The sequence below is a fragment of the Neolamprologus brichardi genome, chromosome 16 (genome assembly GCF_056152115.1).
Source record: "Neolamprologus brichardi isolate AB-2024 chromosome 16, ASM5615211v1, whole genome shotgun sequence".
Taxonomy (NCBI): Eukaryota; Metazoa; Chordata; class Actinopteri; order Cichliformes; family Cichlidae; genus Neolamprologus; species Neolamprologus brichardi.
In genome coordinates this window covers 34,340,152-34,628,509 of record NC_142119.1, presented here as the reverse complement: position 1 = coordinate 34,628,509, position 288,358 = coordinate 34,340,152, and the positions used below count along the sequence as shown (strand labels likewise).

General features: G+C 40.9%; 13 protein-coding genes, 1 long non-coding RNA gene and 3 pseudogenes across 29 annotated transcripts; 9 read left to right on the top strand and 8 right to left on the bottom strand.

The window, feature by feature from the left end:
• Positions 1-30,059: 30,059 nt before the first annotated feature.
• On the bottom strand, positions 30,060-48,732 carry insig2 (insulin induced gene 2). Its single transcript, XM_006806442.3, has 7 exons — positions 48,586-48,732; positions 45,581-45,789; positions 45,019-45,191; positions 40,591-40,715; positions 40,191-40,357; positions 36,628-36,727; positions 30,060-31,992 (listed from the first exon to the last, which is right to left on the bottom strand). The coding sequence occupies exons 2-7, from the start codon at positions 45,697-45,699 to the stop codon at positions 31,951-31,953; spliced, it is 726 nt and encodes a 241-aa protein (XP_006806505.1). The 5' UTR covers positions 45,700-45,789; positions 48,586-48,732; the 3' UTR covers positions 30,060-31,950.
• An 8,250-nt stretch (positions 48,733-56,982) lies between these two features.
• On the bottom strand, positions 56,983-60,428 carry si:dkey-251i10.3 (U3 small nucleolar RNA-associated protein 14 homolog A). The gene has a single exon (XM_006806443.3). The coding sequence runs from the start codon at positions 60,373-60,375 to the stop codon at positions 58,114-58,116; it is 2,262 nt and encodes a 753-aa protein (XP_006806506.1). The 5' UTR covers positions 60,376-60,428; the 3' UTR covers positions 56,983-58,113.
• Positions 60,429-62,202: 1,774 nt separating this feature from the next.
• ccdc93 (CCC complex scaffolding subunit CCDC93) lies at positions 62,203-88,152 on the top strand. Of its 2 annotated transcripts, XM_087829729.1 has the most exons (24): positions 62,203-62,318; positions 62,746-62,859; positions 65,538-65,632; positions 65,888-65,999; positions 67,543-67,641; positions 68,489-68,545; positions 68,658-68,758; positions 70,024-70,053; positions 70,413-70,449; positions 70,579-70,677; positions 72,182-72,232; positions 72,435-72,521; positions 72,804-72,917; positions 73,000-73,062; positions 73,875-73,948; positions 77,191-77,272; positions 77,361-77,435; positions 77,558-77,629; positions 82,196-82,304; positions 82,408-82,490; positions 82,653-82,690; positions 82,815-82,899; positions 83,156-83,269; positions 87,586-88,152. In XM_087829729.1, exons 1-24 carry the CDS (start codon positions 62,232-62,234, stop codon positions 87,640-87,642), a joined length of 1,935 nt encoding a protein of 644 aa, XP_087685855.1. In that variant the 5' UTR covers positions 62,203-62,231; the 3' UTR covers positions 87,643-88,152. The 2 variants fall into 2 exon arrangements, with proteins under 2 accessions (XP_087685855.1, XP_087685856.1); XM_087829730.1 differs by lacking the exon at positions 70,024-70,053.
• Positions 88,153-104,305: 16,153 nt separating this feature from the next.
• pde9aa (phosphodiesterase 9aa) lies at positions 104,306-128,453 on the top strand. Of its 3 annotated transcripts, none has more exons than XM_087829659.1 (16): positions 104,306-104,403; positions 104,700-104,766; positions 107,105-107,175; positions 114,965-115,049; positions 115,577-115,631; positions 116,025-116,099; positions 116,977-117,063; positions 117,213-117,317; positions 119,388-119,470; positions 119,963-120,119; positions 121,063-121,176; positions 121,527-121,631; positions 121,885-122,013; positions 127,746-127,841; positions 127,945-127,981; positions 128,090-128,453. In XM_087829659.1, exons 3-16 carry the CDS (start codon positions 107,154-107,156, stop codon positions 128,239-128,241), a joined length of 1,302 nt encoding a protein of 433 aa, XP_087685785.1. In that variant the 5' UTR covers positions 104,306-104,403; positions 104,700-104,766; positions 107,105-107,153; the 3' UTR covers positions 128,242-128,453. The 3 variants fall into 3 exon arrangements, with proteins under 3 accessions (XP_087685785.1, XP_087685784.1, XP_087685783.1); XM_087829658.1 differs by having other exon boundaries at positions 127,945-128,006; positions 128,090-128,249; XM_087829657.1 differs by lacking the exon at positions 104,306-104,403 and having other exon boundaries at positions 104,681-104,754; positions 127,945-128,006; positions 128,090-128,249.
• Positions 128,454-131,102: 2,649 nt separating this feature from the next.
• Positions 131,103-146,780, bottom strand: wdr4 (WD repeat domain 4). The gene is made up of 11 exons (XM_087853042.1): positions 146,650-146,780; positions 143,908-143,976; positions 143,593-143,739; positions 143,353-143,509; positions 142,962-143,074; positions 142,800-142,860; positions 140,409-140,513; positions 137,056-137,120; positions 133,932-134,118; positions 133,436-133,505; positions 131,103-132,227 (listed from the first exon to the last, which is right to left on the bottom strand). The coding sequence occupies exons 1-11, from the start codon at positions 146,730-146,732 to the stop codon at positions 132,040-132,042; spliced, it is 1,245 nt and encodes a 414-aa protein (XP_087709168.1). The 5' UTR covers positions 146,733-146,780; the 3' UTR covers positions 131,103-132,039.
• Positions 146,781-150,649: 3,869 nt separating this feature from the next.
• On the top strand, positions 150,650-165,117 carry ndufv3 (NADH:ubiquinone oxidoreductase subunit V3). Of its 2 annotated transcripts, XM_087829718.1 has the most exons (4): positions 150,653-150,897; positions 155,055-155,160; positions 158,377-159,300; positions 164,829-165,117. In XM_087829718.1, exons 1-4 carry the CDS (start codon positions 150,853-150,855, stop codon positions 164,993-164,995), a joined length of 1,242 nt encoding a protein of 413 aa, XP_087685844.1. In that variant the 5' UTR covers positions 150,653-150,852; the 3' UTR covers positions 164,996-165,117. The 2 variants fall into 2 exon arrangements, with proteins under 2 accessions (XP_087685843.1, XP_087685844.1); XM_087829717.1 differs by lacking the exon at positions 164,829-165,117 and having other exon boundaries at positions 150,650-150,897; positions 158,377-164,810.
• LOC148098344 (uncharacterized) lies at positions 151,987-153,335 on the bottom strand (annotated as a pseudogene).
• Positions 165,118-165,569: 452 nt separating the features above from the next.
• pknox1.1 (pbx/knotted 1 homeobox 1.1) lies at positions 165,570-186,481 on the top strand. Of its 4 annotated transcripts, none has more exons than XM_087853034.1 (11): positions 165,585-165,646; positions 166,997-167,109; positions 175,906-176,036; positions 177,510-177,681; positions 178,338-178,538; positions 178,731-178,881; positions 178,991-179,088; positions 179,489-179,617; positions 179,706-179,782; positions 180,303-180,454; positions 184,690-186,481. In XM_087853034.1, the coding sequence occupies exons 2-11, from the start codon at positions 167,059-167,061 to the stop codon at positions 184,869-184,871; spliced, it is 1,344 nt and encodes a 447-aa protein (XP_087709160.1). In that variant the 5' UTR covers positions 165,585-165,646; positions 166,997-167,058; the 3' UTR covers positions 184,872-186,481. The 4 variants fall into 4 exon arrangements, with proteins under 4 accessions (XP_087709162.1, XP_087709160.1, XP_087709161.1 ...); XM_087853035.1 differs by lacking the exon at positions 165,585-165,646 and adding an exon at positions 165,928-166,661; XM_087853037.1 differs by lacking the exon at positions 165,585-165,646 and adding an exon at positions 165,929-166,661 and having other exon boundaries at positions 178,731-178,848.
• A 1,178-nt stretch (positions 186,482-187,659) lies between these two features.
• LOC102791195 (uncharacterized) lies at positions 187,660-198,293 on the top strand (annotated as a pseudogene). Its single transcript, XR_015720776.1, has 12 exons — positions 187,660-187,937; positions 192,387-192,452; positions 192,585-192,798; positions 192,913-192,988; positions 193,130-193,397; positions 195,298-195,482; positions 195,562-195,897; positions 196,196-196,221; positions 196,594-196,697; positions 196,790-196,934; positions 197,384-197,507; positions 197,905-198,293. The product of XR_015720776.1 is annotated as an uncharacterized LOC102791195 (transcript).
• Positions 193,632-195,112, top strand: LOC148098343 (uncharacterized). The gene is made up of 3 exons (XR_015720780.1): positions 193,632-193,669; positions 194,556-194,629; positions 194,983-195,112. It is a non-coding gene; the product is annotated as an uncharacterized LOC148098343 (long non-coding RNA).
• Positions 198,294-198,442: 149 nt separating the features above from the next.
• On the bottom strand, positions 198,443-200,055 carry LOC148098342 (uncharacterized). The gene is made up of 6 exons (XM_087852939.1): positions 200,010-200,055; positions 199,696-199,787; positions 199,400-199,510; positions 199,028-199,292; positions 198,728-198,923; positions 198,443-198,450 (listed from the first exon to the last, which is right to left on the bottom strand). The coding sequence occupies exons 2-6, from the start codon at positions 199,782-199,784 to the stop codon at positions 198,443-198,445; spliced, it is 669 nt and encodes a 222-aa protein (XP_087709065.1). The 5' UTR covers positions 199,785-199,787; positions 200,010-200,055.
• Positions 200,056-201,027: 972 nt separating this feature from the next.
• On the bottom strand, positions 201,028-238,446 carry tmprss3a (transmembrane serine protease 3a). The gene is made up of 15 exons (XM_087852938.1): positions 238,324-238,446; positions 237,968-238,076; positions 229,761-229,801; positions 225,205-225,433; positions 223,446-223,562; positions 222,854-222,970; positions 222,216-222,339; positions 221,070-221,189; positions 220,298-220,344; positions 214,724-214,889; positions 207,189-207,358; positions 206,418-206,513; positions 206,162-206,304; positions 204,455-204,607; positions 201,028-201,368 (listed from the first exon to the last, which is right to left on the bottom strand). Exons 1-15 carry the CDS (start codon positions 238,444-238,446, stop codon positions 201,321-201,323), a joined length of 1,803 nt encoding a protein of 600 aa, XP_087709064.1. The 3' UTR covers positions 201,028-201,320.
• On the bottom strand, positions 230,037-235,054 carry LOC148098341 (uncharacterized; annotated as a pseudogene).
• Positions 238,355-246,028, top strand: nmi (N-myc (and STAT) interactor). 2 transcript variants are annotated; one of them, XM_087853039.1, is made up of 9 exons: positions 238,355-238,556; positions 238,673-238,735; positions 239,872-240,030; positions 240,128-240,244; positions 240,838-241,009; positions 241,820-241,926; positions 242,983-243,169; positions 243,305-243,408; positions 244,729-246,028. In XM_087853039.1, exons 1-9 carry the CDS (start codon positions 238,518-238,520, stop codon positions 244,936-244,938), a joined length of 1,158 nt encoding a protein of 385 aa, XP_087709165.1. In that variant the 5' UTR covers positions 238,355-238,517; the 3' UTR covers positions 244,939-246,028. The 2 variants fall into 2 exon arrangements, with proteins under 2 accessions (XP_087709165.1, XP_087709164.1); XM_087853038.1 differs by having other exon boundaries at positions 238,670-238,735.
• A 1,185-nt stretch (positions 246,029-247,213) lies between these two features.
• On the top strand, positions 247,214-254,878 carry mmadhcb (metabolism of cobalamin associated Db). 2 transcript variants are annotated; one of them, XM_087853041.1, is made up of 8 exons: positions 247,214-247,372; positions 249,399-249,448; positions 250,946-251,090; positions 251,374-251,591; positions 252,307-252,415; positions 252,520-252,650; positions 253,093-253,179; positions 253,982-254,878. In XM_087853041.1, the coding sequence occupies exons 2-8, from the start codon at positions 249,440-249,442 to the stop codon at positions 254,174-254,176; spliced, it is 894 nt and encodes a 297-aa protein (XP_087709167.1). In that variant the 5' UTR covers positions 247,214-247,372; positions 249,399-249,439; the 3' UTR covers positions 254,177-254,878. The 2 variants fall into 2 exon arrangements, with proteins under 2 accessions (XP_087709167.1, XP_087709166.1); XM_087853040.1 differs by lacking the exon at positions 247,214-247,372 and having other exon boundaries at positions 249,374-249,448.
• Positions 254,879-257,442: 2,564 nt separating this feature from the next.
• slc37a1 (solute carrier family 37 member 1) lies at positions 257,443-287,916 on the top strand. 6 transcript variants are annotated; one of them, XM_087853168.1, is made up of 25 exons: positions 257,443-257,787; positions 258,005-258,061; positions 258,311-258,424; positions 258,661-258,910; positions 264,333-264,582; positions 268,326-268,472; positions 268,773-268,854; positions 269,901-270,021; positions 270,231-270,309; positions 270,826-270,961; positions 271,565-271,641; positions 272,287-272,453; positions 272,696-272,748; positions 272,952-273,026; positions 273,459-273,497; positions 274,372-274,494; positions 274,873-274,963; positions 276,219-276,281; positions 281,717-281,802; positions 282,622-282,670; positions 283,461-283,534; positions 283,663-283,741; positions 284,134-284,231; positions 284,571-284,635; positions 286,189-287,916. In XM_087853168.1, exons 5-25 carry the CDS (start codon positions 264,527-264,529, stop codon positions 286,202-286,204), a joined length of 1,776 nt encoding a protein of 591 aa, XP_087709294.1. In that variant the 5' UTR covers positions 257,443-257,787; positions 258,005-258,061; positions 258,311-258,424; positions 258,661-258,910; positions 264,333-264,526; the 3' UTR covers positions 286,205-287,916. The 6 variants fall into 6 exon arrangements, with proteins under 6 accessions (XP_087709294.1, XP_087709293.1, XP_087709292.1 ...); XM_087853167.1 differs by having other exon boundaries at positions 257,443-258,061; XM_087853166.1 differs by lacking the exons at positions 257,443-257,787; positions 258,005-258,061; positions 258,311-258,424; positions 258,661-258,910 and adding an exon at positions 261,563-261,729.
• LOC148098340 (uncharacterized) lies at positions 277,544-280,077 on the bottom strand. Its single transcript, XM_087829807.1, has 3 exons — positions 279,941-280,077; positions 278,363-278,438; positions 277,544-278,192 (listed from the first exon to the last, which is right to left on the bottom strand). Exons 1-3 carry the CDS (start codon positions 280,065-280,067, stop codon positions 277,997-277,999), a joined length of 399 nt encoding a protein of 132 aa, XP_087685933.1. The 5' UTR covers positions 280,068-280,077; the 3' UTR covers positions 277,544-277,996.
• Positions 287,917-288,358: the final 442 nt, after the last annotated feature.

Sequence of the window (288,358 nt, the reverse complement as noted above, 5' to 3'; positions counted from 1 at the left end):
TTCCCAACACTGACAACCATTGAATAATTTGTGATGTCAGTGTCTTGTTTTTTGTTGAGTTTCTTTTGTAAATAACCAGCATGGTTATCTTATAAACATCTATTTTAGTACATTTCACACATCTTATGTTGCTAAAATCATTCCCACCTGGGTCAAATGCATTACTAGCACATAAATAACACTAGCCGTACTACTGATGCTTTCTTTTGTAAGACTACTCTTGGTCTGCACGTAGATAAAGATCACCTGATTGACTAAAGAAATGGATTTGTTTTCTAAGTGCAATTCACTTAACTTAATATGCATACATTATACACATATATATGTATGAGTGTGTGTGTGTGTGTGTATATATATATATATATATATATATATATATATATATATATAAAATATATTAGTCCCCAGAAGAGTGCAGTCCTGGGAACAGCTAAGATACTGCGCAGGACCCTCAAGCTCCCAGGCCTCTGGTAGAGGACCCGAGCTTGAAGGATAAACCGCCCGCAGGGGCGTGCTGGGTGTTTTTTATATATATATATATATATATATATATATATACACTTCATATGTATGTGTGTGTATAGGTTTACATCTAGTTAACAAATTAAACTGGTCCCTGAATAACAGACGAACTATACAAAAAGGGGCAGAGTCGTCTCTTTGTTAAGGAAACTGAGCTCTCCTGACACCTACAGTAAATTTCTGCAATGTTCAGTCAGTCTTTGGTGGCAAGTGTGCTATTGTAGTCTGCTGGGGAGGCAGCATCAGAAAAAAGGATGTGAGGAGACTGGAGACTGTAATTGGAGCCAGACTGGGCACACTGGGGGATGTGGTGATTGAAAGATGCACACTAAAGAAATTAGAAGTCGTCCTGAATAACTCATGATCGCCAACTTTACAACATTTATGGAACAAAAAAACCTATTTATGGTTCTTTTGTAAAACGGAGAGAAACAAAAACTCACTCACAGCCATCAGGCTTTTAAATTATCATGCATCAAGCATGTGAGAAATCTCCTGTTTACAAGTCAGGAGCTCATTAGTGTAACAATTAGAATCCGAGCTTCTTTTCTACTTTCCTTCCACTTGTTCATCCTGTAGCTTACAGGTGTGGTAGGATACAAACATTATGGTTCCCTCCGTGGTACTGTTTTTGCTTTTTTATAGATGGCCTCGGAAATGAAGCAGCACAAGCTGTCAGCCTGTACACCTTGTTCCTTCTCAGGTACTCATGTAAACAACCTCTGCTGCAGGCTTTGTAACAAGAGAGCTCACTTTCCACCTCACAGCACCACACGTTGCTCCTGTTAGAGATGCAGTCTCACCACACAGGTTTCCCTTCTAATCAGGGGTGTCAAATACAAAAGTGGGAGAGAGACAGATGGAGACAGCATGAGCATTTCACCAGAAATGCCTGCATTCATGGCTCTAAATTCTACATATGAGCAGCGGTGTGTCGCAGAGACAAGCTAACTGTCAATCAAGAGGCAGCCGTCTGTGCAGGGCTCACATGGTAGGCTGACACAGGAAAAAACAATGTGCTCCCAGATCGTTTACACACCCGAATAGGGAGAGTCGTACGTCTGCAACTGGAACAGATTGTTATACATATCTTGAAGGGTGGGAAATATCCGCTATACTTGTACGTACCCTTTATGTAATGCTGTGCTGCAACAACTCTAAAGAAACAAAATTAGAAGCCATGAAATCACTGAATTTTTCTAGGCCATAACACACACCAAGGCTTCTGCTGGGAGGGCTGGATACTGTGTTTGTGCTGGGATGGTAGTGACCTTTTAAATCCCAGCAATCCCAGCTGTAAAAGTACAATGCACAAAGTGGATGAAATAAGGATAAAGTGTCAGGATTCCCGAGTCGTTGATCCAGTGTTTTCAGTTTATTCTTTGTCACTGTTTAATTTCCACGTGTTTCCTGTTTTATTGTTTTGGCTTTTTGTATGCAGAGATGGGCAGTATCCGATTACTTTTTTCAAGTAACGAGTAAAGTAAGGGATTACTATTGCAAAAACGGTAATTAGATTACCATTACTTTCCCGTAGGAACGCTGCGTTACTGCGTTACTAAAACTGTGATTTTTTGCAGAATGTCTCATGACAGTGACGTAAGCGAGTGCGACGTTCATGACAACAGCTGTGTGCAGATCAACAATGGATCATATATCGAGTGCAGAGAGAGTATGAGCGTGCAGCGTTTAAAGCGTGGAAGTACTGACCTTACTTTGAGTTTGATTCCATAAAAAGTGACAAAAACATTAGTGTCCGTTGTGCGTGGGAAGAAAACTTCTTTTTACAGCGAAAAAACCCCTAAACTTCCGAGCAAGCACCGAGTAGCTACGACGTAATGGGAAACTCACAGAGAAACTCGCGGATTCTTCCACTGACCGCTGCGCACCTGCACCAGGGTAACCCTCCGCCTACCCCACTCCTGCTTTACAGGTGAAAATAGAGCAACAGGACCGCTAGTCTTTGACTTTATTTATTTTCTGCTGTGTTTTACTTGCATCTATTTGAAAGACTGAGTGTAAACACACAAAATATTTTATTTTATGTGCTGGAATGTGCAGAAAATAGGTTTAAATATTAAATTTCTTCCAGTCAGAGAATGTTGCAGATAATTAAATTTTTTCTTGATGCATAAAGTTAAAAGATTAAAACGAATAAAACAAGTTTTAAAAAGAGACTTTTCCATTTGATTACATTTTGTATGATGATTATGTAGAAAAAGTAGAATTGGGCTGAAAGATCTATCACTTTATCACCTATTCAGGTTGTAAATCGTGTTTTTAAAAAGTAACTAAGTAATTAATTATGTAATCAGTAAAGTAACTGGATTACTTTTTTGGGGAAGTAATCAGTAATTAGTTACTGATTACTTTTTTCAAGTAACTTGACCAACGCTGTTTGTATGTGTGCATTATTCAGTTCGAATTCCCATGTCTCATTAGTTAGATTTAGTTCAGCTGTGTTCTGACCTGTTTCTAATCATTATCCAGTGTATTTAAGCCAGAGTTTCCCTCCCTGTTCCTTGTCTTGTCGTCATCAATCCCACGTGTGTGTTTTCAGTTCAGTCGTCTCATGTTCTGTTCATCCTGTAATCACAATAAACACCGTCCAAATCCTCAATCAGCCAGCGAGTCCTGTGTTTGGGTCTCTCTACTCCACATCCACACACCCATCGTGATTCAACAGCTAGATGATTGAAACAGACACAGTTTCAACAATTTGCTGTTGAAAGTTGAAAATGTATTGACTCTGCTTACAAGTTTATTTTCAATTTAAATGAACCCTACCAATTCATTCTTATAACTTTCACTAGTTGGTTAAATGCACATTTTGTCTGTTGGTGTAAAAAAACACAGAACCCATATTTATCCTCCACGTTTGCTGGTCTGCAGGTGTGGTGAGGTCTTCTTGAGTGCTAAAAATACTGAACTTCAAACGTCTTCTGATACATCTATTACTGTGGGAGCCCTGTTACCATAGGTACCAGCCTATTTGGATATCTATTTGATTTCAATATTTAATAATGATTTGTAACAAAAGACTTAGACAATCAAGTGTGTTTGCTCTTGCTCAGAGCAAGTCAGCCTTAAAAAGAAAACAATTACATTCTCCTTTTTGTAAATTTGACTTATGTCGATATGAAATCTGTTCAGAGTAAAGTCAACATCAAAATTGCATTTATTCACAACTGAGACCTGTAGTTACCATGTGCATGAAAATTTGCTACACCTTAGCATTTAACAGTGTGTTTATTTTTAAAAGGATGCTGGGGTGATCATGAACATCAAGCTCATGTGCATTTCTTAATCATATTTGCAAAATCTCTGTGACATTAAGATTTCGTCACCATGTCCAGAGAGCAACGCTGGTGTCTATATGTATTCATGCTCTCCTAGATCTGCTCCAGGGCTCCATATCTCTGTTAGATGATTGACAAGTTATAGTTTATTTCCCCAGAGACAACCGTCTAAAAACCTCATTGGATGCTCTCCCTTCCTGCTCTAATTACACCTCTTATCTCTGTGCCCTGCTCATAAGATTTATCCTTTTAATTATGTCACAGCTAACTGACTGAAGAGGCTCCATAAGTGTCTGTCAGTTATCAGGGTCTCCTGTGCTGCAGACCTCTCTGCTGTTGGTCACACACAGCGGTGTACACAGCACTGTAGGGCTCATCAGCAGTTATCACAATCACTTGGTTGAAGTTGTTGCTGCTAAGTGTGGTCCAACCAGTTCTTAGGTTTAGGGGACAATCATTGTTTCACTCAGAGCTGTGTGGGTTGGAGTTAATGAACAAATACCTTCATTTAGAAACTGCATTTTGTGTTTACTTTTTTAATCTTTGTGTAACATTTAAATTTGTTTGATTATCTGAAACATGCAAAAGAATCAGAAATCACAAACAGGAAAAAGACTTTTTCACACTAGTGTATACTCTTCCTGTTCCACATGCATGGGCCGAAATGTCTCTGTTTCCCCACATGCTCGTCTTCTTGGTCTATTGACAGGAAATACACATTCATGGACAAGCTTTATTATACATGCTGTTTTTCTTCCTCTGTCTCTTTCTTTCTTAGCCGATCCCTGCCTTCCTCGCCTTCTTCCCCTTCTGGTTATCCTAATTGTTCTCCCTCTTGGTTTCATTTCCTGGACTAGATGAATTTTCAAAGAGGTTGGAAGTTGACAATTCATGGTAAACAGGCTGTCATTAGACACTTCAGCCAGTGTAGGGGTACTTCCCTTATTCACTAAAGATCTGTGTTCGGCTTGAGCAGGGTTTAGAGGTCTGACTCAGATACAACTTAAAACCCAAAAGCTCCATTCACTTTCACCTAACATTAGGGATGGGTACTGGTTCTGACATAAACGGTAGTAACCAGACCGAAAAGCAGCGCACATTTCGGTGCTTTTTTTCCTGAGCTGTGATACACTTTAGATTCTAGCCAATCATTTTACGTTTCCGAGGATAGTAGGCGGGTCCAGGTACGTACGTTCTTTTAGAGCAGAGCTACAGATTAAAAACCCGAAGAGGAGAGTCCTGGCCCCTAGCCCTGCCAGTGTAGCAGAAATGATGAGGATGATGATGCAGCAGCAGCTTCTCTGCGTGAGTAGCTTAATGTTGTTCGTGTGTAATTTACGTTGAGTAGGCTAACCACGTTATTACATTAATGCATGTAAGGTGAACTAGCAAACACCATCATAGCTACATGCGGCTGTCTTCTTGTTTGATGGCAGATACTCCCTTCACCCTGGCCAAAAAGGCTAAAATGACCAAAGAAAAAGTGGAAAACAGTTAAACATGAGAGGTTTTTGGACAAAGTTTGTGTTTTTTCCATTGTTTAAGCTGCTTCCAGCCAAGAGTGATACCATATATGCCCCATAGCTGCAGAAAAGGCTAACATTGTTATCCTTTTACAAAAAAACAGCTGAACATGAGAGGTTTTTGGACCAATTTTGTGTTCTCCATTCTTTAAGCACCGGCACCATTTCAAAAGTACCGGTTTGGCACCGGTATCAGATAAAACCTAAACGATACCCATCCCTACCTAACATGCAGTTGGACAAAGACATTGTTGGACACAGTAAGCAGATGCCTATTTTGACCATAATGTACTCCAGTAACTGTTCTATGATTTGTGGGAGCTGAAGCAAGTTTATTACTAAAGTCAATTGGAGCTTGGGGGGGGGGCGGCCAGGGTCAGGTGCCACAGCAGCAGGGGAACATTTATACCCGTCACCCCTCTTTGGCCTGGTCTGCTGGATCTGTGTTGGCCCACAGGCCCTCCCAGGGTTTCAGCATCCAGACTGTGAGCACACAGCAACAGCGGGGCCTCGAATAATAATAATCATTGTCTAATAGCATAACATTGCTAAGTATGAGATCAGAGGTGAAGGAAGTTGCACCGCTTGTGCAAAAGTGAATTAAAAAGGAACGCGAGCAACTTGTGGTAGGTAGAGATGTAGACTGATAGTGGAAGTTTTGTATGTGATTTCAACTTTATTTCATTTTTTTACATACTATAAAATTCCAGGTCATTCAGTGTGTCAATCCGTGTCTTTTCCTTCCCTGAAAAGTGTTGTTTATGTATGTGAATGAACAGCAGCAGCAAACAGTAGGGCTACTCTGACGGAGCCAATCACACTTTATTTTTAAATATTCCTCTGGCCTTGTCATCCAGCCATGTTGACAATGAAGTGTAAAGCCTGTTTGGCACGATATCAGAGGTTAGTGTGGAGAAGGAAGGGGAATGGAGAGGGGAAAATAATTGATTTGACGTTGGAGGCAGCAAATCCCTGTGTGATTTGAGGGCAAATGGAGGAGGAGCAGCCACAAAGTGTGTAATCACTGGGTATCCATGACACCACAGACAATAAGCCCTCTTAATAAGCCTAATCCCCATCATTTAACTAAGAGCCAAGAAGGCAGAGGGAAAGGAAAAGGCCGCCCTTTTATTGCAGCTAAATTGTTTTTTCTTTTGCCTTGTAGCAAGGATTAAGCACAGCCTTAAACCCTTTAAGTGGGCTCTTAACACCTTGATTTTAAAGATACATTTTTGTTACATAAATCAATAGAAAAATAAGATATTGCACTCATAAATATACATGTGCAATTATGTCTTCCAACAAATAGATTTATTCCCATAACATATAATGAATCTATTAAAGAGACAGATCAGCAGGTCTCAGGTTGTGGTCACCGTCATGTTAACCCACCATATTCCAGTACAGTGGCCGGGTTGGGACATGTTTCTTCCAGCTAATCCCATTGCCGTGTCTAGAGACTGACCACTTACTTAGTAGGATGATCTGATATTGTCGTGTTGGTGTTGTTCCCAGATCATCATGAAAATGTTCCAGGTTCAACATTGCAAGTGACCAATCACATTATTGTGACGTTATTCTTTTGCGCACCAACCCATTCGTGCATTTATGAAATTCCAATGTTGCAAGGACAATATCAATTCTGCTTAGCATTTATTAAAGGGTTAGGGTCCGTTGATCGGCGGACAAAGGCGGTTTCTCGCAGCTTAAGTACAGTTTTTTGTTTTACGCCGGTTTTTCCCGAAGTCGCAAAAGTATGACATCACAACATTCTGATTGGTCACATGCAATGTTGATCCTGGAACAACCTTTAGTATGATGATCTGGGAACAACACCAACACGAGGATATCAGATCGTGCTACTTAGTAGGCCAAGGATGGAAGAGAAGTCAAGTCGTATTTGTCGAAGGACTTTTATATTAATTTCTACAGCTTCAGACACAAGATATGAAGGCTCGTAGTATATTTTATCGTTGTAGAAGCGATCCCTTTCACCAAGGATGCAAAAAAGCAAATGAAAGCGACACCAGCAACTTAAATGCACTACTCAAGTCACATGCTCTAACACGCGAAATAGTGGATAAACATGCTTAGAAACTTGCTTTATGTTAACTGGTTATATTTGTTTACGTATTCCACTCTTAAACTTTCAGATGTTGGCTCCACAGATTCGTCCGTTTCTGCGAGTATGTCATACGATTCGGCTCGATTAAAAACCCCGATGGAAAAACAAGGTCACTATCTTGGGTTCATTCAAATGTATATTTGCATAGGAGTCAATACTGTCTTCAGATAAACATGCAAATTAATTATGCTGATTAAAATATTTTAATAAAGTCCAAATACCTTGAACTTTATTCACATTATTATACACATTTATTCCCTCTGCCTAGTGGGATCAATCTTTTATTTCTAATTTGCTAAAACTTCAAAACTTTCAGACTTTTATTCTCTAAATGAAAATGCCAGTGCCTTGAACTTGATATTTTGTAATTTATAAAATAATGCCAATGTTTGTTTCCCCGTAACACCTGGGATAAGTTATTTAAAAGGATGATCATCTATATTAGACTATCAACGGTTAACATCATGGATGTGTGTTTGAGGCTTACGTCCACATACAGATACAGGTACTGTCCCAGTAGGTGGGTTTCATTTAATCTATTCATTATTGATCCAAATATTACATTTTGTAACGTTGGTGATGTTTTTTCTCTCTCTGAGAAGCTCAAAGTGCTCTTAACCTCCAGCATATATTTCATGCTGAAATAAACAGCGCTTATTTACAAATGAGCCGCTGCTCAGTGCTCCTCACTTCTCTTAAATCACATCTATTAATTTTGAGTCGTATGAGTCACTTTGAAGTTTGATTTAGACTTCTGGGGGAAATTTATGTCCCAACTTACGGCAGAAATTCCTTTTATTCCCTCAGCCGGTCTTCTACATCATTCAAGTGGTTGTGATATGCATCGACCCTCCATGTACTGTAGTTACATTTCTCAGGAGGTGTTATATAGAAAGTTACCACATAAGGTTAAAATGAGTTCCCAGTTACAGGGTAAGTTATGATGTAGATGTGCTGCAGAAGAATAATTCACGCACGAGGTTAAGTACAAGCATCCAGCAGTCCTAATCAAAGATGTGTCATGCTCGCTTGTTTTGTACAAAATAATGCGACAAAGCTCCTGGGGTCCTTCATGTGTGACTCACCAGGTGTCAGGTGAGCACCAGATTGTCAGCACCTGGGGTACCAGATGCTCAAAACAAGAGTCAGTGGCAGAATAAGCTGTTTTTTGGTTCAACCCACTCACTCAACTCTTCTTATCAACCCACAAATGCATTTTCCTTACAAATGGGGCGCAATTTAATGAGAAATAAACAGGCTTCAATATTATAAGATTTACCTCCAAGAAACATTGTTTCAACAAACACAGTTTCCTGCAGCCGTCCAATCAGCTGCTGTTACAATTTTCTGTGCTATTTTAGACCACACACATACACCACCATTACCTCTTTTTTGCTGTCTGAATGTCTGTCTCCCTCTCTTTCTCTCTCACACACACACAGACACACACACACACACACACACACACACAGACACACACACACACACACACACACAGAGCTAAGTGGATTACACAGAGATGATTTGTGTTTGACCAAAAGCATTTAGTCACAGAGCACATAGCAATTCAAACCAAGGATTATGACCCTAGCATGTCATCAGTTTGGTCAGCAAGCATGTCTAATGTTATTGATGATTCAGCATGTAATAAAAGTCTGTCAGCATACAAGCTAACAGTACGAGACTGTTTGGCAGGAGGCCACTGGGTAAACAGCAGCGACTGCTTAAAGAAAATCGAGTTCCTCCTGCAGGTCATACACACAGCTGGTGGAGAGACATAATCAGAACCTGAGCACACACATAATTCACTACTGAAGTAATGGCAATTCATCATCGCACCATATGCTTTTCTGTGGAAAAATAAATAAGTAAACAAATAAAATTTTCTGTACAGGTGGGATGGTTTTAGGGGTCCTCCACACTAATTTTTCAAATATGGGTTTGTTCCAAATGGAAAACATAAAATATAACATAGCGATCTTACAGCCAAGGCTTTGAAAAATGCTTAGTAGTTCTCTCACAGAAATGTTCATATCGCCGCCTTTTCCCAGCAGATGTTCCTATAATGTTCTTACAATTCTACTTTGGACGGTTTTAATTGTACAGATTCTTGTACCTAAAACTTCTTATGTCAGATAAACCAAACCTCACTGTTTGTAAGGGCCATCGTGATTCATAGTTGAACAAAAACTTCACAAAGCTCTCAAACAGTGACAAATATCATTTGATTTCAAATTTAGCTTCCAGGCAGTGCTGGGTGCACAAATCAAAATCACAGAGGGGACCGTGACAGAGCCTTTGAGTCTTCAGACCCTCACTGAGAAAATTCAGTTTGACCTCCATGACTGAATGGCTGTGGAGTCTGTGTCAAGGCAGGAAATCACTGTATGATGACAGTGCCATATGTGATTAGATACAAACTGAGTTTCTGTGTGAGAAGCACAGTCAGCCTTTGTGTTCATGTGGCCAGTATCCAGTAGGGTTTTCTTGACAGCAGTGGCGAGTGTCGTGGCAGACCTTCACTGCTCCCCTCAGACATTTAGAAAGATTTAAATCAGTCTTTCCATCTATCCAGCTGGCAGGGGACGTTCTTGGCATTTCTAGAACGAATACATATAATGCAGTTTTTCTACATCAAAAACGTACCTATTTTCACCCTGCAGTTTATACCAAACATAGGGATGGAAATAGGGAACTGGCTCTTGTGGAGAACCAGTTTACAGTAGCTCATTTCCTTGGATTTCAAGCTGGAGAAGGAAATTAGTGGCACAGTTTGCATTTTATTTTTATTGCACAAAAGGATGAGATCGTTATGGTAAAGTGCAATCTGCATCCAGGTCAGAAACAACTGCTTTATGCTGCTAACACACGTTGGCTCTTTGCAAGAATTTGCTCATCCCGCATGCTAAAAGTAAGGAAAACAAAAATTCAGAATGGTTTCAAAGCTGAGTGTTTGCTGATCCCAGCAGCCAGATCCTGAAGGAATCAAACTGGTGATATCAATAATAGAATTAGAATTGTTAGATTCCGACTTCTACAGCTTTCTAGGAGTTATTTCCCAGCTCGATGATATTGGTCTTGCCCTGTCTTTGCAGCGCGCCTCAGTCTGCTGGATTCCCACTAGCCAGTGGGAATCCAGCAGACTGCTTTGGAGATTCACCAACTTGAACGTCTGCCACAAAACACAGTCCTTCATGTGTGACCACACCATTGTTCCCCCTTACACAACATCCTCCCTTTGATGTGTTTGACTCTACTGTCTGTCTATATGGATGTGTTAACCCTCAAATGCTGATGTGCATTTTTAACAGCACCATATACCATTAGCTTTAATGTTAACCTAATATAAAACGTGTCTAAATAAACACACACACACCACTGAAGTAGTATAAATGACACAGTACCTTTGCACCATCAGTAAGGGGCTATTAATTCCAAGTAGTTGGAAGGGACCCTTTCGGGGGCCCTAGTTATATTTGGGTAACCATGTGTGTAGGCCGGGGCCTCTCTCTAGCAACATTACATTTAAGGCTCACAGGTTTCCATAGGAACATTATGGCGCAGGCAGGCAGTCCTCTCGTTTGACATACGTGGCCCAAGCAGTCAGCTGAAGACAACAAAATAATACACAGCGTCTATAACTGAAGCTACGGACACACTGAGGAGAAGTGGAAGTGGACAAGAGATGATGAGAACACAGAGTTCTTCAGAACAACTATCAGCTCGTTAGAAGAAGCAACTAGAGATTGATGAGGTACAACAAAAATGCTACAGCAAGGGGGAGCTAGTACATCAGGTGAGGGGGAGATATTATCATTTCCACCATTCAGAATTGGGTATCAGGCCCCAACAACAACTGGTGTGTTGAACACATTGAGTGCAAGAGCAGCTGACCTGAAAGAGAGGATCATGACTGAGGTGACCAACTACCTGGTGAAGTACCCCCTGAAGATCTACTAGAAGATGTGAATGCAGCATTACTTATTATCACCGAAACCAACCAGCTGATCTACACCATCGCAGCAGTGATCGCTGAGATGCTTGGCTACAAGATGAATAGCCAAAGGAGCAGTATGCTCCCAGAGAAGGACATTACACACCAAGATCAAGGCAGCACAGAGGAAAGTTAGCCAGCTGTTGGAGATGCAGAAAGATGTGATGAAGAAAGGGATGCCTAAGAAGTACAGGAAGCTGCTGATGCTTGAGGCCTTAGAAACTGCCGAGCAAAGACTTACAGCCATGGCTAACTGCTCGAAGAGGTACACCAGAGGGAGAAAAGCCAGGAGAATAAATCAGCTCCACTGAACCATCTAAGGTGTACTCTCAGTGGAAAGGGAGCAATATGAGAACAGCCCCTCCAAGGAATAGGAGAATGATGGAACACGTAACAACAGACCATAGCAGCTCCAGTAACCATCACAGTGGTAGGCATCCAAGAAAGGACCACAAACACGAAGAGTTGGAGAGCACCAGGGCCTCACATGATTCATACCTACAGACTAAATAAACTGCACTTCATGAGCATGTGGCAGCAGAAAGGTTAATGGATGAGACACAACCAGTATGACTAACGAAGGCTGGGCAGTCGTGATCCTGTATGTATCCCAAGAAGGGACCGGCCCCACCCAACTACCGGCCAACAACCCGCCTCAGTACCACAAGGAAGCTACTGTTCACTGATCCAGACCACAAGGATCTACACAAAATTCACGGTTCGGTTCGGTTTGATACTTTGGTGTCACGGTTCGATATTTTTTTCGATACAAAAAAATGTTCATGCTTTTTTAATTTGTCATTTATTAAAATTATAAATATATATTTTAACTCAAAAGTACAGTTTTTAAATTTAATGTTGCTGAAACAACAAAGTAATAAAATAATAAATCTATCTGATCGAGAAATCACTCATCTTTGGAAAAGAGAGTTTATTACAGAGAAATGTCTCTTTCCAAAATAAAAGCTATACTATACGCTTCTTCTGGGCTATATTCTCAGCAGCATGTTAAACATATCAGGTCCCCATAAGGAGAATCATGTGCTAACGGCTGTCTAAATGACTCGGGTAAAGTTTGTAGCATGCGTGTTTTTTTTTGTTTTTTTTTCTGCTTCCACTTGTCTTTGCACGAGGATGATGTCGGAGTAAATGTGCAGTCATATTCGTTGTGTTCCCACTAGTGCTGTCAGCGTTAATCTGAAATGACGTTAACGCCACAACACGGCAAATCTCCGTTAACAAGCTACCGCGGTTAACGTGTTGGCTGGACGGCCAACACGTTAACGAGCTAACTGCGCTAACGCACTAGTTCCCAACAATGTAATTGAGCATTGCGTGGCACATCCAACATACTGTTTTACTTTGGTCCATGACACGCTTACCTTCAGGGTCATACGTCACATGAAGACCAAAATAGTTCCAAACGCCAGATCTGAATGAGGGTGGGGGAGGTTCAATTTGCCATGTTGCAACGAGCTTAGCTTCTGTCTTGCTAGCTTGCCCTGCGCTCAGTGAATCTGTGTTCGACTACTCCGCCTAGGCTGCACTGTCGAGCGCAGATCCACTGAGCGCTCAACACAGACAGCATCGTCAGAAGAAAAGTTGATAAAATAAATTAAAAATTATAGTATAGTAAAATTAGAGTATTGCTGCACCCCTAATATATATATATATATATAAGGTATAATAGATATCTCTATTAGGGATATATATATATATATATATATATATATATATATATATATATATATATATATATATATATATATATATATATATATTAGTCCTGGGAACAGCAAAGATACTGCGCAGGACCCTCAAGCTCCCAGGCCTCTGGTAGAGGACCCGAGCTTGAAGGATAAACCGCCCGCGGGGGCGAGCTGGGTGTTTTACTTTTTATATATAACAGGCTGATTCATATCCTGATATTATGCTGCAATCATAGTTGACTGGGAAATTAAAGCTATAAGTTGCATTACTCTCACAGTGGTGCATCCAATCTATCCAATATTGAAAAGTCAGTGATTTACAGTTTACCAGGATATGATATTTAAAGATGATTTTGAAATAAGCTTCCTTAAAGAAAAGAATTACCAGTGTATTAAAATGAGTGGTAGCCTTAGCTATTGCCACATATGCTCTACATGCTAATTGTTCTGGGTATGTAGATTAGTCGATATAAGTCTGTGTACAGGTTACCGATATAATAATTTTAGCAGCACATGTAGTCATGATCTTTGTCCATATTTCAGTAAAAAGACTGACTGACATATTGCAATAATTTTCCCAAAATGTCAAACTACTCAGTTAGGCTGCAGTAAACACAAAGAGAGTGCCATTAAGTGCTGTAAAGTTTATGCAATCATTACCAAAAGACTTCAGTTTTGTTCCTTTTGGGGAGCAATTTATGCACAATATGCAGCAAAGGTGACTCTGGTGTTTTGAGCACATAAATATATTAAAAAGCGATCCACCTATGGATCATATGTTTTCCTTGGATCATATGTTTTCCTGTTTGTGTCAAATATGTGGGTGTTTGGAACAACTCGAAAAGTAGTGATAGACTGAATTACTGGTGATCAGTGATGATGCTTGGTTGAGTGTTCCCAGTTACATCAAATTTATGTACGCTGGAAATGACTAGAAATTAACACACTGGTTTTGTAAAAACTACACAAAAATCTCACTTTGTATAGTCTCTCAGAATGACTGCAAACACATGCTATATTATCTATCTTTGCAGTCTTAGGCCTGGGGCGATCGTCGCTCAAGAGTTGGCAGTTCGTCTTGTAATCGGAAGGTTGCCGGTTCGAGCCCCGGCTCGGACAGTCTCGGTTGTTGTGTCCTTGGGCAAGACTCTTCACCTGCCGCCTACTGGTGATGGTCAGAGGGGCCGATGGTGCGATATGGCAGCCTCGCCTCTGTCAGTCTTCCCCAGGGCAGCTGGGGCTACAACTGTAGCTGTCTCGAAAAGCGCTATATAAATGCAATCCATTATTATTATTATTATTATTATTATTATTAAAGATACAGTCAGGTGTTTTCTGAGTTTACTCAACCACAAAAAATACAAAATAATATCGTACTCATTGATTAGTGTGTTATTATGTCTTCCATAAAACTCGTGCATTCATCTGAGCTTAGAATTACTCCATTACAAATACTTAGGAGTAGCTGCTGGTTTGTGGAAGTCACCATGTTGCCCTACTATGTTGAATTTAGTGGCCAAGATGGAAATCGCTGTTCAGCCTAATTGCTAGAGACTGGCCACATGACTAAACCCTTTTTTTGTCAGTGTACATATACAATTTCCAAATGTGACTTTGAGCAGGTTGCATATCAGTGTACAATAGAAGATCCCAAAAGTAACATTAATCTACAGGTTAAAGTTCTTTAGGGGAAAAAATGTTAAATCTCAAGTGATTTTCATCTGTCTGTCCCATCGTCCCAGTTTCTCATGTGCAGCCTTTAGAAAATTATTTGCCCACCCTGTCTCCTGTGTGTGTGTGTGTGTGTGTGTGTGTGTGTGTGTGTGTGTGTGTGTGTGTGTGTGTGTGTGTGTGTGTGTGTGTGTGTGTTAGACACAGACCTGTCACGTCCTTTGGATACTTCAACTGTAGAAATTCCCCAATAACTAAAAAATAAAAGGTGTTGTGCTCTGTTATCATTAGAATCACTCATCCGCCTCAGGAAGCTTGTTGTTGGTGTGTTCGGCGGGTTGATTCCAGAAAAGTGTAGTATTGTTCCCCCTGCTGGTTATCTATGGTCATTATTTCTGCATATGGATCCATATGAACTGAACTGCTCTATGCATTCATGCATCCATGTCCGACTGCACGGAGCAGTTCACTTTAAACCAGAATATGTTAATATTTTCATGTATATCTCTAGTTTGCTGTGGTTTCAAAAACACTGTTAGCATAAACTGTATACCAGAAAGTCTTAAATGACTCCGACATTTATTTTTAACACCCCAAGTGCTCAGTAGAAAAAAAGTACTTTTTAAAATGGTCTCCATTTAATGTGCTTGTTTTTTAAGTGCATAACTATATCACCAATCTACACTACCAGTCATCTTCTCATTTAATGTTTTTTTACTACTACAAACTGAAGACATCAAATATATGAAGCAAGATACATGATTCAGGTTCATTTGTGCTGCCAGACGCTCGTAGAGTACAGTCAGCTCCTTAAACCAGGAGTCGTGAATCATGTCAGGACCTGGTGCTCTCCAACTCTTCATGCTTGTGATCCTCTCTGGATGTCTAACACTGTATTGGTAACTGGATCCTGTTCGTGGAGGTTGCTTGGATCTACTGATCATTGTTGTCATGTCTTGCATCCTTCTCCTGTATGCTCTTCCTCATATTGTTCCCAGTGTTCTCCTGATTTCTGTCTCTTCTCTACCTTTTTAAGCAACTGGCCAAAGACGTGAGTGTTTCTAAGGCCTCCGGTATGGACAGCTTGCTTTCCTTATCACATCTTTCTGCATCTCTGTAGTTAGTTAGCTACATGCTACCTTGATCTTGGCCTCAAGTCTCCTTGTGGCTGTTCATCTTGCAACCAAGCATCTCTGTCACATCTTCTGCCGTGGTGTAGATCAACCGGTTGAGTTTGGTGATGGTCGTAGTCAGTGTTGGTCAAGTTACTTGAAAAAAGTAATCAGTAACGAATTACTGATTACTTCCCCCAAAAAGTAATCCCGTTACTTTACCGATTACTTATTTTCAAAAGTAATTAATTACTTAGTTACTTAGTTACTTTTTAAAAACACGATCTACAACCTGAATAGGTGATAAAGTGATAGATCTTTCAGCCCAATTCTACTTTTTCTACATAATCATCATACAAAATGTAATCAAATGGAAAAGTCTCTTTTTAAAACTTGTTTTATTAGTTTTAATCTTTTAACTTTATGCATCAAGCAAACATTTAATTATCTGCAACATTCTCTGACTGGAAGAAATTTGTTTAATATTTAAACCTATTTTCTGCACATTCCAGCACATAAAATAAAATATTTTGTGTGTTTACACTCAGTCTTTCAAATAGATGCAAGTAAAACACAGCAGAAAATAAATAAAGTCAAAGACTAGCGGTCCTGTTGCTCTATTTTCACCTGTAAAGCAGGAGTGGGGTAGGCGGAGGGTTACCCTGGTGCAGGTGTGCAGCGGTCAGTGGAAGAATCCGCGAGTTTCTCTGTGAGTTTCCCATTACGTCGTAGCTACTCGGAGCTTGCTCGGAAGTTTAGGGTTTTTTCGCTGTAAAAAGAAGTTTTCTTCCCACGCACAACGGACGCTAATGTTTTTGTCACTTTTTATGGAATCAAACTCAAAGTAAGGTCAGTACTTCCACGCTTTAAACGCTGCACGCTCATACTCTCTCTGCACTCGATATATGATCCATTGTTGATCTGCACACAGCTGTTGTCACCAACGTCGCACTCGCTTACGTCACTGTCATTCTCGCAAAAAAATCACGGTTTTAGTAACGCAGTAACGCAGCGTTCCTACGGGAAAGTAACGGTAATCTAATTACCGTTTTTGCAATAGTAATCCCTTACTTTACTCGTTACTTGAAAAAAGTAATCGGATTACAGTAACGCGTTACTGCCCATCTCTGGTCGTAGTACAGATTGTCCGTAATGCTACAATCGCATCTTCTGGTAGACCTACAGAGGGTACTTCTGGGTAACCAGCTACGGACCTCCAGGTTTCCAGCTTTGCCCTGATCCTAACGCACCTTCTGTCATAGTAGGGGCTCGGTACCCAGCCTCGGGTGGGGGTGATGATATGTCCCCTTGTATACTACAACTAATGTGTGTGTGTGTGTGAAGGAGCAGCACAAGTGGAGGGAGTACAGTATAAAAACCAGCACACTCATCCCACCTGAGACTGTCTTCAAATCAGTTCTTAGTGACTCCTCATTGCCTTTTGTGGTCTCTTGTTAAAGACGTGCTGACACAGCAGAGTATCTATTGCTTTGGCTGGAAATATGACTGTGGGATGTGCTGCTGCTGCTGCTGCTGCTGCTGCTGCTGCTGCTGCTGCTGCTGTTATACCACAAAACCCCATTATTACTTCTATTCCAGCTCCATCTCACATAGCCAAGTAGAACAGAGACACTGGTGGAATAGTAGCCTGATTGTGATTGATGGCTTCCCATTAGCAAGTCTGTTATCGCTCCGGCTGGGGGGAACAACTACTGAGTTGTAACACAACACATTACCCGAGTCTCTCTCCCTAGCCTCAGTAGAGAGCCACTTAAATAAAATATAGACCCTCTCTTCAAGATCCTCATTCTGTGTTCAAGGCACTCTGACTGTTATCCTGTCAGCTGTGATTTGCTGAGCATTCCCACTCCATAAACACATCATTAGTATTCATATTAACTGGAGCCGGTAGAAGAGATATGTGCGCTTTTCTGTGCGTCTCACTTTGCTTCCATTACGGTTACATGCACTGCAGCCTTTAGCAGGTCCGATCTTTTTTCATTCTCCATCTTTGATATGCTTTTTTTTCTTTGGTGCTCCTATCCTGTCAAAATGATTGAGTGGGACCAGAACACAGAGTCTCCTGCATTACCCCAACAAATGATCTGCCCTTTGCTGGCAGACCTTGGCCAGAAAGAAATCAATATTTCACCATTAAAATCTATCAGAGGAGAGTTAGGGCAGTGACTGTCACAGGCGACACTATCAAATCACTGCAACATTAAACCTGACACCTGCAGTACATGAGTAATCAATATCCAGTGGTTCTCAGATAATTTGTGGTCACCTTTAAAGCAGTGATGGATGTCTCCTGGGGTAGTGATTACTGTTGTGACACCGTTTAAGAGGGTTTAGACCTCAGAGATGTGCTGGAAATATAACACCATGGTTCTCCACTAAGGACTATTTCATTGAATTTAGTCTGTCGTGTACATGGGGTGTCAGAAAGGTGGGTTTTAGTGGGTTGACATGCGCCTATAGTTAGGTCCATAATTTGATTGACAAAGATGCAATTTTAAATCAGTCAACAGGTAATTGAAGTGCAGATTTTCAGCTTTATTTCAAGTGGGTTTACAAAATATTTGTGTTTATTGTTTAGGACATTTCCACCTTAATAAATCCTCCTCCATTTTCACAGTTTACTATTTACTGACAAACAGTTGCATGGGCATGTGAGGCTCATTTGTGAGTGAATTAGAAACAATATCTGAAGCTGTTTCAAAATGTTGAATTTTTGTTGCAATTTTAAACATCAGTCCCAAAGACATGTCAGTGAGACAGGCCATCGTCACACTGCAAACCCAAAATACACCTACTAACTAACTAAAGGACTACATCTACTCTATTCAGTTGTATAAATTGACAGAGTAAACCTCGGACCACCAGGAGCCCGGATCAGCCGATCACAATCTGCACATTAAGAAAATCGACAACTCACAATAGAAATGATTGTAAGTTGTGATTCACTTCCCCATGCTGAGCCACTACAACTGATTTTCAGGTTCCCCCACCTGCAGAATCACACCTTATATTTGTTCTGTTTTTTGTGTTTGCCAGTGTAGCAGTCGGGATTGTTGTGTGAAGGACAAACAAAATGCCCAACATTTATTTTCCCAAGTGGACCATGGCAGCTGTTGCTATACTCGTCCGCTTAATGCTCACATTTTGTTACATTTTTGATTCTGAGTTATTACAATCAGAATGGAAGAGACCGAAGGATGGAAAAGAAAGAGAAGATGGGTTAAAAGTTAACAAATGGAGAGGAAGAGAAAAATGGAGAAAATGATAAAGATTTAGATTTTTTTAAAAAACCTTTTCATTTAAACAAATAAAACATTTCTACAAGACAACAAAGACAAAAACACACTTTCCCTTCATCTAAGAAGATGATCTGGAAAGTTCTCCTTCTTTAACAGGACACAAGATATTATCGTAACTTCCCCAGATCATCCATGATACAATAATATCGCTAATCTATGCCAGGATTAGAGATGAAAGGATGAAAGTCTGCTGAGAAAACACCTCCTTAAATAAAAGGAGCAGCATCTGTAGAAACTCAGACAGACTGCAAGCTGCCACCGTCCAGGAAACAGTGAAGCACAGTTTCTGTCTGAGCACAGACGGGTCTCATCAACATTCAGGTTTAATAATAACCTACATATAATAATACAGCACACGTGACCCTGTCATCCAACCACAAACCAAGAAACTGAAATTTACTTTCACTTTCTAACTCTCAAGCTTGACTTCCTCACTAACTCTTTTCCTTGTAAAAACACTGTCTTGGTCTTATGAACTGAAATTTAAAACCCCACCTATAAGAAGAGGAGACTGAGGGTGGAGCTGGTTTAAATGCAGAGGCCAATAAAATGAACCATCTGTTGTGACCACACTGGAGGGAGATTGGTTTATTCTTGTCTGTGGTTTCCACCTGTGAAGTATACAGTGGTTTATTCACCTACTATATAACAGGAGCTGTGTCTTGTTTGGCAGGTCAGTTATGATGTTTTGTTAAGTTGACCACTTAAAAATAATTTGTTTCTGTCATTTTGAATTTTTGTAATAATTTTGGCTTTTCTGGGGTATAATAAAACACCTGTGCCTAGGGATGGGTATTGATAAGATTTTCACGATTCCGATTCCATTTTCGATTCTCTTATCGATTCTTTTTGAAAAAGGAGAACATTAAGGTCAATTAGCTTAGATCTTTGTTTTATATCTTCTCTTTGAACAAAATAGAAATTTAGGAGTAACATGGCCTTACAAACCCAACAGTGAGATCTTAAGAGATCTGCAGCCTACGGCTCTTCAATGGGGTGTCACAGGGTCCCCAGGAAAAACATTGTAAATGTAAAATAATAAAATAAATATTCTTCTGTAGCAATTACACAAGAATATCCAGTAATGTCCCTGCCTACAATTAAACACATTCACTTACTGAAAATCATCTGCTGTGGCAAATGAGTTCAAGCCTTTTACCTCAAACTGAGTCACTGCTCGGTGACATTCGTCTATCCTGGCCTGAAAGGAGACGCTACGGTAGACTGCAGCGAGAACTGCCAGCATCTGAGCCAGACTGTCTGTCTCTCTCATCATGGTCACCTAAATGCACAGTAATGGCAGGTTTTGTAATAAGGCAGATCGCGCTAACATAATATGCACTGTTAGTTGATTATTTACCTGCCGCATTAACGGGAGAGGACGTGCAAACGTTACCGCTGCTGCTGGGTTGAGATTCACGAGTCCGGAGCGGAATTAAAAACACGACATTCATTTAAGGTCATCGTGTGTTTGTGAGCAAATGCTTTTGCATATTCGTAGTGTTTCCTCCCTTAAATGAAATATCTACTTTGCAAGTATTGCAAGTTGTCCTGTTGTCATCCGTTCTCATAAAGTGTAACCAAACTTTTTAGCGTTTGAGCCGCCGTGTTTCCTGTCAGGTAAATGACGCTCCGCAACGTGGTGACGTCATTTGGGGCGACTTGAATCGATAAGGGAATCGTTTGCAAAAATGGCAAACGATTCCAAGGAATTGAAACAGTGGGAACCGGTTCTCAACAAGAACCGGTTTTCGATACCCATCCCTACCTGTGCCTGTATGATCTTGGCTGCTTGGTCCCTGATATTTGCTGTCAGAAGTGGGATACATCCAGTTAAAAATACGCAGGGTTTTTTGGGGTCATTTTTTCCTCACTCCTTAACAAACCATGCAGAGGAGCAAGGACTGTGAAAGTAGTCCGAGGAGATGTACAAAGCCAGCAGATGGGCTCAGAAGGACAAGCTGATGGGGAACGAGGAGAATGGCGCTTCTGGAGGGGTAGATGGCATTGAGGGCCAAGGTAAGGAGCCAACAATATCAGACCTGATTTCTCTTCTTCGTTCACATATGGGCCAGCAGGAGGTCAGAGAGGCTAAACGGGAGGATGCAAGGCAGGAGCAACATTTTAAAGTATTTCAACACCAGTTCCAGCTGTTACAGGTAGAAACACAAGTCCGCACTTCTCCAGTGTCTGAATGTCCGGCAGCTGAACCACCTGATCCAGAGTCTAGATCAGCGGCCCCCAACCCCCGGGCCTCGGACTGGTACCGGTCCGTGAGTCGTTTGGTACCGGGCTGCGAGAGTTGAGGCTCAGGTGTGAAATGTATAGTTTTCAGGGTTTTTATCGGTTTTCAGCGTTATTTTGTTATCGTTTTTATCGTTTACTTGGTTTTCCTGGGTCTTTTCACGTGTGTTATGAATAAATCTTCTTTTTTTTCGGTACAGGTACTAGTTTTATTTTGTTGTATTTATCCGCGACACCTTAAAGGCCGGTCCATGAAAATATTGTCGAGCATAAACCGGTCCGTGGCGCAAAAAAGGTTGGAGACCGCTGGTCTAGATGATGACACTCCTCAAGCTGGTCCCAGTATGTCCGTTACTGGCTCATCAGGTCAGTCCCATTTCCTGGAGCCTAAATTACAAAAACTGACAGATGAGGATGATATTAAACATTTCTTAATTACCTTTGAGCGTATCACATTTACCTGTCGATGGCAGAAGCATGATTGGGTTTTTCACCGTTTTCATCGTTGCTTACGATGGATGTTGATGATTCTTTGGATTATGACAAGGTTAAGGCAGCGATTCTTTATAAATATGTTATCAATCCTCAGACATATAGGCAGTGATTTCGATCTTGTGATGTAAACCCTGCTGAAAGCCCTAAAGAGTTGTACGCACGGCTGAAGGAGCTTTATGTAACATGGGTCCACCCAAAGATAGAACAGTTCAGGAAACTAGGACAATGATAATTCTTGGGAAATATTTACCAGTGCTGTCCTGAGTTGCAGGTGTGGATCAAAGAGATTAATCCAACTTCTGTTGCAGAGGCTGCAAACCTGCCTGATGTGTTTGTGGTGGCGCAGAAAAAGGGGATAGGCTTGGAGCTTCATGACTCGGAAAACAAAGGACAGCCGGAAATCAGTTCCGCAAAGACCAGCTGCTAGTGTGAGTAGGGCTTCGTATGGCCACCCATCCCAGCCAAAACCTTAATATGACCTTCCCTTCCACAAAGATAACATACCAAGCCCACGTGTCCTGAAAACTCAGCAAAGTTAACCCAGATGTGTTTTGTGCTTCGAAACTGTGGTAACTCTGAGGTCAAATTGGACAGAGGATTAAAAATGATGTCAGCTGAGATTAATGGTAATACATTAAGGGCACTGATTGATTCAGATTCTTGTACACAGACAGTTCGCTCCCTTAAACAATATTAACATGAGTGAGACGATCCCTGTTTGCTGTGTTCATGGAGATGAGGAGCCTTATCCAACAGCAGACCTATACACCAAGGTGCAAGGACGGGTTCATCCCCTGAATATTGGGGTCGCTGATAATGGTAAATGGCAAATGGCCTGTATTTGTATAGCGCTTTTCTAGTCCCTAAGGACCCCAAAGCGCTTTACACAACCAGTCATCCACCCATTCACACACTGGTGATGGCAGCTACATTGTAGCCACAGCCACCCTGGGGCGCACTGACAGAGGCGAGGCTGCCGGACACTGGCGCCACCGGGCCCTCTGACCACCACCAGTAGGCAATGGGTGAAGTGTCTTGCCCAAGGACACAACGACCGAGACTGTCGGAGCCGGGGCTTGAACCGGCAACCTTCCAATTACAAGGTGAACGCCCAACTCTTGAGCCACGATCGCGCCACGAATGATAATCTGCCGTTTCCTGTTATACTGAGATCTACCTGTGCTATTTGATCTTTTGGACTGCAGGCACACAGTCCAAGTAACTAGGGCTCAAGCTATGAAGCCAGCAGATCCCCCTCAGACCCTTACCTCTCTGCCTTTTACGAGGCAGAATTAGAGATAGCACCCGGGAAGTTGCGCAATTCCCACGTCCAGGAAAGGTGAGAGAAATTTCATTTTCATTCAAACTACCCCCCATCTTTGAGCCTGAAATGCATTTGGACTTTAAAATCCCAGGTAATATCACTGACCTGCAACGTGATGATCTAGTATTGAGACCTCTTTTACACAAACCCAAAACGCAGGAGCAAGAAATTGAACTAGATATTAAGACCAGGGATCACATGTACAGCTGATGGTTCCTAGCAGAGTCAGGGATGTGGTACTGAACGGGGCACTCTGTGCCGTAGGCAGGACATTTGGGGAAGCATAAAAACCATGGCTCGCATTAGGAAGCATTTCCACTGGACAGGCCTGCGTGCTGATGTGGCCCAGTTTTGGAAAAGCTTCCCTCAGTGCCAAAAGACTTCCATCAAACTCCAGAGCTCCACCGTTTAAACCGTTGAGAATGGACACTGTCAGACCTGTTGAGGAAAGCAGAGCAGGTAACAACAGATTATATCACAAAGTCTATAAAAACCAAATCTGTTGCTTTTTGTCTGGTCAGTTTTTCCTCAAGCGTGGAACTAATTTTATGCCAACTTTATTAAAGTCAAGTCTCCATACCATCCTCAAACAGGCCTGACTGGGCGCTTCAATCAGACCCTGAAGCAGATGTTGCACAAATTTGTGAATGGTACCAGTACAGACTGGGATCAGTGGCTGCCTTACCTCCTTTTTGCATATAGAGAAGCATCCCGAGCTTCTACTGGCTTCTCACCTTTTAACTGTATTATGGTCATGAAGTAAGAGGCTCTATCTCTTTGCTAAAAGAGATGTGGGAGGGTGACCAGAGAGGGGCAGGGGCTACTAATGTCGTCTTTTATGTTATGCAGATGAGAGAGAGACTAGAGAAGATGACTGAGCTAGCCCAAAGTACTTGTTATCCTTCCAAGTAATGATAGTAAGCTGCTAGCTAAATGTCAAGGACTTTTTCAGATTCAGCAGAAACTTGGAGCTTGGAACTCCAGGTCACTCCCCCTCCAGTAGAGTTTGACATGTAAATTTCCTGAAGGAGTGGGTGGAGAAGTCCAAGAGGGCAGAAGTTCTTTTGATAAGAGAGATTCAAGAGGAGGTAGAGGAGCGGTAGCTACCTTCAGCTGTGCTTCATTAAGTCTAAGGCAGAAATGAATTTGTAATCAGCTGATGATGCTTAGATTAATTCACTGAACTCCAGCTGTATACTGTCAAGTGTAAAGACAGTATAAACTGTATAGTGTCAGTGAAGGGGATGAATCTGCTGACATATTGTTGAATTCAGTTGTTTACAGAAACAAAGAGCAGCAGGTCAGTTGACTGACGGTGCGCAAGTGTGGAGGCAAAGTCACCCTCTATGATGTAGCCAACAGAAAATAGTATAGTAATTGTTTTAATTCTCTTTTACTGCAGGTGTCCTACATACAGTGTTGGGAAGGTTACTTTTAAAATGTATTCCATTACAGATTACAGATTACATGTCTCAAAATGTATTCTGTAACGTATTCCGTTACGTTACTCAATGAGAGTAACGTATTCTGAATACTTTGGATTACTTAATATATTATCATGCTGTTTACAACTACATGAATGTACTATTGCTGTGATTTATTACTGTTACTGAAGGTCCGCGGCTCCGAACCGTAGTAAAGGGACCTCTGGCTAATACGGTGGGTTCTGTGTCGGCTCGTAGCTGAAAACTAGCTTTACTTTGTTGTCTGGGTCAAGTTTGCTAGCAGAGACAGAGAGAGGCGTTGAAAGGCTGCTCCAACAGAACTTATTGTTTCGGAGGAAAACACGAACACGGTGTACAGTCGAGTCTTAATAGCTTACTTACAACTGGGCTCGTCAGGCTCTCTTCTTGGCTGCAGTGGTTATTATTATATTTACATGCTTCCAGCTCCCGTTTTTGCTCGATGACAGCTCGTACTTTTCCTTTTTCTCCCTCCCTCGCTCACAGACACATAACGGGTATGGCAGTCCATTCTCCCTGCAGCACGGACTACACTGCCCATGATGCTACATTCTTTAGAGCTATACCTGTAGCATTCTGCCTGTTAGCTTAGCACAACAACAACAAAAAGGGCGCTCTCTCACCCAGGAAACACGCAGAGAGAGAGCATCACCCTGTAACCATGGCAACCGTAACGCTGCCGCCTGGAACAACAGAACGTAGCTGTCAAACAAAACCCAAACAGTCCTGACCTACCACAATATGAAACAGGGAAGTACCGCCGTGTAATCCATTTATTTCAACAAAGTAACTGTATTCTAAATACCACCTTTTTAAACGGTAACTGTAACGGAATACAGTTACTCATATTTTGTATTTTAAATACGTAACGGCGGTACATGTATTCCGTTACTCCCCAACACTGCCTACATAATAATAAAATATAAAGCAAAACGTTCAGTTACCTTTGTACAAAAATGGTTAGTAGAATTGTCCTTCAAGCAGCTACGTTTTACTTTCTTACTTTGAGTACATTTTAGAATAGAACAAAAAGTCTTTATTGTCATTGTCACAGGTACAACAAAAGTGAAAGTGGTCTCCAATCGGTGCATCATTCATAAAATATAAAATTCAAATAATAATAAGAATAATCCAACAGTGTGAACAAACACTCACATGCATTCACACACACATACCTCAGTCAGTGCGTAGATCATTTCAAGAGCAGCGTAATGACTGTTATTTGTAGCAGCATTAAGACATGTTATTGCAATTTGGTAACTCAAGTAAAAAAGTTGCATCACTACTTTACTGAAGTACTTTTTTAACCTTCTACTTCAGTAAAGAAAGTCTGTAGTTTTGCCACCTCTGCTGCTAACAGCACTTTTTTCCAGAAACGGCACAGACATGGCCAAACTAGCCAAGAAACCAAAGTGATGATAAATCTGAATGATGCACGACTGCAGCAGCCTGATCATCAGCAGCTAACCAAAGCAGCTGTCAGGACCGTAGCCTCCATCATGATGTTAGAATCACTCAGAATCTCTCTGGCCTGGTTTTCACCTTTGCTGTGTTTTTCACATGCATGTCCTCATTAGCGCAGGGATTTGTGTTGGTGTGTTGGACTGTAGCCTATTGATCCAGACTGTTAACTGGTAATTGTGTAACAATGCATTTCAGTTTAATGAATTTCCCCAGCGAGTAATTAAGTATCATACTGCATTACTTTACAAGTATGTGAAATGCATTACTGTTCTTGAGTAATGACCCCAACAGCTAATGATGGGGTTTATATGCAGTGTGAAAAGAGGCTTATTAAAGTCTTGCTCTGGACAACAAAATAAAAGAAACACCAGGTGTGTGAGCACAGCCGCTGCTGGCTCCTGTTTAATGTTTCCTTCATAAATATATGAGCACTCTCAAACTTGCCTCCTGACCCTCATTCTGTGAGAAGAGATAATTGCTTGTCAGGGATAAATATAGAGATTAATGAATTCATTAGTGGTGGGGAGTTTAGCTCTTCAGAGCAGCAGTTACTGCTATGACACATCACGCATATTGTTTTACTAGCTAGTTAGCCTTAAACAATAACATTCACACAGCAAATTGCTTCATACGCTCATGAAAATCAAAGAGAAGCAGTGTCCTTATCCTGAAATGTAGCAATAATGCAAACAAAGGCTCTCGAAAACCTGATGATTCATCTTAATTACTTTTGTCTATGGAAGCTGGAATAAGACAGGACACATTAATCCACATTAGTATCAAACACTTTAGCAATTTATATTAGCAATTTTGGCACTACAGTTTGTATGCAGCTTTTGTGCCAGATATGCAGTATCTACACTTAATGAGCTGCAGAGCTGTGAATAAGTTTTCAGATTCAAACCTGTGAGCTCATCTTATTAAATATTCCAAACAGTGGGACAATTAAGTTTGGTTGTGATACTAAAATACAGTCAAACCACTGAAAATCTTCTTTCATTTACAGTGAGTTGGACTGAAACTTATAATTAATTCACTCGTAAAAAGTTGCCTTTTAAAGTCGATAAGAAGTGTTCAAATAGTTACAATATAAACAAATCAACATATTTTCTCAAGTTAGTCAGATTTGTTGCATATACAGTGTGACAAGGGTTTACAACAGAGAGGTTTTCTTACCGTCCTTAATTTTTTTTTTTAAGTGAAAAGAAATGATACTCAAGTGTAACATGAGCTTTATATGATATGAACATTAGAGGTGCAACGATACTCTATCGATATTGAACCGTTCGATACAGTGCTTTCGGTTCGGTACGCATATGTATCTAACAATACAAAATTTTTGATTTATTTTATCAACTTTTCTTCTGACGATGCTGTCTGTGTTGAGAGCTCAGTGGATCTGCGTTCGACTACTCCGCCTAGGCTGCACTGTCGAGCGCAGATCCACTGAGCGCAGCGCAAGCTAGCGAGACAGAAGCTAAGCTCGTTGCAACATGGCAAATTGAACCTCACCCACCCTCATTCAGATCTGGCGTTTGGAACTATTTTGGTCTTCATCTGACGTATGACCCTGAAAATAAGCGCGTCATGGACTAAAGTAAAACAGCATGTTGGATGTGCCACGCAATGCTCAATTGGTGGGAACTAGTGCGTTAGCGCAGTTAGCTTGTTGACGCCGTCCAGCCCCACATACGGGGCGATCCGCGGTAACTCGTTGATGGAGATTTGCCGCGTTATGGCGTTAATGTAATTTTAACGAGATTTACGCTGACAGCACTAGTGGGAACGCAACGAATATGACTGCACATTTACTCCGACATCATCCTAGTGCAAAGACAAGTGGAAGCAGACAAAAACAACAAGCACGCATGCTACAAACTTTACCCGAGTCATTTAGACAGCCGTTAGCACATGATTCTCCTTATGGGGACCTGATATGTTTAATATGCTGCTGAGAATATAGCCCAGAAGAAGCGTATAGTAGAGCTTTTATTTTGGAAAGAGACATTTCTCTGTAATAAACTCTCTTTTCCAAAGATGAGTGATTTCTCGATCATAGATTTTTTTTATTACTTTGTTGTTTCAGCAACATTAAATTTAAAAACTGTACTTTTGAGTTAAAATATATATTTATAATTTTAATAAATGACAAATTAAAAAGGCATGAACATTTTTTTGGATCGGAAAAAATATCAAACCGTGACACCAAAGTATCGAACGGAACCGTGAATTTTGTGTATCGTTGCACCCCTAATGAACATGTTTGGAGTTTTTACAAGACACAGAATAAGCCTGTTTGCACAGTTCTGAAAAGAACAGGTCAAAGTTTGCATATTTTACCTTGCAAAGGTCACGGTTTATACTGCATACAACACAGTCCAGTGCGCCTTTGCAACAAGCACAGAAGGAAGTACAAATGTTATTTCACAATAAAAACAATTAAAGTGCTGTTGGCCTTCTTAACTTGTTTTGAGTCACTTTTTTCAAACATGACAAAACTATACATGGGGATCTCTGTAATATCTCAGTCCATTTGTTTGATTTCTATTTACTTATAGTCTAATAGTAGAGTACAGTAAAAATTAATTTCTATCCCTACAGATACGCTCTAAACAAATGGACTCGTTTGGGCTAATATCTGGAGTTTGAGGTGATTATGTCTACAGTTTTGTGTTCCCAAACAGTAAAAGGTTTATTTATATTTCTTCCAGATTTTAAGGTGCAATATCAACAGTCTACATTTCTCAATCAGCTCATCTGCAGTTACTACTTAAGGTGGAGATCCGTCTTTGGTCTCTGCTGGATTGTGGAAGTCACCACAGTAAACAAGACTGGTTGGGGTGTTTGCGCAGGTTGTCCTTTTTGGGGGAGGGAGGGTTTCACCAGTAGTTTGGTCTTCTGTTTCCCTGTCTTCTTTCTAGCACACATTTCCTATTATCCCCTGTGTCAGGTATTAATGTTTACTCCGTCTTGTACTTGATTAGTTTCTCCTGTTATTTTGCCTCAGCTGTGGTGTTTCCCCATCTGAAGCCTTAGTTTGTGTGTACGTTATGTTGTATTGTTTGCTGTTTCTCACATTTCTGTTTGGATTTTCAGACATCGTCTTCTGCCTTTTGCTATATGGACCATGTCATTTACTTTGTCACTTGTGGACACTTTTTTTCTCCCTTCACCTTAATTTCCACTCTGACTGTAATAAAATTGTGCTAAATTTCAGCCCTTTTCATGTACATGTTAGACTATTTTTTAGGGATGCACCGATACCGATACTGGTATCGGGTATCGGGGCCGATACTGTAAAATGTGTGTGTACTCATACTCGTAAAAGTTAACCGATACCATGAACCGATACCAACTTATTTCATTAATCAGAGGGTGGCTTGTCATTTCTGTTGTAGTTTTTTTAGATTGGCCACTAGGGGGACATCCCGCGCTAAACAGGCACAGGGTTAGGCGAGTGAGACTGGCAGCTCCAGATAAAAAAGAGAAACTGGAGGCTGCTGTAGCTAGGCTAAACAAAATGTCAGCAGTGTGGAACAGCCAACTTTAACTCAGGTTTTGGAAAAGCGATGAAAAATGTCAAGAGAAACTCCACGGGCAGTGTGTGTGTGTGTGTGTGTGTGTGTGTGTGTGTGATAGAAGTATCGGTTTTTGTACTCAGTATCGGCAAGTACTCAGATCCAAGTATCGGTTTGAAAAAATTGGTATCGTTGCATCCCTACTATTTTTATTGCTTGTGATTGCATTCACCAATATTACTTGCTATATCAGTATAAAAGGAAGTTTCATAGGGTTTAGAAAATTTACTTTATTTTTCACGTGGAAACTCCCCGTGACCATTAATTATCACCATTTTTGAATATTAGACTGATGGAAAGACTGAACAAGGAAAAACAGAAAAACAATGCCTCATAAATACTTCTTGAACTATGCAAGTATAATATACAATGTATATTTTACATGGAGCCAAAAAGCAGTCAGATGGGCCAAAACCAACTTCAAATGTTCGGTTTTTCCTTCACTTATGACTTTGAATCCAGTTAAACTCCCTGGGAATTCAAAGTACTCAAATGTTTGTAAATACAAGATGTCATTAAACATCAACAACCAAACAAATACATTGATCTTAGAAAACACTGGATACATTTGGCCTTATTACACTCAAAAGCATTTATCACTGTCAGGAAACTTCCTCAAATGATACACAGGCTGTTATCCTGCACGTGTCAGTTGTTTGGAGGCTTCTCTGTATGTCCGCTGAACAAACACAGCCAAGACTTTTAAAACTAAACACCTGGTTTTCACTGTGGGTCAGTAAACCACAACATACATAACAAATCATCATCAGCCTTAAGACTCAACCATACACAGTGTCGACGAGCATGAACAGAATTTCACAGACGGATTTTGATGAGTTGATTAATAAGAAATAAGAGAAGGGACTTTAATTACTAATAACCAGTTTATATTGTAGTAAACATGTAAAAACACATTAAAGTGGAAATGAAACACTAAAGGCTAATTTACACTGTGGAGCCGAGCTCCCAAAAACTGTCAGATTTAACGATGTGTGAAGCTGGATTTAAGAAATCAGTGCGATTTTTGTTGCATGCCAACCAAACTGGAACCAGTTTGTATGTGTGGTGACCTAAACAGGTTCTGTTCATTTCGTCCTTTAATGAAATGATGAGTTGCACAAACAGGTTTGTAGCTGCTCATTTTACAAAAGTCACTCTTCACAATGAAAACAACAAAACAAAAAATCAGATTTTGGTAGAAGCAGAAAATCTCCTCACAGCAAACCCAGTTTGACCAGAGAGAATTTATTTGATTCAGTGTGACGTTCCATCACCGTTACTCCATATCTGCTGTCATGCATTAGGTGGACAACACCATTCAAAGTGAGCTGGGAACTAAAAGGCAGCAGGAAGACTTTTGGCCAAGTCTTCCTCCCTGAAATAAAAACAGTAACTAGTTTTAAACTAATTAACACCATAATCTTCATTTATAGATGGGATTTCTATTTCTAATGTGTTGTTCACTTTAACCCTAAACCCAAAGACATCAGTGTTTTTTGACCTGATGATACTGTACATATTAATGCACATATTAATGGGCTCTTACATGTACCCACTACAGGGGAACACTGGACATCCTGTTTCCTTAGCACCAGCACCTGTCAACTCTTCATGAAGAACATCTAAAAGTAGATTATGGGTAATTACATAAAAAAGAAGTCCAGTACATAGATGCATCCTGGATATGTTCACTAGGCTGTGTGTTCCCCACCGATATACGACAGATGAGGAAGAATCATGAGACGAGGGCAGATAAATAAACAGATCCCACAGATTCTGTTTGGCACAATCGAGCCAAGGGAGCAAACATCTAAGCTGATCTGAGGAATGTTGGCTGCTTATCTGCTAATCCATGTCTATTACAGATAAACCGCAGTAAAGGAAAGAGAAACTCCACTCTCATTATTCACGTCATTCATGGATATAATGTGGTAGCAGAAGGCCTGACGGAGCCAGTCAAAAATGCAGCGCAGCAGCCGATCGAGATTTCGAGGATCGATTTAAACGGCCCGACTGGCTCATCAGCCAGCTGATAACCTGCACCTGGCTTCAGGTTGGTGCAAAGACAGTCACTGTGAGCAGAGGTCTGATGCAGCAGAGACATCCCTCAGTCCTGATGGCTCTTGTCCTGAATGAATTTGTATTCATACTGGAAACAAGGGGAGAAGGAGAGCTGTCAGACACAAAACACCACTTAAACATCTACTTTAATATACCAATATGGACATGAGTATCATTGTAACTCAGCTGGGTGACTTCTTTAATCAGTGCTGTGAAAAAGCATTTGCAACCTTTTATTTTTTTAGTACATTTAGTACTTTATCGTGTTTCATCAAACAAATTTAGTAAATACAACGTGCACTTTATAATTTTGAGGAATGAAGCTATTCTTGACCTATGTGAAAAGAAAACTGAAGAGCCTGAGAACTCATCCTGCAGGCCTCAGTTAAGTTCAGTGTTCATGATTCAACACTAAGAAAGAGACGAGACAAAAACAGCATCTGTGATTTCCAACATGAAGAGCACTGCTGACCAAAGAGGCCTGTGGTCATGGTCACATCAACCTGTGGTCAAGAAAGCGATCACAACACTTAAACTGGATGAACTTGGATGAGTGAGCGAACAACATCATGTAAATCAGATGTTTTTGGTCTGTCCATCCACAGCCACTGTCTTTTTTTGATGTTTGAATACCTCAAAAACTATTACAGATAAAACCTTGCCATCAAAATGAATCAGGATCTATAACTTGGGACACATTAATGTAATTAAGTGTCTGAGTACTGAGTCGTCAAAATATGAACAGAAAGGTGACGCACTTCTTCATATTCTCTTGAGCTGAACTCAAACATCTGAAACATACACAAAAGACCCATGACTCTCAAATATTGTTCTTATATCTTTATAAATCTGTGTTAGTGAGCACTTTTCCTTTACCAAGATAATCCACTCACAGGTGCGGCATATCACGGGGCTGATTTGACAGCATTAATAATGTACAGGTGTGCCTTAGACTGCCCACCATAAAAGGCCTCTCTGAAATATGCAGTTTGATCAAACAGCACAAAGCTACAGGTGTCGCAACTTTTGAGGGAGCGTGCAATGGGCATGCTGACTGCAGGAATACCAGAGCTGTTGCCCATGAAATGAATGTTCATTTGCCATAAGCCGTCTCCAAAAGCGTTTCAGAGAATTTGGCCGTACATCCAACCGGCCTCACAACCGCAGACCACGTGTAACCACACCAGCCCAGGACCTCCACATCCAGCATGTTCACCTCCAGGATCGCCTGAGACCAGCTGCAGCAACGATCGGTTTCCATAACCGAAGAATTTCTGCACAAACTGTCAGAAACCACTTCAGGGAAGCTCATCTGCGTGCTCGTCGTCCTCATCGTGGTCTGGACCTGACTGCAGTTCATCGGCGTAACCGACTTGAGTGGGCAAACACTCACATTCGATGGAGTTTGGCACATTGGAGAGGTGTTCTGTTCACAGATGAGTCCCGGTTTTCACTGTTTAGGGCAGATGGCAGACAGCGTGTGTGGCATCGTGTGGGGGAGCGGTTTGCTGATGTCAACGTTGTGGATCGAGTGGACCGTGGTGGCGGTGGGGTTCTGGTATGGGCAGGTGTATGTTATGGACAACGAACACAGGTGCATTTTATTGATGGCATTTTGAGGTACCGTGACGAGATCCTGAGGCCCATTGTTGTGCCATTCGTCCACGACCATCGCCTCATGTTGCAGCATGATGATGCACGGCCCCATATCGCAAGGATCTGGAAGCTGAAAACATCCCAGTTCTTGCATGGCCAGCATACTCACGGACACATTTCAGAGTGGCATCTTATTGTGGGCAGTCTAAGGCTACGTTCACACTGCAAGCGAAAGCACATCAAATCAGATTTTTTGACCCTATGCGACCCATATCCGATCATGGTGTGACAGTGTGAACGGCACAAATCCGATATTTTCAAATCCGATCTGGGTCACTTTCGTATGTGGTACTGAATCCGATACATATCCGATGTTTTAGAAAGCTGCTGTTCGAACGGTCAAGTCGCATTAAATCTTTTACATCACTGACACAAGACAGACGCCAACTATCAGCGCCGGAGAAGACATCGCGAACGCTTCCTGACCATCCTGTGAAACTGTTGGGACGACAACGTTGGAGAAACGTGAACATTTTATTCGTACTGTATAATCGAAACAAATCTTTATATTTAGGTCATCAGTCAAACAATACTGTTTGCTCTGGGTCTAAACAGAGCGCGTTGTGTGTGACGTCTTCTTTTGCGCCGCTTTGAGCGTTCACACTAGAGCGCGTTTGCTGTCACATTTTATTTGTAGTGTGAACAAGCAGACAAATAAATTGGAATTGAGCATTGAGACCTGCAGTGTGAATGTAGTCTAAGGCACACCTGTACATTATTCATGCTGTCTAATCAGCACCTTGATATGCCACACCTGTGAGGTGGGATGGATTATCTTGGTAAAGGAAAAGTGCTCACTAACAGATTTATAAAGATTTGAGAACAATATTTGAGAGTCGTGGGTCTTTTGTGTATGTTTCAGATGTTTGAGTTCAGCTCATGAAAAATGGGAGCAAAAACAAAAATGTTGTGTTTATATTTTTGTTCAGTGTAATAAAAACTATACTAGAACTTTCAACCTTTTTAAATGCATCTTGAAACATTTTATATATATAAAGTTTATGACAGTATTCATTATGGACTCTTAAACGTCTTGTTTTAATGGTTAAACAGATAATAGTTAATAGAAAATATTCTAAAAATGTGCACTGAGATGGACCGAGGTGTTTCCAGTATTACAAAATTCGGCTTGTTACCGTAGGGGACTTTTTTCATACTTGAACTGCTACTTAGACACTTTTTCATGCATCTCTCCAAGATTCAGATTTTTGTTTTTTTAAGTTAAGAAAGACCTGTTAAAATTTCAGGCTTTTATTTTTAGCTTTTGAGAGAGCCTGGCTCAAGCATTGGCTCAGATTTCAAAGTGCAAAGAAAAGCCTGAAAGTGGACAAACCAGTGCTTTTAAATGTTAAACCTATATTTAAAAAAATGTCAGTTTTATTTAAAATAAATAAATAAATAATTATGAAGCTTGGTTCATGTTTGTATGTACACTACCAGTCAAAAGTTTGGACACACCTCATTTAATTGTTGTTTTTTTTATCATTTTCACAACTATTTACACTGGATGTCTTCAGTGAGAATCTACAAACTATGAATGAACACATATGTTGTAAACAAAAAGTGAGAAATAACATGATTCATACTTTAGATTCTTCCTAACAGCCGCCCTTTGCTTTGATTCCTGCTTGGCGTTCTCTCCATGAGCTTCATGAGCTCGTCTCCTGAAATGGTTTCCAACAGTCTTGAAGGAGTTCAGAGATGCTGAGCACTTGTTGGTCCTTTGCCTTCACTCTGCGCTCCATCTCATCCCAAACCATCTCCACTGGGTGTAGGTCAAGTGACTGTGCAGGACTCCATCACTCTCCTTCTTGGTCAAATAGCTCTCACACAGCCTGGAGGTGTGTTTGGGGTCATTGTGCTGAACCAAAGATCTCAAATTTGGACTCATCAGACCAAAGCACAGATGTCCACTGGTCTAATGTCCATTCGTTGTGTTTCTTGGCCCAAACAAATCTCTTCTGCTTGTTGCTTTTCCTTAGTCGTGGTTTCTTAGCAGCTATTCGAACATGAAGGCCTGATGTGACTCTTGGTCTTCCTTTCCTGGGGCGTCCTCATGTGAGATAGCTTCATTGTAGCACTTGATGGTTTTTACGACTGCACTTCAAAGTTTTAGCAGTTTTCCGACTGACTGACCTTCAGTTCTTAAAGTAATGATGGGCTGTTGTTTCTCTTTACTTAGCTGATTGGTTCTCGCCATAATATGAATTCTAACAGTTGTCAAACAGGCCTGTCAGCTGTGCACCAACCTGACTGCTGCACAACACAACTGATGGTCCCAACGTCACTAAGAAGGCAACAAACCCCACCAATGAACCCTGACAGGCTCACCTGTGAGGTGAAACCAGTTCACCGCTGTCAACAAAGCAAACGGTGGCTAATCTCAGCAATCAAATATATATAACATTTTTCCTTTCCAGTCACCTTTCTCACTCACTATGTGTTAACAGAAATCTCTGCACCAAATCATACTTGTTATTAATCTCTGTCTCTCTTCCACAGCATGTCTTTATCCTGTCTTCCTTCTCTCACCCCAACCAATCACAGCAGATGGCCCCGCCCCTCCCTGAGCCTGGTTCTGTTGGAGGTTTCTTCCTGTTAAAAGGGAGTTTTTCCTTCCCACTGTCGCCAAAGTGCTGCTCATAGGGGGTCATATGATTGTTGGGTTTTTCTCTGTAGCTATTATTATAGGCTATACTGTACAATATAAAGCGCCTTGAGGCGACTGTCTTTGTGATTTGGCGCTATATAAATAAAATTGAATTGAAAATTGAATTTAGAGTTATTTATCATTGTTTCCTTTGCTACATAATTCTATATATTTTGCTTCATATATTTGGTGTCTTCAGTTTATATCTTCAATGTACAAAGTAGTAAAAATAAAGAAAAACCATTAAACGACAAGGCGTGTCCAAACATTTGACTGGTACTGTAGATTCAAATTTGGACCATAAATTCTTTTTGCAAATCAGAGCAGAAAATGTTCTAAAAATTTTGATGAATTGAGAAGCAGTGACTGCTTAGCCTTAATGTAACTGATGTAAATGTAAACTGATTTGTTTCTTACCAAAGCTAGTTGCCGTCCAATGTTTCCCATAGTTATTACTCCTGCAAAGAAGATGCAGGGTAACCACGAGCGAATGTAAAGGAAATCAGGCGACGTGTACCTGGGCAGAGAAAAGGCAAACATCAGAAACTCACTTTAAACTATACACAGCAGAATTAACTGACTGTTTGAATTAACCAAGGTTGCTTTGTCATCATCATCATCATCATCGTTAATAATGTCCAGTCTCTGGACAAGATCTCTAGTCATTTAGAAAGTGTTATACACTACTGTGCAATACTCTTGAGCCACCTGTCATTTCTTTATATGTTGACAGGAAAATTGGAGATAGGTACAGTGATCTCTGCAGAAACTCTTCTTCAGATGGTGGCTGCCTTTAATTCTGTTCTCTGCTGAGATTAAAACTGGTTCTCAATTCACATCTATAAAGTGCAAACTGTGCCCAGGTCAGAAACAACTTATGCTGCTAACACAACTTTGGCTCTTTGCAAATATCTGCACAAAGAGCATGCTAACGCTAAGCTAGCCAAGAACCAGTGAGACCAGAGCCAGTCAGGCTGCGGCCTCCATTTCTACCTGTTTAAGTAGAACCAATCGTTATTAAGTTTTCTGAGCTTGTTTTCATCTTTGCTTCATGCTGTTGGCTTTGTGTTCATACCTAAATGCTAAGAGAAAGATCGTGTGTGTCCTCAATATGATAGGGATTTGTGTTGGTGTGTGGGACTGCGATCTGTGGGTTTATAATATTAAATGATATCTATGAGACAATACGTTTCAGGTCATTTTACAGAGAAACGTAATGTGTACAAGTAGTAACAAATTACTTTCTCCTGGGAGTAAGTAGGGCACTGCATTAAATTTAGGAAAAGTGTTCTGTGTAATGTGTGTAATACATTATTACTTTAAGCAATGACGCCAACAATGACCACAACAAAGAGTGGAAGTACCTCTAACATGCACAAATATTTAACCACACAATATGCAATTAAATTTGGAATTAATAGCAGAGCCAATGAGAACTGATATGGAATGGAATCAATAGGCGATATCTATCAAGGAATCTGAATCGCTACATTTGTATCGATTCCTATCCCTCGTCAAGATGATCCATTCAATCCCTCGACAACATTTAGGCTCGGGCTCATTACTGATGAAGTTCCCGTGAACTGAACTTAGTGTGTTTAACATCGTTGGCGTGTTGACAAACTAAGCTGCTGTCAATCAGAAGTATTTCAGATTGTATTGCATGATGGATAACAATCCGATGGTACTTTTCTGTGTTCATACTAGGGCTGGGCCATATCATACCCTTCACGGTAATACCGGTATAACTTTGGGCAACGATAGAAAAATGAAATATTGCGATAGAATGTGAGTAAAACGCGCATGCGCAGTGCCTTTGTTTTCATACGCACACGTCGGAAAAAGCATGGCGGCGAAAGCAAATCGTTGAATGAAACGGATGAACCAGAACTGGTTTGTAAAAATGCTGCAGCTTCAGTGTGGAACTGGTTTAGCTTTCGTCCGTCAGATACACAACAAAGCACTATTTTTGGTAGCGCATGCTAGCGGGCCGTCGTTATTACCGTGTTGTTTGGAAAATACGGCGCACTTAAAATCAATCCTTTGATTTTTCTGAAAATCGACAGTGACCTTTATAATCCCGTGTGCCTTATGTATGAACTCTGGTTGTGTTTACTGACCTCGAAACGATTTTATGTACACGGCGCTCGAAAATCTGTCAAATGTTTCAGTACGACTTTGCTAAGCTACCAACCCGCACCGCTTGATGGATTGTCGGAGCATTACGGCATCGTAGGCAGGAGTACGGCGGAGTGATACGTACTGTGCTTCAACATAATATCACCGTATTGTGTGTCTATAACCTCTTTTTAAGTTTTGTGGATATTATACATGGTTATGCTGAGGATATGTCGGCCAGTTTCCACTGGAAATGCCTTTTGGTTAAACTGTCAGCAAGAAATTTGCATTTGCACTGTTACATTTTTATATAACTTTAATGCACATAAAAAACAGCTGCTTGTTTAAGTGAAAATACATTGATGGGGGTTTTTTTTTGCACTAATAAAGTTGTGGAGTTGTAAAGTATTTTGTCTAGTGGCAATTATATCGTCAGTTATATCGCTATCACAAATTTTCAAATGTATATCGTGATAAATATTTTTGGTCATATCGCCCTGCTCTAGTTCATACTTCCATTAATTTTGGAAAGACCTTTAACATCACAGAGTGAAATGCTGTCTGAACCACGTCAGAGCCTCCAGTGTGATTTCGAGGTGCCTGTAGACAACGGTGTACCTCTCTCCTGATTTCCTCAACACACACTGACGTCAATGTGAATAAAAATGTCAGAATTTGAATTCATCACTCCATAAAAGCAGTTGACCCTGATATTCAGTCCACTTCTAATTTAATGTGCAATTTTATTTACCTCAGCCTTTCCCTTCCTTAAGAATCAACTACTGACGGCCACTCATCCAGTAGAACAAAGAGTAGATGGACAAATTGAAGGGCGAGACACATTTCCTCACAATCTGTGTCAAGTCGTTGCTAGATTTTTTTCATATTTCTTAATGATATAACTTTCAGTACCGTTCACCTGCTGTAGATAGTTTTTAGGCATGACATTTCTTTGGTTCTCCACTTTCCTCAAATTGGTTTTCATGTACACACTGCACACTATGCCAAGACATGTCAAGTTTTCATGTTTTTGATGCCTGTCGTCCTGCGTTATCTTTGCATTTTTAGTAGATTTAACTAAAGAAACAGGGACAACCCGTGTGTTGTAACAAAGTGACTAAATATAAGATTGTAAATGGGTTCTGTGCTAAGTTGTCTGTTACACGTCAACACCACACTGGTACGATCTCTAGGTGCCTTTTTACACTTGAATGACTTAAAGGTCAGTGTTATGGATTAACAACAAAACAAGAAATCTTTCTCAGATGGTCAGGTTCATGGACCGGCCTGAAAACACCTCTGAAACATATTCAGAACGCTTGAGAAATCTCGCTCAAGACCACTTTAAAAGTTACAAGAAAGTCTGTCTCCTTATGGCATATAAAGTGCTAACGGGTGGCTCAAGAATTTTGCACAGTAATACTAGCATTCTGCACATACTCTAACATTAGTCATTGTGCTGTAAAGGCAGCGTGGCGCTGCTAATATTGTGCCTCATATTAAGTGCGTCAGTTTTCTTTTGCTGGAAGAGATCACGGTGGACCAGTCAATATTCAACTGTTGGAGCTAGAGGAGGGTAACTTACTACATGGTGATATAACTTCTTATTATCAAATACTAAATTATAAACAGGGATTACAGCGTGCTACATTATTCAATAAGCACAATACAGAAGCCCACCAGACAGAGTTCGCCATAAGTCTGTGCTGCCACACCAGTGCAACTACTTACTGCATTCAGCAGTTTATTTAATGGTAAAGTCTGAGTTACCAAATTCGTTTGTCGTTGTAATGATTTTCTCTCAAATCAGCCTCCACCCTGCACATTGTCTTAATATGCAAACGAGTGTTTGAGTAACTTACTGGAAAACTCCGTTGTAAACCAGGAGCTGGGTGGCCAGCGTACCCAAAAAGGCAATGCAGATTCCCAGACCGAAGCCGCTGCGGGAGCGATCGAATGTCCACCACAGGCCAATGGAAAGAGCTGCCAGAGTCAGAGACAGCTGAACATTGTTGGCAAAATCCACTTTCTGATGCAGGCAGAGGTCAAGGACCAGGCTGAATGCTCTACGATGCACTTACACAAAGTACAGCTCCATCATCTACCCAGTAAGTCATTAAACACAAACTTCCTTGAATTAAAAGTGAAACTCTGTGCTTTACTTACATCTTGAATGCTTGATTTAAAGCCCACTCTGGTGGTGTACAGAGGGAAATTATTAAAAAGAGAGAAAATTAAAAAATACCAACGTTCTAAGGATACAGCACTGGCGTGGTTGATACCCACAAACACAGCCACGCAGCGCATCACGCTAGACCATTCCCGCTTGAACTTGTGTGGTTCACCCAGACGGCTGTCGATGCAGGGGTACAACAGCCCGATCATTGCTGCGAGGGGGGAAAAAAAAGGAAAAAGAATACTGTGAGGAAAGATAAGGGAAATTAGGCATTTGTATAGCACCAATTCAAAACAACAGTAGCCTCGGGGTGATTTAATATTATTGTAAGACCCTATAATAATTGAGAAAATCCCAACAATCAGATGACCCACTATGGGCACGCTCTTGGCAACAGTAGGAAGGAAAACGTCCCTTTCAACAGGAAGAAACTTGTAGCAAAACGAGGTTCAGCGAGCGGCCTGAAAACAACGTAACAATAATAAACAATAAAGAGCCAAAACAACCAAAACCAGAGACTCATGGAGATGAATTTGCTTTAAAAGTGTTGCAAATGACAACAATATGATCCACAAGCATAAACTGTGCAGTGATTTGTGTGCAACTTTCGAGGTCACACAAATGCGTGCTCCCATCTACACAACTGCAAAGCAATATGACCACTCTGTATATTTAGAATATAGATGTAATTCAGGTAGTGTGATAACACTGACAGTAATAGCAGTCTAACACTGATGTTAGCTTAGTGACTAATCCTGAACATTTCAGCATGTAGGCAGCGTTTTATGGCTAATGTGTGATGGTTTTAATCTATTTATTTAGAAGAAACGTCCAGTTTATTAAAAACAAACACCAACGACGCCCAGATGTCCCAGTTTTACACCGGGATTTGAACACAGCTTACATTTGTGGATAGAAGACTTTTTGAAATGGAAAATGAATCTGATTTGTGAAGCTAAACTTTGTCCTTAAATACCATTTATTCAGCTTTGGATGTGTGCGTTTCTACAATAGTTTTTGTGTGGTCACAGTGGTTCGTGTTTGTATGTACACTACCAGTCAAAAGTCTGGACACACCTTCTCAGTTAATGATTTTTCTTTATTTTCATGACTATTTACATGTTGGGGGATTGAATAAATCCCCACCAGTGTCACCAGAAAAGCCCCCAACCATCATGCCTCCTCCTCTATGCTTCATGGTGGGAACCATACATGTAGTCGTGGTTTCTTAGCAGCTATTTGACCAAAAGAGCCTGATCCACACAGTCTTCTCTGAACATGTAGAGATGTGTCTGGAGCTCTGTGTGGCATCTATCTGTGCTCTAATCTGAGCTGCTGTTAACTGGAGATTTCTGAGGCTGGTGACTGGGATGCATTTATCCTCAGCAGCAGAGGTGACTCTTGGTCTTCCTTTCATGGGGCAACAACAACAAAACCCAGTTTGTTCCCATTTCTGTCATTTAATCTGGTAAAAATGCCAACGATAATGGTTCGATAAGCACAACAGCATGCAAAAATAAGTTCATTTCTGAGCGAGCGAGGAAACTCAACTTAGAATTTTTAAAAACAAAACAAAAAGATCATTTTCATTGCAGCACGCATCTACGAAAGCTCTAACCTAGCTACTACAGCAGCGAAACCATTTCTGCACTTTCAACAGGATGCAGAAGCCGTCCCCTGGGATACAAAGTACTGTGTATTTCAACAACAGGTGGAAATGACAGGCTCCTGTGGGCGACGCTGTGTGTCTGGGGATTAAGACAGCCTTGGGCTGTTGTGCTCTGTGCTGAGCCACTCGGGAGCAGCAGGCATTGCGCTACATTTCCATCGGCAGCATCACACCCAGAAGACAGCATTTCAATAAACCAAAAGCCTGGCAGCTATGTTGTAACCTTCAATGTAATGATGTGTGTGCGTGCACAGTTATAGTCATGTTAAAAGTGCCCCGAGGCAACCGTTGTTGTGATTTGTTTCTGTATAAATAAAACTCAAAAATGCCACGTAGCACTATCAAGTATGCTTTTATATAAATGGTAAATGGACTGATTCTTATACAGAGCTACAGTCACACACATTCACACTCCGATGGATGCATCACAGAGCAACTCGGGGTTATTATCTTGCAGCCACCCCTATAAAAATCACAAATTTATTGTGAAAATGATTATTTGTTTGACTCAGCAGTGCTGTTGAAGCAGGAGCATTACTGTCCTCTTGAAATGTTTCCCAAACTGCTGTTCAGTCATGAACACAGACACATGTTAGTGTGAGCAGCTGTCTGTCTGCAGGGTGACGTCAGCTACAGGAAGCCAGTTTGTATCAATACGGGTGCAAATTAAGATCAATATACATTTTTAGTATTGATTAATATCTGAATATGGATTTGCATTTATTTTTTGACAACCCCAATTCAAAGTCAAGTACGCTGCATTTCATCATACTAACAGTTAGCGCATGTGTCTGGAAGGTTTTTTGATTGGCCAGAACCAGTGACTCAGGGACCTTCTGTCTTTAGATCAATAAATACATTTCGATGTCATATTAGTTTGATAACCTTCACTATCAAAGAGACACTTTAAAATCTCTGTGCAGATGCAAAACATTAGGGCCCTATAACAAAAGTGACACAGCATCAGGTAGGCTGTCAACATTACTAGCAGGTGTAAATATCTAACATTTTACCACCTGTGAGTATTAATCAGCATGCATCTCTGAAACAGAATGGCTACAAAGCTTGGCATGCAACTCTGAGTCCTATTTGTGTTTGTACAAATCAATGAAATAATAAAAAAAATACATAAACTTAATTAGAAATAGTAAAATATACCTAGTATTCGCACATATGTATAGATTTGAGACTCTCAGACCTTCATGAGTTCACATATTTTCAGTTTTTGCTGAATTCTACCTTTAAATTTATGTGGAACACCGTTTTAACATTCAGAAAATGCATAAACTGTGTGTCTTAATTGTATAATAAACTGAATACCATCATGCACCTGCTGAGTGCTCACAAAATATTCTGCTTATTACTGTGTAACTTGCTCATTTTAAGTAGGACTGGGAAAGATCGATGCTTGACACAGATGGACAGCGTCCAATGAGCTTCAGACGGGTTCAAAGGTGAAGGCTGACACTGTTGCACCCAGAGGTTAGTACCTTTTCTGCATGCTCAGTAATTTGTTTGTAGCTGTGGAGGATTTAAAATTCATTTCACTGGAGGCATAAAGGAGACTGGAGCGATATTCTTTCCAGTACCCTTCACTCAGTGAGTAATCTAACCTGAAAAGCAGTTTAATACTTATTGCTATGCAGAGAGTTCGCTTTTAGTGTGCTGCTTGGTGTCGTTTTCAGCTATCAACATGGAGATTTTAGCTCAGTACCATCGCAGAACCGTCTAGACGGCAGCTCTTGCTAGCATTGTAGAAGATGAGCAAGCATAAACAGAGCATAGACAAGTGCCATTTTGGACCACAGTGTGTCTGTGAGCTGTACAGAGTGTGTATTTCCCAAGGAGAAAAAAAGTGTATGATAAGTGCACTCTGACATGCAGAAAGATGCAAGAAAGAGCGGTAAGGCCTGCTCAGTGGTGTCTGATAAACTGGAAATCATGGTAGATGCAGTGCAGGCTAAACAGGTTACCTTAAAGTATTGTTGTGAAATGTACAGGGATGCACTATGTTGGACTGTTGCAGGAACGGGCAATGTTAGGCTATATCAAGGACAGCAGACATCAATTTAAATTTAAGGCCAGGACTGGTACTCGTGCCTAAGCTGATCTGTCTGCTTAGATCTTCTACAATTCAGTTAAATCTGCAACAACAACAAAAGGTAACTCTCAGAGCAGCAGCAGTGCCTCTTTCCCTCTTGATTACCATAAAAACATTAAGGATGTTCTTTGTTTCTTACTCTGCATTTTAGCTTAAATGTTGTTAAATAAATAATGACACAATGTAATAAGTCATTTGTTGTTGTTTATCTGAGCTTAGATTTGCCTTCTCTTTGTTTTCCTCGAGCGTTATGGAAGTAAACAAAAGGACCCAAGGCAAAGTGGTGTCCACAAGACCACACATCACTACAGAGTTCAAACTGGTTGATGAACACAGCTCCTGAAGTGTTTCCCAGTCATAATGAAAAACTGATAGCACTGTGCACAAAAACAGAAGTTTATTGCTAAGGACTCGAAGCTTTCGTCGAAGCGGCTATCCTAGAGCGCAAGCTAGCCTAGGTATATACCACTTCAGTTGCAAGTATCACTTCTAGCTACACCCTACATCACAGAGTTGGAGAACATCGAGAATTACTTACAGCAATGATAAACAAAGACGTTAAAATCATTTTCAACTCCAGAGGGAGCCACTGGAGATGGGCAACGAGACACAGGCAGCACCAGGGCAGAAGGTTCACAACCTCTTGTCTGTTTCCATCTGAACTTTTTCTTTCCCTTTTTATCTCGCCTGCCACTTAAAATACATTTTTTGAACCTCATTTTAAAAGGGAAACGTTTCACACACCTGCAGCTGTCCCACAGCAGAGCGGCACCCACCAGGCCGAAGAGAAGATACTGGTTATGACATCAGGGGGAAACAGGGTGATGTTCCTCTGTACCTGAAGTAAGTTAAGCACCAGAGCCAGGAAGACGCCCACAGAGAACAACATGGCCCCTCGGATCAACAGGTTGGTCGTCCTGCAGAGCAAAATAAAAGGCGTCAGGATGCTGGTCTGGATTGGTATTTAGGTGCTATTGTGTTTTCTAGTCTTCTTGACCACTCAAAGATCTTTTTTCTCTCTTGGACCAGAATTGTACCAGTGGCGAATTGGGCTTCACCTTGCTCACGAATACTTTTAAAAGTATACAACTTGGCTACCTTGTTACCCAGGTCACCTGCATACACTGTTGAGTTTTAGCAGGACAACTTAGCCTCAGATTACAGTTTCTGTGCTACAATGTTCAATGAATAAAAGACTAATGAAAGATTTACCTTACTATGTAACATACAGCAAAGACAGTAAAAATAGCACTATGGGAGTTTGTTGTTCTTCTTATGGTGACCTTCTGTAGCACACAGAGCTAACCTGTTGGTGATAGCTGAGATGTATGGTCCACGAGAATGCTGCATCTCTCCAGACCTCGACCACTGCTGCTGGTCGCCGGTCACTGTTCTTCCGCTCATCGTCGTCAAGGTTAGAGACATTCGTAAGACTAATTCAGGAAGTTATAGATGGTGTCTGACATCTTTAAACATTAGTGTGGTCAATGTCCTCCACTGACATCCCAAACCACGCTGAAAAACAAGAACAGGCAAAAAAAAAAAAGAATAATTAGGCTGAACATCATAAAAAAGGTAGGTTAGCTGGGTGCTACATGCAATGGGTGACCTAATGGTTTTACATAGTAAGTTTTAGAACATTTTTTTTAACCTAAAGGATTTATGGTGTAAGATATTATATACACGGCTTCTAACGTTAAAACTTTCTGTATCTTTTAGAAATAAAAGTCAGTGTGTATGTTCAGAAAAGTCTACATACTCCATGTTTGTTTGTAATTACAACACAAACCACCCAACTATACTCCATGATCAGCAATTCCTGTAATCTGTGCTCATTCATGTAGCCTTGTACCATCAGTAACCATGCATAGAGGTGACTGTAAAACCATGACCTGTATATAGATAGAATGAGTGGTTGACTGCATGTATACAACCTGTGCAACTTGAATTCATGTATCTAAAACTAATACACTATTATGTAACCACCATCCATGTATGCATGTGGATATTTGGTTACTGGCTGTTAAACCGTGTCGAGCATGTTCATTTCTCCTCTGAGGCAAAGAGCCGAGGTGATTATTAGAACAGTGATGACTTTAGGTCTTTGCTTCAGTATCAGCAGGAACAGGAAGATGTTACTGGTGGATTTTACTGGTGGAGAGCTGGTGACCACAGAAAAGGGATCATATTACATTTGAATACAATTCAGGAACAGTTTTAAAAAAAAAAAGGAGGGGGGGGGGGGGGGGGGCTTCCAAAGGACGCACTCTCTGAGAGCAACTCCCGCACAGGAATCCAAAACACTATTTGTGAAACCCTCTGACGAGGGAAATGACTCCACAAACACCAAAACCACGTTCCCCAAGTCTGGTACAAAGCCACAGACCGAACAGCAGCTATACCATTGCCATGATTTCCTCCATTGTTGTGTCGCATTTGTTTCTCAGATAGAAATGATGCCACGGGACTTTAAGCCGCGTTGCTATAACGACTTCACGCACATTTAGTTGGCACTCCGTTGTAATGGAAAATGACTGAAACCGAGCAGAGTCGAGTCATGCCGAGTGGGTACCAGTGGAAAAGAGACAAATGAGTCTGCATCCACCTAAAGCATCAAAATCAAGTCTCACATAGGGAGACTGACAGATGCAGCACCTGCAAACATAGATACTTAACTTAACTTCCTTCATGGCTTTCAAGCTGTCCTGAAAGGCTAGGTCAATTTTACTAGCATTACCATTCAAGCACTTTGTTATGGTTGCTAATACTAGCACGGCACAAAATGCAAGCACAAAGGAGTGCCAGTACACTTGTGAGGAAAAGTAACTGATTTAATTAATTGAACTGAATTAAAGATTAATTCTTGCTCGTGCTTTTTTAAATGCTCCAAAGTAGCAGCTGCTGTCATATTCAACTACAGATAGGTTGTTGTGGGTTGGCTATATAATAGCCTGTATGTAGAACTACAATCAGAATCCATTATTATATAGACCTATAGTACTAATGTCATCAAATAAACAGTCTATGCCCTAATGCTGTGCACTGTCTTGCTTGTATTTAACATAACTTTGTTAAGTGGTTAATATACAGTGGTGTGAAAAAGTGTTTGCCCCCTTCCTGATTTGTGATGGGCTATGAAGTTAAACTTCTGTCGAGTCAGTCCACAGAGTATTTTCCCCAAAGTCTTGGGGATCGTCACGATGTTTTCTGGCAAAACTGAGATGAGCCTGTTCTTGTGCTCAGCAAGGATTTTCATCTTGGAACTGCCATGCAGGCCATTTTTCCAGGTCTCTTTATGGTCCTGAACACTGACCTTAAGTGAGGCAAGTGAAGCCGGCAGTTCTTTGGATCTTGTTCTGGGGTCTTTTACCACTCTGGGGGTAACTTTAGTGAAATGGACACTCCTGAGAAGGTTCACAACCGTGTTTTCACCATGTGTGGATAATGGCTCTCACTGTGGTTCATGGAAGTCCCACAGCTTTATGACTGTCTTTGTAATATTTTGGCCGAGGGCTCTCAATCACTTTTACCAATTTTCCAAAGAGGTGATCCACCACAGCTAATTTACATTATAACGGGGAGGAGGCAATAACTTTTTCACACAGGGCCATTTAGGTTTGGCCTTTTTTCCCCTAAATAATAAACACATTCACTTAGAAACTGCTTTTTGTCTTTACTTGTTATCTTTGTCTAATATTTAAATTTGTTTGATTACCTGAAATATTTAAGTGTGACAAACATACAAAAACTAAACAAACACAGGAAATCAGGAAGAGGACAAATACTTTTACATACCACTGTAGCAGATGTATCAGCAGCTATATTAACCAATGCTGAATATAATGCTGTGATGCTGCGACATTTTTCTATCTACAGACAGTTTGAGCAGATGAATGGTGAGCTTGCGCTGGATAATTAACTCTACTGGTTTGACTACTGAAACTTTTAGCGTCTTTTATGCAAGGCTGAATCGGGGGATCAAGTGTGCCTCTCATTCACCCATACCACGTATCTGTATCTTTAAAGCTTTATTTTTAGCAGGCGTCAGGGCTGCCGCAGCATTTTGCCCTCGTTAGACCGATTAACACAGCCCCCATTTACCGGTCCTTTACTACCTGGTGGCGACCAAAACATGTCAAAGAAACAACTAAACACCCCAATTAAATAGTCACAGTAGAAAACACGCAGCTGTCGGGGTAACGTAGGTTAGCTTAACGTAAAGTTCGTTGTGTGTACGTAAGCACTGAATAGTTAGCTAAAACGAACGTGTCGTGTACGTGATAGCACACTGGCTAAGGTCCAAGCTCTTACCTTATGCCGACAAACACCTTCTTCTTACACATTTATTCATTTCAATGGCTTTTGCTCGTCGTGTAACACTAAACTGAAACAGACGAAAAGCTAGAGTTTTCTCTCCCTATTGTGACTACTTCCGGCTGAACGGCTAGCCGTTCGCGTTTAAAGGCATGACGTAACCACGTCACAAAAAATGACGCGTCATGTGATTGGATGTGTGCGGAACGTTAACCCAATCGCTCTGGACTATAAAAGAATGTGCAGAAGCAGAGACAGATGAGAGACAGGATCTATTGGATAATTCTTCTGTAGAAATAGTTTCAACTGTTGATTGTTTTTATATATAGTTTTTAATTAAAAATCGCTTTATGCGAAATGTTTATGCATCAATAACTAGGAAAGGGACAATGGCTATGTTTAATTTAGTGAGCAATTAAATTTATCTTTTGTAGCTTAATAAAACAGCCCCAATACCCAGCTCAGCGTTGTACTCTAGTTTTTATCCACTCAAAAGAATCCTCACATATACACTTAATTTTGTAAATATTTATTTTATTGATTTGTTTTGTGGTGTGATTGGCTTACAGTAATGAAAAAGTGAGAAAGTCACCGTGCGCTGTGGATTACTCTTAATCCTCATTTATGCTATTTTGTAATCAGCATACTGAGACTTGCAACTCATGATGGTGTTTTGGGGATTATACCTAAGTACACAATGGTTTTAACAGAAAGAGGCTTGCCTTGCTCTCTTGTCAACTATAGCACTTAACTTTATCTGTTAACTGGAGTTTACATGCTATGGATCTTAAAAAATACCTGTAGAAAGCTTAACACTGAAAAATGTTGAACTGAGGGAAATTGTTTGTTAATATATTTACTAAAATCCTGGAATAAACTCAAATTAGAATTAAACACGAGTCCTATATGATAAACTGGACTGTACTACATAAGCAGTAATTGTTAGTGCTCACGTGGTTGAAAAGAGTGCTGCACCTTCACTGAGTCCAGCAAAGTTGTGTCCTCTATGATTTCTAGATATTTCGGGAGGTTTGATTGACGTGAAGTTCAGTTCAATTTATTTATACAGCACCAATTCACAGTTGCTTCTAGGTGCTTTAACAGTTAGAGTTAACAGTTTGAAACAATTTCTTTCCATCTGAGGGTCACTTTGGATCTCCTTCCAGCCCCAGCAAAGTGGTGACACATACAGAAAACCTGTACTTAAATACAATTGCTTGAACTGATCTTATCCTGTTTAGAAATGGCTACAAGAGTCATTGCCAAGTGGTATAAATTTAATCATCCTTCTTGGGTCTTCACTGAGCTCCTTGGAGTTTCAGAGTCCAGCATGTGCTATTTAACAAATCCTTTTAATGTTCTGTAACTATGTGTGTAATGTTATTAATAAACTTTATTTATTTGCACATTTGTTTTTATGTGGAAACAGTTCGCAGAATATTCAAAGGATGGTTTAAATGAAAACCAGACATTTAACACAACATGCACACTAATGATTTTTAAAACTCAGCTAATTGCCTCAAAGACAGACAATTGTCTGAGACAGAATGTCTTGGAGGGAGGTTCAGAGGGTGAGAGGGGTGTACAACGTCTTCAGACCCATAATGCATCTAACCAGCCCCTGGAAGACAAGTGCACCATGAGAAAAACACAATCTGAACCAAATGTGCTTCAATCCATTTGCAGTCCTTTTATAGAAAAAATGTCTCACCATGCTTAAGCACTTTTCTCCATTGCCACAGGCGCTATGAGCATAAAAGACCTGCTCCAGTCACATGCAATATGGCCCAGAGTCTCAGCCTCTTATGTGGCATTAATCCAGTTTCTGCCCCTCATTTGCCTTGAAGTTCCACATTGGTGTATCCTCAAGCTCAGGATCGACACCTATCCCCCCTCCTCCACATGTCCTCCATCTCAACGAGCATTTCAAGAGCCCACAGCTGATTTGCCACCTGACCAAGTGCCACTAATGTCTTCTCCTGTGTTTTCACATGAATTACACCACACCATGATCTCATCATGTGCAATTAACCTCCATTAATCACTACTGAGAGCTCAGCCTTTTCTTACAAGAAACAAAGAGCATTATGTAGGATGAAGGATAGTTAAAAAGTTGAAAAAAAGTATTAATTTCTTTAAGTATACTGCAAAAAAATGAATCTGCGAAAATCTGACTGTAACAAAATCAAATCAGTATTAGCAACAAAAATCTAAATGTGTCTTTACACGAATATATTAAGCACGGATTTAATATTTGTTCTAAACACACGTAAGCCTGGCTAATCTTCTTAGATTCATTCACACATTAAACTGATCGAACTGAAAAATCCCACCGAAACAGGCACAACATCGCAGGAATTTACTGGAAAACACAAAACAAGCATGGCCGCCTCGGCTGGTAAGAATCACGAGTGATGCTTGCTGCTTTACACTTAAAAAATGTGACGAGTTGCTGCTTGCCCGGCAGTTTTATGGAAGACCAAACGAAATAGAAATGATCCTCTTCAACTTCCACCAACTATGTTATTGAATATTAAAAGGTAAACAGTCGCACTACTATGTTTACTGCTGCCTTAAGTTGTGAAATAACCAGATGTGATGGTTTATTACAGTAGTATGTAACTGTGAAATATACATTTTACAAATATAAAATATAAATAGCTGGTTTCATTTGAAGATACATTTGTAACTGATAAATGAAACTGATCTCACACTCCGGTGAACAAAAAATATAAATATATTATTATTGTGTATAAAAGCAGCCGTGACTCCTAAACATTAATGCTGTACTACTGAAAGTCTCATTATTATACTTAAATACACGCAAAGACATAACTGTGAGATACAGCTAATATTTCTCTGTTATTTCTTTAAAACATTCCTAAAGATCAAAAGCAGCAATTTCTTAGTCGAGCCCTGAATACGTTCTCAGTTTGCTGAAGCAACAGTACAGCTCTAAAAAGTCTCAGATAATAATAATAATAATAATAATAATAATAATTATTATTATTATTATTATTATTATTATTATTATCATTATTATCATTATTATTATTATTATTATTATTATTATTATTATTATTATTATTATTATTTAGACCATTTTATGTAAATTTAAAACAATGCTTTTTCAAAACAGGACAACACATCTTTATTTATTTACTTCATATTTTGTACAATAATGAGTGAAACTGAGTTAAATACTTACATTGTGTGTGCTTACCATCGGGTCATGACACATATGAGGTTTGCAGTCACCATTAGAAGTACTAGAATCCATTCATTGCTTATCTTTTGATAATATTATATTGCATTATTATTCACAATGATACAAATACAATTAGAATCGACTTCTGTCTGATATCTTCAGGCCTACAGAGTGTGCTCCTCACATGGCTGCACTGTTCTTTAGCCCATGCTGCTACACTGATCTTTATGTGTGTTTTTTATCCACTAAGATGACTCAGCAGGTTCTGTGCTGGACTATCGGAGAGTCCTAAGGGACACTCACTTAACTCTAATAATTAGATTGATAAAGGGAAGTAAGAGGAGGATATAGGGAGCTTTAAATTAGCTGTCAAGAGCTACTTGGAGGCCCCGTTACACAGCCGAACAGGCAGGATACAATTCATCATCCTGCCTGTGCCGAGCGCTGAGGACCTTTTCATGATTAGTCCTCTGTCGGCTCATTCACTTTAAATGTGAGTGATCGTGTGTGTGGTGTTGATTGTGGATGGTGATGGAGAGGTGGGGCTGGGCCTTGATCATAACAGTCATCCCCATTGGAGCATTGCAAGTCCCATCTCAAAAATAATAGGCCTTGTGACCTCTCTGTTGTCTCGAATTAACCTCTAACCCCCTCCCTGTCTGTGCCATCTGCCAATCCCAGGACAGCCGTCATGGAAAGGGAGAGGCTGTTTGGCGAGCGTGTTCGCCAACTGCACGTGTGAAGGATTCAAATGGGAAACAAGAAAATGGCCTCTGCTCTAGTTTTCATAGTATATGCGTCACAAGTTTGGGGACACAATAAAGAATGAACAACAAAAATTCTTGTGTGTTCAGTGTGAGTTTATTTAGTCTGAGAGAGATTAAACATGTACAAAACTGTGACTTTTTTTTTAACATCAGGGAAAATATTTAAAAATTTAAAAAACAAAAAGAGTTATGGCTAGACAATACATATACAATGTGCATGCTGTTCAGAGTTTGGTTTCTGTGCTGAATGTGCATTACCTTAGCTCTGTATGGTGGAGAAATGCTCAGCTCTGGGAAGAAGAAATCACTGCTACCTCCCGATTCACGTAGTCTGACATCTACCAACAATGAAACATCTAATGAGCAAACAACTGTAAAAAATCCAAAATCACAAAGTTAAATGATCCCTAATGGATGGAGCTGACACCTGTACATGATGACATTTATATGGCTGAGAATCACATCAGGAGCAAATGAGACACGGAACAAGGAGCTTTTCTGTTCCTGCAGCAGCAGGCAGAAAAATCTTTAATGTCCATCCAATGGAACCAGAGCCCTGATTTGTGGTGCATCATTGTCTGTGCACATTCTTGGAACTATGAGGAGGAAATGCTAATGTCCATGAAAGCAATGCCAGCATGTGTGTGGCATACTGAATGATAATGACAAAGTGTACCATATCCCCCGTGAGCAAGCCTGCAGAACAATGATTACAGATTGGCCAGTGTGTCCTTAGGATCACAAGGGAGCCTGGTTCTAATGCTAATCAGTGCTGCTGCCCGCTGAAACATATCTGTACTTGCAGGACATGAGGAAATAAGCTGGAATATCCAGCTTAGACTGTAATTTTACGATGGCGCTGTTTATTTTTTATATTTTAACCCGCAGGAATTTACAAAGGCAGGTTTAACCTATTGCACCACCTGCTGGTCTCAAGTTGGTAAATAGTGATGCAAGACTATTTTTGTTCTTCAAGCAATTATCCACCACGTTGCGTTAAACATTGATGTATGAGCTTTGCTGCATTCTTCATTATTCAATTTATTTCACAGGGGCTGTTAAAAACACCTCATCTCCTTCTTGTTAGGGGGGAACAAGCTAATCCAGCCTAAGGAGGGATTCACCTGCTGGTTCGGGTTTTACCAGTCTCCCTATGCCATCCACCTCCATCAGCTAACCTGCAACCCCTCCACGCCACCACCACAACCAGCGGCCCTCTTGGAATATACTCTATTTTCATTCCAGGGAGCGAAACAAGAAGGAGAGCTGAGGCACAGCAATGCTCAGCTGCACACTCAATGTAGCTTAATGGAAGGGAGGAGAGTCTGAGTTGAGGCTGCCTCTGATTGGCTGGCCCCGAGATGTGCAGCTTCTCCGCAGCACAACCTGTCACAGTTAATCAGGACCCATCTCTTAACAGCCAGCCGGGGCTATTGAAGAGGTGAGCCTATTTCTATTCAGGACGAAACAGATGATAAATCATTTGTACATAATTAGTGCTCAGCAAGGTTATAACTGACACGTATTTTCATCTTAATTAGGAGGGAAATTTGTTCCATTAATTTAATTTGGTGCGCATGAGTGCCTCTGCACCTAACTAAGTTAATCTTACACCTGTCAGGGTGGGAATGGAGTTGGGCTTTAGATTACAGGGGAAATGGGAAAGAGTGCTCTATCAGATTGTTTCATGCTGCTGCATCATGAGGTAAACTCGAACTGCAGCTGCACATCTGCTAAAAGCAGGACAAAGCCACACGCAGTCTGAGGCACTCAGCAGTAATTAGTCTTATCTAAGAAATCCCTTTTTTTCTGTAACATTTCACAGCCATCCCACCACCCTGCAAAAGACAATAAGCTGGCATTGCATCCTCGGTGCTCAGTCTGATAGGCACACACTTCTTCGTCCCTGAACAAATATTTAAGCAAATTGGTGCTATGGAGAAAATCACATTCCATCATGGGACCCGTTTCCATTCAAAAGCCCACATCTCTGATTTACAGCCACAGGAGCTTTCATTGGTTCGAGCGAGAAAAACTGTCTGATCCTGTTGAGGTTCAATAGGCAGGAGTAAGTCCAAGGCCTGGGTCTCTTTTCATTGCTGGAAGCTGTATGAAGCTGTAGTAATTGCCCCAAAGAAGTGGCTCAATAAAGAGTGAGCTGGAGAATGACTGATTTAGTAACTATAAGGTTTCTAATCGAGTTCTTCATCGCCTCGCCGACACACAAGCTGACAACATTACCTGAACTGATGCACAGTCCATTACAGAGTGCTCCGCTTTAATCGAATGTCTATCATAAAAATACAGAGATGTCGGGTGCCAGCGCATGCACTCTCACCCATGTGTGAAGGTGTAACCAAACTGTAATGGCTTTTCTTTTAGATATACCACTGCATGGCCTTACAAATGAATATTAGCAGGGAAAGAGAGAAGAAATGAGCTGCTAACTTGTAAAAATGCTGCTATTGGACGCTCTTCTTTCAGACAGGAGAAATAAGCAAACAGGCTACGGCAGTCAGATGCCTGTGGAGGTAAATCATTCAGATGGTTGCAGTACAAATCCATCATACGATAGGATGCTACAGCTAAGCTTCTGGTGTTTGTTGAGATTATCCTTAAAATTACAGGCACAGAGGTCGACATCATTTTGTGTGATTGCAAAACCGCTGATTTAAAATTAACCAGGTTAAAATTTGGACTTTAAATTTCTTCAGTTGTTGAGGCAGTGAAGAAACTCCAAACCTGTAACTGAGACCAAACTGTGTGATTCACACTGACTTAAGTTGTCTTGTATTTTAATTTTATGCTGCACGCGGCTTCATTATTTGTAGTCCACGCCTTTACTTATTCTTACATTTCATGAAGAACATGACAGTCCATCCATCCTTTTCAGGGTCGCAGGGGGGGGCTATCCCAGCTGTGTTAGGGCGAGAGGCGAGCTACACCCTGGAGAGGTCGCAGGGCTGTTTAAGAATTAATATACTTATTTTAAAAAAAACAGGACAGCTGAAAGAACCAGTTGGTCAGGGATGAGCTGATTTGATGTCCCCATCAGTCAAAATTGAGGACATATCTGAGAGTCTGCATGATTATATTATCTAAGTATAATAAATTTAAAGTGTGAAACTGTCGGTCTTCGGCATGTTTGTGGTTTAGTTTTCCTCTCAGTGGGCTCAACATTTAACCCAAAGAATTATTTACAAGTGAAGAAAACTTCATTTACATCAGGTCACTTATAAATTCAGTTGATTTTTATTGTTGTGACCGTTTACTATAATTATAATAAAAAATATGAAATATCCTGAGTGTGTGAAGTTTTGACTGGGACTGAAAGAGTGTGTGTGAAAACTTTGTGTTACATTAACAAACATGAGATGAAGACAGCAGCTCAAAGACACTCCCTCCTTTGTTGATGATGACCTAACGTCCTGCTGTTAAACTCGGGTGAAACATTACGATAAAGCACACAATGTGTGATTACAAACATTTTGTAGGAACAGTGAACCCTTGTGTACAATAGATGGCAGCATTCCCACACAGCGCAGCCTGATCTCCTACTGCAGGGCTCAGGATCAACTCTTTTAATTCGTCTCCCATTTGTACCTGTCGTATGAAAGCACCTGTGGGCTGTGTGCACTCTGCTTTAACAACACTTGAATTTCCCAAAGAAATAAAAGCTACATTACATTTAGACTGAATACTGTAACCATACGAGACGTCAGGATAATATTCTGTTAGTAAATACTTTAAAGAAGCGCCATAACTAGAATTTCAACATTTCTAATACTTTTGTCGTATGCTACCTTCTTCCACTGACTACATTTAAGAGGAAAAATGGATCTTTGAACTACAAACGACTCTGTAAACTCATAAGGTTTTATATAAAAGTCCAGCAGCTACATGGATTACACATTGTTGCCTCAATACTAGTAATCTAACGATGTGTATCACAAACCCCTTAACTATGTTTACCTGCTAATACTTACTATTTAAGTAGGATTTACTATGCAGCTCTTTCACTTGAGTATTTTTACAGTTGTTTGATACTTTTTTTTTCATTTGTAATGTAGTTTGTAATTTTCTGTTTAAAATAACAGATTAAGCGCACATCTTCTTTCACTTCAACACACCTGCAGCAATTTTAATCAGAAGTTAAGTTCATCGATCTTCCAGATCTGTGCACTGCTTTTAATACATCTGTAGAAATTGTAGGATTAGAGGCATAAACAACCAGCAGATTGGACATTGGCTAATTTGCAGCTGCAGAGATGTGCATGTGAATATGGCTTTAATTTATGCATAACATTATAATGCACACTTAATATTTTTGCATTTTCAGTAGTTTGCGATGTAAAAAATATTTATGAAAATATTCAGATCATAAAAGGACAGACTCACCACTGATTTTGATACTTTTACTTGAATATTTGCTGTGTTTCAATGCACAAAGCTGCAACACTCCCATGTATGTTTAAATTAATTCTTAATGTATGAACGTCTTTTGTATGTTACTGCTCCAGATGTTTAAGACTGAGCTTATCTTAGTAGCTTAAACAGCAATGCGATGTGCTCATGATGTTTATAGTGAGATAACACATTAAATCTTAATGTAATGTACAGACTTATTTTCTAATTATCCTAAAAATCAACAAATCGAACAACTTTTCATGGGACTTAATATAATCAGAACAAAAGCTAAAGTTCTCACACAAACGTAGTGGAGTCAATACAAACCATCCGCTTCGAGTGAAGTCAGTGGAAATATAAAGTAACATAAACTGTAAATGTTTCAGTATTTATTTATTTACATTTTTCTTGAGTACTAATTATATTAATTTCCCTTTGGCATCAATGAAGTCATACTTGCTGTATACAGTTACATTAACTGGTGAGTATAACACAATAACCTGGGAATATGCTGCAATATACAAAGATTTGTCTCCATTAGAGAAAAATCACAAACCACATTTCAACACATTGGAGATGTTTCACAGCCTCGTGTAAGAGAAACAGGAAACACATGTTGGCAGCAACAATGTGCACAAACACTTCATCTCATGTGAAAAGCCTTCTTTAGAGCCCAGCCACAGGTTTCTCCTTTTCCAGTAAAGATTAGACATTATAGCACACATGACATAGTGGTGATAAAAGACTGATTCAATACAAACTGGCAGGAAAAATAACTAAAAACACCAACAGTCAGTATAAGAGTGTAATTAAAAAGCAAGAAGTTACAAAGCAGACATCTCGACATTCTGAGATATTTGTTTTCTACAGTGCGTCTCACAGTTTAGGCTCCAACTACAGGGTGAAACAGCACGAGTTCAACTCCACCAGTAAGAATTATTTCAGAGATTCTCAAATAACAAATATAACATTTAAAAGATCTCATCACCATTTGATCAGATCAGCCCCTGAAACATAAAACAAAATTAATGACATTTAGTCACTTCAAATATTCAGATTACAGATCAGTTCCACTGCAGCAGGGAAAGAAACGTTGTGAAGCGATGTTTTAATAATGTCCACAAAACAGCTGCTTTTAAGCTCTTAAGGTTTTCTTTTCACACTGCTGCTGCTTCCTGCAGACGCTCCGTTCCTGTCCTTCACTAGCTCCTCCCGAGTCATGGGCTCGATGATGGCGCCCAGCTTGGTGACGACCTTGGGCTTGGTGACCTTTTTGACAGTGCGCTCTGTGTTCCAGGTGCGGCCGAGCGCAGAGCGGATGGTGTTCTCAAAGACCGAGGGGCTCTCAAAGGGAAAGGGCAGCGCGTTGACCTGGTGCAGCCTGATGGAGCTGCTCCTCTTCTCAGAGATCACAACACCTGGTAGATGCTGGTCTTTCCTGGGTGTGGGTGGGGCCATCTTTCTCCTGAACTTCCTGCGTTTTCTGCATGATGGCTGCAGTCCTCCCCCTCCCCACTCGCCCCACCCAGGTAGTGTCAGGTCTACCGCCTTAGGCTTCCCTGCATCCTCTTGCTTCCTCTTTTCCTTCAGAAAGTCAGAGATGATGTCATCTCCAGCGAAGGCCTCTTTAATGAGCCCCCTCTGGTCCAGCGTTTCCTCCGAGTCCTCTGCATCCTCGATGGTGGGAGCAAAGGGAACCTGGAGGAGCTGTGCGCCCTTGGTGAGAACTTGCTTCAGCTCGATCCCTTTCCTCCTCTTCCTGCTTTTGCCCGTCTTGTGTGTGTTTTCTGTGGCTGGAGGATGCTGCGGAACAACAGGTCCTTCATCTGTGGCTTCCTCCTCCTCCTCTGCCTCCTTGTCCTGTGTGAGAAGCTCTTCATCGTCTTGACACCTGAGTTTGAGCTCCTTTTCCAGCTCAGCTGCTGTGTCAGCCTCTCCACAGCCCTCTGCTATTCCTTTGAAAAGGCTTGTGAACTCTGAAAGCTCTTCTTCCTCTTTGTCAGAAGCATCTTTGTTTTCCTCCTCCTCCTCCTCTTCCTCCTCCATAAGCATTACAGCTGCGTCAGCTTCCTGAGCTTGACGCCGTTTCCTCCTGCTATCAAATTCTCTGAGCAGCACCTCTTCTTCTGTCTCCTCCACCTCCTCTTCCTCAGCTACATCTTCCTCAGCTCTAATAGTCACAGCATTACTTGTCTCCTTCTCCACGCAGTCTTGAGAGAGCTTTCCAGTCATCCAAGGATTTGAAAAATCCAGTCCTTGCTCTGCATCATTCACAAAGTCAGGCACCACGTCTGCGTTACCTTCCTCCTCCATCGTCTCCTCCTCTTCCTTGTTCAGTGAGGTCACCAACTTCTGGGTCAGGTCTTTGTTCACTTCCAGCTGCTGCTGAATAGCTTTGCGGGCACCTTCATCATATTTTGCCATGATGGCCTTGGACCTGGCCCACTTACTGCTGTTCTGGTGCTTCAGCGACATCCTCTCCTGCATCCTCGCCGTCTCCATCTTATTCAGCTCCTCCAGCGCAGCCGCCGGGTCTCTCTTCACCATCTCATCAAACTGCTTATGGAAATCCTTGGATTTGGCCTTGTTCAGCACTTTGTGGTATTTCTTGCTCTTGATCTTCTTTTGCCTCCTCGCCTTGGCCTCGTAGTAGGACTGAAGAGCCCGGGCCTTCTGCAGCTCTGCACGCCGTACCTTAGCTTCCTCCAGGCTCATCGCTTTCATGGAGGCCTCCTCAGTGGGAGTAAGAATGGGGTCGTTGATAGGCTGCTTGTTGGCAGACAGGAGAGTGAAGACTTCTTGCTCAAGCGGAGTCTGAGCCTTCCAGTCCATCACCACCCTCTCAATGGGCTTGGGGCCTGAATGCTCCTGGTTGAGAGGGAAGACCAGCTGCTCAGCCCTCTCATTCTGTCTGATGACGCTCTTCCAGTGGCTCACCTCTTTGGAAACCTTCTGAAAAGCCAGATCTCTCCTTATCCTCTCGCTCTCCTGCTTGCTTAGCGGGCACTCTATGGTCTTTCTGCTTTGCTCCAAATTCTTCAGCCGCTTCTTGCTCTTGCCCGAGAGTCCAGGAGTCGTCTTCATGGACCCTATCAAGTCCGACAAATCGACTTTGTCGCCCTCGCCCTCTGCGTTGACGGTAAATTCGGACATATGCACGGCCGCCTCGGACCTCTCCCCCAGAGTTTTCTTCCTCTTACCACTGAGAGTGCCGATAGCCTCCAGCAGCTTTTGGCGTTTTCGTTCATCGTACCCGTCTTCGTCCTCAACAGTAACATCTTCATCAGTCGCATCCTCCTCCTTCTCATCGTCGTACATCACGTCTGGATGCCGCTCGTTGCTCTGCTCCGCACCTCCGGAGCGTGTTTTCTTTTTACTCGCTTTCTTTTTCGAAACTTTAGCCATGCTGAAGCAACAACCGCCGGAGCTCAATGCACTAAACTGGGACGACTGCGTGCCCCACGTGTGCCGTAAAACAACCCGTTGTCGCGAAGCTTGCGACGGTGTTGTTCACTGTCGCAAAATATGCTGGGGTTTGTTTGGGTTTTGTTTTTGGGAGGTTCCCGCTTCACACTGTACATTATCATTTTATCAATAATATCATCTTAAATAAAGAGATGAAAATGTTCTTGTTCCTGTTTAAGAATTCATAATTATTCTATGAACGTTACATAATAAACACTAACCAGCTTCAGAGTGTATACTAAATGTTTGACCCACATTTGATAATACTCTTGTGTTTTTATTCTTTTATTAGCCATGGCTCCTTCTTGGTCGAAAGAATCTTCTAATACAATTATAATTTCTCTTTGTACCCAGTGTTGCCAACTTAGCGACTTTGTCGCTATATTTAGCGAGTTTTCAGACCCCCTAAGCGACAAATCTGGCGACTTCTTCTGGTGTTATTGGAGCCTTATTTATGACTTTTTGACGTGAAAACGCGTATCGCTCTTACTCTGAACAAGCAGCGGTGCTGCCATGGGCACCTCGCCCGTGCCAAAGCGCTCACAGGCGGAGGATAGTCCTCCCCCAGCTGCTATCAGGGCAGGAGACGTTCAAACCTAAGTGTTTTGTTTTTTGTTTTGTTTTTTGTTTTTTTTTTAAATTTAAACTTTATTTATCACATTTTAGACATACAGTCGAGTAAAACAGGGATCACATAACAGATGACATTGTGGTAGTACAATGAGGAACAGAGAGAGTGACAAGGACAGTGAGACAAAAGTAAGTACAAAAAATAAAATAAAATAAATTAAGGGGAACATAAATAAACAAAAGTTTGCAAGAGCCAAAATCAAGTTAGCAGTTTTAATCGGTTATAGATGTTAACAGTCTTGAGAGCCTTAGTGTTTTTTGATGAGGAGATAGTCCTTATATATTGTGCAAGTTCCATTTTTAATACAAGAAGTTCAGGCTTTCTGCCGAGGACTTTGCTTTTGTGTATATGAAATTTTGCCAAAAATAAAACCAAATTTATAAAGAAGAAAGCATCATTGTCCTTGTCTTTAAAATTATAATAGCCAAAGATAACATCCTTATAGTAGTTCAAACCTAAGTGTCCAAACTGCAAATGAATCACGCATGAGCGAAGCCGCTGCTCCCGCACTGACTGTAACGCAGTCAGTTCTTTTACTGTTATGTTGTTTTGTGGATCACAAGGTTTTAAAATACTTATAAACACACACACACAAAGTAACTCCGCCAGAGTGCCAATTTCGGGTCACTTTTGCCGGTCCAAGCCCGGATAAAGGAGCAGGGTTTAAAAAAAACAATAATTGCTAAAAGATATAAATTATAAATGGATTTAAGACGTTTTTTACTGACTTTATCTCTCTTCCACGATGCTATTTCTCTCTCCAACAGCGTAGGTTACAATTACATTAGCATGACCAATTATGTAAATTAGGCGATGACGTCATTTAGCGACTTCTAGCGACTTTTAGGACAACCAATAGCGATTTTCCTTACTGTGGAGTTGGCAACTCTGTTTGTACCTTGTGGTTGTGAAAATATAATAGTTTGGACATACGGTCACATTATCAAACAATAAGCTCCTGAAGAAGCTGGTTATCTGTTCATCCAGAGGCACCTTTATGTCCGTTTGCTGTTTCAGGTCAGCTGTGTCCCCATCTGCTGCTCATACTCAGAACCACTCGGTCGTTATTAACACACATTCCGTCGGACACACTTGGAAACGCTGCGTTCATTATTTCCTGTCATATGCTACGGTCACGTGACTGTCATCAACAGTGCAGTTAAACATGGCGGTGGCTACGTCTGTTTTCCACAGAGTAAGAACCGGGTCGAAAATAGGCGCTCAGTATGACCAAGACGGCAACCTCATCCAGGTACAAAGTAGCTGGATCAGATTTCAACACTGCTGTGATGATGGGTTTGAACTGTCGCACTGCGGACGCATATCGATACAAGCTAACGCTGAAGCTAACGGTGAAGCTAGTTTGTTAATGTTGAATTAATAACGTTTTGATGCATGCTAAATCCTCCACGCAAGTAAATCCCCAAAAAGTTTTTTTCTGTCGATTAATGAGCAAGAAACTGACCTCACAGCTGTTCCTTCAGTGGGCTGGTTTCAGTCACTGTGCGAAAGTACTGTTTATAAGACTGAGGAAGTCACCTGGATGACGAAACGTTTGTCCCAGTGAAAACGCTGCGTCCAGATGAACAGAGTCAACCTTCTGGGGTTGAGTTAATAACGTTAGTAGTAGTTTTAGTAACAAAAAACGGAAGAGTAAATGAAGTGTTTCTGGCCTGCAGGTGGAAACCCGGGAGGATGAAGAGCAGAGCGTGAAGCTGACAGAGATCCTGGAGCTCCTGCTGGCAGCTGGATACTTCCGAGCCCGGATTAAAGGATTGTCACCTTTTGATAAGGTATACGCTGGACTTCTGATTGCTCTTTTCTTCCTCTCTGCTCGTCTTCCATCCCAGCTGGTTTTAGCAGATTAATACAACTTGTTCCTGCTGAAGGTGGAAACAAAAAATGTTTCACTAATTGAGCTAAACACACATCCGAGTACAAGCTGACTATACAGGCAGTGAGGAGGTGATGTGTGACCAAAAAGTAAACAAACTTCTCCACCAAGCACTTGCTGGCTACACGGACTGGTACTGATGTAGCATCATTCTACTCAGCTGAGCATTCAAAGTGCCTCCTGACAGCTCTCATTCACCCAGTCGGCTTTTATCTGAGCACTCTCTGACATTGACACACACACTCTCTCTCTCCCCCCCTCCCCCATGGATGCATCACGAGCAACCCAGGGTTCAGTATCTTGGTTAAAGACACTTTAGCATGTGGGCTGCAGGCTTGATCAGCTCTACCACCACAGCTGGCTCCATGTGATATATGAAAGGAAGAGTAATCTGTGGGTAATAATCACTGGTGCATTGACCTGGTGGTAAAGAATGACTTTAAGCAGCCTGTTGAAAACCTTGACTCAAGTGGGGCGATCGTGGCTCAAGAGTTCGCCTTGTAACCGGAAGGTTGCCGGTTTGAGCCCCGGCTTGGACAGTCTCGTTCGTTGTGTCCTTGGGCGAGACACTTCACCCGTTGCCTACTGGTGGTGGTCAGAGAGCCCGGTGGCGCCAGTGTCCGGGGGCCTCGCCTCTGTCAGTGCGCCCCAGGGTGGCTGTGGCTACAATGTAGCTGCCATCACCAGTGTGTGAATGTGTGGATGACTGGTTTTGTAAAGCGCTTTGGGGTCCTTAGGGACTAGTAAAGCGCTATATAAATACAGGCCATTTACCATACAACATCCTATGTAGAAAATATTTTTGTAAAATGTATTAAATTAATTTTCACCTCAGAATTCTACACGCCATATCCCATAATGACAAAGTAAATAAAGTTTTCTTGAAATTCTTGCAAATATATTAAAGATAAATGAATAAATAACATGTAGATTATTAGATAATTTAGATGATAGTCCATGATTTGGAAATTCACACACCTGTCTATATAAGGTCCCATAGTTGACTGTAGATGTCAGAGCACAAACCATTTGAGCAGCATTCCACCTGTAGAGTGGCCACGACAGCCAAACACACCTCGCAGACCATGAGAAACAAAATGATCTGGTCTGATGAATCAAAGATTGAACTCTTTGGCCTGAATGCCGATCGTCATGACAGATGGAAACCAGGCACTGCTTATCACCTGGCCTGTACAGTCACAGGTCACCCACAAATCCGAAGGTTGGTAGTTCGATCCCTGCTCCAGTCTGCATGCCAAATATCTTTAGGCAATAAACTAACCTCAAATTGCTCCGTGATGTCAGAGTATGAATGTGTGTGAATGTTAGTTAGAAGCACGTATGTAGGAGAAGCAAAGAAAAAAGTTCTGCTGTGAGTGAAGTTACATAAAGCACTTGGAGTGCTCAGAGTAGAAAAGTGCTGTAGAACAGCGGTCTCCAACCCCCGGGCCTCGGACCGGTACCGGTCCGTGAGTCGTTTGGTACCGGGCTGCGAGAGTTGAGGCTCAGGTGTGAAATGTATGGTTTTCAGGGTTTTTATCGGTTTTCAGTGTTATTTTGTTATCGTTTTTATTGTTAACTCGGTTTTCCTGGGTCTTTTCACGTGTGTTATGAATAAATCTTCTTTTTTTCGGTACCGGTACTAGTTTTATTTTGTTGTATTTATCCGCGACACCTTAAAGGCCGGTCCGTGAAAATATTGTCGGGCTTAAACCGGTCCGTGGCGCAAAAAAGATTGGGGACCGCTGCTGTAGAAGAAGCCGATGTGTGATGGCAGCATCACGCTGTGGGGAAGTAGGAGACTAGTTATCTTTCTAAGGGTATCTCCCTCAGAGCTACGGTGAGGAGAGGGGCTCATAGTTGAGCTGCTATGCTGCCCCTCCACACTGAGAGGAGCCAGTTGAGGTGGTTCGCGTATCTGACAAAGATGCCTCCTGGGTGAGATGTTCTGGGCTTGTCCTATCAGCAGCAGGCCTCGGTGTGGGAGGTCTGGGGTTGTCTGCTTAGGCTACTGCCCCTGCAACCTGGCAACTGATGATTGGCACTTATATGAACACAGAAACATCAAGTCAGCAGAGATATGAATCATTCCCTTATGTCAGAACTTTTGGAGTAAAATCTGATTAAAAACGTTCTCCAGATATTTGAAAACTGCATTTAGCATTGATCCCATGCTGTACTTGTTCAGATATTTGCTTAACAAGTTTAAGCCTGGTTGATTTCTGAGAGGAGAAACAAATCCCTTTGGGTTCGCAGCAAGGGCATCTGCTGAGCGACCTACTGTGGTGACGCCTTGTGAATGAAGGTCTCAGTAAAGCCAACATGGCAGCGGGAAAGCCACTTCTATTTATGTTCTGCATTTAGGTGTAGGTAGGCACTGCAGTATTCTACCACCACATCAGCACTGATACAGGAAGAGGAGTCGAGTTGGAAGCAGAGAAACTGCAGGTTTCTTTGGTTTGTTTTAGGGTTTTTCTCTCTGTTTGATTAGCTAGACCACCACTACCATGAACTGAAGTATTTATTGTTATTGTGCATTTAACTGAGAAAACCTCAGCTCACAGTTCTCCTCTGCAGGTGGTTGGGGGTATGACCTGGTGCATCACCACCTGTAATTTTGACATAGACGTGGATCTTCTTTTCCAAGAAAACTCAACTATTGGGCAAAAAATGTGAGTGTTGGCTGATTTCTTTCCGAGTTTCTCTAGACTGGTCCAGATAAATCAATTTAAAGTGACACATCACACGAGCCACATTTGAATCCAGTTAAAAATGAATAATTTTGCTAACTTAGGAGCAGCTCAGATGGATAATGTCATCAGATATTTGGTTATATTTTTCCATCCTTTTAAGTGTTTTTCTTTGTCTGGGTTTTGCGGTTTCACACTGGTTTCTTTCTAACAGTGGCAAGGGCTGTTTCGTTGCAGATCCTTGACAGAGAAAATTGTTTCTGTTTTACCAAAGATGAAGTGTCCTCATCGCCTGGAACCCCATCAGATCCAAGGGTTGGATTTTATCCACATTTTCCCGGTCATACAGGTACACGGAGAATTCAGCCAAGCTAATCATTAATGTGCTTAATGCATCTGAGGAAAGTGCTAATGAAAAGGTTAAGTGGTCTACTTAAAGTGTGCAGTGTTTCCCCTCGGCCAGGGGTCTGCAACCTGCAGCTCTTTAGTCCTTATACTGCGGCTCCGCGTGGTTTGGGAAAATAAATTAGAAATATTTAGCTGAAGTGTATTTTATTTGTGTTTAGTTCTTTTTTTTTTTTTAACTTGTAGTTCTAAATTGGAAGATTATTGTGATTTTGAAATATAAAAATAAAAATATATCTTATTATTTTTTCATTGCTCAAAATAAGAGTCACACTCGCGGAAGCCGGTGTACCCGCCGAAACGCTGTGCATTTATCGAGACTTTCAACCCCAGGTAGGCCAGTTATGGATCTTTGGATCCACATTATGTCAGCAACTGTTCTCCACCGTGAACTATGTTAAAAACAAACACAGCTCACGCCTCACAGCTTACAGTCCTGCGTAAAGATGAAAGCCCCGATTTGCAGACGCTGTGCGCAGAGGTTCAGGAGCAGAAGTCTTATTGTAAACATATCACGGCAGACCCGACGCTGTTTGCATGAACACGCTTTTCAGCATCTCTTTACTGACCACTTTTCACACACGGTTGCTGTACGCATACAGCCGGCTGTAGCTTTTCACCTCACAGCCCGACAACACAACAGCATAGACGGCACAGACTTTAAGGCGGCGAGGCTGATTGCGGGTGCCGCTCAGGTGCGTCTGCCTCCCCTGCAGCGGCGCTGCAGACCACGCCCCGCCACACACATTAACCAGGTAAAATACATATTTAGGCAGAATTTTGCAAATATCTATTTGTTTTTTTAGCAGCATAGTGCTTTTTTCCAATTACTTTTTAAAAGTCAGGTCAAGGCTCCAAAAGCCCAAAGGCGACATAAGGGTGGAGGCTCACAGTGTTTTTGTTTTTGTTTGCTGGATCATTTTAGTTCAGCTTTCCTTTTGTTATATTTCTTTAAGAGTTCAAAATGTGTTAATTACATAAATAAAATGTAATTTTCTCTGTAGCACTTCATGGATTTCATAAGCAACACACCTTAGTTGTTCACACAAAGCATAAAAGTAAAAAACAATATAAACAGTGTTATCTTCATTTTAGATGTCAAAAAGTATTTGCGGCTCCCAGTGTTTTCTTTTGCGTGGAAACCGAGTCCAAATAGCTCTTTGGGTGTAAAAGGTTGCTGACCCCTGCCCTAGACGGCCCCTCACATACCCACATGCAGTGCTGACGTTTTCCTGTCATCACAGTTTCAGGGTTTCTTACTTTACAGAATTCAAAACGCTGATATGATGTTTGTGATTTGTCTTTAAAGAACGTATTCATAGCCGTCTGGAAGCGTGTGAGGAACATTAGTATTAGCTAATGAGCTTTGACTGCTGCTGGCATCAGATCCAGTACAGCCAGCAGGTCCAGCTGGAGCATGGACGTGGTCAGTCTGTATCTGCTGCTTCATCCTTGTGTTTGATGAGCTGTGTGTTGTTTCGTGCCAGTGGCTGGTGAAGCGAGCCATAGAGACGCGGGAAGAGATGGGAGATTATGTGAGAGCCTACTCCATTTCTCAGTTCCAGAAGTCCCACAGCCTTCCAGAGGTAACAGACACTCAGCATGAAGCTTTACTCCACACATCTTTGCATACAAAGGTCATAAAATCACTTAAACAAAGAATTTAGTTGTTAATGACCTCTGCTCAGTGCCATTATCTCCAACCGTCTCGTCAACCGTGCCATTGGCTCTTGCCGCTATCCTTCTCGCTCTCTTCTCCACCCTGCTTGCAGTTTCTTCGTCTCTCCTGTGCAGCTTCCATTTCTTTGGGTGGTCAAGTCCAGGTTTTTAACTCTAATGAGTATTTAGACATCTGTCTCCTTCTCCTTCACACACATATCCTCTCTTGTTTCTGCTCTCCAAAGCAAACCTCCGCCTTTCTACTCTTTCTCTCACCTGCTTCCTCTTTCTTGGGCTTATTCTCGTATTCAACAAACAAAAATAATAAATGGTAGGTAGGCGTAACACTACAGAAGATTTTCCAGAGAAGCCCACCTGGAGTTCCTCTGGTTAATTACATCTTGACCTACGTTCAAGTGTGATTGTTTTAACTGGACTGAGTTTATGAAAACAGAAAGTAGTCATGATATATATGAAATACAAAGTCGGACAGAAAAATAAGGCAATAAAATATTGAGTAGTCAAGATAAGAAGGAAGATCTATGGGCTTTTAGTGATGATTGTACACACTCTAGTTGAAAGTAATGAGACACAAAGGCATTAATATGGTAAACATCAGAAGAAGGGTTCAGTGTCAGAAGTCTAACACGGTATTCAAGTTTTAATGGCCGCTGTATCACAACCCTCACAGTCATAGAAACGTGTTTAGTCTAAGTGTTGGTCGGCCACATGTCATTAAACGTCCTGTGTGTGCTGTTCACTGTGCTGTGGCAGGATCAAGAGTTCGTCCAGAGGAAAGACAAAGCAGTGAGGGCGGTGCTGGACGTGTTGGTGAGTGACTGCACTGATACAAACGATACACTAAAAGGAAATGAAGTCAAATCGTAGGTCTGTTGTTTAGATAACCGTCAGGCTTTTTTGAATGAGCCTCGTTCTTTTCTAGGAAGTGTACAAACCACAGAGGAAGTACAGGAGGCACAGGAATGCAGAGGAGCTGCTGGATGAGGAGTCCAGGGTCCACTCCACTCTGCTGGAATACGGAAGGTGAGCTTTCACATCCGGGATGTGCATCACTTTCCCTGTTAATCCATCTTTTGCCAAAGTGGCTGTAAGACGTCTGTCTCATTTATTTGTATTTCTGTGTGAATAGAAAGCACTGAGCCATTTGTAGATCAACTTTTATTCTTATAAGGCTGTTGGTGCCCTCGTTTTGTTGTTGTTGCTTTTCTCTCCGCTGGGCTTTGTTCATATTTTCTGATGTTTATAGACCAAGCAGGATAGTAATAATAGGGCTAAGGCTGCTCGCTTTATTGGACATATCTGTTAAACTGTTCTTTTTAAGAAAACACCACAATTACAAATTTAATGCATTTAAAACTGACCCAATCTCAGCAAAGGGATTTTGCATCTTTCCTTCTGTTTATCTAAGAGCAGCGAATTGAGGCTGTTTTCAGGAAGAGCTCATCAAACTTGAAAATGGAAGAAAAAAGATCGCCAGACATCCGACTTTTGTTTCACTGATCTGTTGTATATCTGTCGCTGATTCAGTGTGGATTAGCACATGTAGGCGCATCATCACACAGCGTTGCTTTTGCATTGTATTGGCAGAACACTGTCAGTGTTGGTTCATCTGTGGGAAGCCAAGCTGGTGATTAAGAATAAAATGAGCTTCATTGTGCAGCTCTGGCTGCTTCCTTTTTACCCTTCAGCTGTAAACGCTGACGGGCTGTTGTCGTCACCCCAGTGTGAACACCCAACTTTGAGAACAAGGAGATTAAAACTGATGGTGCATCTCCTACGAGGCTGAGGGGCAGGACTGGCAGCCACCAATGTTTTTACATTTCATATATAACATAGTGAAAGTTTCAGATGAGCTCAGCCATCTACCTGCTTAAATGTTGTGTTAGAAAGCAGCAGAAGAAAGGGAAGAGAACTACAACGTCTTATTTTAGAAGGATTGATTGTGACGAGGTTAAAAGTCACAAATCTGCAGAAGTTACATAATGTAAACATTCTTACACCGTTCAGTCTGTACCACGTAGATTTCAGGTAGCGCTCCACCAAGGTGTACCTAATAAGGTGGTCAGTAAATGCGTAGGAATGCAGAGGTTTTGTGTGCTGGATCAGTCGTTGGGCTGTTCCTTCTCAAAATTGACCTTCTGTGTCTAATTCCTCTCAGTGTGTCAGCGTAGCTCTTAGTTTATAGGAAACGAGTCACGAATTAAAAACCTGAGATTTAAACTTAGACAATGTTCAGTGTCTCGTCTGATATATTGTTTTGTTTTTTCATTCATCCATCCCTGTACTAGCCTCTGTACTAGAATGTCAGAGCTCTTGCTGTAAGTACTGTATAACTGTGTGAAGCTGGGGGGGGGGCAGCATCTGCTTACAGCACCCTGTGTTGTGGTTCAACATGTTTGTCAGAGAATGCAAACAGCGCACACTTATTTTGGCATGATGGACTGTGGTGCTGCTTCACTGCACTCCTGCATTTTAGTTTGTTTTTTAGTTCAACAGACGCTGCAGATCGGGGAACCATGTCGTTTGTCCACCTGATGGATTCATGCGCTTTCTTGTGCTGATACTTTTTTATCGCATGGTGTAAATGAATTTTGGGGGTTTGGGGTAAAAAGAAGAGTATGCTTTATTCCAATCTGAAGTCATATCTCATACTTGTTGTTTGTTTGGTTTTTTCCAGGCGATATGGATTCAGCAAGCAGAGCAAACAAGACAAGGTAGGCGCCTGAAGGCCTCGACTGTAGCTGCGTCCACTGTGGGTAGAGCTGCAGGGAGGTTTGGCTGCTCTCTGGTCAGCGAGGATTTTGCTCCGTTCTGCATCTTCTCTTCTTTTTGTCCCTTTTCAGGTCGATGAGGGGAAGGCTTCACTGGCCGGTGGCTCTCAGGCAGCGTCTCATGGGGTGGTTGACGTGTCAGAGGAAGAGGACCTGCAGGCAGTAGAGGAAGTGAGAACTTTATTTACTGAGCATTTTATACAGAAAGACAAATTAGGCGCACGTGTACAGTAGAGGGCAAAAAATGATCCGCTAAGCCTTTCAGTTTAAACATTTAATTCACTTCAGTTTTATTTATGTGGCACAAAATCACAACAGTAAGTCACCTGAAGGCGCTTTATACTAGAGATGCAACGATACCAATTTTTTCAAACCGATACGATACCGATACTTGGATCTGAGTACTTGCCGATACAGAGTACAAAAAACGATACTTCTACCACACACACACACACACACACACACACACACAAATACAATGAATTGGAAGACAGGTTTTATTATATTCCCTGCCGATAAAAAATAAAATCTTAATAAAAATGACCACAAAAAAATTTCAATTGAAAAATAAGCACTTTTGTTAAATTATTGCAGAGTCTCCACATTGTAATTTAACAAAATATCACTGAACTATTGGCACTGTCTCGAGCTTTCAGAATAATAAATAAACACTTCTGTTTGGAATAAAATAAATACAAATTAGGTTTGAGAATAAAATAAACTTTTAAATTATTGCAGAGTGTCCATATTGTAAACAAACAAACAAAATAACGAAAGTATTTGGCATTGACGAACTCCTCATCTGCCCGTGGATCATCAGTCCACTGTGCCGTTAAACTGAGGACTGACATCGCACACACTGCTCGTCTTTACCTCTTCAGAAAGTTTTGGCACCATTATCTCCCTGATTTTCCACGACCAGCATTGGCTGGTCATCCAGAGCGATAAAATGAGTCAGAGCCTCTGTTATTTTAACTGCCCGTGGATTGAAACTGTGCCTGTTTAGCGCGGGATGTCCCCCTAGTGGCCAATCTAAAAAACTACAACAGAAATGACAAGCCACCCTCTGATTAATGAAATAAGTTAGTATCGGTTCATAGTATCGGTTAACTTTTACGAGTACGAGTATGAGTACACACACATTTTACAGTATCGGCCCCGATACCTGATACCAGTATCGGTGCATCCCTACTTTATACTGTAAGAAAAAGACCCAAGGAAGTACTAGGCAACAGTGCCACAACTCAGAGTATTTTAGTCATTTTGTTAGTAGAAACAAATACAGACTTAAAGTTCAGCTGTACACATTTGAACCACAATCAGCTCCCACAGAAACTCACAGAGATTCACAGTGAATCATAACTTTTGTGTACTGTCAGGTTAGTTTTAGCTGAAAGCAGCTTGATAAGACAGTAACTGAGCTCGTCTGCTCTTGTTCTTGATTTTCCTGTTGTTCCTGGGCCTTAAAATCATGCTGTTTGGTGTGGGCGTTGCCATTTTAGAAGTACAACAAAAATCTATAGCTCACTAATGAAAAGGAAAAACTGAGTCAAAGCCAGCGTGTGGATGCTCTCAGCTTGTTGTGATCTGTGTCATCGGTCTGTTAAAAAGCCTGGAATAATAAAATAAGACCATATTGTGTTCAACAAATAAATCACATTTATTTTTTTCCTAGATGCGAATTAAAACGTTGATGACCAACATGGCTGCCATGGCAACAGAGGAGGTATGTAAATAAAACACACGGCACAGAGAAGCAGAACATTTCTGCATCCGGACCACCCAAACATATAAATATATGTAAAGGATATTCAGCTGTGACTGAATCCTCTTGTTGATTGCATGTTAGTCAAAGTTGGGTGTTTCTTTGACTCCTGTTGCCTTTCCTCACCGCTGCACTATGGTAGTGACTGAGCCTGTGTTTTCAGGGGAAGCTGACAGCGAGTGCAGTGGGTCAGCTCGTCGGGCTGCAGTCTGAAGAGATCAAACAGTTTGCTTCTGAGTACGCTGAGAAGGTAAGCAGCTCTACACTGTCTGGTCCAAGTTTAGGCTGCAGTTGCTGTGTTAGTCAAAGAGAGGGTGATCTTCTAGTGCAGTTCTGTCCTAAACACCAGCTAAGATGCTGCTGTGTGTTGGCAGCTTTTTAAAGTGTTCATTCAGACTTTCTTCTTAATCAAACACAGTGAAAAAATCACCAGTTAGCATGAATCCAAACCAGAATGTCACCTAATGGTAGACATCTTCATCTTTCAGAGCATTGCTTTGCTGACTGTTGTGTCCTGCTTGTGTCCCTGCAGCAGTTAGAGCTGTCCTCAGAGGAGCATGAGCATTATGGCCCACTGCAGCAGCACCACAGGGTGGTCGCCTCACTCAACAAACAGATCCAGCAGAAGACTAAAGAGCTGGGGGAGGTGTGTAGGTCACTGTGGTTTAATGAATGTGCCGTCCTCAACTGTGTCAGAGCTTTGACTGTATCTGTTTTTGTGGCCACAGCTGCAAGCCAAGCATGCAGAGGTGAAGATGGGCTGTGATGAGGACAAGAGGAAACTAACGGAGGTGAGCTCAGGTCAAGGCTTACTTCACTGCCCAGTATGGATCTGATCCACTGGTTTACATCCAACCATGGTACAAATGAAAGTACAGCCTCTTAATGAGAGACAAACACCCGGTCCTTACCGGATTGTAAACTGATTTAAATACATCTTCAAATGAACAACAACACCTGATATATTACACTGTGATTGTTTAACACACACACACACAAAATCACCTTTGGATTTAAGAAGTGACCTATTTTGTTGTCACCACAGGAAGTCAGAAATGTCAGAGGTCAAGTTTTGAAAATCTTGCAAATGCACAAGGCGACTTAGGATACCACTGGTGTATGGGTGTACTGGTACCAGCTGCTGCCAGTATTTAAGGAGTTTGTCTGAGCTGGGTCCACTTCTGGGAAGATTTTATTTTATTTTTTTTAATAATAACGCCATAACACTTTCCACTGAGGGGCAGCATTTTTGCTTTTTTAAGACCGTTGGTCTACATTCGATTAACAGCACCTGGATATTGGTACCAATACCTGGGCCCCACGTTTGCCTGACCTCTTTGGTCCATCTGAAGCTCTGGTCCAGATCTGGGAGGAGACTCCCTAGGACGCCATCCATCATCTCATCATCTCATCCTCTCATCATCAGGATGCGCCTTCTTTTCCACATGCATGTACATGTAGAGTTGTTCACATTGAAATAGAAATAGTCAAAGCTGTTTGGCAAAGAACTAAAACGTTCAGTGAAATGTCCAGTGTAATATGTTTTACATTTCAGGGAGCTATCAGCCATTCAGATGCTTTGATCAGTCGCTTTAATTTGCAGGCTACAAAGGTGTCAGAGACTTTGGGGAAAGAGTTGGTGTGTTTGGAAGAAGTGGAGGAGCAGGCTGACAGGAGGTGAGTCAACAAAAACGGTCCTTCTGTTATCTGCTAACGTTTTATTCTCAAGAACTGCGAACTTAAAATATTCACACACACGTGCATTGAAATGTTTTCTAATCTAAATCTTGAATATACACTTTTTATACACTTTTTTTAACAATACATCAACCAGTTCTCCATCTAGTATATATTCTTGTTGGAGTAAAATTGAATGTACTGGTAGTTACGCAGCACCTTTGTAATGTGGACGCTGTCTGCTGTCAAAAATAGATGAGCACCTACTGATGGGCTTGTTGCCATATTATACCATTTCATGTTGTAACTTTACTGCACTCTGTGTGGTTTGATGACAGCATTTTGTGGGTTATTTTGTAAGAGATTTATTGCCAGCAACAGATTATCTGAGAGCTGCTAATTATGGATTTAATTTTCTGCCCAGAAAGAGCGTTCAATACATATTATCTTTAGAAGACTGCATTTCCCAGAATCCCTTTCAGTGGAGATGGGAGGTACTCCTGTTTGGCTAGGGAAAGAAAAGTTCTGCAGGAAGCCAGCATATATGTTGCTCTGATGTTGGTCAGTTTTTGTTGTACGGCCCTTTTTTGAAGGCGATCGTTTCTGTAACTGATGTTGATCCATCTTCTTGGCTAAGTGGATTTGCCACATTTTGTATTGACAAACATAGTGTGTGATTGCTGTACTAACATGGGCTTGACCCTTTATCTGCAGAGTTGGTTTGAGCAGCTTCTTGTAGATCTCTACAGTCTACTTCCTGTGGTTTGGGGGGGTGTTTCGGCCCGCTCGTCTTTGAATTGTTGTAATTCAGCCACATGCGAGGGTTTTGGAGCATGAACTGAAAGTGCAGCACCTGATTGAATCCGGACGATGAATAAATAAACACTTTAATAAAACTATTTGTAAAAAAAAAAAAAATATTGTGTAGATGGCTTAGCAGCAGTTTTACTAATAATGCATGGATTGCACCGTTTTAAAATGCAGTAAATTGCCTGCTGTGAACCTCCTGCATTTTCTTTTTTGGACTCTCCTTTCACGCTCTGCACTCTGATAAATCACTGCAGTTATTTTAAGGCCAAACCAACTTTTACAGACAGGTAAGAAAGAGCAGATGGTCGCTGGCTTCACAGAGAATTCATTAGTCACACGTCAGGTGATCGTTCAAACCCCCCACAGAAGGTGAACGACTTCCAAACTCCGCCCAAATATCCTCTCTGTGCCGGCTGTGAGTTTAACATATGTAAATGCTATTCCAGGAAAAACTGACAGAAAGTATTTACTGAAAAATAATATAAAAAAATAATCATTTACTTTACATTTTCCCAAACATTAAGTTCAAATTAGGATTTTTGCTATTCTGTTTTTATTGCCACACTTCATTTGCAATGAAACTATCATCAAAGTCAACTAACGATCGAAGAACCTTCAACGAACACGCCGTCAGCTCAGCCCAATGTCGTTTGTTTGGTTTTTTTTTTTATTTATTTAGAACAAACAAGTAAAGGATGAATCACCTCTATGAAAAAATGATGTTTAATGTCATTATAGCAGCACATGCTATGATATATGAAGACGTCTCCTCAGTGTTGAAAGTCCGATGTAAACAACAGCAGTCACATCTTGTGGTGAAGAAGTCAAATGACTGGCTGCCTGTTCAGCTGCAGCAGCAAATGTAACCTGTGATTCTGGGACCAGACACTGGACTTTGCCCTCTGTGCATCTATGAAGCAGCTGTGAGTAATAATAGGTTTATTTCCTGTTAATAGACCTGCTCATTTGTGTCGAGGGGAGCTCTTGTGGCAGCTAATTGTACTTTTGCAGTCCATGTGGTGGGAAGCGTCCGTGTGCTGCTCAGTAAGCAGTCTCATGGTTGTTCTTGTGTTGCCTGATGAGTCTGTTTGAATGTTATTAACTGGTTTACATTTACCAGTTCCTACCATGTTATTGTTTAGTAATGATTAACTAAGTAAGTTTTCTGGGAAGCTCGATGGTGCTCGACTAACAGTGTTGGGGAGTAACTGAATACATGTACCGCCGTTACGTATTTAAAATACAAAATATGAGTAACTGTATTCCGTTACAGTTACCGTTTAAAAAGGTGGTATTTAGAATACAGTTACTTTGTTGAAATAAATGGATTACACGGCGGTACTTCCCTGTTTCATATTGTCGCGGGTCAGGACTGTTTGGGTTTTGTTTGACAGCTACGTTCTGTTGTTCCAGGCGGCAGCGTTACGGTTGCCATGGTTACAGGGTGACGCTCTCTCTCTGCGTGTTTCCTGGGTGAGAGAGCGCCTGTTGTTGTTGTTGTGCTAAGCTAACAGGCAGAATGCTACAGGTATAGCTCTAAAGAATGTAGCATCATGGGCAGTGTAGTCCGTGCTGCAGGGAGAATGGACTGCCATACCCGTTATGTGTCTGTGAGCGAGGGAGGGAGAAAAAGGAAAAGTACGAGCTGTCATCGAGCAGAAACGGGAGCTGGAAGCATGTAAATATAATAATAACCACTGCAGCCAAGAAGAGAGCCTGACGAGCCCAGCTGTAAGTAAGCTATTAAGACTCGACTGTGCGCTTTGTTCGTGTTTTCCTCCAAAAACAATAAGTTCTGTTGGAGCAGCCTTTCAACGCCTCTCTCTGTCTCTGCTAGCAAAGTTGACCCAGACAACAAAGTAAAGCTAGTTTTCAGCTACGAGCCGACACAGAACCCACCGTATTAGCCAGAGGTCCCTTTACTACGGTTCGGAGCCGCGGACCTTCAGTAACAGTAATAAATCACAGCAATAGTACATTCATGTAGTTGTAAACAGCATGATAATATATTAAGTAATCCAAAGTATTCAGAATACGTTACTCTCATTGAGTAAAGTAACGGAATACGTTACAGAATACATTTTGGGGCATGTAATCTGTAATCTGTAATGGAATACATTTTAAAAGTAACCTTCCCAACACTGTCGACTAACACATGCTGCTGTCTTCTCTGTTAGCACATCACAAACACAGATGTACTCCCTGCTGCTCCATTTGTATGAAGAATAAACTTTTCCTTCTCCAGACTCTGATCAGAATTAAGTCCATATTGTTTCTGCCTCAACCAGCTTTTATTTAATGCCAGAGTTTGAATCGACTGTGGAAGTTTTAGTGACAATTGTACTAAAACACATGAGGTTACTGGCAGTGACAAAATGTGTCTCCTTTCATGAGTCGGTGACTTTCTGATCAAATGTTTCTTTGTTGAACAGGCTGCTCGATAAGCTGAGGGCTCTGGTGACGATGAATGAGAACCTGAAGCAGCAGGAGCAGGAGTTCCGCACACACTGCAGAGTGAGCATCAATGCAATCACTGTCACTGTGTCCTGCTGATGCTCACTAGCAGCATTTCTTCCTCTTAATGCCTGAGCTCTGTGTGCAGGAAGAGATGACTCGTCTGCAGAGGAACATTCAGGAGCTCAAGTCTGCATCAGGACAGGATACAGAGGAAGAGAAGGTACATATGGCGGTCGTCTCTTACAGTATAAAGTCATTGTTGCCGTTCCTAGATTGTGAGCAGGTGAAAGTTAAGCTTTCCACTCAGATCATCTTGATTTACAGCACTTTCTCTTTCCTTAGGAGAGGGACCAGCTGATAGACAAACAGTACAACACAGGGAGAGAGAAACTACAGAAGATCCGCCTGCTCATGGTAACTACTTCTTAAACCACAGTAACGACTGCAAGTCGAACAGGCGGTCGGGTCTCTCGTGCCCCAGTCCTGGGTTTCAGCACCGCCGTAAACGATGCGCGACAGACCCGACCATGTGTTTGCAATTTTTAGTTCACTTCTTTATTGCGGCTGTCGACTAACACACACAGCTGTAGCGGTGCGCATATTATCATCCTGCATGCCGCGAATTTCTTTGTTCCCCCGTAAAAGTGATTCCGATGTTAAACATTAGTTCCACATGACTTTTCTGCCAGGTAACCTGCGCCCCACCTGTCAGAACTCTGCGCCCCCACACTTTGAGAACCAGTGATCTAAACTAACACAAACCTGGTAAAGAGTAAATCAGTTTGCTAACCAGTTATTAAACCATGGACTTCACTTGGTACACTTCTATATTGTTCTTTCTTTGTGAGTTATGTTTGCTGATTTTTGGTTTGTGTTTTGTTGGTTTGGGAGAAGACTCAGTTTTTGGGTTTTGAGGGGATAACGGGGCAGAAAAGCTGATTAAAATCTCTCACAGTACAAAACTCACTATTGCTCTCGCTTAGGGATGCACCGATACCGATACTGGTATCGGGTATCGGGGCCGATACTGTAAAATGTGTGTGTACTCATACTCGTAAAAGTTAACCGATACCATGAACTGATACTAACTTATTTCAGTAATCAGAGGGTGGCTGGTCATTTTTGTTGTAGTTTTTTAGATTGGCCACTAGGGGGACATCCCGCACTAAACAGGCACAGGGTTAGGCGAGTGAGACTGGCAGCTCCAGATCAAAAAGAGAAACTGGAGGCTGCTGTAGCTAGGCTAAACAAAATGTCAGCAGTGTGGAACAGCCAACTTTAACTCAGGTTTTGGAAAAGCGATGAAAAATGTCAAGAGAAAATCCACGGGCAGTTAAAATAACAGAGGCTCTGACTCATTTTATCGCTCTGGATGACCAGCCAATGCCGGTCGTGGAAAACATAGGATTGCACCGTCTTCTCAGCATACTCGAGCTGTGATATGAAATATAATAAATAAACAGAAGTGTTTATTTATTATTCTGAAAGCTCGAGACAGTGCCAATAGTTCAGTGATATTTTGTTAAATTACAATGTGGAGACTCTGCAATAATTTAACAGAAGTGCTTATTTTTCACTTAAAAATTTTTTGTGGTCATTTTTATTAAGATTTTATTTTTTTCAGCAGAGAATAAAATAAAACCTGTCTTCCAATTCATTGTATTTGTGTGTGTGTGTGTGTGTGTGTGTGTGGTAGAAGTATCGGTTTTTGTACTCTGTATCAGCAAGTACTCAGATCCAAGTATCGGTATCGTATCGTTGCATCCCTACTCTCGCTCTCTTTCACCGCTGTCACTCCCAAAACTTTCTCCTCTTCTTAAGCAGCCAAATTCCATGTGTTGCCATATCATATTTTGATTGGTTGAAAGTGGTGCATTTTTCTACCAGTAGGAAAGGGGGTGTTGTCCCCCATGTCTGTGACACTATATATTGTAACCCTACAATAATAATGAGTATATCCCTATAATCAAATGACCCCCTTGAGCAAGCACTTGGGTACCTATACAAGTCCCTGCAGTTGAGTAAAAAATATGTTTTTTATGATGAAAAGTAAATTGGCCCCAGGACTGAGACGGGGAACTCCGAGAAGCTGTTTCTTTATCTCCTGTACCTCCACCAAGGACGTCATGTTTTTGGTAGTGTCTGCATGCGTCTGTGTAATCAGTCTGATTGTAAACACGCTAGCTCAAAAAGGTTTGAATGAATTCTGATAAAACTTGGTAAGGCTTTCTAAGTAGCTGCTATTTTGCCCCTCTGGTGTTTCTGGGCCCCACTTATCTATTGCCCATTCATCTTAGCCGCTACAACACCTGACAGGAGCTTCCATGTTGTGCTGAAACCAGTCCTTTCTGGGGGGATCCTTGATCAGGACTGTCCTGCCTTCAGTTAGCCATTCTCGGTGTGTCTCATCTACTAGAAGCTTTGTTGGGGCTGTTCCTTGAGAATACACCTTGGATGGTTCACTGGAGAACATCTGGTTTATCTCCCTGGCTTCTATCTCTGTGGTCTCTTTGACGGCAAGCCACGGCTGTGAGTCTTTGCTTGGCTGTTTCCAAGGCCTCGGTTATGGACAGCTTGCTGTACTTGTTTTCACACCTTTGTGCAGCTCCAATAGTTGACTGATTTCCATCTGTGCTGCCTTGATCTTGGCCTCTAATCTCTTTCTCCGTGGAGGGTACTGCTCCTTGTGGCTGTTCATCTTAGAGCCAATCGCCTCAGTTATCACTGCTGCCATGGTGTCTGGTTTGTTTCAGTGATCGTCACATCAAGGATTGTCCATAATCCTTCATTCACATCTTCTGGTAGACCTCCAGAGTGTATGTCCCGTGGTCTTGGTATTTGGCTATGGATGGTCCAGGTTTCCAGCTTAGTTATGATCCTCTTTTTTTTTTTAGGTCTGCTTCTCTTGCACTCAATGTCTTCAATGCACTAGTTGTTCTTAGTGCTTGGTACCTGATCTCAGTGGGTGGGGATGATGATATCTTCCCCCCACCTGATGTACTGGCTCCTACGTGCAGCAAGAATTGTGTTGGACCTCATCTCTAGTTGTGATTGCAGTTGCTTATTCCAGATGTTGGAACCCGGACCTACAGGCAAAAACATGGCTGTGCCATGGGCTCCCCGGTGTCACCTATTGTAGCCAACCTTTCCATGGAGGAAGTAGAGAGAAAGGCTCTTGGCTCTTTTAAAGGGAGAGTACCCAGCCACTGGTACAGATATGTAGACGACATCTGGGTCAAAATCAAAACCCACAAAGTAGAATCCCTCACTGCTCACATCAATGCTGGGGATAAAAACACCAAGTTCAGGAGAGTTTTCTCCATCCCGGTATACTTCAGACCCAGCAACACACTCAGACACAAACTGGTTCACCCGAAAGACAAAACTCCACAACACAAACTTAACAATGTGGTGTATGCTGTACAGCAGCGAGGAATTCCCAGACCTCTACATTGGAGAGACTAAACAGCCACTTCACAAGCGCATGGCACAACATAGAAGAGCCACCTCCACAGGACAAGACTCAGCAGTCCATTTGCATCTAAAGGTCAAAGGTCACTCTTTCGATGATGCCAGTGTTCACATTTTGGACAGAGAGGACAGATGCTTCTTTCACTCCTCTTTCAAACCATCTATGTCCACTGTGAGCGACCATCTTTGAACAGAGGGTTGGGTTTACGACACCAACTCTCTGCCATCTATAATCCAGTTTTGAGATCCCTTCACAGACGCCTTAGCGCCCACTCACACCCTGGGCCATCTGACCTCAGGAAATCACATGAATCACATGATAAGGCGGGGCTAGGTTTCCCAATGAGCTCACCTGAAACCCTGGCTGATTGTGACCCACACCCGCTTTCACACCTTGGTTCATGTGATTAGGTAGAGGATCATTAGGAGGTCATTTTGTCCCTCTCGGGGGGGGGACACTTCCACAGAGCTTAAATCTGGGACTCTCCACCATTTGACCTCAGAACAGAAGAATCTTCTCGGATGAGAGGTGAAACGCCTTCAAGCAACTTAAAGAAGTCCAGACGCTTTTCGTTCCAAGCTCCTTAGAACCCTGACCTAGTAGTTGTTTACTTTTAGTCTAGATTTTGGGTGTCAGAAAATCCATAGGTGCTACATGCTCTTCATGTAACCCCTTCCACAAGAATTACTTGCATATTAATATACCAACAGCTCCCTATTCTCATCCCTTGTGCCTTCTTGCTCCATTAGCTCACTTCTCAATACTGGTTCCTCAATAACGGACACATACCTTGTTAATCCGGGCCACAGCTGAGTCTGTAAGGCTTCACTCATATATTTTTCGCGCAAGCTTGAAGGTAGGCTGGGATGGCATGTGGGGCATTCTCCCAAACTTTTCCCACAAAGTTAGGAGAATGAAATTATCCAAAAAGTCTCCTTTCACTGGAGCTAAGGGTATGTGCTCAACTCCTGAAAAATAACCCCACGTCATAATCCTCATAAAACTTTACACTTGGCAACCCCCAAACCTGGACAAGAGCTTCATGGAATGGGTTTCCATGACCAAGCAGCTGCATCCGAGGCTTTGTATTGCACTTGATGTAAGGCTTGGATGCAGCTGCTCGACTATGGAAACCCATTCCGCGAAGCTCTTGACTTTTACATGGCCTACCACTTCCTGGCTGCGTTGCTGTCCTTCCCAGTGGCTTCCTATTTGTTATAAACCAACAATAGTTGACCGTGGAATATTTAGTAGTAAGGAAACATCACGACTGGACTTGTTGCACAGGTGGCATCCTATCATAGTACTACGCTGGAATTCACATGTGTTTTTAGAAGCAGGGGAGACTTCAAGTTACAGATGGACCAACTGGCGATCACTAATCAACCGCATTTAGTGATGGACAAAAAGTCTTGTTTAGTGATAGATGTAGGTAGAAGATAGATGATAACTACATCAGGAACGTATTCACTCATTCATATATGTATATATCGCTTCACTCTTCACAGGCTCGAAGGAACCGAGAGATTGCCATCATGCAGAGGAAGATTGATGAGGTGCCGAGCCGAGCTGAGCTGACACAGTATCAGAAGAGATTCATTGAACTCTACAGTCAAGGTAATTTCCTCCTGTTCATCTGCTTTGACCAGTGTTGTTGCTGTGTGCAGGTCACAAATGAATCCCATAAAAACCAGGAGCTTGTTCTTTTTGTGCCTTTCAGTTTCTGCTACTCACAAAGAGACTAAGCAGTTCTTCACTCTGTATAATACATTGGATGATAAGAAAGTCTATCTTGAGAAGGAGGTAAGTAACCACAGCAGACCCCTGTCAGCAGGGCGCGAAATGATTGCCAGTAAAATTTCTGATAGCGTTTGGCTTTTGTTTCACTTGAGATATGTGACTGATTAAGTGTCACAAATAGACTCGTACTTAATGCTATTCATAACAAAATTTTAATTTCTGCAGGTGAACCTCTTGAATTCTATTCATGACAACTTCCAACAGTGAGTATAATTCTGCTCATTTGTCACGTCTAACACTGATGTTGTTCCAGTGATTAGTTTTCTATCAGCACGTTTCTTAGCTCATTGCAGTGAAATGGTGCTAACGTCCTCTACTCTTGTTCAGAGCCATGTCGTCCTCAGCTGCCAAAGAGCAGTTCCTCAAACAGATGGAGCAGATAGTCGAGGGAATCAAACAGAATCGCATCAAGGTACAAGTCTTTCTGTAAAAGGGGAATTCTGCTGCTCTTCTCTTTAGAAACGTGCGTTATAGGGATGGAACCAAATGACAGATTTCGTGGTCAGTGTCAGTAAATAAATGACAGCCTGTTTTTGATAATGCTGACTACAGATAAGATAACGAGCTCAGGGTATATGGACCCGCATGTCACAGCCTAATGATGCAAAGTTTGTCCTGTTTCGAGACAGACTCCTGCAGTACTGGCATGTGTTTCTCTGCTTTTTCAGATGGAGAAAAAGAAGCAGGAGAACAAGATGAGGCGAGATCAGCTGAATGATGAGTACCTGGAGCTCCTTGACAAGCAGAGGCTGTATTTCAAAACTGTCAAGGACTTTAAAGAGGTAAGAAAAGCATGTGCTTAAGTGCTGCTGGCTGTTTCTGAGAGGGCATTTACAGTTAGAGCATACCATTATAATGAATGATGAATGCTATTCAGTAAGCTATAGTGAGCTATTATTCTTAGGGATAAAGATGGGTTTCACAAAACATTATAACACCTGATCGTGTTGGAAGATACGAGCTGTAGCCTTCAGAATGGTTGTGAAGCAAAAAAATCAAAAGTATCACAACCAACGACTGCTGTGTTAGACAGCGTTAGTAATAAATGGATGTGCCTACAAAAGTGAACAGTTAGTGTTTGTTGACAAATGTTTCATAGTTTGGTGTTTTATTGAAAAATGACCTCAGAATGATGTGAGGTCATTCGCAGTCATGCCACAGAACTTATGCCTGAGTTTCTCCCAATCTCAGTTTGGAAAGCTACATTCAACAGAAAGTTATTCACTCAGTCATCTTCTCTCAAATTAACCCACTCATTATTTTAATCGATTGTCCTGATTTAAGACATAAAAGCATTTAAATCCCTGAACATCCTCTCTCCCCTGACCACCTCTAGATCTTTAAGCTTACAGGGTTGAAATACAAAACACCAGGAAAACTTCTTAGCAGATTTCTATCTGAATGTACTGTAACCAGTGTTGGTCAAGTTACTTGAAAAAAGTAATCAGTAACTAATTACTGATTACTTCCCCCCAAAAGTAATCACGTTACTTTACTGATTACTTATTTTCAAAAGTAATTAATTACTTAGTTACTTAGTTACTTTTTAAAAACACGATTTACAACCTGAATAGGTGATAAAGTGATAGATCTTTCAGCCCAATTCTACTTTTTCTACATAATCATCATACAAAATGTAATCAAATGGAAAAGTCTCTTTTTAAAACTTGTTTTATTAGTTTTAATCTTTTAACTTTATGCATCAAGCAAAAATTTAATTATCTGCAACATTCTCTGACTGGAAGAAATTAGTTTAACATTTAAACCTATTTTCTGCACATTCCAGCACATAAAATAAAATATTTTTTGTGTGTGTTTACACTCAGTCTTTCAAATAGATGCAAGTAAAACACAGCAGAAAATAAATAAAGTCAAAGACTAGCGGTCCTGTTGCTCTATTTTCACCTGTAAAGCAGGAGTAGGGTAGGCGGAGGGTTACCCTGGTGCAGGTGTGCAGCGGTCAGTGGAAGAATCCGCGAGTTTCTCTGTGAGTTTCCCATTACGTCGTAGCTACTCGGAGCTTGTTTGGAAGTTTAGGGGTTTTTTTCGCTGTAAAAAGAAGTTTTCTTCCCACGCACAACGGACACTAATGTTTTTGTCACTTTTTATGGAATCAAACTCAAAGTAAGGTCAGTACTTCCACGCTTTAAACGCTGCACGCTCATACTCTCTCTGCACTCGATATATGATCCATTGTTGATCTGCACACAGCTGTTGTCACGAACGTCGCACTCGCTTACGTCACTGTCATGAGACATTCTCGCAAAAAAAATCACGGTTTTAGTAACGCAGTAACGCAGCGTTCCTACGGGAAAGTAACGGTAATCTAATTACCGTTTTTGCAATAGTAATCCCTTACTTTACTCGTTACTAGAAAAAAGTAATCGGATTACAGTAACACGTTACAAGTAACGCGTTACTGCCCATCTCTGACTGTAACTATACAACATTTAAATATAAGAAAGAAATTAGAATTACTATCATTTTCTTCAATGCCATGTGCTAACACAATGCAGAGAAGCTACCGAAACTTTACTATAAAACAGGTCAATAATAATAATATTGTCACATCTGAACAAGTCGCCTCAAAGCGCTTTATATTGTAAGGTAAAGACAACATTACTGTTACTAATTGAAGAAAACAGGTTTAGAGTTATAGCTCTAAGTGCTAATGACTTTGTGCATTTCCATTCATCCATCCCGGACCTCCCTCTCCTCAGCCTCCTCCTCCAGCTCGGCCAGCCGAGAGAGATAATCTCTCCAACGTCTAAAATCCTTACCCTGTCTCTAAGGGAGAGGCCAGCCAACTTTCAGAGAAAGCTCATTTACACCACTTCATCCATGATCTTGTTCTTTCAGGGTGAGGGTGGGGACGTAGATTGACCGGTAAATCGAGAGTTTGGCTTTTTCGCTCAGTTTTCTCTTCACCGTGACTGACAGGTTACCACTTATTGGCTGCACTGACCTGTCTGTTGATCTCCCCCCTCCCCTCACTTGTGAACAAGACCCTTAGATACTTCCCATTCCCGTCCCTGACCCAGAATGGGCACTCCACCCTTTTCAGAGTGAGGACCTGAGGTCCATCTTGTTCTTTCCATTCAGCTGAGTCCTCTGGACTTGCTTTACTGTGTGCAGGTATTTGGTGGTTGGAGCCTCTTTGTGGTTCCCATTTGCCCGTGGGATTACCAAGTACTTGTAGCTGACCTCAGTGTCTGCAATCCCCTCAGTTCTGACTACTAAGTAGTAGTTACCATCCAACTACACTTCTCCAGCCCGAAAGACATTCCAGTGCCGTTGGTGTAGATCAGTAAATCGATGTCTTGTTCACTCCTGGCATACAGCTTGATGTCATCCATGTAGAGGAGGTGGTTGGCATTGGTCCATTCCAGTCCAGGGGTTCAGGCCTATGCAGAACAGCAGTGGGAACAGAGCATTTCCTTGGTAAATCCTGCTCTTGATAGTGACTCATCCTATTGGCTTGAAGCTGGCCTGTAGTGATGTTCGCCACATCCCCATGGAGTTCCTAACGGAGCCTCTTAGGGTCCTGTTGATCTTTTGTAGTTCTAGGCATTCATGGATCCATGTGTGCGGCACTGAGTCACAGGCTTAGCCCACAGGTAGATCTGGTCTTGCACTGTTGAGTGACTGTTCTGTCCACCAGTTGTTGGTGTTTCCCCCCTCTGGTGGTGCTCCTGCTAATTCCTTTCTGTGGCTCCACTCATGTATCGAGCCATAAGCCTGTTCACCTTAGCCACTATGATGCCTGACGGGAGCCTCAATGTGGTAGTGAGAAAACATATTTGGTAGTTGGATGGGACCAGTCTCCTCTGGGGATCCATGGGACTTCAGTTAGCTGTTCTTTGTGTGTCTCATCCATTAGCAGCTGGTTCATTTGTGGTGCGAGACAGTAGGCATGAATCATGACAGGGTAGCTGGTTTATTTTCCTGCCTTCTGTCTCTCTGGTAACAAGCTATACCTCTTCAACTCAGGCTGTGAGTCTGTGCTTGGCAGTCCTGCCACGGAGTGGATCAGCTGATTAGTCAGCTGTTTGGTGGGCTCCTGCACTTAAACCAGCGCCATCCTCAGCCCTCTCTTTAGTTTAAACCAGGAAAGAATAAAAAAAGCAGTCGGATAATTCAAGAAAACAGAAAAAATATTCACTGCAAATCAATCACAAGACAATGTGAAACAAATGTGCACACCACCATTTAGAAAACAGTGTGTCATAATATATTAAAACAAATTAACCAAATAAATTACATGAAATGTGTGCTGTATAGTTTGCAGTCAATAAAGCAACACAGTTAAACAGTTAAATATAAAAAAAAAGTGGGAGTGTAAATCTTACCTATGTTCAAAATAAAATTCCATCTATTCAAACATGCAAATATAACTGAAATAACAAGAAAAAAGAAGGAAAAAAATCAAGTTTTCATGTATCTCTATAGCTACACAATGTGCATGCTGAAAAAGGAGTAGAATTAAGTTTTAATATGAATGTTAAATATAGATAATGTCACCAGATTACTTGTTTATGCCTCCCAGTGTTTGACTTGGGTGTCTGCGGTTGTAGCTTTCCAAACACAGAGTTGAAGAGTGCCATCTAGTGGACAAACTGTGCAGTGCCATCAAATAACATTGTTAAAAGGCGTTTCTCCCAGGTCTCGTTTTTGTGTGTGTTGTTGTTGGTGGTGGTTTTTTTATGTGTATATATCTTTGTTTTTTCCTGTGTATTTCCCATAATAACTGTCGATACCTATAGATCATAGCTAACATTTAATCAAAAAGATTTGCAGATTTGATTTGAGCTGTCTTTTTGATTACCATAAAGAGTCGCCTCAGAATTAAAAATGCTTTGCAGTAAGTCACAGGTCACGATTGAGTGGATTGAAATTAGGCTTTATACTGAAAAACGATCATTGCATCCTAGTTTCTACTATAGGTCTGCCTTAAATAAAGACTTGTTACTTTCTGCTGTTGAGGTCTATAAAGGCCATAATCTGTATTTCAGGAAATGTGCTATAATCATTTTCAACAATGACCCTCTGAGTGTAATGATCATGTAACAATAACTTTTTTCCTTTTTTTTCCCACTAGGAGTGTCGGAAGAATGAGATGCTACTGTCTAAACTGAGAGCTAAAGGAGCCTCTTAGCTCCGACCATACTGTTGGTGTGTTTCATTCCAAGTAATAAATATGATGCAAACCAGTTACTAATCTTTCATATAAAATCCTGGACATGAACTGTGTTCTTCACATGTGCCAGATGCAGCAGACTGGACGACATAAATGCAAATCATTGTTTTAATCACACCTTCTGTAACATCATAGTGTCACTAATTAAGACCACGATCAGCCAGTTCTACCTAATGTTTTACATTTCGTGGTGAACATAACAATAAAAAACTTAACCAGAGCTCCACAACAGTCTTGCAAATCATGACATTGTGTTTAATAATACTGGGCAACTTTTACTAACTCCCCGCACTGCACTGACTGTGAAGTATACGTACGTCTTTATGTTGATCATGGGCTGCAACAGTGAAGAGAACTTGTAATAATGATGGTTTTGTGTTGCCTCTGAAGATTGTCTTCCATGTACCATCCAATCGCCATGGATGCAGTATTTAATGAATAAAGAATTGCTTATACAAACAGCAGAAATGACCGTGGTCTGTCTCATCTCAGATAGGATCTAACTAGTGCTGGGTATCGTTACTGATTTCTATAACTGATTCAATTCCAATTCACAAGGTCCTGATTCAATTCAATTCGATTCAGTTTCGCCTCAAACAGTCAGAAATGTAATTCTGATCATTTATCAGTACTGACACTTGTGAGACTTCATTAGAGGTGTAAGCATCGCAGGCTTTGTGTCAAAGTAGCTGATGATAAAACAGAAAAACATGAAGGAGATTTTCCTGGTCTGGCTTTTTATAGCAGATAACCTTAATCTCCTGAGACCCGAACTCTTCCACGGCATGCATTTTTAATTTCTCTTTGATATCTGGGCTGATTGGGACCTGATGAATGTACCTATTTTTTGTTTCTAAGAAAAATGAGAGTCACATATGAGGATATTCGTTTAAAATTTCATTAGAACAGTAGCAGTATAATGTCTTCGTAAGTGGATATCAGGCACTTGTAGAGCAAAATTGAGTATTTTGGTCTAAATAACCCAAAATGTGATGTCCACATATGTGGACGCCAGGTCCTAGGAGGTTAAAAATATTCTGCAGTAGAACAAAAACTGAAGAAAACCATGAATCAACATCTGAACATTACCTGATGCTGCTGAAGCAGAGCAAAGTTACAGAGGTTTTTACGTAAGCTGGAGAGGAAATGGCGTGTCACAAATTTAGAAAATCGACATTTAGCCTGGAGAAATAGTTTGCTGCTTTATAAGAAAGCCCGCAGCGAAGCCAGAACATCTTACTACTCATCACTGATTGAAGAAAATAAGAACAACCCCAGGTTTCTCTTCAGCACTGTAGCCAGGCTGACAAAAAGTCAGAGCTCTTTTGAGCCAAACGTCCCTTTAACGTTAACTAGTAATGACCCGGCCTTCGCGGTCTACGTGGGCCGGGTCCTCAGGAGGTCGGGTAGGCCGGAAGTAAACGGCTATGGAATTGGACGGTCTAGCCTTCTCGATCTACTCCCGCCCTTAATTCAGAGTATTTCCGGTTGTCAGCGCCACGGCACGAAAATCGAAAATGGACCCGAAATCTTTCTCCGTTTTTTGTGTTCATTTTTAATTATCAACGAGCTAACCCACATTCTCGCCTGAAAATATGTTTAAAGTTTATTTTGTGGCCCAGAAAGATTAATAAGAGTAATTTTAAAACTTAGTAGTGGCCGCCATTGCCGGAAACTGGAGCTTGGCTGGGCCGCGCTGTGAATTCTGGGATATGGTGGGCCACGAAGGACACACCCGACCCATCCTTCAAATTCGGGGAAAAGGAGGACGCATTTGTCGGCTGCATTCGGAGGAGTCTACGAATTTGGACAGCCTTCGGCGCGTCGCTGTGACGTAATCGGTCTACAAATGCGGCCTCAGGAGGATGCAGCCCATGAATTTGGACACGACCATTGAGTGTCGCAATGTTGGCAAAGAGAGGAAGTGACATAAGATTTGCGCATCGGGTTTCCGGTACGGATCGGGTAGTGACAACCATTGTGCAAAAATGAAGCCAAAATACAAACACCATATTTCTGTCATTTTTTTAAGGATGTGGAAATGTACATTCAATCAATATCAGACTCCACCAATAAAAAGGCTCTCAAAACAATATATGTATGTGAATTTTTGCGTGTATTCTTATAATTGTTACCTTTTTCTTTTACCCCTGGCTTTTTGTGTTCATGTTCTGTTGTTTTGTATACTTCATCTGTTCGTATGTTGTATACTCATTGTTTGTTAAATAAAGTAAAAAAAAAAAAAAAAGCCAAAATACCCCGCTTGTGGAGGCTGCCATCTTGCAAATTTGGAGCCAGAGTCTGCGCAGTAGTGACTTGAGGTGGAGCGACTGTGTAACGCTCCCGCCCACACACCCGCTGGACGTGACCGCAAACACGCCCCCCTACACTTTTTACGTAGCCCGGCTGCTCGAGTTTTTTTGCTGGTTTACCGCGACTGACGACTCGTTTAATTAAGGCAGACGTTCCCAAAGTGTGGGGCCCGCCCCCTAGGGGGGGCGCAGAGCCAATGCAGGGGGGGCGCGGCATGAAAAGGGAAAAAAAAAAAAAACCAACGCTTGGACACTGCTAGCACGGGCGCCCACACAAAGGCAAAGCAGGAGATGAAGCATAGCTGAATATGTTTCCAAACCAACTTCATTCTAAGCCAAAGACTAGAAAATATGGTGAAGCATATCTTCCCTTTGGTTTCACCTGCACAAATGCTGAGGTAGGTCTCCTTGCAGGATTGGTTTTCCCTTCGTTGGGAGCAGCGCTGGGCTGTTTAAATCACGGACAAACAGTATCCCACATTCTTGATTTGTAGTTCACAAACACTTGTTGTAATGACTAACTACTCCTGACATTTTGGAGATGTTAGCTCTTTATACAGTAAAGTTACAGTGGGATACAAATAACATCAGGCTGATCCTGCCACAATTTGTTCCCCGGTTCAAATCACGGACAAACAGCGTCCAACAGTTGTTTATGTTTTTGAACCCATTTTGCAGACGGATTTTTTGAAAAATGTATTGATAGCAATGTTGAATATTATTACACAGAAAAAAACAACTACATGTAAAATAATTACACCGTGACGCCTCTGCCTTTGTAAATGGAGGGACAGTAACTGCATGTATATGTAAGCGTGTAAAACCTGCAGATAGTCAGATTAACAGTATTTCGTCTCTATCTGCCATTCTGCAATTCATCTCATGTAAACAATAACGTGCACACAGCGTGACGTGAAAAAAGGCACATACCTTTGACATTGCATGATGAACTCTGTATTCCTCATCCAGTAAACGCAAAAAAGGAGTTTTAAAAAATCTCCATTCTCGGTGATTCGAAACGCCGTTTACGTGTGGACGAAACAGCTGCGTTTTCAAAAATACCCGTGTAGGTGTGGACATAGCGTAAAAGAGTTAGTAGTTTATTTTCTTACTACCTGTAATTTATTGCAGATTACTTGTAATTATTTGCTTAATTGTTTACTAAATGTTTGAGGTGTGAAATAAACCGCAATGGAGCAAAATATGGGTGTGTGTGGTTGGAGGATGTGTTCGTGCGTGCGTGCGCGTGCGTGCGCGCGCGTGAGGGGGGGCGCGAACATTTTTCTTGTAAAACAAGGGGGGCCCAGCAAAAAAAGTTTGGGAACCACTGAATTAAGGTAAATACAACCATGTCACTGTTATAAAAAAGACACACAGCTCATCATCTTATAGTTCTAAAATCACTCTGTTGTTAATTCGTTCGTAACTCTTGAAGTTCATAAAAAGGTGAAATACCTCGGTCACTTTATTACTGAGCAAATGAATGATGATGATGACATGTACAGACAACGATGCAAGCTCTATGTGCAGGCAAATACGATTGCACGCAAATTCAGCTTTTGTTCACTTCCGGTTAAAGTGGCTTTGTTTAAAGCGTATTGCACACCGCTATATACTGCCCCCTTGTGGTCATCCTACAAACAATGTAGCATGCTGAAGCTGCATGTTGCATATAATGATGCGATGAGAATCCTTTGCAGGATACCTAGAAGTGGTAGTGCCAGCCAGATGTTTGTAGCTGTGGGTGTTTGGACTTTTAAAGCACTTTTAAGAAAGTTAATGTTCAATTTTAGAGAACGACTGGATGGTTCGAGTAACAGTATAATTTTAGCACTTACAGATCCGACAGTGAGTGGTTCCCGTTACTCATCCAGTCTGAGAAAGCACTGGTTAAAGTGTTTGTGTATTTATGGATTTATTTTAAGTAATTGTGTTTTATGTATATTATGGTTTTATATTTTTACAAATGCTTTATATACTTATTTATATACATATATATATTTAATGGTTTTTACCTTGTGTTGGGGGGGGGGGTTTGTGTGTGTGTTTCTGTCTTGTTTTTATGGACATGAAGTCTGCCAGTAAAGATTGAATTGAAAATTGAATTGAATTGAAATAAACACTGTAAGATTCAAGTTTTTTGTATATATACGTACATGTATATCCCCCCCCAGCCCCTTTGAATGTCGCCCTAATTCTGAGGTCTCAAGGTTGGCAAGTAGGTGCTAGGCTTGGTCCCAGCCCCCTATCTGATAGAGGGCAGTAGTGTCTAAAATGTTGCATGATGTTGCTGAGAGATCTTTTACTTTGTGGTAATCTTAGATGAGTAGTTTTATGGACAAAACCCACCAGATCATTCAGTGTTCCCTTAGTGCTAATGTTTTAGAGATGTTGGTGTACTATAACTGAAGTAATGTTGTTAAGTCCTTAAAGTCATATTCTTTTATTGTCATGACTGTATTTGAAGCTATTTTTACTTTTGTATGATACCTGATTTATATGGAATATGGCTGAAGTAAACTAAAGCCTGAAATACTTAGCCAGTCATTTGTTTAATAGTAATTTAACATTATGTAATTCACATATAAAACTATGAATTGTAATTTTAAATGGTTTAAAAGCATGTATAATAGCATATGTAGGCAAGTATATTTCTCCTTTTTTTTATCACGAAGCAAAAACAAAAAGGAAAAAATAAGAAACGGGGCAGGGGTCGATGGCTGAATCATCCGTCCCCACCAATGCCACAACCAAATCTACACCCTTGCTTTCAACAGAAAATCTTATTTGCAGCAGTAAGTGACTTCATTCAGTGTTACAAGATGTGGAGAACAAACCTGATAACTCCCAGAAAACTTAAAAATCAACCAAACACTTCCGGTCTTTGAGGGCTGTGAGCAAAAACGAGGCCGGCCGAGGCCCTAAACAGCTGGAAGCCTGTGTGGTTATTACAGTAACCCCAGCAGTCTACTCTCTGTATGATTTAATTTAAACACTGAGTTACTGTGAGCAACGCAAATGTTAACAGAGGGAGAATTTTGTTGAAGCGCAGTTTATTACGATCATAACCTGCTGTCTTTAACAGTCTCAGTATTGCTCTTTCTTTGTTTGTGTGGGAGTTTCTCCAAAACATGTACTCATTGCCATTATTGACAGTCTGGTATTATAAGTAGTTCTGCTTGGAATTGTGCAGGGCTTGTCTGCGTCAGTGTTTCACAGAACAGCATTATCAATATGTGGCGTTAATCAAATTGGCCAGCAGATGTCACTGTGGACATGTGGTTTTCCATTATTTTGAAGCCTTGACCGACTCTAATGCTTCGAACGTTTTGTTTTTGTTTTTTGTTTATTTGTTTTTAGGAACTTTATTGAACAAACAATGAGTATACAATATGTCTATCTTATCTATCTTATCTATCTATTAGGGGTGCAACGATACTCGTATCAATATTGAACCGTTCGATACAGTGCTTTCGGTTCGGTACGCATATGTATGAACAATACAACATTTTTAATTTATTTTATCAACTTTCCTTCTGACGATGCTGTTTGTGTTGAGCGCTCAGTGGATCTGCGCTCGACAGTGCAGCCTAGGCGGAGTAGTCGTACACAGATTCACTGAGCGCAGGGCAAGCTAGCGAGACAGAAGTTAAGCTCGTTGCAACATGGCAAATTGAACCTCCCCCACCCTCATTCAGATCTGGCGTTTGGAACTATTTTGGTCTTCATGTGACGTATGACCCTGAAGGTAAGCGCGTCATGGACTAAAGTAAAACAGTATGTTGGATGTGCCACGCAATGCTCAATTACATGGGTGGGAACTAGTGTGTTAGCGCAGTTAGCTCGTTAACGTGTTGGCCGTCCAGCCCCACGCACGGGGCCCGAAAGTCTTTTTCAAGTTCTCTCTGAACTCTTCCCACACTTGGGTTTTTGCTGTAGCCACTGCCTGAGCTGCGTTCCACTTGGCCTGTCAGTACCTATTGGCTGCCTCCAAAGTCACACAGGCTAACTAAGCCTGATAGGACTCCTCCTTCAGCCTGATGGCTTCTTTTATCTCTGGCGTCCACCATTTCATTCGGGTTTACCACCATAACAGACACCAACCACCTTGTGGCCGCAGTTCAGAGAAGCTTCTTGAGCAGCAGAGATGCTGAACATGGTCCCTTTGGACTCAGTGTCCCCAGTCTCCCTCAGAATGCTATCGAACCTCTGACAGAGGAGGACCGCGGACCGGGGCCTCTGCCAGGTGTCCCCAGGGCACCCTAACTATACATTTAGGTGCGCCAGGTCTGTGTCAACCATCCTCTCCTGCCACCTGATACAACTCACCACCAGAGCACCCCGCTCAGGGACTCCAAGAAGGCCAGTACTCGAACGCAAATAAGCTCAGATGACAGTCAGGACCTGTTCCCTGATCTGAAGCCACAGGGAACAAACCCTCTCATCCACAAGTAGCCGCGTTAACAGGGTTGGGCCCTGATAACCCTACCCCGATCAGCCTGAACTGTTCAGTTGATCGTCTTCTCGTAGGGTTTTTTGAATCAGTCTTTGTCTGATCCCTCACCCAGGACCATGTGCCATGGGAGACCCTCCTAGGGGGCAAAAGCCCCCAGACAACATAGCCCCTTGGATCCCTGGGACATACAAACACCTCCACCATTATAAGGTAGCGATTCACGCAGGGGGTATGACCAGCATTTGTTAAGTGAACCAGTTGGCTGATTGAAAGGCACATTCCCTAACTGACTATATTTCTCAGTCTGTCTCCTGCTCCTTCCTCTGACTACAAATCACCATAAAATGCCATCAGCAGGTTTAGTAGCTGTGTTTATCAAGAGCGTTTTAATGAACATTTTCAGTTAATAATTTTAAGTAATTAAAATATTCAATTCACTGGATTTTTATTTATACAGCACTGAATCGTGGGTCACTTTTGCAGGAAAATTATGTAAAACACTTTATCCTACAACCACGTTATAGAGGTCCATCTCTTTCACTAGCTTTCCAGTAGTGAAAGTCTAGTCAGTTTCTTCATCACTCATGCAAATGATTTACTAGGAAGTGGACAATCACAAGCTTCATCATAAAAGCGCTCATGAAACGTCTCTTTGCGGTGTTCTAATAAAGCAAAGGAGAGCACCAATGATGGGTATGTGCATCCACACACTCTGATTTCAGTTGTGACTTGTTACCAAAGTAATCACTTATATTATGGTGGCAAATTCATACATTAGTCAGTTATAACCACAGGATCGAAGATTAGACTGCATGAGTAGTTCACCAAGTATACTGTACCTTCAGCTTCATGTTAAAATGACTGGAGACTTTTAGGTTGGAATATTTTCTAATTTCTTAATCAGTGCGTTAGTTTGTAATGGTTCACTTAGCAAATCTTAAATATAACATGACAGCTTTTTCTTTTCAGTTTGTTTTTAACTAGGTGTCTTGCATGTTATGCTCTAAAGATGAGTGGAGTATCTAAAGCAGAAAGTAATGAAATCACTAGATTATGCAAACTGAAAATATTGTAACTCTTCATTCGGAGGAGAAAATTGTTCTTTCTGGCATTTTATTATCTGGTTAAGAAACTCTTAAACTTCTTGGAAGTTCACTTCCTCAGTCTAAACACTTTTTGACCTTAGCTGAGATGCTTTGAATAACTTCTACCCCAGGATTTATTGCTAAAGCTTGAGGGGAAATTGTTTTTCTTATTCTAAGAATTTTGTAGTAGATTTCCATCACTAAGCGCAGTTCTTCATACTAGGAAACTGGGTGATTACAGCCCTTGCTTGTGGAATTCACAGAGGTGATTCCTGGTAATGTGTTCATTTCTCATTTCTTTTTATTGTGATGACATTTTATGCATGATATTATTAACAATTCTAGGTGTCACCTGTGTCAGATGCTGCCGATAGCCCTGTCAAAAACAAAATGGGGTAGAAAAACCTTCACCTTTGTTCCGCTGCATTTTTAATATGATATACATATTATATAAATCCTTGTCTGGCACAGCTTTTTATAGTCAAACTACTGATTCACCTGCAAAGGTAATTTACTCCCATACTGTAAGATTGCTTGGACTGCACTCTGAGACCTAAATAAGATTAATTTTATTCCTGCTTTAATTAAATAAAAATGTACTTTATATAATTATATTCTGTTATAACAGTAGAAAATGTCATGCATAATGTATAATTAGAAAGCTGACACAAGAGCAGTTTGCTTTAATTATCTAAACACCTTATTTCTGTAAACAAAGGGCTCAGTTCAAGAAATAGAACTGAATTGAAATTGGAGTACAGAAACAGAAATCTATCACCAAATAACATGACATGAAGTGAATTGTCACTTCAAAGAAATGAAGAAATTCAATTTCTGAGAAAATCATACATCTCAAAGCAAGACATGTTAACACACATCAGGCTGGAAACGATTACAGAAGCAAAACATTTGGATCCAACCAGTTCACAGTCAGAGGTTGAATAAACAAATGCAATTCAAGACCATTGTTACACTCGAAAGAAGAGGTAGACTAAACAAAATCGCTCCAAGAAAGAAGACATGATCGTCTTGGAGGTTGCAAAGGACGCTGTATAACTTTTAAGAAGCTAAAAGCATTTGTCACATACTTTAAAAATCGCTAAACTTCAAGGGTCCATCATAATGAGAACAGGGAACAACCGTCCTGTGCAAACTTGACCAGATGACACCTAAACTAGAACTGTCTGATTTGAGAAGCAAAAACCCTAACCCATGAATGGCCTCAGTGCCATAGATTTGATGTTTATCTTTCTAAGACTGCTCGCTATCACGGATGGAAATTGGTTCAGTAAGACAGCAATGCTCAGCATACAAGATATTCCATCAGGAATCCAAGAGGAATAAAGTCAGTGTTTTAGAACAGCCAAGTGCTGACCTCAATCCAAGAGAAATGTAGAAAAATGAAGCGAGCAGGTCATTTGAGGAGACCCTCCTCAATCCCAGAGTAAAAGCTTTTAAATTCCTCCAAGCCCAGGTTTACTATGAATGCTAGTTTCAGTTGTGCCTGCACCAGGATGTCTCACCAGATGCTAAAAGCAAATGTTCACATACCTTTGGCCCTCAGTGATATGGATAATTTTGATATGGTGATGTGGAAATGTCAGACAATTTTCGGCAATGAATAAAAACCACGTCTAAAATGTAAGGTGGCGGTGATGCTTTGAATCACAATTTTGCAGAAATATTTGAGAAATGTAAAGAAACTTTAAACTTTTTAACAGTATATGTTAGAACAGAAGAGAGCAGGGAATACTATGGAAGATAACCTGAAAATTGTAAAGTCACCAGAGTGCACTTGACCTTTTTACTTAAGTGAGGAAATAAAATATTCACAGTTTGCTTTGCTTAATTGATGATGGGATTCCCTAAAACTTAAATGCTTATTAGATATGTACTCCTGGCTACATTATATCTTTCTGCCATTTTCTTAACTCCTAAGAAAAACTAAAAGTCCACTTCCTCACGCCTACCAGTTTTTAACCTTTCAGAGCTCTATTACAGACTGAGATTATCACTTTTAAGCTTACCAGGTTTTACTGCTAAATTTAGAAGGAAAATGATTCTAATTCTAGGAATTTTCTTAGAATTCCATCACTGGGAGCAGTTCTTAGTACTACCTTACAGCCCTGGCTCATGGAATTTGCAACTATAGTTTCTCACAAGACAGTTCCTGGTAATGAGCTAATTTCCAATTTCCTTGTAGTGCGGTAACATTTTATGGAGGAAGTAAGCAAAGTTTATTTAATTACCACTTTTTGTAGACAGCCAGTCATAAAGCGCTGTACACGAAGGTTAAAATAAACAGAATGTTAAGTAACAAAATAGACAAGATAAACAATACAAAAGGTTAAATGTGAATAAAAATTCAATGATTTTTAAAAAAGTATATTTAGCCATTCTCAGTGATGGCAGCAAGATCGAGAAGAAAATCCCAAACTTTTATTCTTCTGCATGTTTCACATACACACAATATAAATTCTGGTCTGGTGCAGCTTGTCACAGTTAAACTACTTATTCCCCCTCAGAGCTGCAAAGATTCCTGTGTACTGTAGTTTGTACTGTAATCTACTTGCATTTATTTAGTGTTTTTCTAGTCTTACTGACCATTGCTATAGTCTGCAAATCACATTTTAATCAGCACATTTTTTATTTTAATGGTTTTACTTAATTCTACACACTTTAAGCATGTGACATCACATTTATAGCCAATTTAGAAAGACAAATCTACATATTGTGCATATTTTTGGACTGTGGATGGAAGAAAGCCACATAGTCACAGGCAGAACATGTAAACTCCACACAGACAGGCCCCAGTCAGGCTTTAGGACTCTTCCTGCAGTGGGGCACTCCACCAATAATGGAGAAAATATGATGGGGTTTAGCAAATACATGTACAACCAGTATGATAGGTGCCAAGACAGGAATGATGGTACTGCATAAGTCAGGAGTGGCAGAGAAATATGTGAGGGTGGTGCAGCACATGTATGAGGACAGCGAGACAATGTGAGGGTGTGGTAGGAATGACAGGTGGGTTAAAGGTGGGGTTGGAATTATATCAGGAATCTCCTCTGAGTCACTTCTCAGGAAGGCTGGCTCTGTGGTCGGCATGAAGCTGGACACTCTGTCGACAGTGGCAGAGAAGAGGACACCAAAGAAACTGATGGAAATTATGGGCAATGAAATCCTTTGTCCCACACGCCATCAAACTGTTTACCTCCTCACTGGAGGGGAGGGGGGCAGGAGGACAAAGGAGGACGGGGACAACTAAGCTGTAGAGTTTGCACAACCAAACACTAAATAAGAACTAATCACTGTGCAGTGGACTGAAAAACTGTGCAGAAAATCTGAAAAAATACAAAATCAACACTTTAAGTCAACTTTGAATATTATGCCTGAGTCATTTTTATGAATGTGTTTCAGCATTGCATTTCAGCCGGTGTTGTTGGGGATCTTCTCAAAGTTGTATGAATTATGAGTGCAGAAGAGTGAAGTCAGATTTTGATCCATCATGCATTACCGCCTGGTAAACATTGTTTTTCCAACTGCTCTTTTGTCAGCATGACAGTGATCCCAAACACACCACAAATACAGAGAAAGCATAACTGAACAGAAACATGCACGATGGAGCTCTGCTAGTCACAAGCGATCTCCCCAAAGACCGACCTCGACCCCATCGAACCAGTGTGGAATCATTTTGACAAAGAACAGAACAAAACGACGTCATGTGTCAAAGAAGAGCTTTGAATGTTTCTCAGGAAGCCTGGAGAACGATTTCTGAAGACTACTTGCATAAATTACAGTAAATTACACAAAGCTTGGTTGAGGTAGTTCAAGCTATGTTGAAGAATAAAGTCGGTCGTACTAAACGTTGACTTTTAAACTTTGTTGCCACAAACTCTGTTTTTGTATTTTATACAATATATCCCTGAATATTTGTCCATCCATCCATCTTCTTCTGCTTATCTGGGGCCAGGTCATGGGGGCAGCAGCCCACGCATAGAAGCACAGACCTCCCTCCTCCAGCTTGTCCAGGGGAACACCAAGGACTTCCCAGGCCAGCCAAGAGATATAATATATGTCCATATATGTATATGTACATGTTTCAATAAGTTGCTGAAAGTATTTCCCATTTTCCTGGCTAAATATAAAGACTTGAGACTTTTGCACAATGTCATAGATCAGTGATCAGTGATCAACAAACAAAAACAAATTGCACTGGAAATGGTCAGGTACAAGGACGGTCAGGTACTGGACTGAAAATAAGTGAAAAAGCAATATCGTTGTTTTTTCACTTATTGAAAAAAAAGTTGACTTTTACTCTAAAAGCTACAAGAAGGTCTGGTTGCTTGGAAACAAAAACTAAACAGAAAAGAGCAGTTTCAGAATTTTCCACAGGACTGTACACGCATAAATATCCGTCACACAGCGATGCCGACCGGTTTCTCTCCTAGCTGTTCCATACTTACCTATTAATTTCTTAATAATAAGAAGGTAAAAATGCACTCTTTGGAATTTCAATGTAGTGGTAATATCATAATAATGATCATTGTATTTACTGTGTTCATGGAAAAACAAGTGAAAAATCACCTTGACTGATGAACTAATGCCATCCACTCTATAACTGATCTTCATCACCATTGTTGAGCTCAGAAAGTTCTTCCAATCCGATACCTTAGACCGGGGCTGGCCCACCGAAGCATCCAAACTGGTCCACTGGATATCTTTGGAAAAACTGGGAATTTCAGAAAAGAAGGGCATAAATATTAGACCTGTAAGTCTTCTTTCGGACAGAGTAAGTAACAGACAGATAATTCATTGATTTCATCCAGTCATCCAATCTCCAGGACGACTGCTGTGGTACCGGCCTGCTTCAAATCCACCTCCATCGTCCTGATACCCAGAAACTCCAACCCATCAAGCCTCAATGACTACCACCCAGTAGCCCTCACCCCCATCATCACAAAGTGCTGAGAGCAGCTGGTCAACAACACCTACGCCAGAATGCTGTTTATAGACTTCAGCTCAGCGTTCAGTACAATCCTCCCCTCACAACTCATCAGGAAACTGACAGACCTGGGCATCAGTTCCCTCATGTGCAAATGGTTACTGGACTTCCTGACCAACCGGCCCCAACATGTCCGGCTGGATAACCGCTGCTCATCTACAATCACAATGAACCACAAGGCTGTGTGATGAGCCCTTTCCTCTACTCCCTCTTCACCCACGACTGCAGACCTGCCGATGGTTCTAACACCATCATTAAGTTTGCAGATGACACCACGGTGATTGGCCTCATCAATGACAACGATGAGGCCGCCTACAGAGAGGAGGTGGATCGTCTGGCTGAGTGGTGCGACACAAACAACCTGCTGCTCAACGCCGAGAAGACCAAGGAGCTCATCGTGGACTACAGGAGGAATGCTGACCCACATCCACCCATCTACACTAAGGGGACGGCTGTGGAGCGTGTGAGCAGCTTCAAGTTCCTGGGAGTCCACATCATATTTCTGTATAGTTTTCATATTTATATCCTTTTCATAGTCTGTACATAGCTTCTACACCACTACAGCCTGTACATACTTACAGTTATAGCATATTCATAACATACCTTCCTACTGTGTACACTATTACATACCATAATAGACCAATTTCTGTAATGTATTTATATATCTATACTAGGGATGCACCGATACCGATACTGGTATCGGGTATCGGGGCCGATACTGTAAAATGTGTGTGTACTCATACTCGTAAAAGTTAACCGATACCATGAACCGATACTAACTTATTTCATTAGTCAGAGGGTGGCTTGTCATTTCTGTTGTAGTTTTTTAGATTGGCCACTAGGGGGCCAATTATTTTATTTATTATTTATTTTATAATTTTTTTTATTTTATTATTTATATAATAATAATTATTTTGTTCGTTTACAATATGGACTCTGCAATAATTTAAAAGTTTATTTTATTCGCAAACCTAATTTGTATTTATTTTATTCCAAACAGAAGTGTTTATTTATTATTCTGAAAGCTCGAGACAGTGCCAATAGTTCAGTGATATTTTGTTAAATTACAATGTGGAGACTCTGCAATAATTTAACAGAAGTGCTTATTTTTCACTTGAAATTTTTTTGTGGTCATTTATATTAAGATTTTATTTTTTATCGGCAGAGAATATAATAAAACCTGTCTTCCAATTCATTGTGTGTGTGTGTGGTAGAAGTATCGTTTTTTTGTACTCTGTATCGGCAAGTACTCAGATCCAAGTATCGGTATCGTATCGGTTTGAAAAAATTGGTATCGTTGCATCCCTAATCTATACTATTGCTAATATATATTTGTAATATATCTATATCATGGCTAATGCACTTCTGGATAGATGCAAACTGCATTTCTTTGCCTTGTACTTGTGACATGTGCAATGACAATAAAGTTGAATTCTATTGTATTCTAATTCAAAAGCATCATAAAATTCCTCTCACACCACAATTTTGCTTTAGCAACTGATACCTAAGAGGTATCCAGTACAAATACGTCCAGTTTCCTGTGCACATCAAAGTGATGTGTAACTTTCTAATAAAAACACTTAAAACTAAGGTTTCACTGCTAAAAAGCAGCTTCAACTCAAAGTGTGCAACATGCTGTTGAAACTTGTGTATTCTGCCTGCAGATTAGATTTTTTTTAAAAGCTGCTTTCAGCTGTTTGTTGTGGTTTGGCAGAGTTTTATATGAGACGCCCTTCCTACCACAACACCTGGGGCTGGAATCAAACCACCGACTCTTTGCCTGTTAGGCAAATGTGCAAACCACTACAATATGGAGTCACACGTGTGTTACTCCTGTGTTAATAACTAACCACTTTAGTAGCACTTAAAAAAAAAATAATAGGCCACTAAGTCACATTTCTGCTGCTGTAGCTGACGAGTGTTTCGTGCTGTGGAGAGGTTGAGTCCCACAGCAGGCGAGTGAAAAAAGTGTCAGTTTTGCTTTTCTTGTGCGACTTGAGCCCACGTGTGAAACTGTTGGAATAAACTACTGTTGTGCTCACACATGTGAGCTCATGAGATGTTGATGAAACGTTACAGAAGATCTTTTCATTTAACATCTTTTGTCACCCATAGCCGGCGCGAGCTGTGACTGTCTCCACACGATGATGAAGCAGTGTGTTTGAATTTTCGCTCACACACCAGGGCTCGCAAAATCGCTAGCCCGACGTCCCGGGGCTAGCAATTTTTCCAGTCGGGCTACCAAAATCTAACTCAGCCCTGCCCGTTGGGCTATCATAGGAAGGAAAATATATGTCTATGCTTTTGCATTCTTTCGCCAATGTAGCTGAGTAATTATGTCATTGGCATCGATGAGCCACTTTCAATATGTGACATATTGAAATCGCGTTTGAATTTGCGCTTGCTTTTTGCTTTCACTTTCATTTCGCGATCGCGCGAACGGTGTGTAGGGAGCAGCAGTACTGATTGGTGACGATTAATTGCGCACCAATTCCTCTGACATCGTCTTATCACTCATTAGCTTACTATTCAAATGCTACAAGTGAAATCTCTCCCAGCTTAAACATGTGAGAGGTTGAGTGCGCAAAGAATCGCTGAGCGTTATGTAAGTACGTGTGTAAAAGCAGCAGGATATATATTTTAGTTCTGCTGAGCCAAATAAGACAGGTCAGGGTGAAGAAGTGACAGCCAAAGAAAAGCTTACCACAAAACGGAAAAGTTATGACAAATCAGACTATGAGGCAAAAAGAAAGCGCAGCTTTTTTGGTTTCATGGACAAAAGAATTTCTGTGGCTGCAATATGACGAGCTAAATAACATGATGTTCTGCCAGGTGTGTTGTGAGTTTCATTTGATTTCTGAGTCGACAAGCGCCTTTGTTACTGGGACCAGTCATTTTAAGAAAGACCCCATCAGAACCCATGAGAAATGCAAGAAATGCATTATTGCCCAGTCTGCAGTATCTTTCCCAGAACAAACAGCAATTGCAAAAAAACATACTAAAAATAAACCAAGCACAACAAGAACTCCTGAAAAATCTGTTTAGAACAGCGTGCTATGTTGCAAAGAGTGAACTACCACTGGCAAAATTTAGCAGTCTTTGCAAACTTCAAAAAGCAAATGGCCTAGATCTTGGTTCCACTTGCCTCTTACCCGTGACTTCAGTTGAAATTTCAGATTCAGGATCTGACACAGACTGATTCATGTTCTACACAGTTCTTACAAGTTCATAGAAATTTCTGTTCAATTTGAACCAAGTATTTGAGTTGATGATTGTTGTTGTGATTTGCATTTTAACAATTTTTTTGATTAATTTTTGTTTCCGTTACAATATTATACTTTAATGAATAATATTGTAAAGGAAACAAAACATTAAAAAAATTGCTCTCTTTTTTATTCGGGCTACTTAAATTTATTTTGGGCTACCAAAAACTGAAGAATGCCTGCCTGAAGGGCTACCAGAGATTTTGAAATTTTGCGAGCCTTGCACACACTAAACACTGGTTTGGGTTCATCTAGACATGCACGCTCCACCATGTTTCAGCTGAGGTGTCTTTCCAATCACTTCAGCTGAAACAGTTTAACTAAGCACACAGAGCAATGCTGTTAACAAGTCTCCTGTCTGCACTGACCTGAGTGGATTTTTTTACAATTTCTTGTAGCGCTTAGTTTATTGGCCTGTGGCTTTGAACTTTGCCCACAATGCTGGAGCTTTAAGGCTTTAACAGGACTCTGTTTGTACATCCTGTTCGTTCCCACTGTGCGGTAAGAGGAATCAGAAGTGGCCTGTTAACACATTAAGCTGTCAGGAAGTCTCTGTTGTCTTCAGACACTATGTTAGTCACCAACAGCTAAGCCAAAGGTAAAAGGACACACTTTATTTATCTGTTCTGCCTCTGCCTTTTGTTGCTTGGCCTCTGTGACTGGTTTACACAATCTCTGTGTGTTCGTGCCTGTATGACGCAAAGAGAGAGTGTGTATTTATCCTAAATATTCATGCACAGCTCTTCTCGCTGCATTTTGTATTCACAATGAAATATTCTCCCTGAGTGGACTGAAGTTGTTTACACTAAACCCTCAGTGTGTGTGTGTGTGTGGGGAGGGCTGGGGTGGGAGGGGGTAGTACGTAACACCGCTCCATGCCTACTCTCTCTTCAGATAAAGAGGAACTCTTTCAGAATGTACTGACGCGAGCAGCAGAGCAGTTTTCAAAGTAAGCAGATAGGTAAGTGCGTATGTTTCAGTCTAAAGTTACTGTAAATGGTTTCTTTACACTCTGTTCTAACACCGTCTCTTATAGCTCTTGTTTCAATTAGCTTGGCTTGGGGGTTTTGTAGAGCATTGTCCAGAAAACAGAAAACCTTGTATCTCCAAAACCTGAAACAGAATGATGAAAATGTTGGTTTTATGACTGCTGTGGCTTTTCTTTAATGTTCTTTACTTTGTATTAATTCAACGAGGCTATAACCCCACCTCGAGTTAACAGCAGCTGCAACTTATTAATGGTACTGCTAGTTATCTGTTGTTGTCGTCGTATCTCTTCATCCGTATCTGCATCTTTGAACTTTCACAGATGATTTTACTGCTTTTGCTCTCATGTCATTTTCACGCCAATGAAACATTTACGCAGTGTTGTTAGTGCTGTAATCCTGCAGTAGAGCAGAGCTTTGGTGGTTTGTCAGTCTGAAGCTGAAATAAAGGATCTTCATGTCTGAAAATGAAATTTGCTGTGAGCAGTGAATTTGCACCTGCTGTGTTTTAAGACTAGCAGAAGAATATTTAACATTATTTGACTTACTGTCACATTTTGATACAATAACATGTTTATGTATCTATGTAGCATTCTGCATGTGCTTCCTTATGACAGATGAGGTATGAAGACGGGCACCTGAAAGAGTTAAAATACAGCGACAGGCCAAAAATGAATAAACAACGGATATGGATTACTGTGAACACGTTCACAAGAATATAAATACTCTTGCTCTTACTAAGACAAAAACTATGTGTAAACATAACTGTTCATTGATCATTAAGCTTCTCCATGAGCTCCCTCGCTCCTTTATGAACTGTCAAACTATGTGGCTTGGAGCAGTCATGCCAAATCTTGAAGCACCTTAATCTTTGAAGATATACTTACTGTAGACATTAGAAGTAAATATATGGAGTAGAGCAGTGCAGGAATGTGCAGTTAGGTATCAGTATTTGGACCATGACACCACAGTGGATTTTATATCTATGACTAAATCAGTAATTTCAGGTTGAAAGGAAGACTTTGTCTCAGTCAGGAGACTGTGTGGAGTGGAGAATAGGGGACACAAAAGCAAACAATACAAAGCATGGAAATAAGCTTAATATTAACCCTTTAAGACCTACCATAGAACCAAGTCCGCCAGAGCTTATATTATATGTTTACATGCTGTGGAGCCATTTCTGGGAGCATTTCAAGTTGATATACATCAATACAACCATTATAGCCCAAATTTTAATAATATGTATGCATTAAGTGCATAGTAATTACATAAATTGCAAAAAAGTTGCACAAAATAGTTTCCCACCACAGGAAATTTATTTTAAGTGTCTTCATAGTTTTATTTTTGAAATACACCAATTTTTATATACTGCAGGAAAAACGAAAATAAATATTATATTGCAAATTTGCAAAAAAGCAGCATATGCATCAAAATAAACTATTTCCAGCAGTGCAATATGAGTCCTAAGCATCCCAGAAACGACACAGAAAGTCATAAAGTCAAAGATAACTTTTAAAAACACCAGTATAGGCTCATGAGGCCCTGATGATAAAAAACTACATTTCTGCAAAAATGACGTCACTTCCGGTTTCGGGCAGGTCATGGCGAACATGCGATAGTTCACGCTGATGGACATAGGAAGTGTTATGAACAGCTGATCGGATTGGCAAAGCCTGTTTCTGGAATATTATGTTTTTGTTGCTGCAAGTGCTTTTTATGCAATATTTGCAAAGCTATATGTGGAAGGAAACTGTGACCGAGGACAAGCTGATGGCATAAGATGTAAGTACAACTCCAGGCTACAGGCTGGTTTTAACTGTACAAAACAAGAGCCAAAAGCAAAACTAAACACTACATTAAACTGGGTGAACTAAGGATAAACATAAAACCCTGAAAGTGAATATGAAAACATGAACCGTGAAGACTTGGCATAAGTACATGGAAATCCTGGAAAACATGGCATGAGCATAGCAGGATAGCAGACAATCAGTCAAGGAATAAATGCAGACTCAAAGACACACAGGATGTGATCAGGGCAAACACATGTGGAAGCAGCTGGGTGGAATGAACATAACGATGCCACAGGGGAAGTAGAACTAAACACAATGAACATGGGACACCAGACCTCTTCAAAATAAAAGAGGAAAGATGAACACATGACAGACTTTCACCTTTAATTAGTGACTTTTTTAGAAGCTGTTAATTGTTGATTTGATTTTGATTGTTTGGTTTAGAGTCCCAGATGCTGGTCTTTCCATTTTCATTAACAACTTCTCTATTTCCTCTTTCCCACCTACTTCCATGTGTCTGCAGGGCATTCAAAATCAACAAGCTGAAGACTGAGGTCAGAAACCGTCTCACAATGTTGGAAAAGAGAGTAGAGCGTAAGTTTGTTCCCACCACTCTACAGTCACATTTACTGTCTTCCGTCATCAGCTGTTAATCTTGGATATAAAAGACACATTTGAAAAAGGAATACAGTGTTTGATTAGTCATCACTATCCTCATGACTTATAGCCAACTTACCGAAAAGTCAATGATCATATATGTCACATAGAAAGTGACACATTATGTGTTTATAGCCCCGTTTTGGAAGTTGTTCCTTTTCACTCTGCTTGCTTAAAGGGGGTCATATGATTGTTTGGTTTTCTCTCTATTATTGTTGGTTCTCTGTCTTATAATATAAAGTGTTTTGCAGCACTCTTGTCATTTGGTGCTATATAAATTCAATCGAATGGCCGAGGCACCCAGGGTCTCTCTTCTGGACTATACCCCTCCCAGTCCACGAGACAGGCCAAACATCCAGTAACCTCATCACAGAGTAGGCAGGTAGTGGCCAGAGGTCACAGACGGCTGGAACAGACTGGTTTAACCCTCGATACATTGCAAGACTTACAAATGTTCATATTTCTGGTAGAGGTGGGAATCACCATACATCCCACGATACGATATTATCACAATACTTAATGCACGATACGATATTATTGCAATTTTTTAAAATATTTTGCGATATTCAGATTCTGTACATAAAGGTAAACTTTATCAATATTCATTTTCTCTAATATCAAAGTCTCACACTCAGTCTTTCTCTCATTTCAGTTTGATTGTTGACAAACTGAACGGTTTGTATTACAGTCTAGTCCAACTTAACTGAATCAACCATCTGGTACAATTATAGCTATTCTGAACTATGCAGTTTATGAAAACTATGCAGCCCCTTCAGCAACTGAAGAATTTGAAAGTAAATTAAAACAAAATATAATTTTACATTAAATAAAAAAGTTTTAAACTTAATTAAAATAAAACATGTCTGAAATTAAAATAAGTAAACTGTCATGTTTATTGCTGCCATAAAACAAGACATTTGGACAGTGAAGGAATGTCAGGATTCTTGCTCAGAAAAAGGATCAACATGCTCTGAAGTCAGAGCACAAAAACCTTTTTTGTAACAAAATATCGATTTCTGCTGTCCCTGTATCCATACATTGTTAGCAAACAAAATATCACCATACTACACAGTATCCATTTTTTCCCCCACCCCTAATTTCTGGGTAATTTGAGATGCATGTGACGGGATTTATGACTGACAGTTCCCTTGACTCAGTGCGGAGAGGAATGTGTTTAGCAAATAACCAGACTTTGTGACCTGGAAAATATGTTGGAACAGGAAGACGGTGATGATCGATTTGTTGTCTGTTCTGGGAGGAATTCCTGACCAGTGTGGTTCCAGTTAATTTTCCACAGACATCTTCAGCGACAGAGATGACGTTAAACAAATGGGACACTGAGACCAGCTTCTTGGGATGGAAACAGAGGTAGGCTGGAGCCTATTGCAGCTACTATAGTACAAGAGGCACACCCTGAACAGGTCACCAACCTCACACAGGGCTAACACATAGAGAGAGACACCCTTTAGAATCACCAGTTAACCTAATCTCACTACCTGCATTTGGACTGTACCCAGAGAAAACAAAACAGGGAGAACATCCACAGAGAAAGGCCCGGCCAGATGGTGGAGTTGAACTGAGGACCTTCTCGCCCTCTCGGCAGGTGTGGCAGGCCATCCAGCATATCACCTGCTTCAGAGGGCAGACCAAGACAGTTGTAGACCCATGCAGAAGAACTAAACACTGTCTCATGCCTTGACATCCTGGTCAGGAAACTGTCTGAACTGGGATTCCCCCTCCCACTTGCTCTTGGATCTTTAGCAACCTTTCAAACTCAGTCCACACCTTTCCTCTGCTGAGCACTGGCTCCCCACAAAGGTGTATGTTGAGCCTGCAGACCTGCTTACACCAGCAAGACCATAGGGAAATTTGCAGATGATGATGATGACTCTGCCACAGAGACGAGGTAATGAATCTGTCTGCATTATGTTGAGTAGACAGTGAACACCACAATGACACAGGAGATGATCCTGGACTTCAGAAGACACAGAGCAGACCACCTTTACCTCTACATAAATCATGACCCTGTGGAGAGACTTGAGGATTTCACATTCCTGGGCACCGTGATCTCTTCCAGCCTCTCCTGGACTGTAAACACCTCCACCATAATCAGGAAGGCACAGCAGTGTCTGACATCTGTATAGTCTGGTAGTCCAACTCCTCCAGGATCACAGAGCAAAACAGTCACCATCTACCGGCACCAAATTCCTCGTATGTGTCTGCACATATACTTGGCCAATAAACACAACTCTGATTCTGACTCTGATTCTTTCTGATTACCAGAAAATTTGCTGCATCTTTCAAAGTATTTTTGTTTATGTCTGCCAGCACAGCCTCAAGCAGATATCAAAACATGCCATTATCAGAAAATTTGCTGCATCTTTCCCAGCACAGTCTCAACAGCATGGAGGGAATTTCAGGAGACAGGCAGTTACTCTAGCACAGGAATGTCAAAGTCACTTTACATCACGGGCCAAGAATATGCTTTAGGTCATGGAAGATGAAGGCTGGCACTCACACTTGACAAACTAAATCCAGTAAAACACCTCTGAGATATTAAATCAAACCATAACCGAGCCTCCACCATGACAAAAGGCTGTAGACACTATTTTGTAAGTGTACATATTTTATATTCACTTCTTAATCCCTGTTTAAGGCTCCGTCTTTTTTTTTCTCGATGTTTCCACTCCTCCACTGAGACAGGTTCTGATAAATCTATTCATGGATCCACAGGGGCGTAATATCCAGGGGAGTTAGGGGGGTTATGACCCCCGCAATAATCAGACCCAACCAATGTAGCCCCCCCAATAAAATTATGAATTATCTTTTATAAATAGGCTGTTGGTTTTCTTTACTCATTTCAGTTATTATCAGCAAAATAGTTGCATGTTTAATCATCTGGAAATTTACCCAGATTTATTTATTTATTTAGACAGACCTTGACTCCCCCAGTGTTCAGCACAAAGTTAAATCGATGTGTCTCCACTGTCATGGTTCTGGGTCTTCGTCCCAGAATTTTCCATTTATGTTGTGGTCTCATGATTTGGTTTCTTTTAGGATTTGAGATGATTTATGATCTATTTCTATATCTTGTACTTTAGAGTTTTAGATTGTTCCCTTGTTTTGTTTTCTGTGCTCTTCTGAAGATGATTTTAGTTTCTGTTTTTGTGTAGTCCATCTTAGTCTTGTCTCTGTGATTGTATCCCTTTCTGTTCCCATTGTTGTGTCCCTATGTCCCTGTGCTTTGGTTAGCTAGCACCCTGTCTCTGTGCTCCCTGTTTAGTTCTGTCAGGTTAGTATGTTTTAGTCCGGGTGCCGGGGATTATTACTTCCTGTTTTATTTTGATAGGTCCTCTTGTGAGCTATTGTCACCTTGTCTCATTAGTTAGACTGAGTTCAGCTGTAGTTCCCAGTTGTCTTCACTCTGCCCTCCTCTTGTGTATTGATGACCTCCGTTTGCTTCTGTTCTGTCACATCCTTCTTCTTGCTGTGTGCCTTGTGTGTTCCTCCAAGTTCCATGTTTTCCACTAAAGTGTGAAAGTTTTTGGTGTCTATGTTTTGACCTTCATTATTTTGTACTCTATTTTTAACCAGACTTCTATTTATTTAGAAGCCCACATCTGGTTTGTGGAGAGCAGATTGTTGTGTTTAATGATTATGATTTGAGTCACCATTATCAGACTTAACGCACAGAGAAATATCAGAACCTAATTGATATGGAGCTGGAAAAATTGCTCATAAGCAGTGTTGGTGAGTAACAGAATACATGTACCGCCGTTACGTATTTAAAATACAAAATATGAGTAACTGTATTCCGTTACAGTTACCGTTTAAAAAGGTGGTATTTAGAATACAGTTACTTTGTTGAAATAAATGGATTACACGGCGGTACTTCCCTGTTTCATATTGTGGCGGGTCAGGACTGTTTGGGTTTTGTTTGACAGCTACGTTCTGTTGTTCCAGGCAGCGTTACGGTTGCCATGGTTACAGGGTGCCGCTCTCTCTCTGCGTGTTTCCTGGGTGAGAGAGCGCCTGTTGTTGTTGTGCTAAGCTAATAGGCAGAATGCTACAGGTATAGCTCTAAAGAATGTAGCATCATGGGCAGTGTAGTCCGTGCTGCAGGGAGAATGGACTGCCATACATGTTATGTGTCTGTGAGCGAGGGAGGGAGAAAAAGGAAAAGTACGAGCTGTCATCGAGCAGAAACGGGAGCTGGAAGCATGTAAATATAATAATAACCACTGCAGCCAAGAAGAGAGCCTGACGAGCCCAGCTGTAAGTAAGCTATTAAGACTCGACTGTACACCGTGTTCGTGTTTTCCTCCAAAAACAATAAGTTCTGTTGGAGCAGCCTTTCAACGCCTCTCTCTGTCTCTGCTAGCAAAGTTGACCCAGACAACAAAGTAAAGCTAGTTTTCAGCTACGAGCCGACACAGAACCCACCGTATTAGCCAGAGGTCCCTTTACTACGGTTCGGAGCCGCGGACCTTCAGTAACAGTAATAAATCACAGCAATAGTACATTCATGTAGTTGTAAACAGCATGATAATATATTAAGTAATCCAAAGTATTCAGAATACGTTACTCTCATTGAGTAACGTAACGGAATACGTTACAGAATACATTTTGGGGCATGTAATCTGTAATCTGTAATGGAATACATTTTAAAAGTAACCTTCCCAACACTGCTCATAAGGCTACACTTTTTACTGAGTTTTACTCCTCCATTGATGGAGTTGTCATGTCATTCTCTGTTACGAGTTTATTAAAGTGTTTACTGTCTAATATGCTCAGAGAAAAAAAAAGAAGAATCTGAAAATGTGCCCCTCTCCAGGCAAGTCATAACACACAGAAGGCATCTGTAACTGAAAGGAAAAAAAAATTGGGCAAGAGAAACGAATCACAGTCACACTTTTGTTGGGGCAGAAAATGGTGACAGAGGCTAGCAGACAGCTGTCAGGAGGACTGGCCTGGACAAAATGTTAAAAACAACGTGGAACCTCGAGGGTTTTGTGAGGAAGAATGAAAGATATTCCAGAGCTCTCAGATGTGGAAGCTTACTCATTGTTCATGTGACACGCTTTGCATTTCCACCTCAGATACTGAACGTGGCTTTAATACACTATTGTCCAAGCTCAAAAAAGAGATTTCTCTTACTAACCAAGAAAAAACCCTGAAAACCTACACATGAAGTAAATAAACTACAACTATAGCATTTTCTATAAAGTAGTCTTTGAAATGTTGCAAAAATATGCTTGTTTCTCACAACTCTTTTGGCGAATGTTGATTAAATACTAATAAAATGTTGATGTTATTACTACACCTATTTCTATTTACTAAATTGTCTTCCTTCTCTCACCCCAACCGGTCACAGCAGATGGCCCCGCCCCTCCCTGAGCCTGGTTCTGCTGGAGGTTTCTTCCTGTTAAAAGGGAGTTTTTCCTTCCCACTGTCACCAAAGTGCTGCTCATAGGGGGTCATATGATTGTTGGGTTTTTCTCTGTATCTATGAAGCGCCTTGAGGCGACTTTTGTTGTGATTTGGCGCTATATAAATAAAATTGAATTGAATTGAATTAAATTAATATTGAGCAGAAACGAGTTTAGCTTATTAATGTGACTCCACAGGACTTGCAGTTTCTCGTCTCTCGTCTGTTTCTCAAGGGAATTTCTCCCAAGACAATTGAGCAAAGAAACAATTTGAAATTGTTACCGACAGCCTTTTGCAAAAACACATTATTAGTATTAGTTTAAGGGTGCATATTTATATTTTATACGTTTTTCATTTTTATTTTCCCCCTTAAAAGATTGTTTTGCAAAATGAACTGTTTTCTCAAGTGTCATAGCAATTCTGTGGCTAAAAACAGGTTTGACATGAACCTCTTTCTGTATGGAGATTTATCAGATCACGGTGTCGTGTCAGATTATGTAGTTAGATTTTCTGAAATTCAACTTTCTGCAATAGAGGCATAAAACTATAGAAAAGACCTCACCATTAGATTACTGTAATGCTCAGCCTCATTCATGCACATTAGCGTACAGGTAACCGAGCACCTTCAATGCATTTTGTCTGAAGTTGTGTTCCTCTACAGTTAATGATACTGTGATTAGATAAGTTGATGCCCCGCTGTGTGTGTGGTCCGCTAACCAACCTTGGGAGGCAGTTAACTTTGTGAGATCATTAGAGTCTACTGAACATTGACCTGTTCAGAGTATAAAAGTGTGTGCTGTCTTTTTATACTTACACAACATCCAATGTAAGGTCATGCACCAATGCCATTTCCTCTAGCAAGCTTCTACCATTTTATTAAGTGCAAGCGGGAACTTTGTTCCTCTGAGGCTGCCGACTTGTTCACCGTGCTGCTAGACTTAGTTTGACCAGCTTGTCTGATGGCGTCTTGGCAGGCAGTGCAAAGTTATGCAATATGATCAATAAATGTTGTGATCGTCTTACTTTTATCTTTTATAATATAGGACGTCTAGGAGTTTATTGTTAAAGTAATTACCAGCAGGGACATTTATTCTGTCGTTGTTTAGCAATGATTGCAGTGATTCAAGCAAGGCTGTAATTATAGGCTATAATCTCCCGATAACAAACGTGCATTTTGTGTTTATTTGTGCTATCTTTAATATTTACATTTGTTTGATAATCTAAACATTTAAGTGCGACAAACATACAAAATAGTAGTAAATCAGGAAATGTAGTTATCACACCTGTTTTATTAACTGTGTGTTAACACTTTATATTAAGGTACAAGTTCCACATGAATTATTAGCATAGCATGCAAAACAAAACAAAACATAAAAGCATAACTAGAACAGGGTTCAAGATTACGTGATCCAGTAAGCTTGTAAGCTTTTCAAAAAAAGTACATTTGAAACTTAAAAAGTAAAGTTTAAAAGTAAAGACTGTGTCTGTTTTTTTTTTCTGTTGTATTACAAATAAAGCTAAAGTAGTTATTCAGAGCAGCTAATGAAGCTCACTAAGTCTGTGATGGACGATTTCTGCACTGTGAGGGCATCTTAGTGATGTAATCATGTGCTCAGAACAAAGTGAAGGTTTTTGCCAGTTTTTGATGCAACAGCAGCAGGAAACTGTTCTAGCCTAAGAACAACTCAGCAGGGCGGACATCAAGAGCACACCATGAATTATGGCTTTAAACAGCTGTTCAAACCTCATTAAATCCTGACTGTGATGACCTCTCAACATCACACTTTGGCAAAACACACCTCAAGATTTCTCCATGAAAGATATGAAAGTGCATCCTCTGCCAGTGCTCTGTCTCTTTGTTATAAAGAGAGCGATACAGTTATTTCAGAAATGCTCTTCCTTTGCTCGTGCTCCTTCATATGAATAAAGGTCAGTGTAAACTATAGCATAGACTGAGCATGTTGCTGCAATCCTTCATAGCAAGAATGGTCACTGAAGTTAAGTGTTGTACACAATGCCTTGCAAATGCTAACTTTAATTCAATTCAATTCAATTTTATTTATATAGCGCCAAATCACAACAAAAGTCGCCTCAAGGCGCTTCATAGATACAGAGAAAAGCCCAACAATCATATGACCCCCTATGAGCAGCACTTTGGCGACAGTGGGAAGGAAAAACTCCCTTTTAACAGGAAGAAACCTCCAGCAGAACCAGGCTCAGGGAGGGGCGGGGCCATCTGCTGCGACCGGTTGGGGTACAGGTCTGACATGGTTTTAACGAATAACTCTGTCTGCAGTGGAGGGGATGAAGGTGATGGAGATTGAGAAATGTCGCAATGACATCAAGAAGCTCCGTGAGGAGATCGCATCCAGAAACAACAGGTAACAGCAACACAATGAATTCTCTGCTCCTTTAAGATGATACATTAGTATTAGTGTGCTAAGCCCAGTGATGGTGTTAGTTAATGCACTATTGGAACAATTAAAAATAATTAATCAGTCATAAAATCAGTCAACTACTATTTCTCCACGAGTAATTTGTTTGGCTAATTTAACCTTAATAGTAGTACATGTAGCAGCAACAGTTCTTCTTTTAGCTGCTTTCCTCAGAGGTCAACACAGTGGATCATTTTCCTTCTCCCTACCCGATCCCTAGCATCCTCCATGGTCACATCAATCATCTGCGTGTCCTCCTTCAGGGCAAACCATCCAAACTTGCCTCTTTTGCTTAATATCCAATTTGCTCAACCTGAGCTGTCCCTCTGACTTAATGTCATGGAGCAGCAACACTAACAGAAATAATTAGGAGTTCATGTAAATGATGAAGGTTATGCTAATAAAATGGTCTTTTGTATTATGATTAATATTACAGACATAAACTGTTGTGATGGGTTTTTTTTCTTTTTCAGTAATTTTTTGGATGACAACAAGAAGCGGAGTCCTCGCATCCCCTCTTACCCCAAAGTAAGGCTTTTACTCCATTTTATGTTCGTCACACCTCCACAATACTCAAATCACAAATCCACAAATGGAGACGAAATTTGTCAAGACAAAATTTAATGTCTAATTTTCAGAGATTGGCCACCTTTATTAACACTGATCAGGATAGAGTCGATGTCTCTTAGTTTGAATGTGTAAAGAGTATAATGAGTGTGGATCGTATTTATGATCCATGCTTACTTACGATGCACCCCAAGCCAGATAGATGTAAATAGGGTTAACTGCAAATCAGCTGCCTGCAGTGCATGCTGTCACAGCAGACCTGTGGAGGCAGTGAACCCACATCACCCACAATATGTGTCTCTTCTTCTCTTTGTGACTCCTGTGTGTCCTGTTGTCCTTTGTGTGTGTGTCAAGCACCATCTGTCTAAGGAGACAATGGAAGCTCTTAGATTGCCTACATTTGATGCTTGGCAGTGGGAGCCCAATGAGGTGAGATTAATACATTGATTCTTTTATTTATCAAGGACGGGTGATCAGCCAGTGAATGTGATTTTAACAATTTTCTGACTGTTAACTAGTTAGCACTTGAGTCATGGCTTAAAGTAAGAAAGTAGACGGACATTATCACTTAAAGAGAAGTCCACAGAGTTATCACCACCTGACTAGAACTGTGTCTTTCTCGGGATGAGCAGTTTAATAAATCTTTCTTTTTCCCATTTTGATTGTGATGTTTCCAACAATGTAACCTGCTTTACAGAAGTTTAGTCAGTTATGCTAGGACAGTAAACATCCCTGGATCAGGTCCAAAGCAGAAGATTTTATGGTAAAACTTAAGATCAAAATTCTTTCCTCTGCCTGAAAACATAATAATAATAATAATAATAATAATAATAATAATAATAACAATAATAACAATAATAACAACAATAACAACAATAACAACAATAACAACAACAACAATAATAATAATAACAATAACAACAATAACAATAACAACAATAACAACAATAATAATAACAACAATAACAACAATAATAATAATAATAACAATAACAACAACAACAATAATAATAATAACGATAATAACAACAATAATAATAATAATAATAACAATAATAATAATAACAACAATAACAATAATAATAATAATAATAATAATAATAATAATATATCCAAAACATGAACAAATGCACTTCATTTTTTAAAAAAAATAATAATATAAATGACTATATAATTATACATAATTATATATTTATACTTAGTTTTATATTAAAATCGTTAAAGGACAGTAACATCTGTTGAATTTTAAGAATAAGCCAAAAATAACATCCTATCCTCTGCACTAACAAACTCCTTTGCTGTCCAGATGCTGAGCTGTCTGGAACATATGTACCATGACCTGGGCTTGGTCAGAGACTTTAATATAAATCCCATCACGCTGAAAAGATGGCTGGTGAGACCGTGACCCCGTACAGTTGGCTCTACCTTGTTTCCATAAAATAAACCTTACCTGAACAGAAAATAAAGAAATAATTTCCAAAAGCTAATATTTATGTTTAGGGAATTTCTGTGATGAAACTGCTGCTTTCTCTCTCACTGTAGCTGTGTATCCATGACAACTACAGGGATAACCCCTACCACAACTTCCGCCACTGTTTCTGTGTCACCCAGATGATGTACAGCATGATCTGCCTCTGCAGCCTTCAGGTAATGTGATTCTCAGAGACCACATGCGTTTTCTTCCGCTGTACCCGTCATGGCCCTTGGGTCGTTGACCCAGGATTTAGAGTTTGGGGATATTTAGGGCTTCTCTGATTTTGTTTATATTTGTTTTATAGCTTTGTACTCTGTAATCTCGACATGTTGTCTTTTTGTTATGGTATTATAACCAACCAAACCAAGGTTGCTGTTCCTGTTTGCTTTTCCGTACATACAGAAGTTTAAACTTGAACATTACACTCAGGGGGCGGGGAATGTGATGCCACGTTATAAAGTGATTTAACATCACTTTTGTGTACAATATTGAAATATAATATATAGAGCGCCAAATCGCAGCAACAGTTGCCCCAATATGAGCCCCTATGAGTAAGTGCTTTGGTGACGGGGGAAGGAAAAACTTCCTTTTAACAGGAAGAAACCTCCTGCAGACCCAGGCTCAGGGAGGCTGTGGAAGCCAGAGATTAATAATTATTAATTAAACACAGAGTGGTCTATAAATAGACCCAGCAGCTTAGACCTACTGCAGTGTAACTAACTATATATATATATATATATATATATATATATATTAGAGATGGCACGATACCACTTTTTTATGTCCGATACCGATATCATAAATTTGGATATCTGCCGATACCAATATGAATCCGATATAGTGTGTTTTTTAATCAATAAAACGTTTTTTTAATATCTTGCTGCATTTTGTATAAGTTCATATTCAAGTTTAAATAAATAACAACACTAAAGCTATTCTGTTATACCTGTATGTAAAAAATACACTGCGTCCAAAATATTTCATAGTTCAGCAACACTGATCAATCTAATAAACTTAAACCTGCTCCATCCTCCCTATTCTGGTATTTTAAAGAGTACTTAGCAGAAATATTAAACAACCTAACTAATAGGGTTGAAAACTCCCAGCAAAAAAAAAATAGGGAACCACCCCCCACCTCATGATGCTTAATCGATGTAATAAAATTTAATTTGATGCAGGGGGAAAATGCACAGAAATATATTATTTTTCAAGAATAATGAAATAGATTCAACATCTTTCTTCAACAGAACTGCAGACTGCACAGATGGTACTTTCCCAAAGGAAAAAGTAGTATAGCTTACTAGGGTATATTAGACTTAACAGTTACTATATACAGACTTCTATATATTTTACATCAGATTAACACTTTGGGTGTAAGATTCAGATAATTATTTATTAAAAGCTCGACATTTTAAATGAGAATAAGAAAGAAAAGTATGTCTTTGTGCCCCCTTTTCTCTGTTCATGCCCTATCGGCCCCCCTGGCTAAACTTTGCTAGATCCGCCCCTGCACAGTTACGTCAGCTGTAGAAAAAGATCCTGGTGTAGAAATAATATTAAATAAATTCTAACAACAGCTGATCAAGTTTAAACGTGCTGCTGTTGTTCAGCCGCTGGTTTCCTCTTTGTGGTGAGAAGTGGGCCAAAAACAAACAAGAGAGACGATCAGCTGATCATTGATCAGTTTCATGATTGAAGTAGCAGCAGGAGAGAGAGAGAGAGAGAGGCAGTCACTCCATATATCGGTTGTTAAGCTTAACGCGGGAATGCTTTACAGGCATTCAGAGATGAACTTACACACTTGCTTTACTTCTCTCTGGGAAAACTTTGTCGGGGATGAAATGCTGGTTTGGTAGCGAGGCTACAAATACACACAGCGCTCTATCACGTGACGCATACTGTTGCAACGTGCTACGGTTATGAGCCGAGAAACTGTGTAGCAAGTTTTGTGAGGTGGTTTTTTGATATTTAATGGATCGGATTACATTTTTTATTTCTCGCCGATATCCGATCCAGGAATTTGGGTCAGTATCGGACCAATACGTAATATCGGATCGGTCCATCTCTTTTTATATATATATATATATATATATATATATATATATATATATATATATATATATATATATATATATATATATATATATATTAGTTTGGATTATGTACACCTTTTTCCCCAGTAATAAAGCTTTTTGGTGTTTTACTTTTTTTTTAATAAAACCAACGTTTATATTATATTTTAGGAGAAGTTTACTCAGATGGAGATTCTGGTTCTCATGACAGCTGCTGTGTGTCATGACCTCGATCATCCTGGATTCAACAACATGTAAGAAAAGACACAGAAATGCAGCAATAGATGGTGCTTCTCTGTGTCATCTGTCTTCTTTTTTGCCCATTCTATTCTTGATCACATGGAGCAAATACATGCAGACACTGGAGTCATGCCGATTACACAAACAACAGATCAATTCAGTTGGACAAACAGAGGTGCAGTATTAAACTGAGAGGATAAGTGAAAGAGAGAAAAAACTACACCAAAATAGCACAAATAATTGTAGTAACAGGATAGAGGATGAAAAAAAAGAATAACAGGTATGTGTACAAACAATTTGTAAAAGACAAGTCTACACACTGATAGAGAGCTGAGAAGGGAATGAGACATAGAACAAGAGACAATTACCTTTCAAACTAAAACAGGAAGTTCTTTGTGTTTTCAATTTTCTACTAACTCAGTCTTCAGTGTCTCTCCTCCTGTCACGTTTGTCCCTGTGCCTTTCACTCCTCTTATTGATCCTCTTTGTCATAATTCCCTGCGCAGGTATCAGATCAACGCTAGAACGGAGATGGCCCTTCGCTACAATGATATTTCTCCTCTGGAGAACCACCACTGTGCTGTGGCCTTCCAGATTTTCTCCCGGCCTGATTGCAACATATTCTTCAACTTTGACCCTGAGGCCTTTAAACAGATACGACAGGTACTTATGTGCAGCTGCAGAAACAGAAGTATTGTTTGGGTTAATACATGCACTACAATGGCACAAAATAATTATATTATTATTTGATGAGACCCTGCACAAAATATTTAACAGGTGCTTTATACTGCCATTAAAAACATTTGCACTATTACTCTTTTTGATTAACTTTTCGGTTAAGGCTGATGAAGTCCTTGGACTTCAGGACTCTTTCTGCTTGGGCCAGTGATGTACAAGGCCTTCATCTTTGTTCGATCTGGCTTTATCCCTGCTTCTCTGACCTCGTGTCTCTTGAGTCTCTGAAAGTCAAGATAACCTGATATTCTTTCCACTCAACCTTTCAGTGAGAGATCACAGGGGTAGTTGTAGTTCTCTAGATCTAGATTCCCAGCCACCTGCTAAGGTACTTGTTAATCTTTTACTTCATTCCTTTCAGTACGGTAAATGGGACAGCATGCACTGTCATGGGCTACATTAACCTGGGGAACAGGCCATGTTGGCCTTAAACTCCCATGTAATCCACATCTATCAGTGTTCTTCAGCCATCCTTCTACTTGCTTCTCAGTGCTATGGACATTGTGGCTGTCCCTAGTGGCTGGGGTGACTGTAGCTCAGGGGGTAGTGCAGGTTATGTGCTAATAAGAAGGGCGGTGGTTTAAATCCTGGCTGCTCCAGTCTGCATGCTAAATATTCTTGAGCAAAATAGTAACCCCAAGTTGTCCTCTGATGCATCTATGAATATGTGTGAATGTTAGATTGTGGTAATATGACATTTACAATTTGCATTTTGTTTTAATTCACATTTTACATCCAACTGTTTCAAAAGTAGATTTAAATGAGTAATTAAGACTATTTCACACCATGCTCTTTATCTTAAACTACATCTACAGAAAATTGTATCTCCGTGTCTATACTGATGATTTATTTCCTTTGTCTTGTTTATCAGGAAACCATCACATTGATCCTGGCCACAGACATGGCACGCCACAGTGAGATCCTAAAAACCTTCAAGCAGAAAGTTGACAACTTTGACTACACAAATAAGGAGCATGTTGCCTGCGTAAGGACACATTTATAAATAAATCTTGATGCTGTCACCTACAGTTAGGATCAGCTAATCTGAACCAACAAATACATGAATTATAACACATGAATTAAAGATTAATGTGGAAAACTCAGTAACTGGACAGTTAGTAAATCAGTATCAGTCTTTCAAGGACAGACAGTAAAATGAAAATAATGTGATTGGTAACTCCTGCTTCACTTTGCTGAGCAAACTGGAAGAGAGAGAGAATATTAGTTTGTTCCCCAGCCTGTCCAATGGAAGAGATTACTGAAAAATATGCAAATGTACTTAGTTACATCAGTATTCATGGTAGCCTTGACCCTCTGACCCTGTGTTGTTTGCAGCTGAAGATGGTACTTATCAAATGTTGTGACATCTCCAATGAAGTGCGGCCCATGGAGGTGGCTGAGCCTTGGGTCGATTGCCTGCTGGAGGAGTACTTCATGCAGGTAGGTATAGCAGAGTCATTTGAATACAAGCAGGCAGCATTCAAAAGTCTGTTTCATTTGTACATGGAAAGTTCTGGTTAGCTGTGGTCCTAGATACTAAGATGGAGTGATGCTACACAAGGTTAATAAATAACAATGAGACACCTGCAGTCACTTGAAGTCTAGCTTCATTTACTTTAGTAGGAGGACAAAAAGAATAAGTAAATGAGAAAGAGTGAGCTGCTTGTGGAAAATATGTGTTTGTGCTGCTCAGAGTGACAGGGAGAAGGCTGAGGGACTTCCTGTGGCTCCGTTCATGGACAGAGAAAAGGTCACCAAGTCAACAGCCCAGATTGGCTTCATCAAATTCGTCCTCCTCCCCATGTTTGAGACTGTGATGAAGGTGAGTGGACGGTGACAGTCAAGGACAGACAAAATAAGAGAGGTGTAAGATAGGAGTGGGTCCTTGGACCTTTGAAGTGGCTTGCTCTCCTTTATAATTCTTCATATTGGGTAAAGGGTTCAAATTGAAAGGAAACTAGCTGCTGCTTTAGGCTAACTGCTTTCCTATTACACCTGAAGTGAGACGGCTATCTACTTTGAATTCCTGAATTTTCAGTATTACCCTGCTAATTTTAAGAATGTAGCAAACAGAGATACAACAAATATATGTGAAGGTCTACCATGTTTATTCCTCTGCATATTATTAGAGCTTTTTTATAATTTCATGTTTTGCATTACAATACCGCAGAGACACAACAACTGACATATTTAAACTGTACAGTCTGAGGCAGAAATATTTCACTAGCTAATGTAGCTGTTGCTGTTCTGTGAGTCTATTGTGCAAGTGGTGTGATATGCCCATGTAGAAAGGACGGCACTGCAACGCTGGACTTGCCCTTACTCTGGGCTACATCTTTATTCTGGCAACTGGTACAAAGAAAACAGCACACAGTCTTCATTAACAGTGTGTAAAGCAACTGCAACCTTCAGTTAAAATTGACAACAGTATCGCTCACAAGCACCTATCACCAGCTTGGGAGTTTTTTTCCTTTGCTGAGGCATGCGCTGTGCAGCAATTTGGAACTTTAACAGTTGCAGTTGCGGTATTTGTCCACCAGGTGGCTCCAACTATTCACAAAGCACATCAATTTTGAGGAAATTCATTAAGCTATTTTCTAACTCTGTTACACTAACACATTTATTCAAACTGCATGTCACTGCTGTTGTACATTAAAATCATTTGTGGAAATAGTGTCCTGGACTTTTACAAACAAGTTTAGCAGGTTCATTTGAGAGTGATGATGATAGACCTGAAAAGACTCAGCTGAATGATTCCTCTGCAGAAATGAAGCTTTTGCTCCTGCTGGAAAATGTTAACTGCTAAAAGGAAGATGTTTCAGATGAATCGAAGCAATATGTCCCAGGGGTGTTCTGTTGGATTTTGGTCAGGGGTCCAGTCAATGGTATCAATTCTTTGATCTTTACTGGCCTACCACCAAAGCAGTCATGCAGACCGTGTCACCACTGTCACATTTGCACGGGTGAACCTGCCAGTGGCTGACCTGCCAATTCTGGTATTCTATGGCAAAGTGCTGCGCAGTGAGCCCAGTAGAGGATATCAGACCTTACCTTATGAATTCTGTTTGTGATTGTTTGGTCAGAGACATTCACAGCACTGGCAACGCTCAGCCTGTTCTTCCTTCCACAAGCAAATCCTGTTTAGGCACTAGGGACCTTGTGTTGCCCTGCCCAGCTTTCAGAGAGTAACTACCTGTGCCCTCGATTATTATTATTATTATGTGAAATCCTATAGGAGTTGGACTACCTCCTGTCCAGCTTTGTGGAGTCTTTTATAAACTGTTTACGATCAGTCTGCAGAGGGTCCCAGTGCTGTGGAAGCTGTTATTGCTTGTTCCTGTACCAAAGATGCCACGCCGCAGTGCCCCCCAGGTTTACAGATCTGTGGCGTTAATTTAAGACATCATGCAGATGTGGTCATGGTCAGGCCACATCTGGACCTCCTTCATTTCGCTTACCAACCCCGCCTCGGAGTTCAGAACTCCATTACTTGCTCAATCATGTGTATGCCACTTGGAATAGCAGGTGAGCACTGTGAAGGTCATTTTTTCTTTTGTGCTTTTCCAGTGCATTCAACATCATCAGACCAGTCCTCCTGGGTGATAAACTGACAGCCATGCCTATCTCATGTGCTGGATTATAGATTACCTGGCAGAAAGACCACAATATGTGTCTGACAAGTTGATCAGCAACACCGGGGCACCACAAGGGGCCGTCCTCCCCCGTTACCCTATCCCCTGTTCACCCTCTACACCAGGGGTGTCGAACTCCAGGCCTCGAGGGCCGGTGTCCTGCAGGTTTTGGATCTCACCCTGGGTCAGCACACCTGAATCAAATGATTAGTTCATTACCAGGCCTCTGGAGAACTTCAAGACACTTGAGGAGGTAATTTAGCCGTTTAAATCAGCTGTGTTGGATCAAGGACACATCTAAAACCTGCAGGACACCGGCCCTCGAGGACTGGCGTTCGAGACCCCTGCTCTACACCTTGGACTTCAGCCACTGTACAGAGACCTGCCATCTACAAAGGTTTTCTGATGTGGTGGATGGATGCATCAGTGGGTTTGGTGAGATGGAGCACCAACCTGTGGTGGACTCCTTTGTCATGTGGAGTGAGTGGAATCACTTGCAGTAACAAAGAACAAGGAAATGACTGTGGACTTTAGGAGGATCAAGAAACCAGTGACCCATATTTCAGTTCAGCGTGACAGACGTTCCTGCGGTGGAGTGGGTGCTGGGGGCTGCTGCTTTTGGGGGAGGCTCAGACGGGGGCTCTGAGCCTACCGCTAGTCAGGGGAGCTTTGCAGATACCTCCAGGGATGTCTTGGACTGGGCAGGCCTCTCACCAGAAGAACATTGCCAGTGGTTCAGGAGAAGCCAGATGGCAGTGGAAGATTGGCCTTTGGGATGGGGCTACACGACAGCGGAGGCCACACGACTCAGGGGCAAGGTGGCTACGACCTGAGCGACCAAGAGAGAAGCGCAGCAGGTGTGGATATGAACAGAGTCTCACGGGCAGCTTGATACATCAGCATTTATGGTAGCCTCGACCCTCTGACCCTGTGTTGTGTGCAGCTGAAGATGGTACTTATCAAATGTTGTGACATCTCCAATGAAGTGAGAGCCATGGAGGTAGCTGAGCCTTGGGTCGATTGCCTGCTGGCAATAACACAAAGAAAACTGAGAAAACCCTAACAATGATATGATCTCCTGTGAGTGATGAATTGGCAACATCATGGCAAGATTCGTCCAGATGCTTGGCTACAAGATGAACAGCCACAAGAAGCAGTATCCTCCATGGAGAAGGAGACTAGAGGCCACACAGAGGGAATGCTGGAGATGGAGATAGAGCACAAGGAAGGAGGGCGCAACAAAGGCCAGACTTAAAGCCAATTGCACAAGTTGCCATCAAGTGTGGGATTTACCAAAAGAGATGCTTTTTCCCCACTTCTGTTCTGCATAAGTCTGAATCCACTCATTCAAATAGAATGGCTACAGATACCAACTACAGAATGGGATCTGTAGTTGGTATCTGGGATCCTCTTTATATATATAAGGGAGATGGCTGCAACCACCAAATACCTGCAAAGGGTCAGCCAAGTCCTGAAGAGCAGCTGAATGGGAAAAACAAGATCTGGGCAATCAACACCTATGCCCTGCCGGTGATTAGATACCCTGCTGGGATAATAAGCTGGCCAAAGAAGGAGATAGACGGCAATGTATGCAAAGCGAAAGGAAGGAGGCCAACCACCGATGAAACAACGAACATCCATAAGTACATCGGGAAGATGGAAACAACTGACATGTGCTTAGTGAATACCTCAAGCAGCAGAAACCCAAGAAAGAAGAGGAACAAGGAGAGGAACCATCATGGAAGGATAGTATGACCACTGACAGAAGCGACTGACATCGAGAGATCTTACCAAAGCTGGACTGAAAGACAGCACACATAGCACGGGCACTAACCGCGGCAGCACAGGAACAAACTCTGAGCACAAGATTGTGTCTAAAATTTTGAAGTGACCTAACATGAAAAATGTGGACTAAATGAAGCGCTGTGAATACTTCCCAGGTGTTCTGTATGTGCTGTATGTTCTTCCTCAGATGTTACACTAAATTTCTTAGATAAAGTGACTGTTTTCTGACCAAACGTCTTGTTCAAACAACAAACGACATTTCCCTCAGATACTATACTGTCTTTTATTTAAACTGATGTTTGGTCTCTGAATTGTAAGTAGAGACCCAACTCCAATAACACTAATCAGAGAAGTGTCTTGATTAGGGATGCACCGATGCCGATACTGGAATCGGGTATCAGGGCCGATACTGTAAAATGTGTGTGTACTCATACTCGTAAAAGTTAACTGATACCATGAACCGATACTAACTTATTTCATTAATCAGAGGGTGGCTTGTCATTTCTGTTGTAGTTTTTTAGATTGGCCACTAGGGGGCCAATTATTATTTTATTTATTATTTATTTTATAATAATTATTTTGTTTGTTTGTTTACAATATGGACACTCTGCAATAATTTAAAAGTTTATTTTATTCGCAAACCTAATTTGTATTTATTTTATTCCAAACAGAAGTGTTTATTTATTATTCTGAAAGCTCGAGACAGTGCCAATAGTTCAGTGATATTTTGTAAAATTACAATGTGGAGACTCTGCAATAATTTAACAGAAGTGCTTATTTTTCACTTGAAATTTTTTTGTGGTCATTTTTATTAAGATTTTATTTTTTATCGGCAGGAAATATAATAAAACCTGTCTTCCAATTCATTGCATTTGTGTGTGTGTGTGGTAGAAGTATCGTTTTTTTGTACTCTGTATGGGCAAGTACTCAGATCCAAGTATTGGTATCGTATCGGTTTGAAAAAATTGGTATCGTTGCATCCCTAGTCTTGATGCATGCTAAATCATCCCAAAACATTGATTCTGTTCATCTAGAATCAACATTTTCAGTGGGAGAAACATTTCATCTTCAACTTTGACTTCTTCAGTCAAAGTTGGTTAAAGTTGGAAACTAGAACCACTGGTGAGGTCAGTTTCTTGATCATAAATATGCAAATTGTTGATCAATGATCAATAACAAACACATTTTCCCTAAACACGGTGTCTCTGTGGCTTTCAAACTCCAAATCACACTGCGCCAGAATCGAGGAATTGTTCACCAGTGGTGCTAGTTTCAGTCATCATGTAAATGTATCCTTTATACCCTTTCATAGTCAGAGAAGTTAACACTTGCTCTCTGTGTAAGTGTGCAAGAATGGGAGAACAGGAAGTGGTGCAGAGGTCCAGTAGCAGATGGCCTTAAAGGGAGATTAGCCAAAATAAATTTTTTGTTGGTGATGGTGCAGAACTTTTTGATCACCTATAAGAATGAGTATATACAGCAGTTTAAACTAGCTCCACCTCAAGCACCTGTTACCGTAAATGTGTGCTTTAGCAGTGACACATCAGCAATAATGATAAAATGGAGGATAATGCATAAACTGTCACAGTAATAATTATAAATTCCAACCAGGAAGTTCCGGCTAAAATTCCAAAGTGTTACATTTTACAAGTGTAAACCTGTCTGTGCTAAGGATCTAAATGGACTGCTTATTGTTATACACTGTTACACTGTCTCTTGACTTCACACATTTTGACTCTTAGAGTTACATAAACACAAAATAATGAGGCGTTTGCAGCTTTAATACTAAATGGTAAATGGCCTGTATTTATATAGCGCCTTACTAGTCCCTAAGGACCCCAAAGCGCTTTACATATCCAGTCATCCACCCATTCACACACTGGTGATGGCAGCTACATTGTAGCCACAGCCACCCTGGGGCGCACTGACAGAGGCGAGGCTGCCGGACACTGGCGCCACCGGGCCCTCTGACCACCACCAGTAGGCAACAGGTGAAGTGTCTTGCCGAAGGACACAACGACCGAGACTGACCAAGCCGGGGCTCGAACCGGCAACCTTCCGATTACAAGACGAACTCCCAACTCTTGAGCCACGATTGCCCCGTAATACTGACTGCATGTGTGTGTGCATCTGTTAGCTGTTCCCACAGATTGAGGAGGTGATGGTAAAGCCACTCAGAGAGTCAAGAGACCGGTACGAAGAGCTCAAACAGATTGATGATGCCGTGAATGAGGTAGGATGATTTTTACAAGTGTGTGTGTTTTTAAATGCGGCTGCATTTAATTTGTCCGATTGGTCCTGAGTGTACTTTGTAACTGAGAAAGTGTTTCCTTCAGGTGCAGAAAAAGAAAAGTGAGAATTTAACAATGGATGGTGAGAAGTGAAAAGTTCTGAAAAGGTAGGAACCAAACACAAGTGTTTGCTGCAAGGTTTCAGTCAGACTATGTATGAACCGCTTTCTTTGTGATCCGTGTGTTTCAGGACCAGTGAGCACAGAGCACGAGTACAGTGGAATAATGAGATGTGTTGTTCCATCACCCTGTCCACTCCTCACATGGAGCAGCATGAAGGGTGTTGTAGTTTCCAGTGTGCCACAGGAAGATGATGGCCGATGTTTAAGAGCAGCTTCTTAAGCTGCTACAGGACTTGAGGACCAGAGGGACTCTGAATTGAGTGGTTTTAGCTGAATGCTAGCATTCAAACACCACAGACTACTTCAGTGAACAATATTTAGATTTAATTCGTGTATTGTGTTTTTTTTTTTTGTTTGTTTTTACAGATGTACATATTTTTATTGGCTTTTGTTATTTTATACAAAAATTAAAAGTATAATCTTAATAGCAAAGTTCTGTCTGGACTGTTTCTCTCATTTTCAAACAAAAAAGCCAAAAGAGAAGAGGAAAAAAGGAGGGCAAAGATAGACAAGGACAAAATACAAGAGAGGGAGAAGCCAAAAGTTAACGAAATGCAGTGAAATGAAATGCTTCCTAATTCTTCTTGTGATTGCTCCCTCTCACTGGATCATCTGCATCCATCTTACCCTATCCTCCTCTGTCACACCCTCTGCATATCCTCCTTCAGTTCATGGGTCATTATGGCGCCAGTGTGTACGGCATGCCATCTGCTGCATCTTTTGCTCTTCACTTTGTTTTTGTTGTTGTGTGTCAAGCAAAATGTCAAGTGTCTACCGATGTATGGTCACCAGACAGTTCTAAAGCTTTTCTCTACCAACCTCCACGCTCACCTCACTGGAGGAAGCGGCACAGACATCAGGGTAAGTGAGGTGGGCGGTTAGCTAAAACGCCTGTTTGGCCTGCTGTCCCAAACTTTTCCTGGCCCAAAAGGAATCGGCTCCTCACCTCTTTGCTTTGTTGTGCTCGTTGGATCAGGTGTTCTCTATCATATCGATCGAGACCATCTCCCCACTCTGTGATGTAAAAATGGTAAATGGCCTGTATTTGTATAGCGCTTTACTATGGTAAATGGTAAATGGACTTGTTCTTATATAGCGCTTTTCTACTCTGTCTGAGCACTCAAAGCGCTTTATACAACTTATTCATTCACCCAATCACACAAGCACTTTTTTCTGACCTAAGTGCTAAGTAATCTACCATTCATACACATTCACACTCCGATGGATGCATCGGAGAGCAACGCGGGGTTAGTATCTTGCCCAAGGATATTTGGCATGCAGACTGGGATCGAACCACCGACCTTCTGGTTAGTGGCTGACCTGCTCTGCCACCTGAGCTACAGCCACCGCGCTTTGGGGTCCTTTACTAGTCCCTAAGGACCCCAAAGCGCTTTACACAACCAGTCATCCACACATTCACACACTGGTGATGGCAGCTACATTGTAGCCACAGCCACCCTGGGGCGCACTGACAGAGGCGAGGCTGCCGGACACTGGCGCCACCAGGCCCTCTGACCACCACCAGTAGGCAACGGGTGAAGTGTCTTACCCAAGGACACAACAACAAGACTGTCCAAGCCGGGGCTCGAACCGGCAACCTTCCGATTACAAGGCAAACTCCCAAATCTCGAGCCACGATCGCCCCATGTATAACATATGAACGCCACCCCCCATCATGGTGCATGGGCACCCCGGCTATCCCGGCCATGCCCCACAGCTTACGTACAAAACAGTTGTGCAGACCTGAAACTCGCAATCGTTTGATCTCTACTTGGTGCAATGTGTGTTTGTGTACTTTGTGTTGTACCATGTGTGGTACAACACAAGTCTGTGTTGGGTGTGGTGACAGTGTGGGTACGTTTACTAGTGATGGTGTGATGAAGCCCTGTGAATGTGGTGAATCTTTCTGACCAACTGCTTTGGCAAAAGGCAGATGACACGAAGCCCCGTTGAACGGCTCCTGTGAAGTACTGACATCAGCTCATCATTTGATTTACAGCAGCCCTGCTGTGATAATACATGTGGGCTACGTACCAGTGGATATGTGAACGTAATGATGTATCAATCGCAGAATACCCATATGAGGTCCTGTATAATCTAAATATATACACACACGCACACATATAACTAACCATCCACTCCGAGTTGATTTAAGTCTTAAGTACACGGACACACTGCACAGGTGGTTTCATGTCTGCGCGGCTGCTTTATACTCGTGCTGTGGGGAGTGGGCAGGCTAGGCAGAGTGTCTTAAAGAAGTATCTACACATCCAACCAATGGGGATCATTGCCTGTACATATGGACAGTGTTGGGAAGGTTACTTTTAAAATGTATTCCATTACAGATTACAGATTACATGCCCCAAAATGTATTCTGTAACGTATTCCGTTACGTTACTCAATGAGAGTAACGTAACGGAATACTTTGGATTACTTAACATATTATCATGCTGTTTACAACTACATGAATGTACTATTGCTGTGATTTATTACTGTTACTGAAGGTCCGCGGCTCCGAACCGTAGTAAAGGGACCTCTGGCTAATACGGTGGGTTCTGTGTCGGGCTCGTAGCTGAAAACTAGCTTTACTTTGTTGTCTGGGTCAACTTTGCTAGCAGAGACAGAGAGAGGCGTTGAAAGGCTGCTCCAACAGAACTTATTGTTTTTGGAGGAAAACACGAACACGGTGTACAGCCGAGTCTTAATAGCTTACTTACAACTGGGCTCGTCAGGCTCTCTTCTTGGCTGCAGTGGTTATTATTATATTTACATGCTTCCAGCTCCCGTTTCTGCTCGATGACAGCTCGTACTTTTCCTTTTTCTCCCTCCCTCGCTCACAGACACATAACGTGTATGGCAGTCCATTCTCCCTGCAGCACGGACTACACTGCCTATGATGCTACATTCTTTAGAGCTATACCTGTAGCATTCTGCCTGTTAGCTTAGCACAACAACAACAAAAAGGCCTCTCTCACCCAGGAAACACGCAGAGAGAGAGCGTCACCCTGTAACCATGGCAACCGTAACGCTGCCGCCTGGAACAACAGAACGTAGCTGTCAAACAAAACCCAAACAGTCCTGACCCGCCACAATATGAAACAGGGAAGTACCGCCGTGTAATCCATTTATTTCAACAAAGTAACTGTATTCTAAATACCACCTTTTTAAACGGTAACTGTAACGGAATACAGTTACTCATATTTTGTATTTTAAATACGTAACGGCGGTACATGTATTCCGTTACTCCCCAACACTGCATATGGAATATGTAACGGAGTGGAGAGAGAGTCTCGATGTGATAGAGAATAAATTATTTGACCAAAAAACCCCAAAACACACAGCACAACAGCAAAAAGCATCTCAGCAGCTGTCTGCACTGTGGTGCACAGGTAATAGTGAGCTTCTTTTCTCGCCGCCTGACCTGGGAAAGGTGGTGTTGCAGTAACCGAAACTCCAGGCCTCAACCCTACAGTGTCAGGACAGCTACGCATAAACCATGTAAAACAGAAGAGGCCCAATTTCCTTCACAATTTTATGAAACAGTCATCGAGAAAATGACTGCTTCAATTCATTGCTGAGAGCCTGTGAAACCCAGAGTGTTTAATTAAATCCTAGTCTCATTCTTTTTAAGTTGTGGAACACATTTTCCTGTTTCATTCATTCTCATAACTCACTCACTTTTCCTACACGTCAGAATCCTGCTCTGGAGAAACCCTGAGGAAGTTTAGTAGTAAATCTTCAATTCCTCAGCTGCTGCTACCACACACTGCATGCATGCAATCTCTAACCCGTAGACAGTCTGAGTGCATATGGTGCATTTCCGTGAACAGCATGTTTCCTTCACTGGTGATGGTGGAAACATAGGGCAGACTTTAATGATAATGTTTCTACAACATTTTTCTTTAAAAATAAGAGAAATTTGAGTCAAACATAAGAACCCCTCATCGGGCCTGTGTGGTGAAGCTCACACAGTTTATCAATGCATCAAAACAAGGAAATAAATGTTCTTCAAGTGTCTTCAGGCAAATGGCTGAGTCACCGACTCAGTTTCCTTCTTGACCCTCTTGTTGCCCTTTGCTCTTTGACCCCCGCTCCTCTTCAGGTGCTGCTCCTCCAGCCTTTGTTGTTTCTTCTGGAGGTACACCGCCACATTGTCAAAGGTCACCTTGTGCAGCTGCTCAAACCGGTTATTAGTCCTTGAGGAGGCTGGTATTTAAGAGAAGGTACAGTAAGTATATGTCTGCATCAGTATATGAAAAATATAATAATACAGACAGATGTCCTGATGCAGGCTCAATCATCCAGGTAAGGAAATCCCAAAAGGTTGATTCTGTTCATCCCAACATAGCGTTTTCAGCAGGAGAAACATTTTGTCACTCATCCAGGTGACGTCTTCAGTCTCAGCTGACTGAAGGTTTCCAACCTTATAAACAGTACATTTGCACAATGACTGGAACCAGCCCACTGAATGAACAATGTGCTGGGAGGTCGGTTCCTTCATCAATAATTTGCAAATTTTGCCTAAAAATCTTAGAAATATGATACCAACCAGATGTTTACTCTGGGTTGTTTTGCCTTTGAGGAACCTTGGAGTCATTTTTGACCAGGATATGTCCTTCAACGCACATATTAAGCAAATATGTAAGACTGCGTTCTTCCATTTGCGCAACATCTCTAAAATTAGAAATATCCTGTCTCAGAGTGACGCTGAAAAACTAGTTCATGCATTTATTACTTCCAGGCTGGACGACTGCAATTCATTATTATCAGGATGTCCTAAAAACTCCCTGAAAAGCCTTCAGCTGATCCAAAATGCTGCAGCAAGAGTCCTGACAGGGACTAGAAAGAGAGAGCAGATTTCTCCTGTTTTGGCTTCCTGTTAAATCCAGAATTCAAAATCCTGCTGCTCACATACAAGGTCTTAAATAATCAGGCCCCATCTTATCTTAATGACCTTGTAGTACCATATCACCCTATTAGAGCACTTCGCTCTCGCTCTGCAGGCCTACTTGTTGTTCCTAGAGTATTTAAAAGTAGAATGGGAGGGAGAGCCTTCAGTTTTCAGGCCCCTCTTCTGTGGAACCAGCTTCCAGTTTGGATTCAGGAGACAGACACTATCTCTACTTTTAAGATTAGGCTTCAAACTTTCCTTTTTGCTAAAGCATATAGTTAGGGCTGGACCAGGTGACCCTGAATCCTCCCTTAGTTATGCTGCAATAGACGTAGGCTGCCGGGGGATTCCCATGATGCATTGAGTTTTTCCTTCCTACCGTCGCCAAAGCGTTTGCTCAGAGGAGGTCGTCTGACTGTTGGGGTTTCTTTCTATTACTGTAGGGTCTTTAACAATATACAGCACCTTCAGGCGATTTGTGTTGTGATTTGGCGCTAAATAAATAAAACTGAATTAAACTCACCTTCAAGTGTCTCCCAGTGTGGCCTGAAGGCTTTAGTCACTCTGTTGAGTTCAGGTACATGAACAACACACTAGAGAGACCCAGAGAGCAGACAGGTCAGCCAGAGTCAACACACACATACACATTTATGGGAGAGAATTAAACAGGGAATTTTGTAAATGTAAACGATAGCAGCACTGAAACACTGGCCAACATCCCTGGAAGAGAGAAACTGCACAGATGTGTCCAGCAGAACACAATACCATGGCAACCATAAAGGTACAGCTGTACTGCCATGTCATAGGATCTGATTCGCTGAGCCTGTGTTTCATCAGAGTTTGTGTATCACAAAGAACAAACTCGTTTTCAATACTTAAAACTATTGTCATATATCCAATATGGACAATCTCATGTTTCCAGTGTATGAATGTAACCAATACAGAGACTCCAATCATCTGAAAATATCTGAGTGCAGTTTCTTCTCTACATATATTCATTATGAATTATTGCATTGTACCTCCCAGGAGCTGTGTGTCAGTGAGTAGATTTGAAGTGGTGCATCACTAGAGTCCATCAGCACCCACAGTCGTCCTTCGGGGTCAAAGTTCACGTCCAGGGGACAGCAGGGCAGGGAGATCCTGCTGTGTGGCACAAGCTTCTCCTTGCCCTTCTGAGTCAGTGTGAAAAGCTGGAGTATGGGCACGCTGAGAACACAAAAGCCAGATGCTAACTAAATAAAAAGTAAAGCACAAGGATAGAAACTGTGATGAAATATACTGACACTTTTTGTCAATGTTCAGAAACGAGATCGAATCAGAACTAATGTGTAGTTGTGTAGAAAGGCGGCCATTCTTATATTCTGCTTGTTTTTATGTTATTGTATTTTTGCACACCTCTGTTGCTTGTGAAGCTCGCACACAAGAATTTCAGGTACACATGTACCAGTGTACCTGCACATGTGATGTGACAATAAAAGTGATTTGTAACAGGAAATGTTACTGCAGAGCAAACACCAGGCACTTCAAATCAAAGCACAGCAGTGTTTTATGTACCTTACGTGTGTAGCCCATTTAATTAAACACTTTTACATAACGTCTTATTTGATAGTGCCATACCATACCACCTTTATTTATAAAGCACTTTAACATAAAACCAGAGTTCACAAAGTGCTGTACATGCTAATAGCATAAGTAAAGAAAATTAAAATGAGATAAGATAAAATAAATAACTAAAAAACTAAAATAAATTGAAACATGTTAAAACAAATTGAGTCAACCCCTCTAATCAATGCCAAAGGCTTCAGCGAATAAATATGTTTTAAGAAGACTTTTAAATTCAGAAAGAGAAGAGGCCTGCCTAACATGCAAGAGCAGATCATTCCACAACTTTGGAGCAACTACAGCAAAAGCACAATCACCTTTAAATTTATACTTAGTTTTCGGTACCTTAAGGAGCTGCTGATTGGCGGACCTAAGGGAACGGGCAGGTGTATATGGTTGTAGTAGCTCCGAGAGGTAGGGGGGGGGGGGGGCAGGCCATTAAGAGATTTAAAAGCAAATAAGAGAATTTTAAAAACGATCCTAAAATGTACAGGTAGCCAGTGGAGTGAAATTAAAATTGGGGTCATGTGCTCAGACTTTTTTGTTCCAGTTAAAAGACGTGCTGCAGCATTTTGCACAACCTGCAGGCGCCTAATGGACGCATCACTAACCCCAAAATAAAGTGCGTTACAATAATCCAGCCTAGAAGTAACAAAGGCATTACTGTCTCAAAATGCTATTTCGATAAGATAGGCTTTATTTTGGCTAATTCCCTCAAATGAAAAAAGCGAGATCTTACAACAGCTCTGACCTGGCTTTCGAGTTTAAGATTTGCCTCTATTTTAACTCCCAGATTAGTGATGACTGGTTTAACATACTGTGCCAGCGAACCAAGATCTATAATAGTGGCCTCAGAAGCGCCACCAAAAACCATCACTTCTGTTTTCTGTTCATTAAAATGTAAAAAGTTCAAAGCCATCCAGGCCCTTATTTCATCAAGGCATCTGAGCGGGTCTACTGAGAAGCCATTTATCTTTTTAAGTGGGAAATAAATCTGGGAGTCATCAGCATAGCAGTGGAAGGAAATCCCATGTTTCCTGAAAATAGACCCAAGTGGTAGGAGAGTGCAATTCACATTGGTGCCCTGCGCGAATGCACAGGATGGGTGGGTTTAAAGTTGCTGTAGGTGGGAGCTGGCAGCTAAAAATAGACAGTGGGTCCCAGGATTGTCAGCGGGATGGAGAGTGCAACTGATTCTGATAACAAAACTAAAGGTGAAGAATGTTTAATCTAATGTTTGGAGAAATCGTTATAAACAAAGAAAGTAAAGGTAAAGAGCTGGACTTTGCTGCACTTCTCACAACACACAAAGTGCTTGTGTTTAGTTTTCAGTCTTCTGACCCTGGTGGGCAAAACATTACTCCATTGTGACCACAGATAGTGGACAGTTGGTGGTACTGCAGGACAAAAATGCCCAGACTACTTGGATTATCTATCAATGGAGGAAAAAACGAACACATGCAAAGAAACTACGACTTTTGGGGAAGTGTGATCCATATTCTGCCCCAGCAGCTTTATTTAAATCCCTGAAAATGGCACCGCTCACAGAGTGACATATACAGCCATGATAGCAGCCTTCAAAGTAAGGACAGCAACATGTATTTTTGATCTGGATGGTTAAATAGCGCCATCATGTAGGAGGTGAAGAAGAAATGTTTCATCGTTAAAGCAAAGGTAAGCCCTACATAACTAGCTTAAACCAACTACCACACATAAGCTAGCTACTCCTCAGCCTCTTCCTCGGTAGCCTAAACAGAATCGCTCAGTGCACCACTCCACACGTCCATCTGGCCTTTACTTGGAGTTTCTATCCGATTTCTCTGGTTTTTTTAATCCGATTTAGTGCTTAGATTAAATTAAAGAATTATTGTGGGTGATTTTAAAATCCATCTCAACACAGCATTTAATCTATTAAAATATAAGAAATAGCTCTAATATATACAAATAGCTTAATTATAAATATCAAGACTATAACGGAGGTTTCTTCCTGTTAAAAGGGAGTTTTTCCTTCCCACTGTCACCAAAGTGCTTGCTCATAGGGGGTCATATGATTGTTGGGTTTTTCTCTGTATCTATGAAGCGCCTTGAGGCGACTTTTGTTGTGATTTGGCGCTATATAAATAAAATTGAATTGAATTGAATTAACGGAGGTGAAATATATATGATTGAGATTTTACTCCAACCTGTAAAACTTCATTTGTTATTTTACTGTAGAGCAAAAGGGTAAAACTGCTGCACTGTGTATTAGATAGAAGAGTTGTACAGAGAGACACAGGCAGGAATCATTTCCTGTGTCGCTCAGTGGTGCATTATGGGTAATCTCAGTCTCACTGAATGTGCTCCTGTGACTGGCCAGCACGTCACAGAGTGGGTCCTTATCTTAGATGACCTCCGCCTGCCACTGAGCATGATGATAAATGATAACTGTATTTGTTGTTCCATTACTCGTTTTTCCTTTAATTTGGCGCTCATCTGGTTAAATTTGTAAAGTTGTATATAGTGCACAGTCCAACAACAACAGAGTCACACACGGGGACTCACCTGTCACACTGCACAGCTACATACTGACCATCACTCGAGCTGGTAATTCGGCACACTGTTGTATCCTGAGCATTGAAATGAAAAAAACAAACAAACATACGTTGGATTGGTTCACTCTGACTACTCGCCCTTTTAACAAAGAGACTTGTTTCCACAGTCCCAGGATTTCTAATATGAAAATGTTTGTTTGGTGAGATAAATCCACAGGTCATTTTCAGCAGTTTCCCCAAAGCCTCGTGACAACTGTCATGATGATCCATGGATTTAACTGTAAAAACGTTCGGTTGCCTCCTAAAGCTGTACAGCAGCAAACAGACAATTGTCAAGAAGTAAGAAATGTTCCAGACTTGGATGTCTCTGAACAGGTTTCAGTGATGTGCTACACTGACACCTTTGTCTGAAACTGGATTCAGGAGACAGACACTATCTCTACTTTCAAGATTAGGCTTCAAACTTTACTTTTTGCTAAAGCATATAGTTAGGGCTGGACCAGGTGACCCTGAATCCTCCCTTAGTTATGCTGCAATAGACGTAGGCTGCCGGGGGATTCCCATGATGCATTGAGTTTTTCCTTTCCAGTCACCTTTCTCGCTCACTATGTATTAACAGACCTCTCTGCATTGAATCATATCTGTTATTAACCTCTGTCTCTCTTCCACAGCATGTCTTTATCCTGTCTTCCTTCTCTCACCCCAACCAATCACAGCAGATGGCCCCGCCCCTCCCTGAGCCTGGTTCTGCTGGAGGTTTCTTCCTGTTAAAAGGGAGTTTTTCCTTCCCACTGTCGCCAAAGTGCTGCTCATAGGGGGTCATATGATTGTTGGGTTTTTCTCTGTATCTATGAAGCGCCTTGAGGCGACTTTTGTTGTGATTTGGCGCTATATAAATAAAATTGAATTGGATTGGATTGAAACGGAGAGAAAAGTGCTACAAATGTCTACAGTGTGATCCATCAGCAAAAACTAGGAAGTGTGCAATGATTTGTGTGTAATGTCTAAGGACTCACAAGCGTGTGCTTTAATCTGCATACAAATACTAACCAATTTGAGCACACACAAACCAATTTTACACATGCGTGTACCCAAAGTGATCACAGTTCAAGTTCAGCTTCATAAATCGGATCATTTTTGTCTGAAAAAGCCGTCTGTGCGTGCACATGTGTAAAACTACACACACTTCCCTTTCGCTCACAACATCTTAAATGCAAGTGGACGAATCGCCTCACACGCACAGATCACTTTGCGCGCCCATGTGGGGTTGTGAGACACACTGCCAGCTTCACACAGATCCACACAAATGTAAGCTGTGTTCAAGTCCCAGTGTGAAGCTCGGCCTTCTGCTTTCTTTTTCCAAAAAAAGTGGACATTTCTTTCTCTAAATAAACAAAAAAGCTCTACTAGAAAACAGATTTGCCAATTACAGACACTACACCAGGGGTGGGCAACTCCAGGCCTCGAGTGCCGGTGTCCTGCAGGTTTTAGATGTGTCCATGACCCATCACAGCTGATTTAAAGGGCTAAATGACTCCTCAGCATTTCTTGAAGTTCTCCAGAGGCCTGGTAATGAACTAATCATTTGATTCAGGTATGTTAACCCAGGGTGCAATCTAAAACCTGCAGGACACTCGAGGCCTGGAGTTGCCTACCCCTGCACTTCACAGTTCAAAGATTAACAAATGGCTCAGCTGCTTCTACATGCTGGGCGTTTTTCTGCAGGAAAAAGTCAGTCAGTGCACAGCTGCAGAGGGAACATCATATCTATACAGAACATCACTGTGGCTCAACTGGAAAGAGTACGTGTATATTTTCAATATAGATATAATCCAGGTAATGTGTGATAGCACTTTGAAATTAGGTTACCATTTTCTGATAAAATCAGGCTAACATTGATATTAGCTTAATAAAAATCCCAAACACTTCAGGATGTAGCAGCAGGTTATTCAACCCATATATTAATCTTTAAAGTTTACTGTGTACAGTCTGTAATTTGTAAACCTATGCTTTCTAGTAGAAGGATCATTATAGGCCACTTTATGGCCATATACAAAATACAGGTATGAGTGGAAGCCCAGATGTCCCAGTTAGGGATGGGTACCGGTATCCGGTGCCATGATGGCACCGGTTCTGACATAAACGGTAGTAACCAGACCGAAAAGCAGCGCACATTTCGGTGCTTTTTTTCCTGAGCTGTGATACACTTTGAATTCTAGCCAATCATTTTACGTTTCCGAGGATAGTAGGCGGGGCCAGGTACGTACGTTCTTTTAGAGCAGAGCTACAGATTAAAAATGCCCAAGGTGAAGCGGTCAAAGTCTGGCTGTACTTCACAGCAAAAGATGCAAACTCAGCAGCTGCAACAAGTGCTTTAAGCTGATACTGTGATACTGTCAAAGGAGGTAACACCTCAAATCTGATGAAACACCTGGCGACGCATAGCGTTTTTTTAAAAGCAGAAAAATGCGCCGTATTTGATAGCTTGCTGCGAGACCTCACACCGAGCACATCTACTGCGGGTGTGGTGGTGACGGATGATGATGCAGCAGCAGCCGTTCTTCTCTGCGTGAGTAGCTTAATGTTGTTCGTGTGTAATTTACGTTGAGTAGACTAACCACGTTATTACATTAATGCATGTAAGGTGAACTAGCAAACATCATCATAGCTACATGCGGCTGTCTTCTTGTTTGATGGCAGATACTCCCTTCACCCTGGACAAAAAGGCTAAAATGACCAAAGAAAAAGTGGAAAACAGTTAAACATGAGAGGTTTTTGGACAAAGTTTGTGTTTTTTCCATTGTTTAAGCTGCTTCCAGCCAAGAGTGATACCATATATGCCCCATAGCTGCAGAAAAGGCTAACATTGTTATCTTTTTACAAAAAAACAGCTGAACATGAGAGGTTTTTGGACCAGTTTTGTGTTCTCCATTCTTTAAGCACCGGTTTGAGCACCGTTTAAGCACCGGCACCGTTTCAAAAGTACCGGTTTGGCACCGGTATCGGATAAAACCTAAACGATACCCATCCCTAGTCCCAGTTTTACACCGGGACTTGAACGCAGGTTACATTTGTGTGCACAGAAAGCTTTTTGAAAGAAAATGATCCAATTCATGAAGCTGAACTTAATAAATCCTGTGTAAATCATCACCAACAGAACTGAAACACATGCAGTCCTCAGATGTCACACACATCACTGCACACTTTAGTCAATCTTAGTTTACATGCTATGCATTTTTAACACTTCTGAGGCAATTTCTCTCCATCCGGCTACATCGTGCAGCTTTAGAGAAGCCACACAGGTTAGGTTAGGCTGAACCTGTGTTGTAGTCTCGGTGTTACAGGATGAAACACACTGGATACCTTGTCTTTGTCAGCCTCGGAGCTCGTGGTCTCGTCAAGCTGTCTGAGGTCCAAACTCTGCAGCTCAGAACCAGATTCATAGTCCCACAGCTTCAAAGTCCCATCCTGGTGAAGAAGCACACTGACACTCAAACTGCACATGACTTTTATCTGTTCAGTCAAAGTACTTCAATAAAATCCAGCCCCAGCAAATGTGCATTTTTGTTGTTTTGACTTGTTATTTTTTCCAATCTCATTCACATGATTTGTTCATCGGTAGAGTAAAGTGTGTCAAAAGACACAAAACAAGACATTGTTTCAATAAAACAGATTTATGACCCTTCTATTCTCTGACCACTCTTTTTTTTTTTTTAATGTTGATGTAGAGTGAAGCTCATAGAGGACTGCCCATGACAGGTAACAATGGCCTGGCATGCTTTACAACAGTGGGACAAACTGCAGAGAAAACTCATACATAGGGGTGGGCGATAGAAACGATAGAAATTTGGCCAACGATAGAGATTTTGACAATACCGCTCTATCGCGATAGCTCATGTTGATGATGTCATCAAGCTGCGCCTGTTTTGGTCGAAAGCATCGCAGCGGCTAAAACCATTTGTCACTACCTGATCCGTACCGGAAACCCGATCGGTACCCCGCATGCGCAAATCTTACGTCACTTCCTCTCTTTGCCAGCATTGCGACATTCAATATATTTGAATGATACGGTTAGCGCCTGGTTAGCTCCTAGCATTTCTGAGCAGCTCTGCCTCCTTTTCGACTACCGGGACATTTAAACTATGGATAATCCGTATACAAACAAATTCATGCTTTTCTCCTCAACAGAGAGCGTTTCCCGATTGAACAACAGCGCCGTAAAATAAGAAGAATGGCGCCTAATGACAGAGTTAATAATACAGACTTTGTAATATGTCACGTGAAGATTCAGCAGCCAGATGAAGTGTTTACTGGCAATTGACAGTGATAGCGGACATCATCATCACTATTCCAACAATCCTCTCCACACAGACAAGCATAAACACACTCGACTATCACTAAATCAAATGTAACACACGTTTGTAATGACGCCAATTCAGTTTACAATGGGGTTCATTCGCTTGGTCAGCAGGTGGCAGTATCCTCGGACACTGGGGAGTACACTGCCATTAAACGAACAGAAGAAGAAGAAAACATCTGCACATGCGCGGTACGGATCGGGTAGACCCGATTTGTACGGTCCGACTTTGCACATGCGCAGTAAGGATCGGGGAGTCCCGATCTGTCACTATCTTTTTATTTTTCGTTTTTGTCTACATTGTACTGAAATGCTTCATTATTGCAAACATTTTAAGATATACTTATTATTCTTAACATTTTAACAGATACTCTGACCCATAACTATCGTAAAACGCTACGACCGGAAGTAGACACCTTTCGCGCATGCGGGATACGGATCGGGTTTCCGGTACAGATCGGGTAGTGACACCATTATCATCTGCAAATTATGGTGGGCCACAGTCATAGCAAAGAGTTGAAGCACTTTTGAAATATGGGGAAATTGCATTTGCGATTGCATTTGTCCCTGACCTCCAGAATCCCTCACGTTAACTTTTATCGAGTGGAAAAAAAGTTAGCGTTCATCCTCCAGCTTCACTGTGCTAATGTTATGCTAACATAGCTGTGTCGCTAGCAATCACGTAGCACAACATTATATACCAGGTAGTCCAACTTCAGTAACCCTACAAACGTCACTGCTGTTTAGTTTCTGTCTTCATTTATGTTGGAAGTGATAGCAGAGCTGTACGTTTGAATTAGTTTCAAAAATCTCTCAGTCAGAACATGGTATGAAATGTTTAGGTGGAAACTAGCGAGCTAACTTCCTGTTAACTTCTAACTCCGTTAAATTTAATAAATTCTGTTTTCATGGATGCCTGGATGTTAAACTTAATTGTTACACCTGATAAAGCAGCAACGCTGATCATTTTATTACAGATGAAAGAATTTAGACAGTTTTTAACTCTTAGTGTTAGTTTGACTTTGGGACCTGAAGCTGACGGAGTTTTGGACCCAGATTACTCCGCGAAGCTCCTCACTACGGCAGCCGTAATGCTCTGACAATCCATCAAGCAGTGCGGCTTACCAAAGTTGTACTAAAACATTTTTTACAGATTTCTGCAGCCAAAATCGGTTCGAGGTCAGTAAGCACAACCAGAATTCATACATAAGGCACACTCTCGATTTTTGAGAAAATTAAAGGATTTTAAGTCCTTATAGTGTGGAAAATACATTATACAGAAGAAAAGAATATATCGCGATATATATTGTTACCGCAAATGCTTCAAATTATATCGCCCAGCCCTACTCATACATATACTGGGAGAACACGCAGACTTCATGTCAGATGTCACGTACCCCTGATCCAGACAGAAGCCAGTGTGGATGTGCTGACAGGATCTGCAGGGCGCTGACAAACCTGAGAGAACACATAAAAAACACTGAAGCAAACCTCACCTACACGCTGCTACAGTGAAACCGTGCACAGACAGTGTTTTCCCTTTCTGTTAACACACTCACTGACGATGTCCCAGGCAGAAGGACTGGATGTTGTATGGAGACCTGAGATGGCTCACTCTGATCTTCTCATCACGGTCAGCTGTGATGATGTACTTGTCATCCAGCGCCACTGTCTGAAAGGCGGCACAAGAGCATCTTTAACACACATTCTGATAAAAAAATACACTGATGACTACCCAACAGCAGATTTCAGTGCAGTATGTTGTCAGACAGCTGCCACTAAAGGCAAGAGCAACAGGTAACAACATACTATAAATGACTGATGGAAACGCATACATAAAACACACATACTGTTAACATGTTTGTTTATTCACCGTGAGGAATCAGCAGCCAAAACACTTCTTTTGATAGATTTATTTATAAGGCACTGAATGATGGTGGTGTTTCTTACTAGAGCTAGCAGCATGGATAGGTGGCCCATCTTCAGCTCGCCTTCTTTCTGTGGCTCAACCACCGAGAACACGTACACATCTCCTGATTTGTCCGCCACCAGCAGCTCATCCTCAGCCTGGGTGAACACCAGGGACGTGCACCTCCTTACCACCCACCTGTTAGACACACAGCGCCGTTCTGAACACTTCTGTGCAGTAGATGAAGCTACTGAAACTGAGTGACAGAGGTGAAGTCATACCTGATGCTGATGCAGTGCCATGAAGGCTCACAGCTAAACAGAACTAGTCTCTTGTTGTCATCAGTCAGTGCCAGGAGCTTTCCAGATGGAGATACAGCAAAGGCGAGGACTTTATCACTTCCTGTTTCTTCTGAGGAACCACCGTCACTGATGAACAGAGCAGATATGTTATAGCTATATCCTAAAGCCTGACGGAAACTTCTGCGAGATTTCCCACAGCAGTCTAAATGCTGCATAAATCTGCTTCTACTCTGCGTCTTTCTCTTGTTCAGATTCTTATTTTCATTTGCAAACACGTTACCAGCCCATTTATACCTGTTCTTCTCATCCTTTGTATTCTTAGGCTTCTTCTCAGCAGTGCTGCAGTCAAACACAAATGGATCTCTGTGATCAAGGAGAGTAAATCAGTTACAATTCCATCTGAAATTCTACTGCCCGCTATCCACTCAAACATATATTTCAGCATCAATAAAGTAACAGGACAGCTGGCAGATGACTTGTTTCTGTGCTCCTATTATTCAAAAGTGTTACATTTGGATTTAGTTCATGTTAATTTGTCCCAACACAAGTTGCTGATGCAAATGAAATAATACTTTCATTAGGCTGGTAAAGAAGAAAAAAAAGCTTATAGGAGATCTAACGTGTACCAACAATTTGTTACTTTTTAGCATTTTATCTGTAGATAGCAACACTTAAAGAGGAGCAGAAAGAAATCAAAGGCTGCCAGATACCAAGCAATCCTAGGCCTCTGTAACAAGAGCTCAGTGTTTCATATACAGATAGCTCAACCAGGAGAGCTACAGCAGTATTTTCCAGATGTCAAAAGTCAAAAGACGCCATCATGAATGTACTCAGAGGGTTTGAAGCAGCTGAAGGTGGTGGCAGGCGGCAGAGCATCTCAGAGGAGGAAACTATTCGCTAATGTTCATCGGTTCCAGACTTCAAGCAGTCATTTGCTGTGTCCCAATTCAGGGTCTGCACGCTTGAAGTACGCATTTCAAGTGCGATTACGTCACCGCCACGCGACGACGGCTGTCCCAATTCGAAGTGTACTTGAAATGCATACTCCAAATGCGCCGTCGATTTCCCCAAATATCAAGCGTGGTCCGGTGCACGCTTCGTGGTCCCATATATCCCACAATTCCTAGCGCGGCGGTGGGTGTGGATAATTTTGCAACAAAATACGGCAGAAGGGAGCGGCCGAAGAGTGAACTGTCAAAAGTAAGTACTGAATATGACGTCACTTATTTATGTGCGAATGTTTAATAACGAAGAACATTAAAACATTGCTGTTGGCCACATGTGGCAAAGTTATGTGACACTAGTGATGTTTGTACTTTCAGCATTAACTTGGTTTTAAAGCCTCTACTTCTAAATATACATATAGTCGACCTTAATCTTACAGAGAATCTGATGATTTTATGGATAATTAAAGTCAGTCATATATCCACAAACACAACAAGCTGAAAGTCAGTGATTGATATATATATATATATATATATATATATATATATCATAATAATCTGACAATAACTATAATATTGGCCAAATTATATTTACATTACCACAGTGAGATGATTTTAGTCTCATGAACAACATGAGCTAATTGTTATTTACTAACTAATCTTAAATAACTGTTCGGTACAGAAATGAAGCCCAACAATCATGTTTTACAGTTCCGTGGCCTCAGCCTCAGATACTCAACTAATCAAAGTGATGTCATGACAAAACATTTTCCTCCTTCATTTCTGTCAAACAAAGCTGTATGTAACGTTTCTCGCGGTTAGTATCATGGTTGCTAGGCAACCTGAACAGCCCAACAAAGGGCTAGACCGTCCCATTTCACAAGCCTCTCACTTCCGCACTTCTCGTACTTATAGTACGCGCCGTACGTAGTATGCGTAATGCGCGTACTTCAAGCGTGCAGACCCTAAATTGGGACACAGTCATTGACCGCAGAGGATGTTAATCTAATGTTCAAATAACCCTCATAACTTTGCCGGTGTTGTGCCAAAAAGTGATTGCCTGCCAAAAAGTGATTTCCAGTGTTTCTGTGTATTTTTTGTGTAATATCTTTACATATGTTCGTAAATAGACTTCGGTGAACAGGGGATACAAAGGGGTTACATAAAGAATTAAAAAATTATCTGTTTTTTAAGTATCTTTACAACTTGTACTTACATTATAACCAATCCGGTCCTTTATCCCCACTTAAAATATTTTTACAGAACTATTGTAATATTTGCTGCCATTTCTGCTGTCCTGTTGGGCAACTTACTCTTACAAAATACATTTTTAATGTTAATTAGATTTTTTTTACTGCATAAATAAAGGTTATATAAAAGTCACTGCAAAAACTGATTGCGGCTTCTATCTTGTTACACAAATGTTGTTTGTGGCTCAAGATGACTTTATGTCATCCATAAGGGATGCATTTGACATATGTTTAACATATTATAGCCCAACAAGTTACTTATAGCACTTTAAATATGAGCAATCGCTTTTTGGCAAATACCGGAAATTAGTTTTTGGCAGACAATCACTTTTTGGCACAACACCGGCTCAGTTTCTGTTGAGCCTGTGAAAATGGAGGAACCCCTTTAATTAAAGCTGAGAGCTTTCAGCTTGTTTTACATCACTTCCCCTGTTGGTGTTTGGAGGAGCAACACTGCAAAGATGTGATCACCGTACACGTTTTTGTGCAACCAAGTAATTCGTAAGTGGCGGTTTTTATCATTTGAAACCATCGTTGTGTCATGATTTATATATCTCTACACAACAAACAAGAGTTACCCCCTATCCACAGATTTTCTTGTATGGTTATCAACAAGTATAGATTCAGCAAGGAGAGCGCTTGGTTGGGTGGGGTGTAAGGGTAACAGCACTTTCTTTAAACAACATAATTAAGTATGACCTCCTATTTTAGAAAGCCCTAAAAGCAAGCTAACCATACGTCCATGTTCCAGTGTATTCGATCTAACGTGAAGAGCTGCGAGCATTTCTAACACGGAGCGTCCGGAACAAGTTGGAACCAATGAAAGAGATTTAAAGTCAAACCTGGCTTCCTTTGTATGTACTGCAAACAGTTTTTTGTCGCAGGTGACAATAATCCAGTTTCCACAAAAACCTACAGCACTCATGATGCTTAACGCGACCGGGCATCCATGTGTGCGACGGGAAACTGCCGTATTTTGTCGCGTACGAAATACGTCACGGAACGCCCCTTGAGTACGGGACGCACATAACAAGCGCGGCCGTGTCCACAGGAGCAGTGTTGCCAACTTAGCGACTTTGTCGCTATATTTAGCGAGTTTTCAGACCCCCAAGCGACTTTTTTTTTTAGAAAAAAAGTCTAAAAAAAGACGTGAACGCGCATATCGCTTTTACTCTCAACAAGCAGCGGGTGCTGTAACGCAGTCAGTTCTTCTTTTACTCTTTTACTGTTATGCTGTTTTGTGGATCACAAGGTTTAAAACTACTTATAAACACACACACACAAAGTAACTCCACCAGAGTGCCTATTTCGGGTCACTTTTGCCGGTCCAAGCCCGGATAAAGGAGCAGGGTTGGAATTGTGACATTAAAAAAAACAATAATTGCTAAAATAAATTTAATTTGTAGTTCTAAATAAACTCTAAATGCATTTAGGACGTTTTTTACTCACTTTATGTCTCTTCCACGATGTTATTTCTCTCTCCAACAACATAGGTTACATTTACATTAGCATGACCAATTATACAAATTAGTTGATGACGTCATTTAGCGACTTTTAGGTCAGCCAATAGCGATTTTCCTTACTGAGGAGTTGGCAACACTGCACAGGAGAAGAAGAACGAGTAAAAAGAACTTTAACATCGGAGCAAAACCTTGAAAATTAAGATTTAAAGACTGCTCATACTTCCAGCACAGGGAGCGCTTAGCTTAAAAGGCGGGGAAGTTTATTACTGAGGTATTTTAACATTGCTGTGATGCTGTTGTTCAGGTTTAGGATCTGTTGTTTTAGTGAATGGCTCATTGTGCCCAGCGCACGCAGGCTGTGCAGAAATATGTACAACAGCTCGAGCACTGTTGCCTGGCAGCATGACAGCCCCACCCTGTCAACATGGCATCTGTTGTTACAGTTTTGCTCATATCCATCATACCCACGGGGATACCAACAGTGAATGAAAATAAGGGAAACTTTCACCATGTCCCTGAGATGGCATCCAGCCACAGGGAGGGATACACGGGGCAACGCAAGCAAGCTCTAAATGAAACAGTTTCCCTTGTGAAATAGAGCAAGGTGCTGGTGAAAATTCTCCATAAGACCCAGTGACAGAAAAGCCTCATAAGAAACTGGGTCTGTCAGCTGTGGCTCAAATAGTAAAGCGAGTTGGAAGGTTGGTGGATGAATCCCTTGCCCCTCCTGTCCTGTGTCAAAGTATCTTTGAGCAAGATGCTGAACCCTGAGTTGCCCCCAGTATGTCCAAAAGAGTATATGTATGTGAATGTTAGGGTATGAGTGACTGTGTTACTCCCTCTCCCTGGCAACAAAGGGGATTGAATCCAAAGCTGGTACAGCTCCACCCTCGCTGGGAGACAGACTGACCTGTACTTTGATTTTTTCCCCCTTTTTTGAACACACTGCACCCTCAGTTTTATTTATGTCTGTGACAGCGTTGTTCTGCACCTCTTTGTGCAGGATGGCTCAACACATCGGCACAGTTGGCAACAACTGAGGCAAAACACTTTTTATCGTAATTTCTCTGTGGACCCTGCTGGTGGGACACCTGGTCCTCAGGTGCCTGGAAAGGAGGACCCTTAAAGCCTACATTAGGTTTTTCTCAATTCAGGAGCTGCATCCTTCGGGGGACCCGGCCTTCACAGTCTATGTGGGCCAAGTCCTCCGAAGACTGAGAATGCTGGAAGTGAGTGGCTGTGAAAGGGGACGGTCTAGCCTTCAGATTTGTGTCACCAGCTGTCTCAGTGGAGTTTAATAATTGATTGATTCACTGATTCTCTACCAACTCCAAAAGTAGAAAAGTTGTAACACTATGTAAAATATAAACAAAAACAGAATACAGTAATTCATGATTAGAATTTCTCATTTTGAATTTGATGGCAGCGTCAGCTCTTCAAAGTTGGGGTGGGGAGAATAAAAAGCTGGAAAAGTAAGTGACATCAAAAGAAATATCTTTTGCCATTGATTATGTTAACTGGCCAGGTCAGTGACATGATTGGGTATAAAACGAGCAGCTAATGCATAATTTATGGTCCCAGAAACACGTCTGTCTACATACATGTTCTAACAGCAAGAGCAAGCTGTTCACCCACTTCAGATGTGCTCCCATGAAATCCTTTAAGATCCTAATTGTACATCACTGGGAGCAGATGTAAAACTAAATACAGCAAGAAAAGCATAGACAGCATCTGTCGTGGACATTTTTTCATTACAATTAACAGTCAGTTTCACTCCAGCTCTCCAGGTACTTTCGTATATCTTCCCTCTTCACCGCCCTGGCTGCTTTGTACAGCACAAGCAACAGTGGCCCACAGACTATTCATACTATTCATACAAATTGTCATATACAGGTAACTATTGAAATTCTTAGACGTGTCCCCCAACTTTACATGAACATATATAAAGTAAACAGGTATATTAAAGAAAACAATAATAATACTAAAATTAAAAAGTAGGGATGCACCGATACCGATACTGGTATCGGGTATCGGGGCCGATACTGTAAAATGTGTGTGTACTCATACTCGTAAAAGTTAACCGATACCAACTTATTTCATTAATCAGAGGGTGGCTTGTCATTTCTGTTGTAGTTTTTTAGATTGGCCACTAGGAGGACATCCCGCTTATTTATTATTCTGAAAGCTCGAGACAGTGCCAATAGTTCAGTGATATTTTGTTAAATTACAATGTGGAGACTCTGCAATAATTTAACAGAAGTGCTTATTTTTCACTTGAAATTTTTTTGTGGTCATTTTTATTAAGATTTTATTTTTTATCGGCAGAGAATAAAATAAAACCTGTCTTCCAATTCATTGTATTTGTGTGTGTGTGTGTGTGTGTCTGTGTGGTAGAAGTATCGGTTTTTGTACTCGGTATCGGCAAGTACTCAGATCCAAGTATCGGTATTGTATCGGTTTGAAAAAATTGGTATCGTTGCATCCCTATTAAAAATGTAATAAAAATACTAAAAGTGTTAAAAATTATAGAGAATTTAAAACAAATAGTTTAGCATTTACAGTTTGTGCAAAACTGTGCAGTGAGCATTCAAAGTGGCATTGTTTAAAGTGACTGTGTGTCCAGCAACTGTAGTGAGTGTGTTCAACACAGTAAAGCACTGTGTTGTATGGATACACAGTGGCTGTGATGCTCATGCTCAGATTTAGGTTTTATCAAGTCTGGCAGAGATGAATTTATATTTAAGCTGATGATGCTTAGATTAATTCACTGAACTCCAGCTGTATACTGTCAAGTGTAAAGACAGTATAAACTGTATAGTGTCAGTGTGGGGGATGAAACTGCTGACATCTTGTTAAATTCAGTTGTTTACGGACACAAAGAGCAGCAGGTCAGCAGATTACAGCATGTGCATAAAGAAAATCTACAGAAGCCCACATTAGAAATTACTGGGAGTCGATCCTTCTCCCTATGTGGAGCCATTACAGCCAGTTTTAGGGTTTTCCGACCTGCTGAATCCTACTTGGAAATGCAGCTGGAAACCTGTGTGCTTATTGCAGCAAACACAGCAGTCTTCTGTCTGTGTGTTTTACTTTATAAACTGATTTATTGTAAAGAGCAGCACGATTGTTAACAGAGGGAGAATCCATTACAGCCACAGCTTGTTGTCTTTAACAGTCTCAATATTTTTTGTTTGTTGTTTGTGTGGATTTCTCCGAAATTTGTGTTGAGTTATTCACAGTCACAGTATAATAAGCAGTTGTGACCACAGCCAAATTGGCCAGCAGGTGTCACTGTGGAGATGGGTTTCATCTCCACGGGGATAGATGAGATGGAGGCAGGTGATCCGCTGTGGCGCCCCCACAAGAGTGAGTCTCGCTTATTTACACGAGGAGAAGCCTCCAAATGTCTGTACTGACACAACCTAAATCACTATATAGTAAAAGTAAAAAGAAGGCCTAACGAATCACGTCGCTTTTAAATCCTTTAAAATCAAAACATTGTTTTTCAAAGTTCCGTTGGTATCACGGAACTGTTGTATTTAAGACCAGTTTCCGACCGGAGAATAATATTGGGAACACGAAATGGCGACGTTCTTGTTTCGCATAGGACGATTGGGTCCTCTCAAGGTAACAAGAACTGTACTAGCTCTCAGTGTTTTACTGTATCGGTGTCGTGTTTAGTTGTACTAGCACAGATACAACACTTGGACTCAGTCACATCAACGCTGGCGTCTGTAGTACAGACCAGACGGCAACTGTCGGAACAGGACAGGCCAACCGCAGCACCGACACATGACCCTGAAACTGTCACAGTCACATCGTTTGTTCCTGTTGTTATTGGAAAGAGGCGAACTACTTTAAAAAAGGGGAAATAAATGATCTCTGTGCTCTGTGATAGTTTAAGCCGGTTTCATCACGGTTAGGACTGTTTTTTTTCTTAGGGTGGATGGATTGCACAGCATACAGGCACAAAACTGTATTGTTGGTGGCTGATGGCTCGTGTCAGATGATGATGATGATGATGATGGTCCTCACGTACTTTTCGTCCCTTGGTCCAAAATGTGAACATCGGCATCCTTTATGTGCAGGTGTACAACTGAGTCTTATGCTGTGGTGGCTCTTCCATGTTGTGGGATGGCTGTTTGGTTTCTCCTTTGTAGAGGTCCCAGCATTCCCTGCTGCACTTGACTGTATACATATTTTATACATGTTTTTAGCTTGTGTTGGCCTTGGGACCGACTTTTAGAACCCTTCCCAGGCGTGTCAGCCCCAAGTCACACCTTTACTTGATAAAATAGGTGATAAACGAACATAATAAAGCTAAAATGTCTTCAGTCTGATTTTATGAATAGATGAATTTACTCATCAGGCATAACATTATGATCATTGACATGTGAAGTAAAATTTTGATTTGCTACCATTAATAGGTGGAATATATTTGGGAGTAAGTGGACATTTTCTCCCCAAGGATCATGTGTTGGAAGCAGGAAAAAAAAAAAAACGGGAAAGCGTGAGGATTTGACTGAGTTTGATAAGGGCTAGACGACGGGGTCAGAGCATCTCCTAGTGTGATGGTAATGTGATGCTTTGGGTAATGTTCTGCTGGGAAAACGTGAGTCTTTGTGGGTATTCTCTGACGGCCGAGGTAATGCATGCTGCCACAGAGCAAAAAGGTTCAGAAATGGTTTATGGTTCACAACAAAGATTTTGAGGCGCTCACTTGGCCTCCAGATCCCAAGATCTCAGTTCAGTCGAGCATCTGTGAGACGTGTAGGACAGAAAAGTCAGATCTATGGAGGGCCCAGCTCGCAGCTTACAGGACTTGAAGGATCTAACATGTTGGTGCCAGATTCCACTGCGCACCATCAGGAGTCTGGTGTAGTCCATGCCTCGGCCTGAAGTCAGGGTTGTTTTTGGCAGCTGAAGGAGGACCAACACAATGTTAGGAAGATGATTATAATGTTACAGTTAATCAGTATAAGTAAGAGTGCTCAAAACGAGCAGTGTGTATGTGGTGGAATTAAGGCACGACGGGACCACAGATCCATGTTTTGAGCCATCTTTATTTAATATTTGCATCACACCACCACAACCCCCCACACCAACCCCTGAGTCCCCGTGTTTTAACACGGCGGGCGTGATTGCGGACGCACCTGCACGGCATCCGCACTGCACCGCAGACCACGCCCCACCACACACCCCCATCGCCCGATTGAGGCCGGGGAGCAATCTGGCCGAACCTACTCCCCCCCCCGCGCGAACTGGGGCGAGACTCGGCCCAAAACATCGGCGCCCCCAGCCCCTGGCCAAGCGACGGGGTAGCGTCCATTCTGGTGGCCGTCCGCGCATCCAGCGGCGACGGCGAAGCTGGTCAGGAGGGCGGCCGCGTAGCAAGCGGACACGGCCCCACACGCATGGCCGTGAGCTCCTGCACACAGGCGGCTGGGCAGACGTCAGGCGCGCAGAATCGACAGGTGGCAGCGAGGCTGGACTGGCCAGCCCGCCGACCCCCGGCTTAGCGGGGCTGTCCCGCGCTGTCCCGCTGTCCTTCTCTGCCTCCAGCTCCGGCTGCGCAGGCTGCCCTGGACCAGGGACCTCAGTCTCCTCGCACAGCTGCTCCACCACCGCCTCCGCCTCTCCCGGCTGGAGCGGCTCGTCGGGCGCCGCCTCTCCCGGCTGCTTCTGCCGCCGCCGCCGCCGCCTCGAGTAGACCCTCGCCCGCCTCGTCCCCCGCCTCCGATTGGAGCGGCTCGTCCACCGCTCCCGGCAGGAGCAGCCCTTCACCCGGCTGTTCCTCCTGCTCCGGTCCTGCTCTGACCCCCGCGTGACTTGTCCACCACCTCCGGCTGCCGAGGTGCCCCACACAGCTCCTCCACCGCTTTCCCACCGTCAGTATACCCCGTTCGGGGTAGCGGCGTCGAGGTCGCCCAGGCCTCCAGCCTCCTCTGGGCCAGCTCCTCCCTTCCCTGGCTCCGGTAAGGACCCGCCGTGCCGCCTCCTGGGTTTCAGCACCAATGTGGTGGAATTAAGGCACGACGGGACCACAGATCCATGTTTTGAGCCATCTTCATTTAATATTTGCATCACACCAACCCCTGAGTCCCCGTGTTTTAACACGGCGGGCGTGATTGCGGATGCCGTGCAGGTGAGTCCGCACGGCACCGCAGACCACGCCCCACCACAGTGTACAGTTTAGGTCAGAAGTTTATATACGCTCATCACTGGGCATGAATGTCACGTTAATTTGACTTGTTCTTTTTTCCAGGGTGGAATGATTGTACAGCATATATCTTTAATGGCTTTAAAGTTTGAATTTATTTTGGATTTTCCATACACAGTCAAAAATATACATACTGGCTTGAATATATGCAAACACTGACACCTCAACCAGATGCTTTTGGTAGCCACCAGTAAACCTCTGGCATAATTCTGGCTGGTTATATGACCAATGTTTCTGGTACAATTGGTAGAGTTTATTTAAATTGGTTGGATTCCTGGGATGGATCCAACTTTTAAGTGTAGTCCACAAATTTTCAATAAGGTTGAAGTTGGGATCTTTGGGAAGGATATTCAGTAAGGCTACGTTCACACTGCAGGCGAAAGCGCATCAAATCCGATTTTTTTGACCCTATGCGACCCATATCGATCATGGTGTGACAGTGTGAACGGCACAAATCCGATATTTTCAAATCCGATCTGGGTCACTTTCGTATGTGGTGCTGAATCCGATACATATCTGATGTTTCAGAAAGCAACTGCTGTTTGATGGTCACGTCGCATTAAATCCGTCTTTTACGTCACTGACACAAGACAGACGCCAATTATCAGCTCCGGAGAAGACATCGTGAACGCTTCCTGTCCATCCAGTGTAGATGTCAGTGAAACTGTTGGGAACAACGTTGGAGAAACGTGAACATTTTATTTGTACTGTATAATCTGCAGATTCTGACAGAAATCTGCAACTATCCTTTGAAGCAGCGCTCCTCTAAAACAGCAATAAGGATCATTATTAGGTTATTTACATTATTATGTAAATAACAAAATAACTTAAAGCAAAAATTGGGAAACGTAAAGTCCGAAGTCTTTATATTAACGGCCATCAGTCAGACAATACTGTTGCTCTGGGTCTAAACAGAGCGCGTTGTGTGTGACGTCTTCTTTTGCGCATGCGGGCCGCTTTGAGGGTTCACACTAGAGCGCGTTTGCTGTCGCATTTTATTTGTAGTGTGAACGAGCAGACAGAAAAATCGGATTTGATCAAAAAATCGGAATTGAGCATCAAGACCTGCAGTGTGAACGCAGCCTAAGTGTGATGTTAGCCTGCTCTATCCATTCTAAAAACACTCTTGATGTGTGTTAAGGATCATAGTTTATTCAGATGTGTTGCAGCAGGGACACATTTAAACGTTGTCCAAGTTTGAGGTGGTTTGAGGTGAAGTCGGAGAATTTGGAGGTAGACCAGAGGTTTCTTAATAGGTCAGCACCCTCTCAGACCATGACAATGTAAAACTCACTTCACGGTGGACAGTGTTGATGGCGTTCAGGCAGTTTCCTCTTCGTGGCAGACTTTAACATTGGTCAGATAAATAAATGCTTAGTGGTGGTGGATGCAAAAATGGTGCAGATAGACTTAAAGTGACTATAAAGAAGTTAATGTGTGTCAGGTCTTTTCAGACAGGATTAAGAAAATGGGACACTGCGAGAACCAGTGAAATGATCACAAAAACGAGCCTGAATGTGTGGTTCTGCACTCTCACTGGACAATGTTTTGTTCTCTTCTGCAGCGTCTCCAGTTGGAGAACTTGGGAATCCTGAAGACTTCTCCAGCTGCTTCGTTCTGCACCAAGACTGAAAAACCAGCAAAACCTGGGAAGAAGACCAAGACTGCAGGCAAGAAAAAGACCTTTGGGTTCTGTTAACTGCTTTACGCTGTGGCTTTTTAAGTTGTGCTGGGTGGTTGCTTTTGTTCATTCATACAATAATGCATATGTGCACGATGAGTATATGTGTACTTTCAGTTATGATGCCTTTAAAGTGTAACATGCACCTCTTTCCACAGTGAAGCTAATGTGCCATATGATTTTTACATCTTAGAGCATGTGGTACATTTTAATCATTTTAATTGAATTCACTAGAAGTCTGTAAGAGAGAAAGCTGCTGCTGTTTTACTCTGTAACATGTTGTTAGTTTTGTGGTCCTTCTAATAGCCAATTTTCTAAATTTGTACGAAGCTATTCTGAATGATCTTAAACATGTTATTTCTTGATAGTCAACATTCCCCGTCTCCTTTTAATACAAAAATGGGAAATAAAACAATCCCTGTCATCGGTTGCCAGCTAAATAGTTTTGTTTTGTCTTTCTTAAACATTGGTACCAGCCCAGATGAGCCGTAGATCCTTGTTAATGAAGCTCTTTGGTCAGTCCTTGTAGTGGTGGCCACAGGGGATTATTGTTGTCTTCTGTCATATCGATCCCCTCCATGTCTTCCTACATATGTCAGTCTTCTCTGAGGTCTTCCTCTTGGCTCCATATTGACCATCTTTTGTCCGGCATATCCTCGACCCCTACTGCACGTCAAAGTAGGGCTGCACGATTAATCGTTAGAAAATTGCGATCTCGATTCGTACTTATGTGCGATCTCATTTCCAAATGACAACGATTTAGCACATGAAACTGCCCGAGGGGAGGAAACACAACGAGCGCAGAGGAAACGTTTCCTGATGGCGGTGAGAATGACAACCCCACTGAAAATTACTTCCAAGAAAAGGTTCTCGTTCCTCCGTGTGGAAGTTTTTTGCCTTCAAAGAAGACGATGAGAGTCAAAACAATATCATTTGCAAGCTGTGTTTTGCCATAGTAGCAGCACCGCAAGGTAACACTACAAATCTGTATAACCACCTCAAACGTCACCATAAAGTGCAATATGACGAAGCTGTAAAGGCCAAGAAAGTGACAGGAGAAAATCCGTCCCGGTCAACCACCCAAACATCAATAACGGGAACCTTATACAGCGCTTCCCTATACCCGTCGAACTCCCGCAGGCACAAAGAAATTACGGAGGCCATCACTTATCACCTGACCAAAGATATGGCTCCATCAACACTGTGCAAAACGAGGGATTTAGGAGAATGATCAACACCCTAGACAAACGCTACAGAGTGCCGTCCCGCAACTATTTAAAAATGTTGCACTACCTGCTCTATACACGCAGTGTCGAGCAACGAGACGGAATTACAAGCAGTGCAACATTTTGCGGCAACGACAAAATGTGAGACATTTATTGTTTTTATGTTCAGTCTCAACTGTTACGAAGTTGATGTGCAGTTAATAAGTGCAATCGTGATTCTCATTTTATGCAAAATCGTGCAGCTCTACATCAAAGCCATCTCAACTTTGGAGACAAAGTGAGAGAAGCAATCTGCTCAACCTGATGTACTGATTTCTAATTCTGTCACTCCTGAGGACTTGAAATCTTACGATCTTCAGCTTCAGCTGTACCTCGTGCCTCTATGTTACTGCCATCATCTCCAACCCATACCGTCTTGTAAACCTTCCCTTCGGCTCTTGTTGTGATGCTTCTGTGATGTATCACCTTTGGCGCTCTTTTTCACCCACTCCACCGGGCCTGCACTCACCTGGGTGGCTGTAAAGCAGGTCATCTACTAATCTGAGGGTTGTTGGTTCAATCCCTGGTCTGCATGCCAAATATCCTCGGGAAAGCTACGAACACAAAGTTGCTCTCTGACGCATCAGAGTATGAATGTGAATATTAAATAGAAAACACTTACATAGAAAAAGCATTTGCTTGTGTGAATGAGGAAAGTTGTGCAACGCGCTCTATAAGAACCAGTGCCTTTACCATTCAGCTCTCTTGGGCATTATCTGTTGTTTGGATAGTTACAGCAGCACTGTGGCACGGTGGTTAGCACTGTTGCTGCACAGCAAGAAGGTCCTGAGTTCAATTCCAACATCAGGTCTTTCTGTGAGGAGTTTGCATGTTCTCCCCGTGTTTGCGTGGGTTCCCTCCGGGTACTCCGGCTTCCTCCCACCGTCCAAAGACATGCAGCTTGTGGGGATAGGTTAATTGGATAATCCAAATTGTCGAATGTGCGAATGGTTGTCTGTTCCTGTGTGTTGGCCCTGCGACAGACTGGCGACCTGTCCAGGGTGTACCCCGCCTCTCGCCCTATGACAGCTGGGATAGGCTCCAGCGCCCCCCACGACCCTGAAAAGGATAAGCGGAAGCGAATGGATGGATGGATGGATAGTTACAGTTGACTGTTCTGTCTGTAAAAAGTCCACAGGGATTCCTCGTTGACCTCATCAGCCAACCTGTCCATCACCACTGCAAACAAAAAGGTCCTCAGAGCTGCTCCCATGTAATCCCACCCCAACCTTGAACCCGTCTGTCAGTCCTACTGCACACCTCACCTTTTCACAGGCGAAAGGTGAGGTGTGCAGGTGAGGTGTACAGATGCAGACTTTCGGTCGTCCCTCTTCTCTTCAGTGTTCACGCCTGTTTTAATGTTCTGCAGCTTGAAGCCCTAAAAATCCAGTATTTGTTTACAGCATGTACCTGCTTGGAGATTCTCTTAATTCTGATTCTTTTGATGATACCATGAACTGCAGCTGATGCGATATCAAAGTCTCCATAAGTTTATGTTATACTGAAATTGTTCCACAGTTTGCAGAGGCAGTTTTTAGAAGTTGGTGATCATCTGTTCATCTTTACTTCTTTAGAAATTCGACCTCATTAAGATGCTCTCTTCAATCATGTCACTGACCTGTTGCCTGTTAAACTAATCAGTTACAAAATGTTTTCCCTGCTATTTCTTTTTTTTAGTAACACTTTTCAAAAAAGCTTATATTTTTCATAAAATTGTAAGATGTGTCAGAAAACATATCAAATGTTTAAACGATGTTCTGTTACGTATAAAATAGGTTTGTGAGGTAACAGCTCCAGATTCTGGGATTGGGGAAGTACATTTGATTCTAAGTGGGATTTAAAAGTATCTAAGAGGAGTTGTGAATGCACACCGACAAATCAAATTGAATATATTATTTTTATTATTTAACTGTTCATGTTATATTTACCATTTTCTTCAGCAACAGAGGCTCCAGATGAGAGAGCAAACCTGTTAGCCTACAAGACAGCAGTTGCCTTCCCAGTTAGGCTTTCAGGGTCTGGATGTTTCCCAGCACAGTCTGTGGATGGAACGGGACCAGCGGTTGTCTCCACTGCAGAAAGCATTGTAGCTGCACAAGCCATCACTCCTGTTACTGCTGCCAGTGAGCAAGTAGCTGCTGAACCAGCAGCCGACTCCGATTCAGACTCTACCGACTCCGAGTCGGACTCTACTGACTCCGATTCTGACTCTGACTCTGAGGATGAGAAGAAGAAAGAAACCAAGGGTTTTGCACCAGCAGCAGAACCCCAGAGGATCACAGTCACAGAAGTAAAGGCAGGCACTAACGAAGCTCAGAATGAATATGGGGCTCCTATCACACCTGGTGTAGAAACACCAGCACCCTTAGGAGCAGCTCAAGCTACAGTGACTGTACCCAGTGTTGGTTTTGAGAAGCTGGTGAAGTCCGGCCCTGAAATCATCACTCGAGAGGTGACTGGGTCTGACGTTTCAGCCAAAACTGCTGCAGGAGTGACAAAAGATGCTGCGTTTCCTGTTGATGCTCAAATAGAAGTCCCGGGCGAAGCCGTTGGTGAGGCTCTAAAAGACCCAAGGTCTTCCTCTGCTGAAGCTGCTCCTGTGGCTGGAGGCGAAGCTGCTGAAGCTGGAGCAGAAGACGCCCGTCCTGCTGAAGCAGCTGCTGAAGCTGGAGCAGAAGACGCCCGTCCTGCTGAAGCAGCTGCTGAAGCTGGAGCAGAAGACGCCCGTCCTGCTGAAGCTGTTGCTGCGGCTGAAGCTTCAGTCTGTGCAGGGAGCACCGAGGAGCAGATGGACCTTGCTCCTATTGTAACTGAAACTGCAGGAGAGGAACTGCAGACAGAGGCCACAGCTGAACACTCTAAGGGTACACACTACACTACCCTGACCCTCAAATCTTTACCTCCCTCTCTTTTTATTTATGTCTCTTCTAGAAATGACCATTGTTTTTCTGCCTGTGCCTCCAAACACAGTCTGAGTGCTGTTGCTCTGTTAACCAGGCGGCAGCTTCCCTCACATGTAACAGTTCATGTTGTATTTTAAAAGTATCGTCCGTGTTTTCTATTTAATTGCCTCCTTTAAGCGTCTCTAGGTGTTGGTTTTATTATCAGAATGCTACTATGTTTAGCACCGTTTGTCCAAGACAAATTTCCCATGTGGGACAATAATGTTTATTCTTATCTTCTTAACTTAGATGTAAACTTAGATGTAACTAAAGCAATATCTCTGATCCTAACATAAATAAGGGAGATGCAGTAGTTTAAACTTGTCTGTAATATTAGAGAATACTTTGGGATATGCAGCTTGTTTTTCTCTGACAAACCCCAAAACACTGGCAACATTGATGTTCAGGTTAAAGACAAACGTCAGAGGTTTGTTGTTCCTGACATTAGAATATGCCAACTTTACACTGGTGTTGATTGTTTTAAGTTCCCTGAAAGTTCTGCTCATCCACGTTAAAGAACTGAAAAAGTAAACGGGATGAAAACCTCTATGGAGGTCATCTTTGCAGATTGAACTGCTTGCCAATTTAGTGCAGGTAAACAATAACAGGACTAGAAAGAGTAGACTGAAATCATCTCAGGAACATACTGTAGGCACATGAAAACTGGCACAATATCATGTTTGTGACAGAAACAAGCTTCATTGAGTTTTCTTTGTTCTTTCTGGGATCGATTATATTGGAGTGCATGATGCCAGATAGTGTTTTCTGCAGCTCCTGACCCCTCCCACACCCTCTAGTCACAGAATGGCTAAAATTATTTCCTGCTAATAACATTGAAGCGATCATATTAGGGCTGCCACAAACGATTATTTTGATAGTCGACTAGTCACCGATTATTTTTGCGATTAGTCGACTAATCAGGTCATCATCCATTGGACGTAAAACGTACAGCTTATTGCACCAGCAGCATCTGCTCTTATATAACTATCATTAGCTTACAGCTGTAAGTGTTTAAGGTATGTGCTAACTAAAAATAAAGACAAGATGATAGTTTATTAAATTTTAATGAAATTTGCAGATTGTTTCGGTGAAGTTTAATAAACTCCTTGCTATCTAAAATATAACAGGACACACTTCTGATAATCAGCTGTCTGCTTGAAGTTTGTTCAGCTGTGTAAAAACTATAACTTTAATCTCAGCCAAACCGATTTACTCAGGAACAAATAAAACACAAAAAAAAAGCCAAACAATAACATTTTTAAGTTATCTAAGTGACTTATATATCATGTTTAACCTGAGTAGAGAAAGACGGCGGTGGGTTTGAAAATGATTTACCGGGAGTCCGGTGTTCTCACGGCTCTAGTGAGCCTAGCCCCCGGCTAGCTATCGAGCTAGTGGCTAACAGATGTCTCCGAAAACGTCGGAGCGCTTTTGAAAATATGTGGTGTCTTGATAAACTGAGCAGATATTTGAGGTTTACACAGCTACATTCTCGCCTGAAAATATGTTAAACGTTTATTTTGTGACCCAGAAAGAATAATAAGGAGTAATATTAAAACTAACTAGCTGCCGCCATTGTTGGAAACTGAGGCCCTTTCTCAATTCTCAAGTACGCAAGTACGTACTCGCCGAGAACGCACGGGAGTACGGACTCGCGATTTGTACAATTGGAACACCAGCGTACTTGATGATGTCACAGGTCCGGAGTTTTTACTGCCATCCTTAATTTAACTGTGAGTAATATGTTATGAAGCTTAACTTTAATCACAGCCAAACCGGTTTACTCAGGAACAAATAAAACACTGAAATAAACCAAACATTAACATTTAGAAGTGATCTAAGTGACTTATATATCATCTTTAACCTCAGTAGTGAAATCTCTATTAATAAAAATAGTGTACATGTACATACGTGTACATACCTTAATTAAACAAGCAGGTGAGATGTTAGAACGCTTTTATTTTTTTTTTTTAGTGGACACTCAATACAATAGACAGCTACTGGGGTTTGTTTAACCTGAGTAGCGAAAAGACGGCGGGGGGGTTGAAAACGATCTGCCGGGAGTCCGCTGTTCTCGCCGGCTGTAATAATCCTCGACTTCGCTGTCTGCTGTGGAGCTGGCGGGTCACAGACGTCTCCGAAAACGTCGGAGCTCGTTTGGAAATATATGATATCTTGATAAATCGAGCAGATATTTGAAGTTTACACAGCTACATTCTCGCTTGAAAAGAACTTAAAAGTTTATTTTGTGACCCAGAAAGAGTAATATTTAAAAGTTTTTAGCCCCGCTCGTCCGCCATTGCCGCGTTTGAGTTTTGGACGAAATGCATTCTGGGATATTTAGCTGTACCAAGTCCACACAAGTCACCACCGATGCATGCTCGATAAAACGGGCGGAGCGAGAACACATCCGGGACTTTTTCGCGTTCTCGGCTTGATGCGTACTTTGAATTGGAACAGTACTTGGTCTCTGACTGATCACGTATCACGAGTACACGAGAACGCAAGTACGCATATTGAGAAAGGCCCTGAGCTGGGCCGCGCTATGAATTCTGGGACACAGCTACTGCTTCTTCTTCGGGGTTTAACGGCAGCTGGCATCCTTGTACATGCAGTGCTGCCATCTTCTGTTTCAGTCCGTTATTACACTCTTAAATCCTACTACTTATTCCTGCGTCTTTTGTGATCTTACAAAGCTTCAAATGACGCGTCGACTATTAAATCAGTCGTCGACGACTTTGATAGTCGACGTAATCGTGACTAGTCGACTAATCGTGGCAGCCCTAGATCATATGGCTAGTGGACATATAGGGAACAAAGGTTGAGCTGATTTCAGTTGTGCTACAGTGGTTACTGCACTCTAATGTGGAACACTTCTTTTTTCTTTTTTTAATATACACTGCCGGTCAAACGTTTTAGAGCACCACAGTACTTCCAGTTGTTTGTTGCAGTTCAAGTCATTCAGGTCCAATGAACAGCTTGAAAATGTAGTGGTGAACTGCCAGAGGTTTACAAAAAAAAAGTTACCCAAAACTGTAAAATAATGTACATATCAGAATTATACACAAAGGCCTTTTTCAGGGAACACAACATAGGTTAACAATTTAAAGCTGTTCTGCAGCAAAGGAGGTTGATCAAGCCTTGAAAGCTGCTGCTACTAATTCCTACAGGTGTTCCAACCTTTCTGGATTACTTCCCCCTCTGCCTGCATAAAAGCAGTGTTGGAACACTCTGGTACCGTACCCTCGTGAGCATCAGTTGAACCGTATTGTACTGCTGAAAGTAGAGTGTTGCTACAAAAATAGCGAGAAACAGGCAGTTAAAAATGGAAGAGAGATGGACCATCATAACACTTAAAAATTTCTTCTACAGAGAAACTGCAAAGAAAGTCCAGGTGTCAGTGAGTTGTTTCTTTCACCATCCAAAGGCTCAGAATCAAACTGTGACAGGAAGCGGTCTGCAGACCCAAAGACACAACTGAATCAGAGGACAAGTTTCTGAGAGTTAACAGCTTGTGTGATGGCGGAGCACGGGACAACAGCTTAATAGTAGTCGTAGTAAGCCCCAAACCCCAACGAGCTGGTTTGGGATGAACCGGAGAGAAGAGTGGAAGCAAAACAACCTACAGGTGCGACATTTATGGGAACTTCTGCAACAGATATTGGAAGAACTTTGTGAAGAATATTTGATTTCTATTGTAGAGAGAATCCCACGCGTGTGTGCTGCTGTTATATCTGCCAAAGGTGGCTACTTTGAGTCAAAAGTTTAGAATACATTTTACTCTGTAAATTGATTCTATGATTTGTTTTTTAACTCAAATTGCTCATTTGTACCAGTCTTTCATTTCAGAGTGCAATGAGACATTGAACTGCATAATTTCCAATGAAAATTGGGATGTTCTGAAACTGTTGACCGGTAGTGTATATCACGAGGTGGAATCTTTTAACTGTTCCTGTTAATCATGATAGAATCATTTTAAATTGGAATAAGTAGTTCTTCTCTAGTTGTGCTTTCTACTGTACACGCTGTGGGTCGATGCTTGTAGAGCTTTTGGGCTCTTTTCATCCATACTCTGTGTTATGCTACTGTTGGAGGATTTACTTGACTTGTATACTCAAACTGAAGTTAATTGTTGTGGACGATCAAGGGCAAAGGTGTATGTGATTAAAGGTTTGTCATCAGAAGAAATTACTTCTTGCATACTGCTACACTAAACCTGCTTGTGCAGTCTTCCCTTTGACTTTGTGACCAACTGAACTCTTTCACAGTTTGATTGTTCTTGTCCTGGGACTGCTAACAGTGTCTGTTTTCCCTCACAGAGTAGTTGACTGCTATTTTCTCATGTTAACGTCTGTTCACATGGGCTCATTTGCACCCTTATCTTTGTGTGTATGGAATGTGAGTTACAGGTGCCCGAGGTAATGTTGAGGTTACAGATCATTGTCCCAGGTGCATCAGTGGCTCATTATTGTAGTGTAGATGAATATACTGCTCTTCCCTAACAGCAGCTGGACGAGGAGAAGCTGGGAGTGGCTGGCGTTGGTGGGAGTACTCCAGGAATCAGGATTGCAGGCCCTTTTTTTAAAAACTGAGTCCCTAAAAAGAAGAAGAGTGTAAATCCTACATCGAGGCTGTTGCTGCAGTATCTTCACGGGGTTTCAGATGATCCAACTACACAGCTGTTAGATGTGTTTGAAGTTGGAAGTGTCCCACAAATCCCAAGACTGTAGTCCTGCTTCCTGAAGTAACCTTCCTTCCCCACTCCTCACCTTGGTCATTAATTGCACCACTTGTTTATTTCACTTTTTGAAATCTTAGCTTTTGGTTTATCTGGAATTGTATTCGTTAAGTGTAGGTGGAAAAAAGTTTTTAATGTGTTTTCATTAAAAAAAAAAAACAACTTTACTGTCGCAGCATGCTGGCAGATTTACAGGAAATCCCTCTCTGTTGTGTCTCTGTTTAAGAGTAACATAGCGCTGTGCAGGTGTCCATTTCTTTTCTTACCTCTGCAGTATCACTCTTCCTCTATGATGGGCTGTTTTACTCTCTGGAAACATGTTTATCTTGACATCCTTTTTCCAGTCACAAACATGATCCTTGATGCTCCTTATGCTAGTGTCTCCATACTCCATTGGGGGTTGCTGCCACTGTAAAATGTGGCCACAAACCTCCTTGTGTTAGCATGAGTAATGTGGAAATGTGCAGTCCCCTCAAAAAGCTCATACAAAACTGCATCTTTGTTCTCCTTTTTAGAAATTATCAAATGTGGTGTGACGAAGCCCTTCAAGCAGCAGTTACTACTTTAAAATCAGTAACAGGAACACAGGACTAAACCTAGTACTGCATTAACTGACCTGGTTTTATTTCTGTTCCCATACAAGACATTTTGTAAAGCTCACCCTTCTACCAGTTTTCTTACATCTTTCTTTCCCTCCCCCTCCTTACTGCAGAAGCTGCGGCCGTGCCTTCGGAGCCAGAAGAACTGTTTGATAACAGCACTTACAAAAACTACGAGCACCACAGCTACAACCCCTACACATTTGCAGACCTGGATATGCAGATGGCCAAGTTTCGTCTCCCTCAGCCCTCCTCTGGCAAGCCTTCACCCAGGCACTAAAAAGAGCTGATATGACCATAAGTTATGGCTTAAAGATGACAGTGATGGCAGTGTCTCTTTTTTTCATTGTCCCCCTACTTCTGTTGTTTTTAAAGTAAATCATTAAAGTCCACACATAAGAATTGAGGTCTGTTTTTTTGCCTGACTTGGTTGTTTTGTCTTGTATAAAGCAATTGGTGTATAAAGAAATGGGAAAGATCAAACAGTTCTTTTATCGTGCTTTTCTGCCTTAGGGGCATCATTTGAATAGAGCTGAGTGTGCAAGTGGTTTATCTGTGGTTCTATTTTAATGATTACAATTTTGACTCCTTTAGCATGCCTGCATGCACATAATGTTCAAATTATCCATACGCATTCGTTTAGGAATAAGCACTCAGCAGTCTGTTGTGTTTCACGCATTAGTATGTTGATGATTAAAACGTGTGTATATAAAGGAACGAAGTATAAAGCGAGGGAAGTGAATCGCTTTTGCTAAGACAAAAAAACAGCAGGGCGCAGGACTCGCAGGCAGCAGAACGTCATGTCTCCGCCCACCTAATACATAATCATGAGTCCTGCGCCCCTGCGTGCCCTTGCGCGATGACGTAACGCGACAACTGCGGGTCCCGATTGCTGCAGCCGCTTGTCAGTGTGACGAAGATTGGCACTCAGGTAAGCTGTCACTCAAAGTCCCTCTTTTTCCGTTCCCTATCAATCAAACAATCTGGGCCGCACGCAAAAATGTCCCGGGGCGAGGAGCGCGGACTTAGTCAGGGCAGCAGAGGATGTTTTTTAGAGGAAACAGAAGCGGCAGAGCTCTGTGAAGGATAAAAAAAACTGTATACATGGGAGGGGGGGTTAAAAAATATGTCGGCGTTTTGGGGGCTGAGGAGGATTGTGGAAAAGCAAAGGGCGAGCGCTAGAAACGAGGCCCAACACTTTACCACGTAGGGGAGGGGAAGTAGAGGGCAGCTGTCCCCGCTTGATTGATTGACTGAAAAGGGGAGGAATTTAGGATCAACCGGGCTAGCAATCCAATACTTAATAATTTCTTTGCTGCCCAATTATTTCATATAGCTGACAAGAAATATAATTTAATTTAAAATGCATACTGTTAACCGACCGACGCGGTCTTATTATTTGGTAAAATGGCTTACTTCGTATCAATCCGCAGGAGGGTCTTTTTCTGTACCTGGCTAGATTGGTTAGCTAGCTTGTTTTTTGGCCGCGATTACCTTCGCTAAATATGGCGCTTTGCGTTTTGGTTGCACTACCAGCACGAATACACTTTGAAGTTAATACTTAGCTACGTCGAAGACGTTAGCTCGGCCATATGGTTGCTTATTTGACTGAAGCCTAGGTTGGCTTCGTGAACTAGCGCAAATGTGTCGTTTACGTTACTGGATAATTGTTAGCTGTACGAAAACGACCGTTTTTCCAGTCGGGCTGCTTTGTTTACGAGTAACGTTAGTCGGGTTATAGGAGAGTAGGCTAATATTAGCCCAAAGGATTTATTTCACTTTAATGTCCCCTTGCCGCCACGGTTGCCAAAGCTAACACGAGCTAAAGGCTAAACCGTGGTGGGTGTGTTAACATCAATTGCAAGACACGCTAAGATAACATCAGCATTATTATTTGTACAACACCCCTTAGGTTCATGATACCAGCCTCTTCTTGGCTTTTAGAGGTGAGCTGGATAAGCTATATGCAAAGAAGAGTAACGTTGGACCCCGTAGTGTGCTTTCGCTACTAGCACATATGAAGACAACATTCGATTATATCATTAGCCCCTCTTCATTTCTCTTCTAATATTGACATTTTGCATATATTTTTCATCTTGGTTTTACAAAGGGGAACAGTATTATGTCCATACTTCTGTATTTTACCGTAACAATGCCAATCTAATTAACAAAGCCAGTAACACTGATAATAGTTTAATACTGAAATCAGAACAGTTCTGTCATTTGAAGCTTATGTGCAAACACCTGAGGCAGTCTAACTGAAACTGTGTGTACTGTGTAGGTTGGCCACCAGTCCCTGCACTCTATAATGCCCCAGTGTTTGCAGCATCTGCAGTGAACGTGATGGCAGCCCACTCAGTCTCCATAGATAAGTACCCAAAGGGAGAGCAGCAGGTGGGTGAGAGGGACAAACTTTGCTTGGACCTGCAGGGAGCTATAGTCTGCTCTTTTGAGATACTAGTTAACTAAAGAGAATAAGCACAACAGCAGGACGGGATACTGTTTATAATTGGGACATCTAAACATTCTAGGCTAAAACTTTGAGTGTTCTGGACTCTTTGCCTAATAGATAATTTATTTTTAGTGGTGATAAGTCAGCCTTGGTAGCAGAATAACGTGAACACTTGGTGCATGTAACACTGGAATGCAATCGGTGTCAATGCTGTTACACCAGTTTGAGTAATATATAGACTGTGAGCATGTCTCTGAAACTCAGTATGGGAGACATCAGTAATGCATTGTAAGCCTCATTTCCTCCTAGTATTTATCTGTATGCATATTTGTAAATTGCTTAAAAAACATCCTTATTTAGGTGCTAAAATTTGTGGGTGTTGAGAGCTAAGAATGAACTATGACTAAGAAGAAATGTTCCTCCCTACGCAGGCAATCATTTTTGGTCTATTTGTGTTCAATCTAAGTCATTGTTGGCTGCAGTCACATGGTTGGGGATGAAATTTATGCTCCTTGAAGGGACTGTGTTGCTGGTAGGCAAGCACAGTGTAAAAAGGGAGAAAGACTTTGCTCAATGAAAGTATTTTGCAGAGCCTGTGCTCACATTTCAATTCAATTCAGTTTTATTTATAAAGCACCAAATCACAACTACAGTCGCCTCAAGGTGCTTTATATTGTAAGGTAGACCCTACAGTAATACAGAGAAAAACCCAACAATCATATGACCCCCTATGAGTAGCACTTTGGTGACAGTGGGAAGGAAAAACTCCCTTTTAACAGGAAGAAACCTCCAACAGAACCAGGCTCAGGGAGGGGCGGGGCCATCTGCTGTGACCGGTTGGGGTGAGAGAAGGAAGACAGGATAAAGACACGCTGTGGAAGAGAGACAGAGATTAATAACAAGTATGATTTGGTGCAGAGAGGTCTGTTAACACAGGTGTATGGAAGTGTATTCTCAGTTGTTATTCTTTGGACACCAGAGATGGTAGTGTTTCACTTTCTGGATCATGAAGGTTCTGCCAGACCTATGCACTGGGGACTTATATTTATATATTCTTATATTTCAGAAAAGGGTTACAACCTAATGAATCTTAATAGCTTTCCATTTCTTTTAACAGTTTGTTTAAACAAAGTATGGAGATGTTAGCAAAGGGAATGGAAGAACCAAATCGGTCATTGTCATCTTATTTTCTTTTTATGCTGGAGGTGGGAACTAAACTCTCTGATGTGTTGCCTGTCCTGCTGTGTGCTGAGATATATATAAGCATTTGTGCTGATCTGTCTGTTCCACCATTCAGTTAACATTATACCAGTTGGACAGTGCTACAGTAATGATAAACCAGATAAAATTGTACCTCCCACACTCATTCGGTGCAGTCATTGGCAGACTCTGTGGTGCCTGCAAAACAATGTCAGGTAAAATAGTGGCATTTAGTTCATGTGTGACTCTTATTATGTATCCACCCAGGAGTATGCCCAGAAACTATCTGTTAATATTTTTCATTTTATGTTTAAAAAATATATATATATTGTTACTCTGTTCATTTAATGGGGTTTAGTGACCACTTTAATGTGTCTCCTTTTAGCAGGGAGGCTCAGAGGAAGTGATGTAAACCCACAAAATAGTCTCATGAAAAAAGCTATACTACTGTTTATTCACACCAATGTCTGTTGAACAGCAGTACAGATTGTGTCTGCAGAGTGTGGAAATTTTCTGCTGAAATAGACTGAAGTGATTCTGTCTGCTGCAGATACACAGCAGTTATTTTTCCAAGTAACATGATGTCATCGAAATGCATGAACTCAAAAGTGTGACTATCCATGATGATGTGGCTCCATTTCATCAATCGTACAAAAATGAAGCCAAAATTTCCCACTTGTGAGGGCTGCCATCTTGTACTTCAGGAGTCAGTCTGTGCAGTAGTGACTCTTAGTGGAGTTGTTGATCTCCCGTCTACAGCCCCACAGGATGTAAACGTGAGCATATCCCATGTGCTTTTTATGTAGCCGGGGTTGTTCAGTTTTAACATCTCTGCTGGTGGTTTTACTGCTCCTCAAAACTCAGGAAATTAAGGCAAATAAAGCCATGTTGGTTTAATTAAAAAGGCACACATCTTACCATACTATAGTTGTATACAACATCTAACATCCTCCTCCTTCATCCTTGCTAATGTGTTAGCTGGATTAGCAGTTAGCACACACACTGTTAGAAGCTTGTTGTTATACACCAGTGTTGCTCATAGTCGACATGTTTGACTTATTAGTCAGTGTAACTTTGTTACCCTGACTTTAGACAAGAGAAATGACACCTCAGAAACACAGTGTTACTGTAATTATCTAAAGATTCAATGTTGCCTTTTGAGATTTTAACATAAAGAGAACTGGAGACTTGCACTCTGCAGCCTGGTAACATGGAAACATTCAATTGGATCTTACATTTAAAAACACATCAGCAGAAAGTTTCCTTGAAATATATATTTTTTCTTTTCATTTAACAAATGACCCAGAGTAGTAGTAGTTTGTTTTTTAAATCAACAGCTGCATTTACTCAGCCAAAAACAAGTGAGGGAGACTATCAGAGCCATGCTGGGTCTGGATTCTTGGGTCCAGTGATTTGTAGAAACTTCCTACTATTCTTAAAACACAGCTGTCCTGTGCCAGATGTTCGTTTGACCCACTGAGGCAGACATCATGTCAGAAACATCAGGAGGACTGAGGTTCATTAGAGGGATCAAGAAGAGCTCAGGCTTCAGCATCAGCTCCCTCAATGGGAAATCTTCAGATCTCCACCGTAGGCCTAAAAGGAGGACAAACCCAGCACTTAAACAGTGTTTCTCAACCTTTACACAATGGTGTTACATTTAGTTCAGTAGAAAATTATTTAAAATCTAAACATATAGTAATCACAGAGGTGTTGCCCTAATATGTACAGAAGCTGAGCAAAGCGGACATCATCAGTTTTCGTAAATCCCAAACTGAGTAACTGTTTATGCGCCTAAAGGTAAAGAGGATAATGGTACATATGATACCAATTACATGGATATATAATCCCTTTGACTTTCTTTCATGAACTTCCTCAGTAAGCAGCAGCCTTCACTGACGGTAAATAATTTGGCAGTTTAGCCTTTGTTCTTTTTTAATCAGGTCATTTTTGAGTTACTATAATTTTGCTCCAAAGTTAAATAAGTGAATTTAGCATAAAGAGTGGGCTTATTGGATGATTCGTCTGTCACTGGGTGGTGCTGAGAGCAACTCCTGTAATCAAAGAATCATTGCAGTCAAATGTGAAGTTTATCCTTTAAAGCTCATCCTTTCATTATCCTGACACACTTTGGTTCTGAACATCTTATATATTTTACAATCTGCAATTCTGATGACAGCTGACATGCAAAGTGTTTGTTAAAAAACAAAGCTTTATATAGAGCAATACAATAAGCATTAGTTCTTTCCATGGATTTTTAAATTGGATTCAGGTCGTGTGATTGGCTGGGCCTGATGGCAGTTGATTTTTTATCAGGAATGTCGGTATATTTTTCCATTCATCCTTCCTTCAGATATATGAAGTGTGCGAGTGCCGTATGCTGGAAAAATGGCCCCACACCATGATGTTCTCACCTCCAAACTTCACTCTCGGTTTGGGGTGTTTGACTTCCAAACATGGTGTGTATTACAGCCAGGCTACGTCCACACGGGTATTTTTGAAAACGGAGATTTTCCGTTTTAAAAAATAATCCCGTCCAGACGTAAAGGCAGAAATGAAGGAAAACGCTGCTAGGAACATGCCAAAGCAACAGGTGGCGATATGTTCCTAACCGTGCAGAAATGTTGGCCAATCAGAAGTCTAGAAGCCTCGGTGGGAAAAAGTAAACAAAGCTGGGGAATAGAAGCAGAACCGAGTCGTATGTGTGGAGGGACAGTAACTGTGTGTGTATATGTAAGCATTTAAAGGCTGCAGAGACAATTAACAGTAACAGTATTGTGGAAATTCATTTCACTGAAACAATAACGTGGCGAACAGTGTGACGTCAAAAAAGGCGCACACCTTTGACGCTGAGTTTTCTGCGTTTTTCTCGTCCACACGTAAATGCAAAAACTGTGTTTTCAAAAATATCCACCCTGGCCGGAGTTTTTAGAAATCTCAGTTTTCAGTGACCAAAAACGCCGTTTACGTGTGGACGAAAGGTGCAAATGCATAGAAAAATCTGCGTTTTCAAAAATACCCGGGTACGTGTGGACGTAGCCCCAGTGTTGGTCAAGTTACTTGAAAAAAATAATCAGTAACTAATTACTGATTACTTCCCCAAAAAAGTAATCCCGTTACTTTACTGATTACTTATTTTCAAAAGTAATTAATTACTTAGTTACTTTTTAAAAACACGATTTACAACCTGAATAGGTGATAAAGCGATAGATCTTTCAGCCCAATTCTACGTTTTCTGCATAATCATCATACAAAATGTAATCAAATGGAAAAGTCTTTTTTTTTTTTAACTTGTTTTATTAGTTTTAATCTTTTAACTTTATGCATCAAGCAAAAAATTTAATTATATGCAACATTCTCTGACTGGAAGAAATTAGTTTAACATTTAAACCTATTTTCTGCACATTCCAGCACATAAAATATTTTTTGTGTTTACACTCAGTCTTTCAAAGTAAGTAAATAAAACACAGCAGAAAATAAATAAAGTCAAAGACTAGCGGTCCTGTTGCTCTATTTTCACCTGTAAAGCAGGAGTGGGGTAGGCGGAGGGTTACCCTGGTGCAGGTGTGCCACAGCGGTCAGTGGAAGAATCCGCGAGTTTCTGTGAATTTCCCATTACGTCGTAGCTACTGCTTGTTTAGGGTTTTTTTCGCTGTAAAAAGAAGTTTTCTTCCCACGCACAACAGACACTAATGTTTTTGTCACTTTTTATGGAATCAAACTCAAAGTAAGGTCAGTACTTCCACGCTTTAAACGCTGCACGCTCATACTCTCTCTGCACTCGATATATGATCCATTGTTGATCTGCACACAGCTGTTGTCACGAACGTCGCACTCGCTTACGTCACTGTCAGGAGACATTCTAACGCGTTACTGCCCATCTCTGATTACAGCATCCAAAGGTTTCAGTTTTGGTCTCGCCTGACCAGAATATGTTCTCCCAGTATTTCACAGGCTTGTCTAAATGTTGTTTAGTCAGGCTTAAAACACACTTCAACATGCTTTTTCTTCAGCGGTGGAGTCTTGTGTGGTCATTGTGCTTACAGGCCAGTCGTACCTGCTGATTCCAGATCTCTTCTCATAATTCTTTTGACTCCTCTATGGGCTCAAATTGTGGTCATAAATATTTTGTACTTGTAAATCAGTTTTGTATGTGTAAAAAAGATTTGTGTGTGGACTTAGCCAAAGAATACGTGTGAAACTCTGCACTCAAGTTTCAAGTTCAAGTACGAATTTTGACCCTATTTTTCTTCCTTTCATCTGATTGGTCAATGTCATGTCAATCACAAATGTAACTATTCAATCAGAGAACAGATGGGTTTGGCTGTCGGAGGGGTGCTTTTTTGAACTGCAGGTCCTTGAAGGGTAATACAGTTTGAAGCTGGAGGATTTCTATATAAACTAGAGATGGAACGATACCACTTTCTTATGTCCGATACTGATATCATAAATTTGGATATCTGCCGATAACGATATGAATCCGATATAGTGTGTTTTTTAATCAATAAAACTGTTTTTTTAATATCTTGCTGCTTTTTGTATAAGTTCATACTCAAGTTAAAAAAAAAAACGCTAAAGCTATTCTGTTATACCTGTATGCAAAAAATACACTCCACCCAAACTATTTCATAGTTCAGCAAAACTGATCAATCTAACAAACTTAAACCTGCACCATCCTCCCTATTCTGGTATTTTAAAGAGTAAGCAACCTAACTAATAGGGTCCTAAAACTCCCAGCAAAAAAAAAAGGGAACCACCCTCCACCTCATGATCCTTAATCGATGTAATCAACTTTAATTTGATGTAGTGTGAAAAAAAAAATGCACAGAAATCAATTATTTTTTTCAAGAATAATTAAATAGATTCAACATCTTTCTTCAACAGAACTGCAGACTGCACAGATGGTATCTTCCCAAAGGAAAAAGTAGTATAGCTTACTAGGGTATATTAGACTTAACAGTTACTATATACAGACTTCTATATATTTTACATCAGATTAACACTTTGGGTGTAAGATTAAGATGATTATTTATTAAAAGCTAGATATTTTAAATGAGAATAAGAAAGAAAAGTATGTCTTTGTGCCCCCTTTTCCCTGTTCATGCCCTATCGGCCCCCCTGGCTAAACTTTGCTAGATCCGCCCCTGCACAGTTACCAGCCGTCAGCTGCATAGAAAAAGATCCTGGTGTAGAAATAATATTAAATAAATTCTAACAACAGCTTATCAAGTTTAAACGTGCTGCTGTTGTTCAGCCGCTGGTTTCCTCTTTCTGGTGCAAAGTGGGCGATAAACAAAGAAGAGAGACGGACTCGCGACAGAAAAGCCGATCAGCAGTGTTGCCAACTTAGCGACTTTGTCGCTATATTTAGCGAGTTTTCAGACCCCCTTAGCGACTTTTTTTCTGAAAAGCGACTAGCGACAAATCTGGCGACTTTTTCTGGTATTATTGGAGACTTATTTATGACGACTTTTTGACATGAAAACGCGTATCGCTCTTACTCTGAACAAGCAGCGGTGCTGCCTTGGGCACCTCACCCGTGCCAAAGCGCTCACAGGCGGAGGATAGTCCTCCCCCAGCTGCTATCAGGGCAGGAGACGTTCACACCTGTGCGTCCAAACTGCAAATGAATCGCGCATGAGCGAAGCCGCTGCTCCCGCACTGACTGTAACGCAGTCAGTTCTTCTTTTACTGTTACACTGTTTTGTGGATCAGGTTTAAAACTACTTATAAACACACACTCTCACACACAAAGTAACTCCACCACAGCGCCAATTTCGGGTCACTTTTGCCGGCCCAGGCCCGGATAAAGGAGCAGGGTTGGAATTGTGACATTAAAAAACAATAATTGCTAAAAGAAATTTAATTTGTAGTTCTAAATAAATTCTAACTGCATTTAGGACGTTTTTTTACTCACTTTATGTCTCGTCCACGATGTTATTTCTCTCTCCAACAGCGTAGGTTATAATTACATTAGCATGACCAATTATGCAAATTAGGCGATGACGTCATTTAGCGACTAATAGCGACTTTTAGGACAGCCAATAGCGATTTTCCTTACTGAGGAGTTGGCAACACTGCCGATCAGCTGATCATTGATCAGTTTCACAATTGAAGTAGCAGCAGGAGAGAGAGAGAGAGAGAGGCAGTCACTCCATATATCGGTTGTTAAGCTTAACGTGGGAATGCTTTACAAACATTCAGAGATGAACTTACACACTTGCTTTACTTCTCCCTGGGAAAACTTCCTCGGAGATAAAATGCTGGTTTGGTAGCGAGGCTACAAATACACACAGCCGCTCTATCACGTGAGCACACTGCTCCGACGTTCTAAGGTTATGAGCCGAGTTACGCCATGTCGCAAGTTTTGTGAGGTGCTTTTTTGATATTTAATGGATCGGATTACATTTTTTATTTCTCTCCGATATCCGATCCAGGAATTTACGTCATACCGATACGTAATATCGGATCGGTCCATCTCTAGTATAAATATCTAGAAGCTAGGTCCCCTAACTTTCAGCAGCTGTCGAAAGGATAAAGTTGTGGTATATCTAGTGGTTAGAAATACCATCATTACTTTAGGATTAGTTTAACACAAAGTCAGGGCTGACCCGGGACCATTGCTGTGAGTCACAGTGCGCAGCATAAAGGTCCTTTCACATCAGAGGCAGCATGTGCTGCTAATGCTAACTGCTAACTAAAAGCAAAGGATCCAGAATTTGTTGCGCTGGCTGCTGAGCTCCGTGGGTTTTTGCAGCAGCTCTACCTGCACTAGATGCACCTGCTGCTTGTTGTTTCTATCTCTGACTTTATGTCCTCTACAAGAGTTTGTTTTTTTTGCTGGTTCTTTAAATGTTCAATAAAACCATGTATGCTAATTTATAACGAAGAAAGCTTTGTAACTATCCCCACCAGTGAAGACTGTCATTTCAAAGCACTTGAATTAATAACTGGGTGGGTGTAACTGGGTGAATGAGGCATGGTGTAGAAACATGTTCTTTCTGTTAGTCCAGTTTCCTTATTGTCAGTTTGAAACAGCAGGTTGTGGTTTGGAAGGTAAACAGTAGACCTTCTCTCAGTATCTAGACTCTGCCTCCAGTTCCCAAGCAGATACACCCAAATTTCTCTAACTGTTGCTGCTAATCAAACTTCTAAGAAAGGTGACTCCTTGAACCCAAATCAACATGAGTAGTAGTAATGGCAGTACTAGTACTAGTAATGTGAGGTGAACTTCTTTTGTTTTTGTTTGAGCCCTGCCCCATTTGCTAACACAGAGGGAGGGCTTTATGACCTGTACTGCAGCCTCACACCAGGGGGCAGTAGATACTTTTTGAGGAGCTGTCAGGTCGTCCAGGTTTTCTGTAGTTATTTGTTAGTAACTTGTTGATCTCAGAAAATAGTCTTTTTGCTTGAAAATTCCTATGACTTTGAAAAGGAGTGCTATTAAAATGAAGCCACACGCTGTCACATGTCATCTTTGTCTTGAACGCTTCGTGCTGTAATTGTCTGTTTCTTGTCTGTTCTCACCTTCCTTGCAGATGCAAGGCATCATAAAGGTAGACAGTGATTCGGAGCAGAAGTTTATGGAGGGTACGTTGGGAGAGGTGCCCAGCCCGGCACCAACAGAGCCACAGACACCCATGGACGCTGACAAGGCATCCATATATCGGTAGGAGTGTATGTTTGTTTAAATAGAAATAGAAAATCAGACATTCTCAACAGTAACAGTATATGCAAGCTGTTTAATTTAAATTAAATCAAACTATATATGAACAAAAGTTTGCACATGCATATTTCCTCTGGAGAAGGAAGCTTCTCCACCACTGCTCTCTCTCACGCCTCTTTTTCTCTTCATCCTCACCTCCAAACTGACTTCCTGAACTGAAGTCCAATCTCTAATACATGAAAACGTGCATAGACATGATTATTTATTCCAAATGTTGTCCTAATTGCATATCGTCAGCAGATTAGACTTGTAACCCTGCTGCCCCCTGATCGCTTACAATGAGCATCATGTTAGCTTATAACCAGCTGTTGTTTAGGCAGCAACAGTTGGTTATAAGCTAACATTATGTCAGCTGATGTTAGGCTAGTGTCCTAAAAGGGTCCAGACAAAGAGTTTGGTTACATCCTCACATCAAATGAGAGTTTATTTTCCAACAACGTGAGCTCCACTTCAAAGAAAGTTTCACCAAGTTCAGGATATCCTCCACACCTCACCTGAGGAGGGAAGCAGGTTGAACGGTTGAAAGAGTTTAGGACTGTGTGTGTGTAAATATATTAAATGTCTGATGTCAACACAGAGTTCTGATTCATTTAGGTCTCATGTCCTGCTGCTAATACTAGGGATGCACCGATACCGGTATCGGGTATCGGGCCGATACTGTAAAATGTGTGTGTACTCATACTCGTAAAAGTTAACCGATACCAACTTATTTCATTAATCAGAGGGTGGCTTGTCATAGTTTTTTAGATTGGCCACTAGGGGGCCAATTATTATTTTATTTATTATTTATTTTATAATTTTTTATATTTTATTATTTCTATAATAATAATTATTTTGTTTGTTTGTTTACAATATGGACACTCTGCAATAATTTAAAAGTTTATTTTATTTTCAAACCTAATTTGTATTTATTTTATTCCAAACAGAAGTGTTTATTTATTGTTCTGAAAGCTCGAGACAGTGCCAATAGTTCAGTGATGTTTTGTTAAATTGTGGAGACTCTGCAATAATTTAACAGAAGTGCTTATTTTTCACTTGAAATTTTTTTGTGGTCATTTTTATTAAGATTTTAATTTTAATCGACAGGGAATATGATAAAACCTGTCTTCCAATTCATTGCATTTGTGTGTGTGTGTGTGTGTGTGTGTGTGTGTGTGTGTGTGGTAGAAGTATCGTTTTTTGTACTCTGTATCGGCAAGTACTCAGATCCAAGTATCGGTATCGTATCGGTTTGAAAAAATTGGTATCGTTGCATCCCTAGCTAATACTTTTTTGTTTTTCCCCGTCCTTGTGGATTTTCCAAGTTCTTACTGAGGAAGCTTGAAGTGATCCTTTTTCTGTGTGTGTGTGTGTGTGTGTGTGTGTGTGTGTGTGTGTGTGTGTGTGTGTGTGTGTGTTTGTGTGCGCCTTTCGTAGGCATCCTCTGTTCCCTCTGTTGGCCCTGCTGTTTGAGAAGTGTGAGCAGTCCACGCTGAGCTCTGATTGCATCACCTCAGCGAGCTTCGATGTGGACATTGAGAATTTTGTCCGTAATCAAGAGAAGGAGGGGAAGCCTTTCTTCAGTGAAGACCCTGAACTTGACAACTTGGTGAGACATTGTTGCTTCAGAAAGCTAAACCTTATTTCACAGCATTTATGTTTGTACACGCAGAGGGCTATGTAACCTATCCGAACACGCTTGCATATTGTCTTCCAAACAACCAACAACTTGAAGCTCAGCAGGGATGTTGATACACCGATTGGTTGAAAAGAAAGGGAGTGACAGAAGGTCAACACAAACCACAAAAACTAAACTATAACAAAAGATAATCAAGAACAGCATGAAAGGCTTTAGTGGACACTTTTCATTGTTTTCACTTCAGCTCTTCGTTTGTTGATTTCACTTCTCTCTGAAGGGCCAGCCCACAGACTTTTGTGACAGTAAACGGCTACAGGGGCCAGAATCGGCCTGTTAAAGACGGCCCACGGGATGGCTTTGGAAATGTGAAGGAGGGCATAAATTTGAGACTTTTAGGTGTATTTTCCTACTGAGAAAGACCTTGTGACCATTCATGCTACAACAAATAAGTAGTAATTAAATCTTCACAGGGTGGCATCGCGCTGTATTGTAATTCTGTGCTGTGATCGGAAGCGACTGTCATAACTGGACCTGACCTTTGACCTCCCTGTAATGCCCTCAGGTAAACATTTGTTAAACAGAAAGATGTTGAGCCTAAGAACTCTTTCCATTCCTTCTATCTGAAGATGGTGAAAGCCATCCAGGTGCTGCGGATCCATCTGCTGGAGCTGGAGAAGGTGAGCGACCTGTGCAAGGACTTTTGCAGTCGCTACATCGCCTGCCTCAAGACTAAGATGAACAGTGAGACTCTGCTGAGTGGTGACCCGGGGAGCCCATACTCGCCTGTACAAGGCCAGGCCCAGAGCTTCTCACCCACCAAGTCTCAGGTATGCAGTGTAGGTGAACTGCAGGCGTCCCCACCAAACGCCTCAGGTGAAGAGTTAGCTACCACTGATCAGTGCCCCTGCTGGGGTATATTAGCCAGTTAAATGGGAATACTTTAAAAATGGCGTTATAAGAGTTAGCAGCATGGAAAACATACATGCGCCTACTTTATGTATACATGCTCTATTACACAGACCCCCAGCTCCATATCAGGGACCCTTAGTCCCCAGGGTCAAATTGTAGTTCCAGCATCGGCCCTGCAGCAAGGAAACGTTACCGTGACAACTGTCAACCCCACCCAGGTGGTCGCAGGTATGTCATCTTGGCGTACGACCCCTTCCTCAGGTACTGCACTAATGACTGTAGCCCAGATATTCACATGTACCAACAGGACTCTGATTGAGTCTTCTGCACTCAGCTGAGCAGGTTAGAAAATTGTGTGTTTGTATTTCAGGCGGGACTGTGTACCAGCCAGTCACAGTTGTAACTCCTCAGGGCCAGGTGGTAACACAGGCTCTTTCTCCCGGGACAATACGCGTCCAGAACAATCAGGTAATACATCTATGTTGCTGCCGTGCTACTAAGTGGAATCCCTGTTGAATTTTACTGCTCCCACTTGTGGTTCCTAAAGTAGAATGAGAGGCAGAGTAAAAGTTAATTGAATTAAATGAAGACAAGCTTAGAGGTGTTGGAGGGCTTCACGTTGTAACTTTGTTCTATAACAATGTAACAACCTTTACTGCGTATTGACTATGGCAGATAATGTGCTGTCTGCTCCTAATAACAAATGATGTAGCTTTTTAAGATCGGTGCCCTGTCATTAAGGGCAAATAATTCAAAATTAGAGCTGAGGTCCTTGGTTAAATGATGTGGAACAGTATTGTAATTTAACATAACCTTTCATTCTGTTGAGATAATTAAAAGATGGCTAAACAAACATCTGTGTACTCAGCTTCAGCTGCAGTTTCACCAGGACTTGAACCTCTTTAGTCATGAGGACAACTCAACCAAGAACAAGCGCGGCGTTCTTCCAAAGCATGCCACAAATGTCATGCGCTCATGGCTCTTCCAGCACATCGGGGTGAGTCTTTGTGCATAAATCATCTGCCTGTATAGAACTCAAGTCCTTACAAAATAGTGATGCATTTCAACCCTGTTCTATTGTGCAGCATCCGTATCCCACAGAGGATGAAAAGAAGCAGATTGCTACTCAAACAAACCTGACACTTCTGCAGGTCAACAACTGGTGAGTTGCTCTTTATCCCAAGAAAATACTACATCACTATTTACAGTCATGTCTGTGATGGCAGGCAATTTTCTACTATTGTTGTAGTATAATTGGTCAGCCAGGTAATTGTGCAGGGCTTCCTGCGATCAGCTGAGGGTTTCTTCTTTGCTCATCTCGTTTCACTTTTCACTGATGAAACTCTGACTTGTTCCCATAGTTTGCCATTTGACCTCTCTGCTTTTTTGCCTAATGAAAACAAAACAAAAAAGACGATATTTAACTTTGCCCTAAGTTAATAACTGCAACTTCTTTAAGTACAGGTGGGAAGTGTCACCTTTTTAGCTAAGTGTAAGGAGGTTACAGTGTATTTAATATGTACAGGACATCAGACAGTTCCTATTCTTTGTGTCCTTTGAGTCAGGGTGTGTAAAATCCAGCTAACCATACAGCTGTCCATACCTGACAGTGAGCCTAATCAGCACCTGTTAGCATTTGAAGTGCAAAGGTCTGTACAGCCAGCATCACCCTGTGTCTGCAGGTTTATAAATGCACGGAGACGGATCCTGCAGCCCATGTTGGATGCCAGCTCTTCAGAGACACCCAAAGCCAAGAAGAAGACACCTCAAAACCGGCCACTGCAGCGCTTCTGGCCTGATTCCATCGCAGCAGGAGGAGGGGCCATGCCTGATGGTAGGCAGCACAACACCGTATCGAGATGCTTTTGTTGTTGTACTTGGCCCATATATTAGAGTTAATGCAGAGAAACAAACACTAGTTTATGTAGTGATACCAGCAGACTTCCTGTCCGCTGCTGCTTAACAAACTGTTGTTCTAGTTTGGCAACAAATGTCATCACTGTATCACAAATGTTGCTGCTTTTAACAAATTGCTGACAATGTGACTAGGAATGCAACATTTCATAACTTGATTGTTTAAAAATCCTTGACACAAATTGTTTGATTCAATGCGTTAATGTTCAGCTCTGTAGCACTCAGGTGTCACTATTAAGTAGCAGTTGGTACTGTTACAGAGACGGTGCACTCAGGTAGAGAAAAAAAGATTTTTCTGCATCCAAAACAACAGTGCTGTTGCTATGACAGGAAGTTTTACTAGGAAAAAGCTGGCAGGAGTTCTTGAGCAAACCACCTGATCAACAAGCTCCAGCATGAAGAACAGCGAACTTTGTAAGCTGCTCTGTCCACCCCAGTTTGATTTACACGGCAAAAAAATCTGGACTACAGACGTTAAACAGATGAACTAAAGACGTGAACTTATCAATCACCTTTATTTATAAAGCACTTTAAAACAACCACAGCTGACACACAGTGCTGTACATTGGAACCAAAAAATAACATTTCATAAGATATGAATAAAAGCCAAATAAAAGAAAGAAAAATAAATTAAATAACTAATTTAATTTCAACAGAAAACTTAGTCTCACTGAGGTTAAAAGCCAAAGAATAAAAGTGGCTTTTAAGACACGATTTAAAAGTGGACAGTGAAGGGGCCTCTCTAACGTGCAAGGGCAAAGTATTCCATAATTTTGGCGCCATGATAGAGAAGGCCCCGCCCCCTCTGAGCTTCCTCCTGGATCTCGGTACCTCCAGGAGCAGCTGGTCAGCTGACCTGAGAGACCGACAGGGTGTGTGGAGATGAAGAAGCTGTGAAGGCATTTAAAAACAAACATAAGAATTTTAAAATTAACTCACTGCAGTGAGGCTAGGACAGGGGTTATATGCTCTTGTTACGCCCCACTTAAAAACGAAGTGCTGACTGGGGTGAGGGGTAACACAAAGTGAAAGAAAAAACATGAACTACTGGAGAATAGATGTCACGAAGCATGATTTATTGCCCAAAACTACTGCAGTAAAAGTAAACACAGGGAAGCTCTTTTCTTCAGGGTCTCCAAAGCCAAAACAACAAACAAAACACCCCCTTTAGCTAAAAATCAAACCAAGTACTCTCTAACCAAAACAAAATACAATGGCTGAGCTCCCTGTCTAACCAAAAACAGGAAAAAACAGTTGAAACAAAAATGGCAGAGAACCCCTACCTGCTTCCACAACGATGAACTAATTAACACAGTAAGGGCACACCTTTGCTTACAATAAAAGAAAGAAAACCAAAGTTTCACAGGGTTTAAGTTCTCACACACACACACACTAAGGCCCGCTGCCCAAAACACTACGGCTCACAGCTCTGGCAAAAATGGGGGAAGTGGCAGGGGTGTGGCAGTTTAGGATGGCAGACTATGGCTGTATCCCAATTCAGGGTCTGCAGCCTTAAAGGCCGCATTTTAAGGCCGATTACGTCACAGCGACGCGACGAAGGCTGTCCCAATTTGAAGGCTGCTCGAAATGCGGCCCTCAAATGCGTCCTTCATTTCCCTGAATTTCAAGGACGTGGCGGTGTAGACTTCGTGGCCCAACATATCCCAGAATGCATAGCGCGGCGGTGGGTGTGGATAATTTTGCCGAAAAAAAACCGGCAGTTGAGGGGCGGCCGAAGAGTAAACTTTAAGTAGGTACTGAATATTATGTCACTTATTTATGTGCAAATGTTTAATAACGAAGAACATTAAAACATTCCTGTTGGCCACATGTCGGCAAAGTCATGTGACATTAGTGACGTTTGTACTAACTTGGTTTTAAAGCCTTTACTTTAAAATATACGCCGTTCAATAGCTGAGCTTAATCAGAGAATGATCAAAGCTCATGAAGAAACAAACAAACAAATGAACAAAAGATTTTCTCCTTCATTTCTGTCAAACAAAGCTGTATGAAACGTTTCCAGCTGTTAGTATCATGGTTGCTAGGCAACCTGGGCAGCGCAATGGCAGCTAGACCGTCCCATTTCACAAGCCTCGCACTTCTGGCCTTAGCAGTCTTTAAGTACGCGGCCCTTGAGGATCGTTAAGGCTGCAGACCCTGAATTGGGATACAGACTATATGCCGTGGCTGACGAGCTGGAAAACACCTCAGCTGTGGCTCATGAGGCAGACCTGCAACACAAGAAAAGGAGAAAAAAACCTCTTCTACAGAGGGAGAGCCACTAGAGGTCAGCGACCGTAACAGCTCTCTTTTACGAGTTCCTGCTAGGAGTCGTGCAGCAGCTTTCTGAACCAGCTGCAGACGTGAGAGCAATGACTTACTGACCCCCACATAAAGTGCGTTATAGTCGTCCAGGCGGGAAGAAATAAAAGCATGGATTACTGTTTCAAGGTGCTGCCTCGAAAGAAAAGATTTTACTCGTGCCAGTTGCCTTAAATGATAAAAACTGGACTTCACCACTGCTCTAATTTGGTTGTCCAACTTAAAACCAAGATCAGTAACAACAGGTTTAAAATAGACTTCCAGGGGTCCCAAATCTACAGAGGACGACTTGCAGGGACCACTAGGTCCAAACACCAACAACTCTGTTTTCTTTTCATTAAAATTTAAAAAGTTTAGAGCCAACCAAGCTTTAATGTAAAGTATCAAAAAATCACAAAGTGCTTCAAAGAAGCTAAAACCTAGTCATCTAGGCATGTCATGAGATGTATTATGGAGATGCCACCTTTCTGCTTCAGTGGCAAATAAATTTGGCAGTCATCGGCATAACAATGAAATGCGATCCCAGGCCTTCTAAGGATGGAACCCAGAGGCAATAAATACAATAAAAAGAGCAGAGGCCCTAAAATTGAGCCCTGTGGGACGCCGCATGACAGAGGAGCAGAAGATGATTCGGAACCGAGAAGGCTGACAGAGAAAGTTCTATCTGACAAATAAGACTTAAACCAATTGAGTGCAGTGCCACCAATACTACATCACTTAATCGAGAAATTAGAATATTGTGGTCTACGGTGTCAAAGGCAGCAGTTAGGTCAAGCAAGACAAAAACAACATGGTTACCAGAATCACATGCCAGAAGGAGGTCATTAAAAACCCTTAATAATGCAGATTCTGTGCTGTGAAGGGTTTTAAAACCTGACTGAAAAACCTCAAAGATGCCATTATCATCTTGAAAATCTTTCAGTTGACTAAAAACAGTTTTCTCTAAAACCTTGGAGACTAAAGGCAGCTTGGAAATAGGCCTATAGTTCGCTAAAACTGTGTGATCAAGGCCAGGTTTCTTAAGCAGTGGCTGCACTACTGCATGCTTGAAATTTGCAGGAACCACACCAGAAGACAGACTGCTATTAATAATTTCAAGGACATACTGTCGTATACTAGGAATAATTTCTTTCAAAAATTGTGGAGGAAAAGGATCCCGAGGGGAACCTGTGGGCTTAATATGGCGAACCACAGCCTCTAAAGTGGAGAGCGTCACAAGTTCAAACTGAGTAAAAACAGCAGTGCGAGGGTCAGAGCTTCAGAGTCAGGAGCTGTAATAAAAGAGCCCTGGTGGTGACAACCTTTACAATAAAAAAGTTAAAAAATCATTGCAAATATCAGGAGAAACTTCCAAACAGACATTCAACAGTGTCAATGGTCCTAAATAACACACGTGGGTTATGGCCGTTGCAGCAGGAACAAACGTGGCAATGACAGACGAGTAGCCACACACACCGGCGCCATCTTGTCAATCCCAACTTAGTCTGATACAGTTTGAGTTTAAATAAAGATGCTGAAGGCTCACAGCAGCTCTTCTACTTCATATAGTGAGAGGAAAGAGGGCATGAGGTGTAACAGACCATATTTATTTCAAGGCTGCAAGGCAGATTGAAACAAATACAGTTTTAATTCAACAAAAACAAAACTGTAAGATCATATTGGACGTGTGTTTTACATGATACAGCAGAATAAAAGCACACAAAGCAAACGTTTGTCATTTCCTGGAAAACAACGAGACATGTTCGTGACTCGTGTCAGGAGTTTCCAGCCACAGCTTTTCCCTTCTGACTTTTTTGGTAATAAGCTTTTAAAAAAACTGTCTCAATATTTTAGGTACAATGGTGACGATGAACGTGGAGGGTCTGCAGAGCCTGACATCAGACGGTGCCACGCTGGCAGTACAGCAGGTGATGCTGGGAGGCCACAGTGAAGACGAGTCGGGGGACAGCGGAGATGAGGACACTGACGCGGACATGGCGGGGCTGGGCCTGGACAATAGCAACTCATTGCAGTAGAGGACAAGCACCGCCCACACGCAGAGGACACACAAAATGAGTTCGACAGAACAGAGGTGCGTCCGTTTGATTTCCACAGAGCACAGGACACACTGGGATGAACCCTGCACTCTTCCAAGCCTCCACCCTGCTGAACGGCGGTTGTTGCTGCACGTGTATGTCAGGAGTGTCATTTCACAAACAGTTTTTTATTGTATAAATGATGTAGGTGAGTGCACTTTTTGTATATTTAAGCTCAAAAAGATGAAATCAAACTGAAAAAAACAAGTGTTAAAAACACCTGAGACAAGTTTGTATACTCCGTTAATAAATGTTGACTTTTTTTGTCCCCGCCCCCGTCCCCCCCCCTGCTCCCAGCTAGATTGTCATTTTGGATGAGACCACTTCTGTCTTGTTCTTGTGTCTCTGGTTTGTCTTGACTTTTGCATGCTTGTGTTTTAAGTAGACGTGTGTGCTCTTATGACTGACTCCATGGCTCACACTGCCCCCTGCAGGCAGAGTAGAGCACAGGTGGAGAGATTAAAAGTAAATTAGAGGAGAGATGCTTATTTTTCTATACAAACATATGAAACGAGTGTTTTTTTTGTTTGTTTTTTGGTTTCATTTTTGTGTTCTCCTGTTTTGTAAGAAATATTTATGTACAGATTCATAATAAATGCTGTGACCCTGTTTTCCAGGGTTCTTTTGAAGTTTTCTAAAAAACAGAAAAAGGAATTGAATGCTGATGAAAATTACTATTTAAATTGGTTTTAAGCTTAAAATATTAACAAGGCCTTATCTGTGTTCTTTTCTAAAATAAATCTTACCAAGAAGCACAAAAAGGAAGTATGACCCTTGGAGAAATTGGCCAAAAAGACACTAAACAGTGGAACACTTGTGGCTCCTTAAAGCATATTTTTACTTTGTGTACTGCAGTATCACAGGAACCCTCTCCAGCAGCAAAGCGACTGCAGCGTTCCCGTCTTTGTTTGGCCCACAATGTGTATACCATACATTATGTCTTTTAACCATTTTACAGTAGTAGCATAGGTGTCACTTTCTAAAATGCACAATCCAGAACACTATGCTAACCACACAATCAGGAGGGGTTACGAACTCCATCAATAAGAAGCAGTGGACTTTTTGCACGCATTTAGCTTTTATTTTATGTACACGCTACATACATGCTGTTGCATTGAAAACAGAGCAGCTGGAAACTTGGAGTCATTGCCCTCCTGAAGGAATGATCCCAAGGGCTGCAGCTGCAACCATGACCCCCCGCCCCACTACACACACACACACACACACACACACACACACGGTGAAGGATCTGAAAGCTCCATCAGTTTGACATTACTGCACATATTGGGGTGCCTCTTGTTTAAATAACTGTAATGCTGTACTGTAAAACAGTTGTTTGTAAGTAGTTGCAGTAACTTGGTTTTTATCCTTCTTGTAAAGTTAACTTTGTTCATTTGATTCAGCCTGAGGGTTTAATGGCTACGCGTTGCCCTCGCTGAACTCTGTCACCTCTGTCTAGCTTTTTATGAAGCATTCACTTTTCTCTTGTACTTCTCGCTCGTCTGTTTTGCCTTAGAGCTTTCTATTTTGGAATAAATGATGCCTAACTCTGCTGTCTACTGTCTCTTTACTCTTTTTCCGTCATGTTCTCCACCAGACAGGACTGCTTCAAAGTCTCTGTGATAATGTGTACAGTTTGTCTCTACAGGTACTTGTTGCCAAATGTGGAGACATGTGGATAGTCCGGTGAGAAGTCACTGTGGGGGATTCAGTTTCCTGTTTTCAGAGCCTCTTCTTTCTGAAATGTACAGAGACGCTTATTAATACATATAAAATGCACTCGATGTTTTAAAACATGCAGTTTTATCTTTACTCCAGGCTGCAGTGCTCAATTTAAAATCCTCGTGGCTTTCCAAACTCTGTGGCTTTGCACAAATGTTAACCATGTTCCTAAACACCAAGGATCACAAACCTTAATGGCTGTTGCACTGAGGTCTGTACTCGTGAAGACATTTGAGCGTCTGGTACTATATCATCTCAGATCTATCACTGACCCTCATGTGGACCTCCTTTTCACTTACAGAGCCAGCAGGTCAGTAGGTGATGCTGTTAACACGGGACTGCACTGGAACCTATGCAAGTGACATTTCTTAGTACTGCTTTGAATACAATCATCCTGCCTCTGCTGCAGGACAAGCTCCCCAGCTGATTGTTCCTGCTCCCACCTGCACTTCCTGTCTGACAGCAGGCAGCATATGAGACTGGGTAGGCACACCTCAGACTTTCAGTGTATCAGGGCTGTGTACTTTCTCCTCTGCTATTCTCCCTGTACACAGGGTTCGTACGGGTGCATGAAATCCTTGAAAATGCTTGGATTTTAATGTTGTCTTTTCAAGGTTTAAAAAGTGCTTGAACGTGTAGCTGTATTTCATTCACCACAAATAACTATCTGATTGAATAGTTTTCTTATCAGAGAGAAATAAAATGAGTCACAAAATGTAAAAGCAAAATTTCCCCGCCTGGCTGCCTTGCGTCTGTTTCAACGTGTGACCCCGCCCCTCCCTCGGACAGTCGGGGATGAGTGCGCTAACATACCTGTAGGTCGCTGTTTTAATGAGTGTTTGATGGAAAACAACAATGGCGGAGTTTGCGCTCTCCAGTCACATGATAGGTGAGTACTATGGGCAGAAATCTGTGCCATCAGAAACTGAATTTGAATAAGTTAAATTTGAAATGGAATTTATGGTTTGAAAATGATCATCGCTAAATTGAAAATGAATTTTATATTTTGAAAATGAATTCGTTTGCTTTGAAACTGCATTTTATCCTTTAAAAATTCAGCTCTCGAATAATTTCAGTTTCAGTTCTACAATTCAATTTCAGTTCCAAAATTCAGTTTTTTGGAACTTACATCCGGTTCCGGTTCAAGCGTAATCGAGCGCAGAGTAATCGAACTTCGTTTTACTAGCGGACCGCAAGTGGCAATCTACGACATCTTGAGCTGGAGCTGGAGTAATTCTTCTGAAGACATTCGTGATGTCAAATGACCAGTTGAGAAACTTTCAGGTTGGTAATAAATGTATTACATGTATAAGAACAAGCGTCATGTTAACAAATAATACCCGTACAGTAACGTTTATGCATGTTGTAGCTGTTAGCTAAAAACGCTAATTTAGCGTAGATTGCCCTGGGTTCAGCGTTGACAAACAAATGAAAGACTCCTTTCAATAGAATTCCAAAGTTGTCATCTTGTAGCCTTCCGGAGTCCTCCACACTTGCAGAGGCCCCTACAGTAGGAAAACGTGCAAAAGAATGTCAAAACCATTGCTGTTTGGGTTTACTTATGTCTCACACAGCATCCCAAGTCTTTAGCTTACTTAAAACCCTTAGCTACAGTGTATATTTAGTTGTTTTTTTGTTTGTTTGTTTTTTTCAAACCTTTATTTAAACATCAGTACAATACAAAATGGAATTAAACAGTACCACAATAATGGTGTTGTACTTACAAGAGAATTGTATGCATAGATAAACAAATACAAGAACAGTATTCAGAAACAACAATATAAATATGCTAGGGGGAAAGTAACTGATCAAGCCAAAGAATAAAGTGATTGAAAGATCTTGATTTTTTCACAAACACCAATAGTTTTTATAGCTTTTGGGTTAGTGGAGTTCTTGAGTTAAGATACTGTACAAGTTCAAAGGAGAATACATAAAAAGAGGGATGTCTTCCTAAACATTTGGACTTATGAATATGAAATTTAGCCATTAAAATGAACAAGTTAATCATATATCTGTTATCAAAGTTGAATTGTTTTTGGTTTTTGTGCAGACCAAACAAAACATATTTCCAAAACAGTACAAATCCTTTGAATATATTTTCTGAAATAAAAACACATAAACTTTGCCAAAAATCTTGTACAAGGTTACAAAACCAAAAAAGATGTATAGTAGATTCCTTGGACGTTTTACAAAAGCTGCAGCTTGTATCAATGTCTAATTTGAATTTGGTTTGAAGATAATCTTTAGAAGGATAAATTCTGTGTATTAATTTATAAGAAATATCTTTAATTTTGTTGGTAATTAAAAACTGATTAGGGAGTCTCCAAACTTCGTTCCACATAATACCATCTGACAGCCGGTTCCAGAAAAAAATGACATATGGTAGCGTGGTAATGGTACTCTGAAATAAAGCTCTGATTGATTTATTGTTGTTTTTAGATTGCTTAGAAAAGCAAATCTTGCCAACAAAAGTTTGTATGGGAGATGCCAACGGCCTGTAGAATGAAGTGATATTAGGTTGATTCTTAAACAGCATACAAACCCCTGATGGTATTGATCCAAATACTTTTGTATAATCATGACAATTTATAGCTAAATTGAAATGTAAACAAAATTCTTCATAGGAGAAAAGCGTACCATTTGAATCAAATAATTGGTTGGCTAAAACAATGTTATTCCTAAACCAGCTATCTAAGAAGAGAGATTTTCTTTTAAATAAAACATCCTTGTTATTCCAGATATAATAACTGTGTGGACTAAAGTTATGCTTGTAAATAAGAGTCCATGCTAAAAAAGCTTGACGATGAAAAGCAGAGATTTTTAAAGGGATTTTATCAATATCAAAATTACAAGTAAGGAAAAATTCCGTGCCACCTAACTTTGAAAACATGAACACAGGTATAGTATTCCAAATGGAAGTAGGATTAGTAATTAGATTCTTTAACCAATTTATTTTGAATGTGTTATTTAAAGTGTTAAAATCTAACACATTAAGTCCTCCATTGACATAGGAGTTCATAAGAACTGTTTTTTAAATGTAGTGTGTCCTATTTTTCCAGATAAAGTTGAAAAGTAACTTATCAACCTCTTTTATGAGTTTTTTATCAAGGTGCAATGCCAATGCAGCGTATGTAAGACGAGAGATGCATTCTTCTTTAGTTATTAATACTCTGCCTTTTAATGACAAATCTCTTAAGAGCCACTGATTAAATCTGTGTTTGAGTTTCTCTAGAATAGGATAGAAATTTTGAGTGATTCTACTTTCCTGATTTTTGGTTATTATAATACCTAAATAACGAATTTCTTGTTTTATTGGAATGTTACACAAAGCTGTTTTTGAACATTCTTTTATCGCCATAAGTTCACATTTAGGAATATTCAAGTACAATCCAGAAGCTTTGGAAAATATGGAGATTGTTTCAATAGCAATAGAGATTTGATCTTCATCTTTTAGGAATAATGTAGTGTCATCCGCTAACTGTGTTATGAGTAAATCTTTGCCAATTAACGATATACCTTTTACATTGCTTGATTTCATATGGTTAGACAATAGTTGGGCAATTAACAAAAACAGGTATGGAGAAATGGGACAGCCTTGTCTTATCCCTCTTTGTATGTTAAATCTGGGTGAAGTACCGTTTGTTAATTTAATACTGCTGTTACTGTTATGGTATAATGTTTTAATCGCTGTAGAGAAGTAAGAGCCAAAACCATACTTATCCAGAGCTTGAAATATAATTCATGCTCCACCGTATCAAAGGCCTTGTAGAAGTCTAAAAATAAAATGAAACCATTGCAATTTATGAGGTCAGAATAATCCAGAATATCTAAAACCAATCTGATATTGTTAGTTATGTGTCTTTTGGGCATAAAGCCAGATTGTGTTTCATCAATAACAGAGTCAAGAACCATCTTAAGTCTGTTAGCTATAATTAGAGCAAATACTTTATAATCATTATTTAGCAAGCTAATTGGTCTCCAATTATCAATCATTCTTAGTCCTTATTAGGCTTCGGAATCAACGTGGTCAAACCTTGATTCATCGTAGTGGGAAGCTGTTGGTTTCTTATGCTTTCTGCAAATACCTCAAGAAGAAAGGGAGACAACTCTTCAGAAAAAGTTTTATATAATTCAGCAGTAAGACCATCCGTACCTGGAGCCCAGTTGCATCTTTGACTTCTTCTAATGAGATGGGTTGATCACATAATATAGAATCTTCTTGGCTGATAGATTTAACATTCAGCGATTCTAAGAGATGATTTGCAGCTTCCTGAGAAAATGTAGAGCTATAAAGTTCCTTATAGAAATGACTACAATGTTTAGAGATTAATCTGTAATCCTCTGTGATAACCCCATTTATCATTAATTTGCTAATATTATTTATGCTTGAGTGTTTCTTTTCTAAACTGAAGAAATAATGGGAATTACGCTCACCTTCTTCAAGCCATTTAGATCTTGATCTGATAAAAGCTCCTTTTGCTTTGTCTGTGTATAAACGATCTAATTTATCTTGTAATTTAGCAAGGTTCAATTTATCCTCTTCAGTTAAAGTGTCAATTTGTTTATTAGATAACTGTGTGATTTGAGAGATTATATTTTCTTCCTCTAATCTTCTGGATTTTGCATTAAGGCTGCCAACCTTCCTTAAATATTTGCCAATTTCAAATTTTAATAATTCCCAGTTATTTCTATACTTTAAATCTTCTTGAGCTATAGACCGAAAGTTTGAGATCAGTTCTTTAAGCTCCTTTTTCACATTGTCTTTTTGTAATAATGAGCTGTTGAGTTTCCAGTATGTAAATTTAACAACAGAAGAATTAGATAGAGAAGTTAGATTTATTTTAATATATATGGCTTTATGATCTGTTGCTGGAGAAGGCCAAGCACCTACATCTATGCTATTGCTGTCAAAGCTCTCCGAAACTAACCAAAAGTCTATCCTTGAATGTCTCGAGTTATTGTTGCACCAAGTAAACATTTTGGACTGAGGATATTTGAATCTCCAAATGTCTGTGAGTTTAAGGCGTACCATAACAGCCTTCAATGTGGTATTAATTCTGTTCGAATGTCCTGGAGGAAATTTATCTAATTCAGCATCCATAATACAGTTAAAGTCTCCACCTAGTAATAATTTCTGTATATTTAGTCTAACCATTGACTGTAGTCAATGGTTACGTCACGTCCAGCGGGTGTGTGGGCGGGAGCGTTACACAGTCGCTCCACCTCAAGTCACTACTGCGCAGACTCTGGCTCCAAAATTGCAAGATGGCATCCTCCACAAGCGGGGTATTTTGGCTTCATTTTTGCACAATGGTAGGAGGCGGGGTCGCGTCGTCCATCTTTTCTACAGTCAATGAGTCTAACACTGATCAGTGTCTGGATCATTGCTGATCACTTCGGTGTGATATGATATATAACTTTTCTGTTACAGAGTGTATGATTAATTACACAGTACTCTTAACATATCCTCAATTGTTGTGTTTGACAGGCAGACAGTTCAGAAATTGTCAGGTCAGCAAGACACCTGCTAAATTTACTAACTTCTACCACTGTTCAGCCCAGTGTTCAGACTCACCAAGAGCCTCCCAGGTTTTGTGAAGCTGGACACAAACAACACATGCACAGATTACCAAATAACTTTTGAATCATTTGACACGTGTTTTACTGTTGTACTATATTAATTAGTTAGCATAAAATGATGTGATGCATCTACTGAATATTGTGTCATTCTAGCAGACAGGAAACGAGTCAGGAGAGAGGGAGAGATGGCCGACCAAGTATCCACACAGAAATGACTAGGTTCCTTGTTGTAATTGTTCCTTTGTCAGACTTGTTGTTCCTTATACTTACTTATTTAAGTTCTCAATACCCATAACTTGTTAAGATGTACAATTGTATTATTTTATATCAACTTACAACATGTCTTCACAGGTCTTTTCCTGCTCTTTATGGAAACAAAGCAAAGCGCCGGTGCTTTCGAGGGCCTGCCAACCAATTCACACCAGTTAAAGAGATACAACTTAATTTTTATCTCTTACCCAAGCTTGTTCAGTCTACTCCAAAAGGCAGTGAAGAATTTGTCCATCTGCAAGCTGGTTTGGGACGTAGGTCTACACTGATACCTGACAGCTACAGTCATGATGAGGTAAGGTACTGCTCCACATTAACAGGAAAATATATTTGTTGTAAGTTAACGATCAAAAAGTGTTTCTCTTTATTCAGAGTCAATTAATTTGGTGGCCGATGGTTTATTTCAAAGGTATGTTCAAGACTCAAAGATCTGTATCCAAAACTGGAAAGTGTTTCTGGGGGCTGGCTGATTTACAAAGGAGCAGGTAGAAAGAACCTCTTAATGGCCATTCCAACTTTTGAATTGATTGTTATAGAAGAATTTTGATGATATCATGACCATGAATGCACTGCAATGTGTACTGCCACATTTTGAATAGTACTGAGTCACTCACCTGTCTCGACAGGTGGATGGGGTTCTCGGAAACTAAATATGGTGCCTCCTGAGGACAGTGGATATACTGGGTCACTGCTAAAAAATGCAAGTGCTGGGGGAAAGACTGTCCTATACATTGCTCCAATCCAGGAAGAGCTAGACACTCAGCCGCTGCCCCCTGACTCCAGCTCCTTCTCCAATATGCCAAAGGTGATGTGCCACTCATGTCAAACCAGCGACCCACTTCAACTCTTAGCACTGATGAAACATGTCAGCCTTCAGATACTAATGCACAGGAGGTGTGTACAGTCCCGTTGCATGGATGAGTCTGGGAGATCACATTACACGTAGCTTTGTCCTATAAAACTACGTAATGACTGAAACGTGTTTTGAAAATGTTTTTATCAGTCAGGAGCTTCATGTTCAAGGTTGTGGATGTCACTACACTTGGTTGTGTTTCTGTAGGTAATTTATTAAGTTTGTACTTGCTATTCTCCTTTATGAGACTTGTAATGAAGACATAGAGGACGCATCACATACAGAAGACGATCAACTTAACTCACATCTAAAGGTGAAGTTTGGTACCCCTTTAACCTTTATCTATTTGACTGTGCATGACAAAGACGGGAACATAAATATGATGCCTTAAATTGAATGGGGAGAAAATTGCAATAAGTTTGATTAAAGTGTCCTACAATAGCCAAGTTGAAGAGGTTCATTATTAGAGGTTGGATTTATTCCTTATATTTAAAGTGGGTAGCCTATGTAAGCTGTATTTGTAATGAAAGTTGACAGATAAGCAACAATCAGATGTATGCAATCACGTCACAATTCCATTCTTTTAAAGTTGCTGGTTTTTCCCCTTTCTTTGCTTGTCTTGACAGCATGTGGAGGAAGATGTCATCATTTTGTCCTCAACTGCAAAGGTAGTTTCAGTTTCAGTTTTATTTGTCATATGCAAGTTAGCACAGGGTCAACATTGCAATGAAATGTGTTTGACGAGCAGCAGTCACTCAGCAGCATGATACAGTAGGAGAAAATATAATAAAATATAATAAAATAAAATAAAATATAAAATAGTAAGGAGCTAAATATTAGAGAGACATGGTGAAAGAGAAAAAATGACTAAATATATATGTATCTATAAATATAAATATATGTACACTAGTGATTAAATAAGAAAATCTTGAAAAGAAATATGACGGGAGGGCAGATGGGATATTGCACAGGAATGAGCAGCAGAAAATTACAGTATTGCACTTTTAAATATAAATATCAATGACAATAAAGTGAAGTGACCAGTGCAGATTAAACAGAGCACTTGTGAAGCTGCAGGGTAGCTTCTGAGTGCTTTGTTGTGTGTTTAAGTGTTGTGTAGGTAATGTTGAGTGCAACGTGTTGAATGTCTGTCTTTGAGGCATTATTGATTCTATCGTTCATATTGTTTCCTGTTACAGATTGTGTGCCCTGTCTGCGGTGAGACATTTCCTCAGAATGAGGTGGAGGCACATGCAAGCGAGTGTTGTGAGAGGTAAAGCAGTCTTTTAATATGGCTTCCAACGTATGTTTGAGAATTTCCCTACAAGCCTTTTGCTTTCCGCCTATTAATTTATATTTTGATAGACAGCATTTTATGCTTTGTTACTGATTGTGCCATGTATGTTATACTTTGGTTTTGATCCTCATAAAGTTTTTTTTTTGCATTAGGTTTTGTCATTGTTGCCATAACATTTTTAATTGTTTAAGTCTTACAGAAGTACTTACAACACGGTGACAACAAGTTCTCTTTTAAGTTTTAAAGGTATTGTTTTATTTGTTGCTTTTGTACAGTACATGTTTGAGGTCAAGTGATGTGGTTTTCACTCTGGCATTTTTTCATTACAGCAATGCAAACCTACCTTCACAACAAAGCATGGGCATTTCTAGGTTTGTACACATCAGTAGTCTTTCTTCAATGCTCTGTACAGTGGTTTTCAAATAATTTCTGCCAAGTACCCTTCGTGTAAAGGAATCCAGCTACCTAAAGGCTTAGCCTGTCTACTGCATTTTCTTCTTCTGTTAGGTCAAAGTCACATACTGCTGGTGGTGACACAATTCAGTTTAAAACCTAAAAGACATTAAAGAATACACATGAATACACACAACATGGTTTCCAGTATCATGTTTGTAATTGCGAGTTTTTCTCCATTAGCCTGGATGAAATCCTGCAGGCCATAAGTACTGCTGTGAATACAGAGGAACTGTCTCAAGATCCAATATGGTGGAGCGGGGACTTGCACAGTGGAAGAGGCAAAAAAAGGCATTGCCTACAAATCAGCTGAGGGTCACATTTATCGGAGAGGCAGGAATTGATACAGGGGCATTACGGAAAGAATTCCTCACAGGTACACATATTTAAAATGTGATCTAAATTGATAGGAGTGAAAATGGCTACTTAACCGGACTAACTATTTGTGTTAAAAGAAATGGTTGCAGGCTTGGAGCAAAGGCGATTTGAGGGTGACCAGACTGGGAAGGCTCCCAAATATTCATTGCTGGATCTTGATATAGGAAACTTCCGGTAGGCCTTTCTCACATGCATTGGGGTCCTCATTTGTGTGTACACACACACGCATTGGAAATTACCTGATTGATGTTATTTATCTCTTCTCCTCTCACAGTAGTGCTGGTGAAATTTGGGCAGTTAGTCTGGCAGTTTGGGTGGGCCACCACCCTGCTGCCTCAGAGATTGGTGTTACCAGTACTTGTGCAGTGGAGAGCTGCAGATTGAGAACATTATGAAAGACGATGTCTGTGATGGTAAATGGACTGGTTCTTATAAAGCGCTTTTCTACTCATCTGAGCACTCAAAGCGCTTTACACAACTTGTGCATTCACCCATTCAGATCCATTCGCACAAGCACATCTCTCTAAGTGCTTTATAGCTAACATTCACACACATTCATACTCCGATGGATGCATCGGAGAGCAATTTGGGCAATTTAGTATCTTGCCCAAGGATATTTGGCATGCAGACTAGGGGAAGCCAGGAATCGAACCACCAACCTTCCGATCAGTAGATGACCTGCTCTACCACCTGAGCTACAGCCAACAGAAGTTCATTATACTTCTGTTATCTCCCAGGTATGAAGTCTTAAAGGTTTCACTGCTCTACAGTGTTTTGAATTACATGTTTAGCACAGATTTTACCATCCCTTATGTCACAGGTGTCGAACTCCAGGCCTCGAGGGCCGGTGTCCTGCAGGTTTTAGATGTGTCCTTGATCCAACACAGGTGATTTAAATGGCTAAATTACCTCCTCAACATGTCTTGAAGTTCTCCAGAGGCTGAAAATGAACTGATCACTTGATTCAGGTGTGTTGACCCAGAGTGAGATCTAAAACCTGCAGGACACCGGCCCTCAAGGCCTGGAGTTCGACACCCCTGCCTTATGTTATTTGCAATTATAGGACTCTGGAATTGGTCATGTTAATGTGTATGTTTGTGTCCTTTAAGGTTGATTCGGCCACAGAAGATAAAATGACAGAACTCACTGATGAAATTTTGAGTTGTGGCTATCATGGACCTGTTAATGTCGAAAAGAAAGAAGAAATTGTTCGGTAAAACTGTTTTACTGTTTTCCCCCCAAAAAAAGTTTTGGTTTTTTTTTCATTTAGCAGCATGCTACTTTTTCTTCCTTTCTGCATTTCAGTGCTGTTGTTCTTCATGCCACACTTCGGTTGGTGCCTCTCCTCTCCCAGCTACGTGATGGTCTCAAACTTTATGGTCTTATTGATCTACTGAAGCAGTACCCAAACATCTGCCAATCGCTGTTTGTCCCAGGGGTGGAAGTTAAGGTGAGTAAATGTTGACTTTAGTAGGGATAACACTTGTAATTGTGAATAGCAGTTCAAAGTGCTCTTTACCTTTACTTTACAGTATATACTTTAAGTCCTATAGTAGAGAATGTAATTAATGGTGGCACTGGAAAAAGAATATTCAAAATTGTCTTAAGTTGCTTAATATTCCTGAACCGTTTAGAGCAAACACAAGGCATCAGGTGCAATGAAAAAATCCCTTTTAACAAGGAGTATTTACATGTAACCTACAGAGTTATAAAGAGACTTGATCTATACAAAATTATAAGATTAAATGAGAAGAACTAGCAAGCAGCATTTAAGTCCCTGTCTTTATGTGTGACAAAAGAATACAATTACTTAGAATAAAGACAAAATAATAGGTCCTTGATGTCAATTACAAGTCTTGATTCAGATAAAGTCACAATTTGCTTTGTCTTTCTTACCAGGCTGATGCTGACTTTGTTTTTGCAACATGCCATCCTGAGTTCAGCGAGAAGGGCTCCAACAAAGAACGGGTGGAAATGAGGATTATGAACCATCTACAGGACTTCTTGCAAGAGCTGGAATCACGTAAGTGCACATGTAGTTTACTGTCAATGTATTTTGTCTTTCTGTGTTAAACTTGGAATCATAATTTCATGTAAGGAATGGCTAAAGGTTTAGAGAACGGCAAGTCTTGGTTTTCATTGAGTTTGCTGCTTTAGTGTTTTTAGATCTTTTTGTCCGATGTTTCTGGAGTACACTTCAGAAAACGTTTTACAAAAAGATATAAAAATACAAAAGCAGCAAAATGTGTGAAAACAAATGATTCTTATTCTGTAAACCTTTGGCCACAGCTGTAGATTACACTATGAGATCTTGTTCATTCTTGTCAGTAATTAAATTTTTAAGTTGTGTTTGTGAAGTTACAGGTAAACAGTATCTAATATTTTATCTAAATGACTGCTTTGTCTTTTTTTAAAAAAAGGTGAAGAGCCTGAGACCAGTGACCGTCCAGTCATCCTTTCCCCAAGTTCATTCTTACAGTGGCTCACAGGACAAGGCCACATTCCTGTCCTGCCAGATGAGAAGATAAACTTCAAAGTCTCTGTGCAGTTCAACCACTCATGCCAACCGTTACAGCATGTAGTGACACAGTCAAGCTACCTGTTCAGTATATGCAAACTTATGAAGAGTTCAAGCATGTGATGACAAACGCGTTCCACTATGGTCAGGCATTTCTTCATATTTAGGAGCATGATCAGCCAGCCAGACATCTTGATTGTTCCATGAAATGTTATTTAAACAAAAAAATCGACACGTGTTGCTTGATGGGTTTTTTAAAATTGTTTTACAGTTTAAGCATTCTGTTTATTGCCATTGAAATTATTAAAAAAAGTTTTTGTCAATATAGTCCTTGCTGATCTCATTCCCTCCGCCATTTGACAGTGTGAGTATCTATTTGGGTTCATGAGTGTAACAGAAAGTAAGAAAATGAAAATTACCATTAAAACAAGGAGAGGTTTTTATTCTTCTGAGAAGAAGGGATTATTTAAAAGAAAAAATATCACTAGCAGTTTGTAAAATAACATGTTCTTATAATTTTACTCTCTGATGGGCCAAGCTGCAACTTTCATGGATGGTGATGTAGGTGAAGAGCATGTGAGAGTGTGGTCAGGTAAATGCTTTAAATTTAATGGGCAACCGTGGCTCAGGGGGTTGGGAAGCGCATCTGTAACCGGAAGGTCGCCGGTTCGATCCCTGGGCTCTGTCCTGGTCGTTGTGTCCTGGGGCAAGACACTTTACCCTACCGCCTACTGGTATGTCTCTTCCAAAACTACATGAAGGCACAAGAGGATCTATGGAAAGGCGTAGAGAATCAATATCTTCAGCATTCAGTGGACGTTCCATTTCTGGCACCAAAACACCTGGGTTGTTATGATGTATCCCATCATAACAACCCAGGTGTTTTGCACTCTCCCAATCAATGCTCTCAATTTGGATTTCCTGAAATAAAGCAGCATATGTAAATGATTTTAAAAATCTACATATAGCACTCAAAACAAAAACATTGCCATTATTACACAACTGCCAAATTTTCTTCATATCGCTGTGGCTCTGATGGGGTGCTGCAGCATCCAAAGTTCCCACAGCTGGTTTGGTGAAAGGCTATGCTCTGTCCTGATGGAATGATCATTCCAGCCAGCAGAAAACTTGGTCAAATCCCCCTTGAGTCTTGGGAGGAAGGTGTAATTGGCACAGAAGAGATGAAGACCATCTGAGATGTTAAGAAATCCATCTTCCTCCAAGCTGTGTAGTACATCATAATAAATGTGTGTCACCCCTGTCCTACATTTGAAAAAATACAGAAAAGGTCTGAAAGGTCAATCAAAAACTAACAAAGCACAGCCAAACAGCAATTCAGCTGGAGTCAATCATGATGAAATAACAATGTTATGCCATTTAGATCTTACAAGCATTACCTCTGGTTCTGCACGCTTTTTCCACTTATGAAGCTTCCACACCCTGTGCCTCTCACAGTGAACATCATTTCAGCAATCTTCACATTTTCAACTCCTTGGTCAGCTGTCACTCTGTACCATATAAGATTTTGAAATAAGTATTGAAACAACAAAATACACAAAAACTATTCAAATACATGATTGACACACTTGCAAATTTATATACAACACTGAAATCCTGATAATTTCATGGTTAAACATGGCAAACACAAATCATGAGACAAACTTCAGAATAAATTTAACGAAGAATTACTCACTTGTAAGGCCATCCAAATCTTCTCACTCCGTCCAGAAAAAAATCAAGTGCAGTGCTGGCTGTGTTGTTGCATGCAGCATTAAGGTACATAATCTAAACCGGGGGGAAATTGATTAACACCACCACCTTAAAAATTCATACATATATGCAAAATGTTTATAGGAGGACATGTGACAAGAGTGTGCAAACCGTCACAATACACAATATGATCAAAATATGTGAGCTGTATAATTACATAAGCGGAGAGAGAAAAGATAAGATGTGAGAAAGTCTTTGTGGATTTAATAATGTGCTGTTTTTGGGTACCCAACTTACCTTCCTAGAGTAGCCATCTATGCCGCCAAATATCACTATGTTGTATCTGGTGAAAAAAAGACAAGCAAAGCATAATTCTGATGGATAAAAATATTCAAAATTATGTTAGTCATTTAATTTTCTATGCCAAAACAAACCTAATTAATTTATGAATGGTGTCAATGTGCTGTAGGAAATGTGGGTAGTACTTTCGCCGAACCACACAGCCCAAAGTTGACATTCTTGTTAAGATGCCCTCTGTATCAACTCTGTGCATTGATGCCTTTAGTCTGTTCCACTGTACACGGTGGCCGCAGCTTGAAGGCAACCCTTCACAATCTGATATCCAGCATGAGGTAGTCTGGATTTAATGTCTCTCACTTTGGCATCCAGAGCGTCATTAGATATGGTAGAGTAAAGACTCCTAACTGACATGTTGTACTCCTGCATTCTCCTGTACATGGTACGTCTTGAGACACCAAGAAGGTCTGCTACACATGTGGCAGGTAGACTAAGCTGAAGAAGACTTTGGAGGTCATTCTCTGTGACCTGAAGCCTAAAACGCCCATAACCAATAATCTGTACCACAGAGTTGAAGGGGGGAGGGTTGTTTCGCTGGTGTAACAAGCTGCTCAGTTCTTCTATAGCTTCGCAGACATCAGCAGGAAGGTCAGCATTCTCCAGTGCATTCATGAAAGTCCTCTCTTGGGTCACAATGTACTCCAGAAAATCAAGGTCAAGAGGATCGTTGTTGAGGACATACTCCAGCCTTTGCCTAAATCTGGACAAGCACTCCTGCACGAATATATTCTGCAAAAGGCAATGCAATACAATGTCATTTAGTATTAAGATAACTGTTAATAATAAGTGTAATAAAATAATTAAGGCCATTACAAACCATCAGCGTTCCCTTCACATTTTAAATTCACAAGAATTTAACAATAATAAGCACAGTTTCATGGATTTCCAGCACTTTAATTAATTAATAGTGCTTTTCAGGAAACCTGCAACTTCTTCACACCTGAAACTAGCCTGTAAATTTTCCCTCATCCTACTGTAGGGGCCTCTGCAAGTGTGGAGGACTCCGGAATTCCAAAGATGACAACTTTGGAATTCTATTGAAAGGAGTCTTTCATATTTGTTTGTCAACGCTGAACCCAGGGCAATCTACGCTAAATTAGCATTTTTAGCTAACAGCTACAACATGCATAAACGTTACTGTACGGGTATTATTTGTTAACATGACGCTTGTTCTTATACATGTAATACATTTATTACCAACCTGAGAGTTTCTCAACTGGTCATTTGACATCACGAATGTCTTCAGAAGAATTACTCCAGCTCCAGCTCAAGATGTCGTAGATTGCCACTTGCGGTCCGCTAGTAAAACGAAGTTCGATTACTCTGCGCTCGATTACGCTTGAACCGGAACCGGATGTAAGTTCCAAAAAACTGAATTTTGGAACTGAAATTGAATTGTGAAAAGTGAAACTGAAATTATTCGAGAGCTGAATTTTTAAAGGATAAAATGCAGTTTCAAAGCAAACGAATTCATTTTCAAAATATAAAATTCATTTTCAATTTAGTGATGATCATTTTCAAACCATAAATTCCATTTCAAATTAGACTAATTCAAATTCAGTTTTCAAAAGCATTTATTCAAGTTACAATTCAGATTCAATCTGAGCAATTCAAATTCAAATTTAACTTATTCAAATTCAGTTTCTGATGGCACAGATTTCTGCCCATAGAGTACTAGTAAATAATTTTCCAGTACGTGTACGTTACACATGCTATATTTAAAAAAATTATGATTATTATTTTGCTAACTATCAAACTCGCTGGAGAAATGATTGAAATGCACTGAGTGTGATGCAGTATGGCAGCGCTATTATGGAATATGCTGTGAACTTAGCTAACATTACTTAGCAGTGATATGAGTTAATTTACTCAAGTGAAAGCTTTAAACATTAGCTCGATACATAACTAGCTAACTTAAGGCTTTCTGGTTAACCCTCTGGGGTCGACGGACCCAGAGTCTCCATTTCAACTTGGGTTGAACGTGCGGACTTCAAACTATAACAGTTTTTAAATTGTGTTGATAGGCCACGTAAAACCGACGTTTTTTTTCTGAATACAACAGTGGCGTTTACTTCGGGAAGATACGGTAAAAACAGCGTTTTCTAAGGAGAGCGCTAGCAAACACGCTTTGCTTGTGAGTGAAAAAAGAAAAAGGAAAAAACACTCCTTCCCTATTGGTGGAAAAATGTACCATGTCGACCAATCAAAAAATGATATGGCAACATGTGGCATCTGGTTGTTTGGGAAGAGGGGGAAGTTTTAGGAGTGACCGGCGAGAGAGAGTTTTGATAGGTGAGAGATTTGTGACGTTTACCGTGTTTGGAGTCTCAAGTTAGTGTTTTGTCTTGTGTAGTTAGAACTGACACACAAAACAAAACGACTACACTACACACTACTAGTGATGTCACAGTTGCTGCAAAAAAGCCAACAAAGGCAGATTGCAGTGTAAACGCTGAGTGACACACCTGCTGTCAGACCTGCAGGTTTATCCCTGTGCTGTTCTCATCTGTGTTATAGTGACACAAACTATTTTTCAACACTAATAATTGGTGTGCCTTCTTCTTTGGTGCAGAACAGCTGATTGTTCTGTAAATAGTTTTAAAGGGTTATATAAAAAACGTCTGAGCCTTGGCTGCATTTTTAGGTAAATAGTACCATATAATTTTGTTGTTTGCAAAACTTGTGCATATTTTTTAAAAATGTACAATTTCTATTTGCATTTCAAGTTATGAAAATGATTCGTTAAACATGCTTCTGGTTTTTACAGTCAAAAATATCCCTTTCTACTTGTATTTTAAATTTTGTCTGAATTTAGATAAATTGTGCTGATACAGTTTGTCAAAATGAGTAAATAACAGATTGGCAAGATAAACAGTTTTTAAAGGTGAAATATAGAGGCCAAAAAGGGACCTTGAAAGTGCTTAAAAAGTGCTTGAATTTGAACCTGAAAAAGGCGTATGAACCCTGTGTACACCCAACACTGAGCCGCCAATCACCAGTCCAACAAACCTGAAGTTTGCTGATGAGACCGCCGTCATTGGGCTCATCTCAGGTGGAGATGAGGAGCTCAGTGCTGCAAAAACAATGGAGCTCATGGTGGACCTCGGGTTGAAACTAGCCCCTCAGATCCCATCTTCCTGCATGCCTGCCCAGTGGAGACAGTGAAGTCCTTCCACTTCCACTTTAATTGGCTGCAATCTGCCTTCCCTACAAGACCTATTTAGGGATTTATCTACCTTTAAAGGCAGGGTCAGACCATCCGCAGCTCTTATTACGCTGCCTTGACGATGTCAAACAGTGGTTGTCATTAAATTTTTTAAAGCTAAATGAAAATAAAACTGAGGTTGTCATTTTTGGCAACTTTAATCATATCGACAGCACTCTGGGCCCCCTTTCCTTCTATCGTAAAACACATGTAAAAAACCTCGGGTGTCTACATTGATGGTTCTTTTAAATTGAATAAGCAGGTGAGTGCAGTAGTTCAGTCCTGTTTCTTTCAGTTAATGCAGCTAGCCAAGGTAAAGCCATCCCTCCCGGCTAACGTCTTTGAGCGTGTTATTCACCTTTTCCTTACTTGCAGATTAGACTACTGCAATTCATTGTATTATGGTCTAGATCAGGCCACCATCCATTGTCTTTAGATGGTTCAAAATGCAGCTGCTCGCCTGCTAACTGGTACCAAACGGAGAGAGCATATAACCCCAGTTTTAGCTTCTTTACACTGGCTTCCTGTCTCCTACAGGATCCAATTTAAACTTTTACTTTTTGTTTTTAAGTCACTTAATGCCCGAGCCCCTCCTTACCTGTCTGAGCTCCTCTCTGCTTATGCACCAGGAAAAACCACGAGGTCTAGCTCGAATGAATGCTGTCCATCCCACAGACTAATCTCAAATAAGTCTGTGGGATGCATCTTACAAAGATGCAATTACTTCTCATGTTAATGTTTAAGACGCTTGTGGTGGGGCGTGGTCTGCGGTGCTGTGTTGACGCACCTGCACGGCACCGCAGACCACGCCCCACCACAAGCGTCTTAAACATTAACATGAGAAGTAATTGCATCTTTGTATATGCTTGTTACAAACTTTGAATAAGTTATGTGGATGATGACATCTGATGCATACATTTTTGCATTTTCATTGCATAATAAAACGCTTTGTGTATCTGTTCACAAGCTAACCAAAACGCACGGACTAAACCCGCTATGTGTGTAAAGACATTTAAACCAGTTACGCGTAGCTGAGCCTCAAAAGAATGCTGCATGTGCATTAATAGTAATATTACATTCATAATCAGTCTGAATCCATTTTTAGACATGTGACAGACAGGATTAGTACTTGACTCAAGTCAAGATTTGCTACATCGGGACCTTAAATATGGACACTGACCTCCATCTGTTTGTGGATCCAGCTGAGAGCGAGTGTGATGCGGGTGTAAACGCCCGGCTTGTTTATGTGAGCACAGCCAATGCCCCAACTGGTGGCTCCCACTAGCTTCCACACAGACGAGTCCTCACAGGCAAGCGGACCGCCGCTGTCCCCCTGGAAACACCAGATAGGTGAAAACATACATACGCCCCTTTTCCATTAGTACCTAATCATGTCGACTTGCCACGGATTGTGTCATGTATTTAATATATAGTCGTAGTGCTTATTGTCTGATTATATTGTTTTATGTATGCCAGACCCAGACGAGAACTATGTTAAGGGTAACAGGTTGCCCTGGCAACAGACTTTGGAAAGAGGAGGTGCAAAGCTGCACCGGAAATTTGACACAAAGAAAAGAGGAACTTGTACCGTATAATGTTTGTATCAAAACTGGGTGTGACGTGCTGCAAAATATAGCAAGACGGGGTGCTGATGCCTCAGACTTGGCGTGTTTGTGTGTCTGCTCAGTCTCCATTTTCCGGAAAATGTAAAATTAACCCTTTAAGACCTACCATAGAACCAAGTCCGCCAGAGCTTATATTATATTTTTACATGCTGTGGAGCCATTTTTGGGAGCATTTCAAGTTGATATACATCAATACAACCATTACAGCCTAAAATTTAATAATATGTCTGCATTAAGTGCATAGTAGTTACATAAACTGCCAAAAAGTGCAATCAACTAAAAAAAATTGAAAATCGTTTTTGTTTTTTTTAACATATATTTCTAGTTAGAGAAATTTAAGAGGCTTATCCCTCAAAACTGTAAATACAAAAAAGTTGCACAAAATAGTTTCCCACCACAGGAAATTTATTTTGAGTGTCTTCATAGTTTTATTTTTGAAATACACCAATTTTTATACACTGCAGGAAAAACGAAAATAAATATTATAATGCAAATTTGCAAAAAAGCAGCATATGCATCAAAATAAACTATTTCCAGCAGTGCAATATGAGTCCTAAGCATCCCAGAAACCACACAGAAAATCATAAAGTCAAAGATAACTTTTAAAAACACCAGTATAGGCTCATGAGGCCCTGATGGTAAAAAACTACATTTCCGCAAAATGACGTCACTTCCGGTTTCGGCAGGTCATGGCGGACATGCGATAGTTCGCTCTGATGGACATAGGAAGTGTGACAAACAGTTGATCGGATCAGCAAAGCGTGTTTCTGGAATATTATGTTTTTGTTGCTGCAAGTGCTTTTTATGCAGTTTTTGCAAAGCTATATGTGGAAGGAAACTGTGACCGAGGACAAGCTGATGGCATAAGATGTAAGTACAACTCCTCCGGTTTCATATGCAAAAAACATTATTGTGCTAGCTCACGTGGTTGCAGAGCTACCGGGATTTAAAAATAGTTACACAAAACGGAGCGTGCTGCTCTGACCGGCTTTAAAGGGTTAAAGATCATTTTTTGAGTTAGACCACTTTGAGCCGTGTCTTTCTTTGCCGTTAAAGAATACAAAGAACGGAATTTAATAATAGACACTACTCGACTCTGATCGACTGGTTTGCCATTACAACCCTTGTACCTTGTTTGCGTGCTCGTGGTCATAGCAACGCGTACAGTCGTTTAAATCTGTGCTCTCTGTCATTCTCCCTTTCAGACTCCTCCCCATAAAACTAATATATCTCATTTTAGTGCAAAAGGAAACTAGCTCTACCTGACAGGAGTCAATTCCACCATCCAGGTATCCTGCACAGATCATCCAGGAGGAGATTAAGCCCTTGTAAACCTCTGGTTTGTTGCAGTTCTGGTTGGAGATAAGTGGTACCTCAGCTGAGCGCAGAACAACACTAGTGTCTCCTGTTAAAAAGAAGAATTTCAACCATATAAATGTGGCCCCATCCCCACAAAAACACCCTAAACAACACCTAACTAAACAGAATACAAAATAAGCTTTAGATGTCTACACTCACCCTCTTCCTCTGTTGCACCCCAACCAGAGATCCAGCACAAGGTGCCCTCCTTAAACTCCTCTCCATGGCTGGGCAGGCAGATGGGCTGCACAGAGCCTGCAGGGAAAAGTGTTACTGATACATGTCAGACTTATTCATACAGTCTGATCTATGGGACTCCAAGGTCAGGAAGAAAATATCCTAGGAGAGAAAGTAAAGCAGAAGGGAGGGAAGAGAGTGAAAGATCCCTAAACAGGACTGAAAGGAAGGTTATCTGATAGCTGTCACGTATTTTAAGTTTGCCAGACACGGAACGATCTTTGATGCAGTGCACTATGCAGTTTATAGGTCTAAAAGTACAATACGGGAAAAAAATAAGGCCGTCAATAATTTAGATTTACCAGTGAACAGAGAACGTACACCAACTCATGGGGCAACTGGTGTTCAGTGTGCAATCACTGTTGGGAACCCATTTGAAGTGGGATGTGTTCTGATGTGTGCTTTTATATGTAGTGAAATGTATTTCCATAGCCATGCTCATTGTTCGCTTTCAGTATGTGCTGAAGACATTCTAACAAAGACGCACTTACAGGAATATGAAGTAAAGTAAATTACAAAGAATGTGAATAACAAAAGTAGTAAATCTGCCTGGTGTGGGGATTGAACTGCATCCTGCGAGTCTGCCGATGAAGACACCTGGAACACTTTAGCTTTGGCTATAAATAATGAGTGTTAGGGAGTGTTGTCAAGGAAAAAAGTTGTAGCGAATGAGATGTTGAAGGATACTAATACCATTAACTTTAAGTGGCTTGGCCAGTTTCATCAGTGCGATGTCATAGTCGAGTCCTTTTGGTCGGTAACGATTATGGTATACGATTTTCTCAACAGCCAAAGCCTTGGCCCCGTGAAGCGGCTGCTCTGTCAGTCCCACATAGACTGCCCACATGGAGGAGTTTACAAACCTGAGCACAAACGGCAAGAAAAGATCCGGGGGGGTGGGGGGGGGGGGACAAAACGAAAAAAAGACATGAGCACACAACAAATAGGGTAGTAGTGATGGGATTTCCGGCTCTTTTTAGAGATCCGGCTCTTTTGGCTCGGCTCACTAAAAAGAGCCGGCTCTTTCGGCTCCGAACCGGCTCTTCCGGTTGTTTTGTTGCTTTAATTATTTAATCATTAACAATAATATAAAATTATGCAGAAAAGGAATTACTAATGTAAAAAAAGTGGTTTTATTTATATATGTTTATATATGGCTCCTAGAGACAAAGCACGTACAAACTCTAAAGCACATTTCTAGTGTTAACTGAACTTCAAAACAGAGCTACCCAGATCACTTAAATTACACAATTGAAAGCATGTGTGTATTGTTTGTGTATTTATAGACAAGCACTCATATTTATTCCAATAATTTAAAAAAAAAGTTCATTTACCTGTTACTACCACACACCAAATCCAGTTGTTGATACTTCCTGGCTTGTGTAGCCACTAGGTAACAAAAGCTCAACACTGCGCCCTAGAAACCTGGAGCACTTCTGTTGTCTTTTGTACGTGATTCTGAGTTTGTAAGTGCGTCTGAGTTTTTCGTGTTTTGGAGTTTGTACGTGCTTTGTCTCTAAGGGCCACCAAAAATATACTTTATTTATTCACTCCACATAAAATGTAATAAATAAATCATATAATACAAAAAACAACTATTTACATTTCTAACTTTTAACTATTTAAATTTTCAGCTTTTTCCTTTTAAACAAATTTAACGTGAAACAACACAAAACACTGCAAACCACAACACAATTAAATATAAATTAAAATATGAAAACAAAAAGAAGATGCACATTCTCTGTCATATGGGCCTGCATAATTTCTGAATCCTTTATCATCTGCAACTGAAAATAGTGGATGATTACTATACCTTTCTAATGTGACGTTGTTGTCCCTCACTCTCTTTCTCTCTGGCTCTGATCCTGTGCTACTGCGAGTGTAACTAACGCCCCTCCCCCCTCTGCCCAGCGCAAAGTACAGGCCGCGCGTGCGGAGTTTAGCAGAAAAAAGGGCGAGAGAGAGAGTGAGAGAAAGAAAAAAAAAAACCTCACGTCGTTCACTTCAAAAAGTCGGCTCTAAGAGCCATTTCGTTCGCGAACGACTCATCACTATAGGGTAGGCTCAGTCCGTCTGTCCCAGTCGTTCCATCAGCCTCAGTGTGATCTTATAAGTGCTGCAAAGTGTGAACAGTAACAGATGATAACTGAGAAAAGTTTACGTCAATCTAAAATGTTCCTGATGTTTGCATTTAATAAATAAACATACTGAACGTGACCTCAACCGTTGTTGGCCAGCAGCGTGGTACATTGACTTGTTCTTATAGAGCTTTTCTGCTCTACCTGTACACTCAAAGCATTTTAGACAACATCAGTCATACTCTGATGTAGGGCTGCACGATTAATCGTTAGAAAATCGCGATCTCGATTCATACTTATGTGCGATCTCATTTCCAAATGACAACGATTTAAAAAAAAAAAAAAAAAAAAAAAAAAAAAAGACGATTGTACCGCATTTTGATCCGGGACATAATCTGCATGAAAACAAGCGCTCACGCTTCCTGCTCAACAAATGACAAGGGCGGAGCCTTATACCACGTGATACAGAAGCCATCTGGCAGGGAAAAAACAACGGAGAGCACGTGAAACTGCCCGAGGGGAGGAAACACAATGAGCGCAGAGGAAACGTTTCCTGATGGCGGTGAATGACAACCCCACTGAAAAATTACTTCCAAGAAAAGGTTCTCATTCCTCCGTGTGGAAGTTTTTTGCCTTCAAAGAAGACGGTGAGAGTCAAAACAATATCATTTGCAAGCTGTGTTTTGCCATAGTAGCAGCACCGCAAGCTAACACTACAAATCTGTATCACCACCTCAAACGTCACCATAAAGTGCAATATGACGAAGCTGTAAAGGCCAAGAAAGTGACAGGAGAAAATCTGTCCCGGTCAACCACCCAAACATTAATAACAGGAACCTTATACAGCGCTTCCCTATACCCGTCGAACTCCCGCAGGCACAAAGAAATTACGGAGGCCATCACTTATCACCTGACCAAAGATATGGCTCCATCAACACTGTGCAAAACGAGGGATTTAGGAGAATGATCAACACCCTAGACAAACGCTACACAGTGCTGTCCCGCAACTATTTTAAAAATGTTGCACTACCTGCTCTATACACGCAGTGTCGAGCAACGAGACGGAATTACAAGCAGTGCAACATTTTGCGGCAACGACAAAACGTGAGACATTTGTTGTTTTTATGTTCAGTCTCAACTGTTACGAAGTTGATGTGCAGTTAATAAGTGCAATAAATATTTATATTGGAAAAGAAAATCGTGAGAGAATCGTGATCTCAATTCAAATTCAAATTCAAATTTTTATTTGTCACATACACAGTCATACACAGTATGATATGTAGTGAAATGCTTGGACAACTGCTCGTGACCTAAAGAAAAAGAAAAGGCTATGAATAAGATAGGAAATAAATAAATATGAAAATAAAAAAGGGTAAATTTAACCAGGAAGGAATAAAATAAAATATAAAAAAATTAAGTTAAGAATGAGATAACTGTACAACACAAAAAGAATGAAGGGTAAATTTAACTGGGAAAGAATAAGATAAAATATATAAATTAAAGTTGAAAATAAGATAACTGTACAACAAAATACAAAGTATAGACATTTATAAGAATGTAAGAGAAATATAAATATATATACACACAATAACAGCAGCAATTCTAAGCAAAAAAAATCGTGATTCTCATTTTATGCAAAATTGTGCAGCCCTACTCTGATGGCTTCATCAGCAACTTTGGAAATGATCAGTAGCTTGCCCACAAGTTTTTGGCAAGCAGGCTGGAACAGTCACCAAACTACCAACCCTCTGATTAGCAGATGAGCTGCTCTACCTCCTGAGCTACAGCCACTCAGAGTGGAAATTATGTTACTGAAAACAGAGTAGAAGGAGAGGAGAAAAACCTGTTTGAGATAGAGAAAGAAAAGGAAACATTGGAGAAAGGAGGAAAGAATCAGGGCTATGACTGGTAAATAGAGCGAGCTGGCTGATATGGGAGGCAGAGCCTTCAGTTTTCAGGCCCCTCTTCTGTGGAACCAGCTTCCAGTTTGGATTCAGGAGACAGACACTATCTCTACTTTCAAGATTAGGCTTCAAACTTTCCTTTTTGCTAAAGCATATAGTGAATCCTCCCTTAGTTATGCTGCAATAGATGTAGGCTGCCGGGGGATTCCCATGATGCATTGAGTTTTTCCTTTCCAGTCACCTTTCTCACTCACTATGTATTAACAGACCTCTCTGCATTGAATCATATCTGTTATTAACCTCTGTCTCTCTTCCACAGCATGTCTTTATCCTGTCTTCCTTCTCTCACCCCAACCAATCGCAGCAGATGGCCCCGCCCCTCCCTGAGCCTGGTTCTGCTGGAGGTTTCTTCCTGTTAAAAGGGAGTTTTTCCTTCCCACTGTCGCCAAAGTGCTGCTCATATGATTGTTGGGTTTTTCTCTGTATGCATTATTGTACGATCTACAGTGTACAGTGTACCACCCTGAATTTTACTTGGTATCGGATTGGAAAAGGAAATCAGTGGTATCGCACATCCCTAGTGGATAGAGTGATCTTTATCCAGAAGTGGAAATTATGCTTGTTCATGAGGCTGTTAGTCGTGTTGTCCAGCATGAAACTTACTTACAGCGTGTCAGTAAAGGGTGACTTGCACTTCTTACCCGTGTGTAATGGCCCCATGGTGGGATCGTGGATTTGACACACACATGATGAGCACAAGATTTCTGACAGCAGCTTGGCATCTCAGTTAGAAATGAAATGTAAAATGTTTTTGGAAGTATGGCTAATGTATAAGTTGACTTCTAAGGTACAACAAGGCCGAGAGGACGAGCAGATGGTTTACTACGTACTACAAAAACACTATTTTTAATCTTTGATCTTCCAACTGGATCTTTCTGTTCTGGCTTTAGTGTCTCCGTTTATTGAGTCATACTTTGGGAATCACCCTGTTGTGATCCCCGAGGAAAGGGGAAGGTGTGACACACTACAGAATTATACAAGCAATATGTTTTGCCTGTATCAGTAGATCTAAGAAATAAACCTGTTATGAAATTCTAAATTAGAAAAAAAGAGTTAACTTAAGTGCAGCTTTAATTTATAATTACTGCATGAACTGACCAGGAATTACAGGCAGCTTTATGCTGATGTGCTACAGTTCTCTGAGCGTGTTTGCTGTATATAAGAACCATTTGTAGATCAGTCGTAATTACTCTTGCACAGGTTTTTTGCTTGGTTTAAATTTGTGCACTATTTTTGTATTTTTCTAATATATCTCTGATTCACTTTTTCTTGCTGACACTTGCGCTGCTGGAAGCCGCAGTGTGGGATTAATAAAGTCCTACCCTTTACCTATCAACATTTCTGATTTGTAGTTAAGACTGTGACATGTTTTCATCATTTGCAAGCCAGAAGAGTGATCGCTCTTGAAGCCTGCTTGTTGCACAATACTGGTACTAGCACTACTACTGCTTCTAATACTACTGCTGCTACTGCACAAGGGCCTCAGAGGGACATATGGCAGCAAGGGTTAGAAGTCAGACACCTCGGGCCTGCAGGTTTGGGGCTGGATTCTAACATCCAGGTGTTACAGCTGATAAGGAGCCATAAACTATCCCCATTGTTCAGAAGCGATTACCAGTTTGTGGTTTTCTTTTTGACAGACACAAAGAGTGAGAGAGATCATGTTACTTTAAAAAAAGAAGAAGGGGTTTTCAGAGCTGTACATATTTGAAGCAGACATCATAGAAACATGGGTCAACTCTGTTTTTGGCATTGAGTGTTAAATTGTGAGCGTTTGAAAAAAACGTGCAAGTTCCTGCATTTACACTGTAGAGCAAAGAAAAGTTAGACGATGCTTGTACTATTGAGAATAACTATATAGATAAAAACCACGTAAACAGACATGAAAAAGGATGTGTCTGTAAAACTGTCTGTAACCTCTGTGAGCTGTAAGATGTTTCTGCTATCAAAACAGTTTGTGTTGTTTAATCCTGAACCATTCTTGGTCAGGACACTTACATCATCAGAGAAAGCCCATGTTACTCCACACAGTTAGAAAATCACAATGTTTGACCATAAAATCCCAGAATCATTCTGGGACACTAATTTCTGCAGCAGCAGAAAAATATCTTTCCATGCCACTGTGCTTTGAAAATAGAAAATGTTGAAACCTTTTTAAAATGTAAAACATAAAAACAACAAAGACTTAAAATGTTGAAGATGTCCTGATGAAATCTGTGAATGTTTAGATTCATTGGTGTTTCTACAGCGCAAACACAGAAGTTGGGTTTTAGAGATACAAGATGGGAACACGAGGCCGGAGAAGTAAATGCATCACAGAAGCTCCCTGCATGTGTTCAAATAAAGTGCAAGTGATTTGCAATAAATAAAAAAGAAGCTCCATGAGACTGTTCACATCATCTAAGAAAGGCTCGAACAGAACCTCGAATGTTAAAGTTCACTTCCTGTCTGTGTGGTCATTGAGTTTTTATCACCTGAGCTAATGTGAATGCTGTAAAAGCACCCTGGCTTAAAAAGAAGTACACATTTGGAGAAATTGTGCTGTAACTTCAAGTTTTCCATCTTTTCTTTGATAAAAGAAAAACAAGTCATAAACTCCTTGGTATGTTGATATCATGTCAGTAATTCACACAGACATGGTGTCATAAAGGCAAGCTTAACAGTTAAGGTACGGTCCTCCATACAGCCTGTACTTCAACATAACCCTGACTGCCGTTTGGAAATTTACATTACTCTAAAATCAGTGCTGTGAGAGTGACTTTAAGATCACATCCAGCTTTAAAACTGAATCTAACATCAGCATTCTTGGAAATAGCTCTAAGATATTAAGAGAATATGGCAAATGCAATCACAGGATGGCAAAAAAAAAAGGACTTTAAAATGAGATCTTCTTGTTTCATTGGAACAGAAAAGTACCACAACAAAGAATATGTGCAGCTATGTAAGAACAAGCATCTGCTTTGCAGTTTTTCATGTTTTGCATGCAGACTCAGGGCTGCTGGTCTCCTCTTGGCATTTTCTTATTTAAACGCAGTGTTGGGAAGGTTACTTTTAAAATGTATTCCATTACAGATTACAGAATACATGCCCCAAAATGTATTCTGTAACGTATTTCGTTACGGTTAATACGGTGGGTTCTGTGTCGGCTCGTAGCTGAAAACTAGCTTTACTTTGTTGTCTGGGTCAACTTTGCTAGCAGAGACAGAGAGAGGCGTTGAAAGGCTGCTCCAACGTAACTTATTGTTTCAGAGGAAAACACGAACACGGTGTACAGTCGAGTCTTAATAGCTTACTTACAGCTGGGCTCGTCAGGCTCTCTTCTTGGCTGCAGTGGTTATTATTATATTTACATGCTTCCAGCTCCCGTTTCTGCTCGATGACAGCTCGTACTTTTCCTTTTTCTCCCTCCCTCGCTCACAGACACATAACGTGTATGGCAGTCCATTCTCCCTGCAGCACGGACTACACTGCCCATGATGCTACATTCTTTAGAGCTATACCTGTAGCATTCTGCCTATTAGCTTAGCACAAGAACAACAGGCGCTCTCTCACCCAGGGAACACGCAGAGAGAGAGCGTCACCCTGTAACCATGGCAACCGTAACGCTGCCGCCTGGAACAACAGAACGTAGCTGTCAAACAAAACCCAAACAGTCCTGACCCGCCACAATATGAAACAGGGAAGTACCGCCGTGTAATCCATTTATTTCAACAAAGTAACTGTATTCTAAATACCACCTTTTTAAACGGTAACTGTAACGGAATACAGTTACTCATATTTTGTATGTTAAATACGTAACGGCGGTACATGTATTCCGTTACTCCCCAACACTGTTTAAACGTTAGAACCTCAACACTGCATTGCCTTTTGCCATCAAACATTTCTTTAAGCCATCTGAAACACTGGGTTGTGGGGCAGCTGGTAAGGACTTGTGTATTTCTGGAGAGTCTGCCACACAGACCGTGACAACCTGGAGTGGTTTGGACATGTGCAGAAGAGGGATAGTGGATACATTAGGCAAAGTTGGAGCTGCCAGGCATTAGGAGACGAACACTATGGATACAACAAGGACTTAACAGACATAAGCATAATAGTGTTTTTATGCCCGCTTAACAAACAGGCCTTCGTTGTCAGTATTAAGAAGAATCAGATGTTAATGCTTGTAGAGAATGTCTGATTGACTCACCCATACACACAATGTGCTGCAGTGATGACCCAGTATGGTGATATGATGGAGCCTCCACACAGGTGTTCATTCCTAAAATGGAGGCTAACTTGCCAGGGGAACTGGCCTTGTTTTGAGATGTTACCTCCAACAATACGTGTCCTGTACTCAGGCCTGAGACCACAATCTGAGGGCACAGAGAAATAAAGTGTCAAGCAGTTATAGTGTCACCACCAGAAGGTTAGTACTGTCCTATAGTGACAGTGTGTCGGCTGCGAACGAAATTTCTTTTAGAGCTTTTGTTTTTTTATTTCCTTTCTATTTTTTTCTGTTCAAGTTGTGTGTGATTGGTCGACTACAGGACATCAAATAGTCATTGCTATGCACTGAGCAGGAAGGGGAAGGGCGGGGGGGGCTTAGAGAAAGAGTATAGCACTACAAAGACAAGCTGGAAAGGTGAGGAAATACGTGATACACTTCAGTTGTTAAAATTGTTACATGGGATGCTTTTTTTTTAGTTTTACATATTTTAATTTATGCTATGTTGTTTGATCTTCTGTGTTGTTTCACTGTAAATAGTTCAAAGTTTATGCATATTGTACTTACAATCAGTGAATGGATCTTTTCGTCTGCCTGATTATAAACTGGTTAAAGTTTGGTATTTATTTTTGTACTTGAAAATTAATTTTTTTGCAGCATTGTTGCATGTTGAGGTTAATAAGCCAAATAAATAATAAACATTTGATATAATGTCTCCTGGGCTTATCCATTTCAGGGTCACGGGGATGCTGGAGCCCATCTCAGCTGCCATATGGCAGGAGGAGGGGCTTACCCTGCACAGGCAGTTGCAGGGCTGACACAGAGAGTCAGACAGCCAATCACACTTACATAACCCAGGACTTTCTTCTGTGCTGACCACTGCATCTTGATATAATGCGTGTTTTGTAAATTAGTAATTTTACAGAGTAACGACAAACTAATGCAACAAGTAGCGTAAAGAATTTGTTTTTCCAGTGAAGAATTAAGAAATGTAATGGATTACTTTTAAGAAAAGGTTACTTTTAGTAAATGTAATTAGTAGCAATGAAAGTGATGAGTAATGTGTAATACCTTACATTTGTGGGGTAACAACTTCAATACTGCTGACCAAAAAAAAGCCACTACTACTACTACTGCTACTTTGATGAAACCTTGCTCTGTACTAAAAAATCTTGAAGGAGAATGTCTCGCCATCAGTTTAGGCCCTGAATCTTAAGCCCTTAGGCAATTATGCAGCAGGTATGATCTGAGACATGCAGCAACTCCACTGCTTAAAGCCTAAAAGAAGGGGAAAAGAAGCAGATTTTGGAATGCCTGGCCTGCTGAAAAAACAATTTTCTACCATTTAAACCAATTTAAGCATCACATTTAAGCATTTAAACAATGCTTAAATCACAGCAAAAGTTAAATTTGGTTTATTAAACATTAGGTCTCTCTCTTCTAGGTCCCTAATTTAATAATTGAGCAGATATAGAGAGATAAAAGACAGAAGGATAAACCAGATGTTCTCCATTAAACCATCCAAGATGTTCTTTCAGTGCCAGAGGAACAGTCTGAGAACATCATCACCAGGGCAGGAGGTGCAGCACTACTGGAAGAGCATATGGGAGAAGGATGCAATGCATAACAACAATGCTCAGTGGTTGGTGGATCTAAGAGCAGACCATGGTAATCTCCACCCTGAACATGCTTCAGTCACAGTCACAATGGGAGACATCCAAGAAACAGCATGAAGAGTTGGACAGGACCAGGGCCTGCTCTCCAGCTTGCTCAATAAGTTAACTGCACTCAATGAGTGTCTGGCAGCACAAACCAACCAGCTGCTAATGCATTTGATGCACCCAGAATGACCAGCTGCAGGCCAGATAGTCCTGATCCTCAAGAATCTCCAAAAGGGACTGGTCCCATCCAACTACTGGCCAAAACTCTGCCTCAGCACAACATGGATGCTCCTGTTAGGCATCATAGCAGCTAACATGAATAGGCACATGGTTCATACTCTAATATCTAGAACTGTACAAGATTAACAGGACCCTAAGAGCCGTCATCAAGAATAAAATGGAGATGGGCGGAATAAAATGGGATGACCCCCCCCCCCCCCCCAGCCAGATCATCAGCAAGTCTGGCTACAGATACCGAATTCAGAATGGAGCAAACACCCTCTACATGGATGACATCGATCTGTTCGCTAGGAGTGAACGAGACATCAATTCACTGATCCACACCACTAAGATCTAACAGAAGTGACATCGAAACTTCATCCGGTCCGGAGAAGTGTAGTCAGATGGTAACAAAGAGTGGGAGAAGACAACATTACAGACATTAAGGACCTCAGAATCCCAAAGGCAAATATGAACCATGAAGAGGCTAACAGGAAAGCTGTAACCACCAAATACCTGCAGAGTAAGGTAAGTCCTGAGGACTCAGATGAATGGGAAGAAAAAGATCCGGCCAACACCTGTGCCCTGCTGTTTGTCAGATACCCTGCTGATACAATAATTGGTCAAAGGAGAAGACAGAAGACACTGACATCAGGTCAAGAAAGCTCCTTACCATGCCACGTGTCATGATTAGGCTGTGTGCAGGCAGGATGAGGACCCAAACGCAAACTCACGGGAAAACAGGATTGAACTCAAAATACAGCTTTATTGCTGACAAAAGATAACGGTGATACAAAATAATATGAAACTAAACGGGGAAGTACTAAAGAACTGACTTACGAGGAAACACACGGAGGGGCACACAGTCATGAGGGAGAACGTGACACTGAACTGAGGGAGACGTGGACATAAATGCACAGAGGGTGAACGAGGGAAGTGGGAGCACATGGGGAACACAGCTGACACAGATAATCGTAACGAGACAGGGCAGGGGTGAACACAACATGACGCATACTGACGAGAGACTGTCAAAGTAAAACAGGAAGTACACAGAGGTTCAGACAGGAGGAGAGAGAGCACGGACATAACGGAAAACATGGAATAAAACACGAGGGGAAACAAGGGTTCACAGATACACAAAGCGGCACACAGGAGGTAACCAAATAAGGAACATCTTAACTAAACAACCTAGGAACCAAGGCATAAATAGAGAACAAAATACAAAACACACGAAAACTAAGAATACTGGGCCAACATGGCCCAGGACCATGACACCACGAGGGTTTCACCCCAAGTCCAGCAGAAGCAGAAGAAAGGAGGCCAAGGACTAGTGTGTGTCTAAACCACTATCCATCAGCAGAAACCCAAGAAAGAAGAGGGGCGAGAAGATAAACCATTATAGAAGGACGTGCCCTTGTACAACATGTACTGGCAGATAGAAGAAGTAACTAATATTGAGAAATCCTAACAATGGCTGGACTGAAAGACAGGACAGAGGCAATAATCATGGCAGCACAGGAACAAGCTCCAAGCACAAGATTCAAAGGAGCTGGAGTCTACCACACCAGGCAGGGCATACATGGAACGCCATAACCAAGTGGCTAGAATAGTACACAGTAACATCTGTGTTAAGTATGGCTAGGAAGCCCCTTGGAAGTGAAAATGGGATGTGCCCCCCAGGGTGGTTGAGAATGACCAAGCTGAGATCCCGTGGGACTTCCAGATACAGACAGCCAATCTGGCATTGACACTGCATAAAGAGTAGGCTAAGTATCAGGTTATGCTTTATAAGCAGGCAGTATATTCGAAGGGATTTGTACTCTTCTGGATTTGTTTGTACATTGTAGCAGCAATGTTTGGTCACTCTAAATTATTAAATCATTTAGAGTGACACAGGTTCCTCTGTCCTAATTGTAGGGGATATATATATTTGCTCTACATTTTATAGCTTTATTTCAAAAAGCATTGAAGGATTAAAATCGATTAAATTTAAGTTTTCACCTCACGCCTTTCTACATACAATAAACTCAAAATTCTTGCAAATTTATTGAAAATAAAAAACATAAAATGCACAGGATTGTATTGAGGGTTAGATCAGGGAGAGGATAAAGAAAATGTTCCGCAACAAAGAGCACAGCAGCCACCATCATTCATAAATGAAAGAACTTTGACCATGACTCTTCTACAGCTGGCCAACCAGCCAATCTGATCAATAAGGGTAGAAGACCATTAGTCATAGAGGTGACCAAGAGTGTTGCTCTGTAGAGAAGGACTGCTGCTCTTCACCACTACTCAACTACTCTTTCAAGGATGTTTGATATGAAAGGAAGGTTGGAGATTGGCCTATAATTAGCTAAGACTGCTGGGTCTAGAGATGCTTTTTGAGTAAAGGTTTAACTGCAGCCACCTTGAAGGCCTGTGGTACATAGCCGATTATTAGAGATAGGTTGATCATATATAAGATCAAAGAATTAATCAATGGCAGGACTTCTTTGAGCAGTTTTGTAGGAATGGGGTCTAAAAGACACGTTGATGGTTTGGAGGAAGTAATTATTGAAGTTAACTCAGAAAGATCGATTGGAGAAAAAGAGTCTAACTTAACATCAATGGAACTAAGAGTAGCTGTAGATAATATTACATCTGTGGGATGATTATTGGTAATTTTTTCTCTAATGATTAAAATTTATTTGTGAAGAAGTTCATGAAGTCATCACTAGTTAACGTTAAAGGGATGGTTGGCTCAACAGAGCTCTGACTTTTTGTCAGCCTGGCTACAGTGCTGAAGAGAAACCTGGGGTTGTTCTTATTTTCTTCGATCAGTGATGAGTAGTAAGCTGTTCTGGCTTTGCGAAGGGCTTTCTTATAAAGCAACAAACTATTTCTCCAGGCTAAATGATGATCCTCTAAATTTGTGACACGCCATTTCCTCATCATCCAGTTATCTGCTTTAGGCTACGTGTTTGAGAATTATACCACGGAGTCAGGTACTTCTGATTTGAGGCCTTTGAGCTACAGTATCCAGAGTCGTACGTTGTTAAAACAAGATCTAGAGTGTGATTAAAGTGGTGGGTGGGTTCTTTTACAGTTTGAGAGAAGCCAATTGAGTCTAATAACAGATTAAATGCCATGTTGAGGCTGTCATTTTTAGCATCTACATGGATGTTAAAATCACCCACAATAATTATTTTATCTGAGCTGAGCAGTAAATCAGATAAAAAGTCTGAGAAATCAGAGAGAAACTCTGTGTAAGGCCCAGGTGGACGATAGATGATAACAAGTAAGACTGGTTTCTGAGTTTTACAGCTGGGGTGGACAATGTTAAGCATCAGGCTTTCAAATTAATTAAAGTCTGTCTTGGTCTTTGGTTGATTAATAGAGGAAAATAGGTGTGGCAAGCTTGTAGCATCATACTTGAAAAGATGTAAAACTGTAAATCCTGTCCAAGGTGCTTCAACAAAGCATTGAGCAAACACTGTGAATACTTAAATACGCATGTTATATTGTTTCACTTTTTTCTCTTTGTCATGATGGGGTATTGTTTGCAGAGTGAAAAGCTAATTTAATCCATTTTGAAATAAGGCTGTAATATGACAAAACACAGAACAAGCAAAGTGTGTGGAAAACTTTCTTCTATAATAAAAACACTCAATAAAACAAATGCTGCATGCTTTCTCACCTAGACATTTTAGAGTTGTCACCAGCCCTGAGCTGCATTGTGTCTTACTGTGGTGAAATAGAAACCATAGGTCAAATGACATGGAAGCTCAGCCGAACTGAACACGTACAACAAGTTAAAACACTCTTATACCTTAAAACGAAAGCTTCAAAATACTTTGATGGTGTACTGGACTAAATGACATCTTTTATTAATCTCGTTCCCTCTAAGCTTTAATGTGACCTCTTCTATTTCTTCTCTTTAAATGCTCAGCCACTGGACAGCTGTAGATCACGAGGTAATTGGTGGGTTGTAATTTGATGTCTGGCTCCTCTGGTCTGTATAGTAAAGTGTTCTTGATACTAAAGCCAGTGAAGTGTATGTTTGCACACTGTTTTACCCAAAGTATTTGCTTTGGTTGGGTGAGTGAATACTTTGGCAGAATTGATTTAAATAGTGTTCTGTAGCAGTCTGTGGTTATCAGAAGTCTTTGATGTTTTCACGTGTGACCCCAGGCTACGTCTATAGAGTTCAGATGTGGCTGATATAGTAACAGTTTGTCTCTTTTGAATTTGTAATGTTTTCATAGTTTTGTGAAAATATTTATAGCGCTCATTGCTGTGTAACAGACCGTTTTTGGAGAGTATTTTGTTTGACTGGTTAATATTGAGGCGCAATTTTTATTTATTTATTTTAAATTCTGATTGGCTAATTGGATGACAACAGCAGTGTTATCACTTTGGGGCAAATACACACTTTCCATTTACTCAAACAGCACAAAAGGTGTGTACACCTGATAGATGGGGCGTTCTGAAGCTTGATTATCTGTGATTTGTTCCACTGAAAAGACATCAGGTCGGTCTGAAGGTCCTTCTCAATGTAGGTCAGAGAGATGAAGAAAGACTCTAAATAACTGAAAAACAAAAGGGTCAGGGTTATGTTCATATATCTTCATATATCTATCCTTCATAGTCTGACATCCTGTGAGACTTTCATGTCTTGGATCTGTTACGGCTCACACAGATACATTTCAGTCCTGTTTGTCTTTTCCTCTGAAGGTGATGCACGTTGCCAAATTGTCTTTGTTAAACCAACGGTTACTGTTGTTTCAAAACCATAATTACTCTGTGACCTAAACCATCTATTTCTTACTGTAGTTGGAATGATAAAAGCTCTGTAAACAGTTGTTTTTATGCTCCAACTAAACTCCTACTGTACTCTCTTATGTGCAGTAAGAGTTTAGTTGCATGACATTTGATGTCTTTTAAACGTGCTATACAATTAAAGCTTGACTGTTACTTTCATTTTTAAATACATTTTTGGTTCAGCAGTCTTTATAGTTTATCTTCTGCCGCCAGCATAAACCAAACTACCCAAATTCATTTTGCAGCATAATAACAAGCCCAAACATCGAACCACAGTCACAGAGAACCAGATGAAATGGCCCCAGAATTTAAATCACTGATGTGAACAGAGCAAGGACACAAGGAGGGAGGGTTCAAGGTAACAGCCATTTAACCAAGTAAGCAATCCTTTCCTTCAAGCATTATTTTGAAGTGATGTCAGCTGCAGATGACGTTGGACACAAACTGAATAAGTTTTCTTCATATTTTTTGACATATAGTATCTCTAGTACTATATTATCAGTATCTCAGATGTTACAGTATTCATGGTTGTTCCATCTTCCACAAGTTAATAAACAAAATACATCCCAGACAGTTTCCCAGTCTACTGCAGTAACTGTACTGTAATTTAATTGGAGATGGTTTACTCTGGTCAAATGGACCCCTGGTCCACCACCTTTGGAGCAGTGGGACACTTTTTAAAAGTCCACCCAAAACAAGAAAATGTGCTAAACAAAAAAAGGACACGAATAAGAAATGCATCATCTCAGCCTGACAACTAGACACTGCAGAAATGAATGAAACATTGGTGTAACCTGGAGTATCCAAGCTGCGTGCAGGCAGCTCTGCCCAGCCTGTTGTTCCAATCTTCTGAGCAGACTGTCCTCCATTTCCCCTGCATCTGAACCTGCAGGACTGAACTTCTGCCACTCAGACGCACTGAGAGACAGACACATGCGACACAGGCAGGAAATTACAAGAAGGAAGACGGTACACTATCCTGTTTTCTAAAACATAGAACTGCTGTTCTGGCATCTTCAGTTAATGCCAACTGAGCACATCTGAGCTCAGGAGCTAAGCAGAGCCAGGCCTGGTTGTATGGGATCCTGTGTGTTTGTCCTGCAGGCTGGCATTGCTGTGAGCTGACCACACGGAGAAACTCACACAGTAATATGAAAACAGTGTCATCCCACAGCCTGTTTACACCCTCAACACATCCTTTTTTTCTTCTCATGCTTGTGGTGCTGCAGATGTCACTAAAGTTGTGGCCACTTCATTTCAAACTGTTAAAAAAATCCCAGCAGAAGCACAAATATTTCTGCACAGTTTACACAAAATGTGTCTGCTAGCTAAACGTACAGTTGCTGTATTTCCATATGTGGAAATATTAAAAAACGAAACAACACTTCCAGTCTATACAGTGTGTGTGTGTGTGTGTGTGTGTGTGTCTCACCACAGCCAAGCTCGTCTTCCCCATTTATGCAGTGAAGTTTTCCGTCACACAGGTAAATGTTGTTGATGCACTGAGACGAGGAGCCACACTGAAACCTCCCCGAACACCTCAGGCCCACTGTAGGCACAGATGAAACTGTAGATAAGGAAGGTTCTAGAAGTACTGAATGATCTTGTTCAGTGTTTGGTAATACTGCAGACACAAAGAGAAAAGATGGGCAACCTGCATTCTTTCCTGTGGGCACCAGGCAGGAACCTCTGCTGGTCTGTAATAAGGTATTTTGTTGCTTGTGTGGTGTAAATGTTATTTTTGTTTCAGTATTTTTTGTATTTATTGATTATTTACTGAACATTTTAATAATTTGTGTGAGTCTGTCTGAGTTGCCATGTTAAGTTTTGTGAATTAGAGCTTTGACAAATAAAAATAATTATCCACTAAATTCTGCCTCTGTCATTCTTGATCATTCTTCACACAGTCCTATTAAGGTTGTGACCACCAACCACGTGACATATTGAACGTGCAACAATCCTGACACTTCAGTGGCTCCATTTTTGCAAAATGTAGAGAGTTACCACAGCACTGAGCTCCTTACATCCAAGGCCAACGCTGAGCAGGACAACCACCCCGAGGATGCAGCAAACAGCGAATATCAGAACGGCAAAGCGATGGGCTAAGATTCTGCTCTTCCAGCTTTTATCCATGTCATCTTCTGTGGACAGACGGGGGTTAGTGAAAATTTGCTGTGCCAACAATATACAATATGAGCACCTGAGTTTTTCATCTCCAACACTAAATGGCTCTTAAGTTTAGGCTTTATTACACTGACTGTGTGCTTTATTTAGTCATTGCATTTTACATCTTGCATTTTAATTCCTGAGCCGAGGAAACACACTGTGTCCCTTTGCAAACACTGATCTAGCAGCAAGATTATTTTGACATTTTTTCAAGACGATTGTCAAAATAATTTTCTTCAATATTACTCAGACCTTTTTGGTAGAAAGCAAATTGTAAAAGTCATTTTAAAAAGGGAGACGTAAAGACTAGGGGTGGGTTTTGATAATCGATTTATCGATTAAAATCGATTCTGGCTTGGATAACGTGATATCGATTCATTAAAACCCTGAATCGATTTTTTAATATAAATTTATTTTGCCCGAAATCCCAGAATCTCAGTTTCGACAACCACTAAACAGCTAAAACAGTAAATGAGAGCAGCTACACGGATTCTGCACAAAGACACACAAACACAAAGCTCGGACCCGCTGACGGATCAGAATCAGTGAGATGTCGCCTTTCTCACCCGGCGGCATGGACACGGTCGGGGCTGAAAGCCGACAGCTCGCTGATTCTGATCTGTCGGCAGGTCCGCGCTTTCTGTTTACGCCCTTTTTGCGTTGATTCTAAAGCTGTTAGTTTTATCTCTCTCCAAACAATAAAAATAAAACTCACTGAACCAGCAGCAAAAGAAGATCCAAACTACGCTTCACATAAACATCGTCATGAATTCCCTCTGACTTTTGCTGTTTTGCTTCCACCACGATAAAAATCACACTTCATGCACAGCTCTCTCTCTCTCTCTCTCTCTCTCTGTACTTCAAGAACAGTTTCCTGTCTAAAAATCAGTTTTCTGCATTATTCGCTTGCTTGTTACGCACAAGTCTACCGTTGTTTACAGCGCTGTCGGCCGCTTTTTTTTTCCCTTTTACTTAATCCCGAAAAGAAAGCCTCATTTCTGCCGTTCAATAGGCTTCTGAACAAAACGCTGCAAAATGCTTAGCCGTGTCTCTAATAAAACCGCTGTAACTTCAGAGGTAATGTTCATATGTTGATTAATGGTTTTCTTTCGTTTTTGATCTACTGCAGAATATTTTTATAAAATCCCAGGCCAGGAAAATCACCTTCATGTTTTTATGTGTTTTATCTTCAGCTACTTTGACACAAAGGCATCTGCTGTGATGCTCACACCTTTGATAAAGTCTTGCGAGTGTCAGCTTCCTTTTTATAGATACAAAAATATGTAAATGTACTGATCTGAATTATAATATTCCCGACTGTCTGAGGCAAAATTTCCCAAATTCAAATCGAATCGAATAGAATCGAATTGAATTGAATCGTGTATAGAATCGATTTGGGACCTTGTGAATCGGAATCAAATCGATTCTAGAAATCAGTGACGATACCCAGCCCTAGTAAAGACGTTCACGTAAGAAAGAGCTGAATCTGTAAAAGATCTTTTGCATTGTATTTAGTTGGATTTGTGCTGATCTCCTTTTAGTTTTAGCCTTGAACAGTAATATTTCCATTATGTCATGCAAGTACATATTCACTCCTAGAGTATCACAGCGTCTCACCATGCATAAATGGCTGCACTTTGGTAATGGGCATGGCTGGACTGGGTGGAGGTTGGGGATCTGCGGGTTTAGTGCAATAGTCCCCTGACTGTGGCTCAATGACAAAGCTGCCCAGGGGGCTGATGTTCAGACTGGTGGGGGTCTCGACAGTAGGGAGGTCTTCTTCTGTCACCGAGACCACATCTATCGTGGAGGAGTCTGGTTGCTCCGGTGCGTCTTTCTTTGGTTCCTACGCGTAAGATTGAAAAAAAAAGGGCAAATCAGATACAATACAACTCTAACAATGTTCAGTTTATTTGATAAACTATGTGACATTTACAGCCAACGCAAGACTTGCTAGAAAAATGTTTGTGTTATGTGTGACTGTCAAACTAAAACGTCTAAATACCCAAATTTGCTGTAAACCAGAACTAGCTTGGGCTAGCAGCAACATCTGGGCCTGATGATTAGTTGAATTGTTTTCCTAATTGAACTATAAGTCATGGACATGACTGCTCAGGCCCACAGGTCAGCTGACACTGGCCGCTATAACTGTTTTAAACACTGGATTAACAAGTATGCAAGTATGTGTGTTAAAACTATATAAGTAATGAATGCTGCTTGTTAATCAAACTTGCTAAACAAGGCAGATAACATAACGCTCCACCCTCTCATCATAATATGATAAATTGTAGCACAAACAAACAAACAAACAAACAAAACGGTCCCTGCCAAATTGCTAATGTTGAGAACTTAAAATGCAAATTCCAGTGGTTATGTCCACCTGTCAACAATTTACATGAACTTGATTCTGTTCATCTGGACGTTTTCAGTGGGAGAAACGAGTCGTCACTCATCCACGACGACAGGCTCAGCTGACTGACCCCAATCTTATAAACAGTACATTTGCACAATGACTCCACCATTAGCACCACTAACGAACAATGGGCCGGGAGGTCAGTTCCTTGATCATTAAGATGCAAATTTTATGACCATTGATAAACAACAACAAACATCCTTTTCAAAAGGTGTTTGAATGAACTGAGAAAGCTCATCTAGCTCTGCAAGAAAAGTCTAAGACCAGGCAACAAAGGACGTTTGACTTATTTGCTGCGTGCTGTTCGTTTGGCTTACTTATTGTAATGTGGCGCTCACATCACTTAGTAACAGTGTTGGGAAGTAACGGAATACATGTACCGCCGTTACGTATTTAAAATACAAAATATGAGTAACTGTATTCCGTTACAGTTACCGTTTAAAAAGGTGGTATTTAGAATACAGTTACTTTGTTGAAATAAATGGATTACACGGCGGTACTTCCCTGTTTCATATTGTGGCGGGTCAGGACTGTTTGGGTTTTGTTTGACAGCTACGTTCTGTTGTTCCAGGTGGCAGCGTTACGGTTGCCATGGTTACAGGGTGACGCTCTCTCTCTGCGTGTTTCCTGGGTGAGAGAGGCCTTTTTGTTGTTGTTGTGCTAAGCTAATAGGCAGAATGCTACAGGTATAGCTCTAAAGAATGTAGCATCATGGGCAGTGTAGTCCGTGCTGCAGGGAGAATGGACTGCCATACCCGTTATGTGTCTGTGAGCGAGGGAGGGAGAAAAAGGAAAAGTACGAGCTGTCATCGAGCAGAAACGGGAGCTGGAAGCATGTAAATATAATAATAACCACTGCAGCCAAGAAGAGAGCCTGACGAGCCCAGTTGTAAGTAAGCTATTAAGACTCGACTGTACACCGTGTTCGTGTTTTCCTCCAAAAACAATAAGTTCTGTTGGAGCAGCCTTTCAACGCCTCTCTCTGTCTCTGCTAGCAAAGTTGACCCAGACAACAAAGTAAAGCTAGTTTTCAGCTACAAGCCCGACACAGAACCCGACGTATTAGCCAGAGGTCCCTTTACTACGGTTCGGAGCCGCGGACCTTCAGTAACAGTAATAAATCACAGCAATAGTACATTCATGTAGTTGTAAACAGCATGATAATATATTAAGTAATCCAAAGTATTCAGAATACGGAATACGTTACAGAATACATTTTGGGGCATGTATTCTGTAATCTGTAATGGAATACATTTTAAAAGTAACCTTCCCAACACTGCTTAGTAATAACAACAACGTCCGGCAGACTTGGGTAGGTGCACGATTCTGCCAAACTAGAAAGACTATCATGAGAAAATTTTGTGAGACGTGAGAGATGGAGGCAGATGAAACCATGCTCTCGTACGATGTTACATCTCTTCACTTGCATACCAGTCACTGAAGCGTTTGAGGTAGTTTGTAAGAGATTACAGGATGACCCCAACCTCAGCAACAGGACCGCTCTCAGCATCGACCAAGTGCGTTTGCTTTTGGAAATGTGTCTTCTCTGTGAATGGTTCTCATGGACATTGATCATTGGTTGCTGATCAATGTCCATGAGAATTTGCATACTAATTATCAATAACTTACTGCCCATTGTAAATTCATTGGTGCTAGTTCCAGTCATTATGCAAATGTACTGTTTATAAGATTGGAAACCTGCAGTCAGCTGAGACTGAAGAAGTCACCTGGATGATGACGAAAACATTTTAGCCCAATGAAAACGCTACGTCCAGATGAACTGAATCAACCTTTTGTGATGATTGAGCGTGCATCAAGACAATTTACTTGAACAGACCTCTGATTAACAGATGAAATTCTATTGGCTGGGATTAGATGAGCCATCATGCCGGGGGACAAGTGTGATGTAGGGAGCAGGTTGTGGTGAATGTATTCATTTGTCAAACGCTCTTTAGTTGATTGGGGTTTGATTATAACCAAAACAATTCTTTTTTCGGATTAAATTTATTTACATTTTTGCCCTTATTATCTCACTTTTCAGTTTCAGATTGGCACAAAAATCTCTTAAGAGAAGGAAAAGATTGACAGTCTGGTCGTAACAGTTGGAGCTTTACAAGGTTAACAACAAGTTTTACAAGAATCTCTGGCAAATAGCCCTGAAATGAAATATCTCTCTTGTTACTTTCAGATAAAAGCCTGACTAACAAACCAGTGTTTGGTCACCTTCCTGAAAAAGACACGTGTTACTCAGCTTTGGTTTATAGCATATACTTAGGGCTGGATCCTAAAACCTTCCTTTGTTACGCTGCAATATGCAAAGGGACACGCAACCTCCGGGTGGCTTCCCCTGATGCACTCAATCACCTTTTTTACTCTCTATGGGCTCACACAACGCTTTTCATTTAATCATTAGTAATTAATAACTTCTGTCTCTCTTATTAATTTCTGTCCCATGTCTCTCCACTCACCTCCAACTAGTGGTGGCAGACGGCTGCCCCTCCCTGAGCCTGGCTCTGCGGGAGGTTTTTCCTTCCCACTGTCACCAAATGCTTGCTCATAGGGGTTGTTTAATTGTTGGGGTTTTCTCTGTATTATTCTAGGCTCTTTACCTTACAATATAAAACGCCTTGATGTGACTGCTATTGTGATTTGGAGCTATATCAATAAAATGGAATTGTTTTTAACAGAATTGTCTGTTAAAAACAAGCTTCCGGTTTGGATTCAGGAGACAGACACTATCTCTACTTTCAAGATTAGGCTTCAAACTTTCCTTTTTGCTAAAGCATATAGTTAGGGCTGGACCAGGTGACCCTGAATCCTCCCTTAGTTATGCTGCAATAGACGTAGGCTGCCGGGGATTCCCATGATGCATTGAGTTTTTCCTTTCCAGTCACCTTTCTCACTCACTATGTGTTAACAGACCTCTCTGCATTGAATCATATCTGTTATTAATCTCTGTCTCTCTTCCACAGCATGTCTTTATCCTGTCTTCCTTCTCTCACCCCAACCAATCACAGCAGATGGCCCCGCCCCTCCCTGAGCCTGGTTCTGCTGGAGGTTTCTTCCTGTTAAAAGGGAGTTTTTCCTTCCCACTGTCGCCAAAGTGCTGCTCATAGGGGGTCATATGATTGTTGGGTTTTTCTCTGTATCTATGAAGCGCCTTGAGGCGACTTTTGTTGTGATTTGGCGCTATATAAATAAAATTGAATTGAATTGTCTGAAAATGACAGATGTCTTTATTTTTCTTGATTTGCAAAAACACACGTCTCTTTGTTGTTGCCTTGTAAATGTAGATTAATGAGATTTTGAATATATGAATTTAAAATTGTATTTATATCACTAAACATATTTATAATTCACCGTTCAGATCGATAACAAACTGTCAGGAAATTATTTTAGTGAAAATATGTTCAAATGGCTTAAAATAATGTAAAGTTTATTTATATAGCCCTGCTTATGAACACAAGTGCTTTAAAATACAGAATAAGAAACAGCAATTAAAATGGTGTAAATAGTTAAAACTAAACAAAGGAAAGCCTGAACAGCTGTGTCTTCCAAGTGAACTGTATGATTATAGTTTATTATTTTACATTTACAACTTTTAGATTAAAACACAGTAGCTTTGTTAGTCACTCTGAAGCCAATTCTTGGTAACATTATAGTAACTCATGTCTAAGGCATGGATGTTACATAACCCCTGGTGGCCTTCAACGAAGAAGAAAATACAAAGTTTCTCATGTACTTGATTTTGCCCACTTACTGTTGAGGTGGATGATGTGTTATCAGCACTCGCAGCAGGACCTGTGGGAATAAAGAGACAGCGCTACAGAGAGGTAACTGGAGATGTTACTGAGAGAGTAGATATAAAAGTCAAGTCCTAAAGACAAAAGCTGTATGTAGTGGATTCCTAAATTCGAAATTATGTCCAACGTACTGATCTTCTCACAGTCTTCAGTCATCATGCCATCATCCACACTCAGCTACACTTTGACTAAGACCATAAGACCTCAAACTCCCTAATATCTCTTCATTATGATCACTGTTTCTTTCCTTTTTCCTCCTTTCTCTTTGTCCTAATGGCTGCCCTCCTGCTGTGCCTCCGCTCTGACACAAACTGACACCTGAGCAGGTAAATGTTCCCACACAGCATGAAGATCAGGTGACGCTGTATCTCCCGCTCTGTGGGTTGGGTTACAGCAAGGGTGTAGATTTGGTTGTGGCATTGGTGGGGACGGATGATTCAGCCATCGACCCCTGCCCCGTTTCTTATTTTTTCCTTTTTGTTTTTGCTTCGTGATTAAAAAAAAGGAGAAATATACTTGCCTACATATGCTATTATACATGCTTTTAAACCATTTAAAATTACAATTCATAGTTTTATATGTGAATTATATAATGTTAAATTACTATTAAACAAATGACTGGCTAAGTATTTCAGGCTTTAGTTTACTTCAGCCATATTCCATATAAATCAGGTATCATACAAAAGTAAAAATAGCTTCAAATACAGTCATGACAATAAAAGAATATAACTTTAAGGACTTAACAACATTACTTCAGTTATAGTACACCAACATCTCTAAAACATTAGCACTAAGGGAACACTGAATGATCTGGTGGGTTTTGTCCATAAAACTACTCATCTAAGATTACCACAAAGTAAAAGATCTCTCAGCAACATTTTAGACACTACTGCCCTCTATCAGATAGGGGGCTGGGACCAAGCCTAGCACCTACTTGCCAACCTTGAGACCTCAGAATTAGGGCGACATTCAAAGGGGCTGGGAGGGATATACATGTACATATACAGTGGGGCAAAAAAGTATTTAGTCAGCCACCGATTGTGCAAGTTCCCCCACTTAAAATGATGACAGAGGTCAGTAATTTGCACCAGAGGTACACTTCAACTGTGAGAGACAGAATGTGAAAAAAAAATCCATGAATTCACATGGTAGGATTTGTAAAGAATTTATTCGTAAATCAGGGTGGAAAATAAGTATTTGGTCAATAACAAAAATACAACTCAATACTTTGTAACATAACCTTTGTTGGCAATAACAGAGGTCAAATGTTTACTATAGGTCTTTACCAGGTTTGCACACACAGTAGCTGGTATTTTGGCCCATTCCTCCATGCAGATCTTCTCAAGAGCAGTGATGTTTTGGGGCTGTCGCCGAGCAACACGGACTTTCAACTCCCGCCACAGATTTTCTATGGGGTTGAGGTCTGGAGACTGGCTAGGCCACTCCAGGACTTTCAAATGCTTCTTACGGAGCCACTCCTTTGTTGCCCGGGCGGTGTGTTTTGGATCATTGTCATGTTGGAAGACCCAGCCTCGTTTCATCTTCAAAGTTCTCACTGATGGAAGGAGGTTTTGGCTCAAAATCTCACGATACTTGGCCCCATTCATTCTGTCCTTAACACGGATCAGTCGTCCTGTCCCCTTGGCAGAAAAACAGCCCCATAGCATGATGTTTCCATCCCCATGCTTCACAGTAGGTATGGTGTTCTTGGGATGCAACTCAGTATTCTTCTTCCTCCAAACACGACGAGTTGAGTTTATACCAAAAAGTTCTACTTTGGTTTCATCTGACCACATGACATTCTCCCAATCCTCTGCTGCATCATCCATGTGCTCTCTGGCAAACTTCAGACGGGCCTGGACATGCACTGGCTTCAGCAGCGGAACACGTCTGGCACTGCGGGATTTGATTCCCTGCCGTTGTAGTGTGTTACTGATGGTGACCTTTGTTACTTTGGTCCCAGCTCTCTGCAGGTCATTCACCAGGTCCCCCCGTGTGGTTCTGGGATCTTTGCTCACCGTTCTCATGATCATTTTGACCCCACGGGATGAGATCTTGCGTGGAGCCCCAGATCGAGGGAGATTATCAGTGGTCTTGTATGTCTTCCATTTTCTGATGATTGCTCCCACAGTTGATTTTTTCACACCAAGCTGCTTGCCTATTGTAGATTCACTCTTCCCAGTCTGGTGCAGGTCTACAATTCTTTTCCTGGTGTCCTTCGAAAGCTCTTTGGTCTTGGCCATGGCGGAGTTTGGAGTCTGACTGGTTGAGGCTGTGGACAGGTGTCTTTTATACAGATGATGAGGTCAAACAGGTGCCATTCATACAGGTAACGAGTGGGGGACAGAAAAGCTTCTTACAGAAGACGTTACAGGTCTGTGAGAGCCAGGGATTTTCCTTGTTTGAGGTGACCAAATACTTATTTTCCACCCTGATTTACGAATAAATTCTTTACAAATCCTACCATGTGAATTCATGGATTTTTTTTTCACATTCTGTCTCTCACAGTTGAAGTGTACCTCTGGTACAAATTACTGACCTCTGTCATCATTTTAAGTGGGGGAACTTGCACAATCGGTGGCTGACTAAATACTTTTTTGCCCCACTGTATATACAAAAAACTTGAATCTTACAGTGTTGATTTCAATTCAATTCAATTCAATTTTCAATTCAATTCAATCTTTATTGAATTGAACACAAGGTAAAAACCATTAAATATATATATGTATATAAATAAGTATATAAAGAATTTGTAAAAATATAAAACCATAATATACATAAAACACAATTACTTAAAATAAATCAATAAATACACAAACACTTTAACCAGTGCTTTCTCAGACTGGATGAGTAACGGGAACCACTCACTGTCGGATCTGTAAGTGCTAAAATTATACTGTTACTCGAACCATCCAGTCGTTCTCTAAAATTGAACATTAACTTTCTTAAAAGTGCTTTAAAAGTCCAAACACCCGCAGCTACAAACATCTGGCTGGCACTACCACTTCTAGGTATCCTGCAAAGGATTCTCATCGCATCATTATATGCAACATGCAGCTTCAGCATGCTACATTGTTTGTAGGATGACCACAAGGGGGCAGTATATAGCGGTGTGCAATACGCTTTAAACAAAGCCACTTTAACTGGAAGTGAACAAAAGCTGAATTTGCGTGCAATAGTATTTGCCTGCACATAGAGCTTACATCGTTGTCTGTACATGTCATCATCATCATTCATTTGCTCAGTAATAAAGTGACCGAGGTATTTCACCTTTTTATGAACTTCAAGAGTTTTTTGTGCCAGTTTAAACAAAGGGAAATTTAGCTGTTTATCCTGCTTGTTCTACATATCAAAACAGCACTTTTAGCAGCGTTGTACTCAATGTCATATTGCACACCATATTCAGTACAGACATTAAGAAGATCCTGTAACCCAGCACTGCTTGGACTAAAAACAACCAGGTCATCTGCATACATAAGATGATTTATCAATGTTTTACCTAATATACACCCAGTGTTACAGGCTCTCAGCTGTATGGACAAATCATCAACATATAAATTAAATAAAATTGGAGACAAAATCCCACCCTGTCTGACACCATTGCTGACACCAAAGGGGCAGAAATACTGCTTCCCCATTTAACCTGCATGTTCTGATGAGCGTACCAGTAAGAGAGAATCCTCACGATGTATTGAGGAACTCCTCGTGTCTTCAATTTATCAAAAAGTTTTCTGTGCTTCACTCGATCAAAAGCCTTAGAGGCATCAATGAAACACATGAGGACAGATGAATTTTTAGCCCTGTACAAACTGACTATTTCCTTGAGTGCATATATGCACATGTCAGTGCTTTGGTTTGAAGCCAAACTGATTATCCAGAGAAGAGATGAACACACCAACTCTATCAAACAAGATTCTTTCTAACACCTTAGATAAAATACTGGCTAGTGCAATTGGCCTGTAATTATCCAAACAGCTCACTTTTGCAGCTTTGTCTTTCATAACTGGTACCAGTAAAATACACAGCATTGAGTCTGGTAATATGCCATGAATCATAAACCCAGTGAAACAGAGCGCTAAAAGAGGAGCTAGCCTTAAACTAGCATGTTTTAAATGTTCTGCACTGATGTGATCCAAACCAGAAGCTTTATTATCAGACAACCTATGAATGGCTTCATATACTTCATGTGTCCCTACACTTATTGTGTCATTACTCATGTCAAGATTGTCCTCATATGGATCACTTTTTATACAGTTAAACAACGCACTGTAATGCTGTCTCCATAACGCTGCAATGTTATCTGCCCCAGAAACACCTTCAACAGTTGATGGTAGAGATGGTTTACAGTTATTAAGAGCTTTCACCTCTTTCCAAAAATCTGCCATATTATTACACAGCATTTTCCTGGCCAAAGAATCTGCTCTCAGCATTTGCTCATTTTTAGTTATAAAGCGAACAGCGTACTTATATCTGGCATTCGCACATTTTTTCTGTTCAAATTCTGGGCCTTGTTTAGGTCTTCCAGCCACTTGTACCACTTTCATACAGAGCAGTCACTATATCATCATACATGGAGCAGAGTAAATGTTTATGCACAGCATTCTTACAGTTGACATCCTCGCACAAAATAGCTTCTTTGGGCAAAGAAATGTTGTTCAGATGTATATCGGTATTACTATGATAAGCTAAGAAATCATCTTCACTACATGCTGACCAGTCTAATTTTACACTGGTAGCAATATTAGCAATATTATTCCCAGTTGTTGCTGGCATTTGTTCCACATTCACAGTAAAACCAAAAGGTATATGATCTGACACAGTTACCTCATACCTAATAGTCATGTTTGCTAAAGCTGCATGCCCATCAGCTGTACAGATACAGTGGTCCAGCCATGATGTACTATGCCAGGCTTCACTTATGTATGTATAGCTATCTGCAGGCAGTAACACTTTGGTAGACAAGATAAGATTATTAACTTGACAAAAGTGAGTTAAGTGGTTAGCAAACAGCAGTAACCTTGAAAGAGCCGAACCTGCTACGTTTACTAGTAATTTTTTGACAGCTCACATCTCTTTTGAGTTTCTCTCTCAAATACAGAGCAAGAGTTTCTGCATCTACATCCAGGGCAAATTTAGTGGCAAACACGCTCACCACTTTAGTTTTCACAGTTCTGATTGTACTCACAGCTCCAGCGCCAATAATCGATACAGGTCCAGGCCTCTTATTGTGTCCAGTGGTAACAGCATGCATTCCTGAACCCGAATTAACCTTCTCCAGCTTGTGACGAGGCTTGCCATTTTTCACAACTTTACTCCATTGTGGGGTCGGATAAAATAAGTTAAAATGGATAAAATAAGTTAAATGTCACCGTTATTACTGTCCGGCCGGAAACAGGCCGGGGGTGTCCAAATTCAGAGGCTGCATCCACCTGAGGACCCGGCCTTTGTGGTCTAAGTGGGCGGGCCGGGTCCCCCGAAAGCCGGGTAGACCGGAAATGAGCGACTGTGAAATTGGACGGTCTAGCCCATTGACTGTAGAAAACATGGACGACGCGACAGTTCCCCAAAAATGAAGCCAAAACGTCTCTATCGCCCCCTGGTGTCTGGCTGCAGTATAGGTCATAAACCCCGCCTCCTCCATGTTAACGGATGGGACTGGGCTCAGACTAAAATTAATTAATTCTCCTTAGATAACTTTTTTCCAAAGATTCTTTCTTTTGTTTTCAATAGTTCTCATCACGCTGATTGATGTTCAATGGGTCTCCTTTCCCATAAGTTTGATTCTAATTCCTACCGCGGTGATACGTCATCATAAGAGCTTTGACTGACAGCTGCAGTCACGGAGAAACTTGCGTATCTCTGTCCGGGAATAGCAGATAGAGCGTAGGCTCTGAGAGGAGGGCCAGCGTTTCTACGAAAACACGACCGAGTATTTTAACCTGACAGCCTGAGGTGTTCTTCAGTAAACTGGACTACCCGACAGAAGAACCCGAGGCCTCGCTGCACTTTTTCGGTAAGTTAAACGTGTTTGTAAGCTAATCCGTAACTACCGTCCTTAGCTAGCTCTTGAGACCTAGCTAGCTATAATGAGCACTCTGCACAGCTCCTGTGCAGAGCTGAATATTAAAGATGTGCAAACAACAGCATGTTTTCAGTCTCTTGCCACATCTGTAAAGACAGTAACAATTTTTGTACTTTAGTAACTCCTCTTTAATCAGGAACCATGGATTAAAGTACTGTAGTGTACTGTAATACTGAAAAAAATGTAAGAGAAGAACTTCAGATCCTGAGTGTGTGAGGACAGAAGAATCAGCTTTATTTCAATATTGAGGGATAAAATTTATATCTGAATTTGATGGTTCTGTTGTCTTTGTGATTACAGGAGCTGCCCTCAGATTCAGCCCTCAGCACCATCGAGTGACAGCAGACAGATCACCCAACATGTTCACATGTTAACTGCAAAATGAACTGATGAAAACAGTACAAAGGTTAAAGTACCACACGTGCTGTAGTGAAAGCTGCAGCTGTTTTATTGATAAAGTTAAAGACAAAAAAACCCCAAAAGGATTAATCACTCATGTAACTGTGTCACTATATATATATCAGCATTAACAGGACCTCAGTTTGGTGTTTCAGAGAGCTGCTGATCTCAGACCTGCACAGCTTCCGATTTAAACACTTGATGTACTCAGCTGCATGAAGAGCCCGTTTGAGTTTCTCTAACACAATTAAATAAAACCAGATGAAGGTCAAAGGTCGTCACTTCTATGTTGAACTACAAACTTGTCATCTGGAATTTTTTCACAGTTTTTTTTTTTTTTTTTTTTACTTTACACATAGTGTGTTATTTACCATAAAGTGATTCAGAGTTATTCATACCGGAGTAACCAGAGAGGATCACATATTTTTAAATATATAACTTTCTACAGGACTGAATATAATATCTTTATGTAAAAGTCCGGAGCCTCTGGGAGTATCTGAGTATTTATAACATTACACTAACCAAAGGTCTCATCACAGTGTTGATGAAATGCTGGGTTTATCCATCTCCTGGGGCGGGCCTACAGAGGAGTGCTGAAGATTTCCCTGTGAGGGAGCTGCTGGTGAAGATCATGAGTCCTGCTTGATCAATGCGATGAGCTTCAGTGTTCCTGGTGTTTCTTAAATGACGCCTCTTACAGCGGGTCAACAGAACTTATGGCACAGGACAGCTGTGATGAAAGAAAGGCAAGAAGTTTCTCCAAACCTCTGGACCCAGAAACCCAGCTTGGTCCTGATGGTCTCCCTCACTAGTTTCTCTCCAGGGTGAATGTAGCTGTTGATATAATATGGACTCTATTATTAAATGAAAAGAACAAATTAGACTACACTACTGAAACGTTCTGCTGATGTTTTTAAAGTCTCCATGTTACCAGGCTGTAGAGGGCTCTGAAGATTTAAACAGTTTTAGATCCATTACACTCAGTCTTATGTTAAAATCTCAAAGGACAGCATTATATTTTTGATATTAACAGTAACTCTGGGCCTCTGTAGAGTGTGCAGCTGATCTCATCGCTGTCTAAAAATGGATAAAAAAAAAACATAAGTGTTGAAGACTATTAAGAGTAGCAGGTGTGTAGCGTCGCTAACTAGCTAGCAACAAGCCTCCAACACAGTGCGTATGCTAGCGGCTAATCTAGCAAACGAATTAACAACAGAGTGATTTTAGAACTATAAGATGATGAGCTGTGTGTCTTTTTTATAACAGTGACATGGTTGTATTTACCTTAATTAAACGAGTCGTCAGTCGCGGTAAACCAGCAAAAAAACTCGAGCAGCCGGGCTACGTAAAAAGTGTAGGGGGGCGTGTTTGCGGTCACGTCCAGCGGGTGTGTGGGCGGGAGCGTTACACAGTCGCTCCACCTCAAGTCACTACTGCGCAGACTCTGGCTCCAAATTTGCAAGATGGCAGCCTCCACAAGCGGGGTATTTTGGCTTCATTTTTGCGTGGAAAATCGGGAGAAATTGGGGGGAGAATGGTCGCCCCGGGAGATTTTCGGGAGGGGCATTGAAATTCGGGATTCCCCGGAAAAATCGTGAGTGTTGGCATGTATGGACTAACATAGCCTGTAACGTTATTGTGACGGACACATTATATGAGTGAACTTGACTTTAAGTGACTTACAGGTTTCTTTGAAAAACAATTTCTTATATCCAGGTTCTTCCTCTTTGCTGCCATCCTCGTCTCCTCCTCGCAGCGCAGGTTTGCCGCTGCTGAAACTAAACAGAGCTCCCTGAAAGGCTCAGCCAATCACATTGGCCATATTTGTCACATGACGTAGGACTCCGGTAGAGAACGTAATTTAACTCTTTCTGCTCCGCTCGCTGAATGAGACGCTGACAGATCGTTTTTTTCTTACTATCGGGTTTGTTTTTCTTTACTCGAAGAGATCAAATTATTGGTGGGGACAATTTAATAATTGCTGGATATTGGTGGGGACACGTCCCTTCCGTCCATGCCAAATCTACGCCCTTGCATACCCGGAAGCTCGTCACACAAGGCTGTAAGGCTGTAACTTTCACTTTTGATTTGGAGCTGTTTGTGGCACAACAGGGGCACTTTGTTTTTCTCTGACTTCGACAGAAAAGAGGCAGTGCAGCCATAGCTGGCTGATTTTTGGATCGTAGCTACTAAGTGAAGTTTTCATATCTGTTTCTTTTCTGTCAATCAGATCATGGCTGAGGTCTTCGGCAGTCGATCGCTAAATGATAAGGTGAGTAATAATCTGTTCGTCTGTTTGTTTGTTTGCTTGTTTGTTTGTTTGTTTTAGCCCGTCTAAGAAGAAACAAGTGCTCCACAGTTAACGACGTCTTTCTTTCTTGGCAGAAGGAAGGAGGCCTGGATAAAGACGGTGAACTAAAGGAGGCCAAGCGAGAGTTGGAGGAATGGAAGGTAGGCTACACTTTCCATTTTCAGCTGTGAAGTCGCGCAGCGTTTTAGTTCAATAGTAAAATAAGTTCACGACCGTCAGAATAAATTTATGAGAAAACGCTGAGAGCTGACAACTGCTCAGCCGGAAGTGTCTTCATCCTCCGTTTATAGAAGAAGGTGGTTTTTTTATTGAGTACCGTGAGTGATCTGAGTGATTTAAATAGTAATTACAGTTCTCAGATCAGTGAATGCAAGTCCGGAACTACTGAAAAGCCTGAGAGAATCTATCTAAATGCCCATAATATAATAAATGTCATTATTTCCATTGATATACATTTATTAGCATTGAGACATCATTGGATACATTTTATTTACGCATTTGAGCTTAAAGTTAAATGGTTACTTATATTTGGTTGCACAGAATATGCAGTTTGCAGTAAACAGGGAGAAACCGTAAAGCAGCAGTGAAAGTCAGGCGGAATGGGCTCAGGCAACATTCCATAGAGGGTGTAGCTGTAGGTCTATATTTGCTCAACTAAAAACTATTTTGATGGCTTTTGAACTTTTGATGGCTCACACTTTAGCAAACGAGGCGCAGGTGAAGTGAGCACAACCAAAAATGAATAAACACTGTTTTAGTCTTTTGTTTGGGGGAAAGATTGGTCATAGTTTGTAAAGGGCAGAACCATTATCTTGTGAAACCTACACAATTGCAGTGATCAGTACAGATCTTGATTAGTGATTGCTCAGGAACCTGTTTATATAGAAAATAAATAAAGGTACATAAGGTTAATGTCAACTAAAATACAGGCATACAACACCAGGGGGATGCAGCACGAATACTGAGTTTCGTCAGTGAGTCAAGTGCACAACATTGTTTAGGATTTCTCTTTTAAATTGATATCATAAACTATTTCTTCCATTTTTTCCTCATAAGGACATAAAAACTAAGTAAAGCTTTGTTTCTCTTCCAGTTCTGTACTTTTCTTACTTATCAGCAGTGGTATTATATCATTCAGAATGACTTGAGTATATTTGGCCATGTTTAAATATCTGTCAGTGAGAGAATAATTTTATTTGAATAGCGTGTAGTCTCTTTGTAGACTTCCCACAGCTCCAGTTGTATTCTCTCTGAACACCACCTATTGCTCTTAAAGGCTAGATTCGAAAAAGCGGATGATGTGAAAGCCAGGCTGATACTGGAAAAGCTGGAGGAAGATGATGCCAGGTCAAATGCACAGCAGGAGATGAACGCTTGTGTCAAAAACCAACAGAAGACCCAGGATGAATTTAATCAAAGCATGAGAACAGTTCAGGTACACTTATTGTCATCTGTGTAACATCTACACTACACTCAGAGAAACTGAGAGTACATAATTCTCACCAAATATTCCATTTTATTATTTTCCATAGGATGAAATCCAGAAGCTGACTAGATACAATCAAGATTTGCTGGAGAAACTGAAGAGATGTCAGGATGAACTGGAGGCTAAGAAGACAGAGTCCCGCAAGTTAGAGCAGAAATTCAAGGTAAAAACCAGGAACACTTTCAGATCTGTCCATCTGCTCACATTTACATACACTAATCACGGGCATTAATGTGATGGTAATTATGGGATTTCCACACATGGAAAATCCAAAAGTTATCTTAAAAATACATCACCAAACATATCCAGATGTCCCTTAGCAAGTTGCATGTTGATGTTGAGTTATTTTGAGGTGGCAGCAAATTTACACTGTTATACAGGCTGTACACTGATTACGTTACATTGTATCAAAGTGTCATATCTTTAGTGTTGTCACATGAAACTATATTACAAAATATTTACATAAATGTGAGGGGTGTACTCACTTTTGTGAGATACTGCATAGACGTACAGGCTTGTATATATTCTTTTGAGTGTGTGTGGATTAAATTCAAACTTGTGCATCCAATTCCTGTTTTTAAAATTCCTTCAAGAGCTATGCTCTACAGTCATTCCACCCTGTGAAAGGCAGTTCATGGCCCCAAATAAAACGGTGACATTCATCTTCCTGATCAGTGGACACAAACGCCTGACCACAGCTGTATACACATTGAAACAGATAACGGCCTGTAACTCTGTATTGTCCCATCTGTCCAGATCTACGCCCAGATCCCAGACACAGAGGTGAAATTCATTTCTCAGAATAAAGAGACAAGGGAAGAGGGTGACGAGGACAGTCAGCCAATCAGAGGAGTGTTTACCATCAGCCAGAGAGCCGCTCTGCTTCTGCAGGGAGGACAGGCTCTCATCACCTTTGAGGAGGAGAAAGGTAGACGTCATTTGACTTCAGTACTCTATATGGTTCATTCTTACTTATGTTAATGTTAATAAAACCAAAAATAAGGAGTCCTCATGGTTTTCCATGCTTTGCTATGTAAGATATTTATACAATGACAGTTTGCACTGTCACTTGGAAAAAGACACATACAAGACAGTTAAATGCTCAAGTGAAAAAACAGAATTTCACTTTCAGATATTAAATATGAAATTATGATTTCTTATTTTTAATATCACCTGAAAAAAGCAATTTAAATGAAGACAGACAGACGGGTTTTTTGGAGGTGTGGTCGTAAACTTTGGATCAGCTGTAAAACAGCCTGTTTCACTGAAGCGTTATTTTCAGTACGTTTCATGCTCAAGAAAATGTTTTGTCTCACTCCCATGGCGTCTTGTGGCATGCTGTAGCTCTAATTGGAACCTTGTGAAGATCCAACCATGCAAATTATAATTTTTATGCCATTTTCCAAGTGGTCTTAAACTTTGATTGGGACCGTATCTGAAACTGCCACACGAATGTTCATCTCTTTAGTTTAACGTGCATCATGTCAGCATAAACGGATCAGATCAAAAATCTCTGCAACAGCAGCTATGATAAAATCAAATACTTGAGAGACAAGAATAACGAGACAATGGAAGACAGTCAGCCTATCATAGTGTGTCTATACTACACCTAGACAGATTATTCTGTGATCAACCTGCTTAGCCAAATGAACCCGATCATGACTCAGACCTTACAACATGGAGTTCTCAGTACAACTGCAAATGATACACATCTTTTTGTCATATTCTTGGTCTCCAGTGGCTCGCCAGATCCTGAAAATTGCCAAGTGCTCTGTGTCCTGTGAGAACAGCAGTTTGGACGTGAAGCCGAGAAGAATCACCATGGATCCTGCTGTGAAGTTTGAGGTAGATGCTGCAACAGTATCATCGGGTTTTTTATGCTTCCGTTAGAAAATGAAGCCTCATGGTTCACAACTAAAACGAAAAAGCAACTAGAGCCTTATTTTTTATGTTGACTGTGTCTCTAGTTTCCTGTCTACAGTTTGTACAGTTGTAACACTGTCAGGTCATTAAAATCTGTCCACAGAGTAGGAGTGAGACAGTACACATCTCCAGGATTACTTATTGCTGTGATGACACACAGAGAATACTTTCCTAAAAATACTTCTTAGGCTTTAGTTAAGACCCTAACAATACAGAACTAGATTCATCCTGAGTCATTCCCATGGAAAATATGGCCTTCTGTGCGTGTCTGTGTGTGTGCGGCAGGGTCAGAATTAACAAATTAAAACAGGAAGTAACGAAACAAGGAACACAGGAACTTGACATGGAGAACACAAAAGAGCAGGAAAAATGACCTCCTGGGACAAACAACAACTAGAACTACAACCTAATATCAAGAACCAGAAAATGGAAAATTAAGCTGGAATATGAAAAGCTAAGTGACAACATAAAGAACATACTATACAGTAAATATTATAATTAATAAAACACAAATAATAAACTCAAAGCATGAGGTCAACAGATATATAGGACCGTTTTCTTCCACTTATAATTTTTTTATATTTATATATATATAATTTTAAAATCCTCACAAACCCTTGAATAATCAAGCCCCAACTTATCTTAAAGACCTCATACTACCATATACCAAAGTACATCACTTTGCTCTCAGTCTGCTGGTGTACTTGTAGTTCCTAAGACATTTAAAAGTAGAATGGGAGGCAGAGCCTTCAGCTCCCACTTTGGATTTGTGAGAAGGACACTATCTCTACTTTTAAGATTAGGCTTAAAACTTTCCTTTTGGATAAGGCATATAGTTAGGGCTGGACCAGGTGACCGTGAATCCTCCTTTAGTTATGCTGCAATAGGTGTAGGCTGCTGGGGGATTCCCATGTTACACTGAGTGTTGTTTTGTAATGATCAACACCCTGTAAACAGTGTGTGTTCACACCGATGTAGGTCCATCTTGACGTTTCCAGAAAGGAGCTGAAAGTTTCCAGCGTCCCCGATGTCATGCCAGAAGAGAGAATAAAAGACCGACTGGAGATTAGTTTCTCCAGGCCCAGTAGAGGAGGAGGAGAGGTGGAGAAAGTGAAGTATGACAAGAACACTGGGACTTGGTGTGTCACATTTCTCCAACCTGGAGGTAAAACTCTATAAGATAATTGTGCCACATTACACATTATTCTTAGTTAGTTGTTCTAAGTTATTCTGTATCATTACAATAGTTGTAGCCAAGCTAAGTATGTTAATGCTCAAATGTATGTGCATTTGTGTGCAGTTACTGAGAGCCTTGTCCTGAGGGGAAGGTACGACGTAGAGCTGGACACTGAAGTGAAGGTGCAGGTTGGACCTATTTACGAATACCAGCTGCGCAGATTTCAGGTAAGTTACAGCACTGAGACTAAAAACACTTTGGTAACTTGGCACAATTTATCACTTGTACAACATTTAACTGGACAGGCTGCCAGTCTGTTGCAGGACTAACACAGAGACACATGCAACATTCATGCTCACATTTTAGACCTGGAGTCTCTTTGGAGTCACCAGTGCATGCCTTTGGACTGTTGGAGCACACAGGGGCCCACACAGAGAGGCCCCACACTGGCAGTTTACCTTTAATTCCCAAGCTGACGCTTTCAAACCTTTTTATTTTTCAAAATACAAAATATCAAATAAAATGTACTATACTTACCAAACCCCATGTACCTTTAAAGGCCATGCTACTAATGGAAATCACTAAATCAATTAACAAAATAGCCATTGCTGCTGGATAATTCCTTTCTTTTACTTAGCCTAGTCGTCAGAATCCACAACGTGTCATGAAACTAATTTCTTAAAATTTCACCAACAGAGACATATGGAGAAATTTTTCCTGTTTATTTTAATATTTAGGGAGGCTGTGTCTTTTTGCAATTATGTAAATTCATCCATGCAAGTTTAATGAAAGATAGTTATTTCACTTTATCACTAAAAATGCTTAACTGGTATAAAACTTTGCACCTTCAGATTAACAGAAACGAGAATACTTCTAAAAAAAAGAATAGTTATATTTTACTTCAAGCTATCTTGGTATTTGTTTTTTGAGGATTTTTAAGTTGTATTGAGAGCTGATGGGGTGTTACGCACACCAAAGGTGCGGCTACCAAGTTTAAATCTCAGTGACCGAGACATCAAGTCAAGGTCAGAGATCAAGTTTTCTGAAATGCCATAACTTGAGAACAGGGTGGCGTAGGTTTTGAAATTGATACTATGGGTGTGTCAACTATGACAGTGAGGACTAACACTGGCAGTTGCAAGTCTTCTTTAAATTTAAAAGCCTTTTTTTGTTACATAGTCATTGTGTATTATGACTTACAACATTCATAATACATAATTATTATGGCTATAGTAAAATAATTATTCTCTGACGAAAATATGTAATTATTTCACAACTTGTAACAAACATATAATTATAGAAATATTATATTATAACATCATAGTAAGTGTCAGTATTTGCATTTTTATTTTATTTTTTTACAATTACTAAGTCTGTAGAAAAACAGTGTTAGCGTTAGAGGGCTTTCTTATGTGTTCAAATACACACACGCCTACATGAATAAGTCTCAACGACACCCCCCACCCCCACACACAAGTTGTTATAAGTTAAAAGTTGTTAAAAGTTTGCAGAGCAACAATAAAGCAATTTGTTATGATTTATTTCAGACCTTTTGTGGCTGTCCGAAGCGAACCATCCTCCTGGATGACATTCAGGACATGGTTGATGAGGAAGACCTCCAGGACCATCTGGAAATCCATTTTCAGAAGCCCAGCAACAGTGGTGGTGAAATAGAGAGCATCAAGTACATCGCTAAACCGAAAGTCCTGCAGGCCTTTCTCTGTGAGAGCACAGAGGAGAAGGACGACAGTCTGTGAACCACCATGAACTGCCCTATAATACATATAGGACATGTAAGACGAGCTCCACCTGTATTAAAGTACATTTCTAATCATTTCCAAATGTCTTGCTCAACCTGAAGTGATACATTGTAGAGATTTCATTTATTTGTTCTCCTGCTGGGTTAATCGGGATGATACTTCATCTCTGTGCATTTAACACATTTGATTACAATCTTCCATGCGGTAAAGTTGGGGGTGTTTGAGTTATGTTAAGAGATAAAACCAAGAAATTTTGAATATCACTTTAAAAAGAACCTGTGTGATAGTTTATGCAGTCAGTCTGTAAAATTAATGACAACCTACACAAAGACAGTACTACGTATAAGAACATGTAAACACTGGGATGGGTAGTAGGCTGAAAGCCTCACATCTCATTATCTAATCACTTATTTTAGTCAGAAAATTGTATTTCCTTTAGTTAATGTAACTAACTGTAAATCTGGGATGTCCGAAGACAAACGTGTAATGTGCTGGATGACATGATATTTTCTGTTGGTAAATTACCACTTGAGAGGTGAGAACAGCAGTTTTATTACAGCTATCTCTGAGCTAGTTGGCTTGCCCTTTTTAGCTCTATAAACCTGCAAAGGAAGCTTTCAGACACACCGTCATCCTGTGTAAAAAGAAAATCCTCGCAATTTAAACTAGTGCCTCAACTGTCTTCTATGCTGTGCTTAATAAAGTTAATGAATCCTGAAACAGTAACATGAGTTATATTTGTTATTTTGTGGCAGCTGCATTGGTAACCACAGTGTTAGCACTGCTGCCAGAGTCACGTGTTGTTTTATTGTGGCTCCTGGCTGGGCAGCATGATCATTAGCACATTATTAGTAGGGGTGGGGAAAAAAATCGATACTATGTAGTATGGTGATATTTTGTTTGCTAATAATGTATCGATACAGGGACAGCAGAAATCGATATTTTGTTACAAAAAAAGTTTTTGTGGACTGGAACATGCTCTCACTTCAGCTCCTTTTTCTGAGCAAGAATCCTGACATTCCTTCACTGTCCAAATGTGTTTAACTTGTTTTTGGCAGCAATAAACATGACAGTTTACTTATTTTAATTTAAGACATGTTTTATTTTAATTAAGTTTAAAACTTTTTTATTTAATGTAAAATTATATTTTGTTTTAATTTACTTTCAAATTCTTCAGTTGCTGAAGGGGCTGCATAGTTTTCATAAACTGCATAGTTCAGAATAGCTATAATTGTACCAGATGGTTGCGTTCAGTTAAGTTGGACTAGACTGTAATACAAACCGTTCAGTTTGTCAACAATAAAACTGAAATGAGAGAAAGACTGAGTGTGAGACTTTGATATTAGATAAAACGAATATTGATAAAGTTTACCTTTATGTACAGAATCTGAATATCGCAAAATATTTTAAAAAATTGCAATAATATCGTATCGTGCGTTAAGTATTGTGATAATATCGTATCGTGGGATGTATGGTGATTCCCACCTCTAATTATTAGTTGTTGCCTCTGTTGCGAAATCAGTTTTACCCCGGTTCTTTTATACGGCGAGGCATCCAGAGATGTGTCTGTGTCTATGTGCACGAGCACGTGAGAGCCTGTGTGTGCCTGTGTCTATGTGTGTTCATTGTGGTCCTAAATATTCTACAGTGGGATGCTTGAAGTCTTATTGCTAAAGGGCAGGAACTAAAACACTTTATATCTCATCTGCAAAGAAAACCACGTGTAATATGGAAACATGGATAAAAGCAGAGTGGTACTTTGTTTATAAATGAATATACAGCTATGAGGAATGATACAAAAGAAGGGGGTGGCCACATTTGTGTGAACTGGAATATGGTATAGATTAGTCAGTGTAAATATAGAGCACAAGTCAATCAATATCAATTACCCATCTCAGGATAGGTCATACAGGTCTTAATAAAACACTACAGCTAATAGGCAAGTACCCAATGGGATTGTGTGCCCACTGCAAAAAAATGGAATCTGCTCAGCATGTACTGTTAGTATGCCGGGCTTGTGTCCTGGACAGGAAGGCGTTAATAGGAGGAGCTGAAGATTCATTCTACTGTAGAAACCCTGCTTGAAAAGGCACTGTCTCAAATCTATGGCCAACTGTTGAAAGTTGTGATAAGAAAGGGTTCAATACTGCAGAATCTTTTTTTTATTCCCAATATTCCAAGTTCCTGATTCACACTCCTGTCCAGGAGGGGGCGGTAATGCACCTCTAAGCTCATTTGAAACTAAAACGAAGAAGCCCCCCCCTTCCCCTCCCCCGAGGTCAAAGCTAGAAATGTTGTTAGAGTGAGTTGCCCGCGTTCATTTGGACAGTGTCTTCAAGTTTTCAAAGGTCGACTGTTTTTCTACGATTTTGTGGAACTATAAATAGGAACAAACTAACGCAGTCATCTGGTTTGGACTTGTTAAAATCCTGTAAGTTATGGTCTGCTCTTGTTAGCTTATCAGTAGATAGCGTTTCTTACTAAAATGTATCGGTTGTCATACCGCTGTAAGGATAAACCGTGTGAAACGTGCTATTACACTCACTAGAAGTTCCCAGATGTATCTAAAGCCGAAAGATTACAGTAGTTAACTGGTTTTACTTTAACTGGTTAGATTTGTTTACACATTCTATCCGCAGATTCGTCATATTTACCGATTGGTCGCCTCTGTGTGCAAATCTGTCTCGGAGTTTGACAAGATTAAAGGACTCTCTCCATCTCCAGCTGGTGCAAATGCAGATTTCAATATTATCAATATTATCTGCTGATAACAATGAGATTATTTTAATTTATAAAACAGCTTCCGCTTGATGTCGTGTGTTGTGTTTCAAATCATGAGCTGACATTTTCCCCACGACACACACCTGAATAGCTCGACTGCTGTGTCACAATTCAGGGTCTGCACGCTTGAAGTACGCGCACTACGCGTACTACGTACGGTGCGTACTATAAGTACGAGAAGTGCAGAAGTGAGAGGCTTGTGAAATGGGACGGTCTAGCCTTCGTCGCGCTGTTCAGGTTGCCTAGCAACCACGATACTAACCGCGAGAAACGTTATATTCAGCTTTGTTTGACAGAAATGAAGGAGAAAATTGTTTTGTTGGTCATTCATTTTTGTCATGACATCACTTTGATTAGTTGAGTATCTGAGGCTGAGACCACAGGACTGTAAAACATGATTGTTGGGCTTCATTCCTGTACTGAACAGTCATTTCAAGAGTAGTTAGTAAATAACAATTAGCTAATGTTGTTCATGAGACTAAAATCCTCTCACTGTGGCAATGTAAATATAATATGGCCAATATTATAGTTATTGTCAAAATATTATGATATATATATATATATGGCTTTACAACCAAGTTAACGCTGAAAGTACAAACATCACTAATGTCACACAACTTTGCCACATGTGGCCAACAGCAATGTTTTAATGTTCTTCGTTATTAAACATTCGCACATAAATAAGTGACGTCATATTCAGTACTTACTTTTGACAGTTCACTCTTCGGCCGCTCCCTTCTGTCGTATTTTGCGGCAAAAGTATCTACACCCACCGCCGCGCTATGAATTGTGGGATATATGGGACCACGAAGCGTGCACCGGACCACGCTTGATATTTGGGGAAATCGACGATGCGTTTGAAGTACACTTCGAATTGGGACAGCCGTCGTCGCGTGGCGGTGACGTAATCACACTTAAAATGCCTACTTCAAGCGTGACCCTGAATTGGGACACAGCTGATGTGTCGAGTTCACCTGCACACACCTGTTCGCTCCGTCATTTGCTGGTTTAGGAAACACGCCCACGTTTAACATCGGGAGCTTTCTGCTCAGTATAACGAAACATCACAAAGAATAAAAACATCTTTGTGAAGTAGCTGTAGTGGGATCAACCTTTTATCTTTAAATAGCTAAAATAGGTTTTATTTTCCTAATCAAAATCCCGGTGCCTTGAACTCTTGCAGATTTCTTTTTTAATGTGTAAAATAATGCTAATGTTTGTTTCCCCATACATCACCTGGCATAAGTTGTTTTTCACCATAACCATCGGCTATCCTAGGCTATCAACAGTGTGTTTCTCAAACCACGATTGCTTCTTAAGATGCTTACATCCAGCTATTTGAGCAGATCAGTGGCAGAGCTATGCTATTGACGTACATTGATACCAATCCAGTCAGTGGATTTCCATCCATCCGGGGCCAAGTCGTGGGGGCAGCAGTCCACTTAGCTATGCAAACATGCCTCATCTTTGATTAGGATTGCTGGACTTCAGAGTGGCTTATATGATTCATACATAACTTCCTTAATTCTGATTCAAAAAGAATAGATGAGATTTAAGAGAAGTGAAGCAGACTGAGCAGCGGATCAGTCGGGATGGTGTGGTAGTCGTACAGTGTTTCTTTTGTGATGAATGTGTTTGGAAATGTTTCCTGATGACACAGTCTTGGACTCTTGCAGAGACTTCACTGGATACTGCAGATAATCAGAAGCACGCTAGGATGACCAGTGTAAGTTTGTCAAACAACAGTTTGTAATATTCTCATCTTATTCTGATGTTAATGCTCTGCAGTGATGTAATACAGTTCACCATCACAGAGCACCACTGTAAACACTGAATCTTTTTTTACACGTGAATAACGTGAAATATTTCTTTCTATTTTAAATTTATTGCATAGTTCTCACATTTATGTTTTAGATACAAACATTTGTAATATTATACGAAGATAACCCGAGTAAATACGAAATGTAATTGGGGTATTTTTTTCAACCTGCTGGATAGACGAGTATGTGAATGTGATAACTAGAGAACGAGGTGATGTAGGGAGCTTCAGTTTGATGTCATACCACCTCTGTTTGTTTTTGAATGAACTTAATAACTGGTTGGACTGTTTGCAATAAACAGCAATTAATGTTTGACATTCCTGTAGAGACACTTTGGAGAATTATTTTAACTTGGCAACTTTAGAAGGTATTTCAGTATGAATGGCCTGTTTAACATCATGCCACAGCATCTTAATCAGATTAAAGTCTGAACTTTGTCTAAGCACTTCAGTTTTTTAATTTATTTTTATTCATTTATTAAAGGGGGAATTTTTCACATCCCTGTCCTGCTGCATAACCCAAGTGTGCTTGAGCTATAGGGCACAAACTTATGGTTGGACTTAGGATTGTAGGGTTTTCTGGTTGAGAGCAAAATTCATGTATCCATCAATTAACACTACCACCACCATGTTTGACTGTTGATATGTTGTTTTCTGTTCTCTATATGTAATGAGACCTTCCAAAAGGTTACATTTCTGCCTTGGGACCCTCATGTCATTTTTGCCCAGTCTCTTTTTTTCATTGTTGAAACTCTGACCTGAGGCAGATGAAGCCTGCAGTTCCTTTACGACCTGGATGAGTCATTGATCACTCCTGGAAAAACTTTGTTAGAATCCCAAAACCTTTGTTTCACTTTCCAAACTGACAGATGACAAGATGAAGCTGTAAACCAGGGGTCTCAAACTCCAGTCCTCGACGGCCGGTGTCCTGCAACCTTTCCATGTGTCCCTGTTGCAACACACCTGAATGCAATTAGTAGGTCATTAGCAAGAGTATAGAACTGAAGTTGCTGAAGTGGCAACCTCTAACCCTACTCAAGTAAATTTAAGTAAGTGTAAGTGTTAAGGAAAATACACTTTTAACAGTACATTTATTGCACCATGTTCATTCACTCATGAACTGCTGTAACATGAATGAAATGGCTGAATTGCCACCTCAGCATGCAGTCAAGTTTCTTGCTAATGATCTACTAATTGTATTCGGGTGCGTTGCAACAGGGACACATGGAAAAGTTGCAGGACACCGGCCCTCGAGGACTAGAGCTCGAGGCCCCTGCTGTAAACCTTTGACCATGTAGACCTTTGGTGGTGTTTCAGGTGTCTGAGTTCAGCATTATTATTGTTATTATTAGTGCCTGAGAGACTGTCATTTACAGTTGTAAAACTGTTTGTTTGCATGTGCAGGTGCTTTGCAGCAGAAGCAGGTTGGTAAGTTACCTTCCAGGGCTCCATGTGTTGGTGTATCGTGTGGCTGGAGGCAGAGCCTTCTCTGCTGCTGATTCTTCAGGCTTAAATGAGCCCGCTTTGGCCACTTCTCCCTCTGCTAAAGGTATGGCCTTATTTTAAGTTTATACATTTGAACATTAATTAACTATAACATATATGTTTTTCTAGTCAGCAATTTAATCTAATGCATCTTATGTATAGATTAGGTATTAGCTATAGACCTAATAACACAAAATAAATTGAGATATACGGAGGTTGACACAGAGCTGTTACCTCGGACTCTGATGAAGTGATATTGGTGTTGACCAAAATTTGTAATTTCGTATTTCTTTGTGTAAACTCCGTTTGTGTGCATGCTACTTTTTCTTTGTTATGTTGTGCTTAAGGACTGCAGACACTACGGCCTGATGACACAATGGGGCCGTTCGGGCCCCAGGACCAGCGCTTCCCGCTGCCCGGTAATGTGGGCTTTGACTGCCAGCTGGAAGGATTGACAGAGCAACAGAAGAGCCTGACAGACAAAATGCTACCAGATGTGTTGTCTGCTCCATCCTGCTATCAGAAGCATGAGAGGCTTCTAGTCCAGTCTGTTAGAGAGCTCTCTGTAAGTCCAATAAGAACCTTATGAATGTTTTTAATAATCAAAACAAACATGGACCAAACTATGCTGTATTATTACCACTAATGCTAATCTTGCTACAAATTTCACAAACACTGGTGCAATTAAATAAATGTCAGAGGAATTTTATGTTGAAGTATGTATAGATTATCCATGAATAATCATATGCAGGGATAGCTCAGTAGGTAGAGTGGTTGCCCCATGATTGGAAGGTCGGGGGTTTGATTCCCCTGAACGGCTACCCTGAGGTACCCCTACGTCCCTACACAGTGCTCCTCGGTGGCTGCATTGGTGGCTGCCCACTGCTTCACTGGCTGAATGGGTTAAATGCAGAGGAGTCATTTCCCTACGTGGACTAACACAAGCGCGTACACATTTTTAAGATAAAATGATGTGTGACACAATTTTTTAATGCATTTTTAATCAGTCAAAAATGAACTTTTCATTGGAGTGTGGTGTGGACTTAGTGGTGCTAACAAGTGGCGTACTTCACTCAAAAATGTAACGCTAGCCAATCATCGTGGGTGTGACATGATTCATGCAGCCAGACCTCCAGCATCCGTCTGAATATTTTAGAATGACGAGACATTAAAACAGTGTATGCTGAAACTATATCCAGGTTTTGTATCGTTGGCGTTGTTGCTCACACGCTGAGAGTGGTGACATTTGCTTTTCTGACAGCTGTGTGTTTCTTTCTTAGAACAAGGACGATCCTGCGTCCTCTGGCAAAGTCAGCACAGCTGAACAGTACTTTGACAACTCGAGAGTAGAGTGTGCCACACAGGCTTGTCCTGAACTCTTAAAGAAAGGTACATACATTTATTTTTCAGCATTGCATAACTTTGAAATTGCTTGCATTTCTCATGAGAAGCGGTGTTCCTGTCTAATGCGAGTGTTTCCTAATTATAAACAGATTTCCAGTCAATGTTTCCTGAAGCTCCATCCTGTGGTATGATGGTTGTCACGGTTACCCAGAAGACGCAGAACGATATGGCGTCATGGTCTGCTGAGGTGGAAGATGAGAGAGAGCAGATGCTTGACAAGGTTAAATGCTGTCTGTAGAACAGTTAAGCTGTTTTACATGTCTTACACTATAATAAGACGTCACAGGGTTTCTCCCTACATTATCACAGCAAGTACTCAGAATAAATAAATGTAAGGGTTATTTTAGAAACCTTTTGGAACAGCTAAGCACTGCAAATATTAGAGGTCTGTAAAAGAAACACCGATGATGAGCTGAAGAGTTTATTAGAAAAGCTGTCCACCTCTGGAGAACTACAGAAACTGTGCATCATATGAGATGTTACTAATGTTAAAAACATTAGTAGTACATCCATGTAGTACATCCCATCTGTAGTGTAAAAAAAAGTGAAAATGAAACAGATTAAAAACAATAATAAATGCGTGAGAAAGGGGAGGAGACACTTTATTATTTATTTTACAGTAATTAATGAAGTAATTAATGATTGTGGTGTCTGCTGTGTAGTTTGTTGCAGGTGCACGGGAGATCTGCTGTGCGCTGCAGCGAGAAGGATTCTGGGCAGACTTCATCGACCCATCGTCAGGCCTCGCTGTAAGTTATCTCTGACTCTGCCTGTCAACAACTGTTCAGTGTTTTTACGATATTTTATCACAATAACAACAAATGAAATGGCTGATTGGGTGTAGACATGACATGGCATCAAATGACAAAAAGTAGAAATCTGAGGAATCTGTTAGAAGCTCATGTTACATGGAATTAACTCTGAATTAGCCACGATCAGCACTGTGCTGATATGCAGTTACAGTGTGGAGCTTTTAGTGATTCCTTTAAATTCTTCTTTTTATCTTCAGGTATTTTGTCTTTGGTGCATACATTTAGATTTATTTGGAGTTTTCTGAAATAAGCACATGATCAAATGTAAACACGTCCTTTGGAAGCTGCACCATGATTCTGGTTAGATATTTGGTCACCAGACAGAAGCTGATTTATTTGCTTTTCTGGCACAGGCGTGACTTTGTGCTTAACTTCACATGTTTCCGTAGGTTTGAAGACAGGACATCATAAAAGTTGTTTCTAAACCTTCAAAGTAACGGTCCCTGGGCTGGTATTTAAGGGTGATTCATTGTGGCAGTGCGCTGTGTGTATAACAAATGTACATTTCTGCAGAAGAAAACTGGTGAAAATTTCTTGGAAGCTGTAATGTTGGCAGGACAAACTTGTGCAGACAGCGGTGTGCAATTGCAACTCCCCATCCCCCACCCAACACACACACACACACACACACACACACACACACACACACACACTATAGATAGAGAATATTGTTGCTTTTCAGGAGATGGTCTTGATCGGATAACTGTCTCATATTTGTGTGTCCCTTCTTATTTCTCAGTACTTTGGCCCGTACACCAACAACACACTGTATGAGACAGATGACAGATACCGTCACCTGGGCTTTCAGATTGAGGACCTGGGCTGCTGCAAAGTGATCCGACACTCGTTGTGGGGGACACATGCTTTTGTAGGGACAATATTCACCAGCGCACCACCTGATACTCCTACTATGAAGACATTGCAGGGTAGATGAACACAGGCTCTGGGATACCGAGTGTAATATGCCTCACCACTAACAGAGTGGTTAGTGGTTTTGACCATATCTCTAATCATGTTAAAGCTTAAATAATGCTGACACCACAATAAAGCTTGTGAATGTTTTGTCTTTGAAATTAGTCATTGAATGACACATTCAATAAATGAATAACCTGGGCTTTATTAATTACCTTAGCTGCCCTTTTAACCACAGCTGTGTTAAACCATTTTTTGCTGTACTTACTAGAGTTTGAAGATATTGTGCTGCTGCACAAAGAGACAAGTTCTCAGAAGATAGTTGTCCAGTTTATCAGCCTCAATTATTCTTAAGAAAAACATGAGCATCCTCAGTGGGAAAAGTCCTCATTTTACAGTTAATGTTAAACTCCTTTCTAATCCTTGAAAATATTTTAGAATCATTACTGGACATACTTCTTGATCCCACCATAAGCTGAGCCGTCTTGTTTTTGTGGCAGGGACACGCTTTCACCTGAAGTGCTCACAATCTTGAAAAATGAAATTTAAGGATTAAAATGTGCTGAAATGTTGACATGAGTAAAGGTAGAAATAGTTTAACTCTAAACTCTAAGATGTTATGCAAATATTATGCAAAATGATTCGTATTTTTTAGATAAACATTGTTTTGTTTTGTTTTTACAAGATTGCAACAATGATGAGCAAAATAAACCAATTAACAAAATTTAATTGTTAAGATAGTATTTCATTAGCTTTACCCAGTGAAATGTAGGTACTGAAATATCTACTTATTGCAACCAAGTACTGATGGCTAAATCAAGCTTGTATTGAAAAAAGCTTTATTACTCGAAGCTTTTCAACAAAGCACTTTTTGGTGACATCTAGTGGCTGATAATGAAGAGCATCTTGAGTCTACAAAATGAACAGCTTTATCATGATTGCCCACTCTACCGAGCTGACAGCTTCAGTTTAATATCACGTGACATGTCTGTGTGATACTGGACTTGGTGCCTTGTGAATGTTTTTGGGTGAAAATCTATGTTCTGTCTATTTGATTCATAAATAGTTTTCCTTGTTTAAACATGTGCCATGCTGTGTTCCCCCTTTGCTTGTGACTTGATGTTTTGTATCAGTAGATAAAAAATTACACTATATATAATATTTTACAACACAATCTTATACTAGGTTGGGAGCTGGGACAAATACCCCCGTGCTGTAGAGCCTCCCCGAACTGCCCCTGCACTGGCGAATCTAGAAAATTGTATTTAACCAGTGGACAGGCGCAATTATATAGGGTGGGCCATTTATATGGATACACCGTAATAACATGGGAATGGTTGGTGATATTAAAGTCCTGTTTGTGGCACATTAGTATATGTGAGGGGGCAAACTCCTCAAGATGGGTGGTGACCATGGTGGCCATTTAGAAGTCGGCCATCTTGGATACAACTTTTGTTTTTTCAATAGGAAGAGGGCCATGTGACACATCAAACTTATTGGTAATGTCACAAGAAAAACAATGGTGTGCTTGGTTTCAACGTAACTTTATTCTGTTAAAATGTCAGAAATTGTTAAACCTGTGAGCTATATCATGTGACATTGATGTCACTTGAGATTTGTGAGTGTTTATGGTGACTGTGATTATGAAAGGCTAGTAACTAATCGAGATCTCGGCAGTGAAATACATTGATTGCTTTGTTGTAAGTGAAGATGCACTCCCATTTAAATATCGGTTTTCTGGGTTTGCCGATCACTCAAAAAAGTAGTCTGACATGTCATGACATGACTACTTTTTGCTTTCTGTTTCGGGAAATCGTCTCTCTGAAGTGTGACTCTTCACTTCTTTACAGACCTTTGCATCTTCATCACCTTCATCTCATACATTCTGCATGCAGAGGTGGATGATGACAGTTCTCTGCATTGTTTTTCTTGCCCAGTTGAGGCACTGTATCCACTGTATCCTGAATCATCCCAGTATGATGCGAGTGAATATTCTAATAACCACTTCTCGTGTTCTCGTCTTCCATATCTGGTAAGGCTAAGAGTCTTAAGTGCCATCTCCTTTTGGACCTGGCATTCTCGAGGCACCTTTCCTTTAAGAATTTTACCTGTGTGCTGGGAACACCTGGCAGAGCCCCTAGTCTGTTGCCCAGCCCTAGTACAGAGTATTATTATATCGTTGAATGTTCAGCCACAGAAAAGGCTTGAAAATTGCCCTGTGACCTATCGCAAAAGTCTTTTTTATGATCAAAGTAATAATGGTATGGGTCTACAATTTGCCAGTTTTCCTATTAAAAAGTGTATCATCACCCTTGAATTTTGTTCTGGAAAATCAGAGGTGGTCAAACTGGGAATTTTTGTGAAATTTGGTAAATTAATATGGAATGACCCACATGTACTCCTGAAGTCAAGTTGACCAACTCAGTGGACTGAATGGGCTCACACATCTTAGCCCAGGCAAAGTTGAAACTTCATACTCGTTAGCAGCTCAGATTTTGCCATTTTGTGCCAAGAGGCACACTTATAACTATTCGTCAGATTTATTATTATTCCTCAGTTTCCGCCTGAAATTTTGAAGCGAAACTCGCCCCACAGTTTTGAGACAAGGGTTACATATGTTATATCATTTTGTGCGGCTGGGTCTGGACTAGTATGCTATGACTTTTGGTGTTTATGACTTTTATATTTTTTAAATATTTAGATTTTAGTGCAAATTTTGGCCCATTTCTAGGCCCATGAGAAAGATTCAACTTTTGGCCAAATAGAAACAGATTTCAAACTTCATTTGTGGTGTGTTGGCTCTCTCTAGTGGTATGTCGGGAGTGGTACGGCCTACCCGTATTTGGATTACCATAATGACGAGAATATTAACAGCACGCACAGCGTTGCTGCTTTCAGGAACCATTGGAAGTTTTAAGGTTGCACGAACCATTGAATACTTACGGTAACCGCAAGGGTGTATGCTTGGTGGAAAACTCCATATCCCACAAATCATAGCAGGCCTCTACCGAGTGAAACAATGGCGGCTGCCACCTAGTTTTTATATTCCTCTTATTCGTGTTTCTAGGTCACAAAATAAACTTTTAAGATATTTTCAGGCGAGAATGTAGTTGTGTAAACTTCAAATATCTGCTCGTTTTATCAAGAAGTCCCATATTAGCAACAGTTCTCTCATGATGTTACTGCTAGCGCCGCATGGCAGCTAGCCGGCTAGCTAGCTAGCGCGGCTTGGCTGACACCCAGGCCGGGCTGGCTGACACCCAGGCCGGCTCACGCTCTCGTTTCACCCCCTAGTCTTTCGTGAGTACCCTTGGTTGGCTGCTGGACTTATTTTTCATTTATATGGGCTGGTGATTCATTTATTCATTTTAGTAACGGTAAAAACAGTGGAAGGTGGTGGATTGTCCAGATGCTGGTCGATGTGGAAAAAATAACAGTTGTTTGGTGGTGGCTAACGCGGAGCTACAACAGAAGGCAGCTAGCCACCGGTGTATGACAGAAAGGGCATGTGGGGAAAGAGACATACGAGGCGGCCGCCGATCGACCGGTGGTGGCTAACGCGGAGCTCAATAATGGATCAGGGAAACCGAAGGCAGGAGAAGCAGGCGGCTGCCGGTCAGAGCTCAATTTCAGGTAAGAAGGTATGAACTGCACTCTATTTGGGTCAGATATAAACCGAGTTTAGGTGTAGTTTATTTTCGTTGTGCTGACTTTTTACAATCAGTTTTTACAATGGTAAGTTACTGATGTTGAACTTTATAAGTTTACCTTTTAGGTGACATGAATGAGTTGAAGGAAAATTATGAACTGTTTCTGAGAGATGAATAACACAATATCCTTTTTTGTGTAGCTGACAGCTGGTAACTGTGCAGGGTCGGATCTAGCAAAGCTTTTGCCAGGGGGCCAGGTAGGGCATTAACAGGGAAAGGGGGGCACAAAGAAATACTTTTCTTTCTTACTCTCATATAAAATATTTACCTTTTATTAAATAGTTGAATCTTACAACCAAAGTTTGTATAATAATACACAAGATTGGCTGTAGGCCATTGTTAATCATTCAGAACACTGTGTAAAAATAACAAAAAACAAAGTGAATGCAAAAGTGCACAAATATTTATTTTACATGTTTGATGTGTGTGGCGGGCGTGGTCTGCAGTGCCGTTTCAGGGGAGGTGGACCCATGGTACAATGGGACTTCTGCTCATGAACCTCTGTGCACAGCATCTGCAAATCGGGGTTGTACGAAGTCACCTCATCTTTACACAAAACTGTAAGCTGTCATCTGTGAGGTGCGAGCGGTGTTTGTTTTTACCATAGTTCATGGTGGAGAATGGCTGCTCTGCTGAGTTTTGCTCTCTGTAGCCGTATGAATGGCAAACTACACTGATTAGCAGCGGCATAGGCACACTTAAAATTTCTTATGAAATTTTTGCTTTCTAGTTATTATTATTATTATTATTATTTATTAGCATTATCTCTTCTTCATTGTTCTATTCATCCTTTCAGACTGCTGACATCTTCCAACCAGCTCCATGGCTTTGTGGATCAGCTGACTGTAGTTTCTTTTGAAGATGGATATGAACAGAGACAGCAGGGCCATGTCTGCATGTACTTCATGATTTCCTTCAGCGCGAAGAGATTTGAATGCTGAGCCCTCATTAGCTGCCTGTTAGTGGGATTGTCCATACCTGTGTTCAAACATGGCTCCTGTTCCTCCAGGGGTCCGCCTGCTGGTGTCCTTTGACTGGGACCAATGGTGAGTTTAAATTGGACCGGCTGTCTAAAGGTGCTATTGACATTAAATTCTGACCAGATGTTGGTAACAACCCACCCAGTCCACAGATGTAAAGAAATCAAACCATAGATGGCCATAAATTATATGTAATAATGAGAAGTGGAACAGGGAAATGGTACAGAAACTCATAAAAAAAGAAAGGTGCAAAAAGACCTGGAAAGATTTTAGCAGCTGAAATCTATCAGTAATTACAAAATTAACCTCTCACTTAGTGCAAATTAATATCAACTGGTTCAGTCCCAACTGGTGAGCTCTCATTACCAAGGTGTCACACAAGAAACATCTCATACTGGACAAAACCAATGGAGAGCTCCAGAAAGATCTAGAACCAGCAGGTATGATTGTTTCAAAGAAAACAATAAGTAATGTCACATTTGCCATCGCCTGTATGCAAGCTCACATACGTGACTGCACTGCTGAGGAAAAGGCATGTTGTGAACTACTGAGAGAACATAGTGTGGTCAGATGAGACTAAAATTAAACTAATAGCAACGCATGAGACAGTTTCCTCACACAGGAAGTGTGTTGAAGCTGTCATCACCAACAAAGGCTTTTGTATGAAGTATTAAATACATTTCACTAAGCGTGATTATTACACATAATTTATGGACTTCTATGGTTGGATTTCTTTGCATGTGTGGATTGGATGGGTTGTTAGGGTTGGGTTACTATACCTGCAGTGAACCTTTGGGCATTTTACAGTTTGAGATGTGGACTTTCTTTGTAAAATAACATCTAAAAATACAACAACTGCAACAATGTTTAAACTTGGGCTGGGCGGTCGACTCCATAGGCTAATGCTAGATGACTGATACTGTTACTGCCACCAATGACAGTCACCAGTCAGCAGACTGGGTGACCGAATAGATTCATGTATAACCATTAGAGTAGCACTTTCACTCTCCTCCATCGCGCATGTCACTGGAGAGTGGCATTAGTCGAACATCCCTTTGGCGGATAGTAGCTACACACAAATGGCACCCTTACAAACTCCAGCTATGCAGCATCTCAACGAGGATGACCCAGATCGGCGCACAGAATTTGCAGAATGGGCAAAACAAAAATTGGAACAGGACCCTCAGTTCACACAGAAGATTTTGTTCAGTGATGAGGCAAACTTTTATGTGAATGGTGAAGTTAACAAACAAAACCACCGCTTTTGGTCTGTCACTAACCCACATTGGATGGATCCCTCCAAGACTGTTGGAACAACAAAAGTGATGGTTTGGTGTGGTATATGGGGAACAACGATAGTGGGTCCATTCTTCATCAATGGAAACCTCAAGGCCACTGGATATTTGAAATTGCTACATGATTATGTGTTTCCCTCTTTATGCACTGAAGCTGGCACGTTCCCTGAGTTTTTCAAGCAAGATGGTGTCTGTGAAGGTTCTCAGTCATCCAGGTCATTGTACTGGATGACTGGATGTCATCCAGGTGCACCATCTTTCTTTGCAAGCAAGATGGTGCACCACCACATTATGGGTGCCAGGTCCGAGCATTCCTAGATGAACAGTTTCCTGGAAAGTGGATTGGTCGTCGTGGGCCAGTTGAATGGCCCCCAAGGTCTCCCGATCTGACCCCCTTAGACTTTTATCTTTGGGGTCATCTGAAGGCAATTGTCTATGGTGTGAAGATACGAGATGTGCAGCACCTGAAACTACGGATACTGGATGCCTGTGCTGGCATTTCTCCTGCGGTGTTGCTATCAGTGTGTGAAGAGTAGAAGAAGAGGGTTGCATTGACAATCCAACACAATGGGCAGCACATTGAACCATTTTATAAGTGGTCAGAAACTTGTAAATAACTCATGAAAGAATAAAGTTACGTTGAAACCAAGCACACCATTGTTTTTCTTGTGACATTACCAATAAGTTTGATGTGTCACATGGCCCTCTTCCTATTGGAAAAAACACAGGTTGTATCCAAGATGGCCGACTTTTAAATGGCCACCATGGTCACCACCCATCTTGAGGAGTTTGCCCCCTGACATATACTAATGTGCCACAAACAGGACTTTATTATCACCAACCATTCCCATGTTATTGCGGTGTATCCATATAAATGCTCCACCCTGTATATAATATACTATACCTTATATAATTATAACTATGTGGGTTTTAGACCTTGGCTTAGAATGGCCTATGAACTTATTTTTATTTATGAAGAAGCAGAACGTCCTCCCTCCCTCGCTGTCTGTCATTATGTCGCACACTGGACCGCCTTCTCCACCCAAGCAACATAAATTCGGTCAATGATTCATTTCCTTATAAACCATTGAATCAGGTACTGGAGCTGTAATGCGCTAAATAAATCTTCGGACGTCATTGGTCACGTGGGTGCCGTCTATTTTTTTTGACACATAAGGTGGAGCTTCAGCTTCAAATCGCTACTTTGAGGTTTAATCATTGTGTGCGTGTGTTTTAGATATTGTATTAGGGATTTTTAACCCTGGTCCTGCTGTCATCTGTAGAGTTTACTCAAGCTCAAAATGAAATATCCCATGTGAGTTTGAATTATTTTTTTTCACAAGATTATTATTATTGTTGTTATTATTATCATGAGCTGGTTTTAGCCCTGAAGCAAGCTAGACAGGGTCAACTGAACACGAGCGCGAGAGAGCGATGATGACGTCAACGACAGCCCGGGCAAGCCTAGCTGTGAGCGCACGCGCGAGTGTGTGACAGTTAGACGCCAGCTTTCGTACAACAAGGAAGTGGAGGGTATGTCACTGAAGGGAAACCTGGAACGAACGTGAAGCGCTAGTTTCCCCCTCCGAGGTAAGCCCCTGAGCAGCTATGGCGTGTTTGTTTGCAGTTGGATGTCTGCTGCTGCCACAGTTGTAGCGGTTTAGCTAGCAGTCTTTAAAATTAATCGGAAGCTCGGCTATATTCACCTTGCTGTTTCCCACATGATCAAAGTGCTACTCCGAGACGTTGGAGGCTCTCGTTTTTGCCTTTGTTAATGGTTTACGGATAACAGGGCGGTTTTGATATAGCTACAAATAGGAAGGGAAAATATCGCCAAATCTCACAGTCGGTGCATTAGCCTGTTTGTCATCCGTGTCCGAGTAAGCGTCGCCGGGGGCCGACGTGTTGTTTGATACAAAGCACCCCGGAAGCACGTCCTCCTTTCTGGCTATATTAATTTCTTTCAAGGAAGCAGAAACGGTGACCACGCTGTTAGGAGAGTTGCGCCTGTATAGTTGGATGTTAAAATGTCAGAAATTGTTAAACCTGTGAGCTATATCATGTGACATTGATGTCACTTGAGATTTGTGAGTGTTTATGGTGACTGTGATTATGAAAGGCTAGTAACCAATCGAGATCTCGGCAGTGAAATACTTTGATTGCTTTGTTGTAAGTGAAGATGCACTCCCATTTAAATATCGGTTTTCTGGGTTTGCCGATCACTCAAAGTAGTCTGACATGTCATGACATGACTACTTTTTGCTTTCTGTTTCGGGAAATCGTCTCTCTGAAGTGTGACTCTTCACTTCTTTACAGACCTTTGCATCTTCATCACCTTCATCTCATACATTCTGCATGCAGAGGTGGATGATGACAGTTCTCTGCATTGTTTTTCTTGCCCAGTTGAGGCACTGTATCCACTGTATCCTGAATCATCCCAGTATGATGCGAGTGAATATTCTAATAACCACTTCTCGTGTTCTCGTCTTCCATATCTGGTAAGGTTAAGAGTCTTAAGTGCCATCTCCTTTTGGACCTGGCATTCTCGAGGCACCTTTCCTTTAAGAATTTTACCTGTGTGCTGGGAACGCCTGGCAGAGCCCCTAGTCTGTAAAATTTTCAACTCCCACCTCTGGCAGAACCTCGACAGCATTCCGGGGGGAGGCTGGGCACATGAAGACCTTGTTGTAGACCATGTTCTGCAACTCCTTTGCTGAGGTGGCTGCAGGGTGGTTGACCATCATGGTGGTAACCAACCCTGAACTAGAGGTCAAACCTCTAGTTCAGATTTCTAACATCTCTTTGAAGGGAGCAGTCAAGTTGGAGTCCTATTGGCCTTTCTCAGCCTGTAGGACTTAGGAAGCAGCTGACAGATACTGGCAGGCCAAGTGGGATCCAGCCCAGGATTCCACTTCCACTTCCACACCTGAAGCAAAAAACTCAGGCGTGGAAGGAGTTTGGGGAGGCCATGGAAAAAGAATTTCGGCCTGCCACAAAGCTATTCTAGCAAACTGTCAAGTGACTATGGAAGGTAAAGCACGGTGTATGATGGGGGCGAGGTGTTGCTGACCTCCGGATACTGGGTGTCTGGCTTTTTACTACGAGTCATTTGATCCCTGTATAACCATTGCAGGAGCTTGGTCTGCATTGCCAGCAATAAGTCATACTCATTCTTGCACACGTGTTTTACTCTACCAGGGCTGTCCTGGTGTCCTGTTACAGAGTCTGTTCATAGTTTTTAGAGAAGCTTTTATGTGAGTATGTGAAGTGGATGATGATGATAATAATAATATAATAATGATCCATTAATATTGCCCAGCCCTAGTACAGAGTATTATTATATCGTTGAATGTTCAGCCACAGAAAAGGCTTGAAAATCGCCCTGTGACCTATCACAAAAGTCTTTTTTATGATCAAAGTAATGATGGTATAGGTCTACAATTTGCCAGTTTTCCTATTAAAGTGTATCATCACCCTTGAATTTTGTTCTGGAAAATCAGAGGTGGTCAAACTGGGAATTTTTGTGAAATTTGGTAAATTAATATGGAATGACCCACGTGTCCTCCTGAAGTCAAGTTGACCAACTCAGTGGACTGAATGGGCTCACACATCTTAGCCCAGGCAAAGTTGAAACTTCATACTCGTTAGCAGCTCAGGTTTAGTTTGTGAGGTAGTATGAAGCTGCGGACCACATCTGAATTAAGCTGTGCAGAAAAAACATGTCATATTGTAATCTAGGCTTTTTCTTACGGAAGCGTAGAGCTGCCACCCAGGCAAAAGAAAAATACAAGTGTATCACGTTATAACGTGAAAAGTTTATTGTTCTAACAAGATACTTTTCCTGTTTGTACAATATACTATCATGTTTGTACAATATACCTTTCACGTTTGAACAACATAATATCACGTTATTACAATATACATAATTATCACGTTCGTACAATATAATTATATTGTACGAACGTGATAATTATGTATATTGTAATAACGTGATATTATGTTGTTCAAACAGGAAAAGTATCTTGTTAGAACAATAAACTTTTCACGTTATAACGTGATAAACTTGTATTTTTCTTTTGCCTGGGTGGCAGCTCTACGCTTCCGTATTTTCTTGCCCTCTTAATATCTTTATTATTATTATTATTATTATTATTAGCATTATCTCTTCTTCATTGTTCTATTCATCCTTTCAGACTGCTGACATCTTCCAACCAGCTCCATGGCTTTGTGGATCAGCTGACTGTAGTTTCTTTTGAAGATGGATATGAACAGAGACAGCAGGGCCATGTCTGCATGTACTTCATGATTTCCTTCAGCGCGAAGAGATTTGAATGCTGAGCCCTCATTAGCTGCCTGTTAGTGGGATTCTCCATACCTGTGTTCAAACATGGCTCCTGTTCCTCCAGGGGTCCGCCTGCTGGTGTCCTTTGACAGGGACCAATGGTGAGTTTAAATTGGACCGGCTGTCTAAAGGTGCTATTGACATTAAATTCTGACCAGATGTTGGTAACAACCCACCCAGTCCACAGATGTAAAGAAATCAAACCATAGATGGCCATAAATTATATGTAATAATGAGAAGTGGAACAGGGAAATGGTACAGAAACTCATAAAAAAAGAAAGGTGCAAAAAGACCTGGAAAGATTTTAGCAGCTGAAATCTATCAGTAATTACAAAACTAACCTCTCACTTAGTGCAAATTAATATCAGCTGGTTCAGTCCCAACTGGTGAGCTCTCATTATCAACGTGTCACACAAGAAACATCTCATACTGGACAAAACCAATGGAGAGCTCCAGAAAGATCTAGAACCAGCAGGTATGATTGTTTCAAAGAAAACAATAAGTAATGTCACATTTGCCGTCGCCTGTATGCAAGCTCACATGCGTGACTGCACTGCTGAGGAAAAAGCATGTTGTGAACTACTGAGAGAACATAGTGTGGTCAGATGAGACTAACATTTAGTGATAATTTAATGTCAATAGCACCTTTAGAGATATATTTACTAAGAAATTTGGTGACATATTCAATATTTATTTTACTTGCTGCATACGTTGAAGCCGATCTTTCTGATCACCCTGTAAAGTTTACTGTACAAGGTCGAGCAGTGAGTTTCTGCCTCTTTGACGTAGTAGTTGGCTGTTGAGGCTGCAGCCGGCCAAGTGGCATTGTTGGAGCTGCGTCAGCAAAAATTCCCGGCGGGTAGTTTTTACCTGTGCTTACACCTAGTTTCACATACCTGATGCTTTGTGTAGACTCGACTTTCAGGTTTCTGAAAATATGTTGGAATGTTTGTTATTTTTGGTTGTGATTGATTTGGGTTTGTAAAGCTTTCATTAGTTACACTGTCTTCACTAAGCCTTTGAAAAGTTATAGTGGGATTTTGTTCTTTTACTTGTGTGTTTATATAACTTAGAATAATTGTGCACTCCTCTGTGAACAGCTAGTGCGTTGGTCCCGGCCACCTATTATAAATTACCAATTTAGGGTAACACTGGTGATACAGAAAGGGGCAATGATGTGACATTCCATGCATTAAATGTAGGGGTCATTAATCATCAGAGCAGCTGCTCATCTACAAGGTTGAAACTGTTGGTGGAAGTGGTTGTTATTCACTTGAGCTACTTGTAATTCAGACTGCTGTGCACTGGATATATCTAGCTTTTATTATTTGAAGGAAAAAAAGACAAATTGTTGCCCACTATGTTAGTTCAAGAATGCATCAGGTTTAAACACAGAAGTCGTCTCATTTAAATGTAGCACAAATTTTGGAGGAGTTGTTAGGTCTGTTGGTCCTAAGCTTTGGGAGAAGCAACCTGTCACTGAGCAGACTCCTCTGGTTGTTTGCACTGAGAGAATTGCACATACTGCACATTGTTCAGTGTTTTGTTGCTATAATGATAATAATGATTCTGATTTTGAAATGAAGTGCTGTGGATACTTCCAGACGCACTGTAATTCACATCAGGAACCATAATGTCTAATGTTACCCTTGAACATTTCTCTTCATACAGTTATCATCTTATATGTCTTAGTGAGACATTTGCAGCCTAACACATAGGGCTGCCACAAACGATTATTTTGATGGTCAACTAGTCACCGATTATTTTTGCGATTAGTCGACTAATCAGATCATGCATCCATTGGACGTACAGCTTATTGCACCAGCATGTATCTGCTCTTGTATAACTATTATCAGCTTACAGATTTAAGTGTGGTATGTGCTAACTAAAAATAAAGACGATAGTTTATTAAATTTTAATGAAATTTGCAGATTGTTTCGGTGGAGTTTAATAAACTCCTTGCTATCTAAAATATAACAGGACACCGGAGTAAATTCTTGAGCATCTCACACTTCTGATAATCAGCTGTCTGCTTGACTTTTATTCAGCTGTGCAAAAACTATAACTTTGATCTCAGCCAAACCGATTTACTCAGGAACAAATAAAATACTAAAAAAAGCCAAACAATAACATTTTTAAGTTATCTAAGTGACATATATATGTTTAACCTGAGTAACGAAAGACGGCGGTGGGTTTGAAAACGATTTGCAGGGAGTCCGGTGTTCTCACGGCTCTAGTTAGCCTAGCCCCCGGCTAGCTATCGAGCTAGTGGGTAACAGACGTCTCCGAAAACGTCGGAGCGCTTTTGAAAATATGTGGTGTCTTGATAAACTGAGCACATATTTGAGGTTTACACAGCTACATTCTCGCCTGAAAATATGTTAAACGTTTATTTTGTGACCCAGAAAGAATAATAAGAGTAATATTAAAACTAACTAGCTGCCGCCATTGTTGGAAACTGAGCTGGGCTGCGCTATGAATTCTGGGACAGAGCTTCTTCTTCTGAGTTTAACGGCAGCTGGCATCCTTGTACATGCAGTGCTGCCATCTTCTGTTTCAGTCCGTTATTACACTCTTAAATCCTACTACTTATTCCTGCATCTTTTGGGATCTTACAAAGCTTCAAACGACCGTCGACTATTAAATCAGTCGTTGACGATTTTGATAGTCGATCTAATCGTGACTAGTCGACTAATCGTGGCAGCCCTACTAACACACCTGGTGGTTTGTGAGCACTTTGTATCTGTCAGGTTTCAAGCTGTTTTGTCAGATGATGGATTTGGTCATCCTGCTGTACCCAGGATGCACCGCTGCAACATACTAACCACATGCTAACTATAAGAGTGTATCTTATTTTTTTTTCTTGGCCCATTTTGAGTTTCTGCTGCACAGCCTGGTAAAGCCAACCATAGTCTGTACTGCGGGTCAAATGAAATGTGAATTTTGGGCACAGCCACACCTTCTCTCACGTCTTATTTGACTGCATTTGACTTTCTGTCTTGTGCCAGCCTCTGCTTAGAAATGACCTTACACTCAAGTCAGACATGTGTGAGCAAAGACGAGAGTGAATATGACTGAGGTAACGCAAACAGTAAAGTACACAATCCAGGTACAGGATATCAGGATTCTGTTACAGGATGTAATAGAATTTGTTGGCTCCTCCTGCTTATTGTAACACTTGATACATTTAATCAGTTGATGCCAGGTCTCTCTTGGAAAAGAGATTTTTAATCTGCCAAAATATTTCACGATACTTTTGCCTGTTTATTTACATATGTTGTAGCGTTGGTCAGCTAGGTGTGGGGCATGAAATCAGTTTGCAACATTTCCTTGTAGGGCCACAAAATGTCTGCAGTGAACCTTTGTGCATTTTACAGTTTGAGATGTGGACTTTCTTTGTAAAATAACATCTAAAAATACAACAACTGCAACAATGTTTAAACTTGGGCTGGGCGGTCGACTCCATAGGCTAATGCTAGATGACTGATACTGTTACTGCCACCAATGACAGTCACCCAGTCAGCAGACTGGCTGACCGAATAGATTCATGTATAACCATTAGAGTAGCACTTTCACTCTCCTCCACCACAAATGTAAGCACACTGCACACAGTGATGACTGATTTACTGTTTCCATGATTACTTAACACAAGTTGACAAATATCATCCAACAGCTAATATAATAATAATAAGTTATAACATTTACGTGTTCTTTATTGTATTGTAATTGTGCTCACTTATTAAGTCTATTTTTTTTATTTCACTCCAACCAGCCAGCTACTGTATACATGGTGTTTTTCAGCCTGTCCATCTCTAAGTGCACTGTACCCCTGTTCTTCAAACAGTCTATTATTAAACAAAGAAGAGAAATGGCACTGGCCAAGTTACCTGCACCTCTCCACCCTCATCCCCAACAGTCTGAAGAAAGGTTTGATACTCTGCTCCTCCAGACCACATAGGCCAGATACTGAACTCCACAATGCCCCATCAAGGTGTGAGTTTGTTGGTAACAGCTAGAAAGCATTTAAGCACAAAATAAAGCACTGTGACACCTTTACTCTCACAGCGGGGGGCTGTGCTACATGAACACAGCCCCACCATCCTTTTGTTAAGTATAATTTCCCTGGGGGAATTCAAAATTGTGAGTTTGGTGTCAGTTACATCTTTTTTGTAACCCACTGTATCTGGGGTAGTGCAGATGACTCATAATTATGGACATCTCAAACCTGTGGTCTCCATGTTATGAGCTCCCTCATTTCTCAGAGCTGCCTTCCTGTGTTCTCTCCCTTCAGGTACAGAGCTCTCACCTTCATCCTAACCTTCTTGCTCTACACCAGTTTCCACCTGTCCAGGAAACCAATTAGTATTGTCAAGGTAAGATATGGTATTCCAGAAGCAGCACATGGCATTAATGATTGTACTAATAGGTGCTGCACTGTTGTGCGATGTTTGTACACTGCTCCAAAAAAATTAAAAGAACACTTTGAAAAAATAGCAAATCTCAGATGTTTGTAGCAATTATTTATATGTCAAGATCTACGTATACATATACACACGGCCAAAATAAACTCATCATTCCAGTCTGTGCTCCATCACAGCTTGTTTACAGCCATCGCTGGTTACGACCAGCTGGTGTACATTGTCCTAATAAACACCCGCAGCACCACCGACCGGTTTAATGTCAGACAATATATTCACAGACCGGCCTTTAAGGTGTTGCAACACCTTAAAGGCCGGTCTGTGAATAAAATATGTTGGCCACATAAATGTGATAAATACAACAAAATAAAATGATACGACCGAGACAAAAACGGTGGTATTCTGTAAATATAATAATAAGCGTGAATTCACTGTGTAATAACTTTATTAGCAGCGTCCTCCTGAAATGCACCAACAACATTGAGAGTAACATCCTCCTCTCTGCCCCTTAATGCTCTCTGGTCGCTATGGTAACGCATAAACATTTCTTTCTCTACTGTGACCATCATGGAGTCAGGGAGAAAAGGCTTCGTGAGAAGAAAGATCTTTCAGATCTTTTAGTGAAGGGCAGGAAAGACCATGCCAGTGGAACAGGGAAGACTATATTCAATTAAACAATCAAACTGCCAGAGAAGTGAGCAGGATGGTTTCCACATCAGGAAAGTGACGCTAAACACAGCAGTGTGTGGCTCCGTGTGTCCAAGAACCTCAGAAAACTGGAGACCTTTAACTGGCAGACTGAGTCTAGAAGAACTGAAAAACTCTCAGCTGCTACTTTTTTTTATTTTGAATCTTGAAACTGTTAGATGCTTGATTTGAGATATTCATTAACATTTTTGTTTTTGAAATTCTCACCTCTTAAACAGTTACCCAATCACAGTAAAGACCCCTGTTTCTTCTTCCTGTGTTTTCTGTGTGGCTTAATGGTTTTGTGCTTACAGAGTGAGCTTCATAAGAACTGCTCAGCTGTCAGTGAAGCAGCCATCATTGCATCCAGCAGCAGCCAGCAGCCCTCCCTGCTATCTCTCCACACAGATGTCGACTGCGGCTGGAAACCTTTTGGTCTGTCTTATCTTGAGATGTTTTCATCTTTTTCGAATGTTTATAATGTTACAAGTTTACACTAAAGGCCACAGCATCATCAGCAGCAGGTTTCTTAATACTCATGCATGCAAAACAGATGAATGTGTCGAGCAATTAGTAAAAACCTCGCAGATAAACAAAACCTGATGTGCTGTCCTGAATTAAACACCTGTTCCCCATATTTACAGATAAAAGCAATTACAAACAGCTGCTGGGAGCCATGGACTACTCCTTTCTGTGTGCTTACGCAATTGGAATGTACTTGAGGTAAGATGGCAAGGTGTGAGGAGGAAATGATTTTACACAGTAAATGTGAACTGGTGATGAAGAGGGAGGGCCGCAGCTGGCCAGTGGATTTGAATAAGGCACTTTCTTGCTATGAGGCAGCAATACTAACCATCTGCCACCCACCGTTATTAGTCGGATTATTAAAAATTCTCTGGTCTGTTTGTGTCAATAATTCCTACATATTCCTCCATCATTATATGTGCTGTGGTTTCACTGAAGTCCAGCATGTTTTCCATCGATCTAACAATTCCCAGTCTGTCCTTCCACAGCCCCTTGACATATACCGCTGGAGTGAGTGAGTGTGTTATGACCACTAATTTAGCAAGTTGCCAGAATAAAATGATAATTGTTGATTCGGTGTATTTATCCTCTTTATCCAACCCCAAAAACCACAACAGAACTTTTTTTTTCTCAGTAACTCTCAAATATTTAAACTACTTTATGTGCTGAAATGTGTGATGCTTAATATGATGTCATCACTGTGCATCCATCTAGCGGCATTATCGGGGAGCGCCTGCCCATTCGTCTGTACCTCACAGTGGGCATGCTGGCCAGCGGTGTGTTCACTTGTCTATTTGGGCTTGGCTACATCTACAACATCCACAACCTGAGCTTCTATATATTTGTCCAGGTGAGGTGCAGGATGATCATTTTATAGGATGATATGTTCATTTACACCGCTCAAAAAATTGAAGTAACACGTTAACACACATCAGAGCTCAATAGTAAAGAAAAAGAACATCAGATATGATACTGATATAGACTGGGTATGAATAGGAATTAAAAGACTTCGTTTGATGAAAATGACAATTATAAACCTACAGAGGGATAAATTTAAAGAAACAATGAAAGTGAAAAAAGTGTAAAAATAAAAAAGCAGGCTAGTCCACATCAAGGCCTGCTCCTAATGAAGCGGTGGGTGATATCCTGGGGATCTCATCCCAGATATGGACCTCACTGTCAGCAGCACTGAGCTGCTGGACGGTGAGGTACAACCTCACATGACACTGACTTGGCTCAGAGACATTACTACGACTCCTACTTTTACAAGGACTCTCCAGTACACATAGGAGTGTAAGTGGATATGCACAGGAAAATGCACAATGACAAGTTTATGTAGCAATAAACTTGCCATTGTGTATGTTTATACAGAGGAAGTGCACATGTGACCCTGTAAGGAATGCATAACAACAAACTGTTCTGTACAGTGATTCACCTTCTTGTCATTTTGCAGGTGGCCAATGGCTTGGTTCAGACCACTGGTTGGCCTAGTGTAGTGACCTGTATCGGCAACTGGTTTGGAAAGGGAAGGTAATGTCTAAGAATTCCTGGCTGTATAATGCACACTGGCTGTTAGCAGAACAAAAGAAATAAAAAGTTGGACTTTATGACCGAACAAGATCCATCCATCTATTTTCTTCCACTTAGCCAGGGGAACTCACATTAGCATGTCAGTGAAGAGATATAATCTCGCCAGCATGTCCTGGGTATACCCTGAGGCCTCTTCCCAGTATGACATGCCTGGAACCCCTAACTCAGCAGGCATCCCAGTCAGATGCCCAAACTACATCAACTTTTCATGTGGAGGAGAGCAGCTCTACTCTGAGCCCCTCGAACTGCTGCGCTCTTCACCCTGTCTCTAAGGGAGAAGCCAGCCACCCTTCAGCGAAAGCTCATTTCAGCTCGTCTGCACAGCTGAAAAGAGCAGAAATATCTGTCCATAGGAGTTAAATAGCAATTGATCTTTGAATACATGTCCTTACTTTAGTCATGTCTTAACTACTTCAACTCTGGGGGCATACGGAGGGTAAAACTTTCCAAATATCCTGGGATTTCCTTACCTGGAAAGTTGAGCATGCATCAAAAAAACCCAAACAACCCAAATACTTGTGGAGCAGACTGTATCTCTGTCAGCATCAGCACTGTATGAACCGAAGGTCTCTGTTTCTGGGTCAGGCGTGGACTCATCATGGGACTGTGGAACTCTCACACTTCAGTGGGAAACATCTTGGGCTCTCTGATTGCCGGCTACTGGGTCTCCTCCAACTGGGGCATGTCCTTCATCGTACCAGGGCTCATCATCGTCATCATGGGCGTGGTTTGCTTTCTCTTTCTCATTGAGCGTAAGTACAGCTTCATCATGTTTTTCTGATGAGTGTTATAAGGAGTTTCTTGTTTTTCTAAGCGCACACATTCATTGCTCAAAGAATGCTTGCTATCAAATGAATGCATTTAGATTCAGTTAGCTGAGGCAGTCTGCTTCCTGTGATTGTCTTTTCAGTACGTTGGCTCTTTGAAGAATGGACTTTATAGCTGTAAATGGATTATGTTGTATTAACCTGATGGTACTGTTTTCATTCTTCAGATCCTAATGACCTAAAAACCATCTATACACAAAATTCATCTCTAGGCAAGACTGTAAGTACACAATTTTTGTTTGTTTTAATTTCTTATATTGAAGACTAGTTTGGTTCATTAAGCATGAATAATATTTCAGTGTAATATTAACTCTGTCATTTATAATTAAATGTGGAAATGAAGGAAAAAGTATTTTATTTTTATTTGCATTTGAATTATCAATCAGCAGCCCTGTTTAGCTGTGAATGTCTCTCTTTGATTAGGTCCCAAGCAAGAGTTGGAATGGAGTGAACGGACACACAGAGGTGTATCTACAGTACAAGGACAACAAAAATCAGGTGTGTCTCACAGTTTAACTTAAAACTGAGATTATTTACTGTACTTACTGTAAGGCCACGCCTTATTCCATCACACATCACATGGTCATGATGGATAACCAATCCTACGCACGCACCACTGAACTAATCACCAAGTATGTTGTGTGTGTGGACTGCATGTACTGTATTTCCAAACATCTATCATTGATCAGACTAGAAGATTACAAGATTATAAGCTTGTAATCTTTTTACTTTACTCTAGAACAAAATCAGCCTTCTGTCCATGTTCAAATAAAACTTTAAAAGTTTCTAAGTGGCACATTTCAGACTGTTGAACAATAAACTGTACAGGCCACATTTTGGAAGCAAGAAATGAATTTGTGCATCTAATAAGACCGATTGTCATGCAGCACCACAGAAACATGTTCTATTATGTCATTGTAATCCATTCAGGTCTGCTATTATTACAAGGATAGTATTCAAAACAGGAAGGTCAGTTCTTCAGAGATCTCCACTGGTGGTCAGAGCTTTGGATGCTGGGTGAAATCACTGCTAGGCTGAATCCAAATGTCTGGACATGAGGAATGACTGGAGCGCTGAAGAATGCTTAGGGTGAACTCGTGTTTTAACCACTCTACTAAGGAGGCAGAAAGGGTCAGCATTAAAGGTGATGGGGGGTTGCAGTCAAGCACACTCTGACTGCAACAAGGAGCTCTGACTGATGACCATGATTTTTTTTTTTTTAGTATTAATGTAAGGAGATGTTTGAATTTGAATATAGTACTTATCCACATCTGTACAGTGTCATCAAAGCGAGTCCTACCCTGCAGAGCACAGTGTGTCTGCACAGACTTAGTTTTAGAAAGCAAGTTTGCAAATAAGAGAAAAATGAGGACATTTGGATTCAGCCGCAGGGTTTCTATTTTTCTCCTTTTTTTCTCCTTGTTTGGAAGGTAGTTGGGCGAGGTTTTCCAGCTCCTGTTCTTTCAAAACTTATCAGTGGGAGTTTTATCCTCAGGTCCTTTACATGAATGCACTGCTGGCAAACCGTGCTCATCTACACCAAACTGCTGACATAATCGTACAGTTATACTTCACATACACACAACGTGTGTTGGTCTGTACCATCTGAAGGGGAGAAATATTCCTTGGTTATTTAATTAGAAAGGAGAATCTTTCAATAATTGGTCTTAAATTGCAGGTTGACTAAGTTCACTCTTTTCCATTTATTTATTTGTTTTTGTAATTTTATTTATGAAACAAAAGTCCAGTCTAAGTACTGTCAGTGCTGACCCCTCGGGGTCCCCTTTGTTCTTCAGCTGTCCGGTGGTCTGGGTACAGATCTTTGCTCTGCTCTCTCCCTCAGAGCTACGACACAGAGCTCCTGTTGCCTAGAGAGAGCGAGCGCATCCCCATGCAGCCGGTTGTGGTGGTGAAGAGTGAGTCGGAGCCGTCTGCCATCAGCTTCATGGGAGCGCTACGGATACCCGTAAGTCACACATGCAAACCTGTGTCCATCACCTGCGTCACTCTGATGCTTTCACTGCAACAAAGTCTGACCAAGTCTCCTATCAGGCAAAAGTCTTTTAATGTTGTTTTAAGAGTGATGCTCTAAGTAAGAGCAGGATGTGTAAGATTGTTGTGTAAGTGCTTTAAGATAGAAAATCAATTCAGAAGAATCATCTTGTTTAGTTGCTCTGGTTTTTAGATCTTTTCTCTCAAACTGAGAAAGAAACAACACTGAAAGGCTTATATTTGGACAGCTTTTGGAGTGATTAGCTTGCAGTTATCTGAGTTGCAAGCTGAGGCAGATCTAACGTAACTTATGAAGTAAGTCTGATTACTGTGTGCGTTTGTTTGTCTGCAGGGAGTGGTGGAGTTCTCTCTGTGTCTGCTGTTTGCTAAGCTGGTCAGCTATACTTTCCTCTTCTGGCTGCCACTCTACATCACCAAAGCAGGTGAGGAGCACATAGAAACCCCTCAGGCACGACTTCATGCATAGATTTTGACTGTGGATTAAAAAAACAGATTACGTTGACAGACGTCCAATATGTCTAAATTTATACGTTGGCTATCTGAAGCAGGACACTGAATTATGGATAAATTGGCAAAAAAAAATCTGCAAAAATATTGGCCAACTGAGAGACTGGAGTGGTGTTTACAGCAGTATTTATCCTGTCAAAAAACATGACATCAGTCAATAGAAACATTTGAACTTCTTTTATTGTCATTGTGCAGTGAAATTAGCTAACAAGACCACATAGGTGCAAGAAAGTGACAAGTTTAAAAACAACAATATAAAAAAACCCACTACTTACACAATGTATAAGTTACAAGAACATTGTGAGGGCGTAGATAAGGCATCATTTAATAAGTAAGGGTGAAGGAGCTCTAGTCATTAAGGATGGTGAAACCATAAGTTCAAAGTTTGGCTACTGTGCTGCAATTTAATACATACTAGATGTGTTGTTAAAAACAATAGGTAATACTGATAATGTCCTGTAGGTGTGAGAGCAGACAGTCAGCCAGGTCCTTACATAAACTGAACAGTTTTTATGAGCCTGGTTTGGTCAACAAAGGCCAGTTCACACTGGAAAAACAGAAATCTATAGGACTGTGTGAAGATGGATTCATTTTGGTTTCTTTGGGTGCTGCATGAAACTTGTTTTTGTTACTCAACGACCAATGAGCTTATGAATGGGCAAGGCATTAAAACCGTCCACAGCTGTTAAGACTTGTCCCAGAGTGTTGGTCAGTGAAACAAGATTAAGTTGTTCTGAATATGAATGCAAGCCCCCCTCGACTTCTCATTGTTTGTGCAGTACAGCCAGCAGTGACACCAAAACGTTCTTTCAGTCCTTAAACATGTAAACTGTGGTAGACCTTGAGCTTCATGAGTTACTGTGACCTTCTGGTTTCATTTGTAATTAATCCACAGAAATATTGTCAGCATGTAATATAACACAGTTAAAGACTTTTCTATTGTCTGTTTGTAATGTAGTAACTGGGTTATGTAGATATAAAACCAGTATGTTAAACTGAAAGAAGCTGATACAGAGTGTGGCAGAGTTGGACAGGCTTCTCACAGATCACACAGCAGATGTTTTGTCCTCAGGATATTCTACAGTGAGCAGTCCACTCATGTGTCAGACTGTCAGCAGACTGCTGAAGAAGGAGAACTGACATAATAGACTCTGTGTTTGTGTGTTTCAGCTCACCTGGATGCCAAAAAGGCTGGAGATCTGTCCACACTGTTTGATGTGGGAGGAATTGTGGGTATGTGCTGTTTGTGTGTGTCTGTGTTTAACCCTTTAAAACCGGTCAGAGCGGGCAAGCTCCATTTTGCGTAACTATTTTTAAATCCTGGTAGCACTGCAACCACGTGAGCTAGCGCAATAATTTTTTTTGCATATGAAACCGGAGGAGTTGTACTTACATCTTATGCCATCAGCTTGTCCTCGGTCACAGTTTCCTTCCACATATAGCTTTGCAAAAACTGCATAAAAAGCACTTGCAGCAACACAAACATAATATTCCAGAAACACGCTTTGCCGATCCGATCAGCTCTTCATAACACTTCCTACGTCCATCAGGTGAACTATCGCATGTCCGCCATGACCTGCCCGAAACCGGAAGTGACGTCATTTTCGCGGAAATGTAGTTTTTTTTTACCATCAAGGCCTCATGAGCCTATACTGGTGTTTTTAAAAGTTATGTTTGACTTTATGACTTTCTGTGTGGTTTCTGGGATGCTTAGGACTCATATTGCACTGCTGGAAATAGTTTATTTTGATGCATATGCTGCTTTTTTGCAAATTTGCATTATAATATTTATTTTCGTTTTTCCTGCAGTGTATAAAAATTGGTGTATTTCAAAAGTAAAACTAAGAAGACACTCAAAATAAATTTCCTGTGGTGGGAAACTATTTTGTGCAACTTTTTTGTATTTACAGTTTTGAGGGATAAGCCTCTTAAATTTCTCTAACTAGAAAAATATGTTAAAAAACAAACGATTATCAATTTTTTTGTAGTTCATTGCACTTTTTTGCAATTTATGTAATTACTATGCACTTAATGCAGACATATTATTAAAATTTGGGCTATAATGGTTGTATTGATGTATAACAACTTGAAATGCTCCCAAAAATGGCTCCACAGCATGTAAACATATAATATAAGCTCTGGCGGACTTGGTTCTATGGTAGGTCTTAAAGGGTTAATGCTCTGTCCCAGTGGACCTTCAGCCTCACTGTTTAGCAATGCTTGGGGACAAAATTGATGTCCCAAAGTTAGAGACTGTGTTTGTTTTTAATAGTCATTATTTTACTGTATGAATCGCTGTTACAATGAAAAATGTCACTTACATATATCATATAGGAGACGCACACATTGATATACACTAAATATTTATTTCATTTCTTTTTTGTGTTGCCAATTTATGCACCTGCTTGATTTAGTTTAAACACTTATTGCACACTTTCTGTAAATCCAGTGAACTGCATTTCACTTCTCAAATATCACTGTGTGTGTCTCCTATATGATATATTTAACTGACAATTTTTATTGTGACAACCAATGATTTGTACAGGAAAATAATTACTTTTCACAATGTTGCCCAAACTTTTGCATCCCACTGTATTAGTATGTTTTGTCATTAGTATAATATGAAATAAATTCTACTTGTGTCAAGTCGGGTGCCAATATTTGCTGTGTAGTAGAACAGAGACATTTGTCATTATAAATGTTTATTTGAAAAAATATATAAATTCAGTAACAAAAACATTAAACATAAATATATGAAATTTAACTATTTACAGAGAGACAGGAATAAAAAGGACCCAGCTTGGAGTGGAAGAGCCTCAGGGAGAAGGAGGAGAAAAATAAGAACATTGTTTCTGCCCTGGAGAGCTGCTGCCTCATCAGAAAACTACTGATCATTAGGGTCCAATGTTTCCAAATTTAACACAGCTGTGCTGTTTTCAAAAGCTAATTTATAAATTTGAAATTTCACGAATTCTCGTGTCTGAGGCAGCATGCTCTCCAGAACAGGAACAAGGCAGAGGAGGAAATGTTCTGTTGGAGATGGGCGTGGCCTCTTTAGGGACTCCAGGATGGCCAGCTCCACCGCCGATGGACCGTCCTGGGACCCGTCCCTCGCCCGCCTTCGAGCTGTCCTCCTCTGTGGGCCTGTAAAACACAGCACAAAACAACACTAAGTAATGAGAAGGCTGCTACTAGATTTTCATTTTCAAAATTGAAAAAAACATGATATAAACAGATTGGTTGTAGATATTTAGTAAAGGTGATCACAAGGGAATTCAAGCAAGTAAAAAGCTATCAGTGCTTGATGTTCATACCTGTGGGTGCAGCAGCTGAGGGACCAGGGACAGGGAGAAGAGACAGGGGAGGACTCTGCTACATGATTACTTGACTCTATCAAGACAATATTAAATGTTAACAGGTTGAAGACAATAGTCATAGAGAATATTATATTATTATCAGTGTTGGGGAGTAATGGAATACATGTACCGCCGTTACGTATTTAAAATACAAAATATGAGTAACTGTATTCCGTTACAGTTACCGTTTAAAAAGGTGGTATTTAGAATACAGTTACTTTGTTGAAATAAATGGATTACACGGCGGTACTTCCCTGTTTCATATTGTGGCGGGTCAGGACTGTTTGGGTTTTGTTTGACAGCTACGTTCTGTTGTTCCAGGCGGCAGCGTTACGGTTGCCATGGTTACAGGGCTACGCTCTCTCGCTGCGTGTTTCCTGGGTGAGAGAGCGCCTGTTGTTGTTGTGCTAAGCTAATAGGCAAAATGCTACAGGTATAGCTCTAAAGAATGTAGCATCATGGGCAGTGTAGTCCGTGCTGCAGGGAGAATGGACTGCCATACACGTTATGTGTCTGTGAGCGAGGGAGGGAGAAAACGGAAAAGTACGAGCTGTCATCGAGCAGAAACGGGAGCTGGAAGCATGTAAATATAATAATAACCACTGCAGCCAAGAAGAGAGCCTGACGAGCCCAGTTGTAAGTAAGCTATTAAGACTCGACTGTACACCGTGTTCGTGTTTTCCTCCAAAAACAATAAGTTCTGTTGGAGCAGCCTTTCAACGCCTCTCTCTGTCTCTGCTAGCAAAGTTGACCCAGACAACAAAGTAAAGCTAGTTTTCGGCTACGAGCCCGACAAGGACCCCGCCTTATTAGCCAGAGGTCCCTTTACTACGGTTCGGAGCTGCGGACCTTCAGTAACAATAATAACGTAGTTGTAAACAGCATGATAATATATTAAGTAATCCAAAGTATTCAGAATACGTTACTCTCATTGAGTAACGTAACGGAATACGTTACAGAATACATTTTGGGGCATGTATTTTGTAATCTGTAATGGAATACATTTTAAAAGTAACCTTCCCAACACTGATTATTATATACTTATTATATACAGTGGTCTCTCATTTATTGCAGCACATGAGCAGTAGTCACAGTTCTCACAAGTTGATTCTCAAAGTGCAAACTTTTGTCGATTTTAAAACGTAAAAGTATTATGCCGCGCTTTTTCTCTGTCTGCGGAGCCACTTTTGTGCGCCTTTTTTGCTCCCGGTGCAGGTGTCTATTTCCGAATAAGGGTCATAGTTATGAGTGTTTTTGTGCTGTTTTTTTTCTATTGGATGTGATGGTTATCAAAACCAAACATGATAAGTTTGGCAAGCGCAGGAGACACGACACGGAGGAGATTTGTCATTTGGGCTGCAGAATGCAATGCGCATTGTTGAAAGCTGTACGGTGCAATAAAAAAATCTGCGAAAAGGCGAGGCAGTGACGGATGAACAGCGGGACTACTGTATACCGTTTATTAATAAACAAAATATATTCCTGTATGACAACACGCATAAATTAACTGCCTACATTAATTCATTGTAAACATACCTTCTGACTGACACTCCCCTGCTGCCTCTTCGGGCTGTCCCTGGTCCTCGGGGGAGAAGTTCTCCACGGTCCGCACCATATTGCCGCTTGTCTCCCGCGGGGTGAGGAAGGGGTCCAGAAACCCCATGACCTTGAAGAACTTCCATCTTCTCCCCGATCCTGCTGCAGACCCACTCCTCTTCTCCTTCTGTCTTCTTCTCCTTATTATAAGTGTCCCTGAGGCTCTTCCACTTTCTCCTGCAGATGTCCTCTGAATAAACGCATTATCTTGTTAGCGGAAAGGTATTTGTACATCAGTGGGAAAATAGCGGGACAGTAGGCGGGCTTGCTAGCTTTTGCGCGGGTTCATCGGGTCAGTCTGAAAATTTAAAAAAAAAGAAGGAATGAACTTACCAGGTTGCCCGATCTCCTCACTTATGTGTCTCCAAGCTAGGTCCTTTTTATTCCTGTCTCGGTAGAAGTAGTAGCTAGCATCATATATCTCTGGATAATTAGCCACGGCACTGATGAGCTTTTCCTCCATACTGAATGAAGAATCAAGGGCTTTGGCTGGATCTGCCCCTTTGACCTAGGTCAGAGCCACGTCACCAGGCTCTTGATTGGTTGTCGCGGCGCGATTTGACGCTGAGTTCAGATTTTTCCAACTGAGCGGTAGACGTGAAACGCGCGTATGCACAAAATGCAGCACAAAATGCAACACAAAAACTCACGCGCGTGGTTTTTTTTCGCGAGTCAAACGCGCCAGACGCGCATTTCATGCGTTTTGGCGTTTTCGCGACGCAAATCTGCTTCCGAATTTTCGCAGGACCTGCAATCGCGTGTCATCGCGCTTTTCCATTGACTTTACATGTAAACCTGACGCTCTATTCGCGTCCATCGCGTTCGGTGTGAACACACCGTTACCTTTAGAAGTAATCTGCTGCGTAGACAATAAAACTAGAGGATCCACAATAAAACTAGAGGATTTTTATTTGTTTACATGCATAGTAAACAAAGAAAAAAGATCGGAAGGACTTCACGGACGTTCACTTTTTGTTGCAGAACGACACGCTCAAAATCTTTAATTTTGGCTGAAGTTCGTTCATTGCTTGAAATATGAAAAAAATGGCGCCATCTGATGGACAAATGGAAAAATTACAGGTTTAAGGTCCGGACTCCAAAATGGCACCATAACTGAGACAATCACATTAACCGTTGTAAAAATAATGGTGGTATGAAAAATAGCTTTTATAGTGGGTTTCAATGGGGCAGAAATCGGCCACGAGGTTCGATAGTGGATGTATGCCTTTAGCTCAGCCATTTAAGCTCATTTAAGAAACTCAGACTGAAATTTTAAAATAAAATGAAAAAAAAATACATGTTTGAAAATTTGGCTATATTCCATTAAACACAGTGGAAATGGCGTGGAATTAAAAAACGCAAAGGCCACGAAATGGTCCCAGGTTCTACTAATATTCAGATTTGTGATCTAGAAAAAAGCCATGCAGTTTACAGAGCAAAAGAACAGAGGGACATCTTCCCATAGACATGCACACTGTGCATACACAGAAAGAGTCTCTCCCTGCTGGCCTTCAGACAGAATGCAGGTTTAAAATCTATTCAGCTTCACTTTTCAGACCTGGAAGCTTCGTGCATGTTTTGCATGTCTGTGGTTTTAGGTTTGTGATAATTAACCATGATAGAGACCAGCTGTCAGGGTTTCTGAAGCAATGTACAATATGATTGCGATAAAGTATTATGATGATTAACGACTGAATGTGTCTTTCTGTCGTATAGGGGGCGTCTTAGCAGGCGTGATCTCTGATAAATTGGGGAAGCGAGCCACCACCTGTGCAGTCATGTTACTGCTAGCTGCTCCTACAGTAAGTCTTCACTGTACTGCAACAGTCAGGAAACATCGTCCACTGTGTGCTGCAACACTGTGAGAACACTCTTTGATTATGAAGCCTGCACAGGGGAGATTAGACCAGGTTTTTGGCTCCCCCTGCTGTGCAGCACTTGACACAGTCCCTTCATTAGGTGGTGCAGGTTGGCTCCGTTTTGCCTTCAGAACTACCGCAATTCTTCATTTCATAGATCGATAGGTGCTCAAAACATTCTTCAGTTGTTGGCTGATTGTCTAGAAAGTATATTTTCTGTTCCAGTACATCCTGAAGGCACACTGTCAGGTGGAGATCTGGTGACTGCAGAGACCCTTTGAGCACAGTGAACTCACTTCACATGTGAAAGAACTAGCAGACAGAAACTGTCTCAAAATACCAAATCTGTGCAGTTTTTTGTTGTCCAAATTTTGGACAGTAAATGTAGCCTCAGTTTACTGCTGAGAGGAGTGACCCCCATCTGACATCAGCCATCATCAGCGCCGACCAGCCAACAACCACGCCATGTTCACAGACACTTATATCACCTCTTTTCCCTTTCTGATGCTCAGTTTAAACATCAGCCTCTTGACCTTGTCTACATCCCTAAATTGAGTTACTGCCATGTGATTGGCTGTGTATTTGCGTTAACAACTTGTTGAACAAGTGTCCCCTATAAAGTGTCCAGTGAGTATAATTGCTGAGGAGCAAAGATTACAACACATTTCATGCTATTTTTATAGTAAAAGGCTTACATGTAAGAGTATGAGGTGATATTAGACATGTGAGCGTTAACTGTCCTGTTTTATTCTTTTCCTGCAGCTTTACGGCTTCTCCATGATCAGTGAGTTTGGTTTGGGGCCAATGATTGGTAAGAACATGCTACCACTGAATGATAGTTAATCAGTAGGTCGGGAACAATTTTCTGTTCCTTAATTGTAATACATATAAATGAAAGGATAAAGGCATGTTAGCATATGCTTCAGTAGTATGGCTCTGCAGTAAAAGGTTCAAAAGCGGCCTGCAGTCCAGACCTGTCATGTGTTGTTTGTTCAAACGGAAGCCAATCAAATTCCTCTCATACTGCAGGCTTACTCCTGGTTCCCAGGTTACTTAAAGTAGAATGGGAGGCAGAGCCTGCAGCTTTCTGGCCTCCTCCTGTGGAACCAGCACCCACTTTGATTCATGAGACGGACAATAAATAAATTCATATCAGCACTAGAGTTATCTCGCCCTTTGTCTCCAGGTGCTGAGGTCTGTACAAATTTAGTCACATGAGCTGGTTGCATTTATTACAGTAGGTTATCAGTCAGCGATTGAATGTCCAATATAATCTAAATAAACACAAGTGACTTGTTTACTGTGGCATAAATGACGACTCTTGGTTATTCCCTCTGAGCTGCTGATGGTCAAGGGAAGTTGGCATTATGGGATACAATGTAGTGCCTTCAGAGCAATATCAGCTCACATTTACTGTAATTACATGAACACCCATTCTAATGAAGAGAAGTGCACATGCTAGTAAGACACTACCGGCAGGTTTGTGGAGGACACAAACACCTCAGCCTGCATGCATTTGTTTCCAGCAGTAAGATTTCAGTGGCTGCAGAATTTCCATTCCTTACAACCAGGATAAAACTTCCTTAATCTGTGTGCTTCAGGGATGCTGTTAGTGTGCGGAGGTCTAGTGAATGGACCATATGCGCTCATCACAACTGCAGTGTCTGCTGATTTGGTAAGGATGTTTAACACTACTGTAATTCGAGTTTGATTGTGTTTGTAAATCATCATTTATTTCATTTTAAAATCACCTTTCTCCCCTTGTCGTCTTTTCTCTGCCCCCCTTTCTTTATTTGGCTGTAGGGCACCCACAAGAGCCTGAAAGGCAACGCCAGAGCACTGTCTACAGTCACAGCCATCATTGATGGCACAGGATCTGTAGGTCAGTACTGCTGCTCAGCTTATGTTTACGGCTTGTTTGGATGAGAATGAGGGGTCTTATTAGGGTCCTATTAGTGATATGTATGATAGTAATAATTGTTAATAATTACATTTAACAAGTGCATGAATCCTCAGCCAAGAATTGATTTTAAATTTGTGTACAATCTGCGTGTTCAGAGTAATGAGGGCTCATTGGCTCAGGCTAAACAACGAAGCTCTGGCTTTGTTGGATTTGATGATAATAAACGATACAAATATCACTTTAGTTACCATTTAATGATGATTATGTTAGCATGCCTTGTGTTATTTTTGCTCATTTATAATCATCCCATGTAGAAATGTGAAGAGAGAATTCATGTACACGAATAATCTTGTTCATGTTTGTGATGTCAGGCGCAGCACTTGGCCCGTTGTTAGCTGGACTTCTGTCTGCAGGCGGCTGGGATCAGGTCTTCTACATGCTGATGACTGCTGACTTTCTTGCTCTGTTGGTAAGGCCTTTAACTTGCATCATATAAGATTACAAAATGACAAAACGAAAGCAAAAAATTGGCACCTATGTGCACATTAGCACAGAATACTGGCCTCTTTGAACACACTGATAGTTTTCCAGCTCTTTGGTTCAGTCACTGCTGATGTAAAGGTTTTTTGTAACAACAAGCAGTTGCTCAGCAGAAAAGAGCAGACAGATGCAGAGACCAGCTGGTGAACCAGTGAAAAGTCAGATATTTAGCTCAGGAGCTAGAGACAAGAAAAATAAGACAATGTTGTGTTTTTACTCTTGTTTCTGATGCCCAATAAAATGCTCATACTAATGTGTAACCTTGCAGCTTTTGCTACGGCTCGTGACAAAGGAGCTGGCCTCATCTAAATCCCATCCTATCTCCACTGTAGAGTAAGTCCTCCTGCTATCTCGATCATGATTATACTCGGCCTGACTGCTGCTTTTGGTGCTGTACTGTAAATTCTTGTGTATCTGCATTAATTTGATGTTCAAATGTTGGGCTGCTGGGGTTTTTTTGTTTGTTTTTATAACAAAACAGTTATAATACACTGAGAAGTACGTCAATGTTTATATTATCAAAAGAAATGCAGAACTTTCAAACATGCAGATAATAAAGTTGAATTCTACTCATATGGATTAAATACAACATGATGAGTGTGAACACTGGCTTTGCCCCCCAAAATAAATAGGCTTAATCTACGATCACTATGATCTATAGCCCTGGTGGTGGTGGCCTTTTAATAAAAACGCTCAGGAAATTATTGCATATATCAGGAGAAGCTTAAACAGACATTCTGTGGAGCATTAAGGACAGAGTCAGTAGTGTTAAATGACACATGTGAGTTATGGCCTTTGGAGGAAATGATATTTGCAAAATATTTCTTTTTTGGCTTTTTGATAGCGTTGCAGTAATGACACCGGCAGTCTTTTAAAATGTGAAACGACACCTGTAGTTTAATCTTTCCTGTTGTGCTCTGCGACATTTCCTCCTGACAGCATGAGTCATTAAACCAAGGCTCAGGTTTAGCTTTAGGCTGTCTGGTTTTTAAATGGGGCCGCAGAGTCCACGATGGTTTACAGCAAGAATAAAACCAGGAACTAAACTCCTTTCAGTCAGAATGGCCACAGAGCTGATTGAAAGCAGCAGAAAACAAAAAAGGGAGATAATAACCTGAAGGCCAAACAGGAGCATGTCTTCAGTTAGACATGCCGAATATACAGGCCAAAAGTTTTGAGAATGCCGCAGCTGTTGGGTTTCACAAAGTTTGCTGGGATGAGATTGAGTTCAGTCTAACAGATAAAATGATGCTTTCAGCTGTCGTTGTCATTATCTACATGCATGTTAGAGTCACCCACAATAATCATTTTAAAATTATTTGAAACTCTGAGTAAGAACCAGGTGGACGATGGATTACAGCAAATAAAACTGTTTTTTGAATTTTCTGGCTAAGATGCACAAGCTAAGTGTCAGGCTTTAAAGTGTCAGTCAAGATTTAAAACTCTGTGTGTTTGGTTGGTTTGGGCTGGCTGTAGTTCAGAAGGTTTACACAAGAACTGCACATCTGAAATAACTCAGACATAATTTAAAATTATGTTGCTGATGTCTCTGTTTATGGAAGACCAGCACCAGACATGTTACACATTAAAGATCTCTTTATTTTTCTTATTTTTTGTATGTGTGTTTGATTGAGCTTTTACTTGAGTTTCTTAAAAAACAGTCCAAACTTGGTTCATGACTCGAATATTCTTGTCCTTGTACGACTACTACACGACTATGTGTTCTCGGGGGCTGAATGTGAACATAACATGTGCAGATTGATTTATTTCCTAAAAACAAACCAACTGTAATGTTCTCTCGTGGGCAGGAAGTTCACTGGTGTTGACTGTAAAACTTAATGACTCAACTTATCAACACAGCGTTAATGTTTGTCTCTTATTCACAGGTTGAAGGAACACTGAGCACTTTGATTGCACTGCGTACACACATACAATGTGTGCAATGAAACCACTTAAGGCTGATATGGATTGTGACTGGACTGTCCTGACAGATGAAACTGATTGTTAATAAACCAGCGTGTATGCTTGTGTGCGCCTACAATCATGCTGTAGTGCTTTACTGATGACGACCTATGACTGAAGTTGCAGCTGCTGCGCTGAGCAAGCAGCGCGGCACACAGTTTAAGTCTCATGTGCACTTACTGTACTTGCATAACTTCCCAATGTCCCTCTTAGCCCTTGAATTCAGTTTGAACTTGATGACTGGTATGTCTTGCTGCTCACTTGTATGTTGGAACTTTTTCAACCTTACCTGTCCAATTAATTTAAGGGGCTATTTGTAATTTTGTGCCTTTTACAGTGGTACCTAGCTTTGATAGTTGTTTTTTAAAGTTATCAATCACAGAATTAAGAGCTTCATCAAAGCTGGGGTCGTTGCCAGGATTAAAATAACGTCAGACCTGCTACAAAAACAGCAAACATGCATACTTTACTTCCTGTGTAGTTCTGTAGCAAATAGAAAGAAAACACAGAAAACATACATGATAGAGTCTCAGGTAACACTGTACTCGCCCAGGACTTCATGATAAATAGCACTTTAACGATTGTAGTTCTGCCAATTAGAACCACTAAAACTGGAAACACCACAGGTTGCTAGGTCTTTGTGTCCTTACTGTCTTTTTTGTATGAATAGTGTTTTATATTGTTGGTGTTTATATTGGCAAAATTTGCATACAGTTCATTTATTTGGTGCCATGTGAGCTGTCTGTCACAGTTTGAGGCTTATGAGGAGGACTCTATGCCCGTACTGATATTTTTTATTTTTATTGTTGTACTGGGATAAATTCATATACCTCTACCCAAAACCTGGACAGAACCACTTCTTAATATCGTGCCTAGAGCTGTTAACTTTTTTGAAACATGAACTTAATCAGATAGCAGTCATCTGGAAAAAGTGATGCAGAACTAATTCCATCATATCTGTTGAAGAGAAGAAGGAAAACAAAGACCAGCTCGTTGAACCAAAGAGATGATGGGATTGGTTTCGTTTACATGTGTATTTATTTTGAAAATCATTTTTGTTTCCTTTTCCATTGTCCTGTGGTAGTTTGTGATTTAGTAATAAAATGAATGTAGCTGATCTCTCTCTCTCTACACACAGATACACACACACACACACACACACACACACACACGCGTGTGTGTATCTGTGTGGTGATTGGGGGGGGTGGATTATTTATGTTGGATGAATAAGACCGTTTCTGTTTTACAGTGGAAAGAATATTTAAAGAATATTTATTGAGAAGGACTAAACACTACATTTAATTCTTGTTCTCGTGATCACATTAAAAATTCACAAACTGTATGTCATGAATTAAAACATTGATTTGTTTTTCTGCAGATTTATGTTTTAATCATTAAGAGTGATATATTGTATGTATTTGAAAGATGTGAAATAGGTTTATGTAACTGTATTTTAAAGGGGATCTTGGGTTGTACTCTTAAGACAAGACCTTGGAACAAGACCACATGTAAATGTTATGTGTCAGTGATAAGATTAATACTTGAGACCTTGTGTGCCTTTCTTGGTTTTTGCAGGGTTTTTTTTTAAAGTTTCCATGGAAATGAACTTGGTTTGAAGTTGATTTATGTAGAGAAAACAAATAAATCATGTGCTTTTTTCACTGGTTGAACCTTGTGTTGCCTGATGCCTGTTTTGTAGTATGCTACTGCAAGCCAGCTTTTACTTTAATTTGTACATAATGTGGACTCACCTGGAAGTGGCAAGTGTTGTGGAAATGGTAAGCTGACAAGGAGAATCCCACTCAGTGATACACACAGACTCTAAGTTACACAGAAGCACATGAACAATAGAGAAAAGCCAAAGCTACATGTATGCATATAGCTGTATGCATAGTATGCAAACAGCTACCAAACAGCTATCATGATTCGTCATACAATGAGAACAGGACAAATCAACAATTGACAATGACTAATTAATATTAAAATCTGTTGCATTGTTGCATTGTTTGGAGTTTAGTCTGTTACTGTTACTATTATTACCATTTCTTCTTGGAGCAACTGTAACCCACATTATTTCCTTAGGGATTAATAAAG

Coding starts and splice junctions, on each gene's coding strand:
- insig2 (XM_006806442.3), bottom strand. CDS start 45,699: ATGTCTCTAACCTTGACGACGATGAGCGGAAGAACAGTGACCGGCGAC. Junction 45,192..45,580: donor ATCTCAGCTATCACCAACAG/GTTAGCTCTGTG, acceptor TTTGCTCTGCAG/GACGACCAACCTGTTGATCC. Junction 36,728..40,190: donor GTTTACAACGGAGTTTTCCA/GTAAGTTACTCA, acceptor TTCTCTGCCCAG/GTACACGTCGCCTGATTTCC.
- si:dkey-251i10.3 (XM_006806443.3), bottom strand. CDS start 60,375: ATGGCTAAAGTTTCGAAAAAGAAAGCGAGTAAAAAGAAAACACGCTCC.
- ccdc93 (XM_087829729.1), top strand. CDS start 62,232: ATGGCGGTGGCTACGTCTGTTTTCCACAGAGTAAGAACCGGGTCGAAA. Junction 73,063..73,874: donor ACAAGAGGAAACTAACGGAG/GTGAGCTCAGGT, acceptor TTTAATTTGCAG/GCTACAAAGGTGTCAGAGAC. Junction 82,900..83,155: donor TCAAACAGAATCGCATCAAG/GTACAAGTCTTT, acceptor CTGCTTTTTCAG/ATGGAGAAAAAGAAGCAGGA.
- pde9aa (XM_087829659.1), top strand. CDS start 107,154: ATGTTGGAAAAGAGAGTAGAGC. Junction 117,064..117,212: donor TCACGCTGAAAAGATGGCTG/GTGAGACCGTGA, acceptor CTCTCACTGTAG/CTGTGTATCCATGACAACTA. Junction 127,982..128,089: donor TGAGAATTTAACAATGGATG/GTGAGAAGTGAA, acceptor CGTGTGTTTCAG/GACCAGTGAGCACAGAGCAC.
- wdr4 (XM_087853042.1), bottom strand. CDS start 146,732: ATGAGTGCTGTAGGTTTTTGTGGAAACTGGATTATTGTCACCTGCGAC. Junction 143,075..143,352: donor TATCCATGCTGCTAGCTCTA/GTAAGAAACACC, acceptor GCCGCCTTTCAG/ACAGTGGCGCTGGATGACAA. Junction 134,119..137,055: donor GTAGCTGTGCAGTGTGACAG/GTGAGTCCCCGT, acceptor TTGTGTTCTCAG/CGTGCCCATACTCCAGCTTT.
- ndufv3 (XM_087829717.1), top strand. CDS start 150,853: ATGGCGACGTTCTTGTTTCGCATAGGACGATTGGGTCCTCTCAAG. Junction 150,898..155,054: donor GACGATTGGGTCCTCTCAAG/GTAACAAGAACT, acceptor TCTCTTCTGCAG/CGTCTCCAGTTGGAGAACTT. Junction 155,161..158,376: donor GAAGAAGACCAAGACTGCAG/GCAAGAAAAAGA, acceptor CATTTTCTTCAG/CAACAGAGGCTCCAGATGAG.
- pknox1.1 (XM_087853034.1), top strand. CDS start 167,059: ATGGCAGCCCACTCAGTCTCCATAGATAAGTACCCAAAGGGAGAGCAG. Junction 178,539..178,730: donor TCTCACCCACCAAGTCTCAG/GTATGCAGTGTA, acceptor TCTATTACACAG/ACCCCCAGCTCCATATCAGG. Junction 179,783..180,302: donor CTTCTGCAGGTCAACAACTG/GTGAGTTGCTCT, acceptor CTGTGTCTGCAG/GTTTATAAATGCACGGAGAC.
- LOC148098342 (XM_087852939.1), bottom strand. CDS start 199,784: ATGTACCTTAATGCTGCATGCAACAACACAGCCAGCACTGCACTTGAT. Junction 199,293..199,399: donor AAAAGCGTGCAGAACCAGAG/GTAATGCTTGTA, acceptor TTGACCTTTCAG/ACCTTTTCTGTATTTTTTCA. Junction 198,924..199,027: donor AGCACCCCATCAGAGCCACA/GCGATATGAAGA, acceptor GCTTTATTTCAG/GAAATCCAAATTGAGAGCAT.
- tmprss3a (XM_087852938.1), bottom strand. CDS start 238,446: ATGGCTGCACTGCCTCTTTTCTGTCGAAGTCAGAGAAAAACAAAGTGC. Junction 214,890..220,297: donor GACAACTCTAAAATGTCTAG/GTGAGAAAGCAT, acceptor CTGTGCCCTCAG/ATTGTGGTCTCAGGCCTGAG. Junction 207,359..214,723: donor GCAGCACATTGTGTGTATGG/GTGAGTCAATCA, acceptor GTTTGTGCTCAG/GTTTGTAAACTCCTCCATGT.
- nmi (XM_087853038.1), top strand. CDS start 238,518: ATGGCTGAGGTCTTCGGCAGTCGATCGCTAAATGATAAG. Junction 238,736..239,871: donor GAGAGTTGGAGGAATGGAAG/GTAGGCTACACT, acceptor TTGCTCTTAAAG/GCTAGATTCGAAAAAGCGGA. Junction 240,031..240,127: donor AAAGCATGAGAACAGTTCAG/GTACACTTATTG, acceptor TATTTTCCATAG/GATGAAATCCAGAAGCTGAC.
- mmadhcb (XM_087853040.1), top strand. CDS start 249,374: ATGACACAGTCTTGGACTCTTGCAGAGACTTCACTGGATACTGCAGAT. Junction 252,416..252,519: donor TCCTGAACTCTTAAAGAAAG/GTACATACATTT, acceptor AATTATAAACAG/ATTTCCAGTCAATGTTTCCT. Junction 253,180..253,981: donor ACCCATCGTCAGGCCTCGCT/GTAAGTTATCTC, acceptor CTTATTTCTCAG/TACTTTGGCCCGTACACCAA.
- slc37a1 (XM_087853168.1), top strand. CDS start 264,527: ATGGCTCCTGTTCCTCCAGGGGTCCGCCTGCTGGTGTCCTTTGACAGG. Junction 264,583..268,325: donor TCCTTTGACAGGGACCAATG/GTGAGTTTAAAT, acceptor TTCTTCAAACAG/TCTATTATTAAACAAAGAAG. Junction 283,535..283,662: donor CTGCAGTGTCTGCTGATTTG/GTAAGGATGTTT, acceptor ATTTGGCTGTAG/GGCACCCACAAGAGCCTGAA.
- LOC148098340 (XM_087829807.1), bottom strand. CDS start 280,067: ATGGGGTTTCTGGACCCCTTCCTCACCCCGCGGGAGACAAGCGGCAAT. Junction 278,439..279,940: donor AGGGGAGTGTCAGTCAGAAG/GTATGTTTACAA, acceptor TTGTCTTGATAG/AGTCAAGTAATCATGTAGCA. Junction 278,193..278,362: donor CTCAGCTGCTGCACCCACAG/GTATGAACATCA, acceptor TGTGTTTTACAG/GCCCACAGAGGAGGACAGCT.